This window comes from Hylaeus anthracinus, unplaced genomic scaffold (assembly GCF_026225885.1).
Source record: "Hylaeus anthracinus isolate JK02 unplaced genomic scaffold, UHH_iyHylAnth1.0_haploid 4, whole genome shotgun sequence".
Classification (NCBI taxonomy): Eukaryota; Metazoa; Arthropoda; class Insecta; order Hymenoptera; family Colletidae; genus Hylaeus; species Hylaeus anthracinus.
Window position 1 is genome coordinate 9,350,274 of NW_026535289.1, and position 288,358 is coordinate 9,638,631.

At 43.4% G+C, this 288,358-nt stretch overlaps 9 protein-coding genes and 1 long non-coding RNA gene across 19 annotated transcripts; 5 read left to right on the plus strand and 5 right to left on the minus strand.

Moving 5' to 3' along the window:
• Positions 1-120,543: 120,543 nt before the first annotated feature.
• LOC128894772 (N-acetylgalactosamine kinase) lies at positions 120,544-137,716 on the plus strand. Of its 3 annotated transcripts, XM_054156758.1 has the most exons (11): positions 120,544-120,681; positions 121,577-121,697; positions 123,572-123,721; positions 124,001-124,162; positions 127,970-128,177; positions 131,857-131,965; positions 132,578-132,735; positions 133,273-133,413; positions 133,750-133,864; positions 135,404-135,608; positions 137,261-137,716. In XM_054156758.1, the coding sequence occupies exons 3-11, from the start codon at positions 123,591-123,593 to the stop codon at positions 137,424-137,426; spliced, it is 1,395 nt and encodes a 464-aa protein (XP_054012733.1). In that variant the 5' UTR covers positions 120,544-120,681; positions 121,577-121,697; positions 123,572-123,590; the 3' UTR covers positions 137,427-137,716. The 3 variants fall into 3 exon arrangements, with proteins under 3 accessions (XP_054012733.1, XP_054012734.1, XP_054012732.1); XM_054156759.1 differs by lacking the exons at positions 120,544-120,681; positions 121,577-121,697 and adding an exon at positions 123,172-123,377; XM_054156757.1 differs by lacking the exons at positions 120,544-120,681; positions 121,577-121,697 and having other exon boundaries at positions 123,561-123,721.
• Positions 137,717-144,052: 6,336 nt separating this feature from the next.
• Positions 144,053-174,275, plus strand: LOC128894781 (uncharacterized). Of its 3 annotated transcripts, none has more exons than XM_054156771.1 (8): positions 144,053-144,369; positions 154,424-154,547; positions 154,720-154,805; positions 162,916-163,008; positions 169,874-169,936; positions 170,159-170,296; positions 171,785-172,016; positions 173,317-174,275. In XM_054156771.1, exons 1-8 carry the CDS (start codon positions 144,295-144,297, stop codon positions 173,445-173,447), a joined length of 942 nt encoding a protein of 313 aa, XP_054012746.1. In that variant the 5' UTR covers positions 144,053-144,294; the 3' UTR covers positions 173,448-174,275. The 3 variants fall into 3 exon arrangements, with proteins under 3 accessions (XP_054012746.1, XP_054012747.1, XP_054012748.1); XM_054156772.1 differs by having other exon boundaries at positions 170,159-170,242; XM_054156773.1 differs by lacking the exon at positions 162,916-163,008.
• Positions 174,276-174,873: 598 nt separating this feature from the next.
• On the minus strand, positions 174,874-180,674 carry LOC128894774 (solute carrier family 2, facilitated glucose transporter member 8-like). 3 transcript variants are annotated; one of them, XM_054156763.1, is made up of 4 exons: positions 178,673-180,674; positions 177,922-178,112; positions 176,664-177,087; positions 174,874-176,308 (listed from the first exon to the last, which is right to left on the minus strand). In XM_054156763.1, the coding sequence occupies exons 1-4, from the start codon at positions 178,707-178,709 to the stop codon at positions 175,662-175,664; spliced, it is 1,299 nt and encodes a 432-aa protein (XP_054012738.1). In that variant the 5' UTR covers positions 178,710-180,674; the 3' UTR covers positions 174,874-175,661. The 3 variants fall into 3 exon arrangements, with proteins under 3 accessions (XP_054012738.1, XP_054012735.1, XP_054012736.1); XM_054156760.1 differs by having other exon boundaries at positions 177,922-178,184; XM_054156761.1 differs by having other exon boundaries at positions 177,922-178,188.
• Positions 180,675-180,813: 139 nt separating this feature from the next.
• Positions 180,814-186,325, minus strand: LOC128894770 (facilitated trehalose transporter Tret1-like). Of its 2 annotated transcripts, none has more exons than XM_054156754.1 (5): positions 186,197-186,325; positions 185,975-186,120; positions 185,056-185,318; positions 183,916-184,340; positions 180,814-183,527 (listed from the first exon to the last, which is right to left on the minus strand). In XM_054156754.1, the coding sequence occupies exons 1-5, from the start codon at positions 186,220-186,222 to the stop codon at positions 182,903-182,905; spliced, it is 1,485 nt and encodes a 494-aa protein (XP_054012729.1). In that variant the 5' UTR covers positions 186,223-186,325; the 3' UTR covers positions 180,814-182,902. The 2 variants fall into 2 exon arrangements, with proteins under 2 accessions (XP_054012729.1, XP_054012730.1); XM_054156755.1 differs by having other exon boundaries at positions 185,975-186,124; positions 186,197-186,276.
• LOC128894758 (ubiquitin carboxyl-terminal hydrolase 35-like) lies at positions 186,262-190,839 on the minus strand. 2 transcript variants are annotated; one of them, XR_008461620.1, is made up of 4 exons: positions 189,122-190,839; positions 188,814-189,031; positions 187,527-188,729; positions 186,262-187,492 (listed from the first exon to the last, which is right to left on the minus strand). XR_008461620.1 is itself a non-coding variant. In XM_054156733.1 (3 exons), exons 1-3 carry the CDS (start codon positions 190,591-190,593, stop codon positions 187,786-187,788), a joined length of 2,634 nt encoding a protein of 877 aa, XP_054012708.1. In that variant the 5' UTR covers positions 190,594-190,839; the 3' UTR covers positions 186,262-187,785. The 2 variants fall into 2 exon arrangements, 1 of the variants encoding a protein (XP_054012708.1); XM_054156733.1 differs by having other exon boundaries at positions 186,262-188,729.
• A 549-nt stretch (positions 190,840-191,388) lies between these two features.
• Positions 191,389-194,824, plus strand: LOC128894769 (protein abrupt-like). 2 transcript variants are annotated; one of them, XM_054156752.1, is made up of 7 exons: positions 191,389-192,038; positions 192,348-192,524; positions 192,591-193,002; positions 193,074-193,267; positions 193,351-193,677; positions 193,762-193,890; positions 193,957-194,824. In XM_054156752.1, the coding sequence occupies exons 1-7, from the start codon at positions 191,844-191,846 to the stop codon at positions 194,029-194,031; spliced, it is 1,509 nt and encodes a 502-aa protein (XP_054012727.1). In that variant the 5' UTR covers positions 191,389-191,843; the 3' UTR covers positions 194,032-194,824. The 2 variants fall into 2 exon arrangements, with proteins under 2 accessions (XP_054012727.1, XP_054012728.1); XM_054156753.1 differs by lacking the exon at positions 191,389-192,038 and adding an exon at positions 192,099-192,236.
• Positions 194,647-199,161, plus strand: LOC128894761 (AFG3-like protein 2). The gene is made up of 13 exons (XM_054156735.1): positions 194,647-194,875; positions 195,317-195,437; positions 195,554-195,860; positions 195,944-196,037; positions 196,111-196,276; positions 196,350-196,485; positions 196,608-196,726; positions 196,796-197,071; positions 197,145-197,372; positions 197,447-197,673; positions 197,781-197,957; positions 198,048-198,266; positions 198,362-199,161. The coding sequence occupies exons 1-13, from the start codon at positions 194,792-194,794 to the stop codon at positions 198,623-198,625; spliced, it is 2,418 nt and encodes an 805-aa protein (XP_054012710.1). The 5' UTR covers positions 194,647-194,791; the 3' UTR covers positions 198,626-199,161.
• A 2,338-nt stretch (positions 199,162-201,499) lies between these two features.
• Positions 201,500-221,030, minus strand: LOC128894766 (mucin-2-like). The gene is made up of 4 exons (XM_054156748.1): positions 216,652-221,030; positions 211,026-212,222; positions 210,051-210,545; positions 201,500-209,859 (listed from the first exon to the last, which is right to left on the minus strand). Exons 1-3 carry the CDS (start codon positions 216,815-216,817, stop codon positions 210,103-210,105), a joined length of 1,806 nt encoding a protein of 601 aa, XP_054012723.1. The 5' UTR covers positions 216,818-221,030; the 3' UTR covers positions 201,500-209,859; positions 210,051-210,102.
• A 31,994-nt stretch (positions 221,031-253,024) lies between these two features.
• LOC128894768 (protein snail) lies at positions 253,025-264,716 on the plus strand. The gene is made up of 3 exons (XM_054156751.1): positions 253,025-253,359; positions 262,180-262,831; positions 263,602-264,716. Exons 1-3 carry the CDS (start codon positions 253,038-253,040, stop codon positions 264,242-264,244), a joined length of 1,617 nt encoding a protein of 538 aa, XP_054012726.1. The 5' UTR covers positions 253,025-253,037; the 3' UTR covers positions 264,245-264,716.
• On the minus strand, positions 264,474-274,279 carry LOC128894796 (uncharacterized). The gene is made up of 2 exons (XR_008461626.1): positions 267,244-274,279; positions 264,474-267,204 (listed from the first exon to the last, which is right to left on the minus strand). It is a non-coding gene; the product is annotated as an uncharacterized LOC128894796 (long non-coding RNA).
• Between the last annotated feature and the right edge of the window lie 14,079 nt (positions 274,280-288,358).

Consider the following 288,358-nt stretch of genomic DNA (forward strand, 5'->3'; position numbering starts at 1 on the left):
ACGTAAAAGGTACAACACCAATCGCGGAGTACGCGGGGTCGCGGGTCCGCCTACATCTGTTGGCTCCATATAATCGTTTATACGGGCGAGCCAGCTGATGCCGGCCCCTGCCATATAACCAACTTGTATGCAAATTATATTCATGCAATGGGATCTCGTACGATTACGTAGCCGGTACCCGGGGCGCGAGTTTACAGCGGCAACACGCGTATAAACCTCCGCCGGATAGATAGCCTTGTTTCCGTACGGGTGTAAGTGAGCCTCGCCACCGGAGTGTTCGCGCGTTCGTGCGCGACATGGTGTTTCCACGGTCAGGGCCGAACCCAGGACCGCCGACCTCCGCGTGAAATTTCAAATTTAAATCTGAACGACACCTGAATTTTTTAATTAAATCCTAGAGAATTCTGGAATTTTATTCAAATATTTGTACTTCTCTCGTGGATACCCCATATTCTGTCGAAAATGTAGGTCGAAAATGTTAATACTAGGTTTTTCAAACCTGATTATGTTTAATTTTTTTATTAAAAGTAGTAAGTCTTTCCATGATATTAAACCAGAGGCTTTGTTAACGATTATATTCACGATTTGTATAGAAGGTTACACAATATTCTCCACCTTTCTGGAGGTGGTGATATCTTCGCTCTTTTCCTGTTTCCTTTTCGTTATCGCCACCAAGAGCCGGCCCTGTCCACGGTAACCCCGATCAAGTCCGTGTGCCCGTCGAACACACTCGCGGAAGTGTGAACGCATGAGTACTTGCGCGCGCGCGCGCGCGCACCAAAACGATGTTGCTGTCTCTCGTTATGCGCGCACACGCATTCGCCCACGGAATAGTATCTGGCCAGTGTTCAATTATGTACGGGGGGGTTCGCCGCTTACCAGTAATTTCCCGAATACCGCGATAATCGGTGTTATTATCATAGCGCGCTACCTGTGCCCCCACCCCGTCGCCGCCCGTAACAGACTACCCCGCCCCTTTATCGTCGCTTTCCTCGCGTCGTTCGCGTTATTGCTATATCGTCGGGGGCGGTCGCGCATCCGCCGCCTTCCCCCGTTAATTGGATGGGCTCGTGTTACTGTTTAATTGTCGCTACTCTTAATTATGGCTCGGCGTATCGGTCCCCCGATAAATTATCTTCTGGAACCGCTTCCAGTCGAAAACCGGTGATCGCTCGATTCCAAATTAACCGTGAGAACGCGTCGTTTTTGGATGACGACGAGGAATTCGAAGCCATTTTTGGTACTCGTTGGAAAAGAAATGTTTCCGCGTAAGAAATGTCAAACAGTGAATGCTGATTAACGGAGAAGTAATTTGGAGACGAACTTGTAGTGAGTACAACTCAGTTTTTGATGCGAAGCTTTCTTATCGAAGTAATTAACTGTAGAAAGTTAACCTTGTTAAAACGGTTCGTTAAAGGTGTTCTTTAATCCTTTGCCCTCGAAAGGTGACTATCAGTCACCACTAGGTTCGACGCAGTAAATCAACCAGCAGTAATGTTTGTTCAGCTTTAATTTTGTTGGAACGCGAAGTGCCAATAAAACGATTGTCGGTAAGGTAAAGGTGACCTGATTTTCAAATCTCAAATTAGAGATCTCATCTTCGAAGTCAATCTAAGCTTAGTATTCCTGGCAATAGAATGGTAAGGAAGCATCTCGAGTTGCTGGTGGATACCAGAAAAATATCCTCGAGTGCAAAGGTTTAATACACCGAGCGAAGTTTCGTCTGATGTATTCAATTTCTAATCAGGCTTGCAGCGCTTAACCAGATAAGCACGCGCGTGTATTACAAGGTGGGAGGATGGATCTCCGTCACGGCAATTTCTAAGATTACAACCGCACTTAACCGCGAGTACACGCCGTCTGCTAATACGCCAGTTAGAAATTGCAGGCTCGCAGATCGCCGGATCTCGCGTATTGTTGCGGGATTCTGTCGCGAACGCATCACCCTCGTCTGGATTAATTCTCAACGTTGCAGGGCGATAACACCCTCGTGGAACTCCATTGTAGCGTTCTTGCGCTTCCGACGTTGGAACGTAAACGGTTTCCCTGTCAGCATAGGGGCAATTTCGCCAAGACGATCGTTTGAAATCGTTTCGGAAAGTTTGCCGCGTAACTGACAAGGCTACTTTCCCACGAACACTGCAGAGATGAACCCTTGGCGAGTGGAATTTGACGACTCAGGTTTCGGGAGATTTCGAGTTCCACTCTGCATAGTACGACAATACGATAATGCAAAACACGGAATTATAAGTTATGTGGTTTATATTATTGAAGTTTCTTCTGCTGATGGGTAGAACGATAGATGCATAGCTCGTGTTCGATGCTTTGGCCCATGTTGGAGGGCTGGTGCACCCTTATGTAATGGATCGGTCCTCAAGGAAATGAATATTGCCAATTTCGAAAACTGCTGTAATAATTCGAAAGTGCTGGAAGTCGAGTGTTAAGAAACGCGACGCAATTTCAACTTTCGAAGTATTCATTCCGAAACAATCCACGATAAAATCCTTCTAAAACTGTATGTACGAACTTTATTTTTGAATTACCAGAGGTGGTCTTCTTTGGACCGTCCATAGTGCACCTTCCTCCAAAGAGGGTTGAGATCCATTCAACGAAAAATCGTCGCAGTATCCTCGATCGACGGCTGTTCCGTCGCGCCGCCGCTAATGCGTCTTGGTTTCCGCGTCGCGGAATCAGCGTGGCTAATTGGACGGAGGTCGCCAGCGCGGGAGATAATGGATATTAATTACCGCGTCTTACTTTCCGTGGCATTAAACATTTTCTTGAAGACGGGTGGACGGGCGTCGAGGGTGGGAGGGGGTGGGTGGCGCGGGTTTGCGGGCACCATCCCTCATTGTTAGCCCCTTTAAAAAGACGCCGTCCCCCGTTAAGTATAATAAGTACGAAGTCTGCCGCCCGTCCAACGCTCCCCGTCTGCGTCCTAGTCTGTTCGCTGGCCTCCTTCCACTCGCTCTCGCGTTCCTCCTTATAATCCATCTAAATTTTAAGAGCGGATCAGCGAATCCCCCGGAAAACTTCGCCACGGAGTTGCCGCGGTAATCCATTTAAATAATTCCCGTCGAGGCAACAGGGCGAAAGGGGTTTTCTTCCGCGTTCGGCGCCGATCGTCCTCTTCCTTCACTCCCTCGAGCCGAGCCACCCGTCACTTTCGGCGTGGCAGCCACCCCCTCGAGGGTGGAAAGGAAGTCGCGGGAGCGTCCGTGCTCGTCGAATCCGCCGCCGTAGCGTTCTTTACGCGTTCCACCCTCTGGGCGCGACCGAGCCATTGTCAACCGCGTAAACAGGCCCGCGTTGCGACGGAGTTTCTGGAAAATTGAGCGCACAATTAATGGCTACCTTCGCGCGCGGCAGTTGTTCCTCGATATTTTATCGGGGAGGAAAACAGAGCTGCCAGATCCTTCCTGCCGATTGAACGGATAAACTTTAGCAATCCTTGGTGTTTCTCGGGCTAATATGATAATTTTATCTAGAGTCTTCGCTGTGAACATGTTACAGGAAGGAACATCGACTGATTTATCTCTTCGAGCTAATTGGTAAACCTTCGAGAGTTTTCATCGTGCACGGAAGAGTATCGTTAATAGAAGCCAAGCTTCTTAAACGTTCGGGAGAACGAGAAGGAAAGAGTTACGTCGGATCAAGGGGTTGGAAGTTCATTTGTCTAGCGGCAGCAATGTATCCAACGAACGCCGGTATGTATACGGTTCGTTTCGCATTCTCGGTCTAATGGATTGCGAACTAGCACGAGGAACAAAGTTGTCAGCGGCGATGCGTTGACGCGGCCGCTGGATCAAAGCGATCACGAAGACTCTTCTCTAGGAAGGCCTTCGCGCTGCTCTTGCTACAACGGCGACCACCGATAACTCATCGAGACCTCTGCCCTTACAACGAGGCACCACCGTGAGACGCCGTATGCTCTGGCCCCCGGAATGATTAATGAACAGCCGCGGAAATGTACTCGGATTAGCGTCGTTCGGCGTGCCGGGGCTTGTTTCAGCGCGCAACTTGTAACAAAGATTCTTTTCATCAGTCATCGAGATATTTCTGGGCCGTTTAATGGACCGGACACGCTGCAGGAAATGTACAGGGATCGGTCCGAACGCTGCTCGCTTCTGGTGAACTAATAACGCAGAGAGCCCTCTCGGATGGTATCGTTCCCTTGCGATGGTAGTAGCACTTCGAGGACTGGCCTATCCGTCGGCGAGGGTACCAATGGAAACTACGAACTCGGGAGCGAGTCATCTCTTGTTCTTTTTTCTGAAAAATGAGGGATGAGAAGGGAAAATTGTTGGTGTCTCTAAAATTGTGAAAGATGGAGAGTCTATCATGAAATCGATGGACGAGGCGAGTTGAACCGAGTGGTTTGTTTAGAAAACCCTCAATTATACCACTATATACATGACATTATTTGACAGTCTATTTTAGCACGAGGAACTATTACGTTGCGTTGAATTGAAAATGCCTTCTATCCAGAATAAGACAACTAAAATTTCCGCAATTTCAATCCTTGACTATGGTGTTTCGATTCATTTATAGCCCTGGCGGAGCGCAATTGGATGGGATTACCCACTCCGTCGATTAATCTTTATCAGGCGGTCTCCGTGGTCCGATCGCGGTCGTTTGAAATTTGCCAGACAAATCTCGCGGGGTTCCCGAACGCCGCGCTGCCGTTTGATCTTCGCCTATCCTAACCCTATAAGCGGCCCGGGCAATTCGTCGACGTTCGTTCCTCTACCTAACTTCTAACCTCTGCGAGCCCGCGGAGATCCGTGGAAGCCAAAGCTTGGACTTGATGGATGGACCGACGTCGCGTAAAATATACGCGTACTTGCGTTGGCCAAGGAGTACGTTCACTCGAGCGTCACGGCGCTGGTGCATGAGACCACGACGGGAGTTGCCACGTATTTACAAGTGTAAAGTATGACAATTTTACTTCTGAAAGGCTGGAGTATATATACACGCGGGTTTCGGGAGGAGAAATTCCTCGTGCGATGAGGAATCGAATAATTTTTAGAAAACTGTTTCTTATAATTGCTATCGTTGCGTCGTCGCTTAGAGCCAAGTATCGAGTCAAGGGTTACGAAACTATCGAGCACAGGCTGTCGTGCGTGATACCGAGAAGATTAACCCAAGATCCAATCGCGAAACCGCAAGCCGATCCCCGAATCAAGCCCACCGCTAGACGCGGGTTCACAGCCCGAGACAGCCGCATTCCTCGTCGTCCAGAGAGACCAAGAGGCATCGTCGTCGTCGTCGTCGTCGATGCTGCCTCGTCGACGAAACTATTCCCGTCCGCTCGTCCCATGAATCTTTTCCACCGTCTTCCCCGTCGACCTGCCCGGAGAGCTTTTTGAACCCTCGTTCGCGAGCTGTGCCACAAAGACGCGCATCTCGTCGATGATTTGTTATCAAGGCGTGCCACGGAGGCGTGAACTCGTCTCATGCTCGATCTACGCGCGGTGATCGGGACGTCTGGCGATTCGACTAAATAGTCGGCGTGTTGGTAGCGTTTGGTGCAATGGTGTTGCATTTAGACGTTAAAGTAATCGCTCGGAATGCTTAACGACTACGACGCAAAGCGTCGAAGGAGTTTTCGATTTCCCTTCCCACTTGACGTTCGTAAAATTGATCCAAAAATCATCACTCTAGCTATTAATAATCATCGTAAGATCCGTTCTCTGACAGACGAGGCAGAGGGACACGTGTTCGGAGCTCCTCGTACAACGCGATCCGCGGCGGACAACTCTCTCCGAGAGTGGCGCGTGCTTTCGTCGCGAGCATTCGCGAGAAACGACGATTCCACGACAGATTCTTTGATGTTCTAGTAGCCGCGACGATCAAGGCGGACCTCTCGTCATCCGAAATAGGTGTCGAGAGACACCTACGCGACGGACGCGCGAAGATGATACAAAAGGAGCCGTTGAACGCCGTCAGACTACCCGTGTCAATTCGGTAATTTTGTGTAACCGAGCCACCGCGACGATACATTTATATCTGCAGCGTTCTTTCGTGGGCTAATGCGACTTTGCTTCGCACTTAAGAGACCTCATCCTGTCATCGGCCCCGTAAGAGCGGTATTTGACCACGACGCCCACCTAAGCTACGACCACGACCCCTGTCCTCGAGGATTTGCTGCGAAAACCCTTCTCGGTTTCGTAGGTGATCAGTCACCGGTACCCTCGGATCTGCTGGAGAACAAACAAACTTACCCCGTAGGCTTGACCGTGGGGGCGAGAGGCGACGATGCTCGCAAACGACGTGTCGAGACTTTGACGAATTCGATGCGGAAGTATCGTTTCGTTTCGACGTTAACAGGGAGCGTACTAGAGGTAGAGTACGGAATTTACTTGATTTCGATAAAGAAAAAGCTGGAGATATACAGTTATGTAATATACGTAGTTGAACCCTAATCCGTCGAAGGATCCATCGATAAAATGCTTTAGATCACCAACAGACCGACCTGCCTTATTAACACGTTGATCGTTACGTCACCCATATATGAGTGACAAGGATTTTCACTGAAGAACTAAACAAATTAATTTTGAGAGGTGAGCATCAAAGAAAATGGATTTATAAGAAAATCATGAATTTTGATGAAGTTACAAAAACAAATACCACGATAGACGTTTGATTTTGTAGTCTCCAATAGTCTTAATAATATTTAATCCTAGTAAAAATGTTCAAGAATATTCGTCTGGTAGTCAACGTGTTAACAAAATGATACTGCGTATCTGTTTGCACACTCTAATCACCCTTTTACTTTTCTAAATTCTATAAAGAACCCTTTCTTCCGTTTGCAAGTTAAAACACTCCTTCTCCTCGCAAATTCCTGGCGTCTCCTCGTCCTCTTCGTCAAAGACTGGAAGGAAAGCGTAATTGGCAGCGGAGGGAAGCTCGGGGGTGTCGATTTTGACGCGGCCAGCAACTTTTCCTCTGCCGTTGAGGGGGAAAAAAAGTTAAAAGCCAGGGGGGCGCGATTCTCCTTATCGCGGTGGGTCGTGTTTACCTCCCTCGTTCTCCGCTCGTTGGCGTCGAATGAAAAGGAGAGGCAGTCCGTTTTATTTTATCAGACCGATGGAACAGCGTGAGAATTCGTTTACCTTTTTCCCATTAAGGAGCGACGGTGTCGGGCGGGGTCGGGTTTTGCGGAACCGGGGTTGCCGTGTCATCAACGTTTTATTTCTACCTCTCGTCCCGCCGTCGCTCTCGCGGAGCGAACGCAAAAGTTTAATTAATTTCGAGCCACGGCATTAAGTGGCGGTATCGGCGAGCCCACCCCCGCGCGTTCCTCGTCGCTATTCGAGGACGCCACCGCCTCGAGAACTTCCTTTCCTTCTTTCTCGTCGAAACGAGCGACCTGGTCGCGGTATCGCGGCTTGCTCGATTAAAAATTAGCCCCTTCGCCTAGCGAGAGGTCGTGATAAACTGGGATCGTTCGTCATAGTCCAGAAGCTCGTTAGACGTGCTTGAAAACCAACGAGATTGGTTCTCGTTAATCCTATCCCCTTGATAATTTAACCAAAATTCGTTTCATTTCATTTGTTCCGTCAACGATAATAAACGATTGTACAACAAGTACGCGTTAAGTGACCAGAATCTATTTCCAAGATGGTCGCTCTACAAGTTCAAACTTTTTAAACCTATAGTTTCAGTGCGATCAGTCCTTAAAGAATCACTTCCAATTCGCCTCTCCAACCTGATTGAACCCCTCCTCGAGGACCACCCTCCTTCTCGTTGAAAAATTCGCGCGAGGATCGCGTCCTCCGAGGCGTGGCCTGGTTAATTTATATTTGTGGTACAAGTGTGCTCATTATCGGCCAGTACACCTCTATAATTATCGGGACATCGCTTCCTCGGCGCATAAACGGGTCCCATCGCGAGGCCTCCGGGTCCTTTCCGGTTATTCAATCGCGTGCGCGCGAGTCACACGGGAGTTCAAAGCGATGCATATTTATAGGTTCGTTAGCCACGGGAAAGGAAACGAAAGAACCGGCGAAAACTCCCGAGCTCCCCTCCGCTGTCCTCTCGCGTCGCTCGATCTGCTCTTTTTCCCTTTCCGCGAAGCGTGTCGGTTCGCGATTCGGGCCGTAGAATACGACCGATGAAACCAGACGACACATTTACCGAGCGTTTCCGTTCGGGGAAACCCTGAGAACGTCCGTAATTCGAGCAACGAGCACGTGCTATGCGCACGTCAGATTTCAGGAACGATTGCACGTAATCGTGGAGACACAGTTCGAGGAAATTGTTCGCGGTTTGGCTACGAGCCGCAAAAAAGTGACTCTCTTATCGGTAAATTTGATAAATTAATAAATTAGTTAGATGTACGTAAAATATTGCAAAAACAGTAGATTTTATAGTGTTTGTTCACGTATACAGCAATCTAAAACTATTTGAAAATTGTTTTCCCAAGGGAGAGACATATACCGAAAACAGTGATCTGAAAATATTCGAGGACTGCCATCCCGTGAAGGGGAATTCGTTAAAAAAAACCTAGAGAATTCTGGAGCACGCTCGCTCGGATGGATGCTCCTAATCGGAGACGCCTGGTCGCATCGACGATGAACCCGTCCCCTTCCGCGGTGATCGCAAATTCCGCGAGACCTTTCTTTGCGTCCGTCGCGATTCGTTTGATCGAACCACGACAGAGGCGGTCGAACAGGGGTACGTAAAACAATGCACCCGAGATGGAGAGTTTTTATTTTGTTCTCGGCGCAGAAGGGGGGCGGTACAACGTGGCGCCACCTCGGCGGCGGTACCAGCCAAACGGTGGCGCGAAAGGCGAAGAAAACGAGAGTGTCGGGGTGGGTTGGGACGCCGAGAGTCGGCCAGAGGGACGTGGAAAGAGGGAACAGGCTATAAAACAATTGACGCGCGCGGGGAATCAAGGAGTATCCGGTAAACCTGTTTTCTACTTCGCCAGCCACCGTCGAAAACCACCTCGGAGCTCATTGGCGAACCGAATGAAGGAACCTCCGCGCGGAAGGATCAATTCCAGCGAGTGCCGAGGATCTTTGATCTGGAGAACCCCGATCTATTAAATAAAATAACGTGGCTATCATCAAAACTATTATTTAATTTAGTTAAACTTTTTCGACTATAATTGGTTTCTTCCAATGCTCCATTGTCTTGAGTATGCGGAAAGAAAATATGAAAAAAACGCGGGAGGAAACGTCTATCGATACTTGAATTACCGATAAAATTCCAACGTCTTCCAATAAAAATTAAATGTTTTTCCCTAATTTAATTCGTCTGCGTCCCACTCGAGACAGGAACAGCGACGCTTATTGGGCGAAACGAGGAGGACAATGGTTCCTCGCGGCCGCGAGATCCGTGTCGCTACAAAGGGCTCGTCCCGATGGAGTCGGATCTCATAAACTCCGTCAGCCCCGTTGTGATCTGTCGGCGGCGGTGATTCGCCCAGCCGTCAGGGCGCAAACACAATCGCGTCGAGCAATTTTTGCGGCCGTTTCCCGCCCTCCGTCTCGCGGGGCTTCCGCGCTGGCACGTCCTTATTCTCTAAATTGTTCCCATTCGAGGATGAGCCCCAGCGGTTCGTCCCTGAAAGGCTCGTTCGCGCTTATAAATCTCAGCCCGGAGCGGTGCGGCGTCGCCGAGCCGAGAAAGTGCCGCTCGAATAGACGAGAGGAGTCGAGCGAGAAAGAAGAGCCCGTGATCGCTCGAGAGGAAGGGGGAGCGGGGGGGCGGGGGGAACGTTTCCCACAAAGCGTTCCACCCGCCTCTTTGCCGCTGCAAACCACCTCTTTATGGAGTCAGCTCTGCTCTGATCCGCGAGCCGCGAATAGGGGGACCACGAGAGAAAAGGGCGGGAAGGGGGGTTAAGGGGCGGGAGAGGAACGACGCCAACCGAGGACCCGTCCTCGGAATTCCTAATTCTACGAAACCGTCGGAGAATTCCCGAAAGGTTCCATTCACCAGTCGGGGCCCGGACATATCATTAGCACCGTTTCCAGGTATTCCAGGGGCCCGCGGCCTCGCGTGAATGGGTAGGTTTTAGTGACTTCTCTCCTCTTCGTCTGCCCTTCCGTCCTCTTCGACTCTCGACGCGATCGCTGTCGCCTCGCAGCCTGCCTCCTCTCCCTCGAGGCTACCACGAGAGCATCTTCGCGGGATCGTTTCGGTTCTTGTTTCTTCGCCGCATACTCGATTCGTATTTTTACGAGGAGACTCGCCAGATTTTACAAGATTTTAATGGAACTTCGCAGGGTGGACGACGATTTAATTCGGAGCTGGATTCGGCTACCGATTTTCTGTACGAGTATCTTGATCCTCGCGCGAATTTTTCAACCTCGATACCTCGCTCTATACAATTTAAACCTTGTAAGCTCGCTTGACTTAAACTTTATCGATGAGTCTCTCGGTGCGCGCCATTTGTGTATCGGTCAGCTGTCCGACGCGAACACTTTAATCCTTTGTATCTCGGGAACCAAGCGTCGCACTGCGAAATGGAAAAGGACTTTTCGTTTGGTGTTGGCAAAAGAAATTGATCCATCTAGAAAGCCTATAGCTCCAAGCTAGCAAAATTGAAATACATCATCAAGTTTGATGATAGCGTCGAACATGCAACCGAGCTTGCTCGTTTTTTGTGGTCCGTGTTACACGTCCGGACGGTGATCGAACGAGAAAGCGTAGCATGGTGGTCGTCGAATGGGCGGTTTCGGTACGGGATGGAACCCGCCAGTTTACAACGTACGTCGTCGTTTCTGGTCCGGGTTAGGACGCAATGAACGGGTCTCAGGTAAGCTGCACAGGTACGTACCGAATCGACGACGACAACGACGACGACAAGGGAACCCTGCTGCTGAATGGCCAGACGAGAACCTCGTTAACTATGGCCTTGGCGCCGTTCGAGATGCCCGCTTTGATATCGCGCCTGAAAACTTCGAGCCGGCTTGTGGCCGCTCTCTCACCTTCGCCTCTCCGCTTTTTACGCCTGAGAGAAACCGAGTTTTACGTTCGATCGATCGAATCGAGCATCCTGGTCGTTCGGACGATCTCCCGGTTGCTCGAACAAAAGGAATGGGAAGTTCGAGCCGACAGCATTCGATGGTGATAAGAAACGGTTGTCGAAACCTCGCAGACAATGCTTTCGTTCCTCGTGAAAAAGATTGTGATAAAGGATTTCCGTTCGTACATGCAGGCCCATGGGGTAGTTGTATCGAAATTAACAATGAAAGGAAAACAAATATTGGACTCTTGGGTCGATGGAGTACGGAATCTTATTTAGCGCGAATGATGTTAATACCGTCTAACTATTTCTAGAGTATCATTCTTCCTTATTTTGCTTAATTATTCTAATACCCTTTATGTCTGAAGTATTCTCATTTTCAATCGTAAAACAAATTTGAATCGTGCTATGGAGCACCTCGATACATTTTAGTAAATGCAGTTTCGATCGCACGGTTTGTTCAGTGAATTAAAAAATCATGGATCCGGAGCCCGTATCGCATGATCATGTACGGGTTTCCCCTCTATTTGCAGCGCTCCGCGAGGCTATCTGGCCGGTGCTAAATCGTTGCAAGCACGCGTTTCCATTTGCTCTATATTTGCTCAATGAGTTTCGAAATCTCCATTCGGATCGTTCGACATGGATAGGTCCGTGAACGGCTGAATGATCGATGTCGTGGGTGGTCAACAGCGAGGACAGCTGTGTGAATGAGCCCAGTGTTCGATGACTCGTTTATGTAGGTCGTTATCAGCTTACACGCGAATATCCGAATGACCCGAGTCCCGTGCTCGGACAAAAACCATTTATTGTTCCGGCCGTTTACGAATTCGCCGATCGACCGACGACGATACGGCTCGCGAAGGATGAAATATTTAAGGGCTGGCAATTCGAGCCGCTGAACGCTAAATATCGACTTTGCGTTCCTAGAAAATGAATAATTAGTCGTTTAATGACTATGTCATTTAATTTCGATGCATGTCAAAATTCCAATAAAACAAGAATATATTAGCGTGAAACTAAGACTCGACGTTTGACAACCTCGAAGCGAGCACTATTTTATTACGGTAATATATAATTTCTTCGAGGAGAAAAATTGTTCGACGATGGCGGTAGGCGTTCCATTCTTTCGATCCGAGCAATGCGATTGTCGCGAAATTCGATACGCGTAAAACAATTTGCGCGAACCTGTCATTTAACGGAATTACAAGTCGATGGTAAATTATTGATTCTTCAATCATTTTGATCGCGCCGACGCGATACACCGTCGGGGCCATTCAATTCGCGATAATTGCGCCAGATAAAAAAGGTGTTCGATAGCGTTACACGTTCGATGCGAATTAATTCGCTGTCGCCGGAACGCTTTAAAAATTATTTCAATATCGTCGAACATTGTTACCGAAATGTCGTTACTTGGACATGTGTCCAGTGAGATACATTCTACAAATAAAATTTCATACGTTAATTTCGTGTCGACCTTATCAAATACTTAATTATGAAAATAAAATCGCGACGCTTGGAAGTTCTGCGTGTATCGTGTACAATATTCAAAGCATTTTTTATGTAATGTGATAAAGCAAAAAACAAATGGGGTATTTCAAAGGGAGGGACTCGAGGGAGGCAACAGTCCAAAATGAAGCCCCGTTTGGAAAGCAGAAGATTCGAATCGTTTCGACAAATTGGCGTTTAGAATGAAATTCGAGGGCACGGAGACGCCACAAGGTCCGTATAGCTGGCGACAAATCCGGCCGAACGTTTCGCAAAAGACAATCTCGATTTATCATCCGTCTGGCGTTCCCCGAGCGTGTAGGTACGCGTGTTCGTGAGTCCACGAGGGTCTTCTAATCAGTCCGCGGGATGTACTCGCCCGCGCAAGAATCTTTATCGCTGGCAGCTCGTTAGCCACCGGTTTTGATCTCGGCGGTTGCTTCCCGACACCAAAACCAATTATTAATAGCCTTACACCCAGCACTGTTATTCGCGTTTCGAACGAGGTCGAGACGCCTCGAGAAATTTTCCTACAACTGTTCAAGTGTCAGCTTGGCGTCACTTTACTTTAACCAAGATTTTGTGTAAAAAGAATCTTAAGGTTAGATTTTTTCGGCCATGCGTTACGTAACATTCGACAGCGAGATACATCCAAGAAATTACACTTTTCGGTTCAATTTGAAACTAAAATTCGATTCTGTTCAAAGTAAGGCGGGACGAACTTGTACACGATGTGCATAGCTCGATTTCGTTACGACCTACATTTCGTTAAATGAGCGGAAAGCGACGTTGTTACGATGTCAGACAGAGGTACAGTGATATAAGTAGGCACGGGGAAGCTGGTACCTTTAGAATAGTTGGCAGGTGACGGTTGAGCGGGATCCAAAGATCGTGTTGAAACCAGTCAGCCTGTTGGACGACGATTCGTATTAATAGTCTATTAAGGCAACAAGGTTACGGGGTATTAGTGGAGCCGGCTGACACTGCTCATGCATGGACAGAGGGCAACCTTAATTTCCGGACGAAAGAGCCGCTATTCCATCGTCGAAAACAAAGACGGATACCTAACTAATCCTCGGTGTAATGACGGATGTTTGGGAGTCGTATAATCGGATCACAGTGTCTTATCATTTTCTCGATATTTGTTCAAATTGTAGCATGATAAATAAAAAAAAGGTTTTCTATAAATCAACGACGTGTCACGCATAGGTGAGAAGTTGACTAACGGGTCTAAGTATAATTTCCTGGATTATACTGTTACCGATCAAACCTGCTAGTCAACTCCTCATGTCTGCTTAATAGCTGCTAATAATATTACGATATCGTGGCTCTAGTCACCAGTGACCACCGTGGCAATTAACAGATTGCTCAGCTTCAATCCTATCACCATGTCATTTTGAGTATCAGACTCTCTTCTAGTAATAGAGCTATCGAATAATAGAGCATTGGACGTCACAGACATAGCAATAACAAAGATCCAGAGTATCCGCTTCTACAACAACGATGGCCAAAAACGACACACGAGTACTCCATTACTCGGGCTGATCGTCATTAGAGCCCACGGGTGACGATGAATTATCGACGGATACACCTGACGGCCGACAATCTTGTCTACACAAATATACGCCGGGGGCTGGATGTCCGTACGTCGTCAAACCGGGCTACCAGGAAACCATTCTACCGTCAATCCAGCTGGACGGCAATTACGTTCTGCGCGGGACAGATATACTTCAGGACGAAAATTGTCCAATTACACGCAACCTTACCACCTACCGCGGCGATCGCCACCGGTGAGGCACCCGTTATCGATCCCGGGCTCGACATACTCGCGCGTTAATGAGGAAATCTGTGTGTGCGCTCGCGCGCTCGCACGGGGAAGGGAATCGTGGGAGTTGAAGTGTTGACGGTTCGACGCGTTTCTGCCGGTGAAACACAGAGGAGAAGGAGGAGAGGCGGTCGAAGAAGGGCCGAGTGAACGAGAGACATCGGTGAACACGAGGTCGGAAAGAGGACGAGAGGATCGCGGGGGAGGTCGAAACCGGCCCAGGAGGGGAAGGACTCGTTTGCTCTCGCTCTCGGGTACGGCACTGGGTGTAGCTGTGGACGATGATGCGCCGCCGAGATAGGGTAGATTGCAGGCCTGCCGCGCGTCCTGTTGGTATCCTGTGCGCCTGGCCAGAGCTGATACGGTCAGCCCCGGGATAAAGTAGATATTAACACGAGATGATCCGTTAATGAAGCGTATGTTCTACGCCGCGCACTCGCCTAGCTCGCTCTCTCCGTTCAAGCCTTCCGTTCTTCCCGCGCCCTCTATTCCGCGGCCCTCCTCCTCTTTCCGCGGCTCTTTCCCCGCGTCGACCCCGCTTTCCACCGATACGCGACCCTCTCTTTCTCCGCTCTATCGGCGGACGCGTAGCCACCACCTATTACCAACAGCCTTTCCTGTTATCTTATCCGAACACCGCCGCCCTGGCCGCGAATTATTATTAAACCGCGACCAAGCCGTATCGCCGACCTGTACACCACGTTGGGCTCGTCAACATTTGCGTTCACGTGTAAGTAGCCGCTTCTACCCCGTGTTCCCGCTGCGTCCAGCCCGTGTCGCGCTGCGAACTAAACCGTTTTAACGACGGGGGATTCTGCTCGGGGCTGGCAGAATTTTACTGTTATAATTCTGCGTTCTAAGCGTTCTAAGCGTTCTAAGCGTTCTAAGCGTGCATCGTACATTCGCGAAGCCAGTCACCAGTGACGCGTTAAAAATAATTCCTACCGAGTAACGAGTTATCCATACCCTACTAAACGCTAAACATCAAGGCAAGGACCCCAAGTTGAAAGCTCACCTCCCTGATCTCCGTGTTCGAAATTCGCGAGGCGTTCGATTGGGTCAATGCCAACGCGTTCGAAAGACGAAATTCGAGGCGGAAACGCGACGGTAGACGGAAAGGTAACGGCTGGAAAGGCGCAGGGGTTGGGAGTTACGAGCGCCGCGGGGCTGCGCGCGCCCTGCGGCTCGTATAACATCGTAATCGCAACGACGGTAATAACGTCCCGTAAAGTCTTTTTACATAATCAGCATTACTCACAATTTAGGGGCGGAATGGGCTACCGGGAAGATAGCGTTGCCGCTTGGCGGCGGCGGGAACACGGTAGGGGTGGCTTGCGGCCTGGTAGCACAGACTACAACCCCTCTTTCTCTTCCATTCGTGCCTTCCGTGGCCGATGACGAAGTGGGCATAACCACGTGCTCGTGGATACGCTACCACAGCGGAGTAGGGGTGCTCGCCGAGAGGGGTTGGAGGGGGGCTGGTTAGACAAACGAGCCCCTTGTGGGGTGTTCCGAAGGATATCCTACCAACCAAGCGTATCGTCGGTGCCCTGGCCATTGCCTGCAGGATGTGTAATAGTATGTACCGTACTCGCGTAATATTAGACCTCCCTCGCAGTTTGTCAGTCCCGGTTTGTCGGGGAGGAAAATGATTAGCGAGAGTTACTTCTGTTATTCGTTCAATTTGGGGTTGACCTAACACGACCACGCTATACGCTGGTCGCGGTTATTGAAAGTAATTAGAAAGGATCAGTGAGAGCATTTTTACACGTATAATGTCGCTATGACACCCGTTTTTCTTATCGTAGTAACAACTGATTTCGAGAAGACGCGTACCTTATTGTGGAAGACACCCTTTATCGTATCTTACATTGTTAAGACTCTGCTCTGTATGCGTTATTAAACGAAATGTGTACCGGTAATCTATAGAGCAATGGGAGACCGTACGACGAACGATTAATATTAATGGCGTGGCATCTAAGGTAGGATCTGCTATTTAGATAAGGCTCACCTTTTCACGTATCAAAAGTTAACTACACGAAACGTGGTTCTTTTTTTCTGTATATTCCAACGACCTCCGAACGTACACGAGGGTTTGTAGGAGTTTGTAACAGTGTTCCCGTGGCCTGATCCGATCACCGAGAGGTCCTGCGCAAACACACCAAGCCAGAAACAGGTATTACCTGTCGCGACGCGATAACATCTCGTAAAGTCTATTTGCTATATCTCGAACGACGCTTCTCGGTGGTAAGTTCGTTCGTCGTTAATCCTCTTACCAGTTTATCCGCTGGTACTTCGAACGTGAAATAATTACCGTGAATCGTTTACATTACCATTTCAATTTCGTCCTTTTGCTGTCTATAATCGTGATACGGTCGCGAACGCTAGCATCCCGTCGGTTCCGGGCCCGTACAGCCGCTTTATATAACGCAGGGACGTGTAATGGTATGTAGGTATTCCGTAATATTACACGGCGCTTGCAGTTTCTCTGTACCGTTAGGTCTGGGGTAGGGAAATGATGAGCGAGAGTTACCTCCATTACACGTTCAATTTGACTACGTGCTACGCGCTCGTGTTAAGACCTCCCCTTCGCGCTGTCTGGCATCCTATATTCGAATATTTTCCACGCGTTACCGGGAATTATGTGCGCCGCCGGCGTCCTCGTGAAATGCAAAAACTTCGCGTGCTCTGTAAACCCGGCGATAGTACACAGGGCCAGCCTGTTTCCCTCGTAACAGCGTTTCATTGCATGGGGCACACGACGTCGATGCCGGAAACGTTCGAAGGCGACTCGAGCCAATTCCGTGTCCGATAAGGTAAAGGTACCGGTTATCGACTGCTTCAGGAATTTTCTCCCGAGCAAATGCTGCGGTTTATCTATCGACTGCGCGCTTTCAGTTCCTTGGCCGAGCTGGACGAATGAATAATGTCCCAATGGTTTGGCTACTGGGCCTCTTTAGGGGTAGAACCGCATAATTAATATAGGAACAAATAAACAGTTTTATAAGAAGTGAACACAGAAAGGGGAATATTAATCTTTAGCGGTTCAAATATCGCGAGAGGCACGATCACCCCCATTTCTGTTAGCGTAAACTGGCGAGATTACCCGAGTGAAATTTTCCGATCGCCCTCGCCGCTAATGCGGCTACAGAACCAGGGTCGAGGCCGATTAACATACTTAACTTCTCAGCCCAACCGAGCGTCTCGAACTATCGGTGTACACGCTCCCTAAACGCGGTGTGGAAACTGTATTGCACAGGTTACAACGATCGAATGCAACGGGAGCGAGAGGAATCGACACGGCGAGAAAGAGAAGGGTGAAAGCGGGGTTTAGAATTCGCCAGAGTTCTCTAGAAGTATGTTTGTCTTGGAGCCGATGCAGGAGAGCGAGGCTAAGTCCAGGAAGCGGGACTGGACGACAGAGAAGAGAGAACGGGCCGAGGAGATGATGGGAAGGGGAAGTTTGGCCGAGGTGGTAGTCAGCTGCTGTCAGTCCAGTCCATCCGTCCGTCCGTCTGTCCCGGGGTTGGTCGGTCGTGGTCCGCAGTCCGTTACAGCCAGACACAAACCCCACCGCCTTTCGAGGTCGGAGGTGGATACACGCTTTTCTACTTAGCGAACGGGCACCCCCAAGGGGGTTGAAGGCCGAGACCCACCCTAATTGCGTCCGAGAGACTGGACAAAGCGCGACTCGTGTATGTGTGCGCGCGAGCGCGCCCGCGGTCGTGGCTGGAGGAGCTCGAGGACGCCAAGGAGCGAGAGGGAGAGGGCATGGCGGAGGTGGTTATGTCCGGAGCCAGCCGTTCAGTTCCGGTTCCCTCCTCTTGTCCGTCGGCGCACTGCCCTCTGGCGGTCGACACGGTGTACTACAAAGTTTGGCGGACTGAATAAACTTGGCGGCCGACCCTCGGAGAACTTGGAAAAACCGGACAAGCAAACCTCCAGTGAAAAGCCTCGCCGCGGAAATAAAGGGAACGGGGACGAACGGTTCCGTCTGATACCCCCGTTGCCCTTTTCGTTGCTTTTTTTGCAGGGCTGGCTTCACTAGGGTGCGTACGGTACACCATCCCTTGAAATGCTTCGGCGAAAAAAATTTTGCTCGGTTGTCGTGGAATTCTTATAGTATTGGCTTCAAACGTGTCAAATTTCGATTTAGTTACGACTGAAAATTGTGAAAAGGAAACAAATTTGATTCATCTTTTTGAGGATTCGATGACATCGTTGTTCTATTATAGGAACCCCTCTATCGGATATCACTCAATGGAATAGATTTTCAATAAATTAAATGACATCGATGACGCACGAATAGAAGTCGCTAAACGTCAATTTAAAATTAAAAATATAGTTCATATCGAACTAAAAAAGTAAAAAGTATTGACTTTATCAACTTAAAAAGATTGACAGACGGATGTGTACAAATGAAGGATGATAATCTTAGATTCAGTTTGGGAACCAATTAATTTCGCGATCGTATTATGCAAATTAACTTTTCGAACGAATTGACTGTAATTAATATATATATTACGTATCTATCTACTTATTAAAAGGGAATTCAAATACATTTTTGAAAAGATTGCGTCTATGTCTGCTAATAATATCTGCGATAATATCGTCATCTAATAATCTAAATGTTATACCTTGTTTTAAGTTTAACAACTCAAAATAGATTAGTATTCAATTTGCACTATAAGATGGAAGAGCTTGAATTAGAGTTTGCATCCTAGCTCTGGTACATCTAGTTTCATCCCTGATTTTCCGCGTCCAGGGATTGTGTTTGTCCGCAACGGTCAAAAGCGAACTTGATACCTCGTATTAATGCTCGATACTTTCCGCCTTTTACAAGCCGGGAAAGCCGTACCTGCTTTTCAGACTTTTTAAAAGTCTCGCGCGCACCCTCCCTCCCACACCCTTCTACCTCGTAAAGTTTTAACGCGATAGAAGAAGGGTGGTTCCAAGAAAGTCATCGCAAGCTTCGATACGTTAGAAGTTAGCTTCCGGAAAATTCGAATAATAAAATTTAATCAATGTGATGTTGATAACAAAATCAAATATTTACATATCGAAAAACTCAGGACAGGAAGAGTACAAAATGTACTATATTGACTAAAAAACGTAAAGTTCGTAGAGAGGAGATGACATAATTAAAGGAGAAAGCACATAAATGTTACGATAAAGTTCAATAATAAAATAATTAATCAACAATTGGAATAGACAACCTGTAGAAAGGAAAGAGAAGCGATAGCGGCGAAATTCTGTTTTTCGTTCATTTTTGCATGGAAATACTCGGGATGCCGTCACCGCGACGCTTAGAAGAGAAACGTGTTACGGTCTTCGTGCACCGTTTACATAACGTCGTTATGAATATGCATATTGATACGCTCCCGTAAGTCCCCGCATTATGCGACGTTATAGATGACAGCATTAAAATGCTGGATGCAATTTTCATGCAAGTTTTATTCCAACAACGCAACGTCGTTCCTCTGTGCGACAGAAAAACAATGGCAAAAACATGGGAAAATTCAACTAATTGGTGACCAAATTATTAGTCGCTAATCGTTAGAAGTCATTTTGAAAATGATAACCCGAGCACTCTCAATTACTTCCCCAAGGTGAAACATTAACTTCCAACAACGAAGTTAATGATCAATGCGCATACAATTTTCAAATCAAGAAAGTAATGACCGTAATTATTAGAGAACACGACTACTCACTTCAAATGTAAAGCGACTAATATCGATTAAGAATAAACTTCGAGCTCACAAATAAAAAAATATAATGTTACTTAAATTGTATGAAGTACTCTGTTTACATGCTCGCCACTGTATGTCGCCGTGGCGGCGTCATGAAATGCGACGGTTAGGAGTCGATCGCGTCGTAAACAGGTAATCGCAAGGAAGCACCGGTGCAAGAGGACACCGTGGCAGAAGTTGGACGTCGAGTGGAGCGCGATATCTGCGGAGGTAGCGTCGTCAGCGCCACCTGGAACTAGAGGAAAATTCGATAGAGGCGGAGTTCGAGGTGCGGCCTACCCGCACGCTCCTCCCATAAGCTCGAAAGCTGCTCGCGGGTACAGTCGTCGAGCGGCGCCTATGGATCTTCGAAGCTTACGCGCCGACGGGACACCATGGTGCACTCTGGTGGTGCGTTTCGCAAACGAAATGATACCTACACCACTCGCAGGAATCGAGACCCGCGGACCTGACGTTGTCCGGTGCCATTTCGTTCACGATTTTTCGTTCAGAGAGCGAACCGAGACTTCAATCCGAGGTTTCGTTTGTTGGTCCTTCGATAACGGACGCGGAGATCGCCGTCGGATTTCGAGGTATAAGGGCTCACGAGAGACGTAGGTACAGTATTGCCTGTGTACTTTACGTTAGACAATTAGTTTGGAAACTGATTAGTAGCACTGATTAGTAACCACCTTCGGATAATGAATGTTTGTAAAAATAATGTTACTAAGTCAAGGTAGCTTTTAGACATTTTTAAGTTTTAGAAAAGAACAGGAAAATTACGCTAACTTCGAACAGTTTGACAGACAATTAGGTAAAAATATATTATAGGTCTTGAATTGACATCTAGTCGAAGGCTAAATAAATTTATAGACAATAACTAATTGAAGTTTTTACTTACCAGTTCCGTAAACAGTCTAATGACTCGTGTTTAACCATATCTATTGTTACGCTTATGCGATAAAGGGGATACGAGTAATAGTAGAAATCGTTGATCGAGACAATTTTAAGCTACTATCAGCTATTTTTAACCGTATACTTGACGTTAAGTTCAGCACTTAACTATCGTTGGTTAAACCAGTGATGTTATACCGAGCAACTAAAATAGCAAATAGTAAAACAAACGTAGGAATACAACATTTAGAAATAAAAATTTAAAATACATTTTCTTTTTCTTGATATATAGTATTTAAAAAACGAAAAAAAGAACGGGTGTTGTTAAACGAATTCATGATCGCATACTCATAAAATTGATAAAAACAGAAAACATATCGAACGTGATTTATTTACCTCGACAGATATCGCGTTACGAGTATCGTCAATAACTTCAAATTCCTGTCGCGTTAATTACCCGCCCAGTTGCAATCTATTTTTTCAAACTTGGTGCAAAATAATTCGTATCGATTCGTTGAGCAAACACGAGAACGGCACTTAATTGATCAAACGACAGGTTGAACGATGAAAACATTCTGTTTCACATTAAACGAAATAATACGCTTGAAATTAAGCACCCTTCCATGTTGCTCGAGGACTCAGGCCCACTTTTTTCCCAACGCTTCGCGCGTGAGCGTTGTTTTCACGAGAGTTTAATTACTCCGTTTTGCAACGAATTCAACAATGAACGATAATGTATACCCACGGTAGGTTATCATTACGCGAAAACCTCGGGGGTGATTTTCCAGCGCGCCCGGTACAGCCCGTTTGCGATGTCTTACACTTTCCACTTATAAACAGTCAAGCGCGTTCTACCAAGATAGATGCCTACTACCACCTGGAACTTAATCACGCTAATTAAGGACTTCGCCATCTTACCCTATTATTCATCTTACCCGGGTCACCCCCTTGGCTCTCGGTGGATTGCGCTCGGCGCCACTGGATCACTGTACACATGTTACTAAAACGTTACCAGAACATTAGGAATTTTTCTCGAAACTATGAAACGGGGAAAATTAGATGATAATAAGCATATTAGTGAGTAATATGTACACGTTTTAGACTTATTTTCGCGTTCAAATTTTGTGCGTTTGTGATTAATCTATAGCTCCCACTATATTTCTGTCCAATCCAGATGAGATTTTGTTTCGTTTCGCCTCATAATAAAAATCCTATCCGAAGAGTTGAATTTATAAACGACGCGCGATGTCAGCCAGGAGAGCGTTATAATAACACCGTGTATCGACATTCGAGCGAAACGAAAATTTAGTTCCTCGAATTGGGTAGAAGGTTCGAGTAGGTGGAACTTGGTATGCCGCTTACGGGCGGCAATGAAAAATAGGTTACCTTTTAGTAAACCGTTTTAGAGAACCGTAGCCGGAGGGAATGAGGATCAATAAAACAGCGAGAGAAAAAGAACGATTTGAGGGTGGCTCCGGTTTCAAGGCGACGTTGGCTGTTGGGGTAGGTGGGTGGCGAACGGAGAAGGGTGGACAAAATAGGGGTAGTAGGGGGTCGAGGAGGTGGAGCGATACTTCATTCAATTTAAATGAAACTCGTATTAACGGTGTGAAATCAGCGAATTCAATTAGGCGAGCTTTTATTAATACAACATGATTAATTAAACAATACTGTGATAGAGAGGGTGGCAGGGGACGGTTCGGGGACTCGCAAAGGGTTGTCGGGAGAGCGGCAGATGTTCGTGGCGTCAACCAAATTATTAAACGTCGTAAGTTGCGCGCCTCCCGCCTCGAGGAAGGGATTTTGTAAATAAATTCTTCCGATTCCTTGGAGAGCACTTGTGGACTTTTGTATTTAGTCCAATAATACGTACTACTTAATCGTCTATCATACTTTAAAATTGGTCTACACTTTCTTAGTCTCGCGTTTCAACTAGTTTTGAAGTCGTGACTCGCGTTTTAAACTGCGAATTTTTGCAAATTCACGAATGGACGTTAGGCGTGACGTAAAATCCCGCGCATTATTCGTGATTATGCGGTCGCTCGTACGATACACGACCTTGACTTCACGGGGTCGAATCGAGCACATAACCGCTCTCTCATTAATGTGGAAGCAGATGTGAATGCACGCCGAGCCGGCCATGCATGCAGGGTCGCGTATTCTGTTCCAGCTATTAGTCAGGCACTCGAAATTTCATATAAAGCCTGTCAATCAACCTGGAGTTATTTGTCTCAGGCAATCGCCGTCCCGACGAGTCGGGAGCGTCACCGATTATGCACGGATTTTAAAGACATCGATCATTCGGGCGCTCCCGATTCTCAATATTCGACGTCGCAGATCGGTGCCCGATTAATTGAAAAACTTATCGATTCGAGAAGACTGGGAGTGGAATGCAAAAATATATTATTTCAAATACCTTCGATGCGTAGGAATCGTTGCATGTTCCAATTGTTTTTATACAAATAATGTTCAATTCATGAAATAAAATACCACCACTGTATTTTGAAAATTAAATACCGTGAGATAATGTAACGTGCCATTTAAAGTGCAATAGTATTTTAGAAGTACCCAGGTTTGCTTCTCGATTCTCGGTGAGTTGGTGTTTTCACCTGCAGTGAAAAGTGGCGCAGATGCGGTGATCGGTATTCGCGTCACGGTTTTCAAAAGGACGCGCGGTTATTTGTTTACGAAGGGTTCGTGAAACGTGTTTATAAGTGGAGCGGAATTTCCGTTTGTTCTCGCCGAAGGGAATGAAAGCGCTGAACGAGTGGCGAAAGGACTCGGGCGTTTCTACCTGGGAAGGAAAGTGACACGAGAGAACTTAACCGAAAAATCACCCTCTGAAAAACGAGCCTCTCCAAACTCGGCTGCGATATTAGGCGTGGAACGATGCCTTCAGATTGTGTTTCGGCTCGATGGATTTAAAGATTAGAGGGAAATGCAAAGCAGCTGTGTTGACCCAAAAGTTTCTACGAGTGGGATCAAAAGTGCTCGCGGAGAATAGGTTACGATTCTCGAGAAAATTCTGCGAGGAGTCGAGAAACCCGTGTAGAATAATAGTATTAATCGAAACTTGGAGAATACTTGAGGATTATTCGAAAGGAACGATTTTTGACAGTCGTTGAAAACAAGATAAATATTGACTACCAATGAAGGGAGGAGAAAAACAGCCACTAAAAATCGGCGAAAAATGCAAAGCAGTTGACCCAGAAATTCCTACGAGTAAGATCAAAGTGCTCGCACGGTAGATAGACGACCGTTCTCGAGTTTGGATAAAAAGATGGCCACCACAGGCCGGTGTTTTCGCAGCGGTTGTCGCGTTTCCCAGGAAGATCGCCCCTTCATATCCGACCAACCACGCGGGGTCCGCGTTCTAAGGTTTAGACAAACTTTTTCAATGAAGATTATTCCGAAGTCCACTAACTACTCGGCTCCCTTGAGGGCTCCCGGCAACTTTTTTCATTCGCCTAACTTTGCCGAGCGTCTGCTCCATCCGAAGGAGAAGGTGCAGGCTCGGGCTAGTACGCGGCCAGGAAAACACCGGAGACGAAGAATCTCGCGTAGCTATACGCGCATGTTGCGTTTATTGCCATCTTAAAGCCTTGTTGACCGTCGGCTCGAGTGGATATTACCCCTTGAACGCGCAATATTTTCGCCGCTGCGAAACGAACGGCCTACGATCCCGCCGCGTTGTCTTAACGTGTAACGACTTGATTAAATTCTGCTGCACTCTCAACGAGTTATCGAACTCTGATGATCGAGGTACCTGGGGAGGTATCCCTCGTGACACACCGTTGATGAGGACTTAACGTAAACTTAAGATAAAACTGTAAGAGTTGTAGGTTATTACTTACAGAATTAGAAAAACACGACAAAAGGGTCTGCAAGGGACTCTTTTTGAAGAATATCAGGTATATCCGTTTGATTGAATTGAGAAATAAGAAGCTGCAGAAACGATAGGAATAGTGTCACCTGCTCTAAACTTTGCACGATCACAGAAAGACCGCCGTGGGTCCCTCGAGTGTTTTCGAGACACTCGGAGGTACCACCAGAAACGACTGCTTCCTCGATTACGGTCAATTATCGATCTCACGTCCATTAAAGACGCATCACCGCTCCGCGTGGCCGCGCGTGTGCAGCATCGGCGATTCTCTAGATCCCAAGATCAGGATACTCCGTTCTCATGTACGATCGAAGACATTCAGCGTTCCCAAGAAAGCTTCCGATCCTGGCGATTTATCGCTCGTTAACCTTCGAGGCCCGCTCGGTTCTCCTCCAGGGGCATAATGACCGTAAGAGGAACGCATTCAGTCGTCGGATTCGCGAGGCACCTCGTAATTGGTCCGTCATTCTTCCACGCGTTAAAATACACAAGGAGCAGAAACTGGACGATACAAAGCCCAGAGAAGAGCTTCTGAAGGATCTGATTAGCGACGCGTGGATCCCATGGACCATCGACTCTCGATCGACCGAGCCTCTTGAAAGCCACGGCGAGGGGGAGCGGACGGTCGGGGAGGTAGGCGGAGATCTACGCTCGATCTTCCACGAAGCAGCGACGTTTGACGTTTATTCAGGGTAACCTTACGTGAGAGGCAGCCTCTTTTCAACGGCAGAATAAGGCAGCCAATGGGTCGTGACGCGGGCACCGTAGATAATTGAACGTTTCAGTGGCTGGCTGCCACGAGTAATAACGGTATACATACACGCATACACCTGATTGCGAGAGGGATCCGGGGCGAGACGAGAAACCACGGGGTTAGAGCCTGGCGTCCGTCACGTCCGAAACGTCTTCATTATCCGCTGACGGCCGACCATCCACCTCTGAATGGAGCCTGCGGGATGAGTTTGGCCGGGAACAAGACGCTCCTGGCCGATAACGCGCCTGGCTGTCGCGAAAGACCGATTGATTTTCGACCTGGTCACGGTGACGAGGTGACTCGATGACTCGCCGATCCGACGGATGTTCGCTGTTCCTGCTTCGTTGCGGGAGTCTAAGCATCACAACGATCTAAACATTCTAAACGATCAAAAATAGTCCTACGATTGCATAGCGTATCTTTTTTCGACGAGCTACGAACATACGATTCACCTCACTTTTTCGATACTGTTGAAGGGCTGATGAAGGGTGAGAGTCAAGGAATTGGATATCGGCACAGGAATGTATTTTGATGACGATCAGTAACCGACTGACTCGCATCAAGGAGACAAGTGACGAATGATCGGTACGGTACAAAAAAAAGGTTTTATCACCGTGCTCGAACAGTTGAGACCCACGTACGAATGTAGCATTGAGAGACACGGCGAAATTTCAAGTTTCGAAGTATTCATATAGGATTATTTTCTTGAATGAGGATGAGGGGATGAAAATAAAGACAGAGTTAGTCGAACTGAAAGTGTCAATCGAAGAGGGCGGTTTTAAAACTTTTCTATCCTTATATTTTAATTAAATACTTTTATTTCATTCAATTCTGTCTTTATTTACATCCTCTCATCCTCATTCAAAAAAAGAATTCCACATTCATTCCGAAATAGATACGCCAAATAAAATCACGAAAATATAAGAACTGTTTGCCGATCGTCTACGAAAAGACTCCCATTCGACGTGATTCGATATAATTCTGAAAACGATCGCCGTCCAAAGGGAATTTCATCTTTTTGTCCTGGCCGTCCTAGCGCTAATGGAAATTAAATAACGTTTGAATAATTACCTGTGCCCGAGCGTGTACAATTCGCGGTGGTAGGTAAGTCGAAAAAAGGGGCTTCCCCTGTGTGCGTGGATATACGTTCGCGACTCGCGCGCATACTCGACCGTGATTACGAGCTCGCATTTATATCCGGGCGGGCTGTCACAGCCACTCCCGGACTTTGTCTCCGGCGTTGCAAATAACGTTGGCGGTGCATACACATTCCGAATATTGGCAATCGGGGGCATCGCATTTAATTTGGGCTCCCGGTCGTCCACAGGAAACGACAAACATTTTGTTCAAACATTTGACAAACACTCGTTGTCCCTGGCCGTGCTCGTTCCAGCGTCTGCCCCGGCCTCGAAACAACTCTGTCGCTTCGGCAAACAACAGCGAAACCGAGACGCCCGGGACGAAAAAGGACGGGAGAGGGATAGAGGGATGCTTGTTTTGCTACTATCCGCGCGCCGAAGTTCGTTGGGCTGCATACCTTGGGGCGTTCGTTCGCCTCGTCGACCTCTTCACGGTGTGCAACTCTTGCCTCCCCCTTTCGCGACCTCTTTCCCTCTTCGCGCTTTGTCCACCGTTCTTCCTCCACCGTCCGTGTGTCCCACGGTGTCGTTATTGGCCCACCACCTCGACTGTTTATCGCCTGTGCGTCGCGAGAGGCGCCCTCACGACTAGTCCTGCGACAAGGGATGATTCCTCGTTGGAAAGCTTTAACGCGTGGTATCAAAAATTCTAAGAAGAAGGGTTAGCCACGCAATCGACAACCTAAGCTCCACAGATCAAGGTGTGTGACCCACGATGGCATAGTTAATATTTCGAGCTGAGATGTGAACCATGGGGACCTCGGTTTCTTACTCGATTTCAATCGGTACTTTTCTACTTCTGACTTACATAGCACGGATCGTAATTGACTCAGCCCCGCAGATGGATGGTTGAAACGAAACAGGCCAAAATGGATTTGGTACCGCGCGAAGCGGTGTCCGTCACGCCGGCGCAAAACGCACCGCGCCGCTATTTGTAATAACTATTAATTAGCAGGGCGTCCACGACGTTATCTTTGCGTCAGCCCACGGAATCCCTGTAGTTAAAGAGGGGCCCAAGCGTATCCTCCGGGCTAAATGGGAACGTCACGGTGCCCGTGTAAGTGGCTTGTCTAACATTTTGATTAACACGTCTCTGCCAGAAAGACGAGGCCTGGCTCGGCCCTGAAACGCGAAACCCCCACCTCCCGACGTTTCCTTTTATTGTGCGTACGGACGTAGGTTGGTATTAGCTTGTCAAGGAGAAGGCGGACTGTCACTCAGAAACCTGAAAGACTGTCTGACTGTCGGGAGGTGGGCACCAACTGCGGGGCACCGTGGGCCCCGTGGATCGATCTGTTAAAAACATGTTTACACGCTACCAACGCTTTTCTCCTATCCTCCGCTTCGCTCACCTCTCGCCCGAAGTCGCCGTTGATACCTCTCGCTCCCTTTTTCTTCCCTCGACGCCCGCGTTTCACGGATATCCCCCCGTAGCCTAGCCGCGAACGAGATTGGGCGCGCAGTTCCGTCGACTATTTGCTTTCTTGAACCGAGCATTCGGGGCTCTGCCACGGAATTAACCTCTCCTCTACCTGAGAGGGCTCGATTCTCCTCGGTAGGTGGGAATGTAAGAGGAATAAGCGATTTGCTAACGCGTTCCCTGTCTGTATGCTCAGCAACGTGTCCGACGTATCCGCTACGATCGAGAAATAAGGCTACCGCGACGACCCCTCCCGCAATCTGGTCTTGCGGTGGGTATTTGCCGAACCATGAAGGATTTCTGGTTTCTGGTCGCATTCTGTTTCTCGGGAACGATCGATTCGATGTCCGGCTTTAAAGGTTTTAGAAATTTATCCAGTTTCGCGGGCAACGAAACATGGCGGACTCGTTTAATATCGAAATGCTTCATTGACGTTGATCGAATGGACCGTAATCATGTATCGTAATTGCGGCTGTTTGATCTGTATTCCTAGTTGAACGGACTGGTTTTATATTTAACCGCGACGAATTATTATGTCTTTTTCGCCTCGCTCCGTCTCCGACTGGAGTCAATCTTCAACTGAGATCGGTATTTATTTACTGTTGATGTAAATGGGTTGTTTACATCCTGTCCTAGAATCGCTGCCTTCTTTGAGATGGTACTCACCGAGACGTATTAAAATATATATATATTAGAGCGTGAAATATAAAAGTACTCTTCAATTTATCTTTATGGAAGTAATAATTGAAATATATATAATGTTATTCCCCTTGTGAATATAATGAATGTGCCACAGTCGTCGTCTATCTTCTTCTGACATCTTTCAACTATCTTAAACAAAACAAAAAAATGATAAAAAAAATATAATTAAATTTTTTCTGCTCGAACGGACGAACCAGTTTCGCGATACAGATTCCTTCTCGCGGATCTCTCTTTGCACTTTTCACGCGGAATTTAAATTGCCTGTTCGTCCGGGCCGTCTAACAGGTGTATACTCCAATTAACAACATTCTGTCCGAGGTAAACTGTGGCTGAATTTATCGGTCGTCGAAACGAGTCGCCATTAAAATTCTCGTTCGGCGTCTCGAGCCGCGGGTTCCCGTTACTCCCGAACCCGCGACGAGGACAATCTAATTGTCGAGCAAGAAATAATAATACTCATAAATACTTAAGATCTTAAATTTTAGTACACGGAGTAATTCATGCTGGACGTACGATCGTACAAAATAAACATTTCTGTAATTTTTTTGCTTTAGATAATTTGTATGATACCACTTCCATGGTCGACCAAGATCGATATTCCTTCCTCAAAAAATTCGTACGTGCCCATGAAAGTGTAGTTGGTATATGTACAGAGTTTAATATTACCAGCAGGTTATACTTTTTTAAGAAATCAACGAGCGTACTTTTCTGGCCTCGTAAAGTAGAAAATGCTTTGACGTACGTCCTATCGCTGTTCCTCGAAAATGCTCCCATGCGAGGTCGTCTTCGCGGACATTTTTGGACGGAGCAAGTGACGCACTCGCGACAAATGGTCGTCCGCCTGTTTTCAGGCCTAGGTCTCGCTCGGTCGGGGCAAATAAGCACGGTTTACAGTCGAGGGTCGAGGGGTTCACAGCGTTACTTATGCAACGCAAAACGGCCCAGTGGTGGAAGAGAGCCAACTCCGAGGGTGGAGGGGAGGGACAGGAGAGTCGACCAAATTCATGCCCTCTTAGAATACAACCCTTGTGCGGAAGGGTCGCGGGCACCCCTATATTACTTACGTAGACCCGACTCTCGCCCCCTTTTATGTACGCAGAATCCCGCGTATAATACTCCTTTCTGCGCTATGAGGCAGTGCCACTGGGGGTGGCACTGCTGGCTCGTTGGATCAGTCGCTTCTCAAATTACCCATCGTTTAGAACTCGTTTTCACTCGCGAGCGCAAGTGCATACAAATATGTATGCTGATCGGCCAGAAAAGACGGGTCCGACCGACGCGTGCTGGCGAAGGGGGATCAATCGGTGTGCAGTTTAATTTGAAGGTTAAAGATGGAAGCCCTCTGGAAATATTGATCGAAGGATCTTCTGTCTTTTTTACGCGACTCTACGTGTAAAATTATCTGGGCTCGATTTTCCATATCCGTTGTGCCCAGACCACTCGTTTATCGTCATATCTATGTCAGTGTTTGATGTAATTCTAGCATGAGTAGTAACTGTCCAAAGGAGTTAATTTCCTTTGGGGATATTTAAGCTTTGTGCTTCTTGCAATCAATAATTTTTATTTCCCACGGATCTAATTCAACCTTTACAAAATCCACTTCGCAGAGACAGTCATCGAAGAGCTCGCTCTCCCGACTACACGTCTTCTTCTATCTTAGATGGAGAATCTTCGCTAATTAAACATTGTTCGTTGAGACGTGAAGGGATTTTTAGACGCGTCTTTGCCAAGGTGTCTTCAACGAACTTGCCACTCAAACTCGACACTTCAGACGAGGTAGGATTGGTAGTATTCGACTCTCGCCGCGAAATTAACGTAAGTAGGTAACACGGAGCGACAGACGAGAGATGCTCTTTTCTTCTTGGAAATGAATTTCTGAGCGTTGCGAACCCTGCTTCAGCTGAGAGGACTGACTCGATCACCCGTCACCGCTCATCCGATTACATCGGTCGCCGATCGAGAAATCCTTTGAACGTTAATCTGCCCTGTTAAAAGTCGCTTCGCGGACAGGCTCTAACGACGGGCGTCGCGAAAGATCGCTCGCGAAGAAGAAAACCGGGCCTCGTGCCAGTGAGGTATCGTGTACCTAGAGCCCCCGTAATCGGTACCTCAAAAACTCCTTGCTGTTATTCGCATACTGTACATGTGAAGAATAAGATGCTTTGTTTAAAAATTTCAGAGTAAATAAATACTAATAACATTAAACTATCAACTTGATAATAATATATAAGTGTTTTTGAAGGAAGAGTTAGGACATTTTACATACTTTGCCGAGTATAAACCTTTACTAACACTTGAGTCAATTCAAATGTAATGGTACCACCTGTTCCTGATATTCTTTATGTTCGAGATATCAAAAAATAATGGAAAATTTCGCAAGAAAAAAAGATTCGGCTAAACGAATTAAATGCTTCCATTATGTAGATACTTGTACTTTTCTTTAGTTAGGGCCTCCCCAGTCCCATTTCGTCTCGAACCCTGTCTTGTACTACGCTACTGCTCGCTACATACTTCCACGAGCCTCGTGATTAAAGGTATTTAGACACGTCGAACACAGACAGGTTCACAGGGATCTGTTCGTTCGATTCGACTCGGCGATTTTACGAGTGTAGCTCCGGTATAAGGGCACGGTGTTCGTGATTTTACAGCTATCAAAGATTACACTCATCCAATTATTCCAGTTAAGAATCGTGACTGGACCACTTTCGCGCGCACAATGCGCTCGCGAGGCCGAGAATATAAATCACTCGGCGTGTACGTGTCTTCTTTTTCGTTCGATGGGACGATTTTAATTTTAAAATTGTGTTTACGAGAGATTAAACAGAATGCTCGATTATGGGCGGAGATATTGCTGACACCGTTCGAAGTCTGTATGCAAATTCTTATGGACCGGTCGGATTATCGTCAAGCCTGCAAAACGTACAAGGTAAACTGTTTGGTATAGAGATCGTAGATGTGGGAGTGACGTTAGACGCTCAAAGTGTTTAATAATTTTTCGATCGAGGATACTCCTACTTTTCAGTGGAACCAAAAGAAAACTCTCATCGTTCGTTACAGGAATATTCAATTTCAAGTAGTGACAATGTCAAGATTGTCGTGGACTTTTCAAAATAAAATTTTATAACGAGTCTACCCACAGTATACCGAGAAAATGTTTCAAATGAAACAATATTCATGCAACAGAGACAACACACGCACGCAGGGTGCGACTTCGATACGGATCGAAGTACGATCGCGTCTATCCGAGGCTCCCATCGAGTTCCCACCTATCCGAGGAAAGCTTCAAGAGGGAAACGACTTCCTCGAGAGACTACAAGCAAAGGAACACGGTCCGCCAACCGACGCCTTTCAACCGAGTGCCATTTCTGAGCGAAACATCGGAAACCTAGGGACGATACAAGCTTAAACGGCCGGCCGAAGTGTGGTTCGCGACTTCAACCGGTAGCCAGACACGCGTGTCTTCTTTCTCGGAAGAGACTTTGCGTGTCCGATGCTAATGATCTTCCCTTCTCGTCTCTCTCGCGCGCGCCTATTCGTCATTGCACTCCCAGGCAAAAGGAATCCGGTGAAACCTCCGATGGTTCAGCGTCCCGACGAGTGTACCCCGTCGACAGCTGCTTTACTCTTCGGATTCCACGGCGAGAAGTCGGATGAAAGCGCGCGGATAGAAGCCCAACGGGGACAGGAAGAGCCCATCGGGTAGACACGAAGAGGAAGAAACGGAAAGAAGGGCGAGAAAGGGGAGGACGGGAAAAGGCGATGGCATAAGTAGGCAGCGACGGCATCTTTGACAAATTCGATTCGCGTGTCACGGCACGCGGAACACGCTGAGAGCCGGAAAAGTGGAGGGTGTTCCACTCTCGCGAGTCGCTAAATCAGCTAAATGGCTGGCAGCCAGGGGGATGGAAACCTGTGTAACGCGAGGTGTGACAGGCGTGGCTGACGCCATCGGCGAAATCTTGAATATTTGATGTCCCGCGTCTTCTTGCAGCCGCTGACGACGACGTCGACGAGATAAAGAGAGCTACCAGCTTTCACAGTTCCGCGTTGGGGAGGTCTCATCGGATGCTTCCGAGAAATCGCGTCTCTGCGGATGCAGGATCGTCGCAGACCTCGCTTTCTGCCCTCTGCATTATTCGTCGTCGTGTTCCTCTCCAAGGTGTTATTCAAGAATTTAAGCGTACGCGACGTCGCCGTGACGGGAAATCGCTCCGCTACTAGAATTGAAATTTCGCGCACAGACGGGGATCCAGTTGCAGCGTTAACCTCCGGTTTCTTAGGCTTTTCCAGTTCACGGGAAGAGGAAAAACCTGTCGTGGTTGATCATGAATCGCAAACAATGTCTTTCTTCGCACAGGGAAAGCTAAATGTCCTTTACGGTCGTGATAGCATCTCTCCTCGCAACGACGCTTTCGCTCTGCGATTTCTGGCTCGTATTATGAGTCATTTACGAGCTCGGTCGATGGCAGTCGCGTTAACGTTTTTACGACGTGTGTTCAGGACGGTTCGTTCAGGGCAGTCCTCGATGTCGGTCAGAGAGGACGATTGAATTAAGCGTCTTAAAAGCGGCCAGATCGTTCGCGCAACCTTCGAATCATTCCCGACGTCCATTTCGAAATGGTCCAAACAGACTTTTACTACCACTCGGGCAAACAAAACCCGCACGACGAAGCGCACTCTCCCCGGAACTCATCCAATTAATCATTTTACGATCCATCGGCTTTTTCTCAGCCCTGCCACGCCCACCGCTCGCATTTATCCTTCTCGTTTCGACGTCGTCTTTCCGCGGGATGAAGTATTAAAACAAGCTCGCTCCATTCCGCCTTCGCTATTGATTTATATTCACGCCGCGTTGTTCGACCACTTTACTAGACAGAGCTGCGTCCACCATGGAGAAAACGCGATAGTTCGAACCATTTCTATCGGGTTGACGTTCAAGTCCATGCCGTTTTATCTTTGACAACATGCCCTCAGCACTTCGATAGCGTTAGAAAAAGAGGTTTCAATACATTTGATATTTGAAGTACAGAGAATTACAGGGTCCCTCTCTAAGAGACGCACGGTTTACCCCCACTTGGACCGAGGAAAAGAGGCAGAGACGCAAGGGGTGAATCGCGGAGAATAGAAAACGCGAAACGAGCGTGTTCGTGAAAAGTACGAAATCGTCGGTTGATAATGGGCGCAGTTTATCAACCCCCCACCTCGCCTGCGTTCGATCCACCCCGGGTAAAATCCACCCACAGTTTTCCGCGGAGAACGGAGAGGTAGGAGGAAGCGCGGTTTCATTGTACAACGCGGGCTGCAAACAATAATCATGACACGCCGGATTGCCCGCCAATGACAATGGAATTGATGATATATCGATTGGCGCGGCCGACGACACCGTATAATTGTTTTACAACGGCGCCGCCGCCGATAGAGAACCGCGCTACGTAAAACCGCACCCGAAACAGCCACCCGCGGGATGTATGCACGCCTATACACCGTTTTCAACGATCGTCGAGTGACAAAAACGGACACACCGGTCAGAGGGAAAGAGGGGATGCGATCATTCCCGAATAATTATTATTGTCTGACGCATCGAACGTTGTTTACGAGATATGCGCCGGGGAACGCGTTATAGCGACACGAAACAATCGCGGGAATCAAGAGATCGCGTTATCGATGGGGCTCGAACAACTCGTTCGATCGATACTTTCATCGATTGTTTCGTACATGCCCTTCGGTATTTGAAAATGTTCCTGTCTTCGTTCGTATTTTGGAATGGATGAGTTTCGGTTCGAAGGGTTGGACACTCGTGGCCGAAGGGATCATGGGACCGTCGTGCTATTTTTAAAAGAAACGACACGTTGCTCCAGCGGCTCTGTTAAAATCTTTCTATTCTACGATTAGAGGATCTGCTCTTATTCAAAACGTCGATACGCATTCTATGCGACTCAGATTCAATAAGAACGTATGTTACCACCTAACAAATAGTCTCACACTTTTGGAAATCGCTAGATTACTGTAATTTCCACCACTCGGTAGCTTTCCATTCGCTCTCACTGTAAGTTCCCAAGGAATCTTACTTCTGAACGGTAGTGTTCGCAACGGCGTGTCCCAAGCTGGCTTACAAATTTTCTGAGTAGACGAGTGGAGCGCAATTACCACTGGTCTTGGCAACGGGGATGAAAGCCCTCCTCGAAAGCGTCGTTGCGTCAACGCACGGAACGGTTCGTGAAATAGTCCCGGGCCTCATAAGCAGCGTGTCACATGCAAGCTCGTTGTTACGAGAGCGGATGTGTTCGCTGCGCTAAGAACAGGTGGTGCCCGAAGGGCGGAGAGATTTGTAGTTTCATTAGGGAGCGGCTGCTGCTTATGACGCCCGGGACCCGGTTGTCTACAACCACTTACAACGCTACTTACCTGCGTCGTAAGTAACCTCTCCCTCGATTCAACGCTCTCCAGCCACCGAGCGCAAAAAATACCCATGTGCGCCTACGCTGCGAACTGCTCGACGTTGTACAGTTGCCACCCTTCGACATCTACTGGTCTATTTAGGTATGAACACGCTGGCATCCACGTGTGCACGCTGTGAAACGTCTATTTCCTTGAGCTGAGTATCCCAGGTGAATGGTTTGGCAAAGGACTGGGATTGGTAAAAACTGGAATTAAAAAGTGTATGGGTTAGCGTTAAAGTGATTTCTCGAGGTCCCAGTGTAGGATGTACTAAGCATCTATTTAATAAAATCACGAGTGTCAGGAGACCACAATTGATCTCTGTTCAATCAGGCGGTAGAGTTCACGACTAAACCCTTTTCTCCTACAAAATTTCCCCTACCAAACATCTATTCCTGCATCTTGCCTGAAGAGTAGTAAAATTGATAACTATTACTTTCGGATAGCCCTAACACGAGCAAGCGAACGCCAGCGTTCTCTCCTCCTTATTATTTTCCGAATAGTGGCGATCAATTTCCGTGATCCGCCGAGATCCTCAAAAAATGGCGGATCGAAAGTTTCCAGCTTCCCGGGGACCGCAAAATTGGCTCTCCTGACGGGATTCGGCTCGAAAGTTCCCTGGGATTGCCACTCGCGGATGCCTGGGTCAGGTAAAAGCGGAAAAGAGATTTTAAAGAAGTTCACCAAATTGCCCGACGATCTCCGCGTAACGACATCCACCCCTCGCCCCTCGCGTGTACCGCACCTGAAATGATGTCGAAAAAGTTTTGATGCCGGTGTCGCGTAGCTACCTACCGACTTCGATTCCGCATTCATGCGTTCGCACGAAAAAGATGCAGATGGCGTCCGTATAATGCGCCGACGGGGAAAAGGCAGCTGCACGGATCCACCGATTTTGCGGAACGATCTGAATAAATACGGTTTCTGGCTCTTTTCACACGTGACGGAACACGAATCTATCGGTCGGGACTATTGTGCCCCTGCCGTCGGTCAATTAGCTGTCGAGTTAATCCGTCTGCGATATCCGATGCGTTTGCATTAGGTGTAAATATTGCAACGGTACAAGCAGTACATTGCTGACAGAGTATCTCGCGGTTGCCACCGATGCGCGTGTTATTTATGCATGGAAGTGGACGTCGAACTTTAGTTTGGTGATTCGCGTGAATGGTATGCTGTAGGCTTGAATACTTTAAGGCTGCGTACATTTTAAGTAGGATTAAATGTTAATACATTCTCGATAGGCAGATTGGGTAATGGATAGAATGTCGCAGGTTTGTAATTAAATCTTTAGGAGTTATGAATATCTTCGATTTCTTATTGCTTGTTAATGGGATATATGCGAGTTGTATGGATTGGAAAATAATGTCGTTTGTGGAAATTTCAATACTTATTTATCATTCATCAGCTCATTGATTTTGAATTCAAAATTTGCACACTGGATGGCAAAGGGCTGTTGATAACGAGGGTGATTACATGGTTGCTCGAAAATAGTAGCTTATTAAGAATGTATATTTTTGAATAAAATGTAAAAGATACGATTGCAAGATACGAGCTTGTCCCCTAGTCCCGACCAACGAACCATGAAGGACACGTGGGATACAACAGAGATCCGACCACGTCACGGTCCTTTCGAATCGCTCCGAGGATCATTATTCCTTCGTTTCCTCGTCTCTTCTTTTTTCCATCTCGCGGCGAACGTGCCTCGAACCCTGATCCGCGGATCTCACGGCGTGACGCAACCGCGGCACTCGAAACACGCTCGACTCCGTCAAGATTGCCTCCAGGAGCATCCCTCGGGTTCGACGCGCCCCGTTCGTCGGCAGGCTGGGACGTATCGACTAGACAGAAGTGTCGGACGTGTTTCTGCCCGAAGGCGCCGTAATTACGGGTATCTTTTATAGGCAGGAAGGAGATATTTATACAGCCGACGTACGGGATGATCGAGGAGGCCCTTTTCTCCGCGATGACGGGACCTTTTCCTCTATCCCCCAGGAGAGATCGGGCCGAGGGATATACAGGGTGCTCTTGTAATCCTAGCAGGAGACTGTGCACTTTGCAAAAATGAATGGACGATATATAGTCCAATTTTTCTCCAGGATTCTGTCGGAAAAAATAATTTTAAAAAAGTTTGTCCGATGGATTTATCGGGTTTGACTTTACGACTGGTCGAAATGACTGATTAGGATGTACATTGATTCATTTTCCAGAATGAAGTAGTTAGCTTCCAATGCCAGCTAATACTGTTAAAATAATTATCCAAAATATTGTTCTGTAAAGACCTATGCTGGGGACTTAAAATCGAGTGTCGGTGAACCTTGTCTTCGGTTTGAATTTACATTGTTTTACATCTATCCTTAACTTCTTACATTATCTTGCTTTACGTTATTAAGTATCTTCTTGCATTACATTCCTTTACATGACTGTTGGGCTCCTCTATAGCTCGGGTACCTCGGGATCGTAATGCCCGTACTGTAGCTGCGGTCGCCCGCGCATGCTACAGTCCCTGAGGATCACATTCAGATTGCGCTACCATCGCTGACTCATCCTGTATTCGCTCCTGTTCCCGGGTCGCGTCATTTCGTTCGTCCTTCGTCGAGCTCGGAGGAGTCCGAGCCGTGTCGACCCGGTAAATTAAGCGGCCATTCAACGGAATTCGACGCGGAGAATGTTTCCTGACTTGTTTGCTTAAACGCACAGTGCGTCCGCTACTCCGAGAGGATGAATCGATCGAATGGCATAACGAGGCGCCGTGAGAAATCTGACGGACGAGCCAGCGATTGCTACACGACGCTCAATAATGGAACACGGGATCCGTGCGGGGCCCGCGAAAGCGTGCACGACCGTGAATCATGTTGATGTGTCGTTTTGGGCGAGGGATTGTAAAGCCGTAACCGTTTCTATAGCTAATCCGCCACTTTTTTCTCGACTGCACTATCTCCCGCGTTCTCAACTCGAGGGGTCATTTAGGACTTTATTTCTTAAGTGTAGGATTTTTGCAGCAGTTGAAAAATACGTGTTCGATTTATAAATAAGAATATCGGATCGATCACCGACCCTGTCGAGCTGTGGATGAAAGAACAGCACTTAAGAAGGAACCACCATTTTTTATAAAAATTGTCTTTTGGGATTCACTTGTGACGTTGTAATGACTTTTTGGGGACACTGGAATTAATTTCTGTATTCTAAACTCCTTCAAGATGGTGCAACCCCTTAAGGGGTGTTTAGCTCTAACTCTCCCTCTTATAAATTGAATGTAATTTCTCCATCACTCGCACATTTTGAAACTCGCCCTATTCCAGAGATCGAATCACGAACGAGGAATTTAAAGCTAGCAATAAAGCGCGTCACGTTTGCTCGCCCCGTGGAGTCTTCTTCTCGTTTCCTTAATTTGACTTTGTCGAAAGACTGAGCGATCTTAATTCCCCGGGCAGGGTCGTCCGATTAATCGGTCCAAAGAATGTAAAAGTCGGAGGACGTTTGAGGGGCGAGTTAGCCAGAGAGAGGGGAACGGTGAGCGAGTTAATTTCATAGCTGATCACCCCGCGTAATCCAACCAGGGGCGGCACCGGTGATGCGGAAAACAAAGCTGCAGGGTGCGACGAGTCACCCTACCAAGCTTTTCCGAGTCGTATGTCATAAGTGCTTCCGCGCTAGATTCATCATCTTAGTCGATCGGGGTTATCCACTTTTTCCACCCTTGTCGACGATGCTGGACGGGGATCATTCTGCTTGAACCGCCTCGAGAAACCGTCTTCCTTTCCGTGTAACGAAATCTCCTGCTCCTGAATCTCTGCTTACCTCTGTGCTCTCTGTTATTATTAAATGAATACATGCAAACTGCGACTCGAGCGCAGGGACTGAATGCTTATAAGACTGACAGTATGTCTTTTCGCTTGCACAGTTTTTTTCATGTATCCCTTGTGAAACATTTAATTCTATACTTCAAGTTCCAATTTTAATTGTACTAGTGACGAAGAAAAAGATGTTAATCGTATTTGGATAAGAATTTTGCGCATCGTTGAAAGGAGAGAACGAACGAGAACCGACAAAAAGAATAAGAGTGCATAGGGGGCGGGAGGCGCGTACACACCGCAGCACCCCTAATGGTGGCTGCTTACGAGTTGATTTATTTATCGGAGTGGCAATACCACGACGAATCCACCCTAAGAGCACGCCGGATTAGCGGGGACCCCGTTGTGTATCTTTCTCGCGGCACTATGGACGCATAATAGACACGCGTGATAGACGAGAGAACGACTCTGCGTGTCGTCTCACGTCAAGAAGAATTGCGAGCGAGGCATAATGCTCGGAGAGGTGACGAATGTGCGAGCTTGGCGACACACCGCCGAGGGTAGAAGCGTTTCTGTTAATATTTGCTTATACAAGCTCGACACGTATACTTTTATTGTTGGGGCACGGTTAGTCCGTGGTTCGATGGAGCGCGTATTATTCTAGCGCATTCGGGAGTGAAATGAATTTTTCAGCGACGTGGCGAGGAAAAGGGAAAATAAATTTGTAAATTAGGATTCAGATCCACATAGTCGGCCCTTTCGAAAAATAAATTTTTGACGAGCACGACAAATCTGAGACAAGATAAAAGTACCTCGATTCAATTACTCTTTGTAATTTTGTAACGAAGACATAACAACAAAGGGAATAAATATGTATAAACTATTGACTGTTCTCTTAAAATATATCAGGAGAAAACGTACCGTGACTGCAAGCTACTCCATACGGTAAATACGCATACGAAAGTGGCTCAAGTTAGGGTTGAAATCGGAAGTCGAATAACTAATGAAACTAGCAAGCAAAGTTATTCGTCGGACTGGTTGAATTTTAATTCCTCGAAGCTGAATGTAACACCGTTCGACCATTAACATCGCGTGTACGCGCGTGCATTATTATTTGCGGCATAGTAATCGGTCTCGGGAGCGAGCCACTCAGCATCGGAATCACGTTTCCCATAATCTTTGGTAATCTCATAAATAACGCGTAGTCTACGTGCGAGTCGCACTCATCCGCCACCTAAGAAAAACAAATATAATATCCTGAAACAAAAACGCGACCTGCATCCCGCGGAGCTCGACCCTCAATTTCCCATTTCGTGCCCCGAATTCTCATCAAGAAAATCCCTGTTTCCGTGTTCTTTTAAAAATAAAAATAAAAAAATTGTTTCTCGCCAGTTCGGCAACACACAAATGCACGTGTAGCATTCGACACGTAGACGAAGAGTCGGGGTAGCGTATGACCGAGCAGGAGTCGTCCATATTCCCCGATATTCGACCTCGATTTTCATCCCCGTGAACCCGTACGGCGGGGGTGAACCGGAGGAGGGTGAGATTGCCGTGCGAGCGGATTGACCTCGCGATTTGACGCTGTGCAAACGCACCGACCAATTATCTGCAGCCTCCCCCTTTTTCGGATTTCATGCCCATTGTGTGCACCGACCCCAATGCCGGAGAATCGCGTACGCGGCCTGTCTCGACTCTCTATGCACTTTCCGCTGCACCCTGCGCCAATGTCGCATCCTATGGTCATTTTCGACGCGACATTGAGTGAATCTTTAGGGGAGGCTTTGGGGTTCATCGTTACGTATCGACGTATCGTGGAGGAACATTAAATTCAAACGTATTATATATCGTTAAATCTAAAAAAAGGATGGGCAAGTTATCGAGCCACTTATAGAGTTATTTTACAGGATATCATTTTTATGCAGCGTTCTAGGTTAACCTTTTGTACTCCGAATTATGTTTCAATTTCGTAACCAGCGGCTCCCAACGCTTTTAAGTATTTTATTTGTAATTTAGTAGAATTAAGAAAATAAGGCAATTTAAATAAATAGAGAAAGAAACAAAGTCACTTAAATACCAGTTTTTCCACACTATTGTTATATTTGTCATTTTCAAGTGTACGATATTGATTTGGACATGAAGGAATGTCGAATGGGACCCGACATAGAACTGCAAAGGGTTAAAGAACCCATTTTGACAAAAATTAATTATTAACCTGGAACACGGCAATAAATGTGGTTCCTTATTAGGAGGATCGGTAGACTGTGAATTTGAGAAACGTCGACCACCGGATGCTCGCAATAAAGGAAACACCCTGCACGGTAGAATGATGGATATTCATGGACCCCGCGCGAGTTGTCCGTACATATGAAGAACCAGTGCCCAAGAGGTACGGTCGTGATCGGCACTCTGGTAGCAATCGTCCTGTCATTTTTAACAGAAAGGTTTCGCAAACGACGGATCGGCCAATATTGACTCTCGAAGTGGAATCGTAGACGACGTAACACACGTCTACATCCGACGGCACGTCACGGCTGGTGACTCCCGTCGTCGGCATCCCACTTCCCCGGACTCTGTTCCTTCTCTTTCTCGAAGGAAGCCCGAGTTCTTGTCCAAATCCTTTCAATATATACATACAGAGCGAAGGAAGAGCCAGGGGGATGAAAAACGAGTGGGGTGAGAGTACGAACACTCCGTCACAGAAGTTATACGCCCGTCCGAGTGGCGAGGACAAAGGGACCATTTTATTATCGAGTGTCGCTCGTCCCCGCCACGGCGAAACTCCGTCGACGCGTTGCAATAATATTTTCTCCTGTCTTGCCCGTTATATCGGGACGCTAATTTATGTCGTGCTGCACTTAACGGTTCCCCGCTGGCTATCTTAACTGTCAGCTTCCTGCTTTCGGAAACGCGCGTCATCGGCGCCGGACGGTTTCGTACGCGGTGTTTTTCGCGTGCCGTTTTATCATCGAATCACGCGGCTCTTGACCGTCGGTTCAGACGCGCAGATAACGCGGAGGACGTTAAATAAAGGCAGGTGGATCGAAGCCTGATCGTCTGGAGTTTTTAATTCTCGCGTATTCGTACTCTGCTGTTACAAAGTTTAAAGTAAGATAAAATTGGACGGTGAAGCTCGATGTAACCGAAATTATTTATGAAAAGGAATGTTATTTCGATAGAGTGTCGAGGCTGAAATTTTGATAAAAGCATGAATGTTGAATTGAAATTATTTACGAGAGCGCTAATCTTAAGTACAATGTCATCGAGGTGGGCGGGGAGGGGCTCTCGTTTATTCGCAGCGAAAACGTCTGTGGCAGGGGAAGAACAAAAAAATGAAAATTTACCACTGCTCGTAACCGACCGCTGTAGAAACGAAATTCCGCACAACCGGCGAACGTGTTCAACATAGTCGGTATTACGGCCGTTTTATTCCGCTAATGCCTCGTGCTCTGTCCGTCTACTCGCGCTTTTATTCATGAACACGCGAGGCGCCGCCGCGTACGTATATACCATTGCATTCCTCATTCCGTGAGACAGAGAACACCGTCCGCGTTAATGAATTGCGGATAAAAGGAATCCGAATATCATTCAATCATCGTGACTCGATAATTCAGCGAATCGCTGCACGATCCACGCCCGGGACTGACCTTTGCTGCCTAATCGAGTGCGATCCAATAATTGAAACGCGGCGATCGAACCACTGTGGGGAAGATCAATTCTGAAGAGAACTACTGGAGGAACTCCCTTAAAAGACTACTGTATTCTATAAATTTGAACAGCAAAATTGAATCCCTTGAAGGTTTCAAAATTAGATGATGCAAAAAGAACTACTAGTCGTATTGAAAGACAAAGGCATTCAAGTTATAGTTTTACGATCAGTCCCATAAATATTCGCACCCTCTATGTCTATTGAAGAAAGTCTGAAGTAAATAATAGGTTCGATACTTCCAAGTAAATTTTTCATTATGAAAATATACATGTGTAATGTTTACTCATGTACATATTTGTAATGAAACATTTATTGGGAAACATCAAACCTATCATTTAATCGAGACGAATTCTTGTGATAGCACAGAGGGTACGAGTATTTATGGGACTGTATATCCTTATATACTTGTCTTCGCTTTGTATCCGTTTTTCCTTTATTTTTGTTTTAGACCAAACGAGCGAAATTTCATTCCCCAAATTCAAATCCTAATTTTCACGTAGTAAATAGGTGTGTCCCTTTCCGGACAAGAATTTCGCCCGTCCCTGGCGCATCCCCAACCCCTCTCGGGCGGAGGGGGTAATAATAAAACCGAAACCAGCCGCGTTGCATATAAAACTGAAGCGGCGCACTTTTCCAACCGTGTGTTCGAGTCCTCGCTTTGAATACAGCGTCCGGAGAACGGCAATAAAGAGTTTTGACAAACGGAGAGGGGTTGGCAGCGGGGATCGGGGGTGACGAGCGTGAACCCTACCCCCGTTGCACTCTCCGCGGCTCGGTGCAGGCTGCAGCTATGCATCGCTGGTTTTTTCATTTGCCTCGGAAAAACGAATGAACGTCGCTCCTGGCGACAAACGGCGAGTACACGTCGGGTACACGAGCACGCGAACTGCCGTTTATGCGTTTCATTCGCGAACCTGCGCGCGGCGACCCGAATAATTCACGGCTGGGACCGGTGATAAGAGTCGCCTCAAAAATTCGACGAACGAGGGTTCCGTGACGCGTTTGCTGCATTGTGGCTTGGTACGAACACGATGATTTGTGAACCACCGAAAATTACCTGGTCAGTCTAACGTAAGCAATGTTCATATTAAAATGTTCGACGGGGAGAGAAGGAAAATATTCTGAAAGTATTTTGTCATGTTATGGGAAATCAAATAAGTGTGTTCTTAAAATAGTTTGTCCCCTGTTTTCAATTAGAATTTATCGATAACGAATGGGTTATAGATTTAATAAGTATAGCCTCGTAAACGTGAGTCTCTTAAGAGTACATCTATATCGCCCGATGATACAAGAATTCTTGTACCAAACAAACCAATATGTATCTATTTGCAAAAATATATTTAAGAAATTTGAAATCCTGTGAAACAAACGCCTTGTCTGTTTTCACTGAAGTCGTAAAAAATGAGTAACTCTCGCGTTAGTACAAGTACCGCGTTCGCCAGCGTCAGTCTGACTACTATTTTCATATTCTACTTGTTCCTGACGCGCTTATCGGTCGGTTCAGCAGCGGTCGAGGCAAGCATTGTCGCGACGACGACTTTTTTACTTCTGGCCGTGGAAAAACGAGGGAAAAACGTTGGTGTCCGTGACGATAAACGGCGGGTACACGTCGCGTACACGAATACGCGGCCGAGCGTTTTACACGCCCCTCTGTCCGTTTCTATTCCGCGGCCCGACCGTACGCGTATTAAAACAAATCATTGTTCTCCAGGCGAACAATTCCGCGGCGGATCCAGCTGCGAATAGTTGTCCACTTTCCGCGGGTTGCAAAGCGTCGCGCTATGAAATTTTAATATCCGCGTTCCTCGCCTTCCGCGTTAGATTTATATTACAATCGCGTCGTCCCGCGAAATTCCGTACGGTGGATGCGGCAAAATAATAACAACGGTATTAACATTTCACGGCGCGGGTCGACAACCTGCACCCCCCGGGTTTCCCAACGAAAAGTCGTGCCTAACTTGCAGCTAAAGGCTTGTTTTAATGTCAACAAGAAAGCATAAAGTTCGTGCATTAAGTAGATAGATTCACATACGATCTTCGAGGATCTATACGACGCGTATTCTGATGAAACGCTTTACTGTCCTAGGATGAAAATTGTTTTTAATATCTCATCCCATTTTCGAGTAGGAAGATAGTGTTCGCAGATCTACGAGTAATAGAACAGCACAAAGAACACGAAATGGAAGTATTTTTTCTGAAGCTCATTTACAAGATGCAACCTCGTACATTCGTTGACTCAACGATCCAGTGTATATGTCAAGGGACGAGCAATTGTCCAAAAATTGATACTCCTGATTTTGTCACCAAAATAAAACAAAAATACAGACGAGCACGATGACACAGCCTTCGTCCGGAAGAAGGTTGCTGACCCCTGTTTTACACAGTCCGCGGGAGCGCGTTTTCCAAGCCAGACCGAGGATGGGGCGCGGCTCTCGCGCAATAAGCGCGAACGAGGAAATTTCCATCGACGCGAGCCAATTACGCCGCGGCGACGACAAAAATTCCCCCGGCGTGGCATCAATATACACGTTTGGCCGAATGACAACACGTTGTATCACATGCTGGATACACACACCTGCGCCCTCTCGTCATCCCGCGGGTTTACCAGTCTCCCCTCGCCCCACGGTCGTCCAACTCGCCCTCACCTCCGCCCCTCCCTCGAATCATCGAACGATGAAACACTCGATTACTGCATTAACAATGCTACTAATTCGGCAGCGTATCGCAACCCCCTCAACCCCCCCAGCACTCTGACGGCCAAACCCATCGGTTCCGTCGGTTCATCGCGTCGCGAATCGAAATCGATACATATCGTGACGCTACAGCGAGAGCTTTCGATCTCTCGCTCCACTCTTTCGGTTCGCGCGCGTGTACACGGCTTTCGTCGTGGCTGGTGACACTCGTTTTCCGTCGACCCGTTAAAACGGTCGAAACGACCGCACGACCGATACGTCATTCCGCGATGTTCAGGATCGGCGCGCACCCGAAACGGGCCGCCGACAACGCCGATCCACCGCCAGGCTAAATCGTAATCGCTGACTTCCGATTTCCGCGACAGGTAATCAAATCCGCGGCGTTTCGATTACAGGTGTCGGATAGACGAAACTATCGTTTCGTATTCGAACCAAATTTCATCTGGGGAATGTAGTACATGTATCTTCTAGATGTGTTGAGTGTTTGACGACTGGATTTGTTTTTTAACACATTCGCGACAGTTGACATAAATTCACGTCAATTCAAATACTATTCCTGGTTATGAACAAGTTATGATAACCTTTTTATTTTATAAACTACATATTTACAACATTGAAATTTCAAAACATATTTTGTAATTTTTATCTTCGCTCTAACGATACAAATTTGCGATGTCCAGTTTCAGAGTTTTATTATTTTCGTCGGTACTCGACAATAGAAACGTAAAATATCTACCGGTCGCGAATGTATCAACGAGCTTGGAAAAATTAAAGAAGTTAAAAATGATCTTTGTGCTGCCCCCGTCAAGGGGGTTTCTGCTTCACAGACCTTCGAAACTTCTAATCCTGACTCCACATTCAGATTCTCTTTCCATACGAATGAAGCCACACTCTGTTCAAATCAAAACGTGCACGCGTCAATCGCGAATGATTCGCGTGTCAACGCGTTAAGTGCCAATGATCGGACCGTTTCTACGATATCGAAACTTGCATTTGCATCGCGGTATCAATCTTTATCGATCACCGAAATTGCTTTCGTCGATGATTGTTCGCTAAAACCTTTAAAACGTGTCGCTTCGGCAACATCCGCGAGCGCGGATGAGCGCGGCGACCGAACGTCAAATCTAAACGCCAACCTCCCGTTCCCTGTCCAGGGCTGGAATTGCCATTGTCCCGTGCTGGCAATCATCGTGTCTGCTCGGTATGCATTAATGCAGACTGACGCGCGTAATAAATTCTATTAAAGGGTCGGTACAGTTTTTCGTTGATCTCGTCGCCGATAATCCGTATTCCGCGCACGCAGGTGTCGAGCGAAATGCTCGTCGCTCCCAGTCTCGTTAGACACTGCAGTTGTCGTGTCTGTAAAAATGATCGTCGCGTCGACTTTTCCGTCTACTCAATTTCGAGAGATTCGATTTGTTTCTATGGTTACCATTGGCCCGGTTAAGACTTCGCGAATCACAATGGATTGCACAGAATATTACAAAGAAGCCCAGGCTGAGACGTCGAATCGCATGAATTTCCCAATGACGTTGTTCGGTCCAGCAAGAGTTTATATCGGCGTAAAGGTGGTTGGTGGTAGCATCGGGACAAGAGAAACGCGATCGTATGGTTGCTCTGCGAATCGAGCCGCGCGGGTCTCCCCATCGCTCGGGCAATGAATACGAATAGGTTTCGAGATACGATCTCTCTCGGGATACCCCGGTATGGAGGGGTTAAATTAAATGATTTGCATAAGTAGGTGGGTGTCGACACCGGCAAACATTGACAAACGCGTGTGCGGCAGCCACTTTGTCTCCCCTTCTCCTTCTCTCTATCGCGTTCCGTTCCCCTTTTGTTTTTCGTCCCCCCCCCCTCCCCTCCCTGTCACGTTTCCACCGGCGTCGACGGCGAGCCAACTTATAAGAAGAATATATTATTACGGATAATGGAAACACCGAGTTCGACGTAAACCAGTTGCGAGATAAGAGGAACGGCGCACGAGTCGACACGTGTCGAACGGGCTGCGGGTCACTGATACAGCCGTTCGCAATTACGGTACACACGTCGCTGCGAAGGCTGGCCAATCGGGACGATAATCTTCACCGGTTCCTGCACGACGAGAATTAGGTACCCTCCTTAATTACCCTCACTCAAGGTTGCACAATGCAAATTGCTCGCCCCCCGACGAGATAACTCCGAGTGGAAACGCGAAGAGACGTTTTACGTTTTAAGCGACGCGTATAAGTGAAAGCTTTTAAGTCGAAATTAGCATTAATTAATGTTTTCCAATTTGTGCGGTTTTTTGTGGAATTCCAAATCGCCTCGTACTCTTTGGACACAGTGCTTTTCACGAATTACGAGATCTATCTGGAATAGACAGACTCTGCCTTCTTAATAATCATTTGCATTAGATACGATGTTGATTCAAACCTCCAAATGAACGAATGCGAAACGGAGACCTTCTCGATTCGACCGCATCGCGTCTCGTTAGGGATGACCAGACAAAGAAATGGCGCGCAACGGAAAACGTGTCGTCCGCGAAGCATTTGGTTTGTAAACGACGATCTCTCGAGCGGAGCCACCCCCTCGAGCATCATCCCCCTCCCGTCTGTCAGGAGTGTTTGCCGTTGTTGCGACAACGGCGTCACGTGTCGATTCGCATTATTACTATTTGTCGAAGAGCGTCGCCAGCGACGGAGCAACGAAAGGGGAAAAGGGCGGGCTGGTTTCGACCCTTCGTGGGAAAAGCCAACACAAACAAAGTAAAATAGAGATAGATAAAGTGGCGGCGCGATCGGAGGGATCCTCGACGACCGCGGACCCTCACCCGGCCGTCTCCCGTGTTACTTAATCCGGGATTGACTCGTGTCACTTATTAATATTTTATGCAAACACCATGATTTACGGCCACGCGGGCGCATTACGGGCTGAGTCTTTGCTTGCGAGCCACCGATAACCGTGCCCGCGACAACGAATTTATCTCTCGGCACCATCGTGACGGATCGCATTACGTCTTGATTCTGGGACGCTAAGGGTGTTCATCCCCCGCTGATCGCCGGATGGAGTCGTATAGCGGAGATGGACGATACCATCGACGATTGGACCTTGCTGTTCGAATTGAAACTCGATTCGGAGAGCTACAATTTTTCTATCAACGAGATCGTTCGTTATGTTCGTCTAACCGATCTGAATCGCAAGACACCTTCTACTCGTTTCTAATGCGTGTTTGCATCGTGAAAATTCAGTGTAGGTGAAGGGTTTATTCGGTGTTGATCTTGAATCAGAGAACCACTATAATTAATGATTCCTCGAGGGGAGGAACTTGGTAATAATACTTGGTAGGGGAAATAGTAGATGGGCGATGAAACTGGAGGAATGGAAGTAAACTTCCGAGAAATTGCTACTAATTATGAATCTACGAATCGGAGGACCATACGGTGCTCAAGCCTGACGTTTAGAGTACACTCCTATACTTCGGAAGTTTCTTAGCGGAACCCTCGAATCTTGAATATGTGACAAGCTCTCAAAGTTACGACGCAATGAAACGTATAGCTACCGAGTGAAATTTCTGCGTGGAACAACCGAAGCAATTGCGGCTTATAAAAAGTTGAAAGTTTCTTTCCAGTACCAGGATGATAAAAATGAAATAAACTATCGATATATAGGAAGAAAAAACAAAAAAGTATACAGTTATCGATCGAACCTAAACAAAAAATATTTTTTTACTACATTGTTTAGGGAGATTCCGATCATTTTGCTCGCGCTCGAAACTATCAGTTCCGGGTTCGAAATTCGAAACGAGGACGCGTAAAAGTCATTTTCGTTATGGTATCGGTCTAATTGTTTTCGTGGACGACACGAAGCAATTTCGATCGACGTTGTCCCGTAGTTGTTTCAGCCATATTGTTCTCCGGCTGGTTTTCATTCCCGCTCCTCTTTCCGTTCCCGTGCGCAAATCGTAGGGCGAGGATGTCGATGGGGGATAGGGACGCTCGGAAAAGGCGAAATCTGCAAGCCAAAACGAATCAGAGTAATCCTCCTCCACGCGTTCTCGAAAAACCCCTCTTGCGCTCGAGTCCTGGGGGCGAGGAAGGACATCCCGAGCCCCCCGCATCGAGAAAAGGGCCGACGACGGTCGATGAGCATTTCGCAAATGGATCTGTCTCTTTTTCCCCTCCCCCCGAACGTTCTTCGTCCCCTCTTTCTCTTGTATCGCATTTTGTCTCTCTTTTTTGCCCGCGTCGCGGTGAAAGCGGTTCACCGCCGATGTCTCTCTTTCGCCGTGTCGTTCCCTTTTTTCCTGTACTCCGCATTTTTATCGCTTTATCCTTCCTTCTCGGCCAGTGGCGCACCGAGAAATTTACCAACGGGGGTGCAAAATGTGTAAAAACGCGTGGGGAGCAGATTCGAAATCTAAGCTGCTCCAAAAGCATGGAGGGTGATAACGTGTAGCATAGTTTAAATGTATACAGGTACTCGTGAGGTATAATTTAATGAAATATACTACTTGTTTTCCACATCTTAACAAAATATCAAATTTGCTTCGCATTTCTTCTTTATACTGGTTGATATCGTTTTCCAAGTGCTCCCATTTTATTGTCAAAATTGTTCGCTTCGCTACAAAACACGAGTGTTCCCGATTCGTATACCATTCGACGATCCCATCGTACTATTACACTTACACCTAAAAGACCGAACATTTATATTAAATTCTCCCTGGAAGCCCCCGTGAGTGCGCCACTGTTCCCGATCGTCCCTCTCCCTTTGTTCGGCTTTATTTCACCGATCACTCTGTTTCTCTTCTCCTCCCCTGGACCGCTTCCTTCTTTCCCCAGTCTCGCGTCCTCTTTTTGCCAAACTCTTCGTCGAAACCGTTCTCCGTTTCCCTCGTTCACGTGAAAGCTACTCGTCTTCGTTCCGACCTCCCTCGAGCCCTCGCGACTGTCCTTTCGAGGATCCCTCGTCGCTTTAAATTGCTGATGAGCATTTTTAGATTGGTTACGTTAAGTGAATTGGTACATAAGCGGCACTGTGTTCTCCCGATAAAAGTCTTTAATGAATCCGGTGAGAAGATGGCCCCGGCACGACCGCCGATAGTATTGCCATCGCGTGGCCTCGCGCCGATATATACGCTCTATCCGCTTATTGCTCGATGCAAACGGCTACCTGTATCGGGCCACAGTTTTTATAATGGGCACGGTTCGATGAATAATTTCGCGCCCTGTTTGCCATGTGTCGATCCAAATCGATCCTGCATCGGCGATCCGATCGTTTACGGTATGTTTGGTGCAACTTTTTCCATCGTACCGCTTAGTAATGTTAAATAAAGCTCTTTGCTGATAACTGAATCAATAATATGAAACAACAATATGAAACGTTCTTTCGTATCTTTGAGAGTAAACGAGCTATTCGTGTGACGGGTAGTTGGTAAGTAGCTGACGATAGTGAAAATTGAAATACAATTCGTTACGTGTTACTCGGAAAAATGTCGTTATAATACCGGTATTTCGCGCTTCCGTGCATGTCCACGAGTTTATCAAAGTGCTCGCCAGACACCCGCGGCTCGAAACGCATTAATCACTCCTGGCAATCGTCCGCAAGTGCGTGCAGTGCCAAGGGGAGAGTACCCAGACCAGCCGGATAAGAGTGCCTGAGCAGGCTTTCATTACGAGCCACCTCGGAATCAAACGCGACGAATCGTTAGCCAGACACAGAAATATCCATCATCCGTCTATCGATACGTTGGCGCTTCAACCTTTCAGGAACAAGTTTCGATGCTACGACTTCTTTGGCTAGGAGAGTTCGTGTCAAGCATATCTAACTTGTAAGACCACGCTATCTCATTGGGTCCATTCCCTGGTGTTGTTGATGGAGATAGACTTCACCGGTAATAAAGGATCCCAGAGCAAAACTCCTTACAATTGCTCGAGACTAGAGTTTTACGAGGACTCCAAGTACTTGCCTCGATGAAATGTAAAAGTTGAGAGGGCTTGTCTTTCCATTCTCTTTCTTAGTCGGCTTATGGTGGGTTCGTTAGATTAAGAACCCCTACGTGGTACTAACAATCAATTATCAGGGGTACGTTTGTCGTTTTACAAACCCATCACCTTCGGATGAGGTCAGATGCGGCCTCCAGTCACAGGTACTGGCTCTTGGAACATATACGTGGAATACTCTACGCCACGCCTATCTAATCTCAAAGCGTCTCGAACCTATTCGAACTTCAAATCCAATCGCGAACACCTCCGGCGAGGATCGACGATCCAGGAAAATGGCTAAATTTTTCTTGAGAACCGTGGACCCGGCAAGGCGGCGCGCGAAAGCCGCTGACACACGTAAATACCCGGGGATGAAAGGGTGAAGATAGCAGTGAGTTAATTAAAACCCTCTCGTCGGCATTAGAGTCGAATCGTGGCTCTCCGCTCCCTCACTAGGCTGTCCCTCGTACCCTATTCTTCTCCTCGCGCTCCTCTTTCACCCTTTCTTCCCTGGCTGCGTCTGGCGAACGAAGGGACAGAGAAAATCGCCGGGACATCGGGCACAGGGTCTGCCTTCTGGCCTCATCCGATAAAAGGAACGGGTAGCCAGCCCGAACGCGTCCGGGGGCCGGGGCAACAACAATAATGTCGTCGTCAGTTCGTTAAGCGCTTCTTTCAGGGCTGCTCTCTCGTCTCACCTCCGCGTCGACCAGCCACGGCCCTCGAGATAACTAACCTCGCCCGTTGTTAGGGGGTGGGGTGGTGGTCCACCTACGCTCCCGGTTGCCCGGTTTTCAACCAGTCGTTACGACATCGGCACGCGTGACTGCGCGAACCCGTGCATGCGTGACTTCGTCACCTGAGATAATATCGGTGAACCGACCATCTATCATCCCGCGATTCCCTGTACCCGTCGCCTCGTTCCGGCGAGAATATCGCGGCGACTCTTCTTCCTATTTCCAACGATGACTGCTCTCTCACTGCGGGCCTCCGGCTGAATGTCCGAGAATGCAGCGTGACGAAGCTACTGTTTTCATCGTGCCTCGCTGTCGACGCTGAGAGATGGAAATTTCTGACTATTTTTTTCAATGTTCGTCACGTTGGTGACTTAGGTATTTGGGGGCAGTTTACAGGGAATGCCCAGGTATGCGATGACGAACTATAGCCGTGGTAGTATAGATAGAAAATTTTCGATTTGTTACGTCCCTTGAGAACTCCAGGCCTTGGACTCGTCTCGAGTCAACACGTCTGGTTTAGTTGCGATGCTTTTTCATAGGTGTAGTTGGTCGCCCAACAACTACTCGTTGCTTAGTTCGAGTATTAAACAGATCGACCCATGGCATTTTAAATGGCACATCGTCAACAGAGCTACTCGAGCAGGGAAATCCGTCGACCGGGGTTTCCCTTCCGCCCAGTTAATTTTCCATCGGCGTCGCGTGCCACTTGATTCGCCCCTAGCAGCCTTTTACGATCGCTTACGTGACATCCACGCCAACCAGGGTCCGCGGCGGTTAAATCCGCACACGTATTCGAAAGCCGTCTCCATTCCGCCCCGGAACTCCGGTCCCAGCTTCGAGAGACACGCTCGACAATAACCGAACTGCTCTGTTGCGGTTCTAGTAGCAACTCGTATAATCGTGTCAACGGTATTATACGAGAACGCGATGCAACGGCACGATGACGCAAACAGAGAGAAAGATAGAGCCGGAGAGAGAGGGACCACGCGTCGAGGCTGTGTCTCGTTAACAAAGCCAGCCGTATACATTCGGCAACAGATGCGAATTGGTGTCAATCAGAGCGTGCACGTGATGGGGTCTGCCGCCAAGTGATTGACATATTTTCCGCGGTGAATTCATCCTGGCTCTCGGGAGCATCGCAAAGAGCAACGAGATCGGATATTCGCATAAAGGTCCGACTGGGACCGGCCTGTCTCCTCCCCGTCTCTCCATCCAGAAGAAACTCACTGTTCCGTTACGTCCTCGACCAATTTGCGTGCACCCTTGCGTTTCCACGTAATCCCATGATCTCATGGGATCGCTCCGATCCGTGTAACAGTATTTCACGATTCGGTTGCCGACCGAGTGCCTTCAAGTGCCTTCGAGTGCCACGTATAAACATTTATATTCGAATACACTCCGCGAAATCGCGGAGGACACCTCGGGAAGCGAGAAAGCGATTTCCAGGATGTTTCTTATCTCCGGAAGCTCGGATCAAAATACATTTTTGTTAAGGAGTATAATCGTAGAATAACATGTTCGAGTGATTTCCTTAGAAACACCAACGTTCCAGAAATATTAACGAAAGATTGATTTTTGTTTACCTTTGTAAATCACCCTTAAGTAGCAATCCAAGCGAATAATAATCCGCAGTGTCGCTTTCGCGTCACACAGGCCGCGTCGCAGCGGCAGATGGACGGAGCCTAACTGTCCACCGACGCGGCCATTCACGCAACCCCTCGTTCGCGACCTAAAGAAACTGTCACCGAAGCGCGTAACGAGTTAACATCACGCCTGGTCCATCAGAGACGACCAAGAAAGAGAACGACTCGCGAAACGGGCAGAACGATGGGGTGGGCCGTGTCGAGTTTCGCGACGTGACAAGCGAATGCGCGCTCACTTGGCAGCTGTGTAGACGCGCTTAAGCGGCCCTGGCCTGTTGAGATTTGAAACGTAACACCCGTTACACCAGTGATTCTTAATCGAGAAGCCTAACTACACCGTGCCCCGAGTGATTCACCACGAATCTGAGGAATTTTTATTAAACCTTCCGACGTTCGTTTGTAACTATCTCTATCGTGATGAGAAATGAAAGTAGTCTCAGAGAAACATTTCTCAATTGTATGCAAAAATAATTCACGTGAAATTAAATTGAATAATGCATGAAACAATTGTATATATTCAAACATAGCATACAAGAACCGTGTACAAAAATTTGAAAACGGTCATTTGACCGGTCGTGGTAGGTTTAGTTTTAAGAATGTGCTATTTCTTTAAATTATTATCATAATTATTGCAATTATCGTAGAATAAATTCCGACTAGCTTCAAATATCTTATGGTACATGCCGCTATCTATTGCTAACCAAAATAAAATCATCGAGAGCTTCGTGCTTGATCCATCTCTCGCTCACAACAACTACTCTCCATAATTGTCAGCACTTTAACCACCTGAGAAGATGAACAATCCTCTCGCAGTCAGCGGGGTGGGTTCGGAAAGGTGAAGAACCACTGCGTTAGAGAACCAGGCGCCAACTTCGCTCTCTGCCTCACCCAGCGCAACTATCCACCTCCCTGGACCCCCAAACTTATCCCGATCCCCGATTTCTCCCGACCCCCCGAGCCCGAAAACCGGCGCCCTAACGCGTCTCTCCAGCCTACGGAACGGAGCGACACGTTTAATTGGTAATCCGTTTAAAGGATTAGTAACTCACGATGGGTATTAGGACGTGTCGCTGGTCCGCCTGCAGCTTGTCCGTTTCGCACGGACAAGCCGAAGGACACGATCCCGGCCACGTCGATGGATGCTCTTCGACGCTGAATTCCCGTGGACCTGGGGATCTCGGGGTCGCTGGCCCTGTCGCGAACCGATTTCTCGAAGATACGACAGCGAGATCACCTTCGCGATGGGATAGTACTCGATCACATCTTCGGACGTTTATTTTTCCCTCCCCTTCGAGACAGTTCTAACAGGTTGTTTTTAACGTGGGATCAACCTCAGGCGGAGTATCTGCAACAAAAGACGGGGGCGAATTGAACACGTGACGGAGACAATTTATACGTTTGTGAGTGTCGATATGTTTTGAATTGATCGTATTGACGTTGAAAAATGGCTGACGAATAGTGGGTAGTTACAGAAGAGCGATACCTGTCACGATTAATTCCTCGCGTCACGAAGTATCGAAATGTCCTTTTCTCGCGAGGAATATCGCAGAGATAAAAGAAAAATCAAAAGATTGACGAATTAAAAAGGGCTGAGAAACGTTAAGCTCCATACAATGTTAGACGAAGCAGCTATTTTCCGTCCAGTATTGGAGAACTGGTTGGGATGATTTTTCGGATTAACTCGACGAGTATCCACTTTATCGTCTTAGCACGCGAACCCTCGTTTTAAATCATGATGTGACTCGTCGCGCACGTCACTCGGAGTAGCGTCCCGACAGAAAAGGTCGATAGATCCGCAGTAGTTTTCGATGCAAAGCGTGGCCCGAGGGTGTCCATTCTTTCGCTCCTGTACCGTCGTCCCTTCTCTCTTCCAGGAGTGTTCGACACGACACCGCGGGGTGTGCTCACTTTTCAAACGAGCTTACTCTTTGCCACGCAAGAGCACATAGCCGGGGGATAGGCTGGGTTTCAAATCCGGCCTGATCTAATAGGGATTAACAAAGTGACAAATGTAAGAGTTAGCGATGGGAGGGCTGGCACCCCTTGCCCCGATCGAGACAGAAAAAATTAAACGACGAACTTCATCGAAAGGGACCCTCGTAAATCGAGTTTCGCGCGGCTTTACATATCGAGATTCTTGCAGAATGTGTATTTGGATGATGACATATGTGGGGTAAGGTAAGCGTGTTTAACCCTTCGACCACCACCTGGGTGTTTTGGCACTTGGGTGGGACTTAACAGTTTAAATTCGAGTGTTATAGCATTGAAAGCTATTTTTCGAAAGCCTGTAAGAAGGCTGAGTCTAAATGAAATTGGATCAGGTGGCTGCCAGGAGCGGTAAGTTGATTTCGAAACGAAGGGAAGGGAACCAGAACGCGTAAAATAATTGTTTCGAGGAAGAACCCTCCTCAATTCTACCCATGTTTGCCAAGAAATTGATCGTTCAACTGCTTCCAGCGTTTCCAGCAGCGGTGCACGAGTCTATATTTCTATTCCTATATAAGATCGGGGTAGATAAATATAAGGGAAACAGTTAACCAAGTTGGGGGACTAGCGTCAGATTAGTTGCAACCTGCTCGCAAACGCGTCGAGCGATTCCGAAATTCTTCGTTTCACCAAATTAACGTCCGACTCGTGTTCTCCATTCGCCGATAAATGCCTTGGTGCACCGTTACATCTGGAAGCGTATCAGATCGCTCCTTAATAACGAGGACCAAGCTAGAATTATCGGCACTTCGGACGCGCTAAACTTCCCGCACGGGCCATCGATCAGCTGGTCGAGAACCACCTGGCCTACTTTTATCGATGATCTCCGTGGACGTTCGATCGGAGATTTCGGGTAATAATAGACAAACGTAACCGATGCGCCCTGCCTTTTGGTAAAACGCCATGGTTCAACCGTTTCTCGAAACTGACAGATTGCTGTGATCCCGTACCTTACGATTCGTGTTCCTATTTGACACCTTATTCTTGGGTATGGAGGCCGCGATACTACATAAATACTGTTTCATAAAATATCTGATTCGGCACTATTTCTAAATATTCGTTAACACAAATTTCACAATGTGTATTTACCTACCCCGATAATTCTTTATGATAATCTAATAAGAAGGTCGTCGATGGTTTTTCTACAGAAAGAAACCTGGAGTGTGTCCGAATTCTGGTGCTTCTATCTCGCATACCTTCCACTGTCCTTCCCTCTGACTTCGTTAATCCATTTCCAACCGGTACAAACAACCACACCCGCAGGTTGACCAACTGTCACCCAACCGGGGAGACGCGTACACGAGCGGAAAGATCGCTCCTGGGCCCACGTGCACTTGGATACGCGGAGACACGTGTAACGTATGATCGAGAGCGGACAATGAGAATGCGAGAGATGCAACGCGTAGTCGGTTTTGCAGGAACGATTCGTCGTCGTCGCGGTCGTGCTTGTCGTCGTTGGCATCGTCGCGAGCGGGACACGCGGCCACCGGGAATGTTATCGCGCCTGTATCGTCCCGGCGGTTTTCATTACCATTCCCCGGCGCGGACGTTGCCCTGAAAAACTCGATTTGATTTATTGCGGTTCGCATACCCGACGTCTCGTAACGTCGTCCCGGATGCCTGCCCTTTCTGCGTTTCGAACGCAAAATCGAGGACGCGATCGAGTTTTGCTCACCGAACGTCCGAAGGGGGATGGTCTTTATACTTCGAATTGAGGGAGTAAATCACAGCTGCTGGCGACTGGTGATTCGAGGAATCGATATGAAAGTACTTCTACGTATCATGTAAAATATTATTGCAAAAATACCCTGCAGTTACTCAGGAAAGAGCTGAATTTTTCTACGAGGAATTAGCAAAAAGGTGGAGACGATAGAAAATTTATCGTATCACAAAGTCGATAAAAAATATTAAAAATTCATGCTCCACGAAGAATTGTTCCTATTTCATCGTTCCTTTTACCAATGAGTATATAAACCTACCTAAGTGTATTAATTAAGATGCACATTAAAATGAACTGCAACTGGTAATCCAGACTCTGGAATTCAATAACGTGGAACCAGACTTAACCAAACCTAACCAACTTGTAATTAAGCGATTACCTAGAACACAAAGTCCTGGTGTATCACGCCAAACACGTTCTCGAAAAGCCAAGATATTTCGACTTCGCTTCTTTTTCCCCACATTTGAATATTCGTCGAATCTCCGCCTCCACGTTCCCTCTATCTCTGTTTCTGGCTGGCTTGGTTGCTCGGCCCTCCTTAAGGATAATTAATGCGCGATGGATCGGGGCAGAAGAAGAAAAGCCGTTCGATCGCATGCGTCCGTCATCGGGGATCTGGACGACGAGCAGACCAACCGAAATGCTTGTCCTCACGTGAGAACCGACTTGTTCCTACGGTCCAGGCTGGTATGTAAATGGCTGGGACTCCGAGTTACTTCGTTTATAGAGCGAGCTTCGATATTGATGCCGTTTACGGGCAGCGTTATCGCGAGCAAGTACGTAAACGAAGTCACGCGGATCCGATGTCCGTCTCTTCGACATGGAGTAGAACAGGAGAGATCCGGGGATCAGGATTTTAAAAAGGGGCCAGAGCTTTGAGGAGATTTAAATTCACCCGAGCCGACGTTTCTCGTCCTTATAACAGGAGAATTTCGTGTACTCTGATTGGGGAACCACTTGACGCGCAAACAGGTTTCTCTCCTGTATTTGTTGGGAACGTTTGGTGATCAGAACCCGAGTTTGACTATTTCTGTCCAAGAAATGTGTTTCCAAGAAATTTTGGATACGTTGAGCATTTGGATATAGTCGAAAATATCGGTAGCCAAGTGGTGATATTAATATTGCCGTGAAACACTATGAAAAAAATACAGGTTTTCTTGCTATCGATCCAATACAAACATAAGCACATGCGTGCGTTGGATCGTAGAAGGATTTCGTCTTCGTCCTCTAAACAGAGCGCAGCAGATTGATATTCATCTTTTCTTCCGCGCGCAGGAGACATTAAAAACGTCTCTGTGAAGACCACGGAATAACAAGCAGGCCCGTTGGTCGACATACTCTCAGAAATACGTCATAATATCGGACAGAAATCTTTAATTTCCAACTTGCCCTGTGTCGAAAGAAACGGAATGGTCCGTGCTATCGCGATGCCAATCTGAATATTTCTGCGCGGTCGGATGGAACCGCGTGGAATAACGATTTCCCTCGCATCGATAACATAGAGGTCTGTTCTTCTTGAGACGATGTTGATTTGAAATCGACTTAGGAATAAATATTTCTGGCAAACCTGCCTGTTAGCTGTCTCTGCACTTAGATCTTTGTTCTTAGATCCTCTCCTAGATCTCTGCGACGACGCCGATGGCAGAGATTCTAAGCGTCGAAGGATTTATCCGATGAGTCGGCCAGAGGCGAATAATTCGATCGTTTGGGGTGTTATTCCGATGCGACGACTCATTAACATTCCAGAGTGTATGTCGCGGGCGAAAGCAGAAGAATCGGAGGGGTCGAACGGCCAGCAGCCCGCGCTTCCACCATAAAGGATTCTCTCTCGCTTCGCCTCTCTTCCTGCTCGCCTTCTTTCCTCTACCCGTGCTGCGGCGACTCGTTCTACCTTCCAGCGCTCGATCCTCCGCGGTTTCAGTGCTCAGATGCTACCTGCCGCAACCGACACGCGTGCGATTAGCTCGCGCCCGATTCCCGAATTTCTGCCGATCCATTCGCGTTTGCTCGACCCCGTCAACGTCCACTCACCTGGAGGAAGCCACGAGGATCGCGGGAAGGAATTGTCAGGGTCTAGGCGACTATGGACAGCCAGGAGACTAAGGTGAGTGCTAACCTTTTGCCTATTCAGAAGAGTTCGTAGCGTTTCGCAAGAGGTATCGATAGCACGAGTAGAGATTTTGGAACTGACATCCTGGTCAGCGTGGTTAGTTGGTGTTTTTCGTGAAGTTGGAAGATGTTTGTCCTATGAGTAGACGTACAGCGAATGCGTAGTCACGACTAAAAGTGGTTGATCAATCATAGTACGTGATCGAAGTGTAGGTATAATTGCGAGTAATCGTGTAGTTGGTCGGCGGATATAGTTGTATATAAGTGTATGCAAATGGTTTTCCATTGTTCTGTGAAGTAAAAGTGCTTTGCGAGAAGTCTCTACACCTTTCGAGGATCATTTCTGTAAGCAGGGGGTGAAAGTTGAGGGATAGCGATGGCGCCACTGTACGGTTCCTCATGAAGTATCTTTTGAAGTCGACACTTCAGATCCAGAGCCATTATTATTTGATGTACACTATGTTTATTTCCAAATTTGATGGGAGTATTGATTGACTTCAACAATCAATCTTGATATTGGTTTGCCTGAAAAGTACGTGCCGAGTTTTGGTAAGTTTGGTAACAGGTCTAAATATACTGGAATGGCTGAAAACGAATACTTATATAATTCAATAAATATATATAAAAAATTTAAATGTGCCTTTGAATTTTTCTCAAAAATTGGCACGAACTTTCTGGACAACCCAATAGAAGGCATCCTAGGTTTAATTCTGACACTTTATTTCTAAACTACTTCTGAACTTGCTTTATGTCCTAGGCCCCAAAAGATCAGTTTCGAATGACCCCTGAAAGTCAGACCTAACAGAAGCCCCTCTAGAACTAAGATCACTACTTTAGCATCGCGTAAACTTCAAGTACCTTAGTAGCGATTTTTCCTCCTCGCTGCGGCGTCAGGTGACCAGCAGCCTCTTCACAATTAGTGTCGCGGCTTGGAAAGGTTAAGAACCACCGATCCGATTTATCGTCCCCCGGACACGCGTTCGTCGCGAGGAACACGGTCTGCGGAGAAGGACCGTGGCGCGATTCGACATTCAGCGAGCCGGCGTTGTTCTACCTCGGTTCAGCTGCCCACTCGCACACCGTCCAACGCTCGGAGGCGCCCCTACGGACGGGAACACGCGCACACACGCCAAGATAAGCAGCAGCGGGCTATAGAGAGATCGCAGACGAGATTCTCCGGTGCTCCGGAGGGCCGCGAGGAATAAAATCTGGCCGCATTATTCATATCGGTGTACCGCGCCAGGAATGCGTGGATCGAACTTAATATAATGCGAGCCGGGCGACAAAAAGCGCCGCATGGCGCGTGCGGCCTCGCATGCGGAATATCGGCACCGAAGACGCCGGGGCATCGCGACGCCACTGCCTCCGTCGGTGCAAATTAATATAAACGACGCCGCCGGCGGTTCATCGAGTATGCGTGCCGTGCGAGCAATCAGATTGCCTCGTCGTTCTTCGAAATACCTCGCTGGGATCTCGCGGTGCATCTTGATCATTGGTTTACCCCCGCACCCGACGCTTTCCTTCAATTTTCACCGAGAACTACACCTCCACGGAAAGCTGATTAGACGTCTATTAGCGCGAAGACTCCAGGTTCGGATTCGCGCGGTGAACCCGATGCACGAGTCGCTTCTGCACTTGAGACTAATTTTATTCCGATTTATTTTCGAATAAAGAAATGTACATGTTAATCGAAAAATGTACTAAGTTCACGAAAACGTTGCAGTTGTTGGCACACTTTAGTATTAAGTGAGCAAGTCAGCTTTGCACCAGGGTGCAAAGTCGTGTAACTTGACTAAACCAATCTTGAATTTGTTCGCTCTTCAAATTCATTTCATTCTTGCTTTATTACTACTTTAGATTTGCATACATACTCTCTTCGTGATTCTCTTCATAATCCTTAATAAGGAATGCTAGTAGCCTGTTGGGGCCCACTGGTCCCCCTATAGCTCGGGTTCTGGAACTAGAATCAGTAACCAGACATAGCTATACTCCCTGAGTGCTACCCTTAGGATCAATTACAACATACATTTCCACATCATTCCCCAAACTTTCTCCTCGTCCGAGGGCATTCCTAGCGCGTGGAAAAATAGTCGATAGCGCCGAAGAGATACGTAATCGAAGCCCGCTGCTCTCAGTGGCAGCCGTATTCCCGAAAATTCCTGGGTAATCGATTCTCGATAATTATCCCCTCGGTCATTCGAGAGACCAGCTCCCCGAGTCCTGGATGCTCCGCACGTCCAGCATGTGCCGGAACCCTGGCGATAAGAAGAGCCATCGGCCGTTTGTTCGACAATTTTAATTGACGATCCACGGCGTGGCAAAGCCAGGATTTTATGACGCGGTTGACGTAACGGATGCCTTCGAGGATTGCCCGGAGGAACAGGCACCCGCCGCGCGGTAATTAAGCCTCCACGGTTTGTCGCGCTAATGAGGAGTTTATCTTACGACCCTGGCTGGCTGCCCCCTCCCCCTGCACATACGGACCTGCGGGTAGCTACCATTCTACGCGCAAAGAAGAGAAAAAAGAAATAATAGAAAAAGAAAGGAAGGCCGCGAAACGAATCCGTTTCAGCCATATAATTAACGAAACGAGTGTGCCCGATCCGACGATACGGGGATGATGACGCTCCCTTGGGGGCATCCGAGCACTTCCGCGCCTCGAGTAACCCTTTTGTGCCACGACGAGGTCTGGAGGAGGTTAACGCAGACTGCCGGTCGAGAATGTCTGATTTTTGGAGAGGAAGGGAGTTTTCTTCCTGCGACGAAATATTCCTGAGGAGATCTGTGGCAGCCGGGATTGGTTTTGACCCTTCGGCCGCGAACCCTTCAAGATCGTGACTCGGTAAAAAATCGTCAAGCTGGACTTGATCGAAGACAGAGGAAAATAACAGGCTATGCTACCCTTGTTCTAAACTATTGGCATGGCAAGGAAGTTAATAAATGAAAGAAATGGCGTATCAATAAAAGCAGGACTTGTTCCAAAATATTCTATATCACTTATCTCTTTTACTCCAAGAAAAATTCAGTCTCACCAGTCAGCTCTGGCCTGGAAAGTATTAAAAATGTCTAAAGGGGGACAGTTCCTGCTTCTGTGCAAAAAAAAGAAAAAAAAAAAGGTAAAATTCATAAAGAACGACGAGTCAAGACGAGACGATCCTTTGTTGCGCAATTTACACGGTTCGCCGGCGGTGGAGGTGGAGGGGTAAAAAGAGATGTCTAGATTTACGTGCGCGGCTCGAGACAAGGGATTGAAAACGTCAACACGTCGAGAGGCAGAAGGACAAATCCACGGTTCGGGGAGGGGGGGGGGGGGAGACCACGTCCAAACGTAAAGCGCGGGCTTTCGAGTGCAGACTTTACATATTTGTATTCTACTTTCGTCTGTTTGCCGAAACATAATATTTCGGCCGGTACTCTCGCGCGGAGGAGGAGCCGGTTGTCGTTTGCGTTTGCGCCGACCAGACGCGGCTCGTTTCCTTGGTCCTCCTCGACGCACCGAGTAGCTTTGCCCCGTCTAATTTTTCGTTGGTCTGCCCGCTACTTCCGTGCGATCGATCCAGGACACTTAAAGGGGTATCCTCCCGAGGAACGTGTTTTTCAAACCGTTTCGGAACTGGTATCGGAAGGATAACACTTTCGACATCTACAATAGAAACGGTCTAACTAAAGAAGACCCAAGTTAAAATTATTTCACAGAGACGTTTGACAATAGGTGTAATTACCCCACGTTGTCAATTGTTTCATTTATTCAATCCTCTGCACTTGGATGTCCCCTCTGTGGGGACGTTGGAAATCCGGAGAACTTTGTTAGAGATCGGACGAAATAAATTCTCTCGATTACAACATTTTCAAAGAGGTACACTTCCTTGGAGGTTTCCATTCGAGTAGCACCAACAAATAAACCAAAGTAGCATTACAATAAATTACATGATTTTTATACTACATTATTTAATACATGATTCCTTATAGGATATTCTGCAACAAAATGGCTTCGAATGCAAAGGGTTAATTGAATCTCGTCCCAACCGTTACGAATTCGCGAAAATATTTCGAGGAGGAAATTCTCCGCAGAGACGAGGAGGAGGTCGATCGAGGTCCGCGGTGGAGAGCACGGAGCGTTATACACCCCCGCAAACATATGGGGCCCATTGTGTACCCTTAGGGGCTGACACCCCCGGGCGGTTTCGCCGGGTACCGTGGAGATACGAGCCGAGATACGGCCGCCTTTATGGAGCGTACACCATGTTTCTTTGGTGAAAAGCTGCGCTCGCGAGGCAGCCTGAAATCCATCGACTAGCTCTAGCGAAAGCTGGAAAAGGAAGGGTGGCTGAGGGTGTGAAAACGGGCCGCGTGTGATCCGACAAGGAAGGTCGATGTCGCGAGTTTCGCGACTATGCGCCGACTGAATAGATTTGCACAAATGAAGTCGAGCCTTTACGCGTGGCGCCGATCTCGCTTGCGAGTTTACGCCCTCTCTTCCGGGCTCGTTACTTTTCCATTTTTTTTACTGTTATCCTGATCGGTTCACCGTGTAACGCCAACGTATTTCTGTTCACGTTTTGAACGTGTTTTTGTTTCTAAGCGTGCTAGAGGTGTATCGTCGTGTGATAAAACTGGTGCTTGTTTTAGTAGGGAGAAGATTAAGGGCTGAGTCGACGCTTCGAGACAGAGGCTACTCAAAGTTGATTCGTCGTATGGTATACCGATTGCAATGGTGTTTCTATTTATTTTAAATTCGAAGTTATAAATCCGCGTGAGGCAATGAATTTGACAACGGTCTTATCGACGCCATAAAAGAACTCCACTTCGTCGTTCCGTCCACCTAGAAAATGTTTTTCACGAAAAGGAACACGTTACTCGTCTCCGGGAGCAGCAAATCCGTGGCACAGTTTCCATTTCCCGAGCGGAGAAGGCGAATAGAAACGACCGCGGTACACGGCGACGTTCGTGTCTCGCTCGAAGGGTGGCACTGTTCGCCGCATGGAAATCAGTTGTCACGGATCGATTTCACGGCGACACGGAATTTGTTTGTACCAGAAGAAAGCCCAGGGAAAACCTTTCCCGTTGCCAGCTACGACGTCGACGGGGGCGGTGGATGTCGAACGTGAGAGGACTCCGGATTTATTCGAAAACGCTTCTCTCTCTCGAATTGGAATGGCGTTCCACGCGGAGCGATACTCGAAGGGCGTGGAAAAAGGCCGATTCCTTAATATCCCCCGGAGACTACGGGGAGGGATCAGATACACATCGGTCGGGCTCGCCTATCTATTCAATATGCCTCCATTATTTGGTAGGTGATAAGGTGGAACGGTGGTTTGACTCCTCTTCCCTCGGCAGCCCTTACCCCTGCGTCGAACCAACTCTCGCTTGCCCTGGGATATATCTTCGTCTCCCAGGGGACTTTGCCGATGAGCGATAGCCTCCGTTCCTTTCTTTTTGTATCGTTCCTGCTCGAACAGGCCTCGCCTCGGCCCCGGTTGTTTTACAACCTTATCGAGTTGTACGAAAAAGATCGCAAACGGTGATTCCGTTCTTTTGGCTTGTGTCGCGGCCGATGATAGTTTCAGCAGGTTTCTTTCAATCTATGGGCTTCGCTTCGTTGGGAACTATTCGTTTCATGAAAAGGATCATTGTTCGTGCGTCAGCACTCCCTTTTTGCCATCGTTACTTTGGATGGAAAGTAGCTTCTTACTATCGAATTAGATCTTGAATAACTATTGGAGCAAAATAATACAACCCCTATCACGCTCTAGTAAGAAAACTCTCAACGTTTTTACTACCGCTAAAATTATACTCTATTCTCCCCATCTAAAAATTACTCAACAAAAAAATGCTCACCTGGTTGTTCGTCCCTCCCCCTCAACTAAAAAGTTTTCGCTAGATGAAACCCCCGAAGACGAAGGCAGCCTCGAAGCTCCGCAGTGCAGTCTTTCGTATCGAAAACGAAGCGTTTCCAGTGAGTACAGGTGCAACACAGGTCCGCAAAATGGTACACGACGTGCACCACGCGCGCGCAACCCCCGCAACGTTTCTTACTCTGGAGGAAAAGAGGCGAGAAGTCGACTTCGATGGCGTACGAAAGGAGAAAGGAAATCCGTGTGCCGCGATTCTGGCAGCGTATTGGATTTGTTGGCGGTGTGTTGAACAAATGATTGCGCAGCTACCGCCATGGAAAAACTTGGCTGGAAGCGGGCTCGATTCGGTCGTTCCTACGGTTTCCTCTTGGTTCCCTCCGCCTCGGCCCCGCCGACCGAGGGTTGTCGAACCAAGAAAGTTTACGGGCTACAAAGCGCTCCTGGAGAAAGAGCCGAGAGAGCACAATCGTCTCGAACCACTCACACCCCCGTGGAACGCCGTCGGTTTTCTATCCGATCCACCCGTGTGTAGCGTGTACGTGCGGCGAGGAAACGTTGCGGACGACTACGGCGGAAATTTTAGCCCTGCGTCCCCGATCGAACGTCACCGAGCTGTTAGCATTTTCCAGGACAAGTTGGTCGCCGTGTTGGCAGCGTATGCCGGGGACCTCGGCGCGAAAATCGTCGGGAAACCGCGTTCTGAAAGGTTCTTTCTACCTTGGTTGAAGTTGGTCAAAGATAGCGTAATTATTAGTTGGAATTCCGTATAGTTTATTTCATTTGCCATAATTGGAGCGACAAGTCTCGGACTGCGAAAACCTGCGTTATATTAAAATTCTTTCTTCGAATGATAGTGTCTTTCTACATATCGTAAAGAAAAAAAAATGTACACGTCGAGTTGAATAACCTCCTTCTTTTCGAAGTCGGTTAAAAACAATAAAACACTGTCAACTTATTTGATGCAAATTTTGCTGACGTTATGGATCTGGAAACACAACATTCTCGGTACAGAAATATAAGATCATTCGTATTCGCCATTTACATAATGAATATTTTTCTCATTCCGTCTAGCAGCTGAATTTGAGCCAATTTAATTACGAGCGGATATTATCTCGTTGACATTGAAACTTTTTTACAGATAAAACGTTTCTTTTTTTCTTTGAATATGGCTTGCAGAAACACCGTTAAAAAATAGCCATTCGATACGAACGGCTGTCGCGATCATGGATCAGGAGATAAGAAGGATTTCATCTTGCTTTTACCCGTTCGATTAAATTCCAATTATTGGAAAATTCATGAGCGTACCTGTGTCGAAGAGTTTAATGTCGCGTGGAATAAGCGCGGAACGGGTTTTAATTTTAAACGTGTTCGTCGCGCGGTTCGACTTTCCGTCAGGTGTCGGTTTCTTCCGCCTTGCGAGACATTGCGATACGTACGTCATAAATATTAAAGAACAAAGGTTGTCGATACACAGTTCTTGCGGCGGTAGAAGACAGAATATTAAAGCTAGCACGATGGCTAAATGGATTTAAATGGGGACGGAGTAAAAAATTGAATCCCGATGACAGAAATGCAACGAATAATACATAAATGAATTTTAGCGAACAGCGGTTGATTGAAATGTTTCTCTTTTTTTCATTAATCGAGAGTTTATTTTAATTCGAGGCAAGCTGTTAGTCGACCAATAGCCCAAGTATTCGAGACAGTTATCGATAAGATTCATTTCGCATACATTTCGTATGGATATTATTCGATATATCTGGAGATTATGTTTAAATATTATTCCGTGTCAACGTAACGGATATCGATGATCGAGAAGTCTAACGATATTCGTATTATCGTTCCAGCGTATCAGACTATTCCAAGACTGTTAAGAATTAGAGAAGCTGTGTAACGACGAAAAATTCATCAGATGCCTGGTTAAACATTCACAGCACGGTAGTTAAGAATCACCGACGCAGACCTTTTCGAGTCTCGCGATCGCTTATGTTAATTGCTACCCACGGGATCTACGTCGCCCGTAAACAGCCTGTATCTCGCTCGTTTCCAGTCGCAAAAATGCTGCTTCTAATTACACCGAGGAACATTCAGGCTGATGCCTTAAACGTTGTGGGGCGTAATCGATGGAGAACTACGGGTCAAAATAAACTCACTTTTCGAATACTTTTCGAATACTTTTCGAATAAACCGATGAATAAGAAAATTTCTATCCACGCTGTTTCGAACAGACAGTTTGACAAAAGAAACAATGGAACAGCTTCACGATTCAATCGATGCGACTAGACTCGTGAAAAATCGAGGGCTCGCGTCCTGCGAAGGAGATTAGGCGGCGGAAGACGTCAGTAGGCGGACATCCAATTAGAGGGTGCGTACGCGGACACTGTCGAGTTTTAATGGAGCCGGTCCGAGTGCTCTTTACGTCTACGGAGAGCCAGAGTGGCGCATTGGCAGGTCGCGTCAATCAGATAGCGGCGGCGAAACGCGCGGACAGAGGGTCGCCGAAGTGCCGATAGCCTCCGTTCCGGCTTCCTGCTTTAATTTAATTGGACGATCGCCAGTCGCGCGTGCCACCTGATAAATAATTAACGCGTCTGGTCCGGATCGATTATCAAATTGCCGGCCCCGTGGACCGAGGGCCATGCCATCGAGTTCCCAGGACTCTAGGGGTGTCCCTGATCTCGCTATCGATAGATCCTATCAGGATTATACGTCTTTAGGTACATTAGAAATGGAATATATACGGTGGAGGGTCGAATTATTATTTATATCAGGTCATTGTACAGAGTTCGTGTCAGTTATCGTTCTGCCATTCGCGTTAACGTGGGAAATGTAACCCTCTTCCTACAATTTTCTACAAAATATTTGTAGTTTCTTATCAAGCGCAAATACGAAGCTAGAAGTCTCCCTAGGTTTGAAATTACTTGGCCGAGAACAGAAACCTCCTCTATAATTAAATTTTAACGAAAGAACCATCGTTAAGTAAAAAACCAACAGCGAGGAAGACATGTTTCTTTCGATTCGAGTTTAGAATCCCGTTTCTACTCGCCCATATCCGCCACGCCGTATCGATCCTTTTCACGACTTAATTGGGCGTTCCTTCGTTCAGTTGCTTCATTAAACGCTTTCGACGCAATTAGCTCGCGAAAAAGATCGCGGTCTGTTTTGTTCGATTAAAATTGCAAACGCGAGCGGAGTCGGACGTTTCGCGGGAACCACCCGGTTCGATCTACCTTCGCTCGATTTTTTGCTGCCGCATCGGCGCTGGATGTTGGGCATTTTTAAGCGGACGACGTCTTGACGTGGAAGAGGGTTCAAGGACCGACGATCCTCGATTAATTGCCGCGGACAGCTCGAAACGTAAATGACAGAGGTATTCTATTTCGTCGTCGGATCTTCCCAGCTTCGAAATAGTTGGTTATTCCAATCCTGGCGAGGAATTGTGACTACTCAAGGCCAGGCTGTGCGATTGACTCCGCTACATTTTACTCGTGCGGTGATTATTTTTGCGAAACTCCGTAAATTTGTTATCTGTGATTATAAATTGGTAATCTACTTCATTTGGAATTAATTCTTGGAGCTATTCTTCAATTTCGGGGAAACAAATTAAAGTCAGCCTACGTTAGATTAACGTAGAAAATCCTTTTCGCTCTTTCTAAATAGATCTAAGTGTTCAAAATCTGAAACTTTAGAATAAACAAGCTACATTGTTCGCTACTACTTGGAATGTTAAATACAGCGTTTGGCTGTTCATCGAACAAACTACAGTCAATTCTATAAATATTCGTACCCTCTATATCTATTGAAGAAGTTTGACTAAATTAAATAATATTATAGTTTTGATATGACCAAATGAATTTTTCATTATAAATATGTATATGAATAAGCTTATACATGTACATATTTATATATACATCAACATACATATACAAGCACTATCTTGGAAACCTACCATTTAATTTAAACAAATTTCTTCGCGCGCAAGTTTGCAAATTCTTTCAATAATTAATTCGACATCTTTCGGAAGTCGAAACGTATAATACAAGAGCTATCGGCCATCTTGATGTTGATGGATCTAATTAGTTCCCAAAGGACGTGTACCCGCGTACGCTTTCCCGTTCGACTGCAATTATTTCTTCATCTACTCGACGGGGCTGAACACGGCGTTTATGTTTCGCACGTTTAGTTCATTATCATTGATACACGGCGACAGTGATTGTGGTGAGGCACGATTTCGCTTTTACGAGCCGGGTAATTTCCGATCCGCCGTTCCACGCTCGGTCTGCCAGTTCGGTGCATTATAATTACAAATGCAAATTCCGGTAATATCCGACCGGAGAAAAATCCATATCGGGATAGAATCTGATATACTTGTAGAGGCACGGACTCGATTATAATTTTGGATATCCTTACGACCGTGTAGTTTGCTCGTCGAGGCACGGAATTATAAAATACGACTGAAAACGAGTACGGAGGAAGGACGAGCTTGCCTAAAAATAATAACTGCAGTACAATGTTGATTAATAGCAAAATATATCGCTTTATAAATACTTTTAAAATAGAAGAAGTAAAAATATGTATCTCGTATTGGAATAATATTCAAGATGGCTGAGGGGAAAATTAAATGGGGATATTCCTTATTTAAGCAAACGATTTGTTTTCGAATAAAAGGATTCTCGATAAGATCGTTAAAGTTAAGTCAGAGCGAAAATAAAAAATAAAAAAACGCGGAAGGAAAGAACGATAAAAGCATTATAATCTACATTCAAATGTTGTCCTGCATGCAATGCACCACATATATCTTCATACTTTGGTAATCTACAAATCTAGGAAATCATAAGTATCTATTTCATAACTGTACAAATGTATTCACCAAAAGATCCAACGATACTTTCCCGAACTCTTCGGGTACATTAGCTTGTAAATAAACACGAGCAATCGACAACCAAAAGAATCCAAACGGATCACCCTAACTAGTGCCCCGACGAGTACAAGTTTCAATAACAAACCTGTCTCAGGCTCCCACCATTCGTTCGCCACTCGTGTCTACTCGTCTCCACCCCGAGGCGTTGATTACGAAACCGATTCCTCTTGTCAATTACAAACGAAAAACGCTCGCGACTCGTGTTCGCGAATTAACGTCATCGAGCCCACCCATCGACGCCTCTCTGGATATCTCTCGGCCTTAAGTGCGCTTCTTACGAGCACGAACCCAGAGGCAATTTCGGTCCACTCTGACCGGAATACCCGGGATCGATACACACATGGCCAACCGATCGTGGCGATTACGCGGCCGAGCGTATCGCGTAAAATTGCTTAAACGTAGGAGAAGGGCTGGCCATTACGAGGGAGCCATTAAATGTAATGTACGACCGGGAATACGTGCTCGAGCTGCCTCATCCATCGCCGGTCTACTTTTCGGCGGTGCCGATTGTACAGATCGAACCTTATACAGGTTGGATCACCTGAATATTTGAGGTACTTGTGCACGAAGCAGCATTAAGAACCGTATTTAATTCCTGTAAGGTTTACGGTTCTTTAACTCTTTAACCTCTAATAACGAGTGAGATCGTGATAAGGAATACGAGTCGAACATGAAAAGCATAAGTCGGACATGTCGTATGCACGTAGGTATACAAGAGACTTTATACCTGACTATGGCACTCACGGCTCCACGATAAATCGTAGTGCAAGGGGTTAAATGGAGGCATTCTCGATACAAAGGAGGAGTCGCGATTTTTGTATCGAACGAATAAGAATAACAAAGGAACATACTTTTACAAAGAATGCTAAAGACTTTTGTCTCCATTAAAAGATGATTTATAATAAAAAAAAAAAAAAAAAAAAAAAAATTCGACTCGAAGAAAGCAACCCACGGTTTCGTGCACGCGGTACACCTTGTACCCAACCGACCGATAATTTATATACACGTGTTCGTGTGTACACGGTCGATGAAAACGATACGAATGAAGTACTTAATTCACGTGGGTCGCCGCGAGACGCGTAATAATCCAATTATTTTCCGATGGAATCGCGATCAAGATCGACGAAACGAAAATTAGACGTCTTGCTTCCGATGGAGAATTTAGTCTTCCGATACGGCAAGAATTTCCAGAGTTCGAACCTTTCTTTTCAACTATGGTTTCATAGATGAAAATACATGAAAAATCAGAGTTTATCGAGCAAATCGGTTTCGTAGCTCCCCCTAGTATTCGTCACCGTGAGTTTAAATTAATTTCAATTATTCTATCGCGATACCGCAGCAATTATTTATCACCTCGCCGCAAACACCCTTAACTCGAAGATTAGCTACAGATACCTTTCAGAAATTATTACGTCTAACGCTCGGAGTGGATTAACACGACTCAGAAAATATCTCATTTTCACGCCACGCTCTTCGTCGTGACGCTTGTGATCTACGTTGATGTTCAAACTTGTTCTGCAACTTAATCGCATAAACGCAGCAACCGCGTGCGATCGTATCTGGCGGGGATATGACCGGCGACTAATTAGCACTTCGTTATCTGACCTCGTAAATTTATGCCAGCGATGATACGGTCGCTGTAACCGTACGCAAACACAATTCCCTTTGAAAGCGGTTTCCTCCCGTTCGGTTCCACTTTTTTGCCCCGTTTTAACTAGAATACAGCGGGGCCGCCATAGCGCCGTCGCCGGAAGTTATACTTTGTTGGCACTCGTGAAACTACACAATGTTACCGTGTGTGAGAATCGAGGAGATACAAGACGATTGTAATGATTTCCTACGAAACGATTATACAACAGATACGTAGCAAGCCGTAAGGATGTTATGGACACTAACTTTATGTTTTCCACTTCCTCGGAACATCAAGATGGTTCGCGTATTAATTTCCCGCCGTGGCGTCGACTATCGGGGCGAGAGGATCATAGAAACCAGTTACATTGGAACGATGTAAATAGATTCCAATAACATTAAATGCACGAGATTGAAATCAGCGATATTGTTTGCTTATAGGACGAGTTAATCGAACATCAGAGAGCCTTTCAAATAAATTTCAAAAAAACTTCATTGACACATTAAAATTGGTCAGTTTGTTACATCTGAAGAGAAAGAAGATGATTGGGGATTCGAAAAAAAATTCAAGTTAAAGATGCACCTCTTGATATCTGGGAGGAAGATACATTGATCTTGGTCTTCCATCAAAGTTCAGCAGCCGCAGGAATAAATATCTTTTCTCTCGCACATGGGATATTTCTTCCTCCAGTAGCCTTCTAAAAAGTTTAGACACCGTAGTCCTAAATCATCCTCGTTCCAGGCTGGCTGCGCTCGGCGCGCTGACGTTTATGATCGAGAAATTAGCCATCAAGCCGCAAAAGGGGGAAAAAAAAGGCCACCAACAAATTGCAGAATTGCGTAGCGAGAGAACGCGTGTATCAAGCGCAAAAATCACCGCTCGGAATACCAATTACAGCATATTAAAGCCTATCCAGGGAGCCGTGGTTTTTCGTTCCATTCCGCGTGCGGCATTAAATTCAGGAATCTAGTCGCGGAATGCCGGCGGCCGATTCCAACGGGAGGTAGTAGCAAGATCGGGGCATAAGTAGACAATACTATTCACGGTGGGACATGCGCGACATTCTTTGCCCGTCACGATCGAGACGGCCGCGAGCGTTTCTCCCGTCGATCGTGGATCGATCGCGATTCCGCGATCGGTCGTCGCCCGTTTGCGACGGTTTCACGTCCGGTGATGCCCTCTTTTATGGAGGACGAGGACGCCGCGTGGATTAAGGCGCTCCTTTATACGGCGATGTTATTCGTTAAGAGGCTCGCGGTACCTGGATGCCAGCTGCGTGTGAACTGTTATCTGGAACTCATAATGCACCTCTTCGGAACCCGGTCCCAAGCAAAACACGAACCGCGTGCCGGCGCCATTACGCGTTCTTACGCCGAGAGGGGGAAATAACCGACACGGGCGAATTCTGGTCGCAACATGGAGAGATGCAGAATCCTGAGCGGTAACGCGGTCGTTCATCGAGGGAGGATGCAACTGAAAATTAGCAGAGATAGAATACTTAACCAAACGTCACGTTAATACATTGTCGGCCGACAATTTTATTACACAGGAACGACATCATGTCACCGGCTATTATTTCATAATTGAATATAAAATTAGAACGATCTAAATAAACTCCGATAAACTGTATTCATATTTTACCAACATAATGAATTGAAATGAAACATTTTACATACATAACACGGTGAACAGAGCTTTTCGCAATATTCTGTATCGTCCTGGGTTTCATAAATTGAAATAGGTAATGCAAATGCAAACACGAGTTTACTCGTGGCCGATCAACGACATTCGGGCATGAAAACACGATCAACAATTTGTTAACACATTTGAACGAAAATTGGCAGAAACCTTGCTCAAAGTCTATACTTTTAGCATAGTACCATATTCGTATTACAAATTTGGTACCACCAGGAAGAAATTTAAATCGACGTACTCTGTGCGTATCTATCGTTTATTGGTACCCGCATCGTAAATTTCGCTCGGCTCGTGATTCGCGAGCTAATTACCACAATTTTTTATCAAATTACCGTGCAGGATGGCGTAAAGAGGAAGAAGTTACGGTTCCAAACCCGGCAGGTCATCTCCGGTCGTTTTTACTACGCGAACAATAAACCGTAATGAGAAATAATTTTTCCCTGATCCGCGATAACGTGATTTGTTGATTTACACGGTTGGTATAGTTACTAATGTAGACGATTCCTTAAGAGAATGTTATGTTTCGCTAAAATTGCAAAATGGCACGCTCCGCCTCGCCAACGAAACGGGGATCGGCCAATGGAAACGTAATGGGCACCTGGCGATTGTAAAAGCTCGTTATTTCCGGAAAGCCGGGGCATCGTTAGCCACTGTCGCATTCTGGCCAGGTACGACACAGGTGTATCGCTTCTTCCAGCCACTCCGTCGCACGAGGACGGCTCACCCTTTAAATGTGACCATCCCACTTACAAAATTATACTCGTCTACACGATGTATCGTGAATCACGCAAATTACTTATAAAGCGATACACCTGCGCGAATACGTGTTCGAGCGACAGTTTTACGATGTCGAGGCTTTATCATCGGTTTCGTTAGAATTCTTGTCATGATACATTAATGTTGCCAGAATGTTGACAAAACCTCTAGATGAGTCTACTTATCGTATGTTCTCTGTTGGTACTTTAACCAAGTCTTTGCTACATAGATTACCACGGAAAAGGCACCCAATGGAAACACCTAACGATAAATTAACCCTTTGGACTCTAAAGGCCACCTGTACTGGCCAAGCACTTGAAGGCGTTCTACTCCTACGGCCAGTGTCACTGCCCACAATTTTATTTGATTAATAAAAGTATAAAATTCAAAAAAGAATCATACAATTTAGCAAACTGCAAAGAATTTTTTGTGGCCATTCCATGACTGAAAAATTTAAGACAAATGGTCTTGGAGTTGACCACCTGCACACAACCAAATTGCTTGGAGTGCAAATGGTTAATAAAACAATCCAGTGTAAACCTTCTCAATAGAGAAACTAAACATACATTTGCTCACAAGTGAATTAATCAGTGGTTCATTGTACAACGACCAGTTCCTCGGGCATGCACGAGTAACACTCGCAAAAATGAATATTTCATTCGACGTTTGAAGAGGACTGCGGTTGAACTGCAGCTTGTGTTCCCCAGCCAGGTACGGGACCGCGTCCCCATGGAACGACTCGATCGCCTACCGCGACAATTCGGAACTCGAGGCACTCGAGGCACACAATGCGGCCAACACATTCCCCCGTGCATTCGGGGACACGCGTGTGCGCGTCGGTACGTGTGAGACGTCCACTGACATCCGCCCTGGCCGATCAGCCGACAGATACATACGCGATCATCCCGTTCTTACGTATACCTGAATTAATTAGCGGGCAATCGTCGTCACTCTAATTGGACTAATTAAGGGACGTTAAACGACCGTGCCCCCTAAAAACTTGTTCACCTAATATCACAGCTCAGAATTCCAGTGTGCCTCGTCCATCGATGTCCGTTCGATCGCGGGAGCCCTTGGCCCGTCGATCATCGATCATCTCCGCGGTGACTCGCAACGTTGTGACAAGGTAGAGCGAATGCTTGGGATTCCCAGGTTGTTTACGCATGGAAGCAACGAGCAATCGCGAATACACATCGTCGAGGAAAGCTGGGTGGGGATGACAGTGTTTAGAGAGATTCGCTCTAAACAATAGACGTTATACACAGATGGTAAACTAACTATACGAAACTACTATTAACAGAAAAATTCAGTGACTCAAATAAACGCCACTCGACTACGAAGTTAATTTGTTACCAGTCACCGCTTTCACGGATTACCCTAAGCTAAAATGACAACGTGATCGAACATTCCTTCATCACCAGGTGTTTCTCCTCCGCTGAACAATGCGGGTGGTAACAAATTACATGCTTTCGAACATCGATCGGAAAAGTCCCTCGGGAATTTCATTGAGATAAGCAACCATCTACTATCCATTTCCAACCACCTAATGGCCACCATGTGCGGGATCTATTTCGTTAAAATGAGAATCGAACGAACCAGGTGCAAGATCGCGGACCAGCTGGCTCGCGTCGCGACGACGCTCACCTTTTATCAGAGAACGCGAGGAGACACTCGGACCCCATTGTCCCGGATGTCGTCGTATTCGATTCGACGCCTGAACGTCACGTTCACCAGCGATACGGCATCCTGTCGACGACCCCTTATCGGGCTACTCGCAGCCACCTTGGCGGCCTCGAATAAGCGGCGTGACTTTGCTCCGCTCGGCTAATCGGATCGAGACGTGAAAACGCCAATCCTATAATTCCGCGATGCCAGTGCGCGTCTTCCCAGACCTTTTTCCGATTCGGGGAAATCAACCGGATGTCACGGGACGATCCTGGATATTAAAGGCATGAGGGAAATCGGTGAAAATGTTTGACGATGTGTTTACCAAAACTACGCAATAAAGACACGAGGAAAGTGATTATCAAACACGTTTCACCGACCTAACACATTCTCATAGCTTCATGCTTAGAGTACACTTCCCGAAAGAAGACTTGATTTACCGATCATTTAAAATACTGTACATATTTCCTTTATCACGAATCGGATCTCTTTGGATTACACTCTGCTTCTCGGAATTTGCAAGATTGTACGACTCCAGTACACGATGAATATTAAATGTGACGCGACACGGTAAATGTAGACAGTCCGGCGAGCAGAAGCCACGCAATTTCTCGTGATTACTTTGAACGATATTAAAGGGTCTTTTTCTTTCCAGCGCGCAGCTTCCTTTGAATTTACACAGGCCTGGGGGGACTCAGTCGTCAAACCTGCACGATAAAATTAACTCGTAACGTCTGAACGTAAAGACCAAGCCACGTCTCAACCGGTGCTCGCGTTCCAGGGTCTGACTCTCGAGATTCACCCATTTCACAAATTAATACGGCCGGTCGAAACGAGATGGAAATTTATTTCTCCGTCTATCCCCTTTTTTTTTATAACTCCTCGTCGTCGTTTACCTTGGTCGACTGCTCTAATTAGATTTTAGGATCGGGAGATCTCTATCGAGAAATTTCCGTACGCGTGACAAGAAAGCATACGTGGAAATTGAACGTCCCGGGTGCTCTTAATAATCGTACGTTTCGCAAGATCCCGCGGCTAGATTCCCCTGACAGGGGAACAGCCCCATCGCTATCTTTCCTCTTATGTTGTAACAATAAACCGCGATGCTCGCCGCGATTTCTAATTAGCACCGTGAGTAACGAGTGAGGTGGAATCTTAAGCGACGCCGTGCCGTACATGTGTTTATTCTTCCCTCCCCCATTCTTCTTTGTAGATCAGTGATCCCCAACATAGTGGTCTTTTCGTATCGTTTATCTTGTAAATAATTCACAGATTTCTCTATAGTTCTATATAATTTCCATCTAATTTAACGATACCTGGCCATCGTCATTCGTGTCATTCAATTTACTGACACGAATGTTAAGCCATCGAAATATTTTGTGTTGGAATATTTACTATAATTCAACATTTTATTTTATATATCTGTCACTACAGAATAACGAAAGAGGAAGTTTAAGATATAGTCTGCCCTCTCAAGTGCCAGAAAGGACCCTTCGTTCGTTATACGACCCCTTTATTTCGTTATACCCCAATATTTTGTATATCAAATTTTGAAGATGTTTTCGAGTGCAGAAACCAGAAACGTTTCATAATTCAAGCACATCATACCATTTAAATATTGTTTCACATCTTTTCGAGGGCGCTCTGCTGATTTGCGGCGCACTCCACGCGTGGTTTGAGCCTGCAGCAGCCTTCTTTCGCGCCAATAATACACGAATCCTCTCCATCATTTCGATAACATCAACTATGATCTTCCTAAACTAAACCTTCCTTCCCGAAAGGTTGGGGATCACTGCAGCAGACGTTAGTTATCCGTCGAAAGGAGGCTCTGTTTGGCGATAATACGTATACATGTTGCACTCTACTAAACAAGCTAATTAGAGGGCGCAGCGTCGCGTCGGTGAGATACAAAGCTGCGTGTCGTTAAACTCCGATTCGCGATCCACGATTATTCCAGCGAAGACCGGCGCGCGCGTTCTCCAGTCCGCCTGGACGTTTTATTACCGCCACCCCTCGCGCCGTGGTAAAGCCAGCGTGAATGAAAACGCCGCTTACGTATTAAATTATTCCATTGTCGCTATTAAACGCATCGTGTTACGTTCGTTCACCGTCGCGCAGTAAACGCCTGGCAATAAAAAGCTACGGTATCGGCGTTCCAGTTTTTCATTCGCGGTAATTTTACACACCGCTGTACCACCGTCGGCGTAACGGTCGTAAAATGTGTTCTATCACACTTAGAATGGATTTATACAATTATCCGCCGGGAACGGAAGTGGCAAGCACCGATCGTGTAATTTGTTTCAAACTCGCTCGCAGCACGCATCGCCGTGTCGTCCATGCTTTAAGTGATTCTCAATAAGCTAATGAGGGGAGCAAACACGGTTGAGAAACACTGATTGATCTTGTCTAATCGAGACAAAAGATGGGAACTCTAAATGCTCCGTACGAGATGGATCTTAATAGATGCGACGAGAGAAGATTTAAGAATTCGTTCAGCACGCGGAGGGTGAGATAGCGTCTTCTTTGATAGCGATTGCCTCTCGAATTACCTTATCACGATCTCGAGTTCCATAATCGTTCCGAGACCGCTGATGTTCCAGTCGTAGGCGCACCTGATTTCGAGAAACCTTCCCCTTCTTCGTCACAGTCAATCACCGTTGACGAGGATCATCTGTTAGCAGGAACCGACTGTTCGAGTCTGAAAGCCACCGCCATGCATCCCTAACGACTCATCGCTAACATCCCGATCGATCGAACTTCCTTCAATTTCCCAGTTCCGTTTACGGTCGTGGCGGTTGGAAAACGCGATATACGTATCGGGGCTGGCTGCACGGGGGTAGGTTAGTTTCCAGGAGACGAGGAGCAAGTATAGAGAGATGGAAAGGGAGGGTGGGAGTACGCGTGGGCCCGAGGCCGGCATTAATGACGGTACGTTCGCGGCACTCGTTCGCCTCGTTACCGTCGCCCTGGGGCAGCCCGAACCCCGTCCTCCGGATCGACCTCACCCGTCCCCGTCGACTCGGTCTCCATCGACTTCTTCGCGTAATGCGGCCAGGATATTATTTGTTTCCACTTGTTTGCCCGCGCACGAGAGAATCTCCCGACAAACAAACAATCTGCCTTTCCAGGAGAGCGTCGACTGACTGGCTTCCCTTTTCCTTTCTGCTCTTTCATCTTTCTCCACCGCCCGCGATGAGGCGTCCCTTTGTATCGTAAATGGATCAGGGAGAAAAAGAGAGGCCTCGCGGGGACGCACGGCGGCGAGACGAGGAACGACTGAAGAGGCTTCATCCAGCGGGAACACACGGCCATGGATGTGCCTTTTCTGTCAATGCTACGATAATTATTTCTGTAGAACGGCCCGTAATGGCTCATTCAGATGGTGTCGCCGGCTTTTTTCAATGGTAAATCGCGCCATTAAGCGACCATAATGAACGCCATCGCCAGCCGGCAGCGCGCCGCACGATCCTGGATGATATTTGTCTCCCGACGCGGTCACCTACCGCGGATGCCTTTTTTCCACCCTCGAATGAAAAGGAACGAAAGGGCTGTCGGCTCCCCGCTGTCTGTTTTGATAGCTGCTGGCAAAGAAGCTTGACGAGGCTTCTCTCGATAGTTGGAGTAGCCTTCGACGAAAGACTCGATACTTTAATTCTCTGGGTAGATAACAGGTTCGATGTCCATTGCGAAAGATGTTCAGACTCCAAGGGATGAAACGTGGATTGTACCATCCGCATCTCGAACACTACCTGCTCGCAGAAGTACAAGCGAATGTATAATTGAAAATTCTTTGATGAAGGTTTTGCTATCGAGACACGTTGTCGCGTATAAATATGCACGACAGCCAAAATTTCTGGGCGATCGCGGCTCGGATAAGCCCTGACATCCTAGAGCGGCCGACAGGGTACCCGAACGTACAAATAACAACCGTCTTCCTAGCCGACGCGTCTCCTCGGCGCAACCACCTGTATATCCGTTATTTATTCTCTGTTCGACCGGTGACTGGCTTAATTGCTCGGCCAACATCGGCACCGCTACCTCCATTAGGCTGCAAGCCGCTTAATGCGACTGGTATATACGAGGCCGCTTCATTTACGCTTAATATGGCGCGTACGTGCATGAACTCGCAGGCGGGGTCCCATCGTCTTCGTGGGCCCCCGTGTTAAACGATCGGTGGACGGTTGGACTATCGGAAAGGGCGAAAGGCTTTCGGCGGAATCCTCCCTGGTGTGTTTCAACGTTTATCCGGCCGCGCTTGCACACAATCGCGTTTCCTCCCACCCAGGCACGCCGACCGACTACAAGTCCGCTCGAGTACATTGCACACACGCCAGCTAATGGCTCCGCGGTGCACAGGTAATCCCACCGCATGATCGTCTCTCTCCCAATTCTACCTGCTCGACACGCTCCGTCTTCGCTCGACACGTGTAAATTTATCGCATCCCGTGCCTATCCCAACTGTTGACTGAGCGAAATCCCAGCCGCACTTTTAGCTTGCTGATCAGCCGAGATCGATCCTCGTCCTGGACGTGTAATTGGCTACGTTCGCGCTCCGACACATCCAACCACCCTGCTGGGAGCTCTTCTATTTACTCGATCATTCGGTTACTAGGGTGAGCCTAGCCCTATTTAGAAGACGTCCATCGATGAAAAGAAAAGGCCACCGAAGAAAAGTCTGCAAGAGGGAAAACTCGACAACTCGTAGCAAACCAGCTGAGATTTGTCAATCCAAATAACAAACATACGAATGTCGAAACCTCGTCATACATCTAAAAACAAGGTTAAACATCTTCCCAAGCACGTGACACGTGTTAGCACTTAGAAGGCAAACACGACACAGAGAATATGTAAACAAATATGGAAAGGGGCCATAAAATACATACGCCACGTATCGATAAACTACATTTGTTAAATTGTAACGTGTATAACGAGATCTTCGGAAAGAAAGCAATTAAAAATTATACAAGGCAGATTGGCTCCACGATTGCCGTATCGTTCGATCTACGTTCAATAAACGTAGCTCGCACGACAAACGACGATGTCCGAAACTCGATCATCGCGTAGATAAAGTACGATAATCTTCATTAACGTCTCATCAAATTGCGACGAAAACCATTCTACGTCCATTAAAAGTCGTGTCACTCTCTCTGCATATTTGTACAACAATATTTATGCGAAAAATCTTGAAACCCTCTTCGTCCGAGGCAGGTGCATCTCGAGATTGTGTCTGTTGCATATAATTGTCGAGATACGCATTCGACAAGGGCGCGCGATCGGATGATCGCTTGTAGTCGCTTTCACGTGTACCAGAAACGGTAATTACGCGGCAGTCCATATAATCAAGAGGATTGGCATGGAAGCGGATGCATGCGCAGCGTAAAGTTACAATAACATGGAAAACTCGATCGATCGATCGCTATCGGTTATTACTGGAGAAGGTCACAGGGGAGAAATGGGTCTTGAACTCTTCAACGATCTACATGTGCCCCTTCTGTGCATCTACCCACCGAAGATAATCAAAATTTATTCGAATATCGTGTGATACTTTGCTCGATTGAACGATGAAACTACTTGTTGTTCATGATGAACTAAGTTGCGCTCTAAGTTGGGTTTAGAAGATATATAATCCTCCTCTCCTACGGTCGAGTCAAAAGCGACCGACGTATTAGTTCCATCACTAGGTTTTTGTACTGTTTGCGCAACTGTGAAGGCTGGATTTAGCAAGACTGAAATCACCCAGGGGTTATAAATAAAAATTAATTTGGTTTCAAAAAAGAAGTCTTCTTTAGTGAGTAATATCCCTATTTGTACGTGATAAATGCGTTTTTAGGTGAAAAATGACTTCAAAATATGGCCGGATCCGGAAATGACTTCAACATGTAGGATCCGATCCAACCGCAATAAATGTGTGATCAGAAACCACTGTAAGAGAGAAGGGTTAAATAGGGAATAGCGATATCAACTTACCGCTTAGAATGACGCGTTTGTTTCAAATAATTAAGGGTTCCTCTTATCGTAACGATCTAAGATACGGCCTCTAAATATACTGTTTAAAAGGTTTCTTACAGAAAGAATCTTTCCATGTCAGGGAATCCAATGCCTCAAACAATATTCGCCGTCGTCAGCACCACTCGGTTTCCCATCCCCCGTCGTCGCATTATTTACAATAACTTTCATTGGCAACACTGGCTATATTTCTTCCGCGCGTAGCAAAACAGCGCAAGCTTTCCCACCGCGACCGAGTTCCCTTACCTCTCTCACACCCGGCTCGGTTTTTTTTTACCGAACATCGGCAGATTTGTGGATAGCCGATCCTCCCAGGGCTCTATTCGTAAAATAAGGATGCGCGATGCGAGCTCGATATGCTAGCCGGCTTCCTTCGAGGCGTATTCCTCGAGGAACCCTCCCTCTCGCGCACCCTCCGGGAGCTTTCACAGCCAGACAAAGCCAGCCCTTTCCGCCAGTCTTCACACCCTCCTCGCATTCTCCCTCCCCCTTCGCCATCACTGTCTGGCCCTGTCTCTCTTTCTCCTTTCGCAACACCTTCTCGGTTTCCTCGTCCTTCCTCTCTCCCTCGTTTGTGCCACCCACCCCCAACCACCCCTCGTTCTCCACCCTTCGCGGCTCTCTTTCCACGCCACGGCGACGAAGCATTGATTGCAGGTTCACAGTCTGGAACCTCAATTGTCGCATCTAAGGCGCGCTTCCACGCCTCGAACAATCGCCTCGCTGCCGCTTCCTCTTCTTTCTCACCCTCTTCCTTCGCGCGCGCACCCTCCCGCCCCGTCCTCGCGGAGTTCTCCTCCGACCAAGGGTCTCTTCTCTGAAAACGAGGAACCGAGCAAACGACGACGACGACGACCACCGTCATCCAGCGGTCTCGTTCCCTTTCGTCAAAGTATCCGTCGAAATTATGACTCCTAAATCGCGTGTTCCCCGCCTCCTACCTCTCGCTGTGCTCCCCTCCATCCTGTGAATGTTCCACGCCATGGAGAAATCCTTCCGATTAACGAGGACGATATCGGGGATCATTCGTGGTCGAGATGTTTCTGCTACCTGGGAGGACGGAGGATAAATTTTTATTCGTTTGAGATATTTGTTCTTCGCTTCAGTTAGAACGTGTCGTCCTTCGAATTGTTCCCATTATAATTTTAACTATGACAGCGATAGTCACTTTTCCACAAAACTATCTCTCAAGAATCAGTACCTATTCCTGATCCAACCAGATTTAATCTTGCTCTAGAAAAATATATGAACGAATGGAATAGTTTTAAATAATTACGATTCAGCGAACACCGCAGTACCAGATTCCCATCCGGGTGAATCAGTGCTCCGTCCCCAGAATGCGGCGCTATTGAATTATAATCGCGCGCCTAAGTATTCCCGATAAAGAAACCGCTGGCCAGCCAATTTCGCGAAACCGAAACGGGTTATAAGATGACGCTTTCTTTCACGCGGTAAGAGCATCTTCGGTGTTCCAGCAACCCCTCATTATATTCCCATCGCAGCCCGGTTATTAAAGCTGTTTCTCACTTTTATGAAACAAAGAAGCGCGAATTAAGCAATAAATATATCCCGCCCTACCTTCGCCCCTCCCGTGGGTACCGGTGGGTTCGAACGACCATGACGTGGCCAGGTGCCGTGCACCTTTTATGAAGTAAATTTATACCGCTAGAGCAATTTCTTTTTTCGGAGTTCTTTTGGACTTCATCGCGCTCCATTCGGAACTCTCGAGTTCGTCGTTTTGGCTGGTATAAAACGACGTACGGTGTACTATTTATAGGCCTTCGAAAATAAAAATCCAATAGATTTAAAGCTAGTGGCCATCCACCTGGTACGATCCACTTAACGTAAAAAATAGTCTTTCGATGTCTTTAATCGACTATTTGGAAGTACTTCGGTAGGATTGCAATTTCGCATTCTGTTCTATTCCAAATCGTCTGTTTTTATAATTATAAAAACTCTTCTTCTAGTGTATTATACCAAAACATCCACGTGGACAAAACTTTCGTTAAATATAAACACCATGCTAAGACCACTATCGCTGTTTATTAATTTTACCTCGAGTACTTGCCCTTCCGCCCAATTCAGCCTCAACTTTTTCCAAGCCCGTATAAGTATAGGACGACACCTCTTGTATTTTAATGCAGCCCTGCGACGCAACTGGCGTTTAAAGTTCCGTACATTATCGATCGTACTTTGTCGTTAAAATTTTACACGGTCTAGCTTCCGCGATTGAAAGTTAAGTTGATTAAAAAGTTAACCGGTTGAATAGAGAATAACTCCGAAAGAGAAATATTTGTTCCGAGTAATTACGACGCACGGGCGGCGAAGTGGCTGGAAATTGTCACATTGTTCGGCTTTTAACTTGACACTTTCTCGATAAATCGATCCGAAACGAGAGTTGCACGATCTCGTGAATCCCGTATGAGATTAAATTATCAATTACCTCGGCGGAAGTATTCTAGAACCACTACTCGATCTTTCTACACCGTTACTCTTCCAAACCGTCCGCTGATGATACAACGCGACCTTAAACGTGTCAACTTCGGTTATTTTTAAACTTTATTTTTTGTAAAACCAAAGAAGAGCAAGTACTGCAGTTACTCGAAGTTATTCGGTGCTACGATAGGAAACGATAAAAGAGGATATAGCTATATAGAGGAACCAAACAATGTTTATCTTCCGTCGGATTTATGTACACGCGACCGAACACGTAGTACACGTAACTCCGAAGCAGATAAGACCAGCGTTTACACGAATATTTGTATCATTCTCGAGTTTAAATAAGCGAGATGAAATCACCGTTGGTTTGTAAATGTCCTGGAACACCGAACCAGGGCTCTCGTGCACGAAAGTTAGGGCTCGCGACGCATAACTGATCCCAAGGAAGGAACGCTGGACGTGTTTCTGACCAGGATTGCGTCGTATGTATCGCCCAAATAAGTTAACACGACGCGAGTACAATGGACGCGCGCTTCGTCGGGGTTGCGAGACGGGTGAAAGGACGCCACGGCGTAAGGGGGTGGCTTGTTGCGACAATGGCGCGGTTACTTTGTCCAGGAAGCATAGCGCTACCGCTTCCCCGCCCTCCTGGTCTACAGCCACGAGACGCTAATGCAACTTCCGGCGAAGCTCGAGGAAACGAGACGAGGATATACAGCGTGTATTAGGAACAGTTTTACAGCCTGTTTCTATAGAAACGCAGTGAAAGAGCCGCGATTTTCTTCTATCGGACCGATGCTACCTCGAGGATCTGTACTTCTGATATAAAATCAAAGGTTACTTTAACCTTTGATTTTATATCAGAAGTACAGACGTATAAATTGCAGTTACTTCTTCGATAAACATACATGAAAATCATGAATAACTAGTAACAATAAATGGATGAACGTACTTGCTTTGAACATCTACCGACAAAAATTTGTCTTCCAAGCTGCTTGTTAATAATCGATGTACCTTGAATTTAACGCATACCGAAGACCTACAGTGTTTGCGGAGCATCTTTAAGACTTTTCCCCTGGAAAATCACCCAGAGTCCCGATGGATCCTGGGCTGCGAGCGAGAGGGACTAGATGTACTTTTCTGATCCAAAAGGACATTCATACCTTCCCGACGACGAGTGCCTCTCCAGGCTCGTAACATCGAGTGGTCGGTTCCTTTGAAATAAGAATACCCCTCCCACAGGATCCTCGTTCTCAAGGATCGTGTCTTTATTAAAGGACCTCGAACAGCCTATTTCGTCGTCTGCGTTCTCCTAACTCTCGTCCTGGTCGGTTACGACGCTGCCAACGGCTGCAACAGCAGCCAGGCTAAGTCGTTCCAACTTTTTATCGGCACTTCATTGGTTCAGTGTTGGCATAATTAACGATGCTCGTCCCAGCTATCGGCGGAGTGGTATGAGCCCGGCTTTATGCTCCACCTTCTTGACCAACTCTCGAGGATGAAACTTTCGACGAAGTTTATCCCTACCGATGGGGCTAACCTGCTTCGAACGACCTTCCGCCTGGACCTCTTACATGCTTATGCAAAGTTCCTCCTTTCACGAGGTGGCGCTAACCTAAGTGACGCGAAAAGGGTCTGATAAACGGATCCAACCGTTTCCTTTTATCTTTCATTAGCAATCCTCGGCGGAACATTCGGTTCTCGAAATGTAATATGATTCGTCTAAATTACTATAGTATTCTAAAGGAATTTAATTGTGACTCCTAGGATATTAGAGGTATCGAGAAATCTTCACGATCAGAGAAAAGTACTGTATCTAACATATTTATCTGCTTGCATAGATTTAAATAATTTTGAGCCACACTCGAGAATCCTCTATATTTAAGTTTGCCACTGCTTCCTCGACACTCGAAATATAAGAATTTTATTCAACCTAAGACGAAACACGACTAATCCCAGTCCACCTGGTACATACCATAATGCTCAAGAAGGTCAAAAGAAATGGAAAGTCGTCAACGGTTAGGTCGGAATGAGAGTCGGTAATCTAGTCTGGAGCAAAGATAAAAGTTTACTGCTCGATCCTCTGTTATGCCTCTCTCTGTTACGAGCGTCCTCGTCCTACACCTGTATCCGTCCAGTTCCGTCTAGCCGACGGTAGGACGAAGAGGACGAAAATTGCGAATGCCAGAGAGGAACAGGGAGATCGCTTCGCGTTGGGAACACAATGAACTCCTGCTGGCTTAATATAAATCGCGGTAACGATATTCAAACAGCCCGCTTCCGCAATTACTTCCAGCCTCCTCGATTGCGATTCATACCTTTTTCCCACTGACGAGCGGAATTCCATGTAATGTCGGTTACATTGAAGCCGACGATGAAAGGGACTGAGTTTTCTAATTGTCGACTCCGATCTAGCCCCGCAAATTACACTCGTTAGTAGGTAGCACAGAGGGCGCATTCGCGTAATTACGAAGACTTCTTGGCATCATTTGTTACCACTAATAATTTCTACTCTGCCGCGATTAGCTTAACCTTAATATTCGGGATTTATTTTCTAAATCGATTCTTTCGAAGAGTGAACGTCAGTTCAATCTACGTAAAAATCTATATCGAAACCTACATCCCTTTTTAAATCAACTTCAGTTCTCTTATCGAAAAAAGATAGTAAATTCTTCTAGTCGTTACTATGCCTTCAACGTAATTCGCCTTCGATCCCATTACGTAAATTAGCAAATAAAACAAAAATTGTTTCAGTTATCCAAAAGTTACCGTACAGCAAAAGAAATCTGGATCAAATTATAATTAAATTCTAATCATTGACGTGGTCACTAATACCTCGTAGTTGATGTGACCTTAAATAAAGTAATTAAAAAAAAAAAGTTACCATAATACATTCAGCATCAAACCAACGTCACTCTTGAAGGACATCTGTCCTCGCCCGCAGGGTCCTTCCATCTTCATAAAACCAGAGGTGAGCCAATGATATCCGGTCCGATCGCGTAGCCTAGACAAACAGAAAACAAATGTCGGGTCAATGGAATCGTTTGTGTACATCAGCCGTCATAACGCGTATTTCCCTGGTGGAAAGGAAAGTCTTGGGAGGGTGGATTTGGTGGGAAGTGGCTAGGGGCGCGAGGATGCAGTCGCGCCTAATGCGCGTTCCGTGTCGACGGGGCGGCTCGTATAGCGACAGAAAAGGAACCGTTCATCGTCGACGGAGACCTTCTCCTTCAACCGGCTACGATCCTGGCTTGGGGGATGTGAGACACGTGTTTCCACGGTCCCGATTATCCAGCGTCGCCTATTTTACACGCGTATGTTGCTCGCGTAACGTCCCTTTCGATAAAAGCCCCGTGGCTGACGGTGTTCTGATTTATGCGAGGCGCGAGCACACGTACAGCCTCGAATATGGATAAAATTGTCTGAAATGCACCTCTTCGAACGCGGAACAACAACGCGCAGGGAAATTTATTCAAATACCGTATGTGGCGATGTGACGGTACCTCAAGGTTCACGCGTTTGGTTGCGTCGTGTCGTATTCGTTGAAAATTTGCATCGTTAGTCCAAGTTTGATCGTGATTTTGATCTTCATAACTTTTCAATTTCGACCAAAGATCAGAATTGTTACCCGACCTCGTTCAGAGTATCAAAATCGCGACTAAAACGGATTGCTGCCTCGGTGCAGCGCAACAGCGAGCCTATGTCTCTTTTCAGTATATGTTTGGACGAAAACAATGAAATGTTACAACACGACGGAGCTTAGAGGCCGCGGGTTATCGAGGATTTAAATAGAAAAACCCGAGGATCGCGTAAGTTCGATCGTTTCCGCGGGCTGCATTATGCAACCGACAGAAACCCCCCGCGTAGCCATGAATTCAAATTTAGTTTCGAGCTTGCTCTAAAAGGTGCCCGAAGGATCAGGCTTAAAGCGGCATCCTCTAAACTCCAAGTAGATGTAGGACGTAGGTGACCCGACTTCGGACACCCTCGCTTAAGAGCGTATCCACGGTCGTGGTGGAAGGATGAGATCGAGAAGCGTTGGCTTCGGGGTTGGGGGGTGTACGGTGGGGTGAACGACGAAAGAGGACGAGGGTGCTCCGTGGAAGAGCAGGGAACGTGAGCTGTATCGCCAACCGCGGCTTTAATAAACCCCTTGGATTCCCGACGACGCACCATTGTGGCGGAGTCACCCCGATCCTAAGGTGGTAGCTCGTCTTCCCTGCCCTCCTCGCCTCCCCAGCCACCGCTTCGCCTCGTCTTATCCTCCTCTTAGTCCTATCTCTCTCGGGAGTCTCTCAATATCCCTTTGTTTAGGGTGCTTACGAGCAGTCGGAGCAAAGATGTCATGTGCCAACGAGAGAAGGCGCACACTAAACCCTCGACCCTAGACTTTGCCCGGATTCTAGCTCGCCGAGTACTCGCTCAAATAGCGAGAAACGAACGATTCCCTCTGACCCTTTCGACCCTAGCATCTCACGTAGCCCGTGGTTGCTCTTCTCTTTTCGGATCGGAGGATTGATTCCGAAGATTTAACTATTTGCATCCCCTTATTCATACAAGATGAATGTCAATGATTACAGGCTGCTGTCACAAAAGAGACTAAATCGTATAAATTTCAAGATTGACCCTCTGTTCTCGGGGCCTTTTTTTCTGATATCTACCAGCAACTCCAGATGCTTTCTTAGCATTCTATTGCCACGAATGCTAAGCTTAGATTGACTTCGAAGATGGGAACTCTAATTTGGGATTTGAGAAACATTTCGGGTTCCAATGAAATGAAATCTAAACAAACATTATTGCTGGTTGACTTGGTGTGGCAAACCTAGTAGTGACCGAGAGTCATCTCTCGAATGCAAAGGGTTAAGAAGATTGCGTACTACTAAATTAAATGCAATCGAATCGATGTTTGACACCTTTTCACTTGTTACCTAACGCACAATAGACGAATCCTAATGACGATGGTATTTACATACATTGTCCCATTCACTAACGCAACGCACGAGAAATGTACATACGTTTCCAAGTTGGACGACGAAAGACAGATTTATATTAACGGCCCCGCAATTTGTCAATGCCTCTCCTCTTTCTCGGTCATAAACGAAAAATGCGCAGTCCTGGGGACCAAGATTGATTATTTCACGACATGTGTACATGCGGCCACGACGTACCGGAAACGCGAGCGTATTTTGCCCGCGGGGCGTTCTAATGAACGAAACGAGCAATAGGGGGCGCGTGTACGCGGGATTCGATGGCTCTTAAACTGGATGGGCGGACGCGGCCACGTGTCGAAAGAAAACTCGACGATGGGTTCAACGAGCCGCTGACCCACGTGCCCTGGCTTCTTTCTTTCCACGCGACAACGTGATTGATATCCAGGGTCCCCGAATATCGCGATTTTGTCGCGTAAGTTCGAGGGGAACCAAAACACGACAGTTCCGCTCCTGTCTCTAGATCCAGCAAACTGATTCGTTACGAAAGCAAATTTCTCTCCGAAGGATCAAAAGTCGATGCTTCGTTAATTTCGAAATCGTGTTTCGTCGCATTTGTCGCTCGTCAAATTAAACGAATATTTTCTACGACAGCCCCTCAGGTATAAATTCGCGCGGACGTGAATAAAATCGTGCCTCGTTTCCATGCTGCTCGAGGGATATCCACTCGCTAGACAGGATATCGCGTTTACCGCGGCGACTGCAGGTGAAAACGACTCGCGCCGGATTTATTCATAAAGGGACCGACGAGAAAGCACCCTCCATCCACCCTCCCATCCTCCAGGATGAACGCGAGCACACAAAGAACGAGCGAGAGAGACGAGAGACCGAGCGACGGGCGACAACACTCGGATTCGACGGTATACGCGTCGCGTTTATATTAAAAGCTTGCAAATTCGTCGCGAGCGCGAGCTGTCCGGAATGCAAACGAGGAGAATGACGAGAAGCTACGTTTGGCGAAAGCGACGAGGGGGGATCGTAGGGGCGGGGGGAGAGCTGGAGCCTCGGTTAAGGGATGGAAAAGCAACGGGAAACGCGGATGTTCGAGCGACGATGCGGCCGGGTGGGGGGGGGGGGATTGGAAGCTTTTTCTCTTTCTCTCCGTCGACTAATATTAGCGCGCTCGCGTGGCGACGGGGAACCCTGGACGAGTATTTTTAATTATTATTTACGAACAAATGGGAGGAGCGAAGAGATACGGTAACCGGGCACAGATGAATATGAAAAAGCACTTCATTTTTTTAATTGGATACGCCCGGCCGCGGAGCGGCCTGCTCGAGCCGGCGCGCACCTCCTACTGAATTTTAATTTTGATTAACCGTCGAAAAGCTCGACGCGAAGCGTCGCCGTTTGCCGAATTCGTCGGACGACGGGAATGCGACGCGTCCAATGAAACGTATTTACGACCGACTGCTGCGCAAAGGTGACGTGTTTTTCGGCGGTTGGCTAATTTCCTATCGCGACTCGAAAACCGTGTCTGGTATCGGATTTTCGTAATCGAGTGCGGCAATTGCTAAAAAAATAGAAATAATTGGACATTGTTAGCACTCAGCTTGATAGGTGGTTAGATGAGACAATCGAGCTCGGGTTTTATGTCGGGTTATATCTTTTAGTTTGCTTGTTTTTTTTTAAATGCACTTCAGTTATTGCAATACATCACAATACAATTATTTATATTCTTCTTGATATTACTTTGCCTTATATAACTCCTTAATTTTGGCTGAGTTCGCGTTAACGGTATTCTGTACATTACATTTACGTTAGTTTTATCTTTGGTACACTGACCCCCATCTAGCTAGGGTACCCCGGGGTCGCTAAGCCCGTACTATAGCTGCATATTCGTATGCTACAAGCCCTGAGTGCGAATTGCTACCTTTTATAGAATTTTCTTCGTAGACATTCGAGTTAACAGGAAAGAATGTAGCAGTGCTCTAATTTTCCGACGCTTTACCTCCAATTTGTGCAAGCTAATGGGCCCAGCATATCTTCCAGCTATCGGCAAGTAATAGGCGTGGACAACCCGCAACTCTGTCAACCTAATAGACCGAGTGCCAACGTCACCTGATACGGAAAGTCTTAAAAAATTATTGTAACGTTCGACCGCGGGGAAGGCGAAGGAGAAACGCCGACGAACGTTGAAGTAGCGTTCACTGAATTTGCCGGGCTAATTTTTGACGCATTTATGGTCGGCGCGCCGCCTTTGGCGAGGTTCCGTTTCTTCTCTTTGGCAAGACCGTGCCTCTGAGTACCCTACAGAGCAAAAGTGTGCTCATGGTAAACGTCCAAGTGGTTTCTTGGAAGGAAGAACACGGCTACCAGCTTGCAAAATAGGCATTCGTCGACACTAGCCACCGTTTACCTTTAGTCTCTATTTGTACTTATTTTCTCGTGGCGAAAGTTCCGCCGGTCGACGTGTCGCCGCGTTCGAATCGAGTTTCGGTGCGCCGTCCGCGTGAATATTTATTTTCGCGCTCTGGAACTCGAATCGAATTAGAATAAATGAGAGACACCGGTCCGAAGTTCGCTCCAATTAACCGTTTTCCGTAGGAAACATAAATATACGCTCTTGGTAAGGCGAGGAGATATAATGGCGAATTCGAATTGGTGTACCTACGTTTGTTTTCGGTTTGTAAGATATCGTGGTTGACACGAGATTATAACGGATCTCATTTGGATCTTTACGCTAAGGATTATTAAAAATCCAAGTAGTGTAGTTTGCACATTAAGGACATTCGCCCTAAACGATAGTGTCGGTAATTTTTAAATTTTGTGTCCTCAATTGTGAACGCCAGATCTGAAAGAGCTGAAGAAACATAATGTATCCTCATAATTTTTATATCTTACATGTTCTAAACTCTAGCTCGATTTTATCTTTACATATTCTATATTACATCCATCCTCCTAATTCTTTACTTCTTTGCTCGATTCCATTTTATTACGTTTGGCGAGCCTCTTTAAATATATCGTGGCACGCCTGAAGATGACCACTCGTTACCAGCCAAGACGTAGACATATTCATAGCAAATAAACGAAAGGAAAGAAGCCTAGGAAAGAAGACCATCGACTGGCTCGCAACTCCGATTCGAAGAACCAGGCATTCAAACAACCTCCGGCAAACGAATTACCATAGAAGGAATGCCTTCGCGAAAGTGCACGACTAAAAGCTCGCGGAAGGTCATCGATGGACTACGAATCCTTGCTCGACCTTCCGGCCCCGACGGCCAACCGCTCCCGGCTACGTGCGTGCGAATACCTGAAAGTGCGACAGAAGTGCAAGGAACATGGCCGCCGACGATAGGGTTTACCTGGAACACTTGTGCCGACCAGGTAGATCACGCACGTACACACACGGTCAATTGCCCGCGTTGGCAGGCCCCTGCAAGGTACCGCCCTCCGGAAGCACGGCCCTGTCGCACCCTCTCTTCTGCTTCCTTCTCCATCGTTCTCTATCTTTCTCGACTGACTCGCTATCTATCAATGACAAATGCTCTCACGTGACCGTGTTTCGTATCGTAATGAACGTCGACCGTCCTGTTCCCAAGGTGCCACCCGCGGTTCGCCATTGTAATTACACTTCGACAATCAGCTACCGAATAAAGTATCAACGTTTAGTGCCTAACAAGTGGACGCTGGATAACGATCTTATTCTCAGGGGACGATTAATTCGTAATCAATTGTCAACCGCAGAGACACGGTTCTTAAAGTATTCGTTTGTTTTGGATTAATTTCTCAAAAAAAGAAAAGAAGCCAGGTTTGATCGAGCAGCAGTTTCAGACGGGATAACCAGCGTCGGATCATGGTCCAACGAGCCAGCCGGTGCTTATTTAAAATAGGCTTATGACTGTTACACCGGTGGGTGCAGGATGCCGAGTAATTTGCCAGTAAACTCTGGCCTCGGGCAGCTCTTAAGTCGGCCGAGGGTCCGATCATTATTATCTCCGCAATAAAGAAATCTCTCGATCGCTGTTGTTGCCGTAGGCGAGCACCTCATTTCCGACGTATACACGTGTAAAACGTTGAAGAGCTCTGTTTCATTATCCGGGCTCGTTCCCTTTTGTCTAGGACGATGGAACGACCCCTGCGCAACTGCCCCCTCGATTCTAAAACTTCTGCGTTACAGAACTGAACGCCATAGTTTCAGCTGCCGTCGAATCCCGTCTTTTTATACCAGAAACTCTACAAACGAAAACGACCGACATTCCGTAACCCGTTTCGCCAAAATATCCCGCGCAGTCGTCATGTTAAGCAGGCCTAATTGCAGCAGGGATACAGAACGTTGCGCAACTCGATTCGTGCGAACTCGTTAACCCGATTAATTCTCAACCGCCTCGAAGGTTCGTTCGCGCGGAAACCAAATCACTCGCGGAATCCACGACGGGATTAACGGTACACCGGGATCTCCAAAGCCCAACGACGTTCGAGGAGAACGCGAGGGAGAAAAACGAGAACTACGCCGGAGCTATCGGGGCCGTACATCATCGATTATACCGCTTAATATTCGGAGTTCGAGGAAGCAGCTTACCAACGGCCCTCTCCTCTTCATTCTTTTGTTCCAAGCGTATTTCTGGCCGCGCCACCCCTGGAGAAATCGAAAAGGACACATTTCGGGCGTGGGGTACGAGGGGGTGGGGGGGCTTAGGAGAGGTCCACGTCGGCTGGCAGGTCTCAGGGGACACGCGACACTTTGGGTGGCCGTTCGGTCATCCGCCGGATAATGGACTCCAGGGCTACACCTTGGCATCAGTTATTTTAATCCGACGATTAAAAATGTCAGACACATGTTCGTGAACGGCGCGATCCCGTGCTGCATCCAGTATGCGCAACTTTCGGGGATTATGTCCCCTGTGGCCCAACGGGGACACGACGACGGTCCTCCGAGAGTCCTCTGGCCACGAGGAGATTGCGGGCTGTCTCGCAGCCCCGAAAATTCACCCGCCGCGAGGACAGCGGCTGGACCAACCAGTGGATTCCCCTGTGAACGCGTTGGTCAATTTTTCTGCGAGCCTCCTCGGACATTCGTCGTTCTGGACACGTCGACTAGTTTGACCAGCTATCTATAGCGAACACCACGGGATCTTGGAACACGTTTCTAGGCGGTACCAGACTAAAACTTATGCAAATTTCTGCGAAGTAAAAGTTTTGTCTCCAGAAGATTAGATCATTTAAAATTTGTCGTAGTATTTAATTTTGTAACCTCTCCAAGTTCACGAATCCGGTCCGAATTTATTTTCATTATCGCCTCGCTTTAGAAATTAATTTGTTTAGTTCGCCAATGAAAAGACGTGGCGACCAACGTGGTAAACACTACCGAGATCGTAGAAAACAGTGTTTCAACCGAAACGTTTCCCTGGAATCGATTCGTAAATGATACGGTATCGAGTCGGAGCTTCGAACCGCAACGTGCACAGGTGTCTCAACACGCGGGACGCATAATTCGAAAGGGGGCGTTTGCGGGGGCGGAGACGCCGGAAGAACCGACACGCATACACGAGCCCCTCGTGAAACTAGGGTGAGATACGAGGCCGCCATCGAGGCCGCGATATTTCGAGCAGTCGTTTCGGCAGGAAGTCTGTCTGATACTAACAACGCAATGCTACCTCCCAGAAACAATGTTTTGATGCTATGTACGAGATGCTACTCTCGTTCTTGAAACGACCAAAGCAACGAAACGTAACTTTCCACGAAGTGAATAATAACCAGAAGTAACCAGAATATTCGCTTATTATCTACAACAGAACCGGAACGAGATCTTTTCCTCCTGCGGAACGTTAATCGCGTCGCAATTTCCTCGAACCCGTTTCGAGGCGCTGCACGATTATGCCCGGTGTCGCGAAACAGTCCGATAAAACCATAAACGAACCCGAGGTCTTCGAAACAAGACGAAGGTGACAACGTGTTAGGCGAACAGTTATTTCCCGGGCGAGGCTTCGTGCATCGTCCTGGACGCAGATACGAATGGAAGGAATCCCGAAGCGGGGCCAAGTTAGTTAGCGACACTTTCCTATACGCCCCGCCCGTTGGACAGGTGTGAAGCGTGTGTGAACGCGCGTCCTAACACGCACGCGTGAAACGGCCGTGTTTAACACGCGTGCGAATCCGGCGGGCGCTGCGGGGTGCAGAATCACCTCTCCGGAGTGGTTCCTCCACGCCTGCACTCTCACTCTCTCGGCGGGTTTATAATGGAACCGCGTCGTTGCTGAAGTTGCCACGATCTTGTTGCTCGTGTACGGGACCGGGGCAACTTAATAGTCGGCAGAAATTGCCGCAGCTCAGCACCAATTTCCGAAACTGTTCTTACGGTTGTACCACGCGTGTCGCAACTTTTATAGAGTCACCGATGATCTAGCCTCCGCGAGATTTTACAATGCTGGAGGGAAAAGTGAGGTGACATGGTGATTCAGTTTGGTCCCAAAAATTTCTTTCGTGAGTTGCATTCAATTATTTTCTGTGGCGATGTTTATATAAGTAGACAATCTAATTTCTTAGACATTGATGCTGTAACAGTAATAGAGCGAAATGAATTGTACATAATTTTGTAATGTAACATAAAACATAAAATATTGTGTATGAATTAATTATTAATAACATTCAAGAAACTCTTGGGTCAACCTAACAAATAACACGTATTAGTTCAGCAATTAAAAGGAAAGTCTGGTCGAGTCCAGTAATTAAGGAGAAATGATTTGATCGTGTATGTTTCATTATGTTCTAAGCAATTTGGAACCAGAATTGTTCCAATGTAAACCACATGCCTCCTTTGTAGTCTCCAGACTACGTGGACAACAAAAATTCGATATCAAAGAAGGTTACTTAAAAAAAATACATTACTATACAAATGGAGCAAAATTAACGACTTTATGAAAGATAACTTTGTTCCACCGGTATCTGGTCAATTACGATCCATCGTAAACAACAGGCCATCCAACAAAATATTAATTATGTATAATTTCGTCCACTTCCATGAAAGAAGGCACTTTACGAACACGAGAGGCGACCAATTACGTTGTTCGAGTACGTTATTACAGTCGTATGTTTGCTCACGTGCGAGTAGCCATAAATAGCGATACAAGCGCTCGAAAAAATAAATAATCTACGCGAAGGCCATGAGAACAGTTATTACACTGTTACGTAAGATATGTGCTAATGCATAATTACCATAGCAGATACGTTTCTCCGGGGATATTAGCAAACCTTTAGCGAACGCTTCGTTTATGTATTTATCAATAGACCGAACCCGTAACACGCAACATTAAATTTTTACGGCGTGAAATTCTATACCCGTTGATTTTGAATGGCGGTGGAGTACCAAAGGGGAAATCAATCTTCTCCACGTATAAATTAGTATAATGTGTTTTTTTTTTGGGTGGCAGGTACAGATTAATAAGATCGACAAGACCTGGTCGATTGATTCAATTATTAATTATCTTCGACAAGATGGATGGATTCAGTTACCCTTTCTCGCTCACTCGAGGTTTTTGCGTGAACGCTTTTCAATATTGGGTCAGAAGGCTACGCATCAGAAAATTATTACTAAAAAAATATTTCCTTTCATTTATCGACATAGAAATCACAAATACGTTATCATTCAAAGCATCATCGATGCAGGTTTGTATCAAAGTGACTCAGAATCGTTCCAACTTCCAATTCTATAATCGAGAATACGTCCAAAGATTTCTTAGCAAATAAAGCCGAGTTTCGCGATTCTTCGAAATTCTGAGGGACGACTGTAAATTCCAATATGATGTAACATCAGGAATCGGAATCGGTTAGAGACAAAGTCCCAAGTGGAACGTTCGACTTTGCCCGACTCCGGTTTAGCAAAAACTTCGAAACCGTCGCAACTACACCTGTTACCTCTCGATATTCCATTCCGATACGCGAAACGTATCGAGGCCCCGATATAAAACCAGCAACTTGCCGCCTCCTGGACCAGCCAGCGACGCTGATGGCCGAGAGGCGAGTGCTTTTTTTCCCTCGCTCTGGCTGGCGGACTCCGGCTCACTAATTAACGTGGCCGGACCATCAATTTGAAATTGATCGACCCTTTTTACCGAAAAGTGATTCGGGAAGGGTCTTCGCGAGCGGCCAAGCACGCGGATGCCTTCTTCGGACAGCACTCTCAGGCGTGCACCCGTACCAATCGCAAAGAAATTCATTCGGTGGATAATAACGCGTTCGGTAATGCGAAATAAAGAAACTTCCGGGGTCGCCGGGTATTTCTATCATTTACAGATAATTTAGTTTTGATCGTTGACTACCAAATTCATCTGTCGTGGTAAATACTATTGTTACTCCTAGAAATACTGCCGCAGTAGTTTTCACCAATATTTTTCGCAAAGAATCTCTTCCAACAACCGCTGCAAAATTATTCAACGAAAACGTGATCTACAGAGACCAATCGATCGGTTAAAAAGCTGCATTTTCCGCAAAGTTCCAATATGTTTCGAATTTTCGACACGCACGCACCGCGAACACGCTGTTTTGACAACAAAAACAGGAGCAGCTCGTCCACGAAGCGTGTTTTGTAACCCTGCTCGTTCGATCATCGAAAGCTATCCTGTTCCGTCGAATACATTGTAAATGACGCGGCACAAAATAATATCGATAAATCAGGGTGCGCCTAGCCGCGTACGATTTCAATTTAATAAAATGACTTGCTTCTCCCGGGCCGTGGCTTTCGCGATCCCTTCGCGACTCGGCCAAACAATGAAACACGCGCGAAATATCCCTCTCGTGAACCTTCAGCACTGGAACATCGAACTCTACGCAGATTTCTCAAAGCATTTGTGCTGCTTATCGTGATTCGGGCAAGTTTAGATTACGAGGGCGTGCGTATGGCCCTCATCGGAGACACAAACCTTGAAATAATGCATCAAATAGAGTGAGTGAAGAGGACTGTGCTGACTTGTGCAACATTTTGTTAGTGGTTATGTAGAAGAAATTAATGCTAGGGCAAATTATTTAAAAATGCGTGTTTTCTTGAAAAAACAAAATTTTAAACGATATGGCGCAGCGTGCAAAGGGTTAATCCAATAACCATTGATCCGAATCGATAAGTCAAGCTACTATCAATAAAACAATATAAAGCGCAGTTTCAGACCTTGTTCACACGTCCGTCTAAAGAACACCACTCCCAAGCGAATAAAGACACTCCTCGCGCCATATTTCGCACATGTCTACGCATCATTTCGCCCAAGCCTGCGTCACGTTTCGTGTCCTTTGTCACTTCCTTATCCGTATCCAGTTTCGATAGGGTACAATAAAGACGTCAAACAAACGAAATGAAAGAAGCGAATAAATGGGTCTCGGGTGCGACGGAGAGCAACGGGTCCCAATTAGCGGTTGGTCAGCATCCCTAAACGAGCAGAAACGTCGCGAACGGTGGCACTTCCCGATCGGGATACGTTCACGTCCCCTGACGATGCATCATCGGCAGAGTTTCGTAGCAGGCCACCTTGAAGCGGTAACCTGTATAAGGCGACGACTGCCGCGACTAATTAGACTATTAGCTGGCCGCTCGAGGCAACGCTCGGTTCGAAAAAGGCAAAAGCTACGCGCTGCCACCGCAAGACGTGAGCGAATGCGGTTGGCCCCGGGACGGACGTCGCGGCACCGTGAGGCGTGAATTACGGCGCGAATTTCTTGCAGCTGCGAGTTTGCACCGCCACGGACGCCCACGTGCGTATGTGCACACGCGGCCCTCGAGAAACGGCCGGGAGGATCGTTCATTTTCAATTAGCGCTCGCACGACACCGACGACAACGGCGTTCACCTCTGATGGAAAAAACGAATCGACGGTACGCACCTTCGTGTAAAACTCCTTACCGTCGATTGTTCCGACTGTATTCTCCTCGCAAAGTCCCCTCTACGATCTTATTTTCGAAGCAAATCTAAGCTTAGCATTCGTAGCAATAGAATGCTAAGAAAGCAACTCAAGTTGCTGATAGATATCAGAATGAAATGCCTCGAGTGCAAAGGGTTAAAACTTAGAAATGGAGATCAAGGAGTGAAGCAGCGTTTGCCGAAGCAGCAATCCTCGGTATCGAGTGACGAGAATAAGAAAATTAGCGGTCTGGAAACGAATCTTCCCCTTACAGGTGGAACAAACTTCTATCCATGTCTCACCTTTTCATCTGTTCCCTATAAAATATACATTTGCATGGCCATCCTATATATTCATCGCTAATTTCAATGCCTAACCGTATCCTCTAAAAAACCCAACTATAACTAGAGCAGAGATTTGCTTCAATCGACGATTCCTCGAGAGAAAGTCGCGATAGAAGTAAGACCAAATCGTTTGTCAGCTGACGCAACGATTCCAGAGGCAGTCCCTCATCGCGTTGTCGTCCGCGCCTAATAAAGCAGTCCTAACGTCGGACAATATTTCCTCGACGCGCTAAGTACCACGGTGAGAAATGATCGCGGTTGAATCTCGAACGACCGGGTCGTCGTTTTCCAGGTGCAAGCGCGCGTCGTCGTCCGACGGCGTCGGCGGCACGGCCACTCCATAATTCGCGGCCCGCCGTGAATTATGGCGAGTACCTTGTGTACCTGCCTACCTATAATGCCTTCGTGTAGTTGTATTTTCGCTGTCGGTAGCGTCCTGTGAACCGTGCCCACGGGACAGAGTTTATGCTCGATGGGATCCACGCACATGCTGGTACATTTGTACGCGAATCGAACCTAGCAGATTCGAAAACGTCGATGGTGGGAGCTGGGAAGAAACTGGAAATCAAAATTGTTCGCGTTGCCAAGGTACCAGACGAATACTGATTCGAAGCAAAGTTTTATTTATGTTTGGTACCGACAATTTCGGAGTGGTATTATTTTTGTGCGATAGAAACGTTATTTGCAGAGTTTTCTCTAAAATAGGTAAGGAATCGATTCTATCAGAACCCGAACAGAACCTCAAAGAACATAGTCCTCTAAAGATTACAGATTAATTTCTATATCAAACTGACGTCACTGTACTTCTACCGCATCCTTTATTTTAAATTCAAAATCTACAAATTTCCCCTCGATTACTAAGAACTATCGCTGTCGCATCGTGTAAGTTTCCCCTTAATCGTTTATCAGAAACATTTTTCGCGCGTGGCTAAATCTGTTAAATTCATGGAAATTTTCGCGCCGCTAAAAACAGGCGCGGTCGTGTAAAAAAAATTTGCTCGGAACAGTTGTGCAATTAATGCGGAGGCTCGGTCGTGTTTACAGTTGACAAATTGAGGATAAAAAAGAGCGTGAAAATCGTCGCGAAGTGAGCGGCGCGGGCGTTACATCGCGCCGGGCCGATACGTATCCGTCTGGCAATTCGTGTCTTCGTCACTTTTATGGATTCCGCGTGCTCGAGTTCACTCGAAACGGCGACACGCGTGTATTTTATGACGTGTCTCTGGCAGCGCGCACTGAATGCACGCGGTCGTAAAAATAACTACGGGAACATGAAACAGAATTAAAAACAAAAAAAAAAAGAGAGGCGGGCGCGAGATAAATGGTGTAACGCGGCAATGATAAAGCGTCGCGTCCGGAGATCGGGATTGCCGCGGTTTGAATTATGATAACGCGAACCGCGATGGCTCGCTACATTACTAGAAATCTGCGCGGTAAATAAACGTACCACTCGTGCGTTTAGTTGGAAAAATAAAAGTATGGAGAAAAATATGAATTTCTGTCTACTCTGAAAATTCTAACATCTCGATATGGATACATTGATTCTCCATCTGTACAGTATTCTGGTTCATAGATAAATCGTGTATAATAAACTTCAACGACCGTCCACTTTTTTAGAATTAAAAAAAAAAACTAAAATATCTACGCTATGAAATAAAGTACCGCGTTACTATCAATTTATTTTTAATTCGAGAACAAATTAAAGAGCCGAAAAATTCCAGCTCCGGTACTCTAATGAATCGGACAAATTAGTTGCCGCTTCGTTTATTTCACTGCAGGACGGCAGCAGGTGTGGACGCCTAATTTTAACGTCATACAAAGTCCCACCGTCAGCCCGTGAAACCGGCGCGCAAAAGGCTCGGTTCGCGCAGAAGTGAGCCTCGATAGCGATCTCAAAGCGACATTCCCGAAACGGTGCGGCGCGAGGGTAGAAAAGTATCGGAATCTCCCGGTGTGCAGAGGATGTGGCGACCAGGGAATATTTACAGCGAAGACGATCAAAAAATCGCAGAGGGAGTATAATGGCACCGCGCGTCCCGGCGCGCCAAGAAGATCGGCCCGCTTTATCGCTGGATCACGGAGCGAATTTTTGCGCGAAACACGTGTTAAAACATGCGAGGAACTCGGGTAGATCGTTGGCCAAATCGGGGACAACCTCGGACACCGAAAACGGTTTGGAATGATGCGTGGGTAAGATTTGAGCGAGGCGACTCTCGTGTAACGAAGTCTCTAATGATGTAACGCGAAAAGAAGCTTTCTGCCAGCCGCCTGGGATTGTTTCGACGATAGAATTAAATGTGAACATGGCAGTGAGATGATAACGGCTAAATCCTGTACAATTTCCACGGTTAACTTCATATTATCCCTATTCTACAGTCCCCAACTGGAAACTAAAATTTTTAGACATTCGCAGTTTCTCATGACGCAACGCCGATGAAACAGTGCGAACCTCTGGGTACCAGGCGAAAACATGGAAGCTCGAATGCCAACGGCTAAGTACGGTCTCCGAAAAGCATAGCGCTATCGGCGGGTCTCGGTGTATAAATACATCCACGATGAACAGAGGGAAAAATCCGGAAGACACGAGGGCGAGAGAAGGACGACCGTTGGTCACCGTCGACATCCACGTCGACGTTGTCGTCGTCGTCGTGTCGGCACCGAGTTCACAGCCGTCCAAGTGGCGTGCGCGAGCATTCACCGGGACCACAATGCTATCTCGTCGGTGGGATCAAATTGTCGAAGAAGGAACGAGCATATTTCGCGTGACCCCGCGGTAAAAGCGCAGCAGCGAGCGCGAGCTGCTGCGCGGCTCAATTCCTCTGGAATACCTCGATATATTTGTCGCTGTTCCTGCCGCATGGTCGCCGTACATATACGGGAGACGCAACCCTTCACCCCTGGTCCCTCCCAATCCTGTCCCCGTGGACCCCTCTGGTTCCCCCGCCGTTTGGTGCACTCCACGGCATTCCTCGGAGTATAAATCTCGAGGGAATGCACCGTGGGGTTTACCTGCGCGATGGACCCCGCTCTCGCCCGGGATCAGCTTGGTACCGATATCGAACTGATCGAGGATGGGACAGAATGTGCTTGATACGCGTTTCGCGGGCCCAGGAATTTGCTGGCGCGAGGAACGCTCGGTTGTCCGAGTGTAATCGCTCGCTAGTACGCTTTTTCCATTTGTTTCGCGAGCAATTGTCGCGCATTCCTCTCGCGCAGTGCCGTCTTTTGCGAGGAATTACTGGGATATGGATTTGCAAAGTACCAAAGTTTAAAACAAACTCACCAAGAACGCAAACCAAAGACGTAGAATTATCAAACTAAATCGACTTACATTCACTATCTCTGAACGTCGACACCTTTTTGTTTCAATTTCAAAATTGAATTGTGACTTCAACGAGCTGCATTTGGGCTAATTTAATTTACGTTACGCTGATCCGCAAGCAGCGTGCCGCCACCTCGTGTTGCGCGTTTGCTGGTCGGTGCTCGAGCGCCCCACGCGATCCTGGCAGCTAGTAATGCCGAGATACCGATACTCTTCAGCCGGTAATTAAATAAATCATCGCTCCGCGGCCGATCGAAGGCATCTCTAGGAGCGGTACCCGCTCGGCTGCCGACACCTCCTCGACAGCGGCGCATAGTTCCTCGGCTGAGACGCGATATATACGTCGCGATATGTATCTGCCGTAAACCCATACTTAACAGCGTGTCGAGCCGCTCGTTCTTCCAGCACGATGTCCTCTTCACCCTCCCCACGCGCTGCCATTCCTGGGCCTCCTCGTTCCCTTTCACTTCCAGGCTCTTCCACTTCCTCTGGTTCGCTCCGTTTATCCTTCTTTCTCCGTTCCATCCTCCTCCACCCCTTTTACCAGCGACTGTCTTGGCTACCCACTTGTCCGTCTCTGTATGTACAGGGTGTGCCAAACTTGGCGGTACTAGCTTTGGTTACGCGCAACACTCGTCAATGTGAACAACAAATCTAAAGTGACGATCTAAAAGCGAAGCGTTACTAAGGTATACAGAAATGTTTAATTTCAAGGCAGCAGGTGTCCGATGCGTCGGCCATTTTGGTACACGCTTCGACAGGACTTATGGCTGCGCGTTAAGCTAAGCAAAACGATATTAACCCCTTCGTGCCCACGAATTCCAGTCAATTGACAAACAATCACTGTATCTAAACGTGTCTACAAGACGGCTCGGTAGTAATACTTTGAAAGCGTCGGCGCATGTACGATCACCAGGTGCCATAAATACGGGGGTGAAATACGTGCAAATGGAAGTAAAGTTTATTACCTCAATAAACTTTAATGCCGTTTGCACTCGTATCACCGCTGCGTTCACTCCACTTGGTCGAAAAGTATGCGAGAAAACATTCGTCCAGACTGTAAAACTACTTATTACATGGCACTACCTATTACAGCTTTATGAAGCAGATTATGCATTGCTATGCATTTATATTTCGTTCTTTTTTCGTGCAGCCTCAAATTTAATTCAAGTATTATTCTCTAATAACATCCGATAAGTATTTCAAATTAAAGAAGTTCCACGACATGTTGCCTCCCCTTAATCGTTTCTTTCATTGAATACTCTAACCACCACAGATCGTGGCCACACTTTTAAAGCACCCTGTATACGCTCAGCAGATATTTCTCCGTCTTTCTCTGCGCAGGAGCATTGAAATGCCGACAACCCCCGCGGTCGTTCCGGCGCTCGCGTCTTCCAGCGCTCGCATCGAATTTCCATTCCTCGCGATTTCGCGGCTGCGAAACGAGCGGCCATTTGCATAATAATTGCCGCGTGGTCTAGCGGATCACCAGCATGCACGTTACTCCAGATACGTTACCGACAACGTTTCTACCACTTGTAGCGGATAGGCGCAGCAGTCCCGATGGTGGAACGCGGCGGTTCTCACGGTCCGCGGTTTCGATGCGTTTATCGATAGCCGGCTGCGCGGAACGGATGAATATCAACGTTGTACGGTTGTTCGCCAGGCGCCAGGAGACCCTTGTTGTTTCAATTTCGAGGTCGATGTCGACAACGTACCTCGAGGATGCCGTGTACGAGGCGTCGGAGCACTTATTGTCCCGCTTCACCGGGAAGATGTATAGGGGGGAGCGTACGTGCGTTATGGAGACATTTTGGTTTAATCGCGAATAGGGACGTTGGTCGATCGTTCCTCGAGATGTACCGCTGCTCTTTCGACGAGTTAACATCGCGTGCCCCGTGTTGCGAATCTGGTTTTCTTAAATAATCGCTGCACTATGTAGGGTGTCCGAAGCTGTACACGAAACAAACGGCGATGGTCCTCGTTTTGGAAGGAGAAGATTCGTCGTGGTTAAATATTTGTGAATGTTGAATCATTGGAATCCTTAAATACTTATAGGATGTGCTGAGATTCCGTCGTAAGGATTCTACCGTGACACGAATATATCACCTAGGATCGAGGATCCTAGTTTACAACGTCTTCGTTAAACGAACCTCGCGCAAAGACAACGACGACGTTGATAAAGACGCATTGCCTCGGATCGTCTGCCGATGAAAACTTGCCAATTCGTCGATTTCGACGGCGTTTCCAGCGGAACGGAGCCACCACCTGCGTCGGGCTTCGCAAAGCAGGCCCGCGAACAAAGGGAACGCATTATGCCGAGATGCTCGTTAAAACCGCCGCTTATCCGCCACAGCGAAACTTCGCGAAATGCCAATAATTGGCGCAAAAATGCGAACTTATCTGCGACGAGGTGCACCTGTCGCCAGGGAAGCGAGCCCCGTGCATGCAAATGCAAGCCGCTTCGCATACCAGAGATGGATATCTGCAATAAGTCGCCGCGGTAAACGAGGGTGTAACCTGCTGCACGGTTTAACAAGCCATTCCCGCCGCGGGATACGCTTTCTCATAAACCGTCGAGGTTAAGCGCGTTTTCACGCGAAATGGAAAAAGAACGCGCCGAGGAAACGCGAGAACACCGATCCCTTCGTCAAAATTTCGTAGACGAGCCCCCGAAAAATATCTCGGTAACGAGGGACTATAAGACGACGTTTGCGTGCAACGAACGACTACGGACCCCTCGAATCGTCGACGAAGTAGCGACAGGACACCAAAGAGGACATCCATTTTGATAACGATTTACGAAGGAGCCGAGCTCTGGAGCTCTCACGCTGGATGCTGCTGGAAAATCGAGGCAATTCTACGGGAGACGTCGGGTAAGCAATTTTCTTATCGGCCCGTCATTTCCGGTCGTTTATCTCATGGCTTGTAGTTAAGAAGGGACATTGATTAAAGGGCCATTTTAACTCCAGCTAAAATAACCCCGCAGTGCTATCTCCCCGTCCGCCCTCTCCGCCCCCTCACGGTTGCTCATTTCGCTCCTTTTGATTCAATTTACGAGTAGGATGGCGTCGATAAAGGTACCCGACCTCCTGACCCCCTCGGTCGACCACCCCTCTTCGTTTCTTCGACTACCGCCTCTTTCTGCATCGAAAACGTCCCGTGTCTCCTTTTCCAACCTCGCGGGTACCTGGATCCCACCCTCCCCCTCGAAGGTGATCGTGTTTTACCTTCCTTCGTCCCCCCTGCTCCCTCGTCTCTCCGTCTCGTTTCGGTCGCAAGCTCACCTTCGGGCCTTTTATCGCGCCGAGATCAAATCATTCGATTCCTTTCCACGACTCGAACGGCCATAATCGCCGAGCTGCTGCCTCCGCGTCGGAGAAAAAGAGGGTCGCCCCCGGTCCTATCTTCGCGCACCCTCCCCCTCGACCGGGACGATGAATCGGATGGCTCTTTTAACTCGCGCCCGAACGACCACTAGGAGATCTCCTGTTAGTCGACGTCGCGCGACAATCGAGTCGCTGCTGGCTGAATAATAACATTGTGTCGCGCGAGTTGGTATTTGTCTGCGAGAAAGATAGAAACGAGAGATCCAAGTAAACCGTGCACCGGGTAGATTTAATATATTAATACCGATTATTTAGAACTCGGATCGAATTTAACGCCTCGAGAGTAGTTCGCGTTAGACGCAAAAAATTCCAATGATGTCTCTTAGGTACCACCAAAAATTCGCTTTGGACTTCACCTTCCTAACTCGCATCTTTTCCTAACTATTCCACCCTAACGGCATCGTAGACCTTCATCCTCGGAAACAAATACTCCAGCACGATTTACATTTTAATAACAATCGCGAATATCGCTCAGCCGCGAATGGCACGAAAGACCCGGGGGCCCCCTGGGGGTGGCGCAGGCGGCTGGCAACGACAAGACGCGAGCGAAGTTTGATATTTCGCCGAAAAGTCCTCGCATTGTCTAAAAGTTGATGGCGTCACCCCAAGGAGGAAGATAACATCTGGTGCTGCCTCCATCAACAACCCGCCCCCCCGACGCCGCACCAACCATCCCCCTATCCACGAACCGAAGGAAACTCGTCTTCAATTATTCTTGTACCCCCATCCTTCGCGTCTTTCGTCTCTCCGTCGCTCTTTCGTTCTCTCTAACACGGCTTACCGCGTCGCCACCATCCGGTTCGCCTTTCCCGCTTCTGCAACCCCCCAACCAACCCTCGACGACTCCACTCGCGCCTCTTTCGCCGTCTTTCCGTCTGTCAGCCAGTTCAGACGAACAACGAATTTATGGAATTACGAAAGGCAAGGCGGAATTCATTTGCATCCCTGAAAAACCGTGACTGTATAGGTGTATAGTATATACGAGTCCAAAGCTACGAGCAACTCGAAGCGGATGACACTTTGCGGCGAGATCGCGGTAATTGGAACGTCGCTGACGTGGGAGGGAATCGGAGGAAAGTTGGCGGAATGAAGCTGCTCGAGGACGTGATTTAGAAGAGCGTTGCGTGTCGCTAATGGAACGATGATTTATTAATCGCCTCGATTGGATCGACATCGTTGAAGATTCGATTTTTTAGGGTATTAGAACTTTACGTCTGATGGAATTACCTAAAGTATGTTCTTCAAATTCTACGTTAATTGTCTACGTAATTTGAAATTGATCCTAATTTTAGTCAACAAATCGTGTTTTCAGATGAAGGTCATTTTTGGAGTTCGCGAACACTGGATGAATTAAAAATAAAAAAAGATATTCTATCTTAAATTCTTAACGAAAAATCGTTGATAATTAAACGATTATGTATGCGCGTATCAAAGGACAGTTCCCTATATATAAAGAGTCGATAACTTTTTCGCCAGCGTCGAAAGAACCATCGTCCCCCTTTCTTTCTCTTCGCCTTCGAACATAGTTTCCGAAGCGTCCCGGCGTTAAGTGGCTGCTAATCCTATCAATCAAAATATATTAAAGCAGGGTCCGCCTCTGGGCTGTCCGTTTCGTCCCGCTCCGACCCCGAGCTTCACCCTTTTAATAAACTCCTGCCGGAGGCAGACGGCGGACGATTTAAAGAGTTTTCGCGGGAAAGAAGCAAGCTGCGAGCAACCAGCCACCCTTTGAGGGCGGCGTAACTACTTAATTCCAGAGGACACCGCGACGCCTTGCTCGCCTCACCGCTCGGATTTCCCTGGTCTCTTTTTCCCTCCCTCTCCTTTCCTTTGCATCACAAAAGAACCGCAGGAAATTCCAATTCTCGTCGAAAGACGTCGCAGGATCACGGAGGACATTCGAGCCTTTTCTTATTAGCAGGAATCTTCATAAAAATCTCGGTGATACGCGAATGCTCGGTCCCAGGGAAACGTTTTTCGTTTTATGTCAATGTTCAGAGACGACGGGTTCTATTTTGGCATACCGAGATTGAAGATCGAGATAAATAATACTGCAAAGATCAATTGGAAAAAATTTAGAAGGATTTCATTTGTATCCAGCTCAGCGAAAATTAAGAAACAGTTCTCATACCGCTTATCATTTCTTTTTCTAAGTGTAACGACTCTATACTAGACTAGAATCAATATATATATACTAGAATCAACCTTCTCCTATATTCTTAAATACAACATTCAGCGATTTACTTTAACAATTTAGATTCGAACCTAGTTTCCCTGCGCGATACAAATGTCTACGGATGAATGATTTTTATCTTCCCACGTGAAAATTTTGAATTCAACGCCGTCGATATCGAACCTTATATCCCAAGAAACAATTTCCCGAGGCAACGTTGCGCGTACAATATGTAGTCGCGTAATTGATAGGTTTCTTTCGTTGGTCGGTGCGCAACGAACTGCAGTTACCCGAGCTGGGGATTTCGCAGTCCGTCACGGTGGGATGTCGAGGATCGCGATGAAATTACCTCTTATAAATTTTCATTGCTCGCTGGAAGAGCGCCGTGGTGCGCTGCCGCGGTAGAAGCTATTAATTATCCGACAGATTTAATTATCTCCCAAGTTCGACGGAATCGCGTGACTGCGTCTTTCCACGCTCGGACCGAGATCTTTGCGAATCCTCGACCCACGCTGAAAGAACCCCGCCATCGCCATGAATCTAATCGCGGCAACGCAATGGAATCGTGCTGGTGAAACGTCGAGGTTGTTTGGAAATTGGAAAGCTTGGCCTGGTTGCTCGATCGTTTGCGAGGAAAACGCCCGTTTGTAACGCTCAGTTTTTAATTACTGAAGCCAATGGTAAGTGGTTCTAGACATGGAGGGTTGATAGTTTAGAACAGGGCTTCTTAAACTATGGGTCGCGACCCCAAATTGGGTCGCTTAGGGAAATCTCAGGGTTGCGACATTTTTATTAAAATATTTAATATTCTCTTCAATATTCTCTTTTATTTATGTTGTTGCAAAAAATGCAGTTTTTTAAATGCTATCGAAATATCGAAAATATGCAGCCACTGCAAAATCTCATTAAAAAGTGAGCATCACACTTGATTATATCTCTATCCCCAAATCCCTGGACAGTATCTATCCGACATCATAATCGAGTCGGTATGGCGCTTGCGCACGGGTTGAAATCTGGCCGCGTTGTGATCACACGTGTAATGATCACTCGTGCAGCCGTAAAGCAAACGCAATTTTCATAATTACACGTCTGATAAACGCGAAAACGTGAGCCGTGTCGGTCCCTGGACACGCAAGATCGTTATTACGCCCAGTTAAATATCGTTCGGTAATTATCGTCGCTGTCGAAAGTCTGGTATTATAGTTACGCAGACTGTCACAAAACAACACGCTGTTAATGGAGGTCGCAACAGCGCTCGAAAATGTTTAAATTATAATTACAAAAATAAAGGTGTAACTTCTTTAGTTTTACCAGCAATTTTTCCAGTAATTCATTTTTTGTTTCCCTCCTGTTTCGTTGTATTTTTCTAACAAATTACCCTTCAAGCATTTCTCTACCATCTTCTGCGCTTGCTAAGATCGAACCAAACCGCTTTGGGAAACGAAAATGTGAAAGTGAGACACCAGTGGCTGACAAGAAGAGACACGAGAAACTACTTCCACGACAACTGTTCTTACGGATGCTAGCCGAGAAATTCCCATCTTGCAGCAGCCGGTTGCAGGTAACGTTTTCCTCGGAAACGGCCTCGTGCAAGACGAAGCGACGTGCCGACGGTAACGGGCTTCCGCGAATTCGCGGATCAATTAAAAGGAACGCTTGTCCTGTCTGCTCGCTGACAGATTGACGGTTTTGCCAGGGAAAGAGCACCTTCCTGGCACGCAGATCAATCGCACGTGCACGATTTCTTTCGTCCAGCATCGAGGGACGAGTTGTAAAGTCGGAGGAATTAATATGGCGGGCTTCTTGCTGCGTGTCGCTCGTATTAACAGTACCGCGAACCACCAGCGAGAGTAATTGCTCCTTTTTGCGATATCGCGTCGAGCTTTGGAGTCGCGAAATTAGAGCCACTGTTGCGCGAGGAATGTTGGATGCTCCGTTTTTGAGAAAGGGTTAATGGAAGTTATACAAATCTAATGAAAGGTCGAGGAAAGTATCGAAGATTCGCTGGAAGTTATGAGAGAGTATCGAATGGTTACTAAAATTAATAATAGTTTTGTACGTGAGTTCTTCTTCTTAGGACTCGCTTACTTGATAATTTCGTTACGTTACACCCTGGTATCTTCACAGGGTAAGTCTAACTCTTGCATCCACTTTTCGAGAACGAATGCAGCAAGTCTCAACTTCTTCGACCTTCAGGACCATTCCACGAAATCAACAAAGTCCTCTAATTCTTGACGTTTAACCGAATCCCTCGAACCACCGAAAGACACAGCATCCTTTAATTGTTTCGATGCCTCTACTCCGTGGTAAAAGGTGGAAGGAATCGATCCTGATCATCCCTCTAACGCTCTAACGAAGTGCTAAAAAAAAACCGCTGTCGAACGGACGACCGAAGGGGAAAAAAAGGACAAATCATTCCCTGTCCTTTCACCGCTGGACAGGTCGGACCGTACTGGAAAACACGTCCCCGTGACACGAGCGTCGATCCCAAAAAGTAGCACAAGCCACGAAGCTCCCCAGGAAGGACAAAGCGTAAGATCACGGAACGGCTGGGAGATGCCCGGAGGGCGCTCCTGATGGAACGCCTAGTCCCTCCGCCTGCCCTCAACCCCCTCTCGATCCACCCCCGCGGAGGATGCGCTGCGAAAGCTGGTAAGGTGCAAGGTACAATGCTTGGTGGGCACAGTGTGTCCGACGTTTCTCCGGGGAGCGATCAATGATAGGCCGGGGGTACGAGTCACGTGACCTCGCCGCGGGGAGTTCGCGCAATGCATCACCAACCAACCACCCAGACCACCCTTCTCCACCTTCTTCCCGGCCACCCTTCCTTTCCGTCCCTCCCATCCCTCCGAGTCTCTGCCTCCTGCGCCCCTCCGCTTCGGGCATCCCCTCGACACCCCGCAACACCACCGTAACCAGCCGTCCCGCATCCTGCCGCCCCACTCTTCACCTTTCCAAACTACCCTTGCTCAACCTCCCCGTGCCTCTGGATCTCGTCCACTGACGCCAACGTCGTCCCTATTCCACCACCACCGACAGCATCGTCGTCGTCGTCGTCGTCGTCGTTACCATCTCGACGTCTCCTGTACTCTCTACGACGCAGACACGCCGAGAGTACTAAACGGGGTTGTTGCTACGTTGCTCTTGGCGACCAGCAAGTGTCGTCCTCGTCGTCGACGTTGTCGCCGTCTTCGAGGAGACGACATTCCCCTGCGCTGGTCTGCGTCGCGCCCACGCTCCTACACCACCCCACGGAGGTTTTATTTATCGCGGTTCCTGATTGACTACCAACCCGTCTCGCGATCGGTGGACGCTGGTAGACGGGGGTGAGTCGATGGATTTTGTAGGTCGCGCACTGGGTGCCGAGGAAAGTTGGAGCGCTACTGCACCGGCATGCAAACAAGTTTTAATTAACGCGAATTTTGTTTCGAATTTTCCACGCGATTTCTAGTGGAAATTTAATATTATCAATGGACCGCTGTAGGGTTTTTCAAAGGTAACGACCTATGTTTATGGTTCGATGGTGTTTGAGTTCGTATGGTCGAAGAACTAAAGTATATTGATAGTAAAACTACCGAAGTTCATTTGTATCTATTTCTACTGTGATGAGACAAATAAGACACTTCTTTCAATTAAATACAATAATATTTTACGAGGAACTAAGATAAATAATGCATGAACTAATTGTGTATAATTCATATGTTATTGTAGAAAAATTTGAAAACGATCATTTGGCCGATAGTGGTAGATTTAGTGTTAATCAACAATCTCAGCTACTACTCGCATCCTGCAATATTTTCACCTACTTCAGAATTAAATACGCATGTGCCAATATCCCTGAAGTATTTGGCTCCAACATTTTCAGTACTTTTTTTCCTTTGTTTCGAACAGATGAAGCGAGGCTTCTTTTCCTGAATTTCATTCGTTCGGATGGATTAATTTTTCGTTCCGTTGCGGAGATCGACAGTTCGATGTGCTCGACGGTTCCTCTCAGAGACCTGCTTTCAGGAAAATGAAATTTCAGCGTTCGAGCAAACTGTCCGGCTACTCTTGTTGCTTTTTGCAACTCTTTTTCCACCTCGATGTATCGCATTTTCTACGATTTGTTTGTATAACTGGCGTCCACAAAATTTCGAGAAACGTTTGCCGTTGATGATAAATTGATAAGGTCTAAGTTTCTAATTGTACTTTTTCAGAACATGTACACCTCATAGGTGTCCGATTATTTCATCTAAATTACTCGATTCGATGAACTTCATTTCCCCAGAATTTTCTTTCTACTCAACAAATCTACAGCCTTTCATCTTCTTTTGATTTTTAAACTATTTATAATGACAATTACGTATGTACACCTTTACGTCGATGCGCGATATTCTACCCTACGTTCACATAAGCTTCGAGCAATGAAAATTCGTATGAAAATACGAACGAATAAGATCGTGACGCAAAAAAATATTCATAATGACGTTTAAATTCCGCGGTCAGCTTCCTAGTTACATCGTTATATGATAGGAGGGTAGCCGCCCGCGCACGCATTCGTATGAAAATATACGATAACCCCGCGACCCATGGGAAATCATGGCATTCGTTACTCGCGTCGAGACGACTCGAAAGGACTCGAGAAAAATTCTATGCATCTGTCAGCGGTAACAGGAGCGTTTTCTCGCGACGTTTCGGTCCGATAACGTGGCGATAATGGCGACGAAAAAATCTACTCCATCGCGTTTCATTTTTTTTTTATCTCCTCAAAATGAATCGCTACGATTGTGGCGTAATAAAATAACGTACCTAGAAGATCCTAAATGGAGGATTAGACTCGAGTGGCCCTTGCGCGATCGCAAATTTCGTAAAATGGCGGGAAATTGCGGGTGTCGTAACTAACGCGATTTTATTTAAACGACCGCGTGTTAAAGGCTCGCTCCGTGCTCCAGGTCCGCGTCTACATTCCCCGCGACTTTCAACCCGTAACGTCGCTGTTATATTGTCCCGAGAACCGTCTGTTTGCATACTAAAAAGGTTTAAAACTCTCGGGACAGAAATAATATTCGCGCGGTTACGAGCGACGCCTATGGCATCCCCGATCGTTCCAAGCCGACGTATCAACCAATGGTTGCGCACTGTTGCGAACTACCCTCTACCCTAATACATTGGTATAGCGCTGTCGCTGGCAAAAATCGTATACTATGATTCTAAGATATACGTAAAGTGAAAACCGATCGTTAGCGGAATACTTAAGGGTCTCTATGGTTTACGCTTAACAAATTTTCAAATTTCTGATTTCAGGGACTTGCAACCAATACCTACCAATGAAACTTTATACCGAGGAACGAAGAATAAACTCCCATTCCGAACAATTAGAGTCACCTAATTCCAGAATACGCGAGGTTCAAGAAAGCCCGATTTCAGATATCCAGAGGCCCCAAAAACATACGGATAGGAAGGAACGGGGTCCGAGTCGGATGGCTCGAAGTAAGAAGAGGAAATTAACGAAGTCGCCGGTTCGTACGCGGCTCTTAAATTGCACCTGTTGATGGGCGATCAACCGCGAAATTAAAAAGCGTCGTAAGTCCGAGAAGCGGTATCCGCGACGCGATCGCTGCGTCTGGTATTATCACCGGTGGACACAACGTCGGTGTAAACAAGCCTTAGTGGCCATAACAGCCTGGCAGAATGTCGTCCCTTCGACCGGTAACCTGCATTCTACGCGGTGTGCTCGTTACGACCCTGTTGGCCGTGCGATAACTTTCAGGTTACTGCCACCACTTACACTCCGCCATGAACGACACCGTTCGGGCCACTGGCTACTGCCGCTGATTGCGAATGAAACACGGAACACGCTCGACCCGGCGACGATAAAGGGGGAAGGAAATGCCGAGTAAAATTACTCTCTACTCCCGCGAGCGATCCCCCCCACGCGATACCCCCGGCGCATTATTTACGTAGACCGCGCTTTATTAATTATCTAAACACGATGTAATGAATCGCGATACCGGCCGCCCCGGGGAAATATACGGAGCCTGTGCGTGCCTCGGAGCTGCCCAACCGTGCTCGAGGAAAAAGCTAATCTAGAGTACTCCTACCGACCAGGTGAAAATCCTTCGAATAGTTCAGAGCCAACGAGAACACTCGAAGGGATGGGGTAAGCATTTTGTGATTATAGAATAGTTTATTTACTTACGGTGGGTCATTCTACAGAAAGAAGACGCCATTTCTGTGGTTCGAACAAGTGGAAACATTATGATTGGGACTTCCGAGACAAATGTCACGTTGATACGATGTGACCTCTGAAGAAACTAACTCTAATGCTAACCATTGGAGTATCTCGTCCAAAGAGCGCGACATGGATTAGGCAGAGCTTCGATTCCTGCTGGAAATCAGGACAGTAACCTCTTACAGTACTCCTACTAATGCCTTCTAATGCCACTACTACCCTCCATCCAACTTATCGTTCACGATCCCCTCCACTTGTCGACACCATTTCTAAACACTTTCCCACGTTACATTTCAGATTCGAGGAACCTACCGATCGCGGAGCAGTGATGGATGAACGGCAGCAATATCTAACAAAGTCAGCGTGCAAACTAAGTTGGAGGTATAGTAGGAGGGACACACGGGCGGATTATGGACGGTTGCGGACCGTGGTCCGCGTGCGGTCTCCACGAGCGAGGTTTAGGCGCGTGCGAGCCGGATTTATGGCCCCCATTATGACGTTGACGTATCGCCTTCGCGAGGGTCCTAAACCAAACCCAAGGATCTAAGCTCCGTGTATCTAAGCCGAGAGCTAGCCACAGGTTACCGCAACCCGGACGAGAATATTTGAGCCTGATCCACCGTGGACCACCGTATCCGATAAATGTCCAAACGGAGACATGGATTTTCCTCTCGGACACTCTCTGCCTCGTTCTTACCTATCCTCGACTCGAATTTCGATAGGGAAACTCGAGCTGTAAGTTCTAATTTGGATAACTTGCCACGTTTTTTACGATGCTACATACAGGGTGTCCCAGCCTAAGTGGCACAGAGCTCTAACTTCAAAACTATCGGCCGAATGCAAAATTTCAAATATGGAAACTGCATGGTAAAATGAGACTCATGTTTCAGCGCGAAGCAATTTTTGTTAACTTTGTTATTTAACGTGTTATGATGGACAAATTTCGTTTTTCAAATGGAACTGTATATTTTTTTTTTATATCATGCGATAGTACTTTTCAAGACGAATTCATTAAGCTTTAATGTATTTATCCGATTTTTATTAGTTTTTAAGCTATAACGCTTCAAAGTTTGCTAGTATGTCTCTCAGATACTCATCCACCTGCTGCCAGCCCATTCATATTTCTTTTGCCCGTAGTTTCGTCCGAGTAGCCCCGACCACCGGTGTAAATTCCGAATGCCACTTATACCCAAACAACAGCATCCTAGTGAAAGATTCCACCAATCGAATACTTCATCCCCGAAGAGACTGAAAGGAACAGCTACCACTCTATTCCAAGGACATCAACGCCTACTCAACATCACTCTTATGACTATTAAATGTAATACCAATCTCTCCATTTAAAAAAAATCCTGACGTCTCATTAATCAAACATTTTTCCTCCCCTTTCAGCCCTCCCAAATGTGTCTGTCGGGTTGTCCAGTTACGAACCGTCCAAGATAAGTGTCCATCGTGATCTGTGACGGTTGATCCGCTTCCAGGGTATACATTTCGTCAATTCCTTCGGGAGCAACGCGTGCTCGAACCCCGATTTCACCGGCAGTGGACCTCGGTTTTGCCCATTAACTCGACGCCCTTTAATGCATCGACTGGCAGCGACCTCCACGGTGTTTTGACACTCGTCGATGCGTGACCGTTGCCCACTACGCGTCGCCCGATCCATTTTGCACCGCGATTTATTCCCGTCGCCCCGACAACACCCCGCGAGTAATCGCCACGGTGACCACCGTCCTCGTATTTCATCGAAGACAGTGGCAAAGGGATGGGAGATAGAGAGGGAAGAGTCAATCTGCGGTTCCAGGAAAGGACCAAGCGCTGATAGACTACTCTAGATACATCAGGCAATCGAAGATCATTGGACTTCGTACTTGCAGAGATCCAAAATTAGGTAATAATGATGGTTTTGTGACGGTATCGATATTAGTCAGTTTAGATTTAGATCGAGTGCTTAGACTCATCGGTAAGACTTATCTAGCATCTCCTGCCTTACACGTGACCCTATTAGCGAAAGGAAGGTAAAGCACACTATCGATGAATAGAGCACTTTGTTGATAGCGTAGCGCATTCCACTGGTAAGGCTAAGAAACGAACAGCCTCCTTGGACGACCAAGGATTTTTCTAATTAAATTAACCTACCCCTAACGATCGATAAAATCTTCGACAAACTCCTCCGCGATTCCTATTCGCGTCATTCCAGAAAATACGCGCGCGACGTCATCTTCGCCGCCCCAATAACACTACTCCGCGAGTAATCGTCGCGACGGCCAGCGTCCCCGTATTTCATCGAAGACGGAGAGGGGAGACGTCATCCAACGATTCCGGAAGCGGACGAAGTGCTGCAATCCCGCAAGATGTGTGGCTCGACCCGGAAGCGAGCTGGCGGCGGATATAAATTGAATCGGGGCTGCGCATCCGACGCGTAAAAGCGACTTCGCACGCCCTTTAAATTCTCGACGCGCGATTCTTTCCGTCCCGCTCGGTCTGCAACCGCTAGACAGCCATTACGGGCCGGAAAACGCCGATAACTCTGCTCGCTGACGCGAACTTTACCTTCCTTCCACTGACCCCCACGGTTTCTAATTCAATGATTTCGATCCGAGAGCCTGCGACGCGTGCCGATCTTCCGTCGAGCGGGGGCTTTCGATGCGCGTGCAGAGTGTCCTGCGAGATACCGAGTTAAACCATCCGATGGTGTTGTACTAAAGATGGAATGCCCTTAACACTGATGAGGATAGCTATTAACTGTTAGAACAAAAGTAAGGAGCCACAATTGACCGTAGAATAAAATATCTCAAGGTTCGAAGGTTTTCGAGGAACTAACTCGACGATAATAACAGATCAGGGAAACAGTTCGGGAAGGTTATCGATCTACGTACGTTAAATTTGAATCATGCGCACTGATATCTCATATATAAATTTTCTGATATTAGCCACACGCATTCCAAAAATATTTTATTTCCCAAATGAATAAATAATAATAATTCACAAACACACGAGTAATCCGCCCTCCGTTCCAATAATTTCCGAGGACGAGGGGATGTCCGTGATCCCTGGCGATATTGCAAAATCGAAAAATGTATCATTATATCCCACTGGGTCGGAACACGCAGAAACTGGATACGACGTATGCTAGTTCGAGATCCAGGCAAACTCTCCCGAGGGGAAAGCCGAGGATATTGAATATCAGATCGCGTGTCCCTGGCGTGTTTATTCGCGCGACGCCGAACCCGTGCAGCACGGGAAACAAAATCCTGTGCCCGAAGGGTAGTACACGATCGCGAGGAGGAAAGTCTTTTATCGCGGCTGAACGTGATTGAAAATAGGTGTATAAAGTCACCGCCCGTTTCAGCGCCCCCTCACGATCTAGGGGAGCGCTGCGTTATTGAGTCTCGTTGTCTTCCCTTAACAGGAAGACGGCTAACTCACGTCTAGTCTTGAATTCGCCATCCTAGCACTGATAACTTAGCATCGAGTTCCTAGTAGCTAACTTAAGAAGAAATAACATAGAAGGTATTCAACAAATAAAGAGGTATTCTTGATATCTTATTTGTATCACCTAACCTGTGTCCACAAGAAGATGGCTAAGTAAACTTCAAGTTTCAAACGTGCCATCGAGAATCTGAAAGCGAGGTATATAAAAGCTAGAAGTCAAGTCATGTTGTTAAACAGTAGTTTGGCACGTGTATTCGTGAAACGTGATAAAAGAAATAATGTTCAGGCCAAAAAAAAAGGTATATAAGTTACGGACTAATTGATTCAGATATTTATTAAATTATGAGTTCAGCGTAATGTACAACCACACTCTTGTTTACTCGGGAACACAAAGCTACCTGTCGTGCGTTTACATCGTTCTCTAATACAAATTGCACCTTACAACAAGCCATCTTCTTCTAGACGCAGTGTCACTCCTTACGCTTCGATCTAAACCTCGACGAATGAAAGAGGAGGTCTCTAATTACCTCGACGATGATGATTCTTCCACATCCTAACTAAGACCAACTCGTTATGCTTTAATTTCCCAACATCCACGTCAGAAGACATCCAGAGTCAAGACATCGGTGGATATCAAACTACACAACCGATCGGGGATGAGGGTACATATCTCGAGGGCGTTTCCGCGACTCCGTCGTTGTGGAAACTCGACTCCTAGGATTCTCCTTCTCTCGCCAAGAATCCAGGTCTCCGGTGTACGGTCAGGAGATCGTAGGTAGCTTTACATCGCCTCGCGTATCCTCGGTACACGCCGCCACTGGGAGACAAATGGCGGCGGTTATCTCGGAAGAACCGACGGGGCGGCGGAGGCAGAGAAAGATAAAGAGAAATACGGGAGAAGACTGAAATCGCTAGGAGAACTGGGCGAGAAGTGGGGTCGAACGGGGAGTGACGGGTGGCGGGGGCACAGACGGAGCCGAGTAAGGAAGATGGGATGAAAACATCGATTGCAGGGGCTTGTAACACCGCGGTACGAACAGAGGGATCAGGCCGAGCGATAAACCAAGCGGCCTGGAAAATGCCGGATCAACGGCGCGATGTTTCAGCAAAAACTGTCTGGAATCGGTACATCCTTGGCTCAAGGAGACCAAGAACGGCGAGAGGGGGCTATAACGGGCCAGAGAAAGAAAAGGGAGGTTATACTCGTTCCTGTCTAAGGACCCTTCCTACCGTGAACCGTAGCTAACCGTATATACGTGTACATAACTATCGCGTTATATGCGACATTATATCGCTTACTCCTGCGGACTTCATCTTGCCTCCCCTACCCGGCCACGAATCCCGACGGATTTATGAGGAAAGTAATACGAATTAAACTGACGTCTGCTTCCTATGTACGTATGTGTACGTGTGCGGGAATATGGAAACGCGAGATCGAAACAAGCGAGGTGGTCTCGAGAGGAGAAAGATATTCTTCTACCAGGAGAATTTTGTGGCACCACTCGACGATGAAATTTATTTTCTAAATAAAATTTGCATGTGAAGTACTTTGATTCCTATGCGAGGGACTCGTTCGAATTAGAAACAGTGATTTGATGGTTTAGAATGTTAGCTATGCATACATGGGTGTATAATAGAAAGAGAAAATGAAATGCAATTTGAGTATAAGGGATGGTATATACGATGAATTTCTAAAATAAAATCTGCCATCTATGAAGGGGTTGCTGAACTGCCCGAATGTAACAGTACGGTTGAGAGTGAACGTTACTGTATATGGGTAACATGGTACCGACTTATAAGAAATTTACACGTCGGAATTATCGACGGTAGGTTCGTCGGTACAGTAGAGAGGATAACCTTATGGGAATATGTATTCATTTTAATTCCTACCACTACGAGCACTTTAATCGTCCTGCACCATACATCGATAAGGTAGCATGTGACAATGACATACAAAAATACCTGAAAATTTATCAAAAATGTATGACACGTTCCTAAACTAAATATTAAATCGTTCACATATCTTTTCTATAATAAAAACTTGATTAAAATCACCATCCAGACGAATTAAAACACAAGAGCTACAGTACCAATTATTGTAATCATGTTCTCGAAACTATCATTGCCAATCTAGTATCCTCTACAATTGTCGTCGTGATATTAATTTTGTTCTCCCGGTTTCATAACTTTCGAGCCGTAAGCGAAATCGAATCACGCGCCAAAGTATTTCGCGAATGCCACCTAATAGTAGCGACACTCGCGGCGATACGTCGCACTTCGTACGACAGCTCATTCTGATCGATAAGCCGCCTAATTCAGCGTCCTTGAAACTCGTGTTAGAAAAAAACAATACGTGTTGATAAGGTTATTCTGATACGACAACTCGACGTGTTGTCAGTCTATGGACCAAAACCGCTGAGTGCAGTAGCAGGTATGTACAATACGTTACTTTAATTTAACCTGTTACTTTTGTTCTAAATAATACCGCGAGGAGCCACGTAGTAACCATTCCGCTTCCGTCTTTACACGGCAGCTGACGCAGCAACGGCCGGCGTTAGCTTGTACCCAACAGCGTGCATGCTTGTGTGCGTGTTATTTGGCGTACACATACACAGACAACTAAGATGGACAGGTTATTCGAATACTAGATGACATACAAGAACTCTGGACACCATGTTTATTGCCAATATGTATTCAATTAGCTATTCAAATAAGCTGTTGCTTCTTCGATATGCAACGCAGTTAGGTTGCGTTAGTCAGATTGCAATGTTTATCAAACGGTTGAAAAATTTGTTATCTTTGACTCGATATTTGAAATGTATTATCTAGAAAAAAACTTTTTGTCCATCTCTGTTTGTAGACCCTTCGCGATACAACAGAAAATTTCTTTCAAATGTCAAATTTAACCCTGTTGCTCGGATGTCATTTCTCATAGAAAACGTAGAAACGCGGGAAGCCGGTAACGGGAAAATTTCGAAACAATTTATTCGAGATGTATAGAAAGTATTCGTACGCAAGGTTATCTAAACATTGTAATACAAATCGCGAGAATAGTGTAGCCAACGAAATTATACGCGTCAATTTGATTAATTAAACTTGAAAATGTCTAAACGAGAAGCTACGTACGTATCGTTCTATGCGCCAAATAGCCTCTATTCAGACGCGAAATTGATAACGTAAAATACAATGTTCATCTCACCGATTGCCATACGTCGCAGCTGCACCAAACGAGAAGATACGAAGCGAGCCGATCTCTCTCCATCGCAGACTTCAAATATGTCATTTCACTTTTGCTTGATACAATCGTTATCGATTAAATTCTTCAGAGCTCCGGCAACTTCGAACGCTTGCAGCTGGATCCTCGTGGGCTTCTTGACTTCTGGCGCCACTCGTGTCCAAGCGGAGAACTACCTAAAGGGACGCCTATCGTAGGGCGGGACAATTCGGGTAATTTGATTTCCTCGTATCTGTAAAAGAATGTTTCCAATTAAAAATAATCTTGCTATCGATAGTCCAAATGTGCAAAACGATTAAGACGTGTTTGTTATCGATGTTATTTCTTTTCAGTTGCTGTATTATGTATATTTAGGTATACTTTTATTTGAAAATACCTAGCCTGCAACGTAAATTAAAAAATCAAAATTGTAACGATAATTAAAGAAGAAAGAATTTAAACAAAAACTGAAATTTAATTTGATGCGTATTTAAGTTTGAGCAATTGGAAAGTCCATAGAGAAAGGTCGTGAATTCTCTAGTCCGAAACTAATCGTTTATTTATTTATACGTTTTTATATTCATGTATTCTTCGAATTGCTGTTGGCTTAGAAATGTTTATACATTCTCAAGTGTTTTGTTTTCCACTAGGTCAAAAGAAAGAGCACGTTCGTGCAGCATTTTATATCAACATATCAAGCTGTTTCAAGTTTTAAATGTTGACATTATAAATTCGCAGTTAAACGTGACATGCATAAAATGAGATTTTACGTTCAGTTGCAGAGATTTTGCAATATTTAAAATTCTCTAGTTCTATACATGTATTTAAAACTTTTAATTAAGGTTTATCGCTCGAAAAAGAATATGTGGTTTTAATTTATTTACTCCTCGAGCCTTGATCGAAAAATTCATAGTTAGAACGAGTACCGAAACGCATTATCCTTTTAACAAGCAACAATATCAAAAACGTGCTGGAATTATGTGGTATGAAACAATGCAGAGAACGTGTTCGTTCACGTTTACAATTTCGAAAATCTCTGCGGATGGATAAAATAGAGAAATGTTTCAATCGTTCAATCGTCACGTAATCGTGTGCGTCGATAGTTGAACGTGTGCTCGTGTAGCTCATTGTGCCTGATAAAAATAATTATGTACCGAATGATTCACGCGCTTGTTTGTACTTAGTAGTGCTCGCTGGCATAATTTTCCTGAACAATTATTCTCGTGTGGACTTTCCAGACAAACAACTGATTAACTAACTTTACAAACGATCGTTTACAAAGTTAATGATACAATAGATGTGGAAGTATTATTACCTGCTAAAATAATCTACAGTTACAAGTGATTGAATAAAAAGGGCACGGGGTTAATTTCTATTCCTAATGAATACATTCATATATTTTATATTTACATATCTTGCCAACAAATAAGAATTTGGCTCGAAATTGTTTTAATAAACAGTTTAATTCTGACGGGTGTAAAATTCATGGGTCTGCAATTTTGTTCTATCCTCGTTCGCTCGACAGCACGAACGTTCGTCCACAAATTTCATCTCGAATGAAACTGTGGCCAACCAGCGAATTATCGTGACGCTCGAGGAAAGCTTCCAATCGTTTAGGACAGCTCGAGCGACACGACGGGTTCCCTATCTTCCGTAACAGCGCGATTGCATTAATGGCGTTGACCTCGTTCGCGAGCTTCATCGGTAGCAGTCGTCATCCGCCTCGAGAATCCGCTTCGACGGTGAAACGATCCCCGTGACGGATGTCGAATTCGACAGTACTCGAGTTCGACAGGATATCGAATCGCGAGAAAATTGAATTCCTCGCCGCGTGTTCTGTCTACTCGTCGCTCGAGTTTCGTCAAAGAGTTCTACGGTTACAAAAATCAAATTTCCCGCGCCAAACACGGCTGGTACCCGAATCGATTTCCGCGCGAGAGTTACTTTGTAATTTTCGCGCGAAGTTCTTTTCGCGCAAAATTGCACAACGATTTATTTCTAGCAATAGAGTGTAGTTTTATATGGAAATAGAGAAAGAACGTTTTTTGATTAATTGAAGTCTGTAATGAATAACGAGGAGGAATTTTTACTTTTATATGCCGAATAGTACGAACAGGGAGTCGGACATGGAGTCGGAGGAACAGGTTCCTATTCTTCATGCTGATGAGAAGTTTCAAGGCAGGCTGATGACTCTGGCCAACCATTTTGAGAAGAAGTACAATATCGAGCCTCTGTTCTTCGTTAGAGTTCCAGGAAGGTAAAAATCAACTTGATCCTCGTCTAGTTCCATAGTTTTAAACAGTAAGCCAACGAGCAGAATATATTTTTAAACTTCAGTTTGTCTATTTTAGAAGAACCATTAGTTAAATGTTGATCCATTTCTTGTAGTTCCTACCTCTTGTATAAACACGTTATTTGCGACGAATTGATAATCTCTTTATTACAATCTTGTTTATATCAGCTTTCACTTATACAACTGTTGATGATTCCAATTCTCCCAAGAGTAATTGCGTTTGTTCTGTTCGTCCGTTCGCAGAGTTAATTTAATTGGCGAGCACATCGATTATTGCGGGTACGCTGTTTGTCCGATGGCCATCGAACAGGACATCCTCGTTGCCGTCGCTCCCTCGAAAGGCATTCGTCTTACCAATCTAGACCCGAAGTACGAGGACTTCCAATGCAACTTGAAGGATTTGAGGTCAGTAATGAAATTACCACATTTTTATCCACGACAATTTCGGTAAACAGAATTTAAAAACCCGTTCGTGCATCTCACGAACACTTTTACTCGCGAGCTTTCGTAATCTCTTTGAAATGATCATGGGTTAATCAAATTTCCTGTAGCCTCGGATTTCCTCGTGGAACGAACTTCGCAAATTAACGCGCGACAAAGTTTACGCCTAAGTGCAGTTTGTTTACTCCGATTGGTATGACGCGAGATTCAATTACCAAAGACGAACTAAATTATATCTAGAGCTTTTGGGGTTGTAAGTAATTGGAGCATTGCGCTACACTCTACTTCCGGAAACACGATCTAGAGTCGGGTAGCAAGTTTACCGCACTTTATCTTGAGACTCTTACTTACCGTGGACGAGCTTAATAGCATTGTCAGGGGCATAGTGTGTCGTATTATACAGGTTTTTGTCAAAATAGACTAGCAAACTATGGTAGGTGTTCTATAAGTAAAATATGAAAAAAGGGTTACATGAAGTGTAGTGGGAGGACACCGTTTCAACGAATTTTTGTTTAAAAATGATCTGTTCCAACCTCTACTCGTGTCAAGAAAAGGATTCGGATATCGCTACTCAATCGGAATTCAATATTAGGTTAACGATTGTTGTACGATCATTGCTCTCATAATCCACTCGTAATAGTCAGATTAATCAGCGATGGGAGGCTACACTTTGTAATCTGCAATCATGAATCAGTAGTGTGTAATCTTCCAGAGGTAATCGCGTTTGACCATTCATTAATGAATCAATCATGTGTATTTCACTCGACACTGATTACAACCCAGCAGGATTCTATGAAATCAACAATTTCGAAAGGAAATATGTTAACGGAAATATCTTCCACCGCTAACTTCTTATCAAACAAGACCTGTACTTGCAGTTTGATGGAAATAACCTCGTCAGCTCATTTTCGTTCTTGCATTCGTTCGAATTAGCTTGAAAGTTAATGCAAAATTCCCTTACACGACATTGGAATGCAATTTCACGGCGAGAAATTTCTGACCGGTGCATTTCTCGCGGCGAGGGACAAAAATAAATGCCATTCGGCACGACGCGTAAAACTAATTTCCCAGAAAACCGCCGCGGACGCTTCTGAACGCTCGCGTCTGGATTAAAGAAAGGCAATAAAATGAAAGGTGGAACGATAAACCTGACGGCCATGTAATTACATTAGTCGCTCGGTGTTTAGTGACCGTCAGCCGGAAATACCTGGCTCCGAGATATTCACGAGGATGAGCGGGTAATCGCGAGTCCTCCTCGCGATCGTGGGATTTATTTAACGAAATTATTCCCTGCGACGCGAATAAAACGAAATCGACGAACCCAGCGCGACATACCATTTTACGAAGCTTCACATTACGCGAAAACAAAATGTTGTAAAGTAAAGATGAGCATAATTTCATTTAAACAACGAATGACGATCGAAGACACCGAATACCAAGTTAATAATTTCTTTTTACATCGTAGATTGCAATTTTTATCGAGCACGTATCGGATCGAAATTTATCTTTTATTTATTCGAATGATCGCGATTCGTTCTCAAGTGGGCTTTCATTTGACACATGCTTGCGTGTTCATTTATATAGGCTGAATATTTTTTACGATTGTCAAAAGTGGGGAAACGTTCTCTCTACAAGTCGAGGATTCAGGAATATTTGAAGTTTGTCATTCCGAAGAACGTAAATGGGAATTCGTTAAAAATTCTTGAGAATTCTCGAGGAAATTTAAGCAAACCTCGCGGAGAATTAAATTTTGCATAGAAATGCTTAATAAACGTTTCCTTTACCTTACCTGATAAATGAAACGTTAATTTTCTCATATTAGATTATTCCGTATTCACCGTAAAGCAATTCTTGGAATTTTCTTTTAGTGCTTTTATTATTCACTCCAGTTTTCTGTTATTTTTTATTAGCGTATTTCAATAGGAAATAAGAGAAGCCGTAAAAAGACTGTCTCAACTCGCGAACTTGAATGGAAGTATAGAAATACTTCCTCTCTAGCGGTGGATTCATGGAAAAGCAACATTCTGCCTCAGCTTTTGTGGAATCGATCGATTTTCAATGAACGTAGGTACTTTAATTTGCAAATGGCCGTAAACGTTGCAAATTGTGTGCACGTTCGTAAACATCTTGGAGGAAATGTTTGAGAAAAATAGCCAACCACGCGAGATCGATTCGAAGTGACCAGAACACCAGCTGGCGAATCTGTCGCTTATTACGTAAGAATAGTCGGGAGTTACTCGCAGCTGGTTTTCTTTATTGACCGTGAAAATGTGGCTGTGAAAAAAGTCAGGACGCTTCTATTTCATCGCGTAACTCTGTATTTTTTAAACTTATTCTCGGGGAAGAGAAGCAACTACGGGATCCTTCGAGACACGTTTTCTTTTATAAATGATTCGATAGGAACCTATAGTTTCCTTTCAATCTCTATTACTATATTTTTATATCAGGATAATTCATGGTTATGAAAATAAATAAGTAAGATAGTGTCAGGGCAAACATAATAAAATATGTAAGATTTACTTATACGGTCCACTTAGCATGAAATAAAAGTAGCTTGTAGTTTTCGAAAAGAAACTTTCTATACTCTGAATAGAAACTGGTAAACGGAATCATATCGAGTTTAAAGAAAATTTCCCGAGGGTGGAGGCCGATGGAAATTAATTTTACAGTCCACGTAGTCGCTGAATTAATTTGATCCGATCTCCGTGCCGCTTCAGCGCGATATAGTCAAATTCTTAATAAAGCTTACGTGACAGTAGCTGTATAACTTGTTGCAGTGTCTCTAATTAATCTTTCTCTCGTCGGCCACTAAGGAAGAATAACTTTCTACGTGTAATAACCACGGTCTCTCCAACGGAAGAGAAAAATGAAGTTGGCCGTAATGCAAATGGAAAGAGCATAATACTAGAAGGCAGCGCAATTCGCCATCCTTACGCTGCACGTTTCATTGTGCTTTATAACTTCTCTCGGGTTTTACACGGCAAATATATTCACGGATGACTCCGTGGCGTGAAAATGTCGTAAAGGAAACGAAAACTTATAATCATTACTGGAAGTATATGGAAAGAGATGTTTCGATGCTCTGAGAAACAAACGAGATCTATATGTATACATGAAGGTTGTTTCGAGGCTCGTAGTAGGTCATCTTCAAATATAATTAGTGTACATTAAGTGTCTAACAAAATTATAATATCGTACAGCGTCGATTAAAATTTATTGGCAATTATTTCGCTCACTGTGCCGTGAGAATCGCTCTTAATCGTAGTTAATCGAAAATCGAGCTTGGATTCGAAGCGAAACTATCACATGAAATGAAAACATTAAATATTTGCCCCCAATATACGCTAATATTATTTTAACATTACCTGTATTACGATTCATCAGAGATACTAGTGTAACTTTGTTCAATCGCATATAATTTTCCATCGATCGTAAAGTGTCTCCTCGATAAAATGTTCGATAAATTTATAATGCATTTCGCGTTGAATGCGAGTAGGGAAACTTTAATAAAAGCAAATTTACAAAGCAAAATCTAATAAATTCTCAATCGAACGCGACAGAATTTTTCTCCTACATCAAAAAATTTATCGCGTTATATTTCACCGCAGAAATGATAATTGACGAGCAAATAAATGAGTAAAAGGTAGCTTGGGTCATGTGTGAATTTTACTCAGAAATGTTTCTTGTAATTATACAATTATTTGTAATGTTAATGATAGCTAATTGATCCAAGGGTAGCAAAAAGAGGAATAAATTCGATATTACCTCCAGTGTTTGCATCGAGGATGCCAGCTGTGGTCCAGACTGGTACAAGTATTTCCTCTGCGGCGTAAAAGGAGCCCTCGAAGTGATCCCAGAAGAAACCGCAGCTTCGGGAATCCTTGCTGCAGTTTGGGGAAACATCCCTCCTAATTCAGGGCTCTCGAGCTCGAGTGCTCTCGTCTCTGCTGCTGTCCTTTCGACCATGCACGTTAGCCAGGTGAGTCTCTGATTGGTGTGTTTTTTCGTCAACTCTGCTATCGTAATATTCAAATTAAACTACGTTCTCTACACTCGAAATATTGTACGAAACATTTTACCAAGGGAATAAGTAACAAGTAATACATATTCATTTCATTTTTTTGAACTATTTTATCATGCATGGTGACCAGAAAGTGCTCGGAAACTTCAGAGCCACGTAAAATAACAACGAGTTAACTCCAACAAACAGTTATAAGAGAACAGACGTTTGGTTATGAATTTATGGTCTTGCGAATATCGCGGATACGTAGTTTTGGAGCACGAGTGCGCAGACTGCTAGCTGAAACTTCAACACCCTTGTGGTGGCATCGTCTGCACTCCCCAGAGGAATTTCGAGCAATCCTTGCTTCTGTAAGTTTGCACCTAATCATCGATTCGCGTGAATCCCTCGTTTCAGTACCCTTCTCGGGAAACTATTTCTACTCTTTGATTTCTAAAATTTGTGAAGTCCAATGTCAAACATAATTTGAAGGAATGAATAGGATGGTGACGGCAACCTATGAATACTCCCATCGGAATTTCTATCGTTAAACGTCAAATCCCGTCGACTAATCGTTCCTCTCCTTTTTTCTCGTGTCCAATCAGGTCTTTCATATCGGAGTAAAAAGTGACTCGAGAATTTCTCACAACCCCTCAGGGATTAATTCGCTGTTTTTAGAGGAACTCAAAGCGCGATCAACGTTTATCTGCGGCGGAGAAGAAAATATATTTTAACGCACAGCTTACGAAGGTAGACGATCTGTTTAACTTCTCTTTTTAAAAGAATTACTACTAAAGTTTTATCTGGTTCTAGACTGAGCCGAGGGTGGGAATGATTTATCTTGCCCCGAAAAGATAACCTTTCGCGTTAATTGTAAAATGTGGTCTTACCGAGGCGATGAAGGGACGATTATTAACTCCAGGATAACTTCAGGAAAAATAATGCTATTTCTGCTTGTTTTCAGCATTTTTTCAAAACACCTACTATTACTCGTGATATAATCAAAGATTACACGATCTTGTAAGCATGGGAAGCTCGCGCAATATTGACAGTAATTACTCAGGAATGGTGTAATTACCTGGCTCTCGTCAAACTTCGCGAAGAATGCCTAGAAGGCAGAAGGATCTTACTATCCTACAAAGGATTTTCATTTCTCGGTAGCTCCAAGTAGATAGACTCGACAAGGAAAGGAATTTCATACTGGCACTGATAACAGAGAGATTCTACAGAAAAGAAAGAGTCGCATCCTCGCGACGTGGGCCGCGTACTCTTGAAATTGTCGAGAGTAGTCGGGGGGGAGGGGGGGGTGGCTTTATACGTTGGAATTTATCCTTATGTATACACTTTACTCGATACAATTTCACTGTAACGCAGCGAAAACAAAGAACTCAGCTTGCGAAGCATTTCACGATTCCATGGCTATCGTTGATATGTGTATAAAAATAAATCGCTCGTAAATTCAATATTTATTTCATTGGAAAGAGTGAATGTTTTTGTTCCAAGTATCGTTTTATTGATTTAAAAAAAATGATGATTTCACAGATACTTTTAGATTTGTTAAACTAATAAAATATCTCATTTGAAGACCTGAAAAATAATTAAAAAGGGTTGCACCTTCTAGGTGCAGCTACTTCGTAGGAGAGTATCTTTCGCATCCCGACTAGAGGGATAAGTAAAATCTCGTCTTTCTTTTCTCTTTCCGGTGGCCACCATCGCCCTGCCCCTCTGGGGGTTCCCAAGATCGATGAGAAAAGTTCTACGGAACCCTAATGTCTCTTTCGACGGAGTCTCGAGAGCACGCGGCCTTTGAACGAAGCATCCCACGAATCCCTGATACATTCCCGTCCATTGACCACGTTTCCGTCAGAACGAGACGCGGAAACGTACTCGGGTTATTCCGCGCCAGATCGATCACCTTTTGCGTTAGACGTCAGGAGTTTCGGTAAAATTGAAATATGATGTGAGCCACGCACAATAAAGGGGAGTTTAAGTCATCTTTATGGTAGTTTCGAATTTATTCGAAAATCGCAGGACAATTTTTCCCTCCAAAACTGAAAATAGTACCAATGATGCTAATTGGAAATTCTCGATGAGGCATGAATTAGCGTAGAGGTGTACAACTCTTTTAGAGGTGCACATGACACCATTCAAACTGCTGCGACACCTGCTGATTACGTGTCTAGAATTACTTGAACTAATATATCGTGAAATCAGTACGGTCAACCGAGTGCGGTCGGTTGAATGAAATGCATGGCAGCGCAACTGTTGACAGGTCATTATGGTGTCAATCATACACGTCCACCGTGGAAGACCCGTTTTGTGTAGAAAGCTCGAAGGAACATATTCACAATTTTCTGATTTTCAAACATTTTCTCTCACTACGGTTGATAGTATCGGAATTGAAAATTTATTTTTCACTAAATTCAACGTCTTGTATTTTTTAGATAAATTCGAAACCAGCGACGACTTAAACCTCATCTAGCTTTACGTGAACTAAATCATACCTCAATTTCATTTGAAATTTGGCGTGGAATAACCCACCCGCGAACGTTTACGGATAATCAGTTATGAATGATTCTCCAGTCGAGCACCAAATCGAGCCTCTGACTCGTTGGAAGGATATTGCGAATTTTGCAAACGAAATGAATCATCACCGCCGTTGGTTCGTCCGGAACATTCAATTCCACGATTTCGCGGTGTCTCATGATCCTAGTTTTGCGCGGAAATGAGTAAAAGGGGACGGGTCGATAGCTTGAACTATTGAATTTTATGAAAGTTAACATTTGATCGAAATCCTTCACAGTGTACGTATCAATTGATCTCACTGTAGCGGCTTCAAAATATTAGACTTGGATCTTTGGGGTGCCTAAGATACACTTATAAATTTGTATCGAAAAATATGTACCGAGACCTAACTAATAACTAACCAAGAACTAACTGAGACTTAACCGAGACATTATAATAAAGTCGATATTAATTTATGAAATACATTCATTCACACATATTTTATATGCATAAATGTACGCGTTACACGTTTCTACGTGTTCACGATGAAGAGTGTTGTCCCTTGTCTTCGTTGATAAAGGGATCGTCCGTCTCCGCTCTGTCCATGGAGCAATCTAGGTGGAATTTTTTGCGTGGCTGGAAAAGACGTTTCCGCAACGGATGTTCGATAAGTTGCAAGTGCCATTAGCCCCGGAAAGTGATTCATCGATCCGTTGCTTTAGCGCTGATGTACCAAACACTTTCGATGATTACACCTGGAGGCGAGAACAAAATTTAGTTCCGGATGGGAAAATACATAGCGCGTAAAACTATGCCACTATAATTTCTTTCCAAAATTCGTGGAATCGTCGCTGTATAAATTTCCAAAATACCCTAATATACTGCATTCTTCTACAAACGCTGAAGCAACTGTTTCCTCTGACACGTATCTTCGCGTTCCCGTACACACCGAATACTCTGCAAGGGTTAAAACAAATTTAATTAACGTTTCCACTGTCTTGAAAGTTTCAGTCGCCAAGAATAAGGGAAGTTCGCTTTCCTAGTTCCATCGTTTCCAATTCTCCGTGTCGCTTTCGCAATTACTAAGTCTACCAGCTCCAAACAGAATTTAAAGCGATGTTAACGTTTCAGCAATCGTTTAACCATGTTACAGCACCAATTGTCGAAACGTGGGCTGGCTACCATCAGCGCCAGGGCTGAAAGGTACATTGGCACTCAGGGTGGCGGAATGGATCAAGCGATCGCGTTTCTCGGGAAGGCTGGTGAATATATTTTATTTCTAAAATACATCATAATTGCACAGACATTTTATTAGTATATAAGAAAACAACATTCCTTTTTACTGCTTAGATTTTTAAAGTACGAAGTACGCGTAATATTCATTGGAATATTCTTATTGAAATATTTCTGGATTGCTAAAGGATCGCTATAAATGGTGGTTCATCTAGTTTTATTTATTATCTATCATTCGACTACAATTTTGCCCATTCTGACTACAAGGGCGCATACAATCGCTCACAAACACAGACGCGTGGAATCATATCGTAAAAGTAGGAGTTGTACATGTTATAATAGTGAGGGAAGTAGCCCTAAGTAACCTATTGATTCGACCCGACTACGGAGTGACTCATTGGTACAGCTTAACTCCTACGTTAAATTTGCGAAAATATGCAAATTTATCAATTTCTGTTCTTTTATCAATTGCATACAGTTCAACGGAAGCAATTATTTGAATAAGTCAAGGCTTGGAATAATAATTAAGTCGGTATTTTATATATTACTTACCTCGGTATTTATTTTCATCGTACATCGATTTTATTCTAACTTTATCTCAAGTGAAGGTTTGGTTTAACATTTATTGATGTTTCACGAAGGCTCCGCGATGCTGATTGAATTCAATCCGTTGCAAGGCACAATTGTCACTCTACCCGAAACTGCAGTGTTCGTAATAGCGCACAGCCAGGCATGTCACAACAAAGCTTCTACGTCAGATTTCAATTTAAGGGTTGCAGAGTGTCGACTGGCTGCGCAGGTAACGTACTCTTTTTACTACAATTAAACAGTCCAACGAAAAAGTGCGAAGAATGTGGGACAACGAAGGTGGAGGAAAAGAAGTGACACAATTTGACAGGGAACAGAAATTAAAATTTTAAATCGTCGTAAAATGAAATTCTCTCATTGTTTTCGAGCAGCGACGGACATTGAAAAAATCCTTAAAGCATGAAGTTTCGAGGGGACTAATGAGATTGCTTCTTGATTAAGTTTCGCGGTTCTCACGCGACTGACTTTGATCGATGTGCTCCCGTCCGTTAGAAGCAACGTCGGCGTCGATAGTCCAAATATAATTTGAACAAGTGAAATTGAATTTCCGAAACACTCGATGAACGCTGTTAAACTTTGCCCTTGGTGTATCGCAATCGAAAACATGAAGAATGTTCCTTTAATGACTTTACTTGCAAAATCGATCGAAGATACATACCTTACGAACGATCTTTAGAAACCAGTGAAGATTTTAAGCTCAAGTTGGCCAGAGCTTTATTCGTGGCGACCTTAATTCGCTCGTTTACAGATAATAGCGAAGAAAAAGAACAAGGGTTGGGAGCATGTACAGACATTAAGCGACGTTCAAGAGGCACTTGGCATCAGCGCGGATGAAATGGTCCCGGTGGTAACAAACAACCTCCACGAGGAACCATACACCCTAAGCGAGGTATTTAGTATTGCAACGTCGAAAGGGCATCTTATTAATTTCTTACAAAGTATACATCTTATAGTCTTTTTATGACTAATGTAAAATTGAATATAGAAAACATCGACATCTGGTTTGATCTGGTGATAATTTAGGTACTATACTTTTTCTAGTAATCAGTGTTTGTTAGTATTTTAATAAGATACGAAAACAGTAAAACATCTTTGTAATGCCCCATGACCCTCGATGCTTTCTAAATTTTCTCAAGCATCTTCGGACCATGCCACCGAGGAATTACGATTCCATCGATAATGGTCGAGGGTCCATTATCAGCAGACGTGCCCGTTATCTTTCTAGATCAGCGAGATCCTGGACACGACGAACCAAAGGCTCCGAGAGATATCACGCTTAGGGTCCTTCAGCGACTCGCAAACGTTCAAGCTTAAACAACGCGCTCTGCACGTGTACCAAGGTAACAAAATCTTTAAAAAAATCGTCAGACGAAGAGCAGAAAATGTCCGACTGTTTTTCCTCCTCGCGACCACGAACCAAGACCAAGTGTTTCCTTCGAAAAAAATTCGCGACGGAAGCAAAAGTTTTCCGCAACAAACAACGACTATTTATGTCGCAAATTTTCACGTAAATGTGTCGGTCGATTTTAGCTGCGTTCCCAGGAGAATAATTCATGTATGCAAACGCTGATGTTGCTTACCCGAGAAGTAATTCAACGGTCTGGTTGAATAATGGAAAAATTGTAACGATTAGACTTCTTTGTAATCTTGGATTTAACTCTTTCCAGTTAAAGATTGGGGAAAATGGTATCCTTTGGTCAGTGGAAGGTTTACAATTGCGAGGGCCTAACGGTAGTTGACTTGAGACGCTCTCTTGTTATGAAAATATATTTATGGATGATGGCTTGTATACCATACTATTTTTTATAGCATAAAATAGACGTTCTTCTATGCTTTTAAGTAATAGTTGAATTAAAAAGACTTAAAGATATCCTTGAAATTAATTGAGAATGAACTAGTTTATCAATACAATTATTTTTCTAAGAGGAAATTTCGAACGCACAAATTATTGAATTGTTTCTCGGAGGAAACAGTCGTTGCTTATCAATCGCTTACGAGCATTCCTTTATGAAGGAATTAGGTTTCCCAGCGGTAGCTTATCGATCGCGGTCGTTATTTGTCCCCAAAGCTGCCGTTCGTCGCAATCCATAGAATTTACTGCCCTGGAAATGCAACGGAAACCGCGCGAGAAACTCTTTGTAGCTTCTGTCCACTTTTTTCCCGCGTTTTCGCTCCCTCGACGATCACTGGCCAAATCTTATTACATGAGTAAATCCCGTTTGAATAGCGACGCCACATAAAAACGAAACAACGATATCGAGCGTTTCCCTCGCCTTGTGGAAATTTGCATTAAAATTCAACGACACGTATTCCTTCATAGTTGAACCCGTTATACTCGCCACGCTCACATGAATAATGGCGGTTTACTTTACTAACAAAGCTACTTAAAACGATTGAATTTCATGCATTTAACATCACTGTAGAAACTACGTGCTGTAGTCCCTCGAAACGATCTGCGCACGCGAGGATAATACAGAGCGAGCCATGTAAATTATCTAACATAATTATTTCCTTCGATCGAACAGAATTAGTTTGATAGATATCTCTTAAAGTCATTTTCAGTGCTCGACAGTGATACTTAAAATCTAAAGTTTTCTTTAAGCAGAGTTTCAACTCGGTATACTCGAGCACAGAACTTGAGCACAGTAGCTGAAGCTTCCGGTCTTATCTGCAAACTTTTTGATACAACGTTAAGCTTCGTCGATGTCTGTGGGGAGTATTTCAAGTCCAAACGGTATGATGCACTCTGTAGAATCCTCGAGTAACATAACCCCGATTATGAATGCACACATACATCCCCTAAACATCACCCTCTGTGCGCTACCGTCGAGATTATTCAATTTCGATCGATTAAACCTCGGTACGATTGCGTGTTTTAGAGGCAGGCAGGGTGGTGATGTTTAAGCGGATAAGCGAAGGGAACGCCATAATGGAAGAAGAGAAGCTTCGGCAGCTTGGAAGCCTGATGTCGCAGAGCCACACCAGCCTCCGTAAACTCTACGAGTGCAGCCATCCCAGCGTGGATGCACTCGTCGACAAGGCTATGATTTGCGGTGCACTCGGGGCGAGGCTGACTGGAGCTGGGTAAGTGCAAACCTGTATTAATCATCAAACAAAATAAGCACACCCTTAAGAAGAAGAAACCATTTTCTCTGGTGGTGCACATTGCATCCACATAGCGTATCTAAATCAAAGGCAGCAGAAATAACAAAATGATATAATAATGATTAATGGAGAAGATATATGCACTCATGGAAATATTTATGTTACGATATCGATTAATAGAATACCAAGCTTGAAGACAATTTTCAAAAAGATAATGCACAACTGGTATCGTGGAAGCTCAAGAACTTATAAATTGTCCAAGGGCAATACAAATTGCCGGAAACAGGTGTGTATCGAAGAGGATGGGCACGAAGGGGTTAACGCGTCCCTGACGGGAAGAGGGTAGATTTACTACCTCCTCACTTTACTTTACTGCGCGTTTACCACTAGTCTTTTGTTGGCTTTTCGGTGGGGATCTATCCACTTTTCGAGAACCATTTTTCTTTGGAACACAACTGTGTCGAAATTGAATTTAAAAAATGTCACCACTTTCTATAGAAGAACGTGTTGAAGATAAACGTGTTGACGCTTTTACCAGTGACGAATTCCAATAGAATTTATTAATAACACAAACAGTGTGTATATTCACAACCTCAGACACGCTATTCGGTATCTGGATACTCGATTCATCAATTATCCCGATGTCGATTATCAAGACACGTGTCTATATCATCAGGAACTCCGTGCTAACACTGTTTAACTTGTGAAGCCTCTATTCATCGCAAGTATCAGTCATAAACAATGACATTCCAAATCTAATATCAATATAATCGTCTAAAATATTTTGTTCGTGTCCTATTTCGATTTTTTTCTCGAGAGAAAAAAATGACGATAAATTGAAAAAGTCGGGAAATTTACACCCTCTGGCTCTTTTTCGTCCCTATTCGCGCGTTTGGCCAGTGGCAAACGGTTGAATCGGTTAAAAAATACCCTCCAAAAGAGTGGATGGTTTCATTTCGTGAAACGAATCTGAACAATTCACATCTTCGAAATCAAACACGAGCCCGTAGTCGTGCAATAACGCAAATCTCCCATCGATTCCATCGGGTATCGGTTATTATTGCGATTCTCATTGGGCCGCAGGTGCACGGTAACGTGATCGCAATAAAACCGTCGAAAAGTTTCCTTATATTCCGAGGTAAGCGCAATGATTTTCAACTCGGCGAAGAAAGGAGGTGACAAGGACAGGTCGCAGCACAGGGATCGTCAATTTCACGCGTTTATTGGCTAATCTAGAACGATAATAAACGGACACGTGTCCAAGCGTTTGTATCAACACTCCGTATTTACAGAGATATTTAACATCGAACTTCTAGTAAATTGAACGCGTCCCGTAATTGTTTCAAATAACGAAATGTTTTATTTTACTGGTACAAAATAAATTTACGCTACGATCAATTTTATCGCCCTGGAGTGTTGACTAGCTATAAAGTTAACAATTCTAACGTAAAGCATTGTGAAATAATACACATTTTGATATCTATATATTATATTTTAATACAAGAAACAGTTTCATTCTTTATTGATATTTCGACTCTTTGTTTTGGAGTCATTTTCGGAACCTGTGAATCGATTCGAATTGATGCACGTAAAAATTAAACGCCGCACTTTGAGATTTTTGTTTGATACAGGTGGGGCGGTTGCATAGTGGCCATAACAACGAAAGACAAGGTTTTCCAATTTCTGGATACGTTGAAGAAGGATCTCGCCCGAGATGGGATAAAGGATGGATTCAAACTCGACGATCTGGTCTTCCCGACGGAACCGAACCAGGGTGCTGTAATTTATACGAACTAGTTTCTCTATCCATATTTTCCCATTCTATTCCTGCATTTCATAAATCGTCGAATGGATAGCCGACATATATTTACCAGACACCCTTCTAGGAACAGTTATCTGTATACGATGCTGTTATCGCGAACTTGCGCATGCTCAGTTGTGTATACATAAACAATAAATCTTGCCAAACGTACACGACTTTGCGAAGTCTAAAAAGAGGCTGAAGTTTGAATAAATTGTAGCTTGTAATGCCTCGAAACTGACATTGGCACTACTTCATGCACTATACAAGGTAATTGAACTCTTTGGGACACCTTTTTGATGGACCGTAATGCATGGTGGGACATTTTTAATCCCACCTCGAAATTTTGCAATAGCTGCACGTGTATAGGTGTGATACCTTTATTAATAAAAATATAACAATTTTGTTTGATTTAAAACGCAATAAAATTCCTGTGCAACATGGGTCTATTTTATGACCTGAATTCCTATGCAGCAAAGAGTTAAAGCAAAGCTTGATGAATCTAAGGGGATAGTTAAAAAATTCCACCCCTATGCGATAGAAATTGGTGAAATAGATAGGGATCACGAAGTACAACAAAAATCTGCCCCAAATTCTGTGTCTGCTTTTCTAGATCACCTTCTATACAATGCAAACGATTGCCTTTAACTCATCGATACTCTGTATCCAACATATTTTATACACACAATGCTTTTCATAGATTATTACAAACCATGGTGCACTTTAATGGTACAGTATTTAATAAGTTTATAAGAGACTACTCTGAAATATACAAACGTGCAACGTCACCTCACCTCTGTTTTTGTAGTTCAATTCCAAGAACAAACATCCTGAGCTTTCCATAAAATCTTCCCTGGTCCAGGAATAAATAATGAGTCTCGTAGATGCTATAGCAAATATCACGTGTCATCTCGGATCGATTTAGGGTGATAGACACAAAAGAAGAAAACGAGGGGTCCAGCGAACTCATACCGAATTCTTCCCTGACTTCCCTGATCCAGGCTGGCAACGATCAGAAAAAAGAATTACACGCAACAAATGCGATGCCTGCGTCAGCTTATGCGAATCCAAGCACTTTATCTGGGTTGTATGCGAACGGATAAGCCGACGGAATGGAATTTGTCAAGAGAAAATTTCCATTCGACCCAGATACGCCTAAGGGTGTTCTTACACGCGTCAAGGATTCCGTCACGGACATGGTAATTAAAGGACGCTGGCGCGCCAGTCAGGTGTGACTGATTGCGAATTTGTTCGACACGGTCGAGGCACGCAACTTGTGGCGTTGGCGTGATAAACGGAATTAAAAAGTTTGCTACCTCGCGAAAAGTATCGGGAAACGTCTCCGAACGCGGTGCCGGCTGCCAATTAAATTTCGCGCAACTTCGATGACGTTTTTTCGCGTACCTGAACGCGGGCCGCGATATCGCGAATAGTTCGAGAACGCGCACAGGTAAGAGCTTCTTTTCCCTCGGTGAGGTAGGTCGGCACACCTGCCATCCTGAAGTCCGACACGGATATTGATTTTCCGCCGTCCGTCCATGTCGATAAATTTCTCGTCAGGCAACCAGCATGCCATTCACCGAAACTTCGAAAGAAAGTACGCTGGGAATCGATCAAACCCTGTACAGGGTGAGCCGACGAGGATTAGAACCCACGACATGTTTATAGGGGAACTGGACTTTGTATCGAAAAAAAGAAAGAGCAGTGCGATCTATAAAACATACGTAATGTACAAAATAAATAAAGATATATTAAAAATTGTATAACCGAAAAACATAGACGCCAGAGAAAAAGTTGTAGCACGAAAAGCAAATAAAATGGCTTTCAACAGAGTAACGAATCGAACATACTTTTTAAAGAGTATATATACTTTGGTTGCTGTGACATCCTAGCCAAAAAATACATTTAATTATTATCAAAATTAATCTAATAATTGAAGGGAATGAAAATGAAAACACCTACCATCCTCGACTCCGGAGTCTTAAGAAACAAACACAGTGTCTTTGCAAATTTCCATTTCCCAATATTCATTTTGCCTCCATTATTAAAGACAATGGAGATATTTCTAGTTCCAAGCTTTGGCACCCACCCAGTATACCTGCTGTCCCAGTCGAACGGTATTCCATATGAAACGAATGAAAAATCGAAATCAATTTGCGAGACTCGAGTGTCTTCCGTAGAGAGCACGGCGCACAAAACTGTTTTAACACCCTAGGACATAAATTTTGTTTCTTTGGACAGAAGAATATTCGCCAGGCTCCCGAGCTACTAAGAATTCGATAAATTTAATTAAAGAATCGCGATATACGATGAATATTTATAAACAAAATTCGTCGATCCACTTTCAGTACAAAGATCCAAGTAAAGAGGGTCGAACGAGTATCTATAAAACATAGATCAAGAAAACCGAGTCCTACTTGAAACAATACATCTTGTACATGCCAACGGTATCCTAAAATAATTCTCAATGTCCACATGCATCGCATTGTTCGTACATCAAGCCTGAAAAGGTCAAAACAACAACCATCTGAGCTTCGTAAACATCCCCGCCGTGATACACCGAAGAATTTACGGTGATCGGAGCTATTGGCTTCCTCGACAGTTTACGATTCGACGAGCGTCCTTTGTTAAGCACAATGTCAAGAACGAAACGCCTCGCGCAACCTCTCGCGGAACAACAAGGATCATAAAGTATCCCGAGTAACAAGTTCGTAACTACGGCGACGTTGAAATACGAACGCGACGAAATTTCGCCGTCGCCAGGAAAGTCGCGGGACGTAGCGAGCTCCAAGAATTATAAAGTCGTTTTATTACGCGACGCCTGTTCGCGTAAGTCGACTTATTATGCATCAGCCAGATTACCACGCTTTGATCCGAACGAGAACTTTCTTCATAATTTTTCTCGGCGTGACCAGCCTCGGTACACAGTTCCCCGAGCTTACCACGCGGCTCGAATCTCTACGGAGAATTTGCCAACCGACGAAATTTATTTCGACTCGATATCGTTTCGAAAAGGGGTCAACGAGGGTGCGAAGTTCGCAGGGCAGCACAGGGAACTCGTCCTGGACAGTTACGAGCTTTCAGACTTGGAAATTTCGCTCCTGGCGAACAAGTCGACGTCTAAATGCTAGTGTTGGCATAACTAAGCATACTAAGAGGAAGGCTGACGAGTCGAGGAAACACGAGCTTTAAGCTCTTTAGGGGACCTGGACTTGATTTACGTTGCGGTTTGGCCGCGTGTTAGCTAACACCGTCACACCCGTTGTTCTCGTTAACCTAACGAGGAACAGCACCTTTCAGGACGGAAAGACTGATGCAGTACTGGAAGGATATAAAAAATAGCATGTGTGAGGTAAGAAGATACCCGAGAATAAACAACCGTATTACGCAAAAAACCAAAGTTAAACGGGGGTCTCCTGTACCTGTCTCGATGAATCGAATAACGAAGAGGACGCTATCACGATCGTCATCGTTTAAACTGCAGTTATAAATAATTGAATGTAAAGACGCGTAATTAATTTCTGCGACTAATATGTTTGCAATGTTTATTCGCGTTCCTACGTTCATAAATGCGATATTAAAATGGAAAAGGTTAAACGTTCCATGAAATAATGATGCGGTAATAAAATATAGAAAGTACCTCTTCAACGAAGCGCAAAACAATTTCGCGGAAAAGAAAACAATTAAGAAGTTGTAACAAAACGGGAATTCGTGGTAAGAGAAAGCAATAACTTCTCTTCACTGGGCATCTTCTGATCGGTAACTCAATAATACAAGCAGCTCTTCGCGAGCGTTAGAGAACTTCCAACTCTTCTTTCACGCGATGAAAGGAAGAAGGAAATTTCGCCTCGATTAAATTTCAGTAAAATCATTACTCTATCGTATCGTTTTCCTTTTCGATGTTGGGAAAACATGAGAATGCCGACAATATCGAATCATAAACTTATGAACTATAGTACACCGCCTTTCTAAGTTTCTTATCAACTCTTTTAATACAAGTTCTACTCCAGTTTTCCGTTCGGAATGCTTGTAAACACGTTGCGAACGACGACCAATCAACCGCCTGAAATTCTCACCTAGTTTTGAATCGCTCGAATCTGACAACTTTTCCCATGAGCCGCGAATGGTCCCATTTATCGAAACATGTTTTTTACAATGGGCGCTTCAAACCCACCTTTAAATAATAAACTTACGAATGATCGATACTCTTCTAGATTTCTTTAAGGAAAGTTAGATGAAACCTCATAAATATTCCACCTCTCCGGTGATAAGTAAAAATGTTTATCAAACGGTATATATTTTTAATTCGATTCTTCTCGACTAAAACTCTCGAATCCATCTACGCAGTAATTTATATCCCCCGTTCAAAGGGATGCATCCTGCATTTCTCGACGTATATCCGATAAAAGATTACCTGGTAACGTCTAGAAAGGGAATCCCAGCATTAGATTGAAACGTTGAAAAATAACACGATTTATAAATATTGCATTGATCCGGTATACTTGTGAAGGCATCGTTTATTTATCTCACGCGAACGAAGCGTCATGACGTTATCCCATCTCTGGAGCAGGTCAAAGGGTCCGAGTCTTGAATTTATTCAGAGGTACCCGTAACCTATTGACACGTATATCGTAAAAGCGAGGGTACTTTCACCCCTACGCAATACGCAACCTTCGTGTCCGTTACGCCTACCTACGAAAAACAAACGCGAAAATGCTTCTTGTTTCGAATACATGCCCCTATCGTTATCCTACCTGCAAGCAACCCACTTTTGGAACACAACACGAGAGCCGCAAACAGAAATCATTTCAGACAGAATTAATTAATCGTGAAATACAAGAATTGAAAGAAAATTGTAATTTTGTTAATACAAATCACCGGAAGTGTGGTTAGACATTAATCCAATTAATTCGCGTTTTCAACTCAAATATACGAGAATCTCTTCAGGAATTTACATATAATATGTCGGTTAAATTAATCATTTTCACGTTGTATATATTCACAAAGAAGCTTATCCAACACACACAACCTAAACGTTGATTTTTTTTGTTGATAACCCCGTGGTTTGTTCTTCATTCGTTGTCCTTCTTCTTAACCTGGGATATTTTTCATTCTCAATTTTTGTTCTAATATTATTCAAAGAATTGCATCCTGTAAAGGACCATTATTTGACTAAGACATCCCTAAACAATATGTGCACAGATGAATTGGAATATTGACCGAAAGAACTATCTCCGAACAACCCTCCCTTTCATTTTCGCGGCGTTTTCGTTGCCTTCCGCTCGTCGCAGCAATTTATGGCACCTCCGCGCGTCCATGCTGCCGGCGGAAAACGCTCCTGCCTACGACGAAGGCGTCCTTCCTCCGTGGAAAACGAATAAGCGAAATAAATTCTCCGAAATAGGTCGTGCTGTCCCACAGGTGTCCCGATTAATGCGTAACCTCGCGGAGAATTTCTCGACCATCGTAATCACCGGAAATGCAAGAAGTTACGGGTAGATCGTAAATGTTAAAATGTTCCGAGATATCATTAAAGGTTATTAGCGACGTTAAGGCGAATCACAGTCGTAATCCACGCCACGACATGGATGCGAAAGATTACGGGTTCTAGTATAAAAGTTTCATGTCAGCCAATAAAACGTCGCGGTTACTGCAGTTCGCAATAAAACCAGGAAGGACGTGACGGGAAGTGCCCTGTACACGAAGAAGTAGCCGATGTAAAAAGTTCATCTATCGAATGGGCTGATTGGTTTTCCCCAGCCGTAACAGTAGCTAAACGAGTAATGATCGAAAGAAGAATAGTTCGTTTAAATGAGGTACGGTAAATTGTATCGTGTTGGTCACTTTTTTTGTCTACATTGTAATTGTATTAATATTGTTTCATATGAGTTCTCCAACCCCCTACGAAGAAAGACAAAATATTTTCGGGTGTCAGGAAATTGTTCTTCGCGACAGAAAGCCAAGAACGTGGGGAGGAATATTTTGTGGAGGCGATTCCGTTCTGCTTTACACAGAATAAATAGACCTTACAAAACACGATTTTCTTTACACGATAGAATTCCCATCTACAAGGTGTTTCCTTTAGCGTGAATATCTGGAACATATCTTCCCTTTCGATACGACGAAATCTCAAGATCGTTCGTCTCCAAAGGATAAATCTCATTTTTCGAACAAGAAATTTCTATTTTTAAAAATAAATTTCTTTCGAGCAAGAGTCGAAAACATTACTCAAGCACAATAGATAAATAAATAAACCTCGCACCATCCTTTTTTGTTTTGTTAAACTCCCGGGTACACAGTGCTGAAACGTAATTTAACTCTTGATTGAAATCACCAAGTCGCCAAGACAAATTTATTCCTGTAAATAGTGTAAATCCAACGAAACTCGCGTCTCGACGAATACCTTTTTCCATTAAGCATTCGTTTGAATTCCCACTCGCAGTCCTGGATCTTATTAACGAAGTGAGAACAAACAAATTTATAACGGTATGACTTACAAAAAAGGGCTTTCCACGTTAATACGATGAACGTTGGCTAATATAAAGGATGCTCGAGTGGAAAAGTATGAACTAGGAGCCGCGATCGAGTGCGCATGCGCGTAGAAAGGGATTCCGCGGCGCGACCAACTTGAAGACCGGCAGTCAGCATCGAGTCATCGCACGTGTTGGTTCTCCGAGCCTCTGTCTCTGACCTTCGAGTAGCGATGTTTCCGGTAAACTGACTCGCCTTCGTCGCGATTTCGAGCTTATCATTCGCCATGAATCACGAACCATCGCGTATTTAGTGCTGTTCGGTGTGCACCGACATATTTTTTCTACAAATCGGGTATGTACGTTATGTGCGAGTAACCCACGCGTTTGAAGCATGGCGATCATGCAATCCTGTTGCTGCTGGCGGTCAGTGAGAAGGGGCAGTTTCGCGTGCGCTATTTATTCAGGGGTGAGTCCTTCATTCTTCTTGTCACTTCGTAACTTTTTTTATTAAATACACTAGCTGTAGAGAACTATATATGAATAGGAATACAATTCACATTGTAGCGATTAGACTGCAGGCTTTATGCATTTATGATGCACGTTAATATATTTTGTAATTGCTTTCTCTTTTGAAAATATCATAAAATAGAACAAAGTAGACCGTTGTACCCGATGAGAGTATTTGACACTATAGTGTTCATTTTCATTACTTCACACAAGAAGCCTATCAACGTCCCCGTTATCGGTGAAATTCGTTATGATACATAGACAGCCGATGTTACGTATTTAGCGCACGTGTTAATATGGAAAACGAATGCAAAATTCGTAAACCATTATTAACGATATTAATGTTAATCATATTTGAAGAAGAATAATTTTAATAATTGTATTCATAATATCATTTTTAATATCCATAATAAAATTGAACCTATCAAGATGCATAAAATCCACGTTATAACGATATATTCCAAAGCGCTTCACTTCACTTTTTAACGAGCTAAACTTGGCAAAGTACAGCATGCAAAACGATAATCTATCATAATCCATACAAATTAATCCATTTACCTGGCATCCATAATCAAGACCATCCGTGCGTGATCTAGTCTAACGAATACAATCTCAACGTGAAGATTGAGCTCTTCCTTACAAACGTGAAATTTACGAATATAAATGCCCACCATAAAATACTATATTATCACCCGTGAACGAAATAGGGAAATTAAAAATGAATATATTGTAACATGTATCGAAACCTAGGTGGAATCTGATTATTCGTTTCGCGAGTGAATATCGAGAATGGAATGTAATTTGATGAAGAAATTCGTGCGATAGTTGAAACGCGTCGATACGAACGTTCGCGAATTAAAAATTATTCTCTGTACGCTCATTTTCCCTCGACAACGGAGAATTTATTAAACACTGGCCGGTTCGCGGAATTAATCGAGAGGAATAATGCAAACGCGCACTGTGCAGGACAAGAAAGAAAGAAGCGGTTACAGAGCAGGTTTTCATTGTTGCAACTGCAATTGTACTTGCAGCACAATGACAAAGTAGAAGCTGAAACCATCGCAGAGCGGATGTTAAACGATTCTAGCGTATTTATTCGATATGTTTCCGCCGATGCGCGATGGTAGATACCTAACGATTGACAAATATATGTATTCGTGAGATGTTAGATTCAACGTGTTTTATTACTCGCGGTCGTAAATAGAGCAGTAAACAAGTGTGCTATAACGAACTGCATCGCGTGTTCGTCGGCATTTACATACGATCAGGGGATGCAAGGGGTACGTGGATATCTGTTGCTACTTAATCTTTAAGTGGCTGATCGATAATCAATTAGTTCTCCAATCTTAGAAATGTAGAAACGCGTACCCTTCGTACGCAATCTTCGATCGATATTAGCATTCCTATTATTACGCTGGATTATTGCGTAATTAAAGGGTTACATGTAGTTAGACCCTCGAATAGTATGATTTTCTTTGGCTGAAATTTGCAAGGGTGGTAGTTATTATGCAACTCGCAGATATTTCAAGCTATATCGGGAAATGGAAATACCTAGGATCGTGGTTCAGGAAATGCCCGGGGAAAAGCAGGGAATAGTGTTCCGCGGAATTTAATTTGGAGTAAATAACATTTTGGAGATCACATTTGGTTCGATTCACGTGAATTCACGATTCGGATGGAAACGACGTAACTCATTTCGACGGACCGACCCTTGGGAAATTCAACAAGTTGATCATGCAATGTGCTCGATTGCGTGTACGGAAAACGCTGTCTTGTCGACAACTTGTATAATTATAAACAAAGGGGTTAGATCGATATTAGATGTCATGGAAAATTGTTCGTGGTATTTGTATATAAGTATGCATACAATTTTGAAGTATCAAACAAATCATTATTTTACTTCGGATAAATATTACAAATGAATTCCCTTGATCGACGTAAGGAAAGAATTTATTAAAATGAATATACAGTCAGCACTCTCCAGATTGTATGTAGAACTATTGGACTTCAACGGCAGAAACGAAATACCTGTGACTCCTTTTTACTGCTTAACATGTAATAGGGCGTCTTGATAATTCAAAATCGCAATTTTACGGAAATTCGCAGAATTTCAATTCAACTACGCCCAACACATTCAAAATACGTATTCGCAGTTGCTGGTACAGACAGCGAATTCTGAGAATATCTCATAATTTTATGTATTGAAATCATGCTAGCACATTCAACCATTCTCCACATTCCGAACATTACCGATATCCAGGTATACAAAGTGGAAAATACCATTACAATTCGTGAAATTTTGGAGCTAACAAATGAAATAATTCGATATTTAATATACACAGAATTCCTAGCAGAAATTCAAATTTCATTTAGAAACTATCGCGGTATAGTCGTTTTTGTTTTCTTCGAAATATTATAATCGCTGAACGCTAAAGGAATGTTTCATGTAAATTCTTTCGTTGCGTTTCGTGCAACAATTCAACCTACACAGTGCCACGATTTGTTTGAATTAACTTGCAACTTCGTACACCCACAGTTGTCAATAAAAGGTTCTTCGTGGTCACTCGTGTTTTCACAATGTTTCGCCTTTGTCGAAGGCCGACCGATCGAGGGACATGCTTTAGCTTCTTATATCGCTAGGAATCCTACCATTCCAGGACGATCAAGAAATGTTTCATATTTTTAAATCTGGTTACTTTACTTACTTTGCAATATAAATTTAACAATTTCTTTACGACCTATATTCTATCGAATAGCGAAATTTTGATCTGTCCATTGTGACAAACCAAACTTTAATTTTTTTTTTTTCACTCGAATTGTTTGCTTATTTCGGCGAGTACCAGGTGACTGCAAAATTCGAATCGCCTTTTTTCTTCCAACAACCTGTATGCGAAAACTTTCAAAAACACGCACGCAGTGTAACACGGTGGGAAAGTTAATTACGCCGAGTGGCTGGGAATAGAATTAACCTCTTAAAACTGGACCCACGGCACTTTCGTATCGGATAATTCTAACACCTTCGACATCGATTTGCGCTTGTGTTAACCAAGCACATTTACGATATTGCCTACGAGTCATTTAATTCCACCGATTCGCGTTGTGTTCTTTTTTTTTCGTATAGATTTATTGTCTAACTTTTTCCCCGTAAAATATCACCGAAAATCGAACCCTGAAACAATGGTGCCCCCGTTGTTCGTTTCACAGTGTATCGGGATAAACAATGAAATATAAATACGCGGGGATATCAAATAAACAAGAGCGTGTTTGCCCCAGGCAACCTGGATCGAGAATTTAATTAGAAATTTTTACTATATTATTCCCTATTGTTTTATTGCGCAAACATTTGTAACCGTTTATATTCACAAATATATCCTTCGTATATTTCGACCTTATTCTTCTCGTTAAAATTTCTTATAAATGTAATAAAAATAAGTTCAGCTTATATAAACTTTGTAAAGTTTAAAAATAAGAAAATAACTATAGTTACATTCGATTAACATTCGAAGTATTTATACAGCTATAACAAGCAAATCTACTTATTTGTTAGCAGGTAGTACGCCGTTCGTAAAACTTCCTTAACAGAATATAGAACAATTACAAGCTCCAAGAGAGTGTACGAGGAAACTTGCAATTAGGTGCAATTACGAAGACTTGAAACGATATTCGAATTAGACCTACTTTCATCCCGGTGCAACAAGATTAGGAACCAATGAAATTAGTTTTAAAGTCGCGCAACTGCGCTCTGGTATTAACGAATCGGCAGATTTAATTTACACGGCATCGTCAATATTTGATGTCTCACGACACCGTGTCTAAATGAATTTGCTGCAAAATGCCAGAAAACCGTTCTTTTGAACCGTATTGCTGGAGATTGTATCGATTGCGCGGTCAGCTTCGAGCCAGCGAAAAACACGACTCATAAAACCGTTGACGATACGAGCTTGGTTTCCATTGGCAGCCATAGGTTGGAAATTGCAATTCATTTCAATTAAGCGAAGCTTTCCGGAAGCTGCTAACATTGAGCGCGTCGAGTAATCATCAAGAAATAAAGATCAAACGACTTCTGGGGGGAAAACATTTCCTCGTTAGAACCATTTCAACTTTTTCCCTCGTTTTTCATTTGTAGTATCATGTTTTTGGAATCAATTATATTTATGTTTTCTATCACTGTTATATAATTAAGAAACTGACAGTATAAACTGGAGTCGTTTGATCTTAATTTATTTACTAGCAAGGTTCCATCGTTTGAATTATTAATAACTGATTGGTGCATTTTTCCTTTCAAGAGAAAATTGTAAAAGATTTTTCATTTATTATTTGAAGCATGACCTGAATTTATTAACTTAGTTTTAATAACGTCCTTTTTTTACTGCTATTCATTCCTTTCTATTAAAAATGCTTTCTTCGAATCAAACCAATAGCAGCACTAATAGTAACGTTTGTTCTTTCGATAAACCTCGGTGTTACACGACGAACGGATAAACAATTTTAATTCAAGAACTCGAGGCGAATTAAAATTTGTGTACCGTGAACGCTTTCTATTCCTTCTCATCGTGGAGTTTCTTCGAGGCAGGAATTTTTGCAAAACTTCGTAATAGAATAATTAACTCCTGAAGAAAGCTCCCCTCTTAATAAAACATGCGATACTGAGGACACAGTCTGAGAAGTTATCGAACTTCCCGAGGAAGAACCGGGGAAAAGATTAAATTGCAACTTGCCGGCTATAACCAACGTTTTCGTTGATCACGTTAACGAGAAACTCTTCGGCAAGCCACGAGTTTATAGCATTTGACAGAAACCTAATCCGTGCACGAGCTACCGTCGAATTTTGTCTCACTTGAACCGTTACAACCGCTTTAAATAATATTTCGCGACTGTTATTATTCCAATCAACTTGACGCGATACTTTTATCGGATTATCTCATCTAGCGATGCACGATTCAATTGATACGTTAACACGCCGGATGCTGGTCTTCGTTTCGATTCGAATCGCGAGATCCGACACTACCCACATCTCGTAATTCGATACCGCTGTGCTCGGAATGATCGGGATTGCGTTAAATTAATTATGATCAAAGTTGAACGGTATCGGGGCCGCGAAACTCGAGATCCATGCGATCGGGTATTCCGTGTGTGTCTATTGAACCATTTCACAGTTACTGAAGGAAGGTTAGCCTAAAGGGGACATTTTATTTAATGATAGTGTTTGAAGCAAGCATTCACATAATTTCAACTTCGTTATTCTATTTGAATTTGATTTGATTCGGTTTGATTTCTTTGTACGAGACGAATCCTTTGACGCAAGAAGAAGTACAGAGAGGGACAAATTATAGCTGTTTGCACATTCCGATTGTAGAAGTCGAGTATAAATCCGGGCTGTATACTGACTCCAACTTTAGTTGCAATATAAACATCCCTGGAAAATCAGTCCAACATGGTACCGACAAGATGGTAGTATGAATAACGTGTATGAAGAGAATTTACATGAGATTCTAAATGAATGCAACAAAAATAATCTATATAACGAATATAAAAGAAGTTTAATTTAGACGATGGAGTTTGCTGAAATTATCATTCTCGCGATTCAAGGAAAGAAGAGAAATTCTTGAGACGACGCGACGCGTGGTGTGGGTCAGAACCAAGTGCTATCGAATTAATATTATAAACGAGCAAACAGTCTTAATTACATAAAAGATAAGACGAAGTATGCTAGGCAAATTACCAGAGGAGAAATTATATTCCAGCAGGATTAACTCAATGTTACATCACAATTCTGATTTCTCTGGAAAGCGGTATAGTTCGATACTTAGTGTTTGCATTAAGCCAATACTAGATAGCTTGAGTTGATGATCTTCGAAATGGCAGTCTCGCCTGAGGGACCATTTTGAACTTCGAACGTAACGTTGCGTAAGTTTCAGCAATAAAAAGGACAAGAGGCGAAAGAACGTTACACAGAGAGTCGTGTTATAAACCGTAATCAAAGCAATATCGAAGGAACCGAGAGAGCTCCATCGAATTCAATAAGCTATCGAAACTGGAGCTACGCCGATCGTTTGAGGGGAAGAAAATAGGAAGGATGGTGTAAAGAAGACGACCCGCTAGGCGCTGATGGCCCATTCGAAACGAAGAGAGCGAATTGTTGGCTTTTCTACTGACATCGACGGATATAACTTCCTCGTCGAGGGGGACTCGATAAGGAATTTTTGTAATCGAACCCACCGCTCTGTTGTTTGCATTGTTCACCCCTAACCGTATCGGATGTCGAACATGCTACCTTACGAATTTTTCCACACACCCCCCCCCCCCCCCACCCCTCCCCCACGGATATAGCTACTGTATTCTTTTCGGGGCTTAACGCAGCTCAAAAATATCGAATTAAATATTCACGTAAGAATATTCCAGACATTCTCCATTTTGTAGCTTATTTCTTCATTTCAGTAGAAAACTTATTTACGAACGTGATATAAATGAATGTGAAAAAATTCTACCGTTACGGAATGGAATTTTATTAAAATTTCATTAAAAATTTCATTGAAATTGTTCAGTTCCACTTGCTAACTGTAGTTAAAATATCGATCACATTTCACTCGTGTATCCTGAAGAGGCCTCAGAAAATTATGCTGGAAATGTTTTCACATTAATTTGGGAAATATGGCCGAATAAAAATGCTCCGCAATGCTCCACATTTATTCAATTCATATCGCACAATCCACAAAGGATTATCTCTCAACATATCAATCGATACCAGACGGTTTCGTTTAAATTGGATACGTCACCGATTTGATTAAAATTTTGGTAAATAAAAACTTAACCACCCGATCGAATTAGCATCGCGAATGAATCGGCACGCGTTTGATTCGTTGGGAAAGATTAAAATGGGACACCTTGCGCCACGATCCCGTGGCGGAACGAACGGACGACCGAAATACCTGTCGAGTTTTATATCCGAGTTCCAGCGGTCGTATCAACATTTTCTCAATCCCCGATATATCGATCGCGGCCCAGGGAAATACACGGTTACGTTTCACGAATATGGAAATACGACGGTAGTAATTCATTGCTTTATCAGGTTTCGAGCGACGTTTCGTGCGCTTAAGGATAATGGTGAGATACCGAACGAAAGGACACCGTTGACGTCGATATCGGTTTCCCTTCATTCCTTAATTTTTATCTAAGCGCGGGGAGAAAGCAAAAATATCGTTCGCAACCACGTTAATTTTAACGTTCTGCTCTCTTCTCGTGTGAAGATTGCTTGTTAATCGATGACGTCCCGTTACTAATTCACATTATCATACGCTTATGCCTGGATTAAGCCGTCGTGTTCCGAACGCGACTGAATAATCGAGTACGTCCATGTCATCGAAAGCCCGAAATGTCTCTCTATCTCATGAAACGCTTTGAAATCCCTCGAAACACGAATTTTCGTTGAATGTTGAGACATCGCGATAACGTGAAATTATAATGCGAGGAAACGTTGTCGTCCAAGTCTATTCGCGGGGATAAAATTCCAAGTCTGAATGTATTCAGAATGATTTGAAACAAATGGCCTGTGTATTTCAAATGATAATATTTCAGACGTTTTTGAAGACTAGTTTGGTTGGAGTACAGTTTTTGTCAGTTTTATATTCTGTTGAATATTGAAGGAGAATGAAGTGGCAAGCAAGCTTCAACTATCACCAGTGTAGAAATATCATTCGACGTACCTTTAATATTAATATGAAATTTTTATATTAAATATTAGATATCGTCATAAAAAAATTCCAAAATACCAGCATTCTTTTCTGGGTTAAAAGCGCTGTCTCTCCTCGAAGGCGACGTCAGGGTCCCATAGAACGTGCGCCTCTAACCTTTTAAAGGCGACAGCGCTATATACTGAACGTTTCGTTGTTTAGCGAGTCTAAAAAAGGCTCTATTTGCCTCGTTGACTCTAATAATAATTGGTGAACGATTGTAGCGAGAGATCAAAGGGTAGCGAGAGTTGACTTTCTTCGCGCTCCCCTGAGCATTCGCGAAGTCGATGACACGCCAAACTGGTATAAATCGATGAAATCAATCAAAGGACGACGTAACTACCTTACATGAGACAATAGGAGGAGGGGGGGGTGTATTTCCAATAACCTGCAATTCATATAATCGATCATTCTATCGACAGGAACACTTGAGAAGCACATCTTCGCGACCTACTTTCTTTTTTGTATTCTCAAATAAAATGAAACATTCTGGCAGTATGATATAAATCATTTCGAAGAGACTTTTCTAGGTAGACTGATAGGTAGACATTGAAATTTAAATGAATATAAATTATTAATATAATCGAAGCAACCCTTAACGATTTACTTAGAGTCAAACATTTCACCACGTTCCACGAACAAAGGAGGCATCCTAAAATTATCGGACAGAAGGACGCCAGACATCTAAATGCAGACTGAGGAGAAATTCTATTAAACGCTGAAACAACCCCATCCGCGTTCAAGCGTGCCGAAATCGCCTGAATACAAATGATTCGAGTCCCTCGTTTCACAGATGCGATCTCCGTTGAGTACGACTTCCTTGGTTCCGTGAAAGCGTCTCGAGGTTGGAAAAAAAGAAACAAAAACGTATCAATCCCCGAGGAATCAATCACGATTCGACTCGAGACGTCCAATCGAAGCGACTGGGACGATAAAGCGTGGAATCTTGAGTTAGCTCGCTCTCAGCCAGCCAACGAGCTTGAAATTTAATTTTAAATTCCAACGTGTTCACAATTTATCACCGCGAACGAGTTGAAGAAGGTTCGCGCAATTAAGATTGTCGATAACGCATGAGTGAATTCGTTCCTCCAGAGACGAAGGGGTGGAAAAATCTCTCCAGGTGGTAGAACCAGATGGGGAGTAAGTTTATTCTTCAAAATGGTAAACAATTTTTCGTTGAATATTACGAATAGCCGTTTTATGTGGAAACTTTGTGACGGAAACAATCCTCGATAACCCTTTAAAACAATAAGCGTTCAAATTCTTAAATACCATAAATGCGAGGACATTTCGGAACATCTCTTTAATAAATTAGTTTCCACAAATTAGCACTGAATAACTATTGAATCTATATATAAAACGTATTCATTTATTGTACGTGCAATTACTATTAATAATTTACAACTCTGCTTCGTATGCGAGTTATAATAAACTCTATTTCAGCTTAAAAGTTCGTAGCAATTCTGTGAATGCGATGTGGTGCAGTTATTACGGCTCCCTGGTATAGTTTATTTGATAACTCATTAAACAATATGCGCGTACTTTACGGTATGAATACTCTGACAGATCCGGGAATAATAAGTAATTTCCCAGTAGACCCACCATGCATTCGGAATAAATTTATACGGATTTAGGCAAATTGGTTCAAGAGAAAGGCACAACTCAATTAGTTCGAAGTGGTGCATTGGGTACTGCATGAAACATGATGCTGGGCTAAACAAGCGGGGAGTCAAACAGAGCTGTGTACACCCGCGGTGCGCGTTCGACGCTCAATTGTTGACGGTGAAATGTCGTCACTTTCGGATGTAACTAAACGTGCCTAATTGGACCCTTGAACGGTTAAGAATGAAGACTAATAAGAAATTATCCCATAAATTAAAACCAAGTGTATGTTTGTATAAATATGTTGATGTATATATATATATATATGAATACACACATGTATAAGTCTATTCATATACACATTTATAATGAAAAATTCATTTGGTAATATCATAAGAATTATATAATTTAGTCAAGCTTCTACAATAGACATTGAGGGTACGAATATTTATGGGACCGACTGTTATACCCTTGATGCAAATAACCTATAACATGCAGAAACTATTTGCAATTCAATTATTAATGACATCTTAAGCATTACGATTGCTAAGAAAAGAACCATTTATACGCCACACTATTAACGTCAAACCATTAACGTCAAACCATTTTTACGTCAAACTGTTCGCTAAACCAGTCTAATTGGAAGTATTCACGACAAGAGATCTTCTATCGTCGTTTCAGATTTACTTCATAGTGCTGGCACTGACCACGGGCAGCGTGCTCCAAGAGGAGACGGAATACTTGAAAGGGAATCGCTCCTTGCCTGAGTCCACGAGCTTCCTCGAGCCGGACACCATCTCCCCAAGTGAGTATTTTACAACGGCAAAGCTCGTGGTAGCCGCACAGAGAAATTCCCACTTCCCCATGGCGAGTCACTAACCGATAACCAAGTCCACGTAATTGCTTGGAATCACACTCCGTTCGCCGAACAATCGTAACTATAACGTCTCACGTTCAACATGCTTCTATTGCTTCAGCGACGGTACGGATTAACGTGACGCTACTTGTATGCTCGTGCTGCGGTGTGGTTTGCAGCATCCTGCTTCTCTATGGCCTGTTTAAGGTAAGACATTCTCCCACGTATGCGTTGACACGCACTGATCACGCTTCGTTAGTCGATCGAACCTATCGATAGATAAATAAAAACGACGACGCTCGAAACAAGCATGTTATTTCCTAGAGATCTATACGTTTCAACCTTAGTTTTAGATCTTTCGCGAATTCAACGAAACGTTGCTTAATTCTTATTATAATAATTTCAAAAGATGCTTGTTCGAACTAACTAGTTTTCATATGTTTATACTATTTCACAAGCGCCGTCCTTGAGAATTACTAGCATGATTAACAATTGAGCAGTAGTCTGATCAAAGTCATCGTGCTTTTTTCATCGTGTCCTTTAGATAACCTTCTGCTTGATACTTTAACCATCGTCCTATTTAGAAATAAATAAATAGAAAACACCTAACAGCATGGTTCATAAGCTCTGGTACGTGGGCACTGAAATAAAAAGTCTTCGAACAGCATCCGTTGATCTCCACTGAAAAATGAGGATCTTTTTTGGCAAGATTCGCCCATCAGGCAGACCAGCAGGTAACAGACTTAGAGAAGATTTCATCAACGTCCTGAATAGCTTGATTGATGAGGTAATCTGATTCGGCAGAAAGGACCGAATTCGATTCGAATTCACAGTCCAATTGACCGATTCCTCGTTTCTCCATAATTGCATTCAAATGAAAATCCTGCGTGTGTGCGTGTATTTTTCTTGTATATAGCACTCCTTGCTGTTTAACTTCGTTCGCTTCAAGTTATGTAAGGACAAATTTTGCGAACAAGGGGGAATTGAAGTTCGTCGATGTTGTTGTTAGGAAAATCCTCTGACAAGGGAACGTTGGGACTTTCCCTCTTCAGCATTGCGTTAAACTTTGCATATGAGGGTGTTTTGTGGTGGAAACGCCGACTTCAGCTATATTCCTCGCCAGTTCCGCGTGGAAAGTTTGATACAATCGGAACAAAGCTTGGAATAAATACGTTTTGAGTTATTTTTATTCGACGAATGATATAAATAGACGTGTTTTATCTCTCGTTCGTTCCCTGCAATTTTTATTTAGACGAACCAAGCACTCTTCGTTCACACCTCATCGAACGCGCTCGTTTCTCTCATCTGCGATCTCATGTTAAAATTTCAGATTACTCGCGACTAAATTTCTCTCGCGAAGAATCCCTCCTGAAAGAACTGCTTCTTTTTTTCTCGTCCCAGTGAGAGCGCTCCCTTAACCAAAGATCCCTCCATCAAGTTTTGTAACGTCGAGAGAGGATACCGCGAAGATGTAAGCAGACAGGGATAACGGAAATAGAAAAGCGTGGGACGGTGACGACGCGATCTGCGAGCGTCTTACAGATTTAGTCGCAGATGGAGGAGCTGAGGAATTGTTCTCTTTAGAAATGGTTGCTAGAGTCGCAGATAAAAAGGGAGAAATTCTGAATCATTTTACGTTGTAGAGTGCATACCAACTTACCATACGAACACCTAGACCTTATCTTTCACCAATATTTGATTACCTTGCTTACAGCCATAGAGTTCTGTTTTCTAGGGTAAAAATTTAAAAATAAAATTTTTAAGTTTTAGAAAAGGTTGAAAACTTTGCGCGGCGGTAACTTTTTTTGAAATCAAAACATTACAAAAGTTCTCGGTCTAAATTAAGTCCTACTATTAAAAAACAAGTGTGTCAAATTTTATTAATATCGAACTAACCGTTTCTGAGAAAAGTGTGCCTTTATGAAGAAATTTTTATTTACTAAAATACCATATGTTCCGAACCTCTTAAAAGAAAAACCCAAGCAGGCAGTGTTTATCTTCCTTTTTAAAGGAAGTCGTGCTGTAATCCGACATTCCCGTGTCTCTCGTAATCGACATCTTATCGCCCTCGTATCGGTCCTGTTACTTTATCCCAAACGACGGACAAATCCGCCCTCTTGGGTGGAGGGATACAACTTCTATCATCGAGTAGACGAAACCGCGGTCTAGAGCTCCTTCATATGAGGAAAATCACGGAGAAACGGTTCGTTGGTTTGTGGAAACAAGGGAAATATCGTTTTCCAGGCTGCCTGTTGAGCATGGATTCTCCCTTCACCCCCACGACTTTCAGCTCTGCTGCATTTCGTTCGCGGAATGCGCATAAATTCATAGACGAACGAGTCGAAGAGGATTCCAGGAGAAAAGCAACGTTTTGAAGTGATATTTATTAAGTATTAACCGATACGCATTATAGATATCCTTCACCTTCTGCGATGGAAGTTGAGAAGATCTCGCGTGGCATGAAGATAATTAGGTGATTAGGAAACATGGTTACATCGGAGGATGTACTGCGTCAACCCGACGAGAGGGAAAAAGTGGAATGTTTAACGACGAAGGGGAAGCACAGAAGGATATTTTGCCGCGTATATATAGTCATCGAGGGTGCAAAAAATTTACGAGCACGATAAGCCAGCATCCCCTTGACTGATATCATCCGGCCGCAAAATTTCGCCTAAAATTTTCCCCAAACTCGAATTGAATGTTCGTTACCGCCATCGTGGAATGCGTGACTATGCGAAGTGGAAATTGTGTAGGTTTTTTTCTTTTAATTATAAGGATGATACAATTCGGTGTACCTCTTGGGCCTAACACAGTAATTTATGTAAAGTTCAAAGCAAAATTTTGAGAAGAACAAATTAGTATCGATGAAAGTGCTGAATTAGCATAAGTATCAATTACTTTTTCCCGTTGTCGTTGCATTACTGTAACCGCTACTTGGTCGGTTTATATTATCGTACTCCGTGAGATGGAAAATTGAATCCTCTTGCGCGTAAGTACCTCCTGGAGAGTATACTCCTATGAGAATACGAATCAAGATGGGAAGATTTGAAGCTCGACTCGTGGGAAGGTGGAATTCCTAACCATTAGCATCGAATAGTCGATTCGCTTTGCTAATGGTTACTCGAATGTAACGATATTCGGTTAGAATGATAGAATCTATTCGAAGAAATCGATTAAGGGGGTAGTAAATCTTTAAATCTAGGAACTCGCGAGTCTAAAGCTGAAGCAGATGTGATACGACGAGAGAAAAGATTAGAATTCACATATAAGGATCTGTATTCAAAAATATTGAAGAAATGACAGGAAAGATTTGCAGCTACAAAACTAGAAAGTTCTATTTCAAGCTATTCACTCGCATATTTACTTTTGCTATAAAATATACTTTTATCCTATCTCAATTTTGATTTTACAATTTTTCCACGGTCGACAGTAATTTTGGTATATATAGTTTCATTCGCATTATCATAGTTATCACGAAATCTGTAATATGTAGGCCATCGACCAATGTCACATAGGGTCCCACATGCCTCCAGGTCTACTCTGTCTGGATGTAACGTCCACGATGTGTCCCAGCACTCATAGTGCTCGTGGACCTCTCCATTATTACAGAAACTGACGCTCTCGACATCAATCTATTTTTAACGTGATGCTCTTAACATTTTCATCGATCGCACATGACGCACAAAAACGCCCACTGAACTAGATTTCGTCGACGACAGACCCGATAGGTCGTTGTCGAGATCCATAAATATAATCGAACAATCTCTTTCTGCGAAAAATGGTCGTCCGAGTGCTTTTCACGAGGACGACGTCGAAAACACCTGTCCGAACGCATAGACAGCGCTGATGCATACGACACCGCGGCGCCGCGAGATCGAGATCAGCTATTCGGGCTCTATTGCACCTGAATATCGCGTCAAATTGCGAATATATACACCATAAATTTTCGATCGGGTGCACTTTATTAACCCTTTCAGAATTTTTTTTTCTCGTACTAATGTAACTTAATTTTTAGGGTTAACTTGGACCAAAATTAGAACGGGAAAAAATCCTAATAGTGTTGTTTTCAAGAAAAACTGACATTCGCCCTAAACGATAGTGTCGGTAATGTATGAATCTTATTAAATTTTGTGTCCTTAGGAATTCCTGATTGATAGAAGGACTCGTCTATTCGCGAAGTAGCAGTTTTTGCGATCGGCAGTAGTCGAAATCAATGCTTTGTGCACCCGTGACGCGCGCCGTCGACAATTACTACTGTGAAACGAAGCCTTAAACCCGACTTCTTTGTTCGTTATTTTCATCTATTCATTATGTTGACCTATAAAATCACACCCTAAAATTCTTTACACCTTGAACGTTACATCCAGGAAAAGACAATCGAGAAACATGACCCCAGGACCTAACTCTTTCATTAAAAATAAAATAGCGAGCATACCTTCTCATTCGTGAGCTAAATCACGAGCTAACGTACCTCTTGACGATCACACGAAGACTTTCGAATCTTACTTACTCAAAGATATTCTACGGACACCTCCAGATTGGTTTCTCTGGATATCGCAAAACTCTTCGATGGCACGTAGTAAATACAACAATGTAAATTCACAATATATTCGTGACTGGATATACAGCAAGGGGCTTACACGGCAGCTACAATATGCTTCCGTTGGCCTGTAGGCGATTAAGTTCCCAAAGTGGATTTCATCCGATCCGTGATACTTTGACGCAATTAAACCCCACGAGCTAATCTCGATCTCGCGCCGGCGGCGCATCCATCAGCGATGTCTCTGCTCCGAACAGCTCCCGCCTTCGATGGAACGCGAATAGTTGTCAGTAACACGTCAGAAATATCAGTTTTCATCGTTGTTGGATGACTTATCGACGCTATCCGCGTTGAATCGCTGCAACTATAAATCACGTCGCTGTTACGTGAACTAGCCATGCAACGTGATCGTTCAAGAGGCACATCCGCTCGGCCATTAGTGGACAGGTATCTTGAGTGGCCAACAATGGAGGAATACGTGCAGAGAAACCGATAGGTTAAGTCCATTAGTGGACAGGTATCTCAAGTAGTCAACAATGGAGGAAAACGTGCAGAGAAAATAATGTTTTATCCAGAATTATTTCCTGGTTCCACGCGTTGAAACGTGAACTCTTACAAACTCCGATCACCAGTGATCCAATTTTCACAAAAATTAAGGATGATGGGTTTCTTTTTTACCTTGCGTTTAAACAAAATTTGGAAAACGTGGCATTAATAAGGCTTCGTTAAAAAATTCGCGAGAAACCTCCATATACAGTTTCAAAATAAATCTCAATTTTCCTGTTTGATAGCTTGTCGCAGATGATGCATTGGCATTGTTTCCTCGAGATGGTATCTCGAGTGGATTTCATTCCACGATTCCAGGACTAAATATACCACCGGGTCGACGTTCCTTCATCTTATCGATCTCTTCATCTATTAATCACTTAGCGGTGAAACCGTCGCGTCTATTTCGCGACGGCAACCCGCCATAAATAACCATGGCAACGTTTCGCCGAGATCTCTATACTCGGAGTTTCGTCGTTTCCCCTTTTCTTCCGGCTATTTGTCGTCCGATGTCCGTCATTTTTAATAAAAAGAACTTCCTGCTCAGGAAGGTATCTTTGATGCATTCGCTTTGTTGCGCCGTTTGCCCCAATTCCGCTATTGTTTATCGCTCCGTCCGCGACAGGAGAAGGATTACCGTGCTTGAAAAAAATGTATAAAGTTTTCTCCACTTTTTAAAATTTTCTTCTACGAAGACGTTCTTCTGAACCGTGCTTAGAAAGGCTAGGAACAGCTACCCCGAGGAATGTTAATATTCGATTCAAGCTTCGTGCAATTTCCTGCAGAGCACCGAAATCCGGCCGAGCTTCCTTCTGGATGTAATTTATAAGTTTTAAGTATCTCTGTACGCGCCAGTTTTCTCCGATAGGATATCCGCGGGGTTAAATATACCGTCGTATATAACGGAACTTCCGCGGAAAGACTTGGACCATTCGAATCGCATTTCGAGCCAGACCCGCTGCGCGAACGCAGCCGAAGGCGGAAAATCGCTTCTTTATGCGCTTGCATAAGCACCGTATAGCTTGGCGGGCCAGATTTTTATGGGACTTCGCCAAAGGGTTCACGCAAACGCCCGATGTCGCCATAGATGCGACGCTGCCTCTCGTATTTCTTCCCTGTCATGTTCGCTTGTCTGCATCCATTCATCGTGTGTTATCGCTCGACACAAAAGTTTGTTTCTCAAATTCTTCTCCGTGATACTACTTTCAAAGTCAGAACTTGCATTCCTGTTGAATTTAAAGAAAAAATGGTTACCCGCTCGTTAGTTCTCCTTTCCTCGATTTTGTCGTGCATTCTTTTTAGCGAAACGTCAAACTGTTTATCAAGTTCATTTTCCCGATTAACGAAAGTAGCGACAGTGTGACGTTAGCACGAGGGAAAAAATGAACGTTCACCTGCTAATTAAATTGCTCGACCACGAGCTCAGCTTCAAAAGAGTGACAATCCTTCACACACACCTCTTTCAGCGCAACGAAGGTTCTGTATTGTAAAAATAATGAATCTTACGTTTACGCATTGACGTCATAGAAAAATCATGTGAGAGAATTTAATACGCGAACATTATTCGAGTACACAGTATAGAATATCGAGTTTTACCAGCTTCGATACTCGACGCAGCTCTTTGCAAATTGCAGTTCGCGAATGTCGCTTTCGAAGCTTATCACCTTGGCTATCCCCGCATTACAGTAGACCACGAGAACGTTCTGTCCATGTACCAACCGAATAAGGTTCGAATTTCTCGAGGTAATGTACTGGAACCTTCGTTGCTTACTTTATGTACCACGCGTATACATACCAACTCACGCGAAACCAACGGTAACAACGTCTGCTGATGACACAGCCGTTGTAACAATCACAGGAGCCCCAATTGAAGCATTGTGTAACCTCCAGGAACATGTACGCTTAATTGACAGTGCATAAAGGGAATTAACCCTTCGACCCTAGTGGGACATGCATGTCCCAGGGAATATTTCTGATTGCTCTTTAACCAAATTGCGACTTACAAGTAGACTTACAGGAATATATGTGAAAAAATGAAAATCATTCACGGTGAGGCGTATTGTTTTTTCTTGTTCGGCACAGCCATTGATATATAGCCAACCCTAGTTTAATACAATTAATTTCTAAAAGAGAAATTAATAGATTACAATGATATTTATTAACAGAACAAGATAGTCACTTACTGCTAATATGGAAACTATAATAGTACAGTTTCGTTTAAAGAGCGAATACGATTTTTCATGTGAGATGCGAGAAGTTCTGCGATCGAAAATAGTATTTTAAATTATTTTGGATGGATCTTGGTAGGCCCGAAGAGACTAAATAATTAATCGTTGATCGAGTAGTTAATTCAAAAGAATAATATCAGTGGAACAGTCATATCAAATAGTTGAACACCTGATTTGACTCTTTGTTCCCTGCTCGTTTTCATTAAAAGATTCGAGATGGGTTGGAAAAAAATGGTAAAGTATAATCGGATCAGTGCAACGAGTCGTTATTTCGCGCTGCATAATCGCGTTATTTCCTTAGCGTAATGCAGCGACTCGGCATTTTCCAAAGGGGACGACTCGATTGTCTTTCTACTCGTGGAGAAACTTTTCCTCGTCGAGAGCTTGTTTCAACTCTTAACTCTCAGCGTGGACTGTTTCAAAAGTGTTCCTCGTTTTACCCAAGCGTGGTAAGAAGGAGGCACGAAGTAAAAAAGAAGTACAAAATTGGCGATGTTAAAGTTAAGAACGGACCATCGAACCAGCGCTTCTCATTCTTCTTTAGCTTCTGACCTCTTAGTTTTATTTCTCTGCGTAACTGCATCTCTCGTAGTTGCTGCAGCTGATAAAAATAATAGTACAACGAGGATCAATATTTGACAGTCCTTAACTATAATTTATTTATGTTTTCTTAGCTTTGAACCATTACAATTTAAAGATAACTAAATTGTTTAATACATTAAAGCATTAGTTAACATTCCTCTCAGCTTCTTCTTAAAATTAACAAAGTTTCTATCTCGCAATGATTCTATCCTTTCCACTTATACATATAATTATATAGTATGGTTATAACGTTACGATAATATTTCTCGCGGTCCAGTCAGAAGTTGCGACTTTCCGTCGTCATTCCATATAGACGCCCGTTGAGAATCCCTACATTAAACGACCATCGTAAAGCCGCGATCGCTTCCCCTTTCACGGTTTACCATTAATCTCTGTACATTTATGACCGATGGTCTTTCAGGATCAACGTGTCTTCCTCATGCCCTGGATCATCACTGTCATCGCGACATGCCTCGTCGACGTGGCGCATTCCCTGTACCTGTTCGTCGCTGTTGTAAGTACATTCTTCTTCTAAGGCATGGAATTTTTAATGACACCTTGAAAATCATAGTAATAGAATCGTTCTAATAACAAAGAAACGACTGTGTATGAGAGTACACCCTTCATTCCTCTAATTTTTATAATTTTTAATAATTTTTAATTAAATTAATTTAATTTAAATTTTAATCATTTTTAACACCGACTTATATTGAGCACACGAGCTAGGATACCTCATTCTTTTATTTTCTCTTTAAATTTACCACCATGATTGAGTTCCCATCTGCATCTTTCATCCTTCGACTCGTTTCACTTGACAACCTCATTAACATTTTCACTTTGAAAGGTTCTCGCAGTATACAAACTGATCGATCAGTAAACATCTACGATCCTAATTAGAGAGTATTTCTTTCATCCCTGACGCCTGCTTTATACTCCATAAACTAAGTCCTCTTGTTGCCCGCAGCAGTGTATCACGTTGAAATTCCTTTGTCTTTAATAGTGCAGAGTGCGTTACAAAGCTATTCTAAACGATGCATAAATATCTCGTATTTTGAAAACGCTGCATGCAAGGATTCACTAGATATTTAATACATATCTGTATCGTATATACGTTCGTTTCTATCATACTTTACGTCTGGTTCGTTTCTATAAATCTTCCAAAAGCATGGTTCTCGAATTATTCGGAACAGCGCAATTTCCACGCTCGGCCAATCAGAAAAATTACATTATCGATACACGTCCGAGCAAGGGTCGCGATGTACAGTGATTCAGGAAAGTATTCAAACCACTGGGAAACGAACGCTCGATGCACGAAGCGACAAAGCTACAGAAATTGACAGAAAGCTAGACAAGTTTATTATCCTTTCAAAGATGCATTTCTAAACGATACAGTTGGATTATAGAAATTTAGAAAAACACAAAATATTGTAAAATAACTTTATTACAAATTGTGCCACTGCTAGAACAAGAGTGTTTCGATAATCTAACGCAACATCGCGTTTTTCAAGCCACGAAAGATCCGTTTTCAAAATTGCTCGAATACCATCCCGAGGCACTGTACGTCGAAAAGAAAAGCCGAACAAGATATGTACGTGTCTGCGGTTGGAACAAATGGATCCTCGCGAGAGTTGACACGGAATTCGAGCATTGTTAGCTACGTGTTCGCGTATCTCCTCGGTTTCTCCCCGCTATTCGTGAGAACCGGCCATATGATTCTCCTTTCGCGTGGTAAAAGGATATGTCCGTGATAATTGCTCGGGTGTCTCGACCCTTGCAAACATTTCGCTGAGAAAGAAAACCTCCCTTTACGCCTTTTTCTCTAACGCGAAACGCGCGTTACGTCGTGGCACGATACGATATGGAAACTGGAAATGCGATTTCGAACGAGCTTGCATTTCGGAATCTCGAACGAGCATCGGTTTTACACGCTTCGGCGGCGTGCAATTGCCGTTACGATTCGTCGCAGAGATTTTCGATTAGGTACTTCTTCGACCCAGTTCGCCGCACGGACATCCAGTTTTCGAATTTATTCTTTTATATTAGAATGTCGAGGGTAACAAGAACATCCACGAATGGCGAAACGCTGAATATGGAAATGGAGCTGTTCGTTTCGATGAAATGCTCCTAGTCCTCGTGTTTGACATTGTTATTCAAACAATGGGATTCGGAGAACGATGCGCATATTGCATGGTATGAATCTAGTTTTACATAAACCGTGTAGTTCCGTTTTCTTTGATCTTGGCGCGGGAATTTTGAATAGGAATAATAAAGGATATTCCAGAGCGAGCCTTAGAATTTTATTGACTTTATTTTGTAAAATATGTAAGATATGAAATACACTCGATTTCTTTATTTGAAATGAAAGTACACGTGATCGATGTTTTAGTGTCCACTACGACTATTTCGTCCTATGTTGAATAACTCTTGGATCTTCTTTATTTTGTACTGAAGAAACTAAATCGAAGCTTTAGCAACGTTCTTACTATTAAAAAAAATACTCTCACCAAAACTGATTGCTCTTTCCTAGCAAGTCACTCTTTAGCTCGCGTTCTCTTCCAAATTTATCAGAACTTTTCATCACGACAGAAATTCTTGCTCGATTACCGAGTAATTTCCCAAGTTTCAACTTCGATAAAATCAGAGTTCGAATCGCTTTCCGCGAAACTTTCTTCGTTTTAACCGACTTTTAAATTTCCCGCTCACGGAATACCCGCGACTATTTTTAAACGTACGTCTTACAACTTTTCCACGACGTTGAAGTTGTTTTAACGGGCCGAATAGAGCTCTAGGCGCATTTAATGCCAGCCAGGGGATTCCTAGACGCAATCGACGCTAACTTTTCCTACGATGTCGTGCCTTCCTCCATTGTCGCGCGATTACCGCCCTCTCGAACTGCGAAACACTTTTTTCGTCCACGAAGAATCCACTGCATGATATAAAAAGTAACAACCGGGTAATTACGCTACCGTAACCCGAAACCTGCCTCGGTTCGAAACGCTTTTTCCTTTCGCTGGCGAAGCTGATAAGGTGGAAACGTTCTATCAACCGCTTCGTTTTAAAGCAGATTCCGAAGAACAATCATATTTTTTGACGATGAAAACACGAATTTTCCAAGCCTTGAACTGTAATGAACATCTATTGATATCAACCGAGACTTCCAACGTGTCCTTTCCATAAAATTCCCTAGATAAGAAGACCCTTTTCGGTCTGAGAATGATAGAGTAGACTCACCTACAAGTCTCAGTGTTGTCTCCTCTTTTCATCCCTTCAAGCTCCACTGCTAATTATATTTTAAAACCGTTTTCTATTCGTGTAAACTACCACTTTTATCTTAGTTTGCACATCCTCAAGATTTTGATATATTTAGAAAGCCAATTATTCCTAGTACTCGTCATCGAGATACTTTGACATCTTTAGCGAGCTCGTTAGCAAGCTTTTAATTCCTCCAACGAGTTGAGTAACAGGATATCCGTGACTCCGCCAGGTAGCTTGGTACCTTTGCAGAGACGGTTTATTCCGCTCTCACTTATTTAACGCGTTTTGACGTCTTTAGAAGACCAATTTATTTTCCTTCCCACTTATTCCACGCTCGTGGATCTACGAGGTTTTCATGTCCCTCAAGAGTTTACTTATTCTGCGTGTTCACATATCCGACTTGGTACGAAATGTTCCGAGAACCAACTTATTCTGGATTCGCTCGAATAAACCAGCTCTGCAACGAAGTCGAAATATCGTTCGAACATGCATTAAATATTCGGTTTATAGACTTTTGCAAACTTTTACAACGACACTTTCGACACTTTATTTCTTACACTTGGAATATTCATGAGATACAAGGAAACTTCACATAGAAAGAATTAATAATATCATTTGCCAATATAACCATAGAAGTTATAAATGACACAGAATTAATTTCAACACCTAATAACAAAATTCTTCCACGCTACGTGTACCTTATGCTTCATCGAATTTACGTTCTAGAATTTCCAAGCGGAGCAATTTTCCAACTGCATCGTGTTAAGAATACATAGAATAAAAACGCGAGGTGTCATTGTACTCCCGGGTATCCCAATGGATTGATATTGAACGCTTTCGTTGTGGCGAATACCGTGATTAGATTAACGTCTGCTCGCGATACTACTCTATGTCGAGATCCTTGATCGAGATTCCTATAGCCACCTGTGCGCGGCGGAGAATCAATCCTTGGGTAAATTGCATTATGTCACTTCGCTTATGCGAAAGCATGCGGACGCATCATTGAGTTATTCAAATCGAGTAGATGCGTGTCAAGTCAAATATAGATTATTATTATAGGACGCCGGAAGGTTGATGCGAAGTGACACGGAATTTGCGAATAACGGAAAATGCACGCTGCCGGATGTACATCTCCGACGCGTGGCCATTAAAAAAATGTCAACCGCGCGATGAAACGCTTTTTACGGGTGTTTTATGAGACCCTCGGATATTGCGTTCAGGCTCGGTGATTAAATTACATTTTCACAACGGGAACGTATAAGATTTAATCTGGAGATGATAAACGCGCATAAAAATATGTATCTAGAACGAATGGAAACTGGAAACTGAATGATCTTCCTCGAATGCCAAATGTTATTTTATAGCCAAGTTTAACTAGCCACGATACACGTATATTTTTCTGTTACGTAAACAAACCTGGAAGGTATTTTTGGAACTTTGTTTCTCTTCCAATTTTTTCATGGAGGTTGACACCAAAATATAAACACCAGTATTTTTTGAATTTTTGCTTGTGCTGCTCCACATCTACAAAATTATTACATTATCTACTTCAAAATCAGCCTTTAATATACGCGAAAGAAAATATTTTAAATAAAATCCGATGTTTATACGCTGTATTTCAAAGTTATTTATACATCATTTTTGCTGTCGACCACACACCGAGGTCGTTTCAGTTAGCCAACTGTGTACGATAAAAAAATTGGTGAAATTGAATATTCCAGCCCGTTGATAAAAAGTATAAACGCATAGGCATCGTTGCAGCTCACAAGAAAATATACACGACGCGAGCCGCGTACTATTACCGCGTGCAGGGTAGCCAGATGCAGGGGTTGGTTCTCCCGGTATAACAGCACATCTAGCAGCATCGGGCGACGGTACGTGCAATCTTCATTAACGTCTTTGCCGTTAGCGCGCCGAGCATTTTTCTCGTAAAATAGAAACAGGAAAAAGCGTTGTTTCAGCACGAACATCGGGTGGCTATCCCTTCAAAGACAACGCAAAAAGAAATCATGATTCCTCCCTCGTAATTAAACAGAAATATGAAGGCAACTAATTGCCTGATTTGTTCTCGTTCGCTTTGATACAATTAGTTACAGGCAGGATCGAAACAAGAAGTGAAGTTGGAACTCTTTCACTCGAGTACACGTACAAAGACTTTTTTTTAAACGAGTCTACGAAATTTATGTGAAAAGGAACAGAAACAATTTCTTTTTATTTTCTTTTTTAATTCAGTAGAACGGAAGCTCGAAAAATGTTTATGGATGCAAAACTTGCAGCGACATAGCGACTGCCAGATGCTGGTCGAGGTTGAAAATAACAACGCCTGATGGAGTTACGCAACGAAAAACTGTTGCGGACTCGGTTCTCTCATTTCAACTTGGTTTCAAAGCACTGTTCTATATTTTTTTTACCGCTTTCGCATAGATTCGGCTAGCAGGTTTGAACAAAATTGAGAGAAACCGAACGGGAATTGGTTGGGACTTCACCACTCTCTCTGTAAAACGATTGGAGTATAAAATACTGCAACTGAATTTCTTCGTGAATTGCACGTGACACCACGCGTTTCGATAAAGAATGGAATATATCGGAAACTTATTTATCGTCGATGTTCATTTTGTTATCGCGCCTCGAACCGACTGGAGTCGTCAACATTGAGATATATTTTTGAAACGAACGTGGAATGAAGTATTAAGTGTAGAAATTAATTCTGCTCCTCTATACTCAATTATGTTTAACTTTAGATTAAATAGATATATTTACTCGTCATTTTGGTACTTTGAGTCCTCGACCTGATCTCCATTACAAATTTTGCTTAATGTTATCCTTGTACAAGTACTGTAGCTATCAAGCACGCTTGTAACTGCATGCTCTTACCTCAGGAAATTGAATTCATAGCAGGAGTGCAGTGAAAGTACCTACTTGACTCGAACAATAGTAAACATCAGCCTTTATTGCCCATCCTGTAATTGATTTCTGGTGGTGTAACGATTCCTGTAATGTCTCTATTCTCGCAATACATTTCTCGAACCAGCGTTTCTCATTGTCCAATCGCAAGCCACCTTGTAATAATCATTCCATATTTAATAGTCTCCCAATATATTTATGGAACGTGTACATGAATTACGCAAAATATAAAAGTGTAAAAGTATAATAATGTTCAAATTAGAAAGTCGATTAAAAGTTTCCAGTATTCCAATAGCGTCCCTTATTTATCCACGTATACTTGGCACTATAAGGTGCTGTTATTGGAACAAAAAAAAAACATACGTGCGGTGGCCATTGCGGTAAGAAGGGTATTTTTCTTTTCCTTTTATTAGAAATACCGTAAAACGAGTCACTGGAGCGGCTATAAACGACACACACGTAGAACGAAACAAGGCCAAAATTAGTTTTCTCTGGTCGAGCAATTGTTTGAAGCACATATTAAAAATACCGGAAAAATATTTTAATGCTTGGAAGATTCTTGAAACAACACAATATCTTCCGTGCGAGGAATTGTGTATTCGTTGGACCGCAAACCGTAATTCATAAACATTTTCAGACAACAAAGCATCATACTTTATAAAGATATGAAGGAAAACGTGAGAAATAATTGTGAACTGTTTACAAATTGTTTCTCTTTGAATAACAGGCATCTTGAAAAATGTATATCTTCTTTTCATAATCATTCTTTTCGTCTTCAAATCCCCTGTACGCAAGGATAAATGAACGAATTCCTCGCAGAATCCATATTGTTTTTAAAAAAAAAGTTTTTCGACGAATCGTGCACATGTAAGTTCGATTTTCCAGGCCGACGTTCCCTTTAGTTTTAAGCTGCCGTTTACTGCGAACGTTTGGAATGCTTCTAGGCATCGATTGCTTTGTCCACAAAGCAACGATAACGCGTCCTTTTCAGCGAAGGGGATGCAAGCTAGCTGCGTAAGCGTTGGCTGCAACGGCTGATCGAAAAAAGCAGTTTTCAAAGGATATTCAACCGTTGTTTACGGAAAAAATAAAACGTTCGTTCGACGCTCATTTCGGCATTGTTTCCAGTGTTTTGCTATAATTAAATCGATCAAACGCAGGACGTTATATACGGGCGACGTTCAATGGAATGATTGAATTTTCTCGCCATTTTGTTTCAGTCCACTCTTGACCCGACGAAAGTGATGCTTTATACGCTGAGCTTCTTCCTTCTCTGTCTGAACGTAAGTAAATTTTTATTTTATGGACTTGCATCCTATTTTTCTTTCGTTTTGTTTTTGTTTTTTATCTGATCCCTTGTGAAGAATGTCAAAGAATAGAGAAAATAGAATAGAATGGATAAGAGTCCAGTGGTCTTGGTCGCCTGTACCAAAAGTGAAATAAACCAGCATGGCCTAAACACCGTACCAAATAATCAAAGTCACGTTCTCTGTGGTTTGCTTCAGGTATATTCGGTGTTGTGCGTCATCTCGCAGTATCAAGAATACGTGGCTGGTCGAGGCACCGCCGCGGATGACTACGAGTATAGGGTCAGTATTCTGAGAGTCTCACCGCGGAAACAGGAACGGGATAAGGGACGAAAAGTTAAGTGCACTAATTGTATTGTTCAAATAGTCTGTAACTCTTAAAGAACACAGCGAGAACCAGCGTAATCTAATGATTGATCCGATAAGAGCTCAGAACATAATCGATAGAACAGTGACTATAAAGTAACAGTCACCAAGGAGATTATTTTTTCTTTTAAACCATTTCCTCTGCCAAAGTTGCTATTTGTATTAATAATTCTCTATCAACTAGTTCTAATGTCTGGTCACCATTCTTTCCTCGACTTCGATCATTTTACCTGTCGTTTTCGAATCGAACCATTTCACGAAATATCTGAGGCTCGCGGGTCTCTTAAATGCATTTCATTTGAATACAAAAAGAACAACGCCCAGAGGGTCCACAATCGACTCGCTTCGGTTTATACACGTGCCATTATTAGACAGCAGCGACAAATATCTTTCGAGAGAGTCTTGACACGCGTGCAACAAATTCACAATAAGGTTACTTCCCATTGCGACCGTAATCACCGTTGGTAAGAGTCGAAGTGACAAAGATTCCCTTCGGGGGGAAACTCGATTATGTCCCATCAGGGATGTCTACGGGCATCCAACCTTTCCGAAGAAATCACTGAACTTCCCACGTGGAAAGGTCTCCGGAGTATATCGATATCGAGCAACCTTATTATCGAAATGGAAAGCTCTCTGCCAGCCTGGCTGTACATGTTCGTCGTTTCCACGATTTCGTTAAACGATAGTTACTCTATCTATTTACCGAATGGAATTCTGCCGTCAAGAATTAAAAATGTACGTCACTTAGGGTAAATGTTTTTACTCGAAACGTTTGATATTAATTTATCCTCGATACCGATCGTTCCTGCGATAAAAGATGATTTGAAATTCCAACTGATGAGTTTGGGAAAATAACTCGTTATTAGTCGATCAGAAATAATTATTTATTAATTTCAAATACAACGAGGATCACCATTTGTCAGTTTCAACGCGAACGTTATTTATCACGACTCGACTCTTGAATTTCCAATGCCTCAGAACAGAGAACAGAGAATGAGCATCTCAAACAATTGTGCAACCTTATCCAACGCTATTCAGGTTAATCAATGATCACTAAATTAGACCTCAATCATATTTCTAATTCAAACTATTTTTCCAGATAAATCTACTTATGTAGATTCTACTGTATTGTATTGCAAATTTCTATTGAGAGGCCTATAGGTATCACTATCCTCCCAGTTAGTCCTGTGACTTCCACAGCTTATCGCAGTAGCTGTGAAGTCGAGTACGCCATCCACGAAATATACATATTTATAGATGAAAATCGATCGCTGAATACCACCAGTTTTCGAACTCGATGCTTCCCCGATAAAACGCCCACCCGATCGCGTCGAACATCAAAGAAACCCGCGCCTCCATTTGAGGAAGAGTTTCGTTGCCACCGACTACTGGCCATCTCGTGGCACGTCTCGTTTGAGGTCTAATTACAAAATGGGGCTTATGAAGTGCCCTTTGAAGGTTCCAGCAGTGAGGTACGCAACGCAGCCACCGACTACGACCGCTACATCTTGCTTGAGCTCCCGTCGTACAGCGACCAACAACGAAACCAAAGCGACCGCAACACCGACGCAGAGTTTCACGACGGGTCAGAACGCTCATTCGTTGGAGAAGAGTCCTGTCTCGGCTCGTCCGCCTAGGAAGCACGTCCAATTTCCCGACACGGCCTCGGAATGTCAAATGAGGAAAACTGGTAAGCTCGGCCCGTGGTCCGAATGAAATCAATTTGCCCTTGCCCCCGACCTCTGACCGCCCCCATCGCGGTGGTGGATTTTACCTTGCGTAGGGAGTGTCCAGGATAAGCTCCTGGATATCTGAATTACGACGTTACCATACCACCTAACGTAGTAGCAGGGAATTCTCGCGAGTAGAAAGAGACGTACTTCCATCCCTTAAGAGAGCAGTGTAAAAGATTTTCAATCTTAAAAAAAAAATCAGGATAGGCAAATCCTGTTAACCGGCCACCCCAGGATAATCGAATATCCGAAACTAGTTTTCGGGTGGAGTTCACAAGATTGATTACACAATACTAATGAACTCGGCAGCCACGATGTGGCACGCACTGTTAAATTTCCAGTACATTACGTTACCGAAAATTGATCCCATAATTATATCGTCGGCTAATTTCGTAACGTTTACCGACCTCAAATCGATCCGGTCAAAGAGTAAGTTTGATTACATCGGGCAAACGACGGAACCCGGTGTGCTTCGATTATTATTGTGCTCTCTCCGCGGTGTACATGAAACAAAGGAGAGCGTTTATTGTTTCGAGGCAAGTTAACTGCGATGAAATACGTTCGATCGTTAGCACGGGCGAATAGCGTTCGCAGCGTGCCTTTGATCTGAAAATTGCATTCCTCGCTCTGGCAAATTTCGATCAACGTCTTCGCTACTGCACTTCCTCCTCGTGCACTGTTGCGCTGGTATTCTAATCTGTGCTTCGCAGTTTGCCGTGATAAACCTTAAGTTAACAGGTTGAGAGCCATGGCTCTGAATCTAGCCTTGTATTTATCCAGTTCTTTGTGCAGAACTTGTTTCTAATGTTGTTCTGTTCAATTGGCGAAAGACGTACGCTACTGTAATACATTAAATTTCATACAGTATTAGATTATTAGATTAACTTGTGTGCAATATATCGCTGCTCGAAGCTCTAAGTGCTACGACTCATTAAAATTATCTGGCATTTCTTGGATATGTATGGAAATTTCCTCTGGCACTCAAAGGGTTAATTTTGGATATCGTAAGTTGTTTCTTACATCAATGATGAATTTTAGTCTCTATAATGCTTAGCACTCCACCTGTTAAAGATAAAAGTAGAACCATAGTTTCGATTCCCTATTACCTATTTCGTTGAAAGCTAAGTTCCACTTTTAAACCAATCTTTACCTTCAAATTTGTTATATCTGGCCCAAAATCAATGTACGTTAATAATAAGAAAATAATTGCCTCATCTACGAGGCCACGCATAGATATTCGACTCTGTTCTATTTCAGAGAGTACGGTCACGGTGCTGGTGTCCAAAATAGAGACCCCCAACGCGATACCAACATCCTCGTTCAAAGAACTACCGGCGAAGGATCAAACTCTCCCACCCGAGAAGAACAACCTAATTCAACACACCTGAACCACGACCAACTCTGTCAAACGTTGACGCCAATTAAAGGACATTCTCGTCTCATAACGGGAGAGTAGCGTAAAACGAAATCGATTCACCGACACCCCCGCCATGAATTCGATGAATAAATTATCCTCGAAAGGACATATCCACTTGTACGAGCCAAACTCCGTCAAAGGCGAGACTGACGGTCAAACAGCCACGTTGTGCTGGTTCGCTCGATGGTGATTTGGTCCACGGCCAGTTCCAACCGCGAATTGGTTCCAACCAATAGAATCCGCCGATCAATCGTCCAACAGTTGTTCAAGTTTCTCATGACACACTTATCGAGTTCCACGATGACGCGACTTTGCTGGACCATTTGTCATAAGGAGCAGATGTTATCACTCGAAGTCTCGAAGAATCGAAGATTGGGACGTACGTTCGAGTTCGAGTACTGAACGCATTCCCAGGAAACATTGTCTCGGGACATCGGCGACGAGGAATTTCAATGGACCAAAATTTCGTCTGCATTCAGTTTTAAATTACTCGCCGTACGGAGAGTCGTTCGAGTGGTGAGCGGGCTCGCATCGCGTGCCTGGGATGTTTGAGCAGGGAAAACGAAAGCTTTTACGCTAATGGATCGCACAAATGACCCGAGAAACGGCGACCAGTTATGGATTACGACGTTTTGACGAGTCGACGCTCCACTGGAAAATTCTAGTGGACTCGTCGAGATGTTCAATACTTGGCTCGAGATATATAAGAGTTAGATGTTGGTAAGCAGATTCAGTGAGAAGATTCCCTAAGGACAAACTTTCTTGGAATTAAACGGGGGTTTCGAGTATGTAACCTCGATGAATCAATTGATTGATGAAAATAGAAGCGCGAAGAGAGGCCTTGATCTCTGGCCTTGATAGGAGGCATGTTAAGAAACGGTCCATCGACCTTAACGTACATCACTTGCTTCGAGAACTGTTCTTCGAGGAATTCCAGATGGGTTTTAAGAAAATTACTCATGGTTGATGTTGCAATGCCACGAGAAAATAGACGTATTCTCTCTGTGGACCTAAAAACATCGCGTAAGAAGGCAAAATCGAGTTCAACAGAATAGAATCCACTGATAACGTTTGCACGAGTGTCGATCAATGAGCATCTGTCTTCCCATCGAGGACGTTTCAGTGGTTCTTTCGCCAAGTACCAAGAAGCTTTCGAATTTCTCAAGATATTCCAAAACGTCTTGACGTCTTTACTTCTCTAAGTCTATCGAATCAGACTACAAAAGTGTAATAAATTCTCGCGACGAAGGACAGTCGATCCTATTTTTGTACTTGCGCATTTTCAGACAAAAACGTATGTGTCATCCCTAATTTTCTTTCCAGTCTTCGTTTCAGTTTATTGGAATCGTAAACATCGTCCATTCCGGAGACACTTCAAAATCGACTGCGTTCCGACATGAATTTATAGCTCGATTCTCGATTACCAGACAGTACGTATCCTCGAATGTATATATTATTGTAAATTTAATCGTGTTACAGTACCTGTTTGTATAGATTCCAAAGAGGACTTTTAAAAGGCTGTTTGAACATTTTCAATAAATAATTTATGTGGTTTTTTAATCCAGAGTACAATCATTCCCACGTTATCAACACTTGATGAGAGTCAGACTGTCATAGAAGGAGCACGAATCCTCGATATTACTTGAATATATGGTCCTGATCAAAGGACCTCTCCCAAAAAATCAATATTATAATATTATTCAATTCACCTTCACCAACAAAAATTAGTATCATCTATTAATACAGAAATAACGAAACAGATTGTTCTGTCAATTTTTATTATGAACTCGCCATCAGAACGATCGTGCCATGCGCTCGAAAGAATGAAAAGTGAAAAATGATATTACAAAGTCCCTTGGATAAGAAAAGTGTAAAACGATATAACAAACAAATTTCAAATAAAATAGTAAAAATACTTCCTAGATTAGGTGTAGGTACGTGCTTTATTCCCGAATTAACCCCTCAAGCTACGATTTAAACTTCAACAGCCTTAGACCAAAATATGATAGTCAGTTTTAGACCGAATATTCGACCAGGAGTCTCACGCGTGGTTGTAGCTTAACGGGTTAATCATCCCGATTGTTTTTCTTGCTTGACGTCGCTTGTTTAACTATCTCGAATGAAATTCTTTATTCATTTTTCTTTGGACGCCTTTGAACTACATCTCGTGTTAGCATCTCGGTCGTCATTTTTTCGCGAAGCTGCCAATCTTCTCCTGTATCAGCGATAGGGTCATCCTCTTCGTTTCCGGGAGATAGAATATCAAGAACAAGATGCCAAACGCGTTGAGTCCAGTGACGAGCCAGAAAGCGGCGTACAGACTGTGCTGAAACGCGACGAGGCTCCAAACGCACACCATGGCGAACGACCAAAGCGAGTTCAAGCAGAAGCACAGGCTTACGCAGGTTGCTTTCGCGTACATCGGGAAAATTTCATTCATTACAACGAAAGGCACGCTGGCCAATCCCAAAGATATGCTCGCGGCGTAGAACAATACCGCCACGAAGGCCACCCATTGCAGGCTGTTGACGTCGACGTAGTGTTCCTGCATGCAGAAGTAAATACCCAAGAAGAAGCTGCAGGTGGCAACCCCGATGACGGAGGCGATCATCAGAGGTCTTCTTCCCAAACGATCCACTTGACCGATGCACAAGAGGTAAGAGATGAGATGCACCGTCGCCAGAACGATGCTCATGTATGAACCTGACAGCTCGACGTCGGCGTCGTGGATGTACTCGAAGAGCGTTTGGGCGTAACCGATTACAATTATCGAGCCAGAGAATGCCTGCATGGTCATTATGCATGCGCCGATCAGGATCCCCTTCTTGCCGCCTGAAAAGTTTCAAGTTGAGGTATCAGAATCGTAGCAGCTCAAAGGAGAGGTGTCCAATTCGTATATCGAACATCAAGGATCGAGCTACTGGTCTCGTTTTATTTGCTTAAATTCCAATTTAATTTCTTGTTCTACTGGTAGGAAATATAGGATACAGTATCTTAACTGGTACGATTTTGGCAAGTCTCCCTTGCACAAGGAGGTTCTTTTTGCATGTATTAAACGATAGAACGCTGATAAAAAATGAGCAAACTTGAACTGTTTAGAGTGAAGAGGAGTAAAATCGTGTTTTATTTAGCTAAATATTCAACATTTTTAAACTAACGTGAACTCCTGTTTCAGGTCGTCGTTTACCTGGCTGAGTGATCAGGTGAAGGATGGACGAGAACACCCCACTGTTCTTGGGCTCGCACTCCACAGATTTCATTATAGAGTCCATTTCCTCGACGATGACAGGTGAACCGCGCAAAAATATTAGGGAGTCCATGGCATCCCCGTAATGCTTCCTGCGCAGGAGGAAGTAGGGGGTTTCAGGGAACCAGATGAATATCAGAAATTGCAGCATCGATAGGGATATCGCCACGTATGAGTATTCTTCCATGCTGGTGAAGGAGCCCAGTACGTAACCAAGAAGACTGCCACAGTAATCCATTAATACGAAGCAGCTACCCAAAGCGCCGCGCACGTGGGGTGGAGATATCTCTGTCACGTACATGGAGCCTGCCGTGAAAATTATGCCGCTGGCAGTGCCGCCTATGACGCGTGCCAAATACAGGTTCTGGAAATAATCGAAATTCAAATGTCGACACGATTCTTGGCATTCCAGACTATAGGAAATATAAGTAATATAAATTGTCTGGTGCTTCACGTATGAATCTGCAATTTTTAATTATATCTTTTATTATTAATCTGAACTTGTTAATCTTGAATGTTTATACAAACTTTTGTTCATGATACATTTTTAAAACTTTTTGTACAGCTATATACTGAATACTAAATATAATATTGCAGTAGTTTAGACTCGATGCGGTATTTTGATTAATCTAGAATACTATTAACGAACAGAATTTATCTATAAACATTCGGAAAGACAATTTTATCCGTTGCGCAGACTTTTGACGTAAATGTGTAGGAAAAAAAACATCGCAAAGCAAACTGACAGTAGCGTCATTAAAATGATAAGATGCGGAAGTCGGAAGCTTGACTTAGACTTCTGTTTTCTAGCGTTTAAAACAACCGTCTGTTTGCTTTCCAACGTTCACGCGTTTACATTGCAGCGTTCTTTCCATTGGAAGTTTGCGTCGCGAACAAAAGCATCTAGTCGCTCTGAAAAAAGGTCAAGATGAATTTTACTCTGTATATAATTTGTAAGAAATTTCAAATGATCACAGTGTTGGTATTTTATTCTTCCCACCTGGTAGATTAATTATTTCCAGGTTCACCGATCGAGAGGCTTTAAATCGCAATTAAGCCTCTAGAAAATACAAAAAATAAAATATTCGAATAGATTGTAAGTACTCGTATACTTTCTATTACACCCTGAGCGATAACATGTCGTCTTCGTCTAAACCTCTAGAACTATTTTTAGATTATTTTTATAAATCGAACTCACCAGAATCGATCTGCCCCACACGATCAACAACCAACTCGAAACCGTGGGAATGATGGCGAGCAGTATCGCTATCTTTCTGCCGGCGAAGTCAACGATGAATATCGAAAGGAAGCAACCGAACGCCATTCCAAGCTTCAACAAGGATACCGTCCAGGATGCCTCGGCCTCGGTGATCCTGAAGCTCGAATCCTCTGCCAGCAATTTCGGTATCATGGGAGACGTCCAGCCCAGAAACATTCCCACGGTTAACTGGGCCAGGCTCACTATCTTCGCGCAACATTCGTCAATGTTATAACTAGACTGCAGATTTTACGCGTTTAACGCGAGAAACATATGCGGAACGTGTGGAAAATATTAACGAACAGCGACGTCGAGCCAACCATGTCGTTCGCGTTTATCGAGCGTGTGCCCAGCAAAGGTATTTAATTCTATAATTGAAAAAAAAAAGCAATTCCCTTTTTCTTTAGGAATACTACACAACGTCAGTGGGATCACGATGATAGACATAGCACAAGATTTATAATATAAAAAAATGTAAAAGAGATAAAAATACTCGCATCGAAAGCATAGATGAAATGATAAGAACCTTTCGTTAACTAAATATACTAAATATATTTCCTGAATTGACGTGACAGATTGACACCATATGTTTCTCGTATTCCCTTACGTCATAGATGGATCAAATTCGCAACCCAGCTGTATATAATCTACAAACTGTAATTATTATGGGGTCCTTTATCACTTTTCTTACCCACAAAAGTCACCATGAAGAGCCTCAGTTTCGACATGGTCTCGACTGCCACGCGATATCGCCAGAACGTTCCCGCAAGCTTCACCAGATCGGTGTATCACGGTGACACACAATTACGTCGATAAAAGTGTCCTATCGTTACACTCTCTTCGACGACACTGTAGAAGGTGAGCTACGTCAGGTTTTAATCGTCAAGCTTGAAAATGCTACCGCGTTTCGAGGTTCGAGCACGACTAACCGATTACATATACAGTTAGGGACAAAATTAAAGTGAAAACGGTCATTATTAGAGTGCAATTAAAATTAGTAGCATAAAAATGTTTAGTAGCACACTTAAATTTTTATTTATCATGTATTTTTTATTTGTTCAATGTCTTTATCGCGCGAAGAGGTATTATGAATGCGAGGCAAACATTCATTAAAGAAAATAACGAGGCATCTGTGCAAAGAGACGATCGTGCACGTGCTCTTTTCAAACCTTGTTCTAAATTGTTCAATCGATAATTGATATCAATATTTACGCATTCATGACCGTTGACGCAGCTCCACGTAATTTTTAAATCCGGAGGTGATTACTCCTGACGTGGAACCACGTCATTTAAAAATCTGTCGCTGACGTAATCGCACGTCATTTCATACTCGTATTCCAAAGTGGTACATGTGGTTACTAGCATTACCTTAGAAAGCAATTTCTTCGTTTTCCGTCCCTTTCCAATGCTGAAATCATTTAAATAAAATTGGAATTATAATAAAATTGAAAATTAAATTTAAATAAAATTTAAATAAAATTTAATTTCCAAATAACAACCATTTCCATTATGCCACTAGTTTGTCCGATTTTTCCCCCGACTGTACACAGATAGGCGAGTAATTACTCCTTGCGTGAATGCCATCGGATCGTCACGAGTATTTCAGAACATTTTTATGTGACGAATAATTATTTCAGTGGTCATTGTTGTGGCCCAGGGAATTTTATTGTTCCGATTCGTTATGATAGAATGATACATTCCCTTCCAATTATTTTTGGTAAAGGAGCGAAACCGAATATAAAAATTTTCTAGAATCACGAGAGGTCTGGCTACGTACAACGTACACGTGAAATATAAGTTAACCAATAACATGTACGAGTAATCATCTTTTACGTGCATGTACGATGAGCATATATATAACACCCGTCACATGCATCGTAGGATCCAATGTGTGTTTACTCACAGTTTACGCCGTAGGTAACGACATTGATTGTTTGGATGTTAATTAATACGAGCTACAAGCAACCATACGGTGTCTCACGTTGGACGTTATTTCAATTACGTTTAATTTGTTCGATGAAATTCCATAGAGTCTTGTCGAACAATGCGCCCTAATTATTTTCAGCCACTTCGTTCCCCACGTTAAGCTGTTCCAATACCCGTAGACAAGGTGCATAAACTAAAGTATATTACTTATTATTATTTACAATTTTTCAGTGTGGCGAAAACGGGATTTGTTCGTGTTTCAGTTCTGTTTCTATTTGAAACGAAATTTTACTTGTTCTCTTCCACTGTTCCTACCGTTGATTAATTAATAACACGAACAATAATTGTAGTCTCACTCGGGTCCATGCATTATGAATCAAACAATATAGAACATTTGACCAATGCAGCTCATTAGTATTTAATGATCGAATAATCGGTTTCAAAACATTGATTAACTTAAATGATTGGTCAGACCAGAGTGATTAAATATTGCAACCTCGATATCGATGAAAGATTAGCGCCTTCGATTCTCGAAATACATTCGTCAGTTGTAATCGGTATAAAAATCTACGAAAAGATCTATTAAGGATGAAAGCATCGGAAGGTATTAAAAAGTAGACAAAATGATCGTGTTTATATTTCAGACGAATATTCGTTTCCGAATTGCGTAATCGCACGCGTATCACGTACTCTCGGTCTGATCATCATCGGGAGATGATCACTGCCAGTAGTAATGGCTCGTATGTGATCAGCATCAGTAGTAACGAGCCACGTGGATCAGACAGTGGTTTACGCAATCTAAGCGTATCCGCTAATTTTGCAACGGTCTCGTAATTACTGTAATAAATGTAAATTGTTATCGTCACTCTATAATTCACGCGGGTCTAATTAAAAACTCCCTTGATCAAGAATTCACGTTCGTTTATTACCCATTACAGTTGCTTCGTTTCACGATGCAAATTTAATGTATGAAATAACAATGAATTGTACTTCTAAACTATAAACCTGCTTGATCACACTGTATATTTGTAATTTATCGAAACGTGTGTTTGTTCATCAATTATTATATTAATCATCATCTTCGTTTGTTGGTAATTATTATTTCCAAAACAATTTCATGTGATTGCATTTTAAGAACGAAATAACCATGAAAGAAATAATATATCATTTCATTGTATCTCAAGAGTAATATGTTATTCGGCATAGTACTCCAAAGGCGTTATTCAAACGCATCCATGAGTCTGACCTGCACCACTCATTCTACTCAAAGTAAATCTTCTCGTCGATTACAAAGTATTCTTATCGGAATTGTTTAATAGTTGGAGATTCTCTACAGGGCACAATTTCTTGAAGCAACTAAAGGGAATTTTGTTTTTAAGATTGAAAATCTTTTAATTTTCGAACAGCCGAAATTCATGTCACGTTATATAGTGAAAAACGCTGTGAGGCGATGAAATGGGTGAGTAGTAACAGAATAAATATGTCTCATTACACAGCTTGTCGTGAGATGTTTTTTTATATTTTAATATCTTGTGATTGGAACAATTAAAACTTAATCCGACATAATTAAACGTTTATGATACATACAGTATCATTCAGTGTTCAATTAAATATTAGTAACAATTACGGTTAGCAATAAATATTAAAGTGTGAAGTGTAAAGTGAGAATAGATTTAGATTAGCAGGAATATAATTAGTTTTCAGAAAAATTCATTTGTATAAATGATGTATTAACATTCATATATTTTTATTGGAAAATGTTCGTCAAATTTCACAACAATTTCTATATTTAAACTACAGACCAAACTACGAAATACGTATTTTCTGAAATGTTGTTTTCTTGCATTATATAAAATTATCCTATTTGTAATGTACTTGCATTCTGGAATGGAATCATTAAACCCGTATAATCTAAGAACTGCAAAAATTGTATATCGTTTCTAATAAAATAAAGATGTGTATTACAAGTGTTGATATTCAATTCTTTAGTAATATATTCCGAGAATGTGTGCACATTTTGAACTGTCGAAAATTCGGGATCGATATGCATGTTTCGACATTTTTTCAGATCAAGATCGAGATCGTAAAAATCACGTCTCGTCCTTCAAACACCCCCTAACACCTCCCACCTCCACCCCATTATCTCTTAACAACTCCTAAGGGCTCCAGACAGTTCCCTTTATTTCTCTTCAATTTCAAGAATGTTTCCTATTAATTTCCCTCCTTACCCTGACACATCTTTCCGCTGTTCATGAGATCCGGATACAATAGGTAAGTTTCGAGATAGAATTTTTATTCTTGTATCAGGCGAACATGATATGCGAGGAAGTGGCACGAGGAATACTAGGTACGTACCGAAATTCTCAGGAAATTTTATATTTTGGTATCAGGAGCACATGATGTGCGAGGAGGTGGCACGTTTGCGCCTACGGACAGGCAGCCGGTCCGACAGATCTATCAGTACAGGTTGCCTAATTCGAGGGGCTAATTTTCGGTACATTTCGGAATTCTGGCTGATTTTGGATTTTGGTATCAGGACCACATGATGTGCGAGGAGGTTGCACGTTTGCGCCTACGAACAGGCAGCCGGTCCGACAGATCTGTCAGTACAGGTTGCCTAATTCAAGGGGCCAATTTTCGGTACATTTCGGAATTCTGGCTGATTTTGGATTTTGGTATCAGGAACACATGATGCGCGAGGAGGTGGCATGTTTGCGCCTACGGACAGGCAGCCGGTCCGACAGATCTGTCAGTACAGGTTGCCTAATTCGAGGGGCTTATTTTCAGTACATTTCGGAATTCTGGCTGATTTTGGATTTTAGTATCAGGAGCACATGATGTGCGAGGAGGTGGCACGTTTGCGCCTACGGACAGGCAGCCGGTCTGACAGATCTGTCAGTACAGGTTGCCTAATTCGAGGGGCTTATTTTCGGTACGTTTTTTCATGTGCTCCTGTGCGAAAAGGTGGCACAAGAAATACATACGAGAAACCAGTCTACACCAATTTTCGACCGTGTAACTGGTTCTGCACCTCCTGGAGCGTTTTCCCTTTCGTCTCGGGCACGTAAAAGTACGTGAAAAAGACGCCCGCGAGGCTGATAGCGGAAAATATCCAAAACGAGGTGTACAGGCCGAACTGGTCGGCGATTCTTGGATAAGACGCGGTAACACAGAAAGAGGTGAAATTGCAAAAGAACATCGCGATCGTGCTGCCGAGGGCTTTCACGTTCGTAGGAAAAACTTCGCTTATCATAGTGAACGGGACAGCGGCCAACCCCAAAGTGTACGATACGATGTAAAGTATCGTTCCAATCGATGGTAGCAAGAGGATATTGTCCACGTCAAATTGTCTGTCTTGGAGATAAAAGAACAAACCGACGAGCGTCGTCGAAACGAACGTCCCGAACGCAGAGACAATCAGCAACAACCTTCTGCCGAATCTGTCCACCAAACACATGCCGATTATGGTACTCACAACTTGCACGGCGCCCAATATCATAGTTATATATTTGCCATTGTTCTCCTTAGTCGTGTCGAGGATTTGTTGAGCGTAAGACATTATAGCCATGCTGCCGCTCCACTGTTGAACTACGACCAGGGTCACCACCACTATTATCGCTCTGCGAAGAAAAACATTTTCTTGTTTTTAATTATTGAGACTTTTACGTGACGACGTTTAAAAAAAAATTTTAATGATATGAGTATCTTCATGATTTTCTAGAGTACCTCTCCTGAGATATAAGGAAAAATAACGGCTAGCATACATATACAATTTTCATTTAGAATTTTATAACTGATTCGTTTGCAATATTCGACCCAAGACCTCTAAACCTTAAAGACTCTCCATTGTGCTCAAGAGCAACAATAAATAAAACACCAATGAAGCAAGTAAGGAAAATCGAACTCTCCCTGTATTCAAGAACCATAACTACAACAACACCCCGTAATTGGTTTCCAGTATGGTAAACTATGGCTTGAAAATTCACTCGAAGCTCTATTGAAACGCACTTGCGATTTCCTGACACGCAGAGTAGCTCCCGTAATCCGGTGTCGTTGGCCAAATCCAATTCCACGGATTTCTCGATCGCCGTCGCCTCTTCGGAGACGTTCGTGGTCCCTCTCAATTGCGCCAGAGTATGGATCGCTTCCTGATGTCTCCCACGGCGCATCAGGTGATAGGGAGACTCTGGTATCCACAGGGTGCAAACAACAAACAAAATTGACAGGGACAAGGATGTCATGGCTAGCTCCATCACGGTAAGAAAGGGACCTATAGTCCATTCGAAGGATACTCCAATCTTCCCGAACACGGTTAACGCCGCCGTCAGTACTCCTCGTATGCTGGCTGGCGAAATTTCACCTGTATACATCATACAGACCACGTATCCGCAGCTGCTGCTTAATCCATGGAAGAACCTCGCTATGTATAACTCCTAAACGATAGAAACGGGTGTGACTATCTTGAAGTATCTTTTATCCTGCAAAATTAGTTTATCTTTTTAAATTAGGAATAGGTACTGGGATGCTTTGAATAATATCTTTTAGTTCGCACGCCTAGCTGTGCACAGTGAATCCTGTGTAAGAGCCGCGGGCTCCAAGCTCAAGGCTCCACACGTGTATCCAACTACTTATCTATTATCTGTTCATCTATCTAACTATGTATACCTATGAACTAATATCTATACATTCACTTATTTATCTATCAATTCAAAATCAGCATCATAGGTCTAGTTGTTTGCAACTTTAGTCTCATCGTTCTATCTAAACAACCTACTACCTAATCACTTCCTTTACTTCTACGCGATTAATAGTTCATGCCTAGCCTCCGTCAACTATTACTTTCCTGTAAAAAAATACATCTTTCCACGAATCTGCGTACGTTTCGATTACTGCCAGAAGCATTGAGAAAGAAATCACAGACAATTAAGTAGCTCACGCTAAACGTTGCGTTAAGCACGTAACTTGAGCACCTCTGCGAAGACTTTATCGTCGCAGTCGCCCGCGGCTTAAAGTATCAGCCGTATCGCGGCAGAAGTCATAAAGAGTTAAAGCAGTTATTATCATTATCATTGGAAATCTCAATTTTTATCAACGCTTCTGGTTGCATCGTCGCGTAAGCGTAAACAGAAACAGAAGCAGATTAATTACCCAGGCTGACGTCGCGAAAGCGATCATCAACCATCCCACTATCCCTGGGACCCCGGTAAGAAGCAGCGACCACTTCCTGCCGATCACGTTCACTATGTGAACGAAGAGCAATGGGCCCACGGATCCGCCGAGAGTCTGGATAGCCGCCACCCACGCGGATTCCTGTCTCGTCAACGGCACGGGGCTGTCTTCTTGCAACAAGAGAGGCAGCGATGGCGACGACCAACCGAAGAAAAGACCGTACGACATCATGCCCAAATTACCTGCCGATCAAACACTTATGGTGCACCGTGGCTGTCGAAAGACACTTTCCTGCGAAGATGGTTTCCGGTTGCAATGGCGAAGAGAATGCCTCTGACAGGGGAACCCTTAATCGAAAACCACCTGTTTGCAATGTATCCTTCGCTGTCAAAGACATTCTTCTCGGTGCATCGTACATCTTGATGACTGTTAAGAAGACTATTCTAAGCCAACATTTTCGAAATATCGGATTTTGTTGCATTTTCTTTCTTAGCTCGAGGTGTCGAAAATGTGCTCATAAAAGATACGATCGACAGAGAGTCGGACGAATTAATTCTCGTCGCGGTTGTCCAAATAGTATCTTTGAAACTATTATGTTGTTTTGTATAAAAATATTTCTGTAACTTTGGTTTTATATAATATTTAAAATGCCTTAACTTTTCTATACCCAGATTCTAGAACTCTTCCGAATTTTAATACCATCGAGATTTTTACTAATCGCAGTGAGGAAGAACAGGGACTGTCTTTCCAGAGCATCTATACGCGACATAGTAACTTAATTATGCATACTACTAAAAATACAGAAAAAAACACTTCCTTGTGTCTCCAAAAACAACAAAAACATTTTCAGCGATAAATGTAAACGAGTCGCGATAATAACATACTCGAGTCCACTTACCGGCAATGATAGCTAAATAAATTGTCTTCATTGTTTCTATAAATGGCTTGCGAAGTACGTAAACGATCCAACTCGAACGAAGTATCCACAGAACGTTGAAAACTAAATAGTATCGATAGATGTTTCCAAGCAGATCTAAGCTAGGTCTATCTATTCAGTCACTTAATGAGTTTATCTGTATCACGTGTAATTATGACGTATAGATCCAAGATAAATACATACCGTTGTGGTTCTGCCACTAGAGCCATTATAATTAAAGTTCTGGTTTGAAATAGAAAATAGAAGAGTATCGATCACCTTTTACTTATATTTTATATATGATACATTTCACTCACGAAGACAAGTGTTAAAAGATAGACAGGATGATAACGAAACGTGCACGCCGACAGAGAACGCACGAGTATCAATTATCAGTTGTATTACTTAGCTATATATATATATTTTTTTAATAAGTCTTTCACATTCGATCTACATTATGGTATGGTTAAAGTAACATAAATGGAACACGAGTAAAGAACAGCAGCACCACGCTAATAAATAATTTCATTAATGATAACAGTACGATTGTGCAATCAAATATTAGTTGAACATTCAGTTTTTCACTCTACGAGTTAGCGTAATACTCATACTCTCTTTTTGTGGTACGTTACAACGGTAAATGTTAAACAAACAATAAATAAATGGTATTACGTCTATTAGGAAAGAGTTGCTTCGAATAATTTATTCACGTACCATCTGAGGGCATTTACAAATATATAAGACCTAACGAATACTATATAATACAGTTTTTCGATTATAAATTAAGGTGAATAATGTACTTCTTTTTTGTTTCGTTGAATACTGTACTATAAAATTAATATTATCAATTTGACAGTATAAATTTATCACAGATTCGTAATGCTCGGAGTGTATTAATGTAACAATGATTAAAATACACCTATTTACAACAATAGTAACTATCGGTCTTATATTCTTCCCATTTTCTGCTAAAATACTTACGACGTGTAACACAAATCTGTAAATATTGGCCAATTTTAGAACATTGATCTTAAAAAAAAAAAATGCCATTTGTCGAGAGAGTTATGAATTTATATACACCGCGTTTATGAACCAACGTTTGAATAAAGTGTAAATAAACATTACGAAACTGAAATAAGCTTCGATACAAATATCGTTTAATAAATAATTCATGTATTTTCTCACACGACAAAAGGCATTCATATTTGAATGGATATCAAATTATAGTGTGCGAGAACATGACAAATGTATGGTTATCAAATTGATAGTATTTCTCACATCATGTAAATACTGTTTTTTGTACGTACATCTCTACGTAAAACCACAGCCAATTATAATATTACGTTTCTTACAAAGTACTGAGTTTGTATTCTGTCTCCATTAAAATTTCATAATACACTTTCCAATAATGACAGCGTAAGTTTTTACAAATTCTACAAAATTACGTATTCCTGATTTTTTAAAGAACAACCTATTTGAACAAAAATATTTTAAAAATTCCTTTTTTGCAATGTGGTACACAAACTATCGAGACATGAAGTATAAATTTGCGTATAAATCTGTTATTCACGGGAAAATATTGTTACGATAAGATACATCGGGAAATAAAATGGCGCTACGGTAAATATGTATTAATTTTCATAAAATAGTATCTTTAAGTATGTTAAACAGTTATATCGATTGATGCAATAGCACCTAATCTTTCTTTCTATGATGAGGAAAATGTATTACAAATTCATCTGGAACCTTGAGTAACTTTGTAAAAGAATATACCATTTAAATATTCAAATAACCTAATACAGGAAACGACTTGCAGGCATATTAACTGCACCTCGACAGCTACTCGGTGGAGGATTTTCATCATCGGAATTTTCATTCTTTCGTAACAATATTGAACTGTGCCGACTACGCTGAGACTTTTCTGCTTGATGTCTTAATTCCTCGATATAGGCTGTGGTATCATTCGCCACTAGTTCCTGCAAATGTTTACTCAACGTCGACAACTCCGGTTTCTCTTCGTCGTAAATTCCTTCGAATGGTACACATTTCTCGTAAAATAATATAAATGGCGTATCTGGTGGTTTCAGGTCCTTAAAATCATTAAATGTTGTTTGCGAGACGTAACTGTCGTTGAATTTGTACCAATTTTGTTTCGAGTCGCGAGCATAAGTAAAATAATGACCGTAATCCATACTATAACCGGAGTGTACAACAGCAGCGTATAGTTGATACGTTTCGGTAGTTGTGCACAAAGGCGTTGATACTGGTAACTGTATAGTTTCGTTATACATTACTTTGTGCCGTAGTTTTGTTCTTAGTCTGGTATCAAAATCGTAACGGAAATGTTTCAGAATCAAAATTAAATACGTTGGTGCATGTAGAATTTTTATAAACCTTTGTGCATCGCAAAGTTTCATACATTTATCGCATCGATATTTGTTCTCGCCGGTCAGTTTTTCTGGTGTAAGATAATAATTTATTAAATCTTGCACAGAAACTTCCTGATTTTCCTGTATCTCTTCTGGGAAACACAATTGCAAGTCACGAAATTTGTCAGTATTATGAGAACTAGTATCACACTGAGCACATTGGTGAGTAATTTTACATTTTCCACCTAAAACTCTATGTACAAGTGGTACTTGTGTACTTGTATCTTCCCCACCTACAGACTGTATTCCACTGTCTGTAGAGTCTGAATGTGAATCGCTAAGTTGCTGGATTTGTGCTAAATCTTCTCCTATAAAAATGAATTTCACGTAATATTTACACAGAAACTATTAAAAAGAAACATATATATACATATTAGAAACAAAGATACTACCTTGTGTAAAATCTGCTAATGATTGTGTTTTTCTTTCCAAAGCTATACTTCCAGTTAAGTCTTCTTCCGTTGTCCAACGTTTAATACTGCCACCTTCTTCATTTATCGTAGAAACATCATTTATTTCCTTATCATCTTTATGCTTCAAATTAGAATCATTAGCTTCACAGTTTACAGTAATAGACTTTTCTTGCTCATGTAAGAGGTCTAACAAATGACTGTTAAAATAAATAAATCATTTAATATATATATATATTTTTTTTTTGGCCTAACAGAAACAAATATTAAAATACTAATAACATATTAACCAGAGAAATTCTGAACTGTCCTGTTGCTGACCAGGTAAAAAATAAGAAGGGCGAGAAGCTAATAAAATTTCAGTTGGTGCCAATGAAATTCTCTTTGAATATAATAAAAGAGTAAATAGATTTTGTAATTTTCTAAGTACAACTTGATCATCAGCTTTGTTTGAAGGTTTGTACATCAATACTTCGTAACAGAACTGTCTAGTCATTAACAGTGCTTGTAATACACTATTCATATAACATGTGTTTCCAAGGTTTGAAAGTCCAACTTTCCCATTGTGTAGTTTAGGTGATTCAATTATTGGCTCGATTGTTTCTGTTTCATCCACCCAAACCTGTTCATTCCATATTTCTTGAACAATGTGCATTCGAGGTTGCACTGGGAAACTACTTTCTAAATTACTATATACACATTGGCTTGGAAATCTTAACATAAGTATTTTCATAATATCAACTAAATTCTGTATACATTCTTTACTTGACTCAGAATCTTCTTTTATTAAGTAAGTCAATGCCATTTGCGTATTTCGCACTATAGTTCGAAACAAAAATGGAGATCCTTGCCTTTTTAATACATGAAATATAACCATGGAAGCATTCTGACGAATCACTGGTACCAACAAAGCATGAAACATTACATCAAGCGTTGCTTTTGCAACCTCTATAAGTATAGAATATTTATGTTGCTTTTCTAAGCCAAATATAAATTCCATAATCCAAATGCTAAGTCGATCGCCTCTCCATTTTGGAAGCCAATTACACAGAACCCTTAAAGCTTGGGTTAACTGAGATTCGCAATGCGATTCAGAAAGAATCCAGTTTACAGCTTGTGGTATAATAGATGCTTCTACTAGTTGTAATATAGCTGCTAAACCAGGTCCTGGATCTTGTTTACGTTTTGTATCTGATATAATTCTATATAATGTTTGGAGACATATAAAAATTAAATTATCATTTTCAATGTTGTCAGACTTTATTCGTACAACTTTCAAAAAGTTTTGAACTTTAGTTGCGTTGTCTGTGAATTCTGAAATCTTTTTTGGATCAGGTGACATTGAGAATGTAGACAGACTGGTAATAACTGCTTCGCAAAGCTTTGAATGATTCACAGACTCTGGTAAATATACACTGTGTTCCAGTAAAGTTTGAAGAATCATTGTTAAATCAGACATATCATTGATTTCAGTGTTCCGTAGCATAGCAGCAACATCATTTGAAATTGGATTGATACAAAATGGTTTTTCTGTTAAATACTTTGAGAACCAAATCATGATACTTGGAATTTCTTGTACATTTAATATTTCATCATTTAGTATTTCTCTCAGAATAGATTCGTAATTTAATTGCCTGGGGAAAGGCTCGCTTTCTAGTTTTTTAAGTTTGGTCCATCCTTCAGTAACCTCTGCATCTTTGCCAATCACTATTAAATTTAAACATTGTTTTATATCACTCTTAAGAATTTGTTCGGCATCCATTGTTTATCAATTATTACTTTTACAACACTTTAAACTAATTTCTTTACGACTTTCAATTAGACCTATTATTCAACCTCAACCCAGAATGACTTTCACGAAAATCTAAATGATTTCACGTCCGAGCGAAATAAAAAAAACATATGTCAACTTCATAATAGGAAAAGTAACTATACTTGTTACTCTTCATGTTTCACTAAATATTTTAGCTGCTGAACATGTTTAGTAAGAAACGCCATAGTAATATAGAGGAAAATTAAATATGTACACTGATTAACATTTATATACCTGTTCACTTAAGTGTTCTATGAAAATGACAAATCAATTTCTAATTAGAAACAACATAATAGGTATCTTTAGCTATTATTCACTGATATTAATTAAATGAGGCGTAGTGGCGCCATCGGTGGGAAAACGCCCAAGTTTGTAGTGAAAATAGTTTCCATTGCTCCTGTTAGATGGCATAAATAACTAAAGACTCAATAATTATTGCTGCATTAAGTAATTATTCATTCAAACGATAAATTTGACATATTTACTAATATATTATAGTATTATAAAACAGAGAACCGTATTAATTATGCATTTATGCATTTATTATCAAAGGTATCGCTAGCTCCATCTTATAAAAATAGTAGGAACTGTTTTCTTTACAAACTTAGGCGTTTTCTCACCGATGGCGCCACTAACCAAAGGGCCGATAACTATTTTTATATTAATTATTTACTACAAATTTGAGCGTTTCGCCGTAGATGGCGCTATTAACATGCTTGCGGGTAAATTGTGTGTAAACCCCCATATACGATTGTATACGATTTTCTTACTTAGATACTCTACTGTTATTCTACTTTAGACTTTTATAATAACAATAATAAAAATACACGTTAAAATTGTAATATTTGATTTACACTCATTCGTTTAACGACATAATGACGGTCATTCGACGGTACTTTACATATCTAGTAACTTCAGCAATCGATCTTCGCTAGGATTATTTCTACTTCAAAATTCTCAGATGCTAACCAAAGAAGAAATGTTCGTATGAGAGAACTTAAAATATGGTAATCTAACACGATTGTAATATATCGGTGAATTTCTTCTGTGCTTCTGGGAAAATTGAAGTTCGTCGGTTATTGGAAAGTGCAACGAACCAGCCGAATGAAAGTGTCGCATCTTGGTTGCGAAAAATTCAGTCCCGTTCCAAATTCCGATTGTATACATGTCATTGGAAAAGGAATCGAAACTGAAACAGCATGTCTGAAGTTGTTGGCCAACATGAAATTAATCAAAGCTACTGTTTCAAATGGAATGATTATGAAAATCATTTATCCGATGTAGTTAAACAACTCCTGGAGGAAGATTGTATGGTTGATGTTGTACTGGCTGCTGCTGGAGAACGCATTCATGCTCATCGTATAGTTCTCTGCGCTTGTAGCACTTTGTTTCGAGTAAAGAACTTTCATATTTTTAAGAGCAGACTTAAAATGCCTTCAACTTGAATAAATTTTGTTAAGATTACCTTTATATCCTCACGATCAATATAATAATTATAATTTGGACTGTGTAAAGATTTCAACTATTTATCTTTTATGTAAATCCAAAAATTTAATGTCACATGATCATATTGTTGATATTAATCTTACATGGTTATTAATAATTCGATTTTCTTTAAAAATGTAGTTTGCGTTTCATGGCGTAGGTTAGTTCTGCACATTTTCAGGTATGACTTATGTAACAATCAAATCTTTTATTTGTAGGATGTTCTGAGTCAAGTGAATGATTATCATCCGACAATAATATTGAGCGATATATCTGCACAGGATATAAAATGTATTATAGAATTTATTTATCATGGGGAAGTACGAGTTCCAGTAGAGAACATTAGCAGTTTATTGGATGCTGCTCGTTCCTTAAAAATATGTGGTCTCATCGAGGTTGTTCTTTTTGTTCAATCTAAGCAAAAATACTGATTTTTCATTTGTAATATTGTTTGTTTGTAGATTGATGGGCTTGATGAGAATGATTCAGTTACGAGTCCGAAAGATTTTAATGATAATAACGAAGAATCAATGACTGTAATCAATGAAACAGAAGAAAATGTTATTAACTCACTGCAACACAGTTACGAAGATTTGGAAGATGAACAGGAGCAAAAGTTAACTGAAAATTCTACTTTAAGTAAAAGAAAAAAACGCAGACGCGATACAACAAAGAGAGATTATAGCGACGATATGTTAGCATCAGCAATTGAAGACTTGAAAACAGGTCAAACGTTAATAGAAGCTTCGACTAAACATAATATACCGCGTTCCACACTATACATGCGTGCTAAAGCATTAGGGATACATTTAAATGCATCGAGGAACGAGTATCCAGCTGAATGTATGAAGGCTGCCATAAATGCTGTAATTGGTTGGTATGCACCTTAAATTACAAAATGTTAACTCCTTTGCGTTATTCAGTTTATTTCATTGTTATTATAGGTGGGTCAAGTTTGCAACATGCATCAGAAATGTTTAGTATACCGAAGACTGTATTATGGAGAAGAATTCAAAAAGAAGGCTATCAAATATTACGCTCTGAAATGAAGAGATCCTATGGTTCTGATAAACGAGAAGCTGCAGTCAAAGCTTTAGAGAGGGGAGAGAATTTGACGAAAGTAGCGCTTGAATTTAAGGTGACAAGAATGAGAAGCATGGAGCAGTAATTTTTTACATCATTTGAACTTTCTGTGAAAAATATCAATTATTGAATTTTCAGATTCCAAAGACCACTTTGTTCAGGGATAAAGCTCGGCTGGTAGATGAAGGAAAACTGCCATTATCATTTTGGAAAAAAAGGAAAACCGAAAACGAAGAATTAAAGAAGTCTCGGTTAGAAGAGGCTGTTGCCGCTTGTAAAGGAGGAAAAATGTCACAAGCAGCGGCATCGATGACTTATCATATTCCTAAAACAACAATATGGAGACGCCTTCAACAAGACGGCAAAAAATCCGAACGTTTGCCAAACTCGAGAAAGCAACGAACGGATGCCAAACATAGCATAGACGTGAAGACACAAGAAGGATCGGATTTCACATATTGCGAGGTATTGCATGATTTCAGTATTTGTTATCGTTCCTCGTGTAGCATAACATTGGCACTTTCCATTTCTAATAAATTTTATTTGTAGGTTTCATCAGAAATTCCTATAACTTATATAGATGAAAATAGTATACCTGAAGATTCTGTGATAATATTAACAGCAGAAGACATGGATGGATTGAATTTAGAAGAAGGACGACAAATAATTGTTAACTCGGTATGAATTTTTAATTACTTAGCTTTAAATTTACATGAATATTTGTAAACGAATTATTTTTTTTAGGAATCAGTGCAAGAATACGTTCCTTGTACAATAAGTATCGAAGAAAATTCGAATTATTCGCAAACCGAAAGTTAACACATTAATCGTAATTGTACATATACAAGTTATTAATGTTCTTTTTGTACATACAAATAACACACATATATTAAATTAGAATTTCTTTAGTAATACATTAATAATGGATATTTAATTATTATTATTCATACACGTTCTACAGATAAGTCTGATTGTTGTAATTTTGCACAAAAAAATTGTATATTAATGCGTATAGTTACAATTTGTACTCCGATCATGTTTTGTATGTTAACGATTATTAAAATACATAAAATTATTTAATTTGTTGCGATACGATTAAATTAAGTGTCATAATAACAAGCATGTATATCAATAAAAATAATTTTTCTCGGAAATTCAAAAATATCTTCTTCGATAGGTGGTTCTATTTTTAGCGACATTACAAATTTGCACGTGGATTGCTTTGATCATATAGTCAAAGGTGGATTGTATGCGCACTCAGATTCGGTATCTGAAAAGCGTTGACGTTCGATTCTATGAGAGTACTCTATGGTGTATTTATAGTTATATATATACAACCATGAACAAGAAGGGGTAGCAAAGTATAGTCGAGTATAGTGACTTTCCCTTCACGCGACACGGTTGTGTAAGTGCAGTGTATCTAACTTGGGTTGGAAATGGGAAGTGGGAAGTAGGAGTAAGGTTGGGGATATTTATTGAAATGGTGTCTTGTGGCCGGTAATGTTTTACTGTGGCGGTATTAGGGATAGAAATTACGAAATTTCATCATATTACGCGATAACCGATAAACACGAAAAATATGGCCCATCAGTTGTTATTCTCGGCTGCGAAATTCGAAAAATTCATGTTGAAATCCGTGTACAAAAATGCTGACACAATGCAGGTACAAATGTAACCTATCACATAACCTCCGTAATCTATTATGATACAACAAATATTTCTAATGTTAATCATGATTTCAAGTTTTAAAATAATTGCTTATTCATATAATTGTATCGTGATATTTTGTTGTAATTGTCATTTATTTTACATTCGTTGAATACGTTTTTACACCTGTAGTACAATTCGCTGTAAATATACGTACATGTACATACATGCGTACAAAAATGCGTTAGAATGATTACTTTATGGTAGTAAATTACTTTCTATAGTACTGTGCTGTTACACGTGGTTAATAGTACTTTATGTTAAAAATGTTAATTGCAATAAAAAGGTCAATTTGATTAAAAATTCAGTCGAAGTGGTTATTAGTGTGATTATTTCCTTACACTAAATTGTCTCTTATGGTTTATGTATAGTATTATAATTGTAAAATCTATTTTAGTTACGAAGATATTTGTCATTGTTTAAAAATGACACAGAAGCAACTATGTTTGAACACTTACAACGGCAGTGGAAGTTATTGTGTAATGAAGCACCGAAAGGATTTGAAAAGTTTTTTAAAGGTTGTTACTTCATATTTATATCCACTCTCTTCATATAGAGTGTTTAGCAAATTATGCTTCACAAAACATCCTATATAATATTGATAGGTTAAATAATAATTTCTGTTTGATTATAGGAAATGGAAAAGGCACCTCTAAAACTGCAGACAAAGTCGAGGAAAAAGTTAAAAAAGGTTCAGACAAAGAGGCTGCTAAACCATCGAGTAGCACATCTTCCCAGTCTACATCTAGCAATAAATCCGGTTTCCAGTGGAATTTTCAGTTTAATGTGACTGGACCGGGTGGAAAGAAACCTTTTGAAGATTCACCAAATGAGAAAACAATGCTGATGTTTGGTGTATTATTTGCAGCAGCTCTAGGTTTATGTTTAAATGCGGTATTCAATTCTGCAGAAGAGATCACATGGAGAGATTTTATATCAAAGTAATAGATTATTTTTCATTGTGCTAACTGATGTATCTGATTTCATTAAATTTCATAGAATAATCCTTGCCAATTGTTCACAGGTGTTTAAATAAAGGAATTGTGGACAAATTAGAAGTTGTTAATAAACAATGGGTTCGTGTAAAATTGTTACCTGGAAATTTGGTGAATGGATCTGTGAGTATAGAATGTAAATCAAACTATGATATATGTATAAAATATATTATAATTTGTTTAATGCATTTCATAGGATACTTTATGGTTTAACATTGGAAGTACTGAAACGTTTGAAAGGAATTTAGAAAATGCACAAATTGAATTAAATATAGAACCACAAAATTATGTGATAGTAGTTTACAAAGATGAGGTAGAGATGCAACATGTTTTGAAAGTTTTGCCACAATTACTCATGTGGGGTGAGTTACCAAACTTATCGTTACGTTATATATACAAATTGTTGCCGGTTGTAATAGTAATTTCTATTTATAGGATTTCTCATATTCATACTCCGAAAATCGCTGCAAAGCTTTTCTGCGGGAGGCAAAAGAGGTCGAGGACTTTTTGGCGGAGTAATGGAATCGACTGCAAAATTAATTAATTCCAAAGATATTGGTGTTCGATTTAAGTAAGTCAAGAAACCTACGAAACTCCATTTAGGATCTTATGTTTGAGTAATAATTTTATTTATTGTTTCCTTTTTGCATTATAAAATTACTACACATTTCTATATACCATTTAACAATTTAGAGACGTCGCTGGGTGTGAGGAAGCGAAAATTGAAATTATGGAATTTGTAAATTTTTTGAAAAATCCTCAACAGTACATTGACCTTGGTGCCAAGATTCCCAAGGGCGCAATGTTAACAGGTAAACACACATTTTGGCAAGTAAAGTTAATTTAATAAATCGGGTACATAATAAATCATATTCTCACAGGTCCACCGGGTACTGGAAAAACATTATTAGCAAAGGCTACAGCCGGAGAGGCGAATGTTCCTTTTATCACTGTGTCAGGTTCTGAATTTTTGGAAATGTTTGTCGGTGTTGGTCCCTCGAGGGTTCGAGATATGTTTACAATGGCGCGAAAGCACGCTCCGTGTATATTGTTTATCGATGAAATCGATGCAGTAGGAAGAAAAAGAGGAGGTCGTAATTTTGGTGGTCATTCTGAACAAGAGAATACGCTTAATCAACTTTTAGTTGAAATGGATGGTACACGATAAAATCAAAAATATTAAACATTTTAATGTCAAAATATACGTTTAACCGATTGATGTTTATTTAGGATTTAATACAACAACCAATGTAGTCGTATTAGCGGCAACTAACAGGGTAGACATATTAGACAAAGCACTATTACGACCTGGAAGATTCGATAGACAAATTTTCGTCCCTGCTCCAGACATTAAAGGACGAGCATCTATTTTCAAGGTGCATTTAGCACCGTTGCGGACTACGTTAGATAAAGACCAGCTGGCAAGAAAAATGGCTTCGTTAACGCCTGGTTTTACAGGTATGAAAATTAAATTAATCGATGAAACTTGGAACAATATTGATTGTCAAAATATCATACATAGTTCTTTCTAGGAGCTGATATCGCTAATGTATGCAATGAAGCAGCTTTAATAGCAGCAAGAGATATGAACGATAATATTCAACTGAAACATTTTGAACAAGCTATTGAAAGAGTAGTTGCTGGTATGGAAAAGAAGACAAATGTTTTACAACCTGAAGAGAAAAAAACAGTTGCGTACCACGAGGCTGGTCACGCGGTAGCAGGTTGGTTTTTAGAACACGCGGATCCACTTTTGAAGGTACGTGTGTATTCCATGTAATTCATTATTGAAATGCCTTTAATTAATTTTTTATAAAAATTAAGTCGCTAAGCTTTATTCCTATGTCTTCATTTTTTATGTAACAGGTATCTATAATTCCTCGTGGGAAAGGATTGGGTTATGCTCAGTATTTACCACGTGAACAGTATCTTTACACAAAGGAACAGTTGTTTGATAGAATGTGTATGACACTCGGTGGACGAGTATCCGAAGAAATATTTTTCGGGCGCATTACGACGGGAGCGAGAGATGACTTGGAAAAGGTAATACTTCTGCACCTACGAGTTATTAATTGAATCGTTGAATTTATATCTCGTTCGTTTGTTAAAATGTCAAAATATTTTTTTTATCAGATCACGCAAAGTGCATACGCGCAAGTCATACAGTACGGTATGAACGAAAAAGTTGGCAACGTTAGCTTCCAAATGCCTCAGCCAGGAGAGATGGCTTTTGACAAACCTTATTCCGAACATACTGCACAACTGATCGACAGTGAAGTACGTGCATTAATTGAAAGAGCCCATGCACATACGCATACTTTACTTACACAGCATAAGGAAAACGTAACTAAGGTATAATCTTTAATTATTAATACAAACATTTAATAAAAAAAAACGATTCTATGAAGAACGGAAGTGAAATAACTTTTCGCTGTTAATTTACTTAGGTTGCCGAACGATTATTAAAACAAGAGATTTTAAGTAGAGAAGACATGATAGAATTACTTGGCCCCAGACCTTTCCGTGAAAAGTCAACTTACGAAGAATTTGTCGAGGGTACCGGATCATTCGAAGAGGACACCACGTTACCGGAAGGATTGAAGGAATGGAACAAATCGAAAGACACTAAAGACAAGGAAGGACAAGTTTCACCATCAACGGATGCGGCTTCAGCTAGTGGCCCTAAAGACCAGCCGCAACACCGATTATAATTATACAGTTTAGATTATAGTCTGCTAAGTACCTTGTATTATAGTTTGAAATATATAACTGGTATAAGTAACAATACACGAGTGTGCATTCGGTTGCATCGATTGCATATACCATATTCATATATTTTGTAATTCATGAAGGCTGCCAAGTTCATAATCTTGCAAAGTATTCTTCACGTGATACAGTGACTCATTTGTCAGTGTATGCGCTATTTACACATTAGCGGCAATCTTTCGTAGCGATTATTAAGGTGACTGAGGAAATATGCAGTTACACGCGTTTTTTAAATTTACCGTGATATTGCATTTATACACGTAACATGGTATTGTACGATGTAAGACGTGATGTCAAAACCAAGAAAAAGCATGTAACTTTTATTATTTACGTAACTGTACGGAACGCAATTACTCCTGTTCTTTTTTGTAAGAATTAAATCAGCAGAAGGGCATGGACTGATGAAAGAAGTAACAGTGACGGTTTATGTAATTTTTTGCAACGTATAATTAATAAAGTTTACAAATGTAGTGCAATTAAACTGTCCTTTTCTTAAGTATTGTAAGTACATTGATAATTTGTTACGTTACTGCTTCCGTTGCTAATTGTTGGGTTTCGCTTTGGCGGGATTCCTGGTGCACTCCATGAAAACATACCGCGTGTATTTGTGTGTATGTGTACGCGCGCGCGCGTATGTGTGTGTGTGTGTATAAATCGAATTCTTGCTATTATATTACATTCTCCAAAGAAAAATAAAAGAACGATATACGATACTATTTGCGTTCCTTATGTACGAAGGTCCACGCGTAGTTTTTATGACAAGATTAAAAAAGATTTAATACGACGAAGGTCTTCTCGACAGGGTTCATGGCTCTAGGAACAAATTTTCGTCCCGGCATAGCGTCTTGGATACAATCAACTGGTTTGTAAATAATTAGTCATTATGGATTTTTCTAAATTTAATTATTTTCACTTCGAATCGCGATATTCTAATAATGAATACTATGCAATGTGACTCGTTTCGTTTGTATAAATAACGAAATAATGATCGCTCACAAAAGGAATTCTAGACAAATAGTTTTCCGGGAAGAAAACCTCTAAAAAATTTGTTCAAAAGAGAACAAGATACGTCCATGAATATGGAAAATGTAGACCTTCGCCCGCTCTCTCTCTCTCTCTCTCTCTCTCTCTCTCTCTCTCACTCGTTCTCTCTCTTTACTCATTATGTCAAAACATTCATAAACGATTTCACTAAGTTTCGAACTCGTTTATACATGGGTTTAAATAAATCAGAGCAATAGATGTGCATGCATCTCAATATATCCATTATCAGTCTTGGGATTTCTTTTGGAATTTTATTTGATTACCCGAGACGCCATTGGGAATGAGTTTGAACATTTAGAAAAGCATCATTTGATCGAGAAGTTCGCTTGTCTTTTTTACAATTTATGTTGCGTCATTTTGTGCAGAACGAAGCAATTCGTGTTATGCTTTATTTAAAAAGAAAAGATAAAAATATTCAATGTCATCAGTATTATTTGGTCCTTACATCGCACAAAATCTTAAACAGAACAGGTCGTAATAGCTGTTACATGTAGTGTGAATGTTGCGCATCAAACTTTGAAAGATTGAGATTATACGTTCAATAGAATAATACACGTGCATGCACGATGGTGTAGTAATTAATTTTATTCTATGGAAATAGTGGCAAAGATAATTACGTCTCCTATTTCAGTATTTCTACTCATGTTAAGATTTCACAAAATTCTACGCGAATTTACCAAAAAAAGATGTTTCTAATCTGAAGTCTCCAGCGCTTTGTTAAGTGTTTTGTTTCGTTTGCAGTTGTTTCATTCGAAAGAATTCGAGCGATGTGTCTCCTCGATCTTCTATCTTCTTCACATTAATCCAGTCGTAACTTTTCAGAAATCAGATCTGTTCGGTGACTATTTGTTTGTCAGATTTTGGACCAAACACTCGAATTGTACTGTGCAATGATCGTTGGCGGGAAAAATGAGTAAAATAATCGACATCGCGAATCACATTTCGATTCAAACGAAGCGGCCATGTTCTTTTCGACGTTATCTCGATCGATTTGTATTCTTTTTAAATTCATTAAACAACAGTTTATCATCAATGAGATTCGCGCATCGACAAAAATGTTGCTCCAACTCAAATTATGTTACATGATTTGATGAATCAAGTGCTTAAGAAACAAATAAATTAGTAGTTGTTCACGATTTGTAATATTTCAACGTTAGCTCGTAAATGAAGCGTACGTCATACGGAAAAAGTACTTCAAAAGTAGAACAATAATTTAGTTGCGTGAAATTAATGCAAAGTGATTTCCCTCGATCAATTGGTCGCAGAATCCTCGTCGATGCGTGATTTACAAAAAATAGAGAATTTTATCCCACGCGTAAGAAAAAGTTTATCGTCGATCGTCAGCCTTACACGTTTCTTTAATTTTTCGCCTAACCCTTTCCCGACTTTCGTCGCGATAAAATCATTGATCCCAAGACAGCGGTTTTTCTTCGTTTCCTTTTTTTGTGTTTTTTTTTCTCTTCTCCGAAATGGCGTGTCATCCCAGCGTTTCTACAAAACTATACGATTTATCGAGTAAATGTTTATATGTTCCGAAATTTTACCATTAAACTTAGTTCGCTAACTCACTAATCAAATATATCATACAATCACTAAATTATTGCTTTGTCGTACCTTGTATCACACTAATCTAAACCCTATTTTTTTTTTGTTACCTTACGATTTTTTCCCTTTTTCTCCGTGTTTTCTTTGTTCTTGCGATAGCCAGGTTTTGCTGATGATCATGCCTGCTTCTCTGCGAACTTTTTTTCGTGTCACGGATGCATTTGTTTCTCTTTTCTTTTTTTTTTTTTATACATTTGCTCGATCGTTCACGATGTGTTTCTGTGTGTTGTGTGTGCGTCTATGTGTGCATGGGAAACGACTCGATGACGTCACAAGTGCAGCACAGATTTCATATTTATCGACTCTGCCATGTGACTTGAGCGAAATCTAAATTATCGTACGGCGGTGAGCTTGGATCGCGCTCTAATTAATTTCGTAATTGAATTCATTAATGGATAACCTATTTCTTATCACCGCGCCTATAAGTTATCCGCTTAATTATGCAACGGATAATTCATTTTTCACGCCCTCTTCCGTCGCCGCGAATAATTTCGCTACAAGCTACGTATTTAGACAGCCTTGAGAGAATGGTGCACAGGTTCGATCGATAATAATTACAAAATTATGAACCTGTGTCGTGAGCAAAACAGCGTCTGTTTACCGTACCATGGTAATTTAAGAGAAAATGGCTGAAAATGTCTGAGTCGGTACATGACTTCAAAATCACTAAATTATCCATTGCAGACTGTTTTCTCAATTAAACAATTGTATGATTAAAATCTGCATTATTCTCGATTGATATCTTCTTTTCAACAATTTATTTATCCATTCACGAACGCAATATCTAACTTGCGTTATTGAAAAATTATATTTGACGTAGGAGGTGTCCAGTTTCGAAATTAATTAGAGGCGGTCGTTCTCCAAGGAAGTTTTGTGTTGTTGGAGCATTCGGCTAACATACACGTACATATACATATATAATATCTCGGGTGTCTGTCTAATAAGTTAATTAATTACATTTACGTGGACAATGTTTGTCACGTTTTCGTTGTTCTTTTTACCGTGTTCTCAAATATACAGTTAACATATTCGGACTTACACCTCTCCTCTACATACCCCTCATCACTTCCCTCACTTATATTCCTCACCCTTATTGACAATGAGTAATCACCGCGAGAGCGATAATTATTTTATTACATTACATATTTATCGCTGCATAATGGCGCCACACCTTGGGCGTAGTAACGTTTAAGTACTTTGGTCCTTTTTAGAGTCTTTTCTTTTTTTTTTTTTTTGTATATACTTAATTATGCGACGAGTCGAAATGGTAATCGGTCTCCCGCAATGGCTCGCGTGGTAAGGAAATTTCTTTTTACATTTTCTTTTCGCTATGTGTCTGTAGGTGTGTATGCATGTGTGCGTGTGTCTTTCTTTTTCTAAAGATAGTTTTACAGCTATGACATATCTTCCATCGAGGTTATGGTTAATCGTGCTCGTGTATCGGGGAGGGGTTGGTTTTATCTAACAGAAAAATTCTGTTAAGCGAGGGTTCGTGACGGTAACGAGTACGACGCGAATCCGAGCAATTAGCCAGCGATGCAAAAATGCGACATTGTCATGCGTTAATGGGCAATTACGACGATAGCGTAATTGTAATTATAAAGTTTGTCTTTAAGTACGGGATAGTTTACACTCAGATCACTTGCCGATAAATTGACAGGGGGTGACAGCTGAGATTGGTGGATAACCGCCACGTCAATGCAAAGTTCACGGTTATATTACGCGTTGGTGTAGTATACAGGGTGTTTATAAAGCATACAAGGGTTTTCCCCTTGTATTTTTCCAATTCACACGACATGTGTACTATTTAACTAAAATCAAATAGGACATTTGCTTACATGATTAGATAAGGTCAAACGAGACGTCTATTTATATGATTGACCAAGGACAAATGGGACATATTCGAGTTATCGATCAAAAAAATAAATAACGTCGCGTCTTCTAAGTTGATTCTTTTGTTATCTTACATACAGAGCGTTTCCAAGATAGTATTCTATACTGGCGCATTCATACCATCGAATAAAAAATTTCTTCTTCGCAGTTTTGTACACTTGTATTAAAAAATATATGTTGGAAGTTAAATACTAGAGGTTGGACCAGTAACTGTGAATATTGAGTCCATATATTGTTAGTTATTTGTAGTAAATTACGATATTAATTGCTATAATGCAACTTGTTCAAGCTAATATGATTATAAATTGTAACGACTGAGTAATTATAATAATCGATTCGTGATTATTAAGACATCGTTTTTTCGAGGTGGATGAACGGCCAGTGTATGTTGTGACGCCATTTTGGAAATGCTGTGCGCAATATTTCGAAAGAATCCACAACGTCGCGAGATTGATCGCCAACAATTTCCCTCGTTTCGTCATCGTACCCGTTGATTTCCCATTCGATTCGAAGTTTCGAGCACACAGCCAATAAGAACGGTCCTTCGTCGCGGACAAGAAGCTTTCCCCAGACCGAGAAACGTACGAGGCATGATCGTCCCGGGGCCTGGCTTTAAATCGTTTTCGCGTATCTAAAAAATAGTGCGTCGACTTGCCCATTTCATCGTTACATCGTTAATACTAATTTACCATTTTTTTTTTTGTGGTTTCTTTTCATTTTTTGCTTTCGCTCGAGTACACTACGGCGGATCTAATAATTAGTTTGTATTTACGGGTACTCAGTTCTGCGGCTTGCGATATATTACTTCCCTTCGTCGAATCGATTTCGCGCGTCGTTGTTGTTGCGCGCGCCCCCTTCTTCTGCGAATTCTTCGTCTTCCTCTTCGCGGAACGGGTGGCGCGTAGAAATCGTGTCGGCAAGCCCCGAAGCTGCGATATAATTTCGAGAATATTCTTCCGTTGCGAAACGTTCTTCGACGAAATGACGATCGGTCGTCGAGTCGATTCTTTCGTAAAATATGAATACACTATAGTAGTTTAATTCTGACCAAATTTCCACAAATGTAGATAATATTTTCAGGGGCTGTAGCTGTCCTTGGTCGCATTGATCGCTCCTTGTAGGCCCATCGGGCCTTATAGGACTGCTGACACTTTTATTAGCAGCGGGATGGGGATGATATAATAGAGCGATAAAAACAGAACATGTAGAAAAGAAAAGAAGTAAATGTGTTTTGTCAAGTAACAAAGCTTTACCAAACTATGGTGTTTGGTAAATGGTAAGGCAAATATTGTAAAAAAAAGTGAAACGAGCCCCAAGGTCTGAAAACTTGTTTCGACGAAGGTTCGTCACGACGACGAAGAACGTTTCGCCTGGTAAACGCTACAGTTATAGCTCCCCACTTTTTTGGTTTTATTATTGACTACCGTTACGAGGTTAACTCTAATTATAGATTCGATTGACTGTCGATAATTGTAATACAGTTATGAAGACGAGACTGGTAGCTGTGAATATCATTAAAGGTGCGACCAAATTGTAAAGAAGTATCCGACCTTCGCGGTGGTGGTCGGTCCCGATCATAGGGTCCGTTTCCATGTGTCACAAATCCATGATTATCAACATTGTGACGTAACCACGATTTTGAACCGACACAGAGCCATTTATGATTGAAATATGGCATTCGTGTAGCTTGCGTCAGGTGGAAACGGGCCTTTACGACATAGGCGTAAGCTCTACATGCGTCTTTCTTCCACATTGGGAACAGGACTCGAGGATTTACCATAAGCTTCGCTGTTTCTTGCCGCTTAGAATCGTAACGAACGCATAAAACGAGTACAGGGTAACGTTGTTCCCATTTCAACGGAGTTCAGTCAGAATCAGACTCGCTTAACAGACCCAATGAACAAAGAACGATTACGGCTAGGAACTCTACGTACGATCACAAATCATCTTATTGCTCGCGTAATTGTTCGGAAATTATGGGGAAATAATTGAATTTATTTACAGCTGAACGATCTCGTCGTAGAATTGAACGTGTAGCGTTAGGCAAGTCTATTTCTGACCTTTTATCGAGCTACCTACGAGTAGTTCAGAATTGACAAAAAAAAAAGACGATTACCGTAATATTTTTTTAAATCTTTGGTAGGTTCTGTACCACTCGTGCGTTGCTTACGTTTAAACGAACGAATAGAGACGCTTGAGAGAATAATCTTGGTAAACAATGGAGCGAGGAAACGGATAGACAATTTGATGTCGGTACGTTTTGTGCAATTTAAGGCAGGCTCCTGGTTTGTTTTCACGAAAAATCGACTGTTCGTTCTATATTAGCCTCTACAGCGCCCCTAATGCGCAAGGGAAATGCGCAGTTGTATAAAAAGAGACGAATCTTGTGCCAACTATATCAAAGGTAACTTTTGTACGGTCGTTATTTTTACTTCCAGTTTTCTTTTAAAAATTAGTCAAACTATAATCCTATTTATAGTTTAAACATTAGTATACCATGACGTCGAATTCAAACGACAAACCAGAGCGCTACCTTGAATCGCTAAAGCTCTTAAGGAGCGCGGCTCGCCGTTCCACGCCGCTGTCAACTACGTCAACTAATCGATTAAAAGTATTCACGTAAATTCATTCGCCCCCTCTCTTCTATATCGTACAATCGCTCAAAATGTCTCGTACCAAAATATCTCTACGTCATATAAAAACGCGTATCGCGCTAAAGCAAGAGAGCAACACGACGACGGAACAAAATACGATTACATCACCGACTATACACATGCCCTCCGCTAGGGGTGGGCAACCTAAGATAAAACGAAGCGTAGCTCGCTGACTAGAGCGTAAGTCTCTTTGGTTTCATACGCGAGTAATACAACATTCGATACTCGCTTGGCAGGCATCCCTTTCATCGCTTTCGCTCGACGCGACGGTGTCCGTTCGTTTCGTTTTCCGTTTCGACAGGATTCTCTAAATTAATATCACATTGGACAATTTGGTGTTTTTCGTAACGAGGCGTACTGGGTCGAACAAGTCGAAGCATTCTAAGTGGTTCGTACACTCGGCGCAACAAAGCCTGTTTACACTGAAACGATAGGCGCAGTCACATAATTTGAAATGAATTCACTTCATCGTTTTATGAAACGCGCCGTAGAAGCGTTCAGAATTCTGATTAGCAGAGCATGGCAACGTCAAATCGCATTCTACTAATCGGATTTCGCAACTCACCTAGAGTCATCGACGAAGAGAAGTGTTCAAGAATTCTGGACCGCCCATTACCCTCTGAATCGAGTGAAAAACTATACACATTTCTTGTATTTTCATGGGAGTATTATTAATGAGTTGGCGAGGTTTTTTCCGATGAAAATGAGTCCAAACTCGACCCCATTCGAGCAATTTTTGGCAAAACTCAAATCATTTTTTAATATTTCTATTACGTATAAAATTAAAGTCGTCCGAAGTAGGTCGTGTTTGGACTTATTTTCATCAGGAGATCCTCGTAAATCCATTGATAACATTTTCGCCCCTGAATAAACATAAACAATCTTTGGGGTGGAATATCGCTATACTCTGTATATTAAATAAATAACATAAATAAAACTAAACTATAATTACGTAGAATAAACGTTAACTCGAACAACTGTTCATAAATTAATATAATAACAAATTAATAAATATTTATAAATTCTTGAACACTTTATCTGAAACACCATTTCACGTGGACGTTCAGTCTCAACACGTCAAGCAAATCGACTAGCCATTAGGAAAAGTAAGCGCGACTACCCCGAAGCTTGATCTTATCTACTAAAATATAAATCCACCTTATCGATTAGCAGCGAATTAAAAACATAACTACGATCTACGACTAGCTTCACAATCGCCACGAATTAATCGCTCCCGGGCCAGCGCGGTGCGCTTCGAAAATTATTATCCGAAACGGAGAGCTCCCGACGCGACGGCAAAAAGAAATAAAGCGTCGATAAGTTTTATGCGCGAGCCCCAGTTGGTCGCGATCGCGTTCGCGCATTTAACAACGAGGAAATTACAGGAAGATGTTCTATAATTCAGGGGAGCAGAACGAACCGACGCTTTCGCCACCGAATGGTCATTCCGGCGTTCAACAGGTGGTCCAGTTTACGTGAAATGTTGATGAAAACCTTCGACGTGTGCCCCGTCGCATTGTGCGCCGCGAATGTCGATGAAACTTCAAAAAAAGAAAAGAAAAAAAAATAGAAAAAAGAGTGCTTAGGGAGCGTCGAGTCCTAATTCGATTTATTCGAGATACGTGTCTCTTAACCTCGATGTTCTATTTCTGATTGAATGTAAGCATGATGCATTCAAATATTATTAGCTTTGGTCGTATCATGAATTGTTAAATGTCGGGTTCCTAGTTTATACCTATATAAATGGTTTGTTGAGACGATATGGTGGTCCTTCGATATAAGGGTAATGTGATTAGGTTTACCGGCGTTGTTATATCGAAAAAAGGTAGTGATCTTAGTTTGTATTTTTGTTTGACCGTGTCAAGAGTATTGTTAATGGATTGCTGAGGTCTTTCCGATGAAAATCAGCCCAGACACGACCCACTTCGGACTAATTTCATTTTTACGTCACTCAAATCATGTTTGAAAAACTTTTTTACTTAAAATTAAAGATAGTTCGAACAAGGTCGTGTCTAGGCTTATTTTCATTAGGGAAACTTTGTCAATCTATTGCTGATACTTTTATGAAGATATACATTTTGATAGAAAAACATTGAAATTAAAATTTTCATTATTGAAGTCTCAACAAATGACCAATTTGCGTTTACACAGGCACAAGATAAAATAGAAGTTGTAATTAATATAGATAGACAATTGTAAGGTAGAATAGAAAACTTTATATGAAATTGTACCTTTCCTAAAATCGATACGTGGAAAGTAAGAAATCGTGTGCGATTTCCCGACGCTCCCAAGCGTTAAAAACGGAGCATCGTCGAAGATCAAAAGCTGCACATCGAAACCGTGTCGTGAGTGACAGAGCTTTCCTTCGTTCCTTCGATTTTCATTGTTTCGTTTCGTCTCACGAAGCTCTTTGACCCGACCTCCTTTCTCCTCGCTCGTTTCGCGTGAATTTTCTTCGAAATTAATTTTACTTGAAAATTGATGGTCCCTCGATAATATTGTATCGATTCACCGCTCACCCACGCCTTGATCGTGGCAACCCCCTCGAGTTCTACCGAACAGGAGCCTTAATTACGATCGATCAGGAACGAACCGTGTCGACTCGTTTCCCTCGAAGCTCCGCGAGTATCGATTTCGCGGCCGACATCGAGCCCAGAGGGATGAAAGGAATGCCATTTGTGTCGCGCTGGTCCGAACGATACCGATCGTTCGACACCTGAACCAGAGATGGGCAACGATTCGTTCAAATAACAGACAAGACGCGTGACGTTTTTGTTCACCATGAAATTGTAAAATTTTTATTTGAAAAGTAAGGGCTAAAAAGTTTTGTTTATCGTTTTACTCGTTGTGTTAATTCTATTTGTATCCAGACGAGAATTTTGCCCATCTCTTGGCCTGAACATGCTTTCTTCCACGATTTCAACATCCAACCGCGGTAGGGGATACATTGGCGTCGCGCGAGGCACCAAACGGAAGTTCGAACCGTGTCTGCGCGTTGGTTCGACGTCCACTGATCAACAGGGTGCTTTTATTACGAAGAGAAAAGTTCATGTAAACAGTAGACATATGTTTTTTAGAATTTTGGTTTCTTTAAAAGAGTTTAGCTGGAATTTTTAATGTTATATTTGAAGGAAAGTGTAACGAGTATACCAATTATCCATTTTCATTCTAGGCAAAAATATTATATTACTAATAGTCGCTGATGAGTATTAAAGATATTGAAGAAAAAAATAGTTTTTGAGATTTTTATGACTAAACAACACAAACTATCTGGCTAAGTACAGTACACAGTGCAGCCCATATTAAAGTGTTAGTTACAAACACGTTTCATCCAAAATCTTCTTCTTTCCTCGGTACTATGTATCAATGTATCCTTGAGAATATAATAATAATTCTGCCGAGGATGTAAACACAGCAGAATATTTTCTAAATTAATTAACGCGCAGTTCCCACTCTGCATATTAATTTAGCAACTAGAAAATAAAGATCAACGTTTACATAAACTTTTCTCATTATCCCGAGTTTCCCCATCCATGAGTTCCTAGATTCACTGGAAACACCCTGAACAACAAATCCTTCGCACACAAAAATTGTTCTCGCTTACCCAGATTTCGTGTTTGTCGCGATGACTCGCCCGATGACGTCAACGATGACGGCGAGGAAGTTACCTTATCCCCTTGGAGACTTTCCTTCCCTAGTTGTAGGTCCTCGATCGAAACCTCGACTCGATTCCCAAGAGTTTCTCGAAGAGAAAGTGGTAAAAGTGGGATGAACTCGCCGTCACCGTTGAGGCTATCGGATTCCAACCTGGGCCGTTTCGGACGTGAATTGATCCATTGTTGTCGACGTGAGATCAACGACACGTAAACGTTGATCTTCCATCGGTTTCCTCGACGACGGTGGCGAACTTCTGCAGCGTGAGGTCTCGTGCACCTTGGCGAAGAACCTTGGCCCGCCTTTGGTTCGCTTGGGGCCATCGCTCACTGGAAAAGAAAAGTTTAGATCAGGATTTAGATCATAGTCGTTCATCATAGTCTAAATCGTCACTACAGTCATCCCATCGTACATAGAATTTCTAAATTGAGCGTATCTCAAAAAGGCACAAAAATGAAACAATTCCGTCAATCTTGCTAATTATTCCGACAACAATAAGTTTCACCAACATATGATTTACCTGACGATGACCGACCGCGCGAACGACGCGCGTCCCACCGAGACCCGAAGCCTTATAGTATCGGGTCGACGTCGTTGCTGCTGCTGTCGTCGTTCTCCCTCTGGCAGGCGGACTCCAGGTGTTTGTTCAGGTATGACTTCAGGGCGAACGATTTGTGACACTTGTGGCACTCGTAGTTCTTGTCGGAGGAATGGGTCTGCATGTGAGCGCGTAGATTCGAGCGATCGGCGAACGCTTTGCCGCAGTGCGCGCAGCCGTACGGCTTCTCGCCCGTGTGGCTCCTCAGGTGACCTTGGAGCAACCAAGGTCGCGAGAACATCTTTCCGCACACGCCGCAGCTGTGCGTCAATTTGTGGGTGAGCACGTGCATCGCCAGGGCGGGCATGCTGACGTACGCCTTTCCGCAGTGGATGCACTTCTTCGCCGATTGGGAGTCGATGCTGCGGTGCGTTTGCTTATGTCTGGACAGGTTCGACGAGGTGGCGTATTGTTTACCTGAAATTGGGGAACACTTTGCGCGTGATTCAGCTCAGGACTAACTCTTATCCTTACATCTACTTTGGACTTAACTCGCATCTAATTGAGACCTATTGCAAAACTCTGTATATTTAAGTATGTATGTATATTGCCTTCTGTTTTGTTTTATTATTGTTGTAACTGTATTGCATTAATCTGTCATTTACTATAAGGACGTACAAATCAGAAACTCGTATTGTTTAACATTTTTGCCAGAAATCACTAAATTGTCTCAAGAAGCAAAGTCATCTGGAAACATGCTCGTACCCCGATCCAAACTAAGCCAGTTATCACTCCCAGAATAATCCCTACTATCCTAAAGCCTATATCTCAAAGGTCCCAAAAGGGCTCGCTAACCACGCGAACCAACCTCCCTAAAACATTCACCACAGCTAACCACCACCGCCATCCTCAATTATCCTGAATCTATCACATCGTACTCCATATCGAGGAACATACCGCACTCGCAGCAGACGTAACGTCCGATCTTGGACGTCTCAGGCGTCTCGACCGGTTCAGCTTCCGGAATCTTCTGGCTGTGTGTCGTCTTCTTGTTCTTGGACCTGCCATCGGCCACCAGTAGCGTGTCGTAGGTGTAACTCGCCGGTTTTGCCTCCGACTGCTCGATCACCGTCTGCACCTCCTTGTCCTTCTGGCTAGGCTGCGAGTTGGGGTTGTTGTTCTCGATGTCGCTGCTGCACTCGGATGTAGGCGGCGTCAGGGGTGGCGCCGCCTCGATGGCTTGGTGCTGGTGCAGCTGCTGATGGGGCGGCGGTTGAAGGGGCTGCTGGGCGACGATCGGTGTGCACGGGATGGACGGTGTGCTGTAGGTCAGGAGGATCTCCTGGACTGGCGAGAGTGGTATGAAAACGCTTCCCGTTTGCTGAACTATCGTCGCGCTAGGCTCGTAGATGATGCTGGCGGTGGAAGGTTGGTGAGGCTGGTGATGAGCGTAGACAGCTGAGCTCGCCAGGTCGATGGTGTTCACCTGGTAGATCGGTTGGTCCGGCTGGTAGACGGTCATTTCTTGGATGTCGGTCGCTGGGGCCTCTATGACGCTCTGTGGCCCGATGGCGACGCTCGGGGGCGGCAACGGGGGCAGGGACCTCGAGAGCTCCAGCAGGTCGTGGGCAGCTTCCGTTTCCGCGGCTGAACGATCCTTGAACATCGAGGACACGTGACTGGTGATCACGTTGCAGTTGGACGATCCTATCCTGGTGTCTGGCGTCGGATGGTTCGTCGAGGTGTTCGCGGTCTCCTCCAGGTGATACGGTGTGGCGGTGCTCGAGGGAGGCGACGGTTCCCCTGGTGGCGAGTGATGGATGATCGAGATGGTCGTTTGCTGGTCCACGGACGTTCTGGACGGCGACCTGGGAGTCGTGAAGAGTAACGTGGACGTGGTCGTTGTCGCGTTCTCGACGCCCGAGCCGATCGACTCGGTGGGCGGCGTGGTCGTTGATGTGGATCCCGTCGTGCAGACGATCACCGCCGTCGTCTCCATCCGCATTGCCGTTGGGAACTCCGTCGTCGCGTCGTTGGGCGTCCATGGGCTGGCGTCGACCTTGCTGGGCGCGGTGGTCCTCTCCTTCGACGCTTCCTGCTCGGATGCCCTCACCGCTGTCGCTGTCGTGTCCTGAGACTGCGTGCTCAGATATTCTGGGGAAGAGGAAGACTCGGTGTAGCGTGGGAGAGTTTTAATTAAATATTACTACGCTCTCATATGCCTATCAGTGTGGTGGGCACACACAAAAACGTCAATCACGTGTATCTTGGTTAAAAATAAAAATAAATTCAGATACATTCCATACCATTTGTGTTTAATTAAAAAACAAAGTTCAGAAGATCCTTTTCAGATAACCCTCTACATCCATCGATGCAATAGAAACATTTACCTCGACCTACAGCATTTTAAAAATGTCCAGGACCTATCCTAAAATAAAATACGTCGTACTCGACGCCAGAGCGTCACATCCCTCCCCCAATCCGTATTCACAGCCCCCGAGGGCTCATCTTCTTCTGCGTCACCAATACAAAATCCGCCCACGCATTCGTGCGACGACTCCATCTCGCGACACATCATTCCAAGTTACCCTCGACAAAGGTCCCACGAGCGAGGAACGTTTGCTCGAACAGGTCCGTTCGTCAGGTTCCCGAGAAGCCCAAGAAGACATTGTTAACCGTAACTCCACGGAAGAAGTAGCGCCATCGATCCCCCCGGTTCTCCTTTATGCGCAGCAATTAAACTTTCCGTGCATCGGGCAGGGGCGCTCTGCCTTCGATGGAAAACGAGAAGCCTCGGCGGTGAAATTTAATAAACCCACCTGGCTAGATGGGGGTGGAGAGGTAGGAGGAAGCTGAAGGAGGTTGAGGGGGTGGTACTGGAATTTCGTTTGTAATGGAAAAACTTTGACGGTGAAGTGGTGTGAGGAGAAGGAGGAGGAGGAGGAGGAGGGGGTTGGGTGTACGTCTGTTTCCGTTCAGGAGGTGGAGAAGAGGCGAACACAGAAACGAAGCGAGGAAATCGCTGGCGAAACGAAGAAAAGAGCATAGTCGTCTCTTCATCCACCCCCTTTCTTTCCTTTTTTCCTTCCCTTTCGTTCCTTTTTCCGTTCACGGTAATATTAACGGGACACCGTAGGAAGACGCGGCGTAACTCGATTTCTCGATTTGACTTTTTAATCGAGACTTAATGAGCAACGGAGGAAACCAGGGGACGGAGGCGGAGCGTCATTCCCGAGTCCTGTTGTAAGCGTGCCAAGCGCGGAGTGTCGAACCACGTCGTAGAAGCATGGCGAGCTGTGGAGGTGAGGGAGGAATGGGAGGGTTGGAAGGCACTGGGTGCAACGGGACGGGGGACGGGATTATGACGGCAAGTATGTTGGGAAACGAGGTCAAAGGGGATGAGTGGATGGCTAAGGAGAGTCTACGAGCGAGCGGATATAAAATCTCGCGATAACTCGGTTATGAAACTGCGCGTTTCGTTTCAACTGGGGCTGACTTCCGTGCAGGAGGACCGCTCGTCCTCGAATGGGAATCGTTTCGAGTCCTCTGTTGCTCTTCGACGTCGACCTCGTCAAAAGAGGGTGTGAAACTTTCCTCGATTAAGAACAAAACGGTCCTGTGCGATTTTATTCTTCGGATTTCGACGATTTATTCTGTGTTAGATGGCGTGAGGTGTTGATTTAGGAGCCATAGAACTTAATTCTGTGTCTCAACATTTATAGGGAAAAGGGAAGTCTCGACGTTAAGCAAAATAATTATTTATGGCTTCGATAAGAAAATTTCGTTATAACTCGGAATATGTTTCGATGAAGGTAACAAAGTATTTGTTAAATATGAATTTGATTAACGAATTTCCCAAATAAGTTAAACGGAGAAATGTTTTTCATTATAGATACAAATTCGTCATCTTTTACCAACTTTCCCGTACATTTACGATTATAATTTAAAGAAAAATATTTACTTATCGTTACTTTTGTTACTAATCTCCATTATGGTGGATCTAAATACATGATTTATATCTCAATGTGATGTGTACGTATTTTAAAAACTATTCGTTCTATAAGAACTAGGAATCCTACTTCTACATATGTATTTCACAGTGATGACCGAGGTGTGTATAGCGTTCGATTGGCAACGACGCAAGCGTGCGCAGGCATTGTAACGAGTCTCAAGAACGGTTGTTGCAGCTCCATTAACGTCTCCAGCAAGTTTCGCATGACACTTTCTCATTCACTCGATTATGAACACGAACCGTAAACCTAGCCTCGCGAAACGGGGCCAGGCGTCGTTGAAGTGGGAACTGGGAACGCGAACGACGATTCCAAGACAATTAATGCAGTTTTGCTACGAGGAGCAACACATTACCGGGAAATTGCACCCGGTGCCGCACGAAGCTGCCACCCACTACGAATAGCCACCTCGTTTAACATTTTTCTCTTTTTCGAACACCCCTTCTTCCTCCCAAGGGGTTGGGAATCAAACAGGTAAGAAGCTTGTCACGTCGGAATCTGATGGAAATACTTTCTTAGCATGGATTTTAATGGAGAAACAGATTGCAAGTTTGAAGTAGAAATGTTTATAATAGGCGTAAAAAAAGTCTTCAGGTAGTGATTTTATGAGTTCTGTCAAGGAATGATAGTTGTACTTCGTTTCACAGAATATTTTGACTGTAATTGTAACATTATTGTTGGAGTAACTGTTTAAACGATTTTATATAACAGTGTACTATTTAGAGAAATTGTCTATATAAATATGAGTATGTAGTTTGATAAGAATGTTTGTAGAAATGTACAAATTCTTCTTGCATACCACTGACAATAATATTGTAAAGCAGTTGTAGCAATAATTCCTCTAAAATAGAACTCATCAGTGCTTTGAAGAAGTATTTACAATCAAAGAGACCGACTGGAAAGAATTCCTACTGCACAGTCGAGAAATTCAACAAAAATTCCTTTAAAACAGAACTCGCCAGTACTCTTAAAAAGAATTCCTATTATGCATCCCAACCATTCGATAAGAATCCCACCTGAATTCACCGGAATCCATTTCATTACTATTCCCAAAAGAATTTCTATCGCCCAACCCAAATATTCAAAAAAAATTCCACGATACAAATTTATTTAACCCTGCCCACCTCATTAATTGCTCCACAGAGGTTCTGGTAAACATTTTGGGCATCGCGAAACGTACAGATATTCGACAAACGCGTCTCAATTTTCGTCGTGGCGCTTTCACATGCAGAAATTTTTCTTCCCCTGCGACGAAACACTCGGCTGTGTGCCGCACCAACCCGAGACGCACGATATATGACTAGAGAGTGAATCAATACCGCGGGCCTTTGGAACAAACAGCAACATTCACATTAATTGGACGTAATAGCAGCAGCCAAAATATTGATTACCATTCTCCTTTCCTCGTTTTCTATGACGGATGAACCGGCACGTTCACGTCGACCCGATTTTGTTTTGAATTTTTCTTGCACGGGAAATTCCTCTGACCATTTCCTATTGAATAATTTCCTATTGAATAATGCAGGGAATAATGGAGGGAAGGGAGAGGTATGGAAATTTTTCTATTCAGAATTTGTATTATAATTTGGTATGGAGATGGAGAAAATTGTCGTTTGGATACAAATGGATTTTGACTATGAAGAAGATATAGAAGTTTTTAGAGTTTAGGTTTAAAATTCAAGTTCAAAATTCATTATTTCAATGTGTTATGTATAGACTGTGGATGTTTACGCGTTTATGGCAAGTGAAAATTTGTGAAATGTATGAAATATCAACAATAAAATACATGTTGGACCGATCAGAAGATAACACATACTTTTATTTAAATCTCAATTCTATATCTGAATCTGTAAAAATATGAATGTGCATAAACATTTCCCGTCTAGTTAATATGGGCAGATGTTAAGCAACAAGTGAAGTTCGTTATTTAGCTACAACATTTTTTGTCTGTTTTCTTTCTGAGGAGAAGTCTTCCCGTAGTTGAATATTTAGAATTCTTTTTCTGTGTGTCTTGTTACAAATAATAAGTTTCTCATCAGACTTGTATTATAATGTAAACGAACACTAATGACGTTTGGCGGTAAATAAATAATCGACACGTGTACCAACAGTTTCGTGAGTTAATTATTTCCTCACCAGTGTGTCAGTATGTAAATCAATGCTTCTTGTGTCAATAAATATTGAATAATAAATGGGATATGCTTTGAATAACAATAGTGGAAGTACTCTCTTTAACGCTAAAAATGTAAACCATGTCCTATAAGTGGCACAGTACTGTAATCTAAACTCAAGCCCTTTTTATCAACAGGTATTTCCATGCCATACAATTTACCCATCAAAACGTCATTTACAGACCGGACCAAAGTTGGCCACTACATCTTCGTTCCTAACAGCAACACCAAAGCTTCTCGTCTTTGACAGAATCCCCTCTCCCCTCTCTAACTCCAACCAACCACCCCCAAAACCAGACGTCCTTTTCCCACCCCCGTAGCAAGTGTGCCCGGTTCAATTATCGTTTCAAGGGTCACAAGTCGAACTCATAACAAGCGAGGGGTAGGGGCTAATAGTCGTACCTTGAGCAACAGGGGGTGCGACGCTCCCTTCTATGGGCGAGACCGGGATCTGCATGGTGGTCGGCGATGGCGTGCTCCTGCCGCGTCCCCAGTTCTCGAATCCTCTGGCAACGCTGCTTATGTACTTGTTGCACGGGGCCTTCTTCACCATGTAGCACCGCGGCATCTTGGCTGTCTCAGTTTTCGCGCTGTCTCGAAGCTTGAATAGAAATACGGAGAGCCCCCGTTCAGTGTCCCGAAGCGGGGATCCACAGGGCTCCTCTTCGAAGGTGTCTACGAAACACCGTGTGGCGCATCAGTCTTTCCCAGCCACTACGGCGCTACTCGTGAATTATTTATCGTCTCTGTCTCTCGATTCACGAGATCTTATCAGAGTAGAACCCCCAGAAAAGCTTTTGCGTTTAGAGGACACCGGGTAGATCCTTCGACAGCTTCGCCAGCGATCGTCCTTTGTCACCCGATCGTTCGATCACGTGACAGATCGAGCAAAATGTCATTATGGCGGATCCTCGAAGAGGCCATATCAGCTTTGGCGACTCTTATCAACGCTTTAACAGATGAGATCGGTGTTCCTCGCGGACCTGGCGGACATTCTCGTTCTTCCGGGTGAGAAGGTGAAAATCCCTTCTGGTGTCCTCAACTCGAGTCAGACGTTCCCTGCTTGGTCCTGTCGCGCCCTTCGAGTATTACCTCTGAAATCTGTGACTCTCAGAGATCCACGTATAACAAATCCTTCGTAACGCGAGAACTTAAAATGTCTCGCTGGTGGGATCGGTGGAAAACGATCCTCTCGGGCTCCGATCGGAAGTTACCGCGACGTTTTCGCGTTTCTTTGGTGTTTTAATTCTAGATGTCGTTGCACGATCGTTTTAGAGGGGATGCCCCGTCCAACTATGCTTCCTCGCGTACTCGCGTGTACACGGAGAGACACGGATCCGCGTTCTGTGTGTATGTACAGCTAGCGTGTGTATATATAGACGCGTGTATACGTTTCCTATTAAAATATCTTTCGGCGAAGCGAGTGGTTCAGCTTCGAGGTCCGAAAAATTAGTGGCTCGAAGCGAACGAGAACCGTTCTGGCTCCCAAGGGTGTGAGAGATTGTTCTGCCACGCGAAACGTGCCTGGCTTGCCCCTAGTTCTCTCTATTTTACTTTGTTTTCCTTAAAACATTTTTTTTCGCTTTATTTCATAAATTTTCGTTTTCGTCGCTTTACCTTGTTTGTAATATTGCTTTCGTTGTATTCACGGGTGGAAGATTACGCCGTAACGACGCTTACGCGTGCACGCCGTGCGCGCGGGATACACTTGACTGGCTCATGTAAGCTCGCCGCCCGAGCCACTCTGGCGTACGCGTGTTTCTTTAACCATCTACTTCAGCCCTGTTTCCCGTTTACGATCAGTCGTTCGACATTTCAATCCTCTTCTTCATTCGAACGTTCACTCCTGGCAATCCCTATCTATTCCTCTCTCTCATCGCACCGCTCGCGGTGTCCGTACACAACTTCCACAGGAACACTTCACAACTTCGCGGCGATCCGCGCGATCGTCATCCTCGTCGGGTCTCCAGGTGCACGTACACACGACGGGGTATTGCGGTAAATCTCTGTCGCAGGTTAAGTCTCGTTTCTCTCATCAGCGTTGAGCGTCTATTCGGACGCAGCGTCCCGATCCGTCAGCGACGCCTTCGTCCGTTGCTCTGGTGGTCGGGCGTGTCTGTTTTCGCGAGTGTGCCCTCATCGCGACGATTCCAGATCGACCAGGCGTTTAGCTCGTCGAACTCAAGCGGGGGACACCGGCTGGACACTTGTTGAAGCCCAGGTACGAAGATTAATCGCGAGCCCTCCGGTTCCTCGAAGCCACGCGTCCTCGTCGTTCGCGGATCGACCAATGGCCAAGGTAGAGCTTCGTCTCAAAGCCGTGGCACGGGATTGCGATGGTAGAACTGCCAATGTTTACGGGCATTGCGTTTCATCGAGCCAACGGGTCGCACCGCCACGCTGAGATCGCGGCCAGGTAACCGCCGTGCCTGGCTACGGCCACGACGGCCGCAGGGTCGTTGATCCCGCTACGATGGCTGGTGGTTCCCCTTCGTCCTTCCTCGTTCCTTTTCGAAAACGGCCGTCTGTCGTTGGCGGTGGGCGGGTGTGCCTTTTGCAGGGACGAGCAACAAGTTGGACAACAGGTCCGCGATGTTTGTGTATCCGTACGTGTGCGCTGTCGCCTTACGCGCGCAGTCGATAACTCCCTCCGGGTAAGTCGACGACCCCCCTCCTCCTCCTGACGTATTTCACCAGCCAGCTTCGCCGCCCGCTTGTTCGCCCTTTTTCGGCTACCGTGGCGAGAGCAGTGGCAGGACCGCGCGAGAGGCTACAACTCTGCCCTCGTGCGGCTGTTCCTCGGGTTCCGTGAGCCTCCGAGAGGAACCGTCAGACTATCAGTCGATCCTCTTCCCTGCGGGCCGCCCGGACTCGGTCGCAGCTCCTTGGTTTCTCTGTCCTCTCCTTGTTGTCTTGGTGCGATTATCCCCCGCAAAATTCGGAGCGCGGGGATCGTTTCCCCCAGGAACGATGCGCGAACGGCGAGCGGACGTCGAACGAAGCTCTCACGCGACACCGACGCGCACCAAGCGTAACCACGACGACGGCTGCTAACCACCGCGTTTCACCGACTATTCGCCACGACGTGGACGACGTGCACCGTTCCAGGACGCGTAGCGGTTGGTTCCACAGCCCATCCAACGGGCTGGACGCGAGGCGTCTACGCGGACGAAGATCGAAGATGAAGATGTACCACCTGTGGGCGCAGAAGCAACAATTGTCCGCCGTGTATCGCGGTGGAGGGTAGCCCGACTACATGGCTCGTACCGGGTGTGGCTGGGGTGCAACTGCCAATGCAGCGTCGTCGGCCAGCGTCGCCCAGCGTCCTGGGCGCCTGCGTCCTTTCCTCCCTCGCTTCGTGCAGCTCCTTCCCGTCACCCCTCGCGGCTTACTGCGCGGCGTACCGCCGCCTCTCTTCTACCCCTCGCACACACCCGTTCCCTTCTCTCTCGTCCCAGTGTCCACAGGTTCTCCTCCTCCTCATCCGCGCCACCCCCGGCTCCGTCCTTCGTCCCTCGCGTTTCTCCGTTTCGCTTTTGCTCCGTCCCGGCTCCCTTTTCCCGTATCGAGGGGTTGAAACGAGCCAGAGGAACGAGGAAGCCGAGCAAGAGGGTGGCGGTGAATCGGCAGGGGAAACCCCTCGCCGCGACGCCGATGTGGCTCTTGCCCATCGATTTTGTACGAGTTCGGGGCCGGAGCAACACCTGTTACCGCGCCGGATGGAAAGGAGTCGGAGAGCACAGAGGGGCGGCGAAGGGAGGGATTGCGACGGGGGACTCGTGAGCCACGAGCGACTATAATCCTTTTCAAGAATTTCGGCCGATAGAGGCTAGCGGGGGAGTGAACTCTGCCGTTGGTCGACCATGTCCCGACTCGTGGTTCTCGATGTTTATTTTTTGGGATTCCCCTTTCGTTCGAGATAGATATTCTCTTGGGTCGAGGGATGCGTCGGAGAGCTGATTGATAGTTCATTTAGCGCTAGGTGGATCAGCCTATACCTGAGCCTACGCGAATCTTGCGAAGCTTCTCGAGAAAAAGGGAAAACCATCGTCGAAGCGAGTGGACGTCATCGACGAGGGGGATGGTAGTGGTTGGAGTCTTATCCGAGGCCAACGTTGTCCGTGTTGCCTATGTAGCCGGAGCCCACGAAGGAGGTGAGTGTGGGGTGGTGTCCCTGACCGGCCAAAATTCTTGAAAGGGATTATAGTAGAACAGGGGTGGACGGAGAAAGATGTACTAGGGTGGTTGAGAGGCTTCTGGCGAGACAGAGAGGCAAACACTCGCCCCCGAGAGAGGAGAAACGAACGGAGGGTGACTGCGCGGCCGAAAGAGACAGGCTTACGTCGATCGAGTGGGAGGACGCGGGACAAGGTGGATTAAACGGAGATAGAGCGTCGAGGGTGAGCGGCGGACGACGGTGGCGAAGCAGGATGAACGAAACGGAGGTGAGAACGCGCGAGGGAACGAGAAGGGGAACGCAGAAGAGGACGAATGAAGAGAGAGAGAAAGGCGACGTCGGCAGCGAGCAAATAGCGACGTCGAGGAAACGCCGACGCCAATCGATAGCGCCGACCCCGGCGTCGTGCCGCGTTCGCTGGCAGGGTTCTGCGATAGCGCATCGCTCATGTTACCTTTTCTCTCCCTGTGCTCGCGCTATCCCTCTCTCTGAAGCGTTTCTGTTGCGAGTCTTCTATCACTCTCTCGGTCCATCTCTTTGCCTCCTGAGTCTAGGGATCGCTATACCGATAAACGTCGCAAATTCCTTTAAAACTTGTATCGCTAATTAGGGATAACTGCGAAAGGTGAAACATTTTTTTCAAATTCTTTTCTTCTGGTAATTCGATGTCTTTAGTTGCGGGGGGGGGGGGGGGAGTATTGAATATTAAAGAGGAAGATTAGTACAATTTTAATTCCGTTTTATATTTCTCATTGCTTTGAGGTGCCTTGAATTGTAAGTGGCAGCAAGAGATGGTTAGAAAGTGTCCTATGTACAGGTGTATGTCTATGTTGACCTCCTTTGGTTTAGATCTGAAGAGTGGTTGGTCAGAGAATGATTAAATTTGGTATAATGATGCATACACATAGCCCGTTGATGCTATTAAATTTTTGAGAAATTCTGTTTGCATGAATGCATCTTCACTGTTCGTGAGCGAGAAGAATGAATCTGGCCACGGTTTTAAAATTGAGAACTCGAAGACCATTTTATCTCGTTATAATGTCTGAGAGGGATAATGCGACAAGATGGTTCTCCAGTTACAATTTGAAGAGAGATGTATTCTTCTCGCGCGCTAACAGTACATATCTACGTGTACGTATATACGCATTGTTCCTTTGATATCTCTGGATGAGATGGTCAGAAAATTATGAAATTTAGTATAGTGTCTTCGATACATTAATACCATTAAATTTTCGAACAAATTCTGTATGCATGAATGTATGTATGCTAGTCTGATTTACTTTATATTTAAGAAGCATCGATGGCATTATATTCTTGAAGAATCGAGGGGATAAAGAAACGTCGACACAGAAAGCGTCACATTTTGTTTTCGAATGCGGAGTTACGCCGAGAGGGGAAGCGAGATGCTGGAAAAGTTTAGCCAGCGTTTTTATAGGCAATATGAACAACTCTCCGCAACAAAATTAAACTCGCGTGAAAAATGGCGAACTTCAAAGTTCCGTAATTTTATGAAAGCTAGCCGCAGAATGATGTAAAAAAAAGCATTCTGAAACTTGAAGACTCATTTTCCAAATCCTATCAACGACCGTCCTGACCACGAAGAATAAAAAACCTATCAGCCTAAAGTATCCCGTTTTTCATTCTCTTCTTAGTACAAGCTCTCCAATATTATTTTCTATTCGTTTTTAACACATACGCTCAGTGTTCAATTTTCATCTTTTCTAGTTAATGAACCTGGATTGTATAATATATTTATCATGTCTCCACCGATGCACACTTTTGTATATCTCATATAAATAATCTTCTATTTCTATTTTTATCCGGATAAGAGCACAGGTCATCTCTGCTCCGTTTCGTCCATCCTTGGTCACGTGTTCGCACGGGAGCGAGAAGAATCTACGCTCTACCGACCCTCCACCCCCTGGCGATGGTTTGTATGCGCACCTTATAATCTCGACAGTTATTCTCTGACGGCTAACCGCCTCGTATTGTCTGCGTCGTTCGCCTTTTTCTTCTCCCCTCTTCACCACTTTTCTTCATCGTTCGTCCTCGGCGGGGGAGGATAACCGTGAAGGGGGGTGCAATTTCTTATCGTCGAAGCCCGTTTGGAAATCTTCAGGAGCTTTACGACGGTGGATCTTTCTCGAGGTGCTTCTTTCTCGGGGCTAAAAATTTGTCGTCGTGAGAAAATTGGCTCGACGTACGTGGCGCTTCAAATCCCTCCGAGTTTCGCGCGGGATCCGTTTGAAAAATTCTCCGCGACAAATCCCACCGACACACCTTGCTACGGACCTGATTAGAATGAATGTTTTCCATTCGTGAAACCTCAGGTGAAAGCTGTTCTCGCGAGATGGAACTGGTGGACTCTAAAGATATTTTTCTGAGCAACCTCAACAATTTTTTTTTGAGGAGTGGGGACTCAAAAAATTGTCGATTAGAGATTCCAGGTGCTTTTTATGTGATTTAGGATTTCATATAATAAATAAATATATATTGATCCCTTCTAAGCCAAAAACTATCATAATAACCAAAATAATGCTACGAAAAAGTAAAACCACCACAATAGAAACGATATATACATAATAACATTATTGTGAAAAGTAAAATTCCTATTTCCGTTGAAGCATTTTTCCGGGAACAGGGTTGAAAACATATCTGCAAAATGCTTTCCTAACGAGTTATAGTTTCGGAAAGTTGCGCACCAAGGGGAAGTAGTTCGAAGTGGTCTTCTTGCAGGTTCTCTGGATCTCAACTTCCCGGATGTTTTCGTTTGGGGACATCTCCGCGAGCTTGTTTATGGAAGGCCACTTGCCGCTGTATAAGATCTTTGCGCAGATGGTGCTCGTGCGATTCAAAACACTCCAGATATTTTCTGACAATTACGTGCACCGCGAGGCGGTTCAAGTTTTATTTATGGTGACACCAACATAGTCAATAAAATAAATGAATAAATTGAGAGTGTATATATTCTCATCAATCTTTGGTCATGCCATCGTTCTCTTTCTCATTTTCAAGTTGCTTGTCGCTCACCATGATTGTATCATTGTTTCAATCTCTCATCGTGTCATCGTGTCACCCTACGATCACGTCATACCTTTCATCGTGTTATTCTGTCACCATTTCATCGCATCACCTTGTCATCGTGCCACCCTGTCATCGTGCCACACTATCATCATATCGTACCTTTTATCGCGTCACCAATGTGCCATTCCTCCTCAACCTACCCTCAACATCCCACCACATTCCCAAACCTCAACAATCATCCACCACAATTGTTCACCTACAGTCCACCCCTTCCTCAGTCCTAAACAGCGACATCTGACGTCGCGTGACTCCACCGAGAGCAACCTTGAGCGGCCATTACATTTTGATCCTCCCTAGCACCTCGGACAACCGGCTGGCGAGTGTCTCCGTCCGAAAGAACCCTTACGGTTCGATCGTGTTAGACGGCCGGGTAATTGGGGGATACATTCTATTTTGCGATCTCCTCGGTAACTCCCACTTCGCGTCCGTTCGCTCGTTCTCGCCCGGTCGTACGGTAATTGCGCATATTCACCGGTTGCTCGGCAACCTCGGACGCACGGCGCCGGGCATCCCGGGAGCGAAATGACGCGAGCTGGCTCAAGCTACGCAGCCACGCTGCTCTCCAAGGCCGAGGACCTAATTAAACAGGACGAATCCGAACTGGACAGTCGAGCCTCCGAGTCGCAGCTCCGTGGAAAACGGGCGAAGCGTGACGACGCCAACCTAGGGAACCCTGTCATTGTTTTTCAGCCATGTCCTCTCCCTTGTTAGACAGTCTAAACGAGGTCAGAACATGGATTCGAATCGATTGTCAAGGAGATCTAAGAAGGAAGTATTGGTTGTACATAGTGGTCTCGACGTGTAGTCAGATCTCTGGCGTGAGACTTGTTTTGGAATCCTAGATGGGGGTACCTTGATGTAGGACTCAAGTAAAGCTTCAAAGGCTCAGATTCCTTAGCTTTGAGTTTCAAAGGCTCAGCGCCCTCAGCATCGAATCTCAAAAGCTCAGTGTTCTTAGCTTCGAGTCTCAAAGGAGCAGTGCCCTCAGCATCGAATCTCAAAGGCTCAGTGTTGTTAGCTTCGACTCAAAGGCTCAGTGTCCTCAGCATCGAATCTCGAAAGCTCAGTGTTCTTAGCTTCGAGTTTCAAAGGCTCAGAGTCGATGCTCAGTATTCTCAGCATCGAATCTCAAAGGCTCAGAGTCCTTAGCTTCGAGTTTCATAGGCTCAGTGTTCTCACCATTGAGTTTCAAAGACTCAGTGTTGTCAGTATTGAGTCCCAAAAGTTCAGTGCTAGTATCGAGTCCCACTAGCCCGATATCATCAGTATCGAATACCGCAAGCCCAATGACATCAGTATCGAATACTATGAGGTCGAGAAAAATCAGTATCAAGTCCCAATCTCCGATTATTGACCCAGTTCAATTTTTCATATATCTTTGGTTAGAGATGATTCTCAGATTCCTATCTGCGAGATATTTGGGATGGAATCAAGGGAGTTCGAGTCGCAATTCGAAACGCGTCAAGAACGTCAGAACACGTTCGACAGCCAACGAAGCGACTATAGAGTGGCACGACATAGATAGTATGCGAAAGTGGTTTCCACACTATCTATGTACTACTTGAAGGTGATGTAATTGGAAAATGAACCGTTCGCAAACTTTTGCTTGCGTTACAATTCCTTCGTCAAGTCTGATAGGATCCGCTGATGAGACTCGTGTAAACAATGGAGGAACGTCCTCTATGGTAATCCTTAGGAAGTTTAGGAATAATGTGCTCCATGATGGAGATCGTACGCGCAGGTTTGTCGAGGATTAGCGGGGCTCCTCTATTATACACAGCAGATGATGGAGGTGCTCCGAGTATTACTTGATATAATAGTCTATTGTCCTACGGTGCAATGCAAAACGGAGGCCCTTCGAGTGTTATTCGATGCAATAGTTTACTATTAATTGTCTGCTATTATTCGACGCAACAGTTAATGGAGATACTCCAAGTGATGTTTGATACAGTAGTGTACCATCTCATAAGTGCAGCTAAGATGTAGGTACTCTAAATGATACAGTAGTGTATTAATTCATAATGCAATCAAAGATTCTGGTACTCCAAGTGGTACTTGCTACTGTTGATAGTATAGAAGTATAAAAGTACTCTAACTAATACTTGATACAACAATGTCATATATTACAATGCAATCAAAGCTGCAGGTATTCTAACTGGTACTTGATAACACAACCAATTGTTATATTGTTCTCCGATATAATAGTCCACCATCATTGCAACTACTAACCTCACATCAACTACAGTTTCAGAACAATCCTCCTCGTCTACCCTCTCAACCTCAAAATTGCACGTCACCATACCCCTAGGGACAATTCACCTCTCCACGTTCAGTTCCCTGATAATCATCGTCCGCAGACTCGTGACAAGTACGAGCCAGCTACGTTAAGAGGGTATTCCCCAACGAATAGGTCAGTTTGGCTTTCCAACCAGTCCTGTGATCCTCTCCTATGGTCCCCGGCTCGACGATACTAAAATTGTTGATCGATTAAGGCTACCCGACTGATTCCACCGGCTTACCAGCTGATCACGGGGAGAAGCGAAGCCGTAGGTCTTCATAAATCAAAGGATTACTCGGGGATTACCCGATAGCGAAACACGCGCCGGCAGAAGGAGCCACGGATCCCGTGTTGCTCGTTGAACCAAGAGTTCTCGGAGTGGATTGGTTGAATCTTGTTCGCATCTCCAGCTACCACGAGACGGTTGGTTCGCGACACGTCCGCGAACAGTGATCCGACGAAATTGCTTACGTAAGTAGAGAAACGGCCAATAATTCTCCGGCGTTTTAGAAGCGCGCAATATGCAGTCGAGTTACCGTGGAGACAGACTCCTTGGGAATCGGTGCACGTTCCCGCGCACCTCTACGTGGATACCGGGTCTCTTCTACGTGATTTAATCTACATAGTAAAAATGCGACAGATAAGGGAGGAAGGGGAAAACTAACGTATAAATAAGGTGATATCCGTGGGAACCTCGCTTTACGTAGTTTCGATTTACATAGCTTTGCTTTGACTTGTGTTGTCTCACGTAGTGCTTTAGATAGTTTTGCTTTATGTAGTCACGGTTTACTACTACGTACATCAAGGGTTGCCAGTATTAAATAACGAGAAAAATTGGATGAAAAGAACGCGGAATCGATTCGAGTCGTCTCTCGGATATAAAATACCTCCCAATGGGTCCCCATTTATAGATTAATGCCAGGATTTATGTTCGAACAGGTACCAAGAGATGCATCGTACGAATCCCAAGTAGAGTAAGTATGATCATAGCCAGACACGCCAACGAAACTTCTCGGAGTAAGTAAATTCCATCCGAAGCTCAAAGCTGGTCTGCGCAATAGTTACCTAACAACATCATAACATTGCAACAAAGTATGGTTGGTTTAAGAAAAGAATTCTTCAAGTACAAAACAATAGAAATGAAAATCTACACGTACCTTAATATATCAATAATATTTGTAAATCTTTTCCTGACAACCTTGTATCACCCAAGTTTATGCGAATTCATATTTTTACAAATGAGAAAAGATTAATCGAGACCTCATTTGCCATGAATGCATAAACATCCGCAGTCTGGTAATCACTTTTAAGAAGACCTGAAAAATACTAATAAAATACGACGAAGTCAGGGAAGCAAGGAAGGTGCAACTTTCCCGGATCGCGAGTATTATCTTAAACGTTCCCAACCCTAAGGCGATATGGATCTCATCCCCTTTCATGGTCTCCGGCACTTGTCGGTCATCCCTTCGACGAGACTTTTTTCAACGAGTTCGCGTTCGATCGTTGCTCGTCCTCTTTAATCCGCCATGTCGGTGGGACGCCCGCTGATTTCACTTGTGTTACGTCTTGGGTCGCTTATTATCGATAAATTATCAGCCATATAATTTTTTTATTCGCGTCACTCCTCGAAAATATCGCAACTGAGACGGTGTACTGAAATTAGTAGTGTATTTACAGGCAGTGTATTTACACAGAGAGAAATCGGAAGCGATATATGAACGAACGAATCAACGGAATCGCTTGGCGAATTCACGAGACGTCCTCGTGATTCACAGGAGCACCGAGTATAATGCAATAATATCGCGGGACCTGGGAACGCCCGTGCGCCATTCGGATCCCGCAGGATACCACGGGACGACGTATGGAGAGATTACGCCCGCGGTTGCTTCTACGCCATTTGTCTTATGTATGTCACCCGTTCTAGCCGGTGACTACAATTTCGTACTATAAATTATTCCGCTTAATGCGACGCGCCAGCCGCGTTCACGCGGCGTCGAGCAATTCGTTCCACCGGAATTACGAATTTATTGGCCTTGTAATTTCACGGAGATCTCTTTTTATCGCGGAGATTAATATTCGGAGGAAATTGTCCTACTTTGGAAGGATCGCGAGTAGATTCGTAAGTCGATGGTGAGAAGCGATGGGGTTTGGAGTTAGAAGTGAGGGGCTGAGGCACGTAGAATTGACGCTGAGAACTCCAAAGCCATGGAATTGGCGCTGCGAATTTCAAAGCCATGAAATTGATGCTAAGAACCTCAAAGCTATGGAATTGGCGCTGAGAACTCGAAAGTCAATATCATAGAAATCAGGCCCAACACTTCCACTATCCCCTTCTACAAGTCCCAGAACATTTGTATCAACCTGCATCGCGTCTCCCTCATCCTTTTCGCATCGCACACGTTGGGCGTAACTACCGGCATCCGGTTTGGCGGGAACGATGACGCGGCGTATCGATTCCTACGTGTTTTCCGCCATCCGTGGAAAGCATCGCGGGAATATTAATATATCCTCCGTTTTAATTTGCCGGAACAAGTCGATGTTCACGCGAAACATATCCAACGACGCTCGTTTTCCCCCGCGCGCCATCCTCGTCGGCTGGCTTGACATTTCTATCTCGTCGGTACAGGGACTGGTAATGTTGCTGACACTGAAGTTGCCGTAGCAACACGGCGAATTGATAGAGAAAGAGAGGTAGACACAGAGGGTCGAGGGAGGAGGTTCGGTTGCTCTCGTTTGAGGCTGCAAAGTGCCTACGTTACCGTACTGCTTGAGCGTCAATGCGCTAGGGGATGACTCATCCTATGGAGGTCTGCTGAATCAGGAATGACTGCGCATACATTAAAAGTGCCTCTATGAAGACATACACGTGTTCCGACGAAAAGAGGGAGCTGGAGTGATTAATTTCTTAAGTCACTTTATAATTAACGATACGGAGCGCTTCCGTCGTTCCCGAAACTGCGATAGGGAAGTCGTACTCTTGGAAGTGAAGGAGATTCATTTTGTTTAGTGTGAATTAGTTGCGTTATTGTAATTCTCAACGTCAATCCCAAGATTATGAGGTCCTCAGCATCAATTCCATAACTTAGAAGGCCCCAGGTGTCAATTCCATAGCTTTGAAGTTCTCAGCATTAATTCCATTGCTTTGAGGTTTTCAACGTCAATTCCATAGCTTTGAGGTTCTCAGCATCAATTCCATGGCTCTCGAGTTCTCAGCATCAATTCTATCGCTTTGAAGTTTTCAACATTAATTCCATGGCTTTGAAATTCTCATTTTAAATTGTATGGCTTTTAGGGAATATTAATAATGAAGTACAGAAACGTAGAAAAGTGTGAAATATTATTACTACAATGTACATTATTCCACGTTTTCTCGATGTAGCATTGACCTCCACTTTTGTCCCACGGTAAAACTGACGTGAAATCTGGATCACGTATTGCTACGTGCATTCAACAGTCTTCGAAACTTTTTTCAAGTTTGCGTGCCAGCGAAACGACGCGACGGGGGCTGAAGAGGTTAAAGTTTCGCGAATTTTACGCGACTGGAATAAATTGCGCTGCGAGCGTTCCTCCGTCTACCCTCCACGTAACATCTTTCCGTTTTGTTGCTGGAAGTTACACCGCGTCGTGTACGACACATTCCGACCTTTTCTTTAAAAATACAGCGCCCATCCCGCACGGTGTTGCCGCGGACAACCCTTTCGGTGTAACGTTGGAGGTATTTCTGTTGCTTTATGGGGGACTGCCCCGAGAGGTGGAAGAGGAAAATGGTTGGTAAACCGGTAAGATCGTCTTCTAAGATTAGCATAAAGGGACACAAAGTAACTATAAGAGACGCGACATGGCGGCGTTGGCTTGCCTTCTGGTTCGTTGCGGGACGTAACCAGTCATTCTTTGAAACTTAAATTATCCAAGGAAATTTGAATTTGGCTTCGATTTTACTCCTTCCATCTTGAAGTGAATTGAAAGTCTCCAATAGCCAGCGTTCGTTAAGATGTGCAAATTAATAGACGCCATACTTTTATATTATCACTTTAATCCAATCTCACTGTAGGATTAAACAATCGAAAATTATCTCCATTGCTGATTAGCGAGTAATTTAAATTAACAGCTATTACGATGAAAATTTGTACGAGAGGCTTTTTAAGTAGTAGAATAAGCCCACACCTGATTTTGGTCTGACCAGGAACCGTGCTATTCTACTTATCGGATTAAGCGGAGCATTGCTTCTACTTGTCTGACCGAGCACGGTATTATTCTACTTATCGACTGGTTCCCGCTGTTCTACTGTCTGGCTGGGCGGGGTATTATTCTACTTGTATGGCCATATACTAATTATGAGTGGTCAGTATGAGGGTTCCATGCTTCCAAAGGTTACGTGTCCTTGGAATAAAATATCAAAGGCTCAGCAATATCGAAAACAAGTTTCAAGCGCTCAGTGTTGACGGAAACAAATCTCAGCACTGATCTAGCATTGTTAGCATCGAATCCCACAGACCAAGTGTCCTCAGTATTAATTTCTACAGCTCCAATGTTATCAGAATCGAGTTTCAGAGGCCCAATATCGACACTACGGAGTGCCAAATCCTCAGTGTCCTCAGAATCGAGTCTCCTAGTCTCAGTATTATTAATTTTAACTTCCACGGCTTCAATGTTACCATTTTCTCGTCCTACGAGTTCAAAGTTCGCCTCCCAACGAATGACATCGTCGAAAAGAATTCCACCGCGACGACGTTTACGTTACCGTCGACGCTTTTTGCGACGACGACGTTCAACAGGACTTCTTGCACACGTTTCCCCCCACGGAACAAATTCCAGCGCGGTTACGTTACCGTTTTTGCGGTAATCACGACGCGGCGTCGAGGAACGCCTGCCAGCAACCGTAGGACACTCGACTAAATTGCACGGTCGTTTTACCAATCATCAGACTGCATCTTGATATAAGAGGATACAAATGGATTTCCGTCGACGAGAGACTCGACTATCGTTCGCGGACCTACAGACCGCTTACGTGGGGTGTATGTACGAAGCACGATTGTATCGCGGCATGATTCACCGTGGAATTGCGGCAGGGTGCAGCGCGAGCACCCTTCTGTCTCGATTAGATCACCCTGGATATATGTATACACGCTTTCAGGACTCGTGATAATAATTTCATAGCCGTACCTGGAAATATTTGATCAACTTTATGAGAGTTTCGTGGATTTTTGGAGCACTGTTCCTTTTTTATTAAGATTGGAGAAACGATTGGAAGATGCGCGATAGGTGGACTGGTATTTGAGATAGCTAGTACTATGTTTTATGGTAGTTGCCACGTACTACGACGTTTTATATCCATCATCACGTACATATTACCACGTTCCGCGTAAATGCCAGACTCTTATTACATTCTACATCAACCAACGCTCCGTACTACGAGAAAATGCAAAATAGGGCGAGAATTCATTCGTCTCTCATTGCAATAGAGTGCATCGTCGATAAGTGCCGCGACGTACCGCGGCCGCGACGCATATCGACCGACGCAAGTGAAATTTAATGACTCTTATCTCTTCCCACGCCTCGAGCCAACGGTTTCAACAAGTGGCGGGGATAGCCATGTGCAACAGTTATAATACTGAACAAATTTTCGCGACACTTATCGACGATTCACCGTCGCTTCCCCTTCGTTGGTTTGCAATCGAATCGCCTCGCGAGGACGTACGTTTTAATAAATTCTCTCCGCTGGGTGTGTTCGATTAAAACCAGTGAAAACAAGTGGAACGAGGGGGTGGGGGTCAGGAGTAGAGAGGTACAGAAGATCCCTCAGTCCACCCCGGTTTGGGGTGACACGGTAAGCTTGCTTCGCCCCACTCGACCACCCTTAGCTACGTTCCTGCTTGAATTGCGTTGTGCTCCGCGCCGCGGAGATTCCAAAGAGGGTACGGCACAGGAATCAGTTTTCAAGGAGCGTCAGGGGTAAGTTTGCGTGGGGAATAGAAGATGGGAGGGGAGTAAGCGGAAAATGGAAGCAGAGGAATGCGCCTCGCTCTTATTTCGTGCACGGAGACGAACTTTTCAGCCGGACCAGAATCGGAGTTTCGCTATTCCGCCCTTTTCCAGTCTCGTGGCTCGCGCTTTGCCGTCGAAGGGGGTCGGGACGAGGGGCAGAGGGGGACTTGGAGGTGAGCAGCGGGCTCAGGAGGGGGGTGGACACATATTCGACGAATGTCGTGCTCGGCGAAAATATCGGTGCTACGCTGGAATTTACTGCCCCGACCTGGAATTTCATGTACTCTCTCCTTTTTCGTGCTTTATTTTTCACCCCCGCCCCTCTGGCCCATCTTCTAGAGTCTCGTCGGGGAGCTGCTGCAGCCAATCGATTTCCGTTTGACGAATTACGGTCCCGCGATCTCGAGAAGGGTCCTCCGTTTCATTTTCTTTCGCGCGGGCAAACTCCCTGTGCGCGCCTCGGAGAATCCAGGGGGTTGTTACCGTCAGTGGCGCCCTCCCTTAAGAGGCTGGAGGTTTCGTTGTCGATCGAGGAATTTGAGAAATATTTTTTGTTGCATATGAGGAATTTACAGTATGCTGAATTGTGGGATTTGTGGTGAATCGATAAAAGATTTATTTGTTATAAAGTTGGTCGTGCATTTGATGTGTTTGTAAGGAATACATGAAAGATTATGAATCTAAAGATTCATGCATGGTATGTGATTATAACTAGACCGCGAATTTTATGCATTTATATGTCGAATATATTCTACAATTAATGTAATAATTTTATTATTTAGTTTTACATAAGTGTAAATTCTTTTTGGTTATGTTTATCATGTATTTATTACGTCAGCTTGTATCATAAATGGATAAAATCCCAAATTTGATAATAAGTAAATGAAAGCACTGTAAAAATGTAAAAATTTCATAAAAGTAACCAACAGACCAGTACATGAACTATTCGAATAAAGGATGAATACATATCGACTACGAATACTTCAACGTGAAGTCACAGCACCCCGTATTTTCCACGCAATATCGCTGGCAGTTAATTTCAGTGATAAAGGTTGGACGTAATTTTTCTCCGTTCCGTGAAAAACATTCATCCCTTTTGAGGAAAACAATGGAAGCCGATTTCAACGGAAATTCAATATAATGCCTGTTCCGCGAACAGAGGAGCTAATTAATGAAATTTAATGAAGAGTACTCCGCATAAAAGATGTCGATGCGTTTCGAGACTCTGCGCGGAATGAAATTGTTTCTCGCTGGGTATTTATACCGTGGCTGAACACGGTGAAGAGGAATATCGAAGGCGGGGGGTTTCGCAATATGAAATATTACATTCGACGGATTTGTTGACGCGTAAAAATACCTGAGAATCTCTGGGGGAGGGTCTTTTGTTAATACATTCGCTTTGAATAACACTATGCGATATTAAGAGACTTTTATTTTTGATTCATTCCTCTGACTGTATTTTTCTTATATTGAACCGCGCAAAGGAGTTCATTAATTGTGTTTCTCTTTATGTTAAACTTTATCGTAAACTTTATATCTAAAACTCAACAGGACCAAGAAAAACAGAACTGAAACAATCTTCGGGTCCATATCAGTGTGTTCATTTTGTAAAGGACAATTAGTGGAACCCCAACGTGACCGTTATAAAACCATTCTAACGTGGCTCATAAAATCCCGCCATTAGCGCCCACACCGTCCTCCGGTTTCGATAACGCGATAACGACCTAGCAAATGAGAAGTAGCATAAACGCGAAGGCGATGGTATCGAACGCGTGGCGTTATGGTAGTCCTCGCGATTGTCGTATCCACGCCACGAAGAATTACGCAACGTCGTTATTAATTAAGCAGGTTAGGCTTATCGCAAGGGGCATTATCGGGGTCACCGAGAGCTTGAATTATTTCCAAGGAGGACGCTAGCTCCTGGCTCCGGTCACGTAGGCTATTTACCCCCAAAGCTTTTGGGCCACGAAAGAAAAATGAACGCCATCTCCAATGGAACGTTTCCAATTTCCTTTCTCGCGGCTCACTTTCAACGGGCTGATAAATGAGGAACAAAGACGCGTTATTCTGGGGGTGCAGTCATGCTAAAGACCGTGGAAAGAGACATTTAATAGGTTGATTGCCATTGATGATCACTAAGAAGGGAACCTCAAATGTAGAATTCTTTAAAATATGTAGTAGAATGTGTAAAGATGATTTAATATTGGTAGTATTGTAAATAATGTCAGCAGGTGATTGAAAATGGTATAAAATAAGTATGTCATTGAATTACTGAATTGAATTATTGAACCATTGAATTATACAAATTTGAGGAAATGTTGGGGAAATAGGAAACTGTCAACAATAATTGAATGTAGAAAGCTGATGTCAAGGTATTAAGGGGACTGAGTCAGTTAAAATGTTGATCTATTGTATTGGACTTTTAAAAGTGTCACTTCAGCTGGCGAAGTTTCGCTATTTTATAACCAATGTTTTAGTATTTCTTTCCGACTTCCCCGAGGAAACTCTGACATCTCTATTTTTAAAAATGTCAGAATGGCCAAAAATGGCTCTTTAGTAAAGTCATACTATGCCATTTCTTATCACTCACCAATAAACCAATAATTTTCTCTTTAAGGTTTAAATAAACATTACCTAAAAGGAAAACTCTGAATTCTATTTCGTTTCTCTCTCTTCGAGCTAGATCTCAAGCTCCACCCCCTACACAATTTCATACACCAACCCTCCTCTTCTCTATAAAATAATTTAAAACTCTCAAAATACCTTGAGAAACGGTGCACCGAGACAGTCAATCTAATCAAAACATATATTGAAAAACATTGATATTTTTTCATATTTTTCTCACATTATAAATCATCTAAATCAGAAGGCCTCCCTTGAAAGGAAGCTTTGAATAGTGTTTGCTCGAAAGGTATTATGCCAAATGAACGATGGGTTACGTTACGTTCGTTTTTGGCGTGTCGTGGAGGGTAAAATCGACCTGCGTGTGCCGAATAATTTACGAGACACGGTCCGATCCGATTTAGGTCCCGATTTCGGCCGCCCGCCGGGAAGCCGCCCTGGAGAGATTGCACGCTGCTGGGATGAAATTAGGCCCGTCGTGTGTCCACGCTGCCGATACCAATCGCCAGCGACACGCTATTCGCTCGTGTCAGGTAATCTTACGAAAATATCTCAGCAGACGCGTGAGGGCACCAAATTGGCTCGAGCATTTTCAAACCAAAGGGAGACAATGCTAAGAGGGGAAGTTTATTTAGAATAGTCCGAAATAAGGTGCATATTTGTAAATTTTTTTCAGACAAACGAAAAATTTTCTGTTAATAAGATTTAGGGTATTGGAAAGAACGTTTCTTAGTGCATGTGTTGCAATTTTTGTACTTAAAAATATCTTAAATTAACAAAGCTGTTTCCACCTTAAGAGGGAGGAAGTTAAATTACTCAAAGCAAAGAATTCTCCAGGAATTAATTTCAAGGAAACGAACAGGGGTCACGACTTTTTCTTTTAAGAGATGTTTGTGTGTATTTCAGGAAGTTGGAAAATATTTTTTTTTAAGGGTGTATACCATGTAGTAAAAATGGCACGGCGCACGGTCGATGAAAGAACCATCCTGGCGAAGTTCTACTTCGCTCTGCTGTGACCTGGGTTTTAAAAATAAAGATATCGAAGTTTTCTTTGGGGGGTAGTTATTTCAGAAATACTTCTAGGCTGGATCCGTGAGGGAAGAAATGGGAACGAAATTATTAAATCAGAGGGTATGGAAGGGTGAATTTTCCTGCTGCGTTGAGAATAAGTTTTATTTTTTTCCTTGAGAGAGGGTGTGAATACTATTACATGTCATTCTGCTTACCATTGGTATGATACTAATGTTATAGGAAATTGAAACCTTATTTCTTTAAAAAAAAAAAGGCTCCCAACTGGGGTCAAGAAATAAACTTGTGGAGTGTTTGAAAAATATAAGGTAAAATAAAATTAATTTATCGATAGTTTGGGAGTACTTTGACATATACTTAATTTGTTTAAATTGATAGAGCCTACTGTATATACGAACGATATTTTTTTAAAGCTCCCTACAGCTACATGAATGCTCAACTCCACTTTTCTTTAAAACACCTCGCTACGTTTCGATACTAGTCTGTCGATACAACGTAAAAAAAGCTTTTTGCGGTTTAATTATACACGGATGGTCATTTCGTAGCGATAAAGGTGGAACAAAAGTTACAAGGGGGTTCGATGAATCGCATAATGGTCGCGGCGGCGGGAATGAAATTCGCGTTATTGAAACTTTATCGCGCATAATTACTGCCAGTGGCTGGAGGGGGCCGGTGCGCGGAGTCACTTAAGTTGCATCCACAGGTAGTTGATTTCGCTGCTGGCCGCGTTTCGCAGGCTCCGAGCACACGGAACAGATGGCAACTAGTGGCTGAATACGACGCCGAGTGATCTCAAAAAATTTCAGACCCGTGGCTCTCTCGACGGGCGGCGGCGACCCTTTAATTAAATTCTTCGAGGCACTTCCTTTCCCGGATTTAAAAAACATTCGCCACCCGTCTACGTCGCTTTCCGCCAAACCCGTACAAATACCGACGCCCCTCGACGTCGTGCAATTGCATCTCGTGCTAGACGCACTCCTGTGCGTCGCGTTCCAACGGGTTCTTAGTTCTTACGAGGCAAACTTTTTGTTTAACGCGCGACTCAATTTATCGCGGCGCGATTTTTATTTTGCGCGCGTTCCTCTTATTGAAATTGCCACGTTTCAAAAATGGAGACACGTTTCTTTGGTTGAGGGGAGGGGAAAGTGGCTGTTCGTGAGAAATTTAAGCTTAACGTGTCTGTTTTGATGAATGATTGTATTTTCCAAATTGGCGATTAAATGAATAATTTTGTTTTGAATATATCTACTTTTATAGATATATGTATCGTAATATACCTAATATTACAAGTGACTTCAAGATTTGAAAGAAAGTGGTTACTTGGTTTTCCTTTATATCTCAGTGGTGCTTTGTAAAAAATTAATAACATTTGATATGGTTACTTCCAGTTGGAGTCATTGAAAAAAGACAATATGTGGAGAGGAGGGAGAGCTTAAAGGGTAAAAGTGCCTGTTATAAACTTCTCCTATATTATTGACAAATTATGACAAACTTTTTATGAACAAATTTATAAAAACAAAATTGTTGTCATCTTACCTCCACCATCTCCCTTGATCATCCTAAAAATTGCAACATTGTTAGTTAATTAAAAGGATCCCAAAGACGAATAGGATCTGAAGAATGGAAATAGACGAGATCGTTGGACAATACTCTGCAAAACGTAGCGTCAAACGGAATGGAAGAAAGAGACGCATTATAAGATTGCGTAAGGGATTTATGCAACGGGATTAAATCGGCAACGGGGGTCCCCCTAGATTTATTAATCCCGTATGTATTATTCTTGCATTGACCTTCCACGGGAACGTGCGCGATCCGTTTAAATCGCTTTAAGCGATAAATCTAACGGGCAAATCCGTTTAAGCGTGGACACATTAGTTGCGCTCAAACGACATATTTATGTTTCGGTTTACTTGAATTATTCCTCGGAGCGTGTCGCGCCCGTATCGTAATTCCAGACATTTGCATGCTGGTACCTTTGTGACGTCGCGCTCGAACGCTCTGCTTTCGTTGTGAATTGTTAAACGACACTTCGACCGGATTATACACAAAGAGCATTTACTTATCTGCTTTGCAATAGTTTCCAGAATCCTACACACGTTTCCTAAATTAATTGCTGGAAACGATTCTCTCTTCTATACTATTACTTTAATCATAGTAATAAAAAGTTATAGTAATTAACGAAGGTGGACAAAGTTCTCTCATTCACTCTATTTTTAGCATTTTATATATTTCCTAATGAAGTATGAATTACTTAATGCGTAGTTTCTTTTTGTAGTTATATTATTTTTCTGTCTTAACGTGCTATTTGTTCCCAGAAGAGGACCTGCATAATTGAGCAACAAATTTTAATTATTCTGTGCTTTATCTAACTAATTTAATTTATCGATAAAAGCACGTAGAATTCAAATTTAATACTCAGTCCACTCTCCTCTTATTTTTGGGTGAATTTACCAGTTGGAAGATAAATTTAGTTTGATTAAAAATGTAACTTTGCCACCATTCTTGCAGATTTTTAAAAATTTCCAATTACCTTCTCCGCGTCCCTTCCATTCAAATAGGCCGAAGACAAATTTCCTTGACGGCCCTATCGCGACGTCAAGCTCCACCACGGAAAAGTTCCGATTGCGTCCGAAAGTGTCCAAAGAAAAGGCTATCTCGCGTCCTGATACTCGTGGCAAAGGAAAGCAGAAAACAATGTCGCGCGGAGACGGGAACAACGGCCTTTTCTTATGCTGGAAAACTTGGTGCCATGAAGCAGCGAGCAGGACATGACACGCGGCGGTTTTCCTGGAACAAAAAGACACGAGACTCGTGAAAGTTGCATTTCGACTCGACGAACCGGAAGGAATTATTTTCATAGTGCTGACCGTAGTACTACGTTCAGACTTTTCAACTTTAATTTGTCGTGAGTCATGGTACTGTTTTCAAACATCTCTTGAGATTATTTTGGGTTGGAAGATGGTACTGTGCAAACTTCAGACTCAATTTACGAAGAGTCTAAGTCTTTCCTAATTTCTGCTTCTTGATAAAACGTAGTACTTCCTTCAGATAGCGAGCTTGAACTTTTAAATTTTACTTTGTGAAGATTCGAAGGATCTTCCATTTTTGGCTGCCTGATAAAATGTAATTCTTCTTTGAATTAAAAAAAAAACGTAGTACCACGTTCATTAATCTTTATGCAAATTTTAAATTGAATTCGTGGTAGGTCCAAGCCTTTCCCACCTTCTGCTTCATGACAAAATTGTAGTATTTCAAACGACTTCTATTTTGAATGTATAAGAAGTACGCAGTACTACGTGAGGGATTCTCCACCGTAGATCATCATCGACCCTCGTACTGTGTTATTAATCACGAACATGTTGCAACACTCGCGGTTTCATAGTATTGTTACCAGTCAAGGTTTCCGTTGAATTTTAGGAAAGAGGCGAATCGATCGTCCCGCTATTCCGCACGGTACAAAGGTTCCATTTCAATAGCAAATCCCGACGTCTCTTTACGACGAGAAAGGATCAAAGGGTAACGCGATGGAAACCACGTGCTTTTTCGTAATTGACTCTCACCACGTTCCTGCCCCGATTTTTCACGCTCCCTTCTTTCTTTCTCGAAACTGTTTGCCTCGAAAAAAACGAAACATTTCAACAATGCTTTCGAACCATCCTTTTGTAGTATACTCTTGTCAAAAGAGCATGTCTCGCCTGTATTTTTTTTTTGCACTTGTTTTTCCCCTTTCCCTTTATTTTGCCGTGTTAGCGGCGCGAAAAGGTTGAAAACGAAAGGAAACTAAATTCCATACGGATGCGTGTAGAAGACTGGACAGTTTATATCCTGGAAACAGCGGACTCGGTTAATCATCGCGTTGTGCAGAAATTTCAAACGGGAAGAGCGAAGTCTTTTTATATAACTGCATTAATAAAATGTTCTTTGTAATACTTGAGTGTGTTTGAGAGCGTCAGAGGAGATTTGTTTAACCTTTCACTGCGTAAGTATTCTCCACTCAGGTCTCTTAAGTTCTTTTTTAAATGACAGTGAAAATAGACAAATATAAAACGATGTAAGAGATGTTATACACAATATTTAGCACCTGATTATATTTGAGTATCTGCCATAAATTATATGAACTATTCTGTATTGTAACAGAAGAATAACACCCTTTGTAAAGTGTGTTTAAAATTTATACTCTCGTTTTAAAAAAAAAAGAAAGAATTCAAAAATAAACAACAGAAGGAAATGCAGTGATAATTTTAACATGTTACAGCGATCATGTACAGAAATCATGCAGTGACGAGTTGATTCTTTTATTAAGTGGTGAGAGCTTCCCCTTGACTTCCCCTCCCTGTGTCTAGCGTACCAAAATTCATATTAATTCACTTTTTTTTCTCTCCACCAATTAATTTACAATCCCCAAATGGATCACGTCGTTGCGGGCCACAAATGGAATCGAAATTGCACTCGAAAAAGGACGGTTTTCAGTCGTCAGTGTCGATCGGTTAAGAAAATATTCGACAGAGGTATTGGAGTCGCCGGTACCAGAGTCAACTGCACAGCGTGCAAACAATTATTTGCAGAACGGGCTCCCCGACAGCAATTTCTTAAATAAAGAAATAAAACGAAGCAAACGGAGGGAGCATCATTGCACGGTTCGTGTGACTTCAATCACCAGCCCTTTGGGGCGCACAATTTACTTGCAACGAGGAGAGAGATCAAAGGGCCTCTATCATACGTCGAAAAGTACTTCTGGGTTATTTCCTTCCTCGCCCCCCTCCACCTCCCTTTCCGTTTCCCACTACGAATTTTTCTCCGTAGACGCGCCTTTCCTTGACTGGAAAATCTTCCCGTGGAAAAGTTTGCGCATCGAAACGTCATAATATTGATTCGAACACGGGCTATACTTATTCAATTTAAATGGAAATGTGGATTGTTGAACCGATATCCAGCGAAATGGATCCTTGGGGGTGGGTAATGGTGGGCTTACGGAATGAATGGTTGCTGGTAACTGTATTTAATATTTTAATATTCTTTTTTTTTTGATGTTGTAGAATAAATATTTTTCATTTAAATCTCTCAGGTCTCATTTTTTTTTTAAATGACACCAAAAATAATTCAATTAAAAATTCAATTGAAATTGAAATATCAATAAAATTGTATCCAATTTAATATATAAAATTCAAATTAACAGAAGGATGTTTTTTTTTTATATGCCCAATCCCCACAATTTTCATTCAACAATCCTACATAAATATTACAGTGTTCACTGTAAAACTATTTAACGTTACAATCATTTCGTCCTGATAAACACGGATCGTTACATTAATTCGAATGAAAAACGAACGAAATTTTCAGCTTTTTCCACGTTGCCCTTTTCCCGTGTTTCGAGCCTCTTGATTGCTTTTCTTTCAAATTCAATTACGCGCCGCCGACAAAGGAACGAGGCCCCGAGTTCCACGGACGATCGATTAGGTGGGTTATACAATTTTTAGAACGAGATCGCCGGAGTTCCACCAACGATCGCGCGTTTCCACTCCTTTTTTTTTTCGTCATCCTTTTTCCAATCCGACGATTCCATTTCAGAACGATATTTACGCTACTAGCTCGACGCGTCGATCACGATGGTCAGACGTCGTAATATCGTCCCCGAGAACCACTCGAATTTGTTTTCAATTTCCATTTTACAACGCAGGAGCTTTGCTAAAAATGATCAACGAATGCTGTTGTTTCAATTCAATTTATGTTCTCTAACATATCTTGCTATCAACATTAGAAGAAAATATCGCAATTCTCTTGTGAATATTTAAAATCATTTTCATTGGCTCTCATAATAATAAATAATTCTTGGATATCCTGAAAGGGCTCAGAATGAATTGATTGAAATTATTGATTCAGCTAAATGTTGAATCCGAGTCATCTCTAATTTTACCAATTGTTCCCTTTCTCATAAATAAGTCGCCATAAACCCCCAGCAGCCAGCGCCTCTTTCTCCTCCTTTCCTCGTGTCTTCGCACTGAAAGTTTAAACTGTTGGCGACCGATCGATCAGGAGGGGCATAAATTAATGGCTTCCTCCTTCCTTCGCCGTTGCGAAAATCAAGGACGACAGAGAAGCAGAGGGGTGGGCGAGTTCCGGATACGCCGACCTTTGTGAGCCCCGGCTGAAACCCCAGCCCCATCAACGGGAAGAAAGAAATAGAAAGGGAAAGGAAGAGGATGGGAAGGGGATGAGTCATTACGGGTGACCTGATGCGGCTGGATCTGTCATTAACTTTTCTTTTACCCAAGCCAACGTCAGGATGTTGGTGTTGGAAAACGAGAACTTTGTTCGAGCGTATAAATGGAAGATGGGGACTGGATACCAATGTGTGCGTGCACAATTAAAGTTGAGAAAATTGGGAATGGGTAGGGTTGAACATTTAGGGTGTGCAAACTTTTGGACAGTTGAAATATTAATTCTCAATTGTTTAATCTGAATCTTGAATTCTCTAGGATCGAGCAGAAACTTTGGAGTCTCCACTTTGTATTTACTGTATTAAATGACAAAGTTCAGGCTTAAGGTCTCAACTCTCAACTTTCGAGTTGAACATTCTAAATTGAGATTGATTGTAAAAGTAGAAATGTTAAGGTTGAGATTAAATTTCTGAACATGGAAACCATGTTATTTCCAGACAAGTGGTTCCAAGCTTCTGCTTTCACAGCGAGGCAGAGATTTATGCGCATCGTTGCAGATTATCGCGGACTGGAAATTATCTTTCGAAAGCGGGGTGGCCGTGTCACGGAACGGTCTCATCCCCCCATGGCGCGAGGTGTTTTCACCCTCCCGTAAGTGCGTGCCAACTGTTGTAAGGATGGGGTGGAGTTCTAAAACAATACGAACACGCTGCTGGCGTATCCACGGTACTTTATCGCCATGCTGGACAGATTTACGATTTTTGAAGCGGTTGGCAATCGGGGCTGAGATTTCGTTTCGTTCGCGTTGCATTGGAAAAAAGAATCGATGTCTGATTTATCGAGTACGGTTACCAAGCACCCTGCCGCCTTTTAATGCATTCTCGTGATACGTGCTTATGGATCATGGTTGTTAGCAACCTTATCGCTAGCGGCTGAAACATGCTGCTATAAATCATGTAGCTCTTGATGAGTTCATTTGATAAAAAGAAGTTAAATACTTCTGGTTGAAACGGAATTTACTTCTGTTCGAATTTATTGGATATTTTGAGATATTCAGGATACCATAACTTTTCATCTCGTGATATATTTATGGAAGAATAAACATTCCTCTGTGGCTACTTCAGTTTTAAAATAATAAATAATTAATGTTCCAATGCGTTTGCAGAATTCAAATTGCATTCTTTGTATGAGAAAAATTATGATTTTTAAAAGGAAGAAATCAAATATAGTACAATATTAATTTCTCATGCTTGGGTCTGTGTAAGGACCATTAAAACAAAGTGTTCTGTTGGCTATTATAACCGAAGAACAATGATAGCTCTTAACATTTAATTATTTCATCCTATATTTTGATTTATCTGATATTCCATCGCAAGTGGAGCATTGGATACTGTCCCAAAGACCATAATTCGAAAATTGCTGGCTTAACTCTGGGATGTTTCCCATTTTGCGAAATTGGTTTCGCAAAATGCACAGAACGATCCACTTACAATTGAATATCTACGTCTCTACATTGCATATTACGATATAAATCTCGTTGGAAACGGGGTTGCATGCATCGATTAGGTAAATATTTCCACCAAGGACATTTTCTACTCAGACATTTCATGACCGCCGACATTTTCTGCAACGGAATCCAATGTTTTACAAATATACATGTATAAATCCCGAGTGACGTCTAACAACTCTGTAAACGTGACACTGAAATGAAAATGTCCTTGACACCCCCACGTACGATTGAAGCAAATCCTATTAAATAAATTTAGAAATACTAATAAGCATCATCCTTTATGCTTAAAACTTTGTATATTAACGTTCACATCAATGGGTCCACTACTAATGGCCCAATTTCCTTGTTATTTATTAAATACATTCTGTTTTCAAGAAAAAAGAAGTTCAAAAGTAATCTTATATTGAAGATTAAATTTTAAAATTCCAATGTTATCAACTATAATGTCACTTTAATTACAAAGGTGCAACAAACGATGTTCCTAAATTGCGAGAAAAAATATTGTCACTAGTGTCCAATCCGTTCCTTCGTACTTCTCATTGGACTGGTGGACAAATTTACATTTCCATGTAATAAATATTAAGCCTTCTGAGTCGTTGGGGTGAGGGGAGGATGGTGCCTGCAGCGCGCTTCGACCAGTTGCGCATTCAGTGTACCTTTACATTTGAACCCCTTGAGGTCGAAGGCCGGAATATTCCCTGCAGCATATTACTTTCAGCAACCCTCTTTAGTGCAGATTCAAATATTAGTCCACGGCATCTTCGCTTGGATATATTCTGTCGTGACATTTTTATTACTCGTGCCAGAGGGATAATTCGATCCAGGGAAATAAATCGCTTCAAAGAAAATTTATTGCGTCCCGATTATACGTAATTGGTGCCAATTAAAAATGTCACTGAGTCACGTGTATATTGTAATAATTTTGATAATAAGTTTTGGAAACATTCAATTCGACAATCCTATTCTCGTATGCTTTCATGATTTTACTAGAGTTATACAAATAAAAATCCAGATGTTCAGGTATTTTGTAATTTTCTAAGGCCATGTTCAATTTTTTTATGCTCGGCATTGTAAATATTCTTTTGTCCGCCATTTAATAGACATTTAGGCAAAATTAAGAGTCTTAAAATTACGCGAAAAGCACCTAATACTCAACATCATTTAACCCTAGCAGTTCGTTCCTCACGTTGTCAATAACGCAAACATTTACCACGTGACGCGTCGCCAGGCTGAGAGTCGGTCGATTTGCGAGCCCTACCGGTTTAAAGTGAATTTTCTAGTTACGTAGGCGGAACTCGAACGTATCTGGAGCTTCATCCGATCCTTCTTACGCGGATCTCTTGGCATCCTGCCCTCTTGGCTCGCGGTGCCGGCATTGAGTGGTAAAACGTCGAAATAGAGAGCCTGCACCCGGCGAGATTACTCAATGACGCGTTCGCGCCGGGGGGTTGTTCAATTCGGGGCCTCGAGTGCCTCGAAGATTTCCGCGACGGTGTAAAAATCCTACGATCGAAGCTTTCCAGTTTCGCATTCGCCGAAACGCCGAGTGTATTCCGCACGGAGGAAATCGACTTCGTGGAAACGAGAAAGGACGAACTCGCGAAACGGGGACGATTTGGAATTTGCGCCGAGACGAAATAATCGAGGCTCCTTGGATGTCGAGCAACTACTTCTGTAACCTTGATTCGACATTTGATAACGTAGGAACAGATTTTTATGTCTAAGGAAAGTTACTTATTATTTTAGGCTTTCAAGTGCCCGTTAAACATTTCTTTGCAACATGACTAGATTGTGGATGTTATGGAATTACCCGTTTTATATTTTAATGTTTATTAAGCAAATGAAAAAATCCTTTTTCTAGAAGGATTTATTTATAATAAGCCATTTGCAACGATATCGTAAGTTAGTTTCTGCTTCAATTACAATTCAAGCCACTAGAAGCTAACCTTTCTCATTTAGCTTTTTCGTTGATTTCACGCTTCACAAATATTCTAAATAATTCTAAATTCCCCGAAACTGTCTCTATAATAAACAACTCGACTAGAAGATCTCATTCTGTGGTACCTTCACACTAAACCTCCTAAGAAACATCGACAAATACACAACCCTAAAGTGAGACAGCATATCAGTATATAAAAATTGATTTACAGATAAAAACTGCTTCGATTCGTGTATGATTCATTAAAACAAAAATGCATTTCATTTCAAATTCATCCTTAGGAGGTTAACAAAAAGTCTAAACAACCTACCCTGAATTATGCAATACACCCACTCTGCCTGGATGATTCCCATGAAAGAATGGACTCGAAATAACAAGTTTCTAATCTGGGAGCCCCATTCGTACACCCCCTCCTACTTATCCCTCTCCCAAGGGGCATCTTCAATCTACACTCGAGGAGAAACGTATTTCTTCCTCCTTCCCCCGTCTGTCCCTCCCCGGTCACTTACGAATCTCTGTTGCCAAGAGCAAGGATTTAGATTGCGAAAGCAGTTTTCGTCGGGGACGAGTCGGCCGGATCGATCCCGAAGACGCGATTGACGTTACGCAATACTCGACGGAGTGGAGTCGGAGGGATACCAAGTGGAACGGGCCGATTGTCTTCGCGATCGCGGCCAGATTACGAATTCGAGGAGGGGGCGTGCTCAGCAGAAATCAAAGCCACCCGAGACTCCAGATATTCGATCACAACGAAATTTCAGAATCGGTGGGAGGAAGGAGGGAGGGAAATATGGCACGATTGCGTCGGGGGACAAGGAGTCACGCTGGCTTCTTCACTTGTTGACTCGTGGTGCGATCCGGTGCGTGGGACAAAGCGGAAGCAATAAAATTTTAGGTAAAATTTGCAAATTTTTTCGAACAATTTAGTCCGCGGTGCCCATTTTGCACCGTTTGGGAGTAACTTTTTAAAATATTGCAAATATTTAAACATTTTCTACATTATGTTACGATTAGAATGTCTATTTTTGTATTCTAATCTAGGTTTTATGTATAGATATGCAGAAAATTGCAAATGTCGTAAACGTCCCCATTAATCAAAGTCATCCTTATCGTCATACATTGCAATCCTCCATCGTCATCGCCGATCGTCGTCGTCATAGACATCATAATTATTTACCACAGTCGCGATAATCATCACGGTAAATCACCATAGTTATCGGAATCAGATTAATCTTCCACCAGAAATTGGAAATTAATTTCTTACTCTAACCCTCTATATGCAGAATTTTCTACAGACAACTTGGAAAGCATTTGCTTTGATATTTCAGCTTTTGGTATTGCAAACCATCATCAATATTGTTATTAAAATTATTTGGTAAAATGTCGATATATTAACATGTGAATTGGAAGTTCCACGTGGCCATAGAGAGTTAAACTTTGGAAGCTCACTTCTCCAGTCGAACATTATTCAAATAAAACCACCCATCTCCGATTCACGTTATCATTTTAACCCCCTCGAAAAAAAAACCTTCCCATTTTATTTGTTCATCACAAAGGTAACCCCGTCAAGCCGCAGCCAACGACGCGAACGCACTTTGTTCAGGTTGTAATCCCCCCTTCACGTCCAATTCCACTAACTCCTTTCTCCTCGACGGCTAAACTCGTCGGGCTGGTAACAGCCCCGTTTAATTTACCTGGGAAAGAGTCGCGAGCTCTGTTTCATTTACAGGTCCGCTGTAACCGCGTTAATTCCGATCTCGATTACCCATCCCGCTTTACATTCGAGTCCTTTCAACCCTGCGCGCCGTTATCGCACGGGCCATTCATCTTTCCAGGGTATCTAATCAATCGCTAATTAAACGGCGGCGTTGGCCAAGTCTTACTACGCTGTTCGCCCGTTCAACCGTGATTTAACCGATCTCTGCGTATGCATCCTTGGCACTGCGCCTCCCCGTGTCACGCCTACACGCTCTTGGACGACCTAATCTCGTTTATTGACCCGCCACACGGCCGCTGGTATTTTTCCTGATTCTCACCTGCCTTTGCCCGCGTGTCCCACCACGATAACTTCCAAACATTGGGGGGCGGGAATTGTATTCGTAATGTAAGATTCAAAATTGGCGGCCTTGTGATTCCTTCATAATTGGTGCTATTTTTTACAATCTAATTTTTAAAAATTCTTGAGATCTTATAATTCCTCAAAAGTTGAAACAAAGTTCATACAATAGAAAATAAGGGAGATTGTTATAGCATTTAATAAATTTCAACGTTTTACTGTCTACCAAGTTAAATTATATACACGATTTCTGCAACATTGATTCCCAGCCCACAAGTTTAACTTCCTGTCGTGGAGGGGATTAGCCGAATTGCAACGTTTCAATGGACATGATCGCGGGCAGATTAAAAGTCTTGAGCGACTTTAACGTCAGGAGGATTATAAAAGGTTCGACTCACGTTTTCAGTTCTGACCCCTATGGGATCCCAAAATACCCTTTCAACGTAATCCCCGTTAATCTCGCCATCGTGCAAATTCTCCTAATTCGAAGCAACCTTGGCAAGCATTTCACAGAGTACAGCGACTGAAACATACAGATTAGGAACGACGGTGCTATATCGGTGGCTAGCCCAGACTTAACCCAAAGCCGGACACAGACTGTTTAAAATTACAATAATTGGATAATGCGTGGCCAGATTGGGATTATAGGACACTCTCAGGGCGAAGTAGTTTTATAGAAAACTATACTCGCAATGGAATCCAACTTGCCCACTTACATGCAGAAATTAATTCTTTGCATTGTGAAAATGCTAGCTATGATTACTATTATTAAATTATAAAATATGTTTCTGATTTGATTTGCATTCATATATTTATAACTAGTTTAAGTAGAAATATATAGTTGTTACTTTGTTACGTTAGAATTCCTACCTTCTAAGCCCTCAATCTCTATTACAATCGATCTAAGTACGTGACCCAAGTCTCAACCTGATGGTCGCTACAATGTATCTATACGTGAAGTTTAATAGCCATCAAATATCGTCTATTCTCATTTTTTTTTATTAACAGATTATTTAATTTTAAGCGTACTTAAAAATGATAAAGTGTAAGAATTAATTCTATGTCTCTACACACTTTGTTTTTAGAACCACATGTACTCTTCCATGTAGAATATACAACTGAGAGAAAATTAAAAGTTGTACGATTTTTCTTTAGAAATAAATGTTAAATTTACTTTAGATAAAAGAATCAGTTTCTACATTTAATACACACAGTTGGATTATCACTTGCTAGAACACGAGACTCGACGAGCACATATTCCCGATCGATCCTGCAAATAGAGAGGCAGCGAATGCATCAGCTGTTGCGGCACGGTTTCGTCATATGGCGTGGTTATTACGCGACGCGCCACTTAGAAAGTTTGCACGCCGTTGGAAGAACGACAATACTCGGTAAATGGGACATGGGCGAACGAGGAGGTTCGTGAAACACGCGTGGAACATCTGTCCCGCAAAATAGGGCTGAAACCAATTTCGATATCGACACCATGGGCTTCTTCCTTGCGGGAGAAGTTGTGGTTGATCGTTTGCGGTTCTTAGTGCACGCGTGTGGCTGGTTATGGTTGCCTCGCAGCGTCTGCAGTACGTGCAACTGTGCTTCAGTGTTGGGCGTTGAGGTAGGCTGTAAGACGTGCTGCTTAGAAAGGAAGGCAAGGGAAATTTAATTCCTGTTTAACTAATGAGGATTGTCTTGAAGGAGGTCTTGAATTATTATGACATGGCGTGGAAGAATAGAGTTACTCGTTAAGAGATTCGAGGAGGGTGGATTTTTATTGTATATTGATCTGTTTGGATCCTTTTAATGGGGCTTTGCGCCATGCCTCATAAAGGAGGGATGACGGACTGTTAGATCTCGTTACCAAAAAGTAGGTACAATAAGTGGTGGGGATGACTGTGCGGCTCTTAGACAGCAGATCTTATTCAAAGGGTATGGCTTAAGCTTAGAAGACTCAGTAAGCAATTTCTCGGAAGAGACCTCTGTTAACATCTCTCTACTGGAGAATAATGGTATCGATCAAATGAGTCATGTCTACTATTAAATACCTACCACTGTTTACAAGCTAGTTACACCTCTCCCTTCTACAGATCAACCAAACACCACTCGTACCTTGACTCTATAGAATATAAATTCATCCTACATGGATAAGAACTCATTCCCGACCAAGTGCCAAAAAATGCCCAATTTTCAACCCTACCTCAAATCTACCCCTAAATCCAATGTCTCTTCAACGAGATTCGTCCCAAAAAGGGCGATGACCCGATTCGTCCGTCTCATTAGATGTTCTCCGTGAAAGGGACGACGAAAGACATCGTTGGCGTGGGTCAGTAGACAGGACAGGAAGGCCAGCGTGATATTCGATACGAGGGATCGCGTGCACGGGGTGGCCAGTGCCACCCTAACGTGGCACGTGGGGCGCTACCAGGTGTTGCCTAGACGTCGGGTCGATGCCGATCGTTGGCGCATGTGCGACCTCCCTTCCCCCCGTTCCTACCCTCCTGCAACACTCACCAAACCCTCGCGAACCTTTGCGTCCCTCCACCTAGCCGACATTCTCGTTTCTGGCTCCTCCACCCTCGACTTTCCCCCTTTTCTCGTTGAAGGGGCAGATAGGAGTTTGGCCCCTCCGCGTTCGCCCCAACGTGTGCCGTCATCCCCCCTAACCCATCGTCAGCCGTCATCCCCCGCCTAGAACGTCTACCAACACCGACAACGCGTTACCAACAAGTCCGCGTCGCGTATCGGCGACACAGCGTCACCACTATGCAGCCAATCTTCCATAGGAATTACCATCGACCTCCCCCTCGGGAGTTTACACACTCGGCGAGGCCAGGAACGAGGACGGTGCCCGTGGCACCCCAGCCAGCTGTTCCCTCTTCCGTTCCCGATGTCTACATTCGACACGGCGGCCGACCAACGCCACGAGGGCTGTCGCGCGTCCTTGTCCGAGGCAGGTGTTTTCAGGAATTCAAGCCTCGGACGCCGTTTACCTTGGGTAACGGGGATAGGAGTTCGTTTACATTCGCTGGATGCAGAGGTTGGAATTTTAGGGCGCGAGGAGTTTGGAACGGTGGGGAGTTTTGAAGGGAAGGGTGGACGAGGACAGGATAGAAGTTGACAAGAGTTTGGTTTGGAAGCTTCAAATGCTGAAATTGTATAATTGTAGACCTTCAGTGGGAACTCTATGTAGATCACGAGGTACCCATTGGTTTGAAATTTTCGATCCGAGTTCAACAGTTGTCCTTAAATTATAACAAGTGAGATATTCCTATAAGCAAAGTTAATATTTTTCTCTTTTCCAAAAAGGATAGAATTAAAGAATTTATCAAAATCTAGATCGAACCACGTTATACTTCTTCAACTTTAAATTTAATAACCTGAATATTTATATTAGCAAAAAAACTTGAAGAGTTTAGAAATAATCAAGAGAAGCTATACCCTCATCTTGCGATTTATTTCTTTCACTTTTCGTTCGTTGGTTTTAAATAATTATGCTTTCGCTCGTGTTGTAATAGCGACCAGCTGTTCCCTCTTCCGTTCTCGATATCTACATTCGACACGGGCTACGACCACCGCCACGAGGGTTGCGTCGTGCATCCTTGTCCGATCGGTTCGCAGGGGTTCGATAGCCTCTATCCGCTATGGGTCGATTTGAACCGCCTCGATCCGAATTTTGCGGACCAGCTCATGGGACACTGTCGACCGTCCAGTTGAAACTGATCGAAATTTTTGCGATTCGCTGCTCGATCCTCCCAACGAAATTTCCAATGGAAATTTTTCCGATGAAACGGTTCCATGAAGATGTAGAAACCGTTGATAAGCATCTTTCAATGGATACTTTAAATATAACAGGATGCTTCCGCAGTGACTGTCAGATTTAAACAAGCATTTGTACAACGATAAAACTTGAAATGCTGAAGACTATGATGTATAATTCTGGTGATTCCAGTTAATAATTTGACAAGATATTTGAAGATTGAGAAGTTGCAGAGAGGAACTTATGAGACTTGAATCTTGAATATCCTAGAAATTGTTAATTGGAAGCATCCAGCGTCACGTGCCATTATTTTGGCATTTCAAGCTCTATCATAACGCAAGAGCTCATTTAAATGTCGGCGCTCCCATTGGGGAAGTCTCCTCGCAAGTGTGCGAGTGCGGCTTGTGTCCGGGGAAGGAGAGGATCGCTCTTATGGCATACACTCTCGTCGTCGGGACGCAGCGGTGTTGCCAAACGGGACATCCCTTCCTTTCAAGAATTTTCCTATTGATATCTCTTGTCATTATTCTAAAATTTGTTCAAAAATTGAATACCATCGATGTTCCATACATAGGAGACACCATACCAAATTCCATTTTCAATTCAGAGCAGCTCAAAACGCAAAGAATCCAACACTCGCCACCAAAAATTTACAACCCCCAGAACTTCGATCATTCCCATCTCAGGGTCATCTTGAAACTCAAAGAACTCAAAGAACCCAAAGAACCCAACATTAACTTCCATCCATATTTCCTCTACAACCCCCGAAACAATACCCACTTATTTTAAACTAAAAAGCGACCCAAAACGCTAAAATCTCGGTCGTCTCAGGGCCCGACGTCAGGGAAAGCCGTCGAAGCAACTGTTACGCCGTGCCAGAAAACGAGCGTTTGATTCGGTGCCAGCGAACTTTGCCCGCGCCAATGGCGATGCACGCGCGCACACACATCTGCGCGGTTGTGTACGGTGCACGCACACAATCGAAAGGCCTGCAGGAATCGAGAACTGGCATCGGCACCCTCGAGGGGTTGCGCAGCCATCCCTCGCTTCGGCACGAACCATCACCAGCAGCAGCGGCGGCGAGCGACGATGGCGGCAACAGCAGCGCCACCCCACAATGCTGACCCAAGGGGAGCCGCAGCGGAGGGACGACGGGGGTTCCTGGCTCCGCGAAAGTCAGACGGGGATGGTCCGCGGATCGTTCGCGAGCAACGAGGACGCCGGAGAACGTAAGGTGGGGGATAAGCAGCGGAGCAGCAGCGCCACCGACTAAACAGTCGCACCCCGTCGTCGTGATCGTATTCGAGGGCACCCCCTGTCACAGGCGAGAGCCGCGACAGGGAGCGACCGAGAGAGTATCGGACGGACGGACGGACGGACGGACAGACGGATGGACGGACGGACGGTCAGTCAGTCAGTCAGTCGGTCGGTCCACACAGTCAGCCAGCCAGCGAAGTCAGTCGCGTGAGGAACGTTACGTGGTGGAGGATCGAAGAAACGAGCGAGCAGACCACGAGCAACCGCGTCCGAAAAGGAAGAGAAAGGCGACGATACGAGACAGTTAGTAGCCCCTCCAGCAGTAGTAGAGTAGTTTCTAGTAGTAGTCGAGCGTGCGGGGTAATAATCACGAGGGGCGAGGCCGGAAAAGTCGAGGAGGTGTCTCTATCGCGCGAACAGGCTGGCATGGTGGTGGTGCATCCTACGAAGGAGCTGCCCTCGCCGTGCCGATGACGAGGCTGCAGATCACGCCCCAACGTGAGCAAGGAAGGACGAAGAGGAAGCCGCGGCAGGCACCGTCCACGGACACCCTGATCGTCAGGGAGGTGAACAGGCTACAGATACGCACGGCGCTGCTGGGCGACGGACGGCGGCGACGGAGACGACGGCGTCGCGTGATCGCGTACGACGTCGTCGACGGCTGGCGGAACGGGCAACTCGGGGGCCACACCGGCGACAGTGGTGCCGGCGGCGGTCTAGGCGTCGCGGTAGTCAACGTCCTCGAGATCGTCGATCGGTACGGTGGTGCTGCGTTTGGTGCGGTTGGTGAGGGTGTCGGTGGTGGTGTAGCAGCGACGCCAGAGGCGGCGTTTCGTGACAGGGATACTTCGTCGAGATCGCCGTGCGATCGGCTCCTGGTGATCGTTGGTGATCGGGACGAGGTGGTTCGCGGCAAGGCTACGGGACAACTGCGCCAGCATGCCGCGGTGCCTCATGGCCAAGAAATGGAAGGCCTATCCGTGGCCGGATCGCGTCGAGGACCCGCAGGAGGAGCAGGCCGATCCCACGGGTCTCGTGCAGGAACACACGCAGGAGAACCATGAGATTCAGACGAGTGCCTCCTTGGAGAAGAGGCAGCACAGGCATGAACCGGAGGACGAGGAGATCGACGTCGTCGGGGACACCGACAGCAGACAGGTCGACCATCAGCAGACCTGTTGGGGACCTCACAGTCCTACCGCAGGTGCAACTGCACCCAGTCCGCCACCGCTCAACGCCTCCGGTGCTCTCTACTATCATGGTGAGTACGCGATATCGACCAACCGACACGACACCTTAATCTCTCGAACCCCTGATGCCTGGTGCCTGATAGCTTCCCTCTCAAAAGCGAGGCTCCCTCCACGCTTTGATCTAGCAAGGCTCTTCCGCGTGGAAATCTCTCAAACGGAAAGCATAAGACAATCGCTGGCTAAAACCTCTCCATTCCCTAACCGTAATAGAAAGTTCCACGTGCATCTCCTCGTAATACAGGAAATTGCAACCCCGAATATCGAGGGTGGTCAAGGTCCCTTCTATTTGCATCTCGTGCCACGCCCTAGTTTGTCCAGTTCCGACTAATCCCGCGCTATCGCGAAAAGAAAACGTCGGAGTAGATATCCAGTGGACTTTTACCCCTCGAGGGAGATTCGACCTTCGCCCAAGCGGAGTCTGGCCATGCGTCGAGCCACGGGGGCGACACACCCGCCGATTGGCCGATCGGCTGTGCTATAGAGAAATTGCGGTAGTCGACGATAACAAGGCTCCCCCCTTAGGCCCCTCGGGAGCTTCATCCAGCGGAATATCGTCGCGGATAAACGCGTGTCCTTCCTTTTCTGGCGGGCGTTAATGATTTTCCTCGTTTCGGCGGCGATCGCGCGACGGATTGCTGCCATGCGTCGCACGCACACCAGCACAGCGGCACACCCGTCGTGTGTCGGGCCGATCGTTGATTTTACTGCGGATCTTTCGGGTGGATCGAAGCGAAAGGGGAGGAATGATCCCTTCTTTCTATCTCTCGGCCCATTTAGGTCACGCTCCTTTGACGAACAAAGCGTTCGTGAGTTTTTTTTTTTCTTCTGTACGTCGCCTGGAACTGCTTTCCGCTTGCACGTTTTGCAATCTCTGCGCCTCCGCGAAAACGGGGACGCGGAGATTTCGAAGTCGACGCTCCAGCTTTCGACGGTTTTGTTTCGTTTCCCCCACCTCGTCGTCCCCCCACCGCGAATACGTTGCGGCTGTTGCATGCAATTAGAGTCTCGCCATTTTATTGGCGTCTTTTGGAGAGTCGTGGATCTGGGGTGTTTTGGGGTAGGGGTGCTAGAGATAGGTTTTCTGGCTTGTTTGTTGATGCTAGATCTATTTTTTGGGTAATTCTTGATGGTGCTTTTTTGGGGGGGGGGGGGTGTTGGGAGGGTTTAGAAAATGTGTAGTGTTCTACGAGTTGGCAAGGGGTTGTGTTATTTTGATAGATAATTGAATGCTTTTGCTAATTAGATTGCTTGTAAGCTTCAGATTTTACATTTTATGAAGATATTGATTTGATGAAGGCTACTAAATGATTGGCTTGAAGTATTAGATGCCCAATTGTCTATTGTCTCCAAAAATGGAGAAAATTTGTGCTCTATGAAGTGAGTAATAGACAAATAAAATATTGATGATCCAAAACTCCCAGTCAAGACGTTTAGAATCTTTAATATCCTACGTTAGTTCTTAAATTACCAGATAAGAATAAATAGCTGGCAGGTGTTTTAGGAAATTCGATTTTAAATGACGATTACTTTGGGATTGAAGTCCGCTATTTCAAGGGGAATTTGAAAATCATGCATCAAGAAATCCTTTCGTCTCCCATTTGGGTCAAGTTCCTACGAAAGAGCAGCGGTGCTCGCGATTCTTTTAGAATCGCTTTCAGCCCTGTCGTTTATGAATCGAAAACAAAAGTCTCGTTTTAAACGATTACTGCTTTAAAAAACTGAAAATCTGGAAAGTTTCCGTTTCGTTGAAAATTGGGTAAACTGTTTCTTTAAAGTTTATGCACGATACTGTTAGTAAGCTAACAGAAATTCATTGGTGTAATCCGCAAAATTTAATTGAATCCCACCTACTCGAAACTTCTACTATTTTTCTTTTTTCCGAAAGGAAAAACGTGGCAAGAAAGTTCACAGGTTGAACGAAACAGAAAAGGTTTCATTTTTCTGTTCAGAGGGATACAGAAGGAATAATTTATTGCAAGCTAGTGGATTCCGATCAATCGATACGGAGGTTTATTGCCAGCGATTGGAACGATATCAGCCAGCATTGAAAACAAAACTCAACAAGAAATTTGCGTCTTCCTTCAACGATAACGTTCGACCACGTGTGACAGATCTACAGCTGGCAAAAATTAATTAAACACGAGTGAACGAAGGCTGAGATCCACACGCGATTAACTTGAATTAGCATGAATTATCCAAACACTGATTAATTCAGATGGAAGTAAATGAATGGATCGCTTTCGTTGTTCTTCGAATATGTCTTCATCGGGTTATGACTTATTCAAGAGTTTGCAAAACCATTTCGCTGAAATCAGGTTGAGAAATGCTGATGCAGTTGGAAAATGCTCCACTGCACTTTGATGACAAGTAAAGTATGACAGAAAATGAGAATACTGGTGAGTGAGAAACTATATAGAATAATAAACATAATTTACTTTGATCTAATATAAGTTTTGGATAATCTAGTTCAAAAAGGGAATACTATTAGTAGAGAACCGTACTAGCACGGCTCAGGGGATGATTTGCTATGATCAATCGATGATTTGAAAAATAATACGTCTTCCAGTTCCCACGTTGAATTACGATGCGAGATTGCCTAGATTTGGAGTACGTGTTGAATGCGTTCCACATGTTGATTTATGTCAATGAGCACGGAAGTCGTGTGCCCCGTTCCATGGTCGAGTTCAAAGAAATTGAATATATCACTCTTCTTTTATTTACTTCCCCGCAACAGTTAAGAAGATTGGTTAGATTGAGCCTCCATTACTGGGTGATATTTGAGAATTTTTTGGGGAGTAGGGCACTCGACCCACCGATTTGAAATGTAGTGTACATATTCATTTATGTTCTGTCAAGCTGTGGGAATTTTGTCGAGTATGAATAATTAATTTTGGTGAAGTAATTGTACATGATATACACACGACAACTTATTAACTCAAAGGAAATATTACGTAAGTGATTGTTTGACACGCTTTTTATAGATGGAAAATTGAGAAAATGTAGAATTATTCTATATTCTCAATAAAGAATTATTTAAAATTTTTGATTCTGCCAGTTCAACCCCTTTCGCATTGTATATATTCACCCGTTCTCATATTATATTTCTTCCATTCTACCATTTGTATAAACTACTAAAATAATAAATTAAATATCGAAGAGAATCAAGAAACACAAACGTTTTCAATCGAATGTACAAAAATAGCGAAGAAAGCCACCCCTTTTACCGAGTCTTCCAATCCAAGGTTCGCGTTACGTAACCACGGCATTTCAACTAATCGCGTCATACTAAATTGTTGCGAAAATCGTACGAGAGCTGTTGTTAATTGAATTTCGTTATCGATTGTAACGCCTGACAAGTCGGGTCCTTAACATGGCGAGAAGTGTTACGTAACACGTGCGCTTCTGCGGCAGCGTGGGCGAAGCTCCGCGGAATTTATGAAAATTAAAGCACTTGTTCGATACTTCTTATCGGGCCGTTTACATAAATACGTATGAATCATCCTGGGTGCTTGTTGAAACACGTGTTTATTGATGGGGAATTTTCAAGCTTTTTTTCAATAATCGTGAATACGATCGGCTTCGATACAATCGTTTGCTGTAATATTTTTATTTTCATTGTATACGCGTATTATTTATGTTCTATTTTAATTTTTTATTCTTTTTTTGTTTTACTCTTTATGCTACAATTAGCCTTTACAAGCTTATTATTATTTTAGGTCTGCAGATATTTATGCAAATTTATATTTACGCGATAATGGTGTGTAAATAATTAAAAAATATGTAAACGATATACTATGTATACTATTGCCAATATTTTATATATTTTTGAATTAATGCGCATACATATTTCTTCACATTTTATGATATATATTATCATTTTATGAATGATGTGCACAAAGAACGTGTAATTTAGGCATGCTATAATTCTGTTTTGTAGAAGTCGTCGCAGAGAGATCAGAATTCAGGTCGAAAATATGTAACAACGACGTGGCATCGATTAAACGGCTTCCCTTTGCTGTAATTCCATCATGAATAACGAATTGCGTTTTCCTCGTGGTCACGTAACGCTTTAATGTTCCGTCTGTTCTTCGCGCCCAGCTGATCCTCTCCAATATTTTTATTTCTACGTGGCTCTTTCAATTAATTAACAACGCGCCCGCGATCCCCTCTTTTATTAAAAATTCAGGGCCACGTATTAAAACTGTAATTACACTTTCTACCGTTAAAAAAGAACACACATATTCCTTCACAAGTTTTCCTCGACGCAAGAATTAGACTAATTCGACGAATTACTTCGAATTGCAATAATAAATTTGGAAAGTCCCGCCTCCGAGTGACAAAATCAGTGCCATCGATCGCGGAAGATATACAGCAAGCCCCGCTTTCAAGTGACAACATCGATGGATTGCGAACAATCCACCGTAAAGTTCGCTTTCAAGTGAGAAAATCAGCACGATCAATCTCACAGCGAAAAGGATCAGAACGTTCAGTTTACTTGGAAGCGGGTTCCCTGACGATTTTTATTTTTGTTTCAACGCTGTTTCGCGTATCATAAACATCGATAACGTGGAACACGATTCCTTTGCTCCAATTTAGCGTAAAAATTGTCCAATAAAAATGACGTAATATTTATCTTTGTACCGATTCACTCTTGTCTCTCGGGTATTTTATTGATACTCGGGTACAAGTTCCACGCAAACTTGCTGCTTGTTGTGGTTCGAAACGATTGGCGATCAACAATCTCGGTAGACCTTATCGTCAAACTTTAAGAGGTTCGAATTTGGTGTAAATATAAACTGTCACTTGAAAGCGGGGCAGCAGGAACCCACCAAACAGTGGAAATGGTCTTGTCCCTCGTTTATTGATACTCTACTGCTCTGCTCGCGTCGTTGTCCTCGAAACGATTCGCGAGAAACAATCTCAAAAGATCTTAGCGTTGCCTTTTGAAAGGCTCGAATTTAGTGTAAAAATTGTCACTTGAAAGCGGGGCACCAGGAACCCTCCAGACAGTGGAAACGGTAATATTTATCCTCGTAGCAAGTCGCACTTGTCCCTCGGTTATTGATACCCGGGTACAAGCTCCACGCAGACTCGCTGTTCGCTGTCGTTCGAAACGATTGGCGAACAACAATGGCAAAAGACCTTAGCGTCGCCCTTTGAAAGGCTAGAATCAACAGACTCGTGGGAGCGTGCAGAGCGTTCATTCGACATTATTGATTCTCACCCTCACCCCTGTCCCCTCCCCTTTGTCTTTTCACCGCACTCCACCCACCTCCTCTCTCAGTCCCTCTCTCTTCCTCTCTCTTTCTCTCTCTCTTTCTCCCGTTGATGAAATGCACTTTCAGACACGGCCACTCTCCTTTCCCTCTGTGTTGACTATCTTTTATTTCAGCCAATAATAGATGCGCGTCGGTTGATCGATCGTCAGCACAGTTTCCTGATTTATTGCTGTCACGCGTCAACCCCTACCACTCCCTTCGTGGACAACCGATCCGAGGGAACATCTCCCCCGTAGCGATTCGTCGAACCGGTTTCGTTCTGTTCGATGATCGTCGCGATCATCCGATCCCCGTGTCACCAGAAAACGGATGTCCGTCCTCCAGGACAACGGGGGGTCCTGATCGAGCTTCATCGCGATAAACTGTACAAATACTGGCGCATATACACACGGTCGTCTTGACGTCATAGAGGTTTAGGTCTGGGTTAGGTGGTCTTCTGGTTGGTGGAATGACGTTGGTGGATGAGGTTCGAGAGTTGTGCTGATGGAGAGATGAAATCTCAGGAGTACTCGATTTTTGTATAATTTAAATAGGGGTTTGCGACACTTAAGAGACACTGATGGAGACTTAAGAGGTACTTAAAGTATAGAAAATTTAGGCTGGGGTCTGAGGACACTGATGAGACCTAAGAGGTGCCTAATATATGTATATACAGTTTAGGCAAGGGTTTGGATCGCCTGGAAGCCATTGGTGGCTGTTATACAATGTTTAATTGAGATGAGACCTACGGACTTATTTGGCGATTCACACACTAAACTAGCATTCACGATTTATGAATGACAAGGTAAGAGCAGAGGGGCCACTCAACTCCCTTTTTAGCAATTTCAAGGTTAGATTACAAGCTCCCAATTAGACAAAATTTTGTATCTATTTTCTGAAGCATTTCCATTTTTGCAAGTGATCAATTTTTATATCATAGTCAAATCACCGTGAGACCTAGTCCATTTTATTTTGCTTGGGACTTGTCGTGCCTTTATAGAGAACTTTGTCTTGCAGACGAGGACTCGAGGGATCAAGTTGGGCGATTAATGGCGCGATACACGCAATTAGTCGCGAACACCCGCGCAAATTAATCGCGCCGCTTTGCGGACGGCGATTGTACCAGTTGGTCGACGCTTGCGTCGTAACGTTGTTGCTTGGCATGTTACTCCTGTCGCGGAACTAAAGTTCCTAGATAGAGGAATTAGGCAAACTAATATGAACACCTGCAATGATGGAGTCTAACTGCATCAGCATTAATATTCACAATCTGTATGTTCGTGACAGATACTTATAACTTTTTATTATATTCTCAATCAGTTTTACAATGACTATTGCGCATGATATGGTATTATATTGTGAAACAAAACTGTTGCTTACGATGTACTATAAATAGCTGCAAAATATGTTTAGAGAACTTCACAGGGATTTTTTATATTGGATTCCAGATGATTTTATACGTACAATAATATAATACCGAAGCAACCTCTAAAATTATGAATACAGATTCATAATTCAATTTCTGAATGATATAACACGATTACGTGGTCACGAGATTGACAGATGTCATTGGTTACCTAAGTATTAAGTGTTTCTCAGGATATTTTTTTACAGAGGTGAATTTATGTAAAGTCTTTTAATTTTGAGAATATTTTAGGATGAAAGCTTCCTATAGAGAACAAGTGATCTCTCAAACATTCCTGTCTGAAATGAATTGAAAAAATTATCAAATGTATCTTACAGGATACTTATAATATTTCCAAAGTTAAACAAAAATCAAGTACATTCTTCTCTGTGAAAAAAAATCACGACCAGCTCTTAATGTTTGGTCTCCTAATGCGGTGTCTTTTCTTAACTCTATACTGCCAGGACTAAACCTAATCAGGGTTCCATCAAAAGTATTTCCTTTCCCGAAAACACAGTGTCTCAAAACCTTCCTCCTAATTCAAACAATAAACCCATCGTTCCTCACTTTTTGCCTAGCCTCGACCTGTAGAATCACCTCCTAAAATATTTACCACTGTTGGATAAACATCCCCAAACCCTCCTGTACGTCATCCTACCGTAGTTCGGATAAGGGAGTTTCCGCCCGTACGTCTCGACACGTTTTATCGATTGGAGCTCCCGCCATCTCGGTTGGGGAGCACAGAAACAACAAGAAGACTTCCGTCCCGCGTTGTTTCGCGGAGACGCGTTCTCGTGGAAAGAAGCACAGCTGACAGAGAGCACAGAGGGGGGCGGCCAAGGGTAGAGGAAGGAAAGTGGCGGAGGGGTGGTTGGAGGTAGGCAATTTCTGCACTCCCTCGTTCGGGCCCGGTTCGCAACAATGCGAATGTCGCGTTACATTGTCGCAGAGCGGCCGTATCGATCGCATCCGGTGGAGGGCAACGTGTGCCATCGAAGGCTAACTGTCGCGTGTCCTGTCGCGTGGACAGCGGCAATAAAAAAAAAAGAAAAAACGAAAAAGTGGGAACGGTTGCGTGGTTAGTTTCTCGCGACGCGAAGTTGGAATTCTGAGTCGAGGAGCTTTGAGAACGTTTGTGCAAGGGGAGGGTCGAAAGAAAAGAAAGGGTTGGAGGATGTTGGGATGGGTTTGCAGACTTCTTGGACTGATGTATTGTGGAGACTAATTTAAGTAAGGTAACATTTGTTAGGATAAGAGTTCAACTTCTACCTTAATTATTGCATGGTATCAACACCGTTTGTCCAGAGAAAGGGTAAAAATAAAACGAAGCGTTAGAACGCGTTGGATTGAGTTTGCGAGGGCTCCTTGAGCAACCAATATTGCGGAGACCAACTACCAATTAATTCTCAGTATCCATCAGCACCGTTTTCATCAATAACCCCCGTACTCACGCATTGACAAACTTCGACGACATCGCGAGTATGGCGGAAGTACTTGTTCCGAGCGCGCAACAGATACCCCCCATGCGATACTGTATAGAAACCTTCTTACCCCTTGTCTGAGTCGGTTTCTCGTTAACAGTGGCACATGGTGGGGACCAGCTGGCGTGCTCCATCACCAGGAAATGAAACGGGCGCACCGGTTCCGTGTGATTCACGAACTGAAATATTCATGGCGAGAGACCGGAGACCCAGCCAGCCGGTTCCGCCATCGGACGGGGAGGGAAGAAATGTTATGGTATCGGTTGGCCCTTTAATTTTCGTCGCCTCAGCGTTCCGTTCCGCTTGAGAGAATACTCGAGGATAATTAAGGGGCCGTCGGTTCCGCGGCTCAGCTGGCCATTGTTTCCGTCGATCCTGTCGACGATTGTTCGGAATGCGACACACAGCGAATCGGAGCGAACCGCGATATTAATTTCCCCGACGTCCTGCGACCTGACGCGCAATTAAGGGGTCTTTGGAGAAATTCAATTCCTCCTTTCTATTTTCTGAAATTGTGGTTGGGATACGTCTGTGAAATAGCGCTGATTAAATGTTACTTCCAAGGGAGGTTGGATCAAACTGCCCTGAATACTTCTCACTCCCTGAACACATCCAAAATTTCATATAAACATGAACCTAAGCCCTTAAAAAATCACCCCCTAACCGAACCACGTCATTTCTGTGCAGGTTACACGCACGAGTCATGGATCAACCACGAGGAGCCACCGAAGTACGCGACCCTGCGCTCGGCAGCGGAGCTGGCCCAGCCGGTGGTACCGTCGCCGCCCCCGCCAGCTGCGCCCCAAGAGTTGCCAGCGGTGGTGAACAGTTCCAGCCTACACCAGCAACACCAAGCCCCGACGACGACGCCCTCGTCCTCCGCGTCGTTGACCCTGCCGCCCAGGAAGAGCCTGTCCATGTGCTTTACCAGCACGGGCACGGCGCTCTCTCTACCGCCCAAGAAGAAGGACATCTATCGGCCTTACAGCCTCCAGCCGACCTCGGAGATCCGTACAGCAGCCGAAGAGGACTTGTCGGCAGCCCAGGCGATCCTCGACCTCAGCGCGTCCCCAGCTGCGCCCACGCACTCGGTGTTCATTCACACTTTGTCACCGCCGCCGCCGCCGCCTCAGCAAACAGCCCCGAGCGTCGCGGCGGCTAGTCAGCTGCAGTCGGCGCAGCTGCAATCGGTGCCTACCGCCCAGCCCATACCTGTATCTGTGTTGGTCCCCGTGCCCAGCTCCCAGAATAGTCAGTTGCGACAACAGGAGCAGTCCCAGCAACCCCAATCGCCGGCCACTGCCGAGGCCAACGCGAACAACGCCAGCGGCAGGGACGGGTGAGTATCGAGCACGACGGAATCGTCGATTCGACGATAAACGGGATTGCTGGTGTTAAAGGAGGGAGGGGTCCTTGCACGCTGATTGCGACCAGGGGAGAGAGACGTATGGAAAGGTGCGATGGATGAATGAGTACGCAGTTCGACGTCGCAGGACTGCTTTTGTGTGGGATCGGTTGTCGGGGGTGTCTTGTTTGGTAGCGATCGATGATGCGTTGATATGTAGTTCAAATAGTGGATAGGTGTACGAGGCTTTCTTTGGTGAGGGTGAATGAGGGTGTCTCGTATGGGGTGAGGTTGAGGTGGAAGGGAAAGGGGATTTTTTTAAATGAAGGGATTTTGTAGATAGTGGATATATAGGGAAGAAAGCTGTACTTCTTTCAGGAATGATAGTTTCCGGTTGATCGTAGAGTTTTCTTTGTGTTATCAAGAATAATCCTTGAAACGGACGTCTATCCTCTGTGTTCAAGGATAGGAAATGTATCCAGTGTGTTTAGATTGAGGATAGGGGTTATACAATGTAAAATTGTATACACAATTGTATAAACAATTGTATAAACAATTGTATACAATTGTATAATGTAAACCTGTATACCTAGCATATCTAGTCCAACTACTGTACGAATCGACTTCTTAGCTTCCATTCTCAATCTGACCACCCTTGAACGACTTCTCTCCCCTCCCCCTAAACCACCAACCCATTTTATCCCCCCGAACAAACACTATTCCAACAACTCCACCAACCAATCACCATTCTCCCTGTCCAACAGCGCCAACGGCAGCACGAAGACGGTCGCCTACACGTACGAGGCGTTCTTCGTGTCCGATGGCCGGTCGAAGCGTCGCAGCAGCAGCACGAACGGCGCCGCGGTGCCCGAGAAGGAGGCCACCCAGCCCGACAGGCCCAAGTTCACCTGCACCGAGTGCGGCAAGCAGTATGCCACCTCGTCGAACCTGTCCAGACACAAGCAAACGCACCGCAGCCTCGACTCTCAATCGGCGAAGAAGTGCATCCACTGCGGGAAGGCGTACGTCAGCATGCCCGCCCTGGCGATGCACGTGCTCACCCACAAACTAGCCCACAGTTGCGGGGTCTGCGGCAAGATGTTCTCGCGGCCTTGGCTGCTCCAAGGTCACCTGAGGAGCCACACGGGCGAGAAGCCTTACGGCTGCGCGCACTGCGGCAAAGCGTTCGCCGATCGCTCGAATCTGCGCGCCCACATGCAGACCCACTCGGCCGACAAGAACTACGAGTGCTCCCGTTGCCACAAGACCTTCGCGCTCAAGTCCTACCTGAACAAGCACCTGGAGTCCGCCTGTCTGCGCGACGACGAGACGCCTCAGCAGCAACCAGTCGCTGTTGTCGCCAACAACGCGACGCCCCACCAGCAGTCAGGAAACCGCGATTTGTAGCAGCGCTTCGACGACGCGAAGACGACGACCAGGCGTCCCGACGCCCTCGCCGAGATGATTAGGGAGAGCTAGCGGTCGTTCCCGGCGACGCCAGGCTAACCGGGGACGGGACGGGATTTGGCGATGGTGGATGATGCGAAAACTGAGAGGGAAAGGGAGAGAAAAAAAGGTTTGCAGTAGGTTTTAAGTAGAAAAGTGCCAGTAGAGAATGGGAGTAGGTAGAGAGGTGTTAACCGGTAAGATAAGACAAATGGTAGACGAGGAACGACGATGAGAAGAGAGAGAGAGAGAGAGAGAGAGAGAGAGAGAGAGAGAGAGAGGAGGAGGTATCGGTTTCTTAAATAATGTCTAACATTAATAAAAACGTCCAGTAATGTTTAAGTCTTACAAAAGATTAAAAAAAAAATTGACGACGAAGATGATGAACAAAATACGCAAAACGAGAGTGTAACGAGAACAAAAAAAAAAATAAGGAACACGTCGAACGGTGACGTCCACACTGCAGTCTAGTCACTCTAGTCGATTATACCTATTACATTATGATATTATATTATTATATTATATATATTATATTATTATTATATATATATAGTATATTTACTAGCGCGTACGGTTCTAGTCGCGAGCTAGTTACGGAGACACTATTTATTAATACTTAGCTGCCTAAACGAAAGAAGTAAACTAATATTAACTCTCCATGGATGAAAGAGAGCAATGGGGGATATTCACCGCGATGACGGACTCGAGGTACAATAACGACGTGCTAGGGGACGTGATCTCCAGTCGGTTTTCGATTCTGTCTCATCCAAGGACAACGATTACTTTTGTAATCGTCACACACGGTCATCGGTTCGATCAGCGATCGATACACCTCTTCAGAAGCGATCCTGTCTGAGTATTCATTAATTACTCATGGTTACCCATTATCGATCGTTAATCCCGATCACTGATCACTTGCATCGTAATCGTGGATTACAGTCCGCCTAAAGTTTACTTGGGGGAATCGAATCCCGTCCAGAGATCGATCTTCCAGGCTGGGACGCGCAATCCTGACCAGTGGGCTTCGTCCCTCTTCCCAAACGCCTTCGAACAGCTGTCTCTTGAAGGAGACACGACGACCCCCTTGCATGTTCCTCTTCGATGGCTCCAAGTCGAGCCAAATTATACTCGACCAGGGGTCGATTCGCGGACGATCGACGTCCCCATCGATCGGAGCCCTCGGTCCAGGTCTGTGCGTCCTTTTGGTGAGACTGCATGCTGCTTACGCGTGTAACGCCATCTTGGTCTTCTGGTTTTTGAGAGTTTTATCATTTAGGAAAGTATGATGGGTGAGCGAGAGTTCTGGAGGCGTTGACCTCTAAGTTGATAGCCAGGTGAAGGTAGGAGTTATGAAAGGTGTGGTCTGAATCTTGCCATTCTAAATGAGGGTCTGTGAAATTCAAGATATCAGTCTGAAAGGAGTGGGGATCGTGGATGGTGGTGCAAGTGGGGAGTTTCTTATAAAGAGGTACTCATTTTTATTGGGTATTGTTTTTCTTATTTTTACTGAAAATTATTGGGAAGCTCTGTTGATATATAAATCACTCTTTAGATGATTTTATGTTGATTGATAATCATGACACCTTAAATTAAATTTTCCTTGAGAAAAATCTAAGTCAAGAAGCCATATGAAATCAAGATGGCTCCTCTGGCCACCCTCTTCTCAGTAAAATTCACATTGTAATCCACATTGTACCCATTACGAATATTTACCAAAGCTTCATAATTTTCACCAAGACAATATTTCAAACAGAAAATATCATCTTTCTGTTTCATGGGTCATCCCTGACTCATACCCATATAGCTCATCAACAAGAATTTTCCTTTTCCTCCATTTATTTTCTTTTTTCTTCTCCAGTGGCGTTACACGGTTGGTCGCATGAGAGCTCCAATGCAAAAAGGAAAATTCAAGACGCGTACACGTACCACCCACACACGAACAGAAACCGACACGTAGGACGAACAGTCATACACACATACACGCGCGCGTACACGTATATTTAGAGCAGATTCGATTAATGAATGCGTAACATTGTTATACACATATTTTATAGAAGCAATATAACGAGTAAGGGAATAATTAACATAAAAAAAAAAGTAATAATGACGACGCCGTACGGTCAAAAGCAATATTTCGACACAACGAATTATATAAGTATACATTTAGAGGCGAACATCGAAGTTTAACGTGATGGATAACGATGATTCGCTTCGGCATCGAACTTTCTCGATCGTCACGCCACCACGCTCTTCCATTTTGTCGTGATCCGTGCTCCAAAATGGCGCTAGCAGCGTTTCGTCGACTTCGTTGACTTTCACTTCTTTATAAACGTTTAGAGCCGATCGTTTAACGTTTACGTTTACTTGCATAGAATGTAAATTGTGGATGTTGATATAGAATATTAAAAGTGAAGATTTAGAAGCAAAAGGAAGCCATAAGTATGTGTTAATTGATGATGCTTCGCGATGATTCTAGTCGGAGCTCAACCAAGAGATAAATTAATCTTTCTTGTCGCTTCAACGTTTACAATACTCGTTTGCCTAATCTTTGGAGAATTATACAACGAATCTTAGTTAGACAATACTTGAAAATGCTTTAAGTGAATGTGGTTATATGTTATAGCGAAGAAGTTCAGAATTCGTATCAAATAGTGCAAAATTTAATCGCATAAGCATATTACTCGCTCTGTAGTAACCCAGTGGCGCTCCTATTTTCAAATATATTTTTTCTAACGAATAAGACTTTGGAACCAAGTAGAACACGCCACATTTTTGGTTGTGAATTTTTTAGTGAAACTGAGTCGTGTTTAACTCTTTCGGTGTTAAGACGTTCGCTGAGACACCAATGATTTTCTAGTCCATGTTCGAATAGAAAATAAAATATTCTGAATACTCGGTTGGAGCTATCTAATACATTTCATCTGTGCGTAGATAAATACATGGAATGCAATAAATAATACCTACTACGAATTTAGGATGGTTTTTCGAAACACTGGAAACATTATAAACGTCTACAGCACCGAGTGGGTTAAAATTCGATCTTCGTGATTGTGCCATAATGTTAGTACAAAATTGGTCCGTCGAAGGGCACGATAACCAACGAAAATATATTTCCAGACAACGACGTGTAAGAGACACCAAAATCCCGCTCAAGAACACGACCTCTGTTCGACCAATTCAAAAAGCAACGATTAGGTTATTACGAATATTTGGAAATCATGCATTAGAGCAGCGTTTTTCAAACCTATTTGCAAGTTTTTATTTTATTTACTCCATTTTGCAACCTATGCATACAAGCTGTTTACAAAATAAACACAAAGAAAAAAAACACGAAAGTGCAAACAAGTAAAGTGCAGCCCCCCAATGTTGTCACAAGAATCAAATCTCGGTCGAACCCCAACAAACCACAACAGCAGGTAACCATACCATAAATATATTGTTCAAATAAAAAATTACCACGATTATAAGAGTTTGGGAAACGCTGTATTAGGCTAATAAAAGAAAGAAAGAAAAAAAAAGTGGCTGCAACGAGTCGCGAATCGAGAACAAGGCCAGAGAAAGAGCACGGATTGGTCGTCATTTTGCGGAGAGCTGGACGCGACGATCCGACAAGTCCTTTTATAATAATTATTGCCGACAAATAATTACCGTGTTGCATGTACAGAGTAGCCGACCTCACCGCCAAAATAACAGACATATATATAAAGAAAAGAACAAAAAAAAAAAAAGAAAGGAGAAGAAGTGTGCAAGAAAACGAGAAAAAAATAACCGAACGCGCGCAGGATCCTTGCGCAAGTCCCGCGCGATTGGACCGCGGTGAGCGAAACGATCCCAAAACGGCTTATCCCGGTCCTGTCATTGGTGACGTTTGTTTCACGAGTTTTCTTCGCGTTGTGTGCGATAGCACTGTCGCGTACGTACGTAGAGCAATAAAACCCTAAGCAATATTAATTAATTCATTAATTGATTAACGAATAAATTAGTTAGTCGGCATGGGTAGAAAGAGAAAGAGAGAGAGTGTGCGTGCGAAAGAGAACAAGAAACGTTGATAGGGGAGTAGAACGAAAAATAAAAATAACGAACAAGAAGGTAAAACAACGTAGAAACAAACAAACGAAGTGCACCGTTTGACGCGTGTCTGTTAATTTACTATACGGCAGTGTTGGGCAGCGATTACTTTTGCATTAATCAGTCACGATTGTCCGATTGATCGGTATGGACTTTGGATGGCGTAAATTAATACATTTTTATCATGAAAATCATACAGTGGTGAATTGTACTATTTCAGAGTGAATCGTTTTCCATTATTTGTCGATTGGGCGATCATGATTATCGATTAATCACGATTATCGATAGCTGGGTAATCGTAAGCATGCTTCAACACTGGTAAACGGCCTATGATCACGAATCGAGGGTGGGTGGCGAATCGAAGCGACCCCTGGATGCTTTTCGTCTGCGGATCGATCGACTACGCCACCCCCTACCGGTTCGTTCACTTCGTTTTTGAGAACACCACTACCACCGACCGCTCTGTCTCGGTTCTTAGCTACGGATTCATTGTTCTTAAAATTTTACAACCTTGTACAGTATTTAATTTCCTTTATTTGCGAATTGTTGTCAGTATTATTATTATTATCATTAATAATGGTTGCAGCATCATCGTAATTTATTACTGTCATCGGTATTTATTATATTTATTATTATTATTATTATTATTAACACGTTGTGTACTTTATTTATCCTTATATCGGTTCACCTTGGTGCCTCGCGACACCATCGTTAATAGGTCTGTGGATCTTGTTCATTTATAGAGTATAAAGGTACGAGAAACGTAGGCTAAACTTGAGTAGAATATATACACATGTGCAAAATGTGTGAAATATTAATATTATTATATTGACTTGTGTATTATATATTCTACGCGTGGTTTGCATAGTTTCTCTGTATTAATCATCTGTATCCGCACGTGATTGTGAAGTCACGCACTCATAAACAATTGGACAAATCACTAGAAATTTGAATTTCTACAAATTATTCTTTGAAAAACTTCGTATTCCACTAAGACGAAAAAAGGTCCGTTTAAAATTCGTCCTTCAAGAGGTTAAATTTGCGTATGATAATAATTCCATAATTAGAATTTCTGAATGGGCTCTATTATATCATTTTTTCGTAAGCCGTAATTTGGGTTACAGTGTTAACGTACACTATAAATGCATAATATCCACAATCTAATTATCTTCATCTTATTATTATTATTCACGTTATTATTATTATTATCACTGATGGTAAGGTAATATAAATTTCGTTACTGCATTTATTAGCGGAGGTTATTATTGTGCTGATACAACGACCGACTACAACGATCGGTTATCACATCGAAGAATATTAACGAAAACACGTGCAATTTCCGTTTTCCGCGATCAGCAGGAGAAAACAAATGGAACGCCGCATCCAGGTGCACGATAAGGCTGCTTTATTATACTAGTCTCGCGTGTACAGTCGATATAATTGAACTTCCGGAAATACTCATAGCGTACACGTACTACTAACACATTCTTATACACACGCCAAATATATTGGTACGCGTAGATTGTAATTTTCGCGGTATGAGAAAGACGGAGAGAGAAGGCGGGCTTAAAAAGCTCGGAAACCTGTCTGGAAATTTCGTTTCACGACTTGAGCTTCTCCAGCTACATCCAGGGACAATTATCGAATCGATTCCAATGTATTTTTATTAAAAACAAATAATAATTCGTGTGCGATCGTCATTTTTTTTTTATAAATTTGAGACAATTAGATTCGTTCAATTGGCAATTGACTTTTAACTGGGGTGACTCGAAAGTTAATACAGCTGGAAACGAGTCCTCTAATTGTATTTTGAGGTTGTTACTTATAAAGATGGCAGTCTGGTACCTTGAGGTCGATAATTTCTTTTAATAAAAAGAAATAGCTGTGTCAAAAAAGAAAATTAGTAGGAACATCCCTCTCTAAAGGTTGGTCCACTTAGTGCTTACCCAACACTGACAAAGAAATTTCAATTTGAAATCCTGTATCATTCCCAATTCTTCGAATTTCTCCAATCTTTTCAGAACAATTCCTTAAATCCTAAAATTTTTATGAAAATATCCCTAAAAACCGTTTTTTTTTTTTAAATCTGAAATTGTCAGACTGCCTTCATAGTGTCTTTCGATTGGAACTCAGTTGGACAAGCTGTTGATTCCCAATTAAATCGGTCGACGAAGGGAAAACGATTCGAAGCAAATGCAAATATTCGCAGAAGTGGCATCACTGGTTGCGATCAGAGTTCGTTACCAGGAATTGCGCCCATTCGCTAGGAAGCCCCACGGACAATTAAAGTGCTCTAACTGACCAGCCACCGAGACCATTCCACGTTCGTCCCAACTTCGCGGCATTATTAACGTTCGAAACGAACCTGTTCCCCAATTCTCCAAATAATTAAAAAGCTTTTTTCCCATCCCATCAGCGTGGAGCCAGCGACACCTAATTTCGAATACATGGGTCGGACACCAGTTTGCCCTCAATTGCTGCACGATGTGAATCACAGATGCAAAAACGTGGCAGAAATTCGGTAGTTCTATTTTTTTATTATGTTGACAAACGTGTTATTTAGTCAAGTAGTTGTGGAAGTACGTGTGCAAAGAAGGTTTCGCACTTGACAAAAGTGCACACGTCTTACGATTTGTATCGTGTAGCAGTCGTGTACCAAATAGTCTCCTGCGCATCAACCTTGCGGACAAGCGCTATTTGGTTGACTCATTTCTCCACTACCAGCGTTTGAGTCCCTTTAGTGTTTTAATGACCCTAAATATACACCCTAACATCCTCTCTATCTCGATAAACTGATCCAACCCTCCTAAAAATGTTGAACTTCGAGTCGAAAACGAGATTTCCAGAGAAGCCTTAACGAAAACGATATTTTAACAAAAGTACGAACTTCCCTCTGCAGCCAATCCTTCTCGGGGACGAGTTCACTCGTCTTACCTAGTCGAAGACGCGTGTATCTTGAACGATATATATATATTCTGTACATACACAGGTACGCATGTATAAACGTAAGCATATGTATAAAGACCTTCCTAGTAAGTACACGTAAGGAGACACTTGACACTTAACCGCGCGGACACAACCACGTACGTTAGATCTATTACTCTCGTAACTCGTAACTAATCTAATCTTCCTCTAATTAAGCGGCCGTTCATCGTGCTCGCTTACCTGTCGACATAACTTCTTGCTCGAAATGTTTACGTCGGAGCTGTCCAATTGGTCAGAGCCATGATTCTCCGTTCGCTGAAACAGCAACAGAAACGTTGCGTCGATTGATTATTCCGTAAAAGTCCCCTTGGATCGCTAAACCTTGTTTTAAAATGAAAATCTTTGTCCAAGAGGATCGATCACACGGATATATAGTGCGTTATGGAACAAATATAGAGTTCTTTTAATTAAATAATATTATTCTTATTGAGGGGAGAGATTCAACGCAAAGAAAATATTAGGTATATACATTTGGGGGCTTTTATGACTCATCATACTTTTGCTTAATTAAATAACAAATTGGAAAAGTAATAATATATGGAAGCCACGTATTGCTACATGATTGAAACAGAGATTATACTGAGTTTATACGAGAGGATATGTTCAAGAATAATTATATCGATAATCGTTAGTCAAATACAGACTAATGAGTCAAAACAGTTGAGGACACATGTGCTCGAACCTTGGCGAACGTTCGTTTACGCATAACTCGTGGCACATGTGCCTTCGGTTGGCTTCTCGATCTGTACACGACTCGTTTAGTCCTCTTCAGTTATTCTCTACTGTTTCAATACACAAAAACGTATTTTTTAATAGCACTGATAACGTTAGAAGCAAGAGTGTCAAACTTAGCAATTTTTAAATTGAATTTAGTAATAGTAACCAGGCCTGCTATGTTAGTTCCACAGACTATATTATCAGTGTTTGTGCTAATCGTTGGACGCAACTGTTGCTGTTTCCAGCCTTCGTGTCTCCTCGACTGTCCGCGCTTGATTCCTTCTGCTCATTTCTCGAGCGTCTGTGCACTTTCGCGCATTTCTGTCCGCGGCTGGTACCTTCGCCGCGTCTACTTTCAATCACCTTCAAACTTTGCGTTCGAACAACGATCCACGTGATTGGAAATCGATCAACAAGCTCGTCGAGTCGGTGATGTCCCATATATTTCTAAAATTTCGTATTCGCTCAAATATTCGATCAAATATTAACCCAACAACTCTTATTATTCAAGACTCCTCTGGTTGGAGTTTGCCTCATTGTTTCTTTTATGTAAAAACGTTCTTTACCGTGCTTTAGGTATTGATAATTGAAATAAAAATGCTTGCAATAATAATAGCGAGGGCTACAAAATATAACCAAAGTAGTTCATTATGAATAGGAGGTTTCACTTTGATTCTACGACAGAAGAAATACGAACTTCTTTCCATCTAGTCTAAACAAATAGCAGGTGAAATTGTTTGAAGAAAATCGGAGTGGAATCGTTCTCCATCGACTGACCCATACCACCCGGCCAGTTTTCATAATCCCTAGCGATCAAGCTGATTGAGATCCCTTCGAAATTCTCCGCAGCCCACGTGTTATTTCCGTTTACACAACACGCTTGGATTGATCGGATTCCGATAATCGGCGGTCCAATTGGGAATCGCGTTTTTCGTCGACCTGCGTATGACGCACGATCGTCGATGAAACTTCCGGATGCCCACGGGAAGGGCAATTAATTTTAATTGGAAATCTCTCGACGAGCTTCCTCGATTTCCGATACGACGCCTCTTTCGAATGCGCCAGCGTAAACGACAACGAATCGCTCGGAAAAAAAATAATTCGCGTCTCTTGCAAGCGATCTATTCCTCGATGGGGGATTCTCTCGACCAAAGACTATACAATAGTTCGCCCTATCGCCGCGAACCCTCGACTTCGCCTGAACTTCGCTCTTTCGAACGCTTCTGATCGCTCCCGGTTAGCAAGACTACCGAGTCGATGATCGAATCATCCACGAGGCTCACGAAAATGTAATTTATGAACGTGACTGGTCTGGCTTTATGAGTGCTGTTTATCGAAAGTATTTTCCAACAAAGGGAAGGTTTACATATGCGAAAATTAATAATAACGGTGCGATTCTTTGGCTTGATGATTCTCAAATAACCAAAACTGAAGTGAACAATTCTCATGAGATACAAAGAAAAATAAGTGAACTAAATTTAATGTGTAAAACTCCTCTGTTTCTTAAAAAATATATTAACAAAAATTTCCTCCTAAGGATGCTGATTATTTTCGACAAAATAAACACATAGTCCCGAAACAGTTCTCAGTGCAATTCTAAATTACATGTTCGTAAGTCTTTACGTGTAATTGTTTCATATAAAAAAGAATCTGTGATTTCGTCGACGAATGAGTAGTCTTGCTAAATATAGGGAGCCACGACTATCTCGATCTTCTGCTGTAGTCTCGATATCTTCGCCTAATCTGCAGAGTTGATGGGAATTTGGGAGAAAAGTGATGTTAAGTGAACCTTGCCGTCAGACCGATGCAACGAACACCATGGGAACATTTGTTATCGCTGGAAGAGAATCGACTGGCTGCTCAAGGCAACGCAAAGTGTTTTTTTTTTTAATTTAAATAAAGACTAGTTGCAGCTAACAAGTGATTGAAACTTAATCTCTAACATATTCATACACTGTAACTAAATACTAAGGTCTTCAAATGGGGGACAATCTAATTCTTAGCTAGATAAAAATAGCTTTTTAAACAATTTGAATTATAAACGAAAATTAATGTAAAATATTGCCCATCTCTAATCCCATTGAGCAGCCAAATGATCTCGTTCCAACTTCAGTCACGCTTGAAAGTGAAGAAATAAAGGAGAAGGGATGAACGAGTGCCTAATCTACGCTATATAATAAGACACTGTTATAAAACACACATTCGAATGGCAGTCTGCTACACAATAATCTAACAACTAGATAAGAACAATAATTCGAATTGTTCTTATCTATACCAAAACTCGATGAGCGACATACATCTTACTGTATAAAATGTTTAAAGTAGTTGAAATTTTAAGAGGTGATTTTGGATACTAAAATGAGACGAAAGTTAAGTATGACAAAATGTGATTAGAGATTTCGTTTTGCCAGAAACAAAGAACATATGCTATTGCTGGGACTTCACTGTCAGCTGACGTACCACGCCCCAACATCTTCCACGCGCGCTTTCAACAATTAATAACTCGAATCCAAAGCTCCGAACGCAATTTTGATATTCTTGATTTTCGTCACATTTTAGAACCTAGAATCATCTTTCTCTTCCTTTCACAAATTCTATAACCTCGATATATGAACGTGCCATGTTATATAGTGTAGACGCTGAAAACTCGTGATGGAACGGTGCGATCCCTGTTGCATTTCAAGGACAAGACTCCCAGCCCCAATAGCGTGGTTCGTCGCATAGGGTGTCGCGTCCGAAAGTCGACGAGCGTTTTGTAATCCTTCCAACGAGAGCCTTGACAATTTTTTAACTATTCGTTAGTTGCCTTAGCGTAAACGAAGAGAGAGGAAGGGGGGAGATAGAGAAGTTATAAAAGAACGGTCCTCCGGTCCAATTTAAAGTGATCCCTAGCGCGTTATTACGCCAGTGTTTCTCGGCCTGCGTTCCCATGCAATTCAAGGTTTAACCCTTTGTTGTCCCATGCCGAGTGAGACTCGACAGAGCTGTGCTAAGATCAGAACATCTAGACTGCAAAGATTTAATTAAAAATCGAAGATTCGGTATTTTTCACACGCTGAACTATCATGGTTTCGAAGAAGAAATGATTGTTCGTTTCCTGAATCGCAGCAAGGAACACCGTAAGATCTCAGTTCTGGGCAGGAGGCGAGAAACATTAATGCGAACGCAACGACCACCGCGGCAGACCATTTTTACGCGACGACACGTTCCAGGACGAACTGGACACCCGTTGCACACGGCCCCCGCGACGCCATTAACGATTAGAGCGAGCCAAACATTTTTCCATTCCGATTCGGCAGAGATGGGCAACATTTATGTTGTTTTTATTTATTGAGTTAACCAAATATACAGAAAAAGTGGTTACAGAATATCTTAAGGAGCCGTTCATTAATTATGTAAGGGTCCTGAGGGAGAGGGGGGTTTAAAAAAATATCTACATGACTTTACTTTGGGGGAGAGTGAAGGTAGAAGCCGTTCTTAGATTTCCAAAGACTAGATCATTTTTATAAAAAAAAACAACGAATCTTTGACTTATGTCATGTAATAACGTGTTTTAGTGTAACTGCACCTTTTTTAACGACATTGAACTATTTAACACTTTTTAGGAAAATCTTATGAGGATCAAAAATGGCCAAAATTGTCCTTAAGCAATTAATGAACAGCTTTTAATCCCTACATTACCATCCATTATTCTTTCAAGCTGCTTGAGTTCGACCAGCGTCATGAAAAAAATTCTCTACCCCTGCCTCGAGTGTTGATAATCCACCACTGTGAAATTTTGCCCATCTCTGAGGCATCGTGGTTAATTGGGGAACGTCAATAGGCGCGTCTTTCGTCTCAATTTAATATAGCGATAGCGTTTAAATTAGTACACTGATATATATACGATATATTATTATACATAATATATTTTATATATTCCGACGAGAATGATAACAGATAAGGGAACCCCTAGCTTCGCCAACGTGACTTCCACGACACGTGACACGCATAGGAAACCGTACCTTCTCGTGTGTTGTTTTCGGCAGACTCGTTCGAACCGCGCTTCTTGGACCACACGGCGCCATTTTGTCGCGGGCACGAAATAGTCGAGTACCTTAGACTCCGTCGATGATAATAAAATGCGCTTAACGGCACCGACGTCACTTAGAGAACGATGTGTTCAGGATCTAGTTCTAGCGTTAAGTACGTACGCACCAAAGTAGCCACCCACAATTTTTCACAATCAAATTCAACGGATTACACGGACATTAATTTCCCCCAGTCTCGATTCAGCTTGCGACTGTCGTCGAGAATGCACGCACGATAATAACTGTTCGATCAAAAGGAAATGGCGACACCTTTGAATTGTTTAATAGTTTTGTTACTACTCCACAATGTTATTGAGATTTCTAGAATTTTAGGAGATCTTTTTCCTAAATTGTTTCCTCATTTAGAGGAACGTCACAAATTCTACCACTTGACAGAAATGTGAATAAAATTGAATAATTATTACTTGTTCAGGATCACGTATGATTGTCACAGAATATTAATCACGAGAGTGATAAAAGGTAGAGATACATCCACAGGATCTGAATACTCATACTTTTGCAATACATTAACTGTATGAATCATAATTGTTCAAACCAAAGTGAATCCAATATAAATTAATTTTGAAAATGGACCTAATAATACTACATACCTCGTACAGCATAACTGCCAGTTTTTAATACGTGACTTGATTTCCTCTTATTTCGAAAAAATCGCAGGTCACGTTCAAAATTCGCGACAAACGAATGCGAGCGTGGAATAATCGTGGCGAATATCAGATGTGTATCGCAGCAGCTCGACCGTTAAGTTTCTTACGTGCCTGCACATAGAAACGCGGCGTTAGTTGCGCGGTTACGTAAGTCTCTCATTCCTTGCAACCCTTGTGGCAGTGCTTCCCAATCTCGCCACAGGCTTAAGGTCCGTCCTTACGTGACATAAAATGTCACTTTTAATGCCGTGACTCGGAACGTCACGACATTTGTCATCGTCGAAACTTAAATGTCGCGGTGTCGCGACATTTCAGTCACAGATAAACGTACACGCGAAAACAGGCCTTTAGAGCAGGCCAAGATTCGTAAGATACACTTTTTCAAACAACAAAAAGATTATTTCATACTGTAAAGAAATTTTACGGTAGCTCAATAAATTAAAATCATAAAGTCACGAAGAGTTACGATATTCGAATAACAGACACATATAAAAATTAATTAAATTTAGGATTTAATGAGGTACTTAAAATCCTTTTCTTTGATGTAACTCTTTTATCTTCAGGCTATGTTATGCTTCATGTTGTTCTTCACAATAGCAAAACACACATAAACAATTGTTATTTCCGAAAATAATAATTTGAACCATAAAATGAAATACCTCGCTACAAGAAAATAAAAATGTAACTGCTCGACCGAAATAACGTCACCAGTAAATTTCTACGCGCTGGTTATATTCGTTGCTTAATATTCCAATAAAAATTCACGTAACAGTGTGGCACACCTGTTGAGAAGCACTGCCTTACGGTGCTCCAATTCCGTTTTCCGGTTGACGAAACCCCGAACAGAATATTTCAGAACAGCGACGCTGCCGTTACGAGTAATGCTTATTACGTTCCGCAAAAACAGTTTGTTTACGCTTCGGACACGCTCGTGGCAACTACATTTCGCAAACTGTATCAGGAAGTACTCGCGACGAGGCAACGCGTTGCTCACGACCTTTGCGTTAATTATGTAATACGATTAATATTTACACCTTCGTGTTGATCGATTGTGTTCGAGGAACGTCGACTTTTCCTAACGAGCGAGCAATAACGTCTAACATCCCAAGACAAGAATATATTATTGACACTTCTGATATACAATTTGTGTCCTCTATTAGGAATACATGGAAAATCCTTGCGTTTTCTATAAAATGCCGTAGGTTTGGATTAATGCGAGATCTATTAATAGTCTTGGCTCTTGTAGATTTTTTTTAGAGCTCTCCATTTAACCCAAATTTATTTTTAAAATATGATTAGTTAACTTATCCATGAGGTGCGTGCGTGCATTCTCCATCAAATCGAAAGTCGCCATAACGCGTATTATGCTCCAAGTTCCAAGCTAACAACGAAATAAAAGTCTTGTAGCAGCTGGAGACCGATTAGAGGGTGTCTAGTAGCAACGAACCGCCAAAACTCAATTCAGTTCCTCGCTCGTCGCGCCACTTGCAAAATTGTCCAGATTAAGCAATTAAGGCACACGCGTAGGGATGTTCGATTAGAATTAGGCTGAAAATTCAAAAGATTGTTTCTAGTTACCAACTATCTCTAACGTATAGAAATTTACAGGTTGTAATACTAAATCAAGCACCGTTAATTAGGCGCTGATTTAATACAAATAAATTAAAAAATAGTAAATATTGCAGATGGTTTGATAACATTCTGCTGGGTTCGTCGCTCAAGGGACAAATAATTTCATGGAACTTTTTCTTTAGAAACGCGTAGAAATCCCAGGGAAAATATTTATTTTACCACGAAACGGTGGAATAATGTTTACATTTCGCGAGTGGCCAGAATCAGGCACGAGAAAATCTATAGAATCAGAATCGATTCAGAATCGGGCATCCCTACTTCGACGTCGAACAAGCAGAGGGAAAAATAAATAGACCAGGCGAGAAATGGGGTAAAAATAAAAAGCTCGCGCAGTTGAAGCGTAACGCGGCAGAAAGGCATAAAAAGCGAAAACAAAAGATTCTATTATATTTTAACAACAGATGCAACGAAGGACGTGTTCGTTATATTTTGAAGGATACAACGAACGAGGGACAGTCGCGTAAACCCGATCGCTCACGCACATACTTGATGCATAAACATAATATAGTATATACACTTATACATCTACGATATTATATACATATATATATATATATATATATATACATAGAGAATTAACGAAACTCGACCTATGTATCGCTTAATACGGATTACTAACATTACCGCCATTTATCCGTCGTTACATCCATCCTTTCTTTTGATCGTGATTCGTTTCCCCCTTTGGTTCGCAGATTCACCGCGATCAAGTGTAAATATGAAAAAACGCATAGAGAACGATGTAACGTTGTAAAGAGTTAGTAGGGATTTAAACGGCAGTAGTGATATCGAAGGTGAAAACTTTAAAGCGTATAGAATATAATATATAAGAGTCACACTAGACGAGATGCACTATAAAGTAAGTAATGTTATACTGGCGAGAACTGGGTCCCCAGTCGGGCCAATATTCGATAAATATCGGTGTGAAGATGTAGTTGTTTCGTTTTTCTGTCTCCTTGGTTCGTCCGTGATCGCACCACGATCGTGTTGCTTTTTCTATGACGGCGGAAGCCTGTCTCGACGTGACATTGCCCTGATTCGTCGCTGAAAAAACCGATTTGTTTGTTTTCTTCGTGTTGTGCAAGCGTGTGTGATAACAGCAGTATTTCAGTACGTTTCCCCAGTTTCTCCAGCGTTAACGGATAATATTTTCCAAGCTTCGCGACGTTAATGTCTTTAACACTTTGCGGCACAAGGTTCGAACTCCTATTCGAGTAGTTACGAGACCTTTCGCGCGCGGCAAAGTTAGAAGTAAATGAAAATGGCGAAGTAGGTTCACTATCGACTACGATAAGTGGTATAAGTGTTGCTCGACGAGCAAACGTGCCGTAAATTAGTCGAAACAAATGGTCAGTAACGTTAAACACCGTTCGAGTGAAGATTTTCTACTGCCGCGAAGAGTTAACGTCGCGAATACGTAACTTGAAAGCGACAGATTTAAAAAGCGATTCTTTACTGGATATTGACAGTAATTGCAAGCAGGATACAACAATTTATATGTCGGCAGCGATTAACAGTGGTGGCTATAAATATTAAATGTAACTGGTTAAATTACAACGTAAACACACGTCAATGGTAATTTCAATCGTAGCTGCTATCGAACGCGGTCGATATCGGTTGGTACCGACTGCAACATGCATTAATCAACCGATAATGTGTAAGTGTAGTCGGTAACGATCGCAGGCGGTAATAGCTAATACTAATCCGAACCTAGATCTACCAACCGATAACGACTGCGTCGATTGTAGTTACACGAAACACTAACAGAGATATTAATTCGAAACACAATGTAATTTGTGATAAAATTAGAGGAATGAATAATTGCTCGAGTAGAATCGAAGTAATAACGAGAGTGTGACGCAATGTTGGAATTAATTTTAAAGGTGTAGTTGGTAGAAACTGGGGCAACGACACAGTAGCAGATTTTTAATGAATCACAGACAAGTGACACGAATAAAGACAGAATACAAATCTTATACGTTGCAAGGTTAAACGTGATCGCAAGGTTGGAATATGCGATTTCATGTTGATAATTATTCGAGATATCGTGGATGTCTAAACGCAACGAAACACTAATACTAAACAGTCTTAAAGGGAGAAGGGAACCTGACAGATGATCGAATAGATCGAAAATAGATTGTGGTACATTCTCCGTTTTCGTTCGACTTTTACGTTTCGTTTACAAATATCATGCATCGATAAACCGTATTTTACGATATCGAATGGGTAGGGATAAACAAATTTAACTCTTCGCGGTCGTACTCTTTACCTTGGTAATTCCATCCATGTACTTCATGGCAGTGCAAACGTAAAACATTAAAAATTGAAGTAATCATTTAGAATATGCAAAAATGCACGTATATTGGAAGAAATAAGAGTGTTGATCAATATTCAGTGACGAGAAGAAGTTCAATTTAAAGTGTCGCAGCTAAATTATCAGGTTACATACATTTTTATAACCTTTGTAAATCAAATTCTACAAAATGTGTCCATTAGATGGAATATCTAACAGCCTCTCAGACTATTCCCAACAAAGAAATTTCACGTCTTTATGAATCTCTCATAAAATTCAAAAGAGCATTTTATAACTTATAACCCAAAAATTAACGAAATCTGTATAAAAATCGATTATCTTGATAATGCATAATATCCACACATCTTAAATACGTTTGAATAAAAATTGATACTTTGATTTAGGCAATACGACTACAAAGAGTTAAACGAACTTGTATTTGAAACTGTTTAGTTGCTCGTAACAACTGCAAGGTGGACATCAGTTTCGAGAACCATTGCGTCGCGTGCAAAGTCTTTCGCGCGAGCTATGTGTGTCGTTGGAACATGAAAGTTTGCACGCGACCGTCACGTCAATAACGCTCAAAACACGGGATTTTAATGGCTACTTGTGTAACCGCATTTATGTCGTCGATGTTTAATGTTCGTGGAACAAGAGAAATGAGAAAATGTGTATTAAATGTTCAATTATACTCGGTATAATACTCAATAAGGAAATAGAGGAAAAAAACGTGTCAATAATATTTAAAGTACGCGGAACGTGAACACCATGTTTTTTAAAATTGAAACGACTGGACCATTCGGACGTGCGTCGCAGCGACAGCGAACCATCGAGCTCCTGGCGCTACGACGAGAGCTCAAAAGAAAATTAAAAGTAAAAAAAAAAAAAAAACGAGAAAAAAGTGATACCTTAATTTTTGCTGATAAATTATCGATTCGGCTCGCGTCTGATAAATAGAACTAATCGTAATCCAGTCGGATCGCAAGCAATACTACGACGTAGAATAATTTTTCGCGTGTAATCGTCCAACAAGATGTACAAAATATTCGAACACCGTTAAGCGTGGGAGGCTTCGATGATTGACCATATTCGGTAAATTTGATAATTTGTCGCGAGTGAAGTTTGCAACGCGACCACGACGAAACGCTCGAAACTCGGCACGAGGTAAGAGCAAAACGAGGGTCGAGAAGGAACGACAAACATAACTTCACTCCACCGTCGTGTTAACGAAAAATATACACAAGCACGCAAACACGTCGCTGGAAAAAGTAAATCGTGTATTTCACGATGGAAATCAAACTTTCCAGAGGGGAGAACAGTTCTCAATGTAAATCTTCCAGTGTGGGCGGGGAAAAATGGAAAACTGCTCGATGAGAAACGTCAACGAAACCAGTGACGAGTAAAATTCTCATTTAGATACAAATTTCGAGTAAAAGATAAACAACCGTTTAGATGTGGAATGAAAATTAGAGTTTTTAGGATGAAATATTTCGCAATGAATGAATGAACAGAGATTTTACCGTTCGACCGAATAAACGTTGGTTTCATTCGTGGTCCATTATTCGACCGAAATTCTGCTCGTCCCTGGTCAGAACCGCGAGATTTCGAGCGTCACGTCGGGTCGTAATTGCAAAGTTATTTACATAAGCAATAACATATTAACTTACTCATTGATCGTTCGAAGAAACGACACTCGGGTTCCCGTGTAATTCCATGTGTGGCATAGCAATACACGCCAATCGAAAATGCGCGCGTATTATCGACCTGTGCATGCTCAAGAACTAGAAACGAGTCAATAACGAGTCAATAACTTCATTAAGTGTCTCGTTAGGTCAACTAACGATCGTTAGCAAGTCAATCGTTTATAATAGTGATATTGAGTACAAAATAAAGAAACCGAGAAATTAAACATTCTCTTCGCTTTCAGCGTCGCAATTGCGCGCGCATTCTCGATTGACGCGGAAAATATCGAGAAAAAGCGATCATCGGTGACGTCACGATGACAGTCGAACGCGACGAATCGAATTCACTGTTTGCTAGTGAATTTGATTAGTAATCACGAGGAATACCATTTGAGAGAAGCGTTCCAATCTCTTCAAAGTCGCGCGATGATTTCTTTTCTCGCTTTTGTCACGAGAATATTCTCTCTGCGATTCTATCACTGTTCGCTGATACTTTCCACTTCGTTTGCGACTCATATGCGTCGAACATCGGTCGCAAACCTGCAAAGCGTTCGCAATTAATAATTAAACAAAGCGCCGGGTGTGTACATATATACACGTTGACTGTAACGACACTTGCGTTTTCTGGACGTGGGAATTTGATGCTGACACTGTTTTTTATTTTAAGAAGAAAGAATGCGAAGGCAATTATGGGCAAGTAGTTTTTGATAGATGAGATTTAAAGCAGCGTTCTGTTTTCTTGATTGGATTAAAAAGAGATATTTTAAATTAGTTATTGATATCAATACACCACAGTATAATAAACTATTTGTAGTTGTATAGCAAATAATTTCTGTGATAAATAACTTTTACCTGCTAATGTTTACTGAAACTCGTTCTACGAGGCTTAAGGAATTCAGTGGCTCTAGATAATGTTGCTAGATGGCGGAATGTTTAACTTCTCGAATGTTTAACCAAGCATATGGAGAAGTCAGTCTTGAAAACACATTTAAAAAATGATCTAAACAAAGGAGAACCCTGCTTTAGATTCTTACCTATATATTACGTCTACTACAATTCTGTTTTCAAAATGAACATTTTCTCAAAAATGCACGCAAATTTTAAAACTCACTCCACAAGTCAACTTTTAGTTAAAGTACAATTCACCACGTCTGGAAACAAATGTGCTATGACAGAAGTCCTCTCGCTCGAAATTCTACTGTCTGTCGCTGTACCATTTCCGGTTTCGATTTCCACTTTCCGTTTCCGTGAAAGCCAACCCCCGCTTCCATCAGCCTGTTGGTGATTGATCGAGTCTGTCCTAAAAGGAGAGTTTCAGAACTGTCTCGGAGAAAAAGGAAGAAAAATGAGGCTTTGCTACCTTGAGGAGGAAAACAAGGCTGGTCGAAGGTTACGAGGGTGGCGAGGGAACGACTCTTCTATCTCTAGTCTTCTCCACACTTTCATTGTGCCGATGTCCTTTCGTACATTGAAATAATTCTGTTAACCGAGGTCCATTTCGATAATTCCTTATCGGTGTGATACGCGTGAGTTCCGATTCGATTCCGTGGACGTTTCTGGCGTTAGGAAACGACTGTTCCGAGGCTTTTTCCTTCGAAAGCGGAACCACGAATGGGTTAGGGATGATAAATTCGTAGCGAGGTTTGTTGTTTCGGGGGTAGCGTAAGAGCGAGAGGTGATGAACGAAGGTGGAGAACGGTGGGGAAAAAAGTGCCTATACACCAAGTAAAATTATTCGTTATAGTGTGTATAATGCGTTCCAACGAGTTACGGACAGTGTCAATTACAGGTATTAATGAGAGAAAGAAGCGACAAACGAAATTGCAAGAGGAAGCGACAGGTGACGGGAGGAGAAACGACGAGCGATAACGAAAGCAATATCGAGCGATGATCCGAGATTACAAACGCTTGCGTGTACCAAATATTAACAACGACGACGACGACGACGACGACGATAATGATTGCGAACTATTATTATTATTGTTGTTATTATTGATTGCGAACCTGTAAACTAAATGAGCTAATCACCGTGACGCGCGTCGACAGAGACTTTTTAATTTTATTTTACTACACGAGAAAGAAATTGTTTATCTATATACTAATTAATCAGTTCAAAGACATTAGGTGTCTTGGTGAATTTTACAGTGGCGCATTATACCGTAGCAAAAAGGCTAGTGCGAAAATAATACGAGAAATTTGTTCTTCAAGTTCACTAAGACAAAAAAGTATAGAGTAATCTAACAACAAAATTAACTATATACGATTTCTGAAAACAACTTACCAAATCAACTGGAGTATTAACTTCTATTTGTTTGTTTCATAGATAAAGCCACTGACGTCCATTTTGTCTCGGTCTCCACGAAGGTATAATGGCGCCATTCTTAACAATTCCTTTCCCGAATTTCCGTTAAGGCACTAAAACAAAATATGCAAACGTGTGAAATTGACGTGTTTGGCATTGCAAAGGAAACATTGGTTGTAAAATTTGATCGAGCTGCTCTGTCGTCGCGAGTCACGGCGCGTTAGGGACAGATGTGATATAAGGTGAACCTTAACCTTACCTATAACGCATATAGATATCGAATATTGTACGCATTGTGATAGCACCATCGAGGAAAACAAAACAAGGAACACACACACATACACTAATCCAAGTTAAAAACGAGTAGTGAAACAAAACCGCCTAAAAGAAAAAAAAAAATAATAATCCCTGCCTCCTCCGAAGTACGACTGATATTTACGGGATATTGTTCCAATTGGATGCTCCCAAGGAAGCCGGGGTATTCAAAAGCAATAACTTCGTAGGCGGTCGCGGATCCTCGACGAGGCAAACGCGCGACCGATTAATATAAATAAATAACGGCGCAGATAAGGATTAAAAAAAAAATAAAATATAACGAATAGGCCGATGAATTTTTAATCTTAATAAATTTTAATCGTAACGACGACTTAGCGGCGCAAGGGTCACGCATACACACACAGAAACCAAGGATCCACATCACACCGACACGTATACAGAGTAGCAAATAAGCGTTTGTAACGCGTTACAATAAATTAGCTGTCGAACAATGAATAATTAGCGAAGCGAGAACGATAGAAAAAAAAAAGGAGAGAATGAGAGATATGTATGAAACGGTAACGGATAGAGGTAACGAAACTTTTTAAACGCAGCCACACCGATACACGGAACACGTACACACACGATACACACGCAGCGCGCCTAATAAACAGTTTAGTAAGACTAATTATTGTAATTAGAGATGAAGAGAAAAAAAACGAAGCGACGAGGAGACTAGCAATGGCTTTTTTTAAGACGAGGTAATACGATGTAACGCGACAAACGTGCACCATTGGTTACATTGGTATACATAAATCTATTATATATATATATATTATATACATACAAAAATATATATATATATATATATTATAATATTCGAACAACGAGGTTCGAGGGATGAGATAACGACGAGCGAGATAGAGATCGCAAAACGAATCGTCGCGATGATTCGAGGGTGAGATAAACAGAAAAATGTCGAAATAGGACAACAAGAGGGTGAGAGGGAGAGAGAGAAAGAGAGCTAGAGTGCGTGGAAGTAAAACAGAGAGAGATAGATAGAGAGAGAGAGAGATTGAGTGAAAGGGAAAAAGCAAATAGAAAAAAAGATATTGCGCAGGTATCCATATTTTATAGCTTTTACTTAAAAGTACAGTACACGCGAAATGCGAAGTTAACTATATTTATAGAAATATGTTGAAACGGTATTACCGATGAAATTATACCGAAAATTACGGTAGGCTGGTATAATTGCAATGATTTGTCGCTTCGATTATTATTATTGCCCATTATTATTGTCATCATCATCGACACGGTTCGCAAGATGGCGTACCACAACGGGGCTCAAACCTGGCCACGATTATTATAAACCGTTCAGGCGACTCTTCTCTTACTTTCGTCGGTGTGTTGAACACGTATTTATATATATATATTTATATATATATATATTTACATATATACATATATACATATATTGTCCTCGTTTCTATTCTTATCATCGTGTTAAGTCGCGATTATCATTGAACGACGATGATACACCAGTTATATTGTATCTATTAACGAAACGATAAAAAAAAAAAATTATACCTTGCATGACTACGTAGGGCTATACTGCCGCCGAAGCAATACAAAAAGCAATATAGAGTTAAAAAAGGTAATTAACGAAATTAATGGTACTAAAGGTAAACGATATTAATAATTGAGAAGAAAAATGCCGTAGTCAGAACACCTTGTCGACATTCACATAAATTCCTCTTTCACACAGCTACACGCACACACACACACACACATACATACACACGGATGGCACTTGTGTACACCTGATTATAATTACACTGACACTCATACAGGTAACACGAAAACATACACGATTCTATCACACGGTTTACATTCACGGTACCCACATAACACGTGGACACTATGTATGGTCATTAATTTATTCTGACCGTAGTGCTAAATGTATTTAGCATTTACGTAGATGACACTAATTGCCTAGGTCGACAGGCTCGTCCGGGGTTCGCGTTGCCGCACGTGTCACCCCCCACCCCTGCAGCCATCGCACGTCCACTTCCCCCTCCAGAGGTGGGCAAAATTCTCGTCCACGTGGAAACTTCGAATAACGAATAAAAGATGAACACTCTTTTCATCCGTTATTAGTCTGATGAAAATCGGTATTTTAATCGCAGAAACGAACTGTCTCGCGAAGATGACAAAATAATTCGTAACAGAAAATCGTACGCGTTTGCATGATGCAGAATACAATTTTGCCCAACTCGTACACGACGAAAACAAACGCAATGTCTCCGAGGGGGTGGGAGTGGCGCTACGGCGAGGCCAGGGGACTCTGGCCGATCGAATTTCGCCTAATAATAAAAAAAAAAAAAAAAAAACGGTAGTGATATAGAGTTATCGTAGAGATCGCTAATGTATTTCACTCGGTGCCTGTGACAGCTAAGCTCGCTATCTGTTCAAGAACGAAACGATTGACAATACACTGTTGAGTAGAGAGCAACGTATTCGGACCCTGTTCATCCTCCCTTACGCGGCCATCTTTTCTTTCCTTTCACGACTCCTCGTCATCTGTGCTCGAACGCGTCTTGTTATCGGTTTATCGTTCCTTTACCAAGCTTTTCCTCGATGCTCGCGTGTCTCGAGAAGATCGAGACTGTGGCTCCTTTTCCTTTAACGGGTCCATTAAACCGAGATCACGTTTGGTGTCGGGGTTGCAAGGAGAAGGAAGGTTAAAAAGGAAATCTGCAAAAGTGCATCGTCCTTGGGGCACTGTGATTATTACATCGTTTTTTAAGGCAAATTGGAGGAAAGTGTAGCGTGGGTAATTTGGTAATTGGGTTATGAACTAATCTCCATTTTGTCTAGATGAAGTACTTTAAGAGTAACCTTGTTTTCCAAATGTATTGCCTAATTGATCTCTTATAATATCTTTCTGAATTGCAAAAATTAGAACTTAACAAGGTGGTCGCTATTTTTATGCAGCTGGGAACATTCAGAAGACTAATATCGATTGAATGGAACACTAAGGGATGATTCTCTGAACCTCTGACCCTTGAACTAACTACTTCGAAACAGATCGCCTTAGTTATTAAAGGCATAACGTAGAAATGCTTCAACAATCACAGTCCTAATAGTTTGGAATACATTCTCATTGAATCTTTTGCAACAGCGAAATATAAATAAATCCTCAAGAGTAGATATTTTTGTACCCCTGACCTTTCTTCGAATTTTCGATACTCTTGAGTTTCAAATTATCTCCAGAATTCTTTGGTATTTTACGAAACGATATCCCTATCACCCAACCTCGCCACGTGTTCGCTGAATTCTCGAGTTCAATCAAGAAATTTCTCGTTTCGGTTCGGCCCCAAACGTGATCAAACTCTGTGAAAGATGT

Bases quoted from the DNA above. Each gene is read 5' to 3' on its own strand.
- LOC128894772 (XM_054156757.1), top strand. From the start codon at position 123,561: ATGCCGAATAGTACGAACAGGGAGTCGGACATGGAGTCGGAGGAACAG. The intron at 123,722-124,000 runs GTAAAAATCAAC...GTCCGTTCGCAG, and splicing joins TTCGTTAGAGTTCCAGGAAG to AGTTAATTTAATTGGCGAGC. The intron at 128,178-131,856 runs GTGAGTCTCTGA...ACCATGTTACAG, and splicing joins CGACCATGCACGTTAGCCAG to CACCAATTGTCGAAACGTGG.
- LOC128894781 (XM_054156771.1), top strand. From the start codon at position 144,295: ATGGCGATCATGCAATCCTGTTGCTGCTGGCGGTCAGTGAGAAGGGGC. The intron at 154,806-162,915 runs GTAAGACATTCT...ATGGTCTTTCAG, and splicing joins TTCTCTATGGCCTGTTTAAG to GATCAACGTGTCTTCCTCAT. The intron at 172,017-173,316 runs GTAAGCTCGGCC...GTTCTATTTCAG, and splicing joins ATGTCAAATGAGGAAAACTG to AGAGTACGGTCACGGTGCTG.
- LOC128894774 (XM_054156760.1), bottom strand. From the start codon at position 178,709: ATGTCGAAACTGAGGCTCTTCATGGTGACTTTTGTGG. The intron at 178,185-178,672 runs GTAAGAAAAGTG...GCGCGAAGATAG, and splicing joins CTTCATGGTGACTTTTGTGG to TGAGCCTGGCCCAGTTAACC. The intron at 177,088-177,921 runs GTGAGTTCGATT...GATTATTTCCAG, and splicing joins TGTGGGGCAGATCGATTCTG to AACCTGTATTTGGCACGCGT.
- LOC128894770 (XM_054156754.1), bottom strand. From the start codon at position 186,222: ATGGCTCTAGTGGCAGAACCACAACG. The intron at 186,121-186,196 runs GTATGTATTTAT...CTGAATAGATAG, and splicing joins CTAGTGGCAGAACCACAACG to ACCTAGCTTAGATCTGCTTG. The intron at 183,528-183,915 runs GTGCGTTTCAAT...TTTTCTTCGCAG, and splicing joins TGCGTGTCAGGAAATCGCAA to AGCGATAATAGTGGTGGTGA.
- LOC128894758 (XM_054156733.1), bottom strand. From the start codon at position 190,593: ATGGATGCCGAACAAATTCTTAAGAGTGATATAAAACAATGTTTAAAT. The intron at 189,032-189,121 runs GTTAATATGTTA...TTATTTTAACAG, and splicing joins GACAGTTCAGAATTTCTCTG to TCATTTGTTAGACCTCTTAC. The intron at 188,730-188,813 runs GTAGTATCTTTG...TCATTTTTATAG, and splicing joins ATTAGCAGATTTTACACAAG to GAGAAGATTTAGCACAAATC.
- LOC128894769 (XM_054156752.1), top strand. From the start codon at position 191,844: ATGTCTGAAGTTGTTGGCCAACATGAAATTAATCAAAGCTACTGTTTC. The intron at 192,525-192,590 runs GTTGTTCTTTTT...GTTTGTTTGTAG, and splicing joins AAATATGTGGTCTCATCGAG to ATTGATGGGCTTGATGAGAA. The intron at 193,678-193,761 runs GTATTGCATGAT...TTTTATTTGTAG, and splicing joins CGGATTTCACATATTGCGAG to GTTTCATCAGAAATTCCTAT.
- LOC128894761 (XM_054156735.1), top strand. From the start codon at position 194,792: ATGGCCCATCAGTTGTTATTCTCGGCTGCGAAATTCGAAAAATTCATG. The intron at 195,438-195,553 runs GTTGTTACTTCA...GTTTGATTATAG, and splicing joins ATTTGAAAAGTTTTTTAAAG to GAAATGGAAAAGGCACCTCT. The intron at 195,861-195,943 runs GTAATAGATTAT...AATTGTTCACAG, and splicing joins TGGAGAGATTTTATATCAAA to GTGTTTAAATAAAGGAATTG.
- LOC128894766 (XM_054156748.1), bottom strand. From the start codon at position 216,817: ATGCCGCGGTGCTACATGGTGAAGAAGGCCCCGTGCAACAAGTACATA. The intron at 212,223-216,651 runs GTACGACTATTA...CCTCTTCCCCAG, and splicing joins CGCACCCCCTGTTGCTCAAG to AATATCTGAGCACGCAGTCT. The intron at 210,546-211,025 runs GTATGTTCCTCG...CCCCAATTTCAG, and splicing joins TTACGTCTGCTGCGAGTGCG to GTAAACAATACGCCACCTCG.
- LOC128894768 (XM_054156751.1), top strand. From the start codon at position 253,038: ATGCCGCGGTGCCTCATGGCCAAGAAATGGAAGGCCTATCCGTGGCCG. The intron at 253,360-262,179 runs GTGAGTACGCGA...ATTTCTGTGCAG, and splicing joins CGGTGCTCTCTACTATCATG to GTTACACGCACGAGTCATGG. The intron at 262,832-263,601 runs GTGAGTATCGAG...CCTGTCCAACAG, and splicing joins AACGCCAGCGGCAGGGACGG to CGCCAACGGCAGCACGAAGA.